This window comes from Neodiprion pinetum, chromosome 2 (genome assembly GCF_021155775.2).
Source record: "Neodiprion pinetum isolate iyNeoPine1 chromosome 2, iyNeoPine1.2, whole genome shotgun sequence".
NCBI classification, from domain to species: domain Eukaryota; kingdom Metazoa; phylum Arthropoda; class Insecta; order Hymenoptera; family Diprionidae; genus Neodiprion; species Neodiprion pinetum.
Genome location: NC_060233.1, coordinates 33,545,376 through 33,808,115, shown reverse-complemented (window position 1 = coordinate 33,808,115; position 262,740 = coordinate 33,545,376). Strand labels below are relative to the sequence as shown.

At 40.2% G+C, this 262,740-nt stretch overlaps 17 protein-coding genes, 1 long non-coding RNA gene and 1 other non-coding gene across 43 annotated transcripts; 12 read left to right on the top strand and 7 right to left on the bottom strand.

Annotated features, from left to right (window-relative positions):
• Positions 1-16,552: 16,552 nt before the first annotated feature.
• La (La autoantigen-like) lies at positions 16,553-22,638 on the top strand. The gene is made up of 7 exons (XM_046612028.2): positions 16,553-16,977; positions 17,205-17,558; positions 18,728-18,870; positions 19,069-19,153; positions 19,259-19,519; positions 19,730-19,871; positions 20,216-22,638. The coding sequence occupies exons 1-7, from the start codon at positions 16,819-16,821 to the stop codon at positions 20,308-20,310; spliced, it is 1,239 nt and encodes a 412-aa protein (XP_046467984.1). The 5' UTR covers positions 16,553-16,818; the 3' UTR covers positions 20,311-22,638.
• On the top strand, positions 20,051-20,132 carry LOC124213483 (small nucleolar RNA U6-53/MBII-28). Its single transcript, XR_006881889.1, has one exon. It is a non-coding gene; the product is annotated as a small nucleolar RNA U6-53/MBII-28 (small nucleolar RNA).
• Positions 20,906-49,758, bottom strand: trbl (tribbles). Of its 4 annotated transcripts, none has more exons than XM_046612030.2 (4): positions 49,609-49,758; positions 41,956-43,091; positions 29,961-30,262; positions 20,906-23,320 (listed from the first exon to the last, which is right to left on the bottom strand). In XM_046612030.2, the coding sequence occupies exons 2-4, from the start codon at positions 42,403-42,405 to the stop codon at positions 22,870-22,872; spliced, it is 1,203 nt and encodes a 400-aa protein (XP_046467986.1). In that variant the 5' UTR covers positions 42,406-43,091; positions 49,609-49,758; the 3' UTR covers positions 20,906-22,869. The 4 variants fall into 4 exon arrangements, with proteins under 4 accessions (XP_046467986.1, XP_046467987.1, XP_046467985.1 ...); XM_046612031.2 differs by lacking the exon at positions 49,609-49,758 and adding an exon at positions 46,195-46,215; XM_046612029.2 differs by lacking the exon at positions 49,609-49,758 and adding an exon at positions 44,685-45,172.
• Positions 49,759-65,499: 15,741 nt separating this feature from the next.
• Positions 65,500-66,944, top strand: LOC124212190 (RNA 5'-monophosphate methyltransferase). The gene is made up of 2 exons (XM_046612034.2): positions 65,500-66,067; positions 66,322-66,944. Exons 1-2 carry the CDS (start codon positions 65,846-65,848, stop codon positions 66,916-66,918), a joined length of 819 nt encoding a protein of 272 aa, XP_046467990.1. The 5' UTR covers positions 65,500-65,845; the 3' UTR covers positions 66,919-66,944.
• A 166-nt stretch (positions 66,945-67,110) lies between these two features.
• Positions 67,111-69,154, top strand: LOC124212191 (chromatin complexes subunit BAP18). 4 transcript variants are annotated; one of them, XM_046612037.2, is made up of 4 exons: positions 67,118-67,274; positions 67,693-67,784; positions 68,322-68,420; positions 68,530-69,154. In XM_046612037.2, exons 1-4 carry the CDS (start codon positions 67,257-67,259, stop codon positions 68,846-68,848), a joined length of 528 nt encoding a protein of 175 aa, XP_046467993.1. In that variant the 5' UTR covers positions 67,118-67,256; the 3' UTR covers positions 68,849-69,154. The 4 variants fall into 4 exon arrangements, with proteins under 4 accessions (XP_046467995.1, XP_046467993.1, XP_046467994.1 ...); XM_046612036.2 differs by lacking the exon at positions 67,118-67,274 and adding an exon at positions 67,294-67,459; XM_046612039.2 differs by lacking the exon at positions 68,322-68,420 and having other exon boundaries at positions 67,111-67,274.
• Positions 69,155-69,548: 394 nt separating this feature from the next.
• LOC124212185 (lysosomal dipeptide transporter MFSD1) lies at positions 69,549-73,566 on the top strand. 2 transcript variants are annotated; one of them, XM_046612027.2, is made up of 8 exons: positions 69,549-69,640; positions 70,050-70,193; positions 70,500-70,776; positions 71,198-71,614; positions 71,948-72,259; positions 72,956-73,068; positions 73,172-73,410; positions 73,519-73,566. In XM_046612027.2, the coding sequence occupies exons 2-8, from the start codon at positions 70,052-70,054 to the stop codon at positions 73,561-73,563; spliced, it is 1,545 nt and encodes a 514-aa protein (XP_046467983.1). In that variant the 5' UTR covers positions 69,549-69,640; positions 70,050-70,051; the 3' UTR covers positions 73,564-73,566. The 2 variants fall into 2 exon arrangements, with proteins under 2 accessions (XP_046467983.1, XP_046467982.1); XM_046612026.2 differs by having other exon boundaries at positions 69,555-69,715.
• Positions 73,567-75,082: 1,516 nt separating this feature from the next.
• Positions 75,083-81,772, top strand: ath (ATP-dependent RNA helicase DHX33). The gene is made up of 7 exons (XM_046612025.2): positions 75,083-75,471; positions 78,313-78,930; positions 79,108-79,340; positions 79,464-79,814; positions 80,073-80,271; positions 80,349-80,625; positions 81,253-81,772. Exons 1-7 carry the CDS (start codon positions 75,185-75,187, stop codon positions 81,427-81,429), a joined length of 2,142 nt encoding a protein of 713 aa, XP_046467981.1. The 5' UTR covers positions 75,083-75,184; the 3' UTR covers positions 81,430-81,772.
• Positions 81,773-92,781: 11,009 nt separating this feature from the next.
• LOC124212181 (neuroligin-1) lies at positions 92,782-130,297 on the top strand. 2 transcript variants are annotated; one of them, XM_046612019.2, is made up of 7 exons: positions 92,782-94,841; positions 104,562-104,708; positions 115,832-116,020; positions 120,157-120,413; positions 121,390-121,536; positions 122,873-123,300; positions 127,912-130,297. In XM_046612019.2, exons 1-7 carry the CDS (start codon positions 94,346-94,348, stop codon positions 128,930-128,932), a joined length of 2,685 nt encoding a protein of 894 aa, XP_046467975.1. In that variant the 5' UTR covers positions 92,782-94,345; the 3' UTR covers positions 128,933-130,297. The 2 variants fall into 2 exon arrangements, with proteins under 2 accessions (XP_046467975.1, XP_068989713.1); XM_069133612.1 differs by lacking the exon at positions 104,562-104,708.
• On the bottom strand, positions 120,288-158,514 carry LOC124212192 (uncharacterized). The gene is made up of 3 exons (XR_006881601.2): positions 158,459-158,514; positions 136,658-136,730; positions 120,288-120,425 (listed from the first exon to the last, which is right to left on the bottom strand). It is a non-coding gene; the product is annotated as an uncharacterized lncRNA (long non-coding RNA).
• Positions 137,515-165,921, top strand: Nha1 (Na[+]/H[+] hydrogen antiporter 1). 4 transcript variants are annotated; one of them, XM_069133615.1, is made up of 7 exons: positions 137,515-137,824; positions 140,773-141,858; positions 142,249-142,626; positions 148,499-148,763; positions 150,283-150,483; positions 159,070-159,234; positions 163,382-165,921. In XM_069133615.1, the coding sequence occupies exons 2-7, from the start codon at positions 141,548-141,550 to the stop codon at positions 163,913-163,915; spliced, it is 1,854 nt and encodes a 617-aa protein (XP_068989716.1). In that variant the 5' UTR covers positions 137,515-137,824; positions 140,773-141,547; the 3' UTR covers positions 163,916-165,921. The 4 variants fall into 4 exon arrangements, with proteins under 4 accessions (XP_068989716.1, XP_068989717.1, XP_068989715.1 ...); XM_069133616.1 differs by having other exon boundaries at positions 137,515-137,835; XM_069133614.1 differs by having other exon boundaries at positions 137,515-138,181.
• LOC124212183 (G-protein coupled receptor Mth2) lies at positions 165,834-179,914 on the bottom strand. The gene is made up of 10 exons (XM_069133613.1): positions 178,499-179,914; positions 178,288-178,368; positions 176,500-177,222; positions 174,249-174,537; positions 172,304-172,535; positions 170,468-170,703; positions 169,937-170,015; positions 168,991-169,178; positions 167,286-167,472; positions 165,834-166,926 (listed from the first exon to the last, which is right to left on the bottom strand). Exons 3-10 carry the CDS (start codon positions 177,178-177,180, stop codon positions 166,596-166,598), a joined length of 2,223 nt encoding a protein of 740 aa, XP_068989714.1. The 5' UTR covers positions 177,181-177,222; positions 178,288-178,368; positions 178,499-179,914; the 3' UTR covers positions 165,834-166,595.
• Positions 179,915-188,273: 8,359 nt separating this feature from the next.
• On the top strand, positions 188,274-193,644 carry LOC124212182 (TBC1 domain family member 25). The gene is made up of 9 exons (XM_046612022.1): positions 188,274-188,764; positions 188,852-188,946; positions 189,272-189,381; positions 189,461-189,556; positions 189,664-189,826; positions 190,196-190,847; positions 191,025-191,406; positions 191,535-192,245; positions 192,356-193,644. Exons 1-9 carry the CDS (start codon positions 188,743-188,745, stop codon positions 192,768-192,770), a joined length of 2,646 nt encoding a protein of 881 aa, XP_046467978.1. The 5' UTR covers positions 188,274-188,742; the 3' UTR covers positions 192,771-193,644.
• Positions 193,362-195,998, bottom strand: LOC124212189 (growth hormone-inducible transmembrane protein). Of its 2 annotated transcripts, none has more exons than XM_046612032.2 (5): positions 195,838-195,998; positions 195,276-195,500; positions 194,703-194,814; positions 193,818-194,438; positions 193,362-193,688 (listed from the first exon to the last, which is right to left on the bottom strand). In XM_046612032.2, the coding sequence occupies exons 2-5, from the start codon at positions 195,475-195,477 to the stop codon at positions 193,604-193,606; spliced, it is 1,020 nt and encodes a 339-aa protein (XP_046467988.1). In that variant the 5' UTR covers positions 195,478-195,500; positions 195,838-195,998; the 3' UTR covers positions 193,362-193,603. The 2 variants fall into 2 exon arrangements, with proteins under 2 accessions (XP_046467988.1, XP_046467989.1); XM_046612033.2 differs by lacking the exon at positions 195,838-195,998 and adding an exon at positions 195,730-195,799.
• Positions 195,999-197,889: 1,891 nt separating this feature from the next.
• Positions 197,890-200,296, bottom strand: Fis1 (fission 1 protein). The gene is made up of 4 exons (XM_046611698.2): positions 200,178-200,296; positions 199,079-199,288; positions 198,708-198,813; positions 197,890-198,614 (listed from the first exon to the last, which is right to left on the bottom strand). The coding sequence occupies exons 1-4, from the start codon at positions 200,220-200,222 to the stop codon at positions 198,523-198,525; spliced, it is 453 nt and encodes a 150-aa protein (XP_046467654.1). The 5' UTR covers positions 200,223-200,296; the 3' UTR covers positions 197,890-198,522.
• Positions 200,297-200,566: 270 nt separating this feature from the next.
• Positions 200,567-203,191, bottom strand: Cdc6 (Cell division cycle 6). Its single transcript, XM_046610973.2, has 4 exons — positions 202,612-203,191; positions 201,617-202,537; positions 201,283-201,500; positions 200,567-201,213 (listed from the first exon to the last, which is right to left on the bottom strand). Exons 1-4 carry the CDS (start codon positions 202,925-202,927, stop codon positions 200,980-200,982), a joined length of 1,689 nt encoding a protein of 562 aa, XP_046466929.1. The 5' UTR covers positions 202,928-203,191; the 3' UTR covers positions 200,567-200,979.
• A 185-nt stretch (positions 203,192-203,376) lies between these two features.
• On the top strand, positions 203,377-211,108 carry MED15 (mediator complex subunit 15). Its single transcript, XM_046610972.2, has 12 exons — positions 203,377-203,610; positions 203,736-203,823; positions 203,949-204,000; positions 204,167-204,361; positions 208,566-208,840; positions 208,937-209,119; positions 209,206-209,321; positions 209,389-209,471; positions 209,616-209,777; positions 209,960-210,245; positions 210,393-210,495; positions 210,571-211,108. Exons 1-12 carry the CDS (start codon positions 203,549-203,551, stop codon positions 210,901-210,903), a joined length of 1,938 nt encoding a protein of 645 aa, XP_046466928.1. The 5' UTR covers positions 203,377-203,548; the 3' UTR covers positions 210,904-211,108.
• Positions 211,109-215,232: 4,124 nt separating this feature from the next.
• Positions 215,233-233,181, top strand: Lpin (phosphatidate phosphatase LPIN). Of its 7 annotated transcripts, XR_006881348.2 has the most exons (15): positions 215,233-215,597; positions 221,956-222,246; positions 222,657-222,902; positions 223,474-223,646; positions 223,824-224,682; positions 224,929-225,080; positions 225,213-225,424; positions 225,661-225,843; positions 226,069-226,602; positions 226,684-226,777; positions 226,849-227,116; positions 227,246-227,749; positions 227,893-227,996; positions 228,956-229,650; positions 230,686-230,825. XR_006881348.2 is itself a non-coding variant. In XM_046609521.2 (14 exons), the coding sequence occupies exons 3-14, from the start codon at positions 222,714-222,716 to the stop codon at positions 230,837-230,839; spliced, it is 3,402 nt and encodes a 1,133-aa protein (XP_046465477.1). In that variant the 5' UTR covers positions 215,234-215,597; positions 221,956-222,246; positions 222,657-222,713; the 3' UTR covers positions 230,840-233,181. The 7 variants fall into 7 exon arrangements, 6 of the variants coding, with proteins under 6 accessions (XP_046465477.1, XP_046465476.1, XP_046465475.1 ...); XM_046609521.2 differs by lacking the exon at positions 228,956-229,650 and having other exon boundaries at positions 215,234-215,597; positions 223,848-224,682; positions 230,686-233,181; XM_046609520.2 differs by lacking the exon at positions 228,956-229,650 and having other exon boundaries at positions 215,234-215,597; positions 224,938-225,080; positions 230,686-233,181.
• Positions 233,182-234,037: 856 nt separating this feature from the next.
• RpLP0-like (ribosomal protein LP0-like) lies at positions 234,038-235,708 on the bottom strand. The gene is made up of 4 exons (XM_046613419.2): positions 235,385-235,708; positions 234,880-235,184; positions 234,539-234,775; positions 234,038-234,249 (listed from the first exon to the last, which is right to left on the bottom strand). Exons 1-4 carry the CDS (start codon positions 235,410-235,412, stop codon positions 234,097-234,099), a joined length of 723 nt encoding a protein of 240 aa, XP_046469375.1. The 5' UTR covers positions 235,413-235,708; the 3' UTR covers positions 234,038-234,096.
• Positions 235,708-262,235, top strand: 14-3-3zeta (tyrosine 3-monooxygenase/tryptophan 5-monooxygenase activation protein zeta). 7 transcript variants are annotated; one of them, XM_046613418.2, is made up of 5 exons: positions 235,708-235,852; positions 257,167-257,474; positions 257,867-257,990; positions 259,486-259,649; positions 261,246-262,235. In XM_046613418.2, the coding sequence occupies exons 2-5, from the start codon at positions 257,175-257,177 to the stop codon at positions 261,399-261,401; spliced, it is 744 nt and encodes a 247-aa protein (XP_046469374.1). In that variant the 5' UTR covers positions 235,708-235,852; positions 257,167-257,174; the 3' UTR covers positions 261,402-262,235. The 7 variants fall into 7 exon arrangements, with proteins under 7 accessions (XP_046469374.1, XP_068989535.1, XP_046469370.1 ...); XM_069133434.1 differs by having other exon boundaries at positions 257,864-257,990; XM_046613414.2 differs by having other exon boundaries at positions 257,843-257,990.
• The last annotated feature ends 505 nt before the right edge of the window (positions 262,236-262,740 follow it).

The following is a 262,740-nucleotide window of genomic DNA, read 5'->3' as shown; positions in this document are numbered from 1 at the left end:
GTGATGAATTTACCCCTGGGTAAATTTTTGTGACCAGTTTTCGACGGGTCAGTGGGCCCAGGTGGGCCTGGGAGCGTAAGAGGGTTTTGCTCTATCGACTCTACCTAACGGGTTCGCACCCCCGCGACGTGCGTAGCAACGAAAGTAGTGTCGGTATGGAAATTTGAGATTGAGTCGGTACAAAGTTAGTATGTAAGACTACTTGACGATTGCGACTTGGAAATGTCAATGAGCTCGATCATCCCCGTGAGAAGACGCGTAACCGCGTCCGCCGCCAACCACCGCAACAACCTCCAAGCACCTCCAACCACCGTCGACCACTTCCTCCCACCTCCGACCACCTTCGTCCTCCTCGTCTACCTCGACCCTGTCCTTTTCGTCGTCCTCGTCCTCCTCAACCGCCACCGATCACTTCCTACCCCCTTCAACCACCTCCAAACACCTCCTGCCACCTCCTACCACCGCCAAACACCTTCGACCATTTCCGTCCACCTCCTACCACCCCTTGCTACCGTTCACCACCTCGTACCACCCCTTGCTGCCGTTCACCACCTCGTACCACCCCTTACCACCTCCTACCACCTCCTACCATTTCCGAACACCTCCGACTACCCCATAACACCTCTTACCAGCTTAGACTACCCCCTACCACCTCCTACCAGCGCCTACCACCTCCGACCATCTCCGACCACTTTCGTCCTCTTCGTCCCCCCGCTCCGCCTTGTGTTCTATAACATTACTATTCATAATTATTCCCAAAACATTTCATTTGCTCTCTCGATCTTGAATTTTCGTAGGCATAGAATCGAAACGCTGTTTTAGCTACTCGAAAGTGAAGACTCTACGTTGGGTAGAGAAGCAGAATTGTTTTTAGAAAAGTGTTCATATGGAAAAAAGTTCAGAGTAACTGCAATACATCACGGATGCGCTAATTTTGATCGAGATGGAATAGATCCTCCGTATACGAAACGGTATACAACGCAGTGTCCTGATTTGAAGACCTAAAAAGGTGATTGTCGGCGATTTTTTTTTTTTTGACAAGGAGAGATGGAACGAGGCTTCTTAAAATTTCGAGTGTATTTTAACACGCATTTGAAAGCTAAGAGCGAAAATTTTTATCATCCAACTGTCGCAGGACAGCAGCGTTATTGGCTGACCCGTTGAATAAAGAATATATCTTCAGTCAACGGCTGACCATCAAAGGGCCTAGACGCTTGAGTCTGGAATCGGTAGGAAAGATAAAGTGCGTATTTCTTGTCTGGAACGTGAAAACTAAAATCATTATACATCATATCATATCATCATACATCATACATCATACATAGTATTAAAGTTCGAAATCTTAGATTGGATGTTCGGATGTTCGCATATTCAGAAAGTGATGTCACCTAAAATTTCCCTTGATGTCATCGATCGGAAATCAGCTAGCCGAATTCTTCAGTCTGGAAACAACCGCGCAGTGGAGCGGACGTATGAGAATCGCGCTCCGCAGATTTCGAGTACCGGATTCTCTACCTCCGTAGTTCCTGCAATCGGGGTCTGCTTACTGGTGCAACTCGAGTTGCAGAACAAGCGCTCCGTAGTTTTTATGCTCCAGGTCCGCTACCTGGTAAAACTCGACTTCCAGGACAAGTGCTCCGTAGTTCTGACTGTCCAGATTCTTCACTTGGTGATGTTTGAACAAGCGCTCCATAGTTTCTTCGCTCCAGGTCCGCTACCTAGTGAAACTCTACTTTCAGTACAAGCGCTGCGTAGTTTCTGCGCTCATGGTCCACTACCTGGTGAAACTTGATTTCTAGGAAAAGCACTCCGTTGTTCCTGCGCTCCGAATCCGCTACCTGGTGAAACTCGACTTCAGGGACAACCGCTCCATAGTTTCTACGCTCCAGGTTCGCTACATGGCGAAACTCAACTTCAGGGACAAGCGCTCCGTAGTTTCTGCGCTCAATGTCCACTACCTGGTGAAAGTCGACTTCAAGGAGAGGACAAGGTGGACGAGGAGGATTTTTCGTGCAAGCTCAAATTCAGCAGCTATCAACGCGCTAATAAAATTACTATAATTTTTTATAATTTTCTCATAATCTCCTTGGTCAAATCTGTCAATAAAAAAATTATATTAATCCTTACACAACATTTTTGATGTGTTCTCATACTTAAAATACTTATCAGTATTCAAGGTATAACCCGAGATGGTTAGAGTTGGTCCTTGGAGGTGGTGAGAGGTGATTAGGGGTGGTTGCTGGTGATCGAGGTGGACGAGGTGGAGGACCAGGAGGAGGAGGACAAGGAAGACGAGGAGAACAAGGTGGACGAGGAGGACGAGGATTTGCGCACGGTGAGTATAACATTTTTACAATATTTAATGACAATGGTAATCATATTTTATCTACAATTTTTCAAACTTATCACGTTTACAATAAATTGTTTCGATTCATTTTTCGCGCAAGCACAAATTCAGTAGCTATCACTGCGCTAATAAATGATCTTGGTAAAATGTGTCAATGAAAAATTCTATTAATCCATACACAATATTTTTGATGTGTTCTAATCCTAAGAATATTTATTAGTATTCGAGGTATAACGCGAAGTGGTTAGCAGTGGTCGTTGGAGGTCGTTGGCGGTGGTTGAGGGTGATCAAGGTGGACGAGGAGGAGGACGAGAATGACGAGGATTTGTGCACTCTGAGTATAACATTTGCGTAATATTTAAGGGGAGAAATCCCTTTAGAATTTTCAAAAAATCGATTTTTTTTTTTACATATTTCGAAAGTATAATACTCAAAGAATATACTGACCGAAGGAAAACCCGAAATAATCAATATTTGCGGAGTTATCGCATATGGTGTAGAGCGGAGCGACAGCGTGCGGTCATGTAGCGAGTCGGGCGCTCGGACCGTTAGAGGCGGAGCAACCTTCACATCACAATGCTCCCTTATCTACCTTTTTTTTTGACCAGGCGGATGTTTCGAGAAAATTTATAAAGGGGACATTATAGATATATCCATATAGCGTGAAACGGTAGGTATACGGAATGAAACGTTGCCCGATAAACAGATTCAGTTTCGTTGGAAATTTTGTCACGAAGGGCCGAGTTTACCAAAGTGAAATGCCAAACTATCCGAAAGAAACGCGAGGCAATATAGCCCGAAAATGTGCTTTTCGAGGAAAAAGAAGGTCTGCTGTACGCGCCTGGCATCGCTGATTAATCGGTAAGTCACTACAATCACTAGTTTTCACATGTTGAAACTTTAAACGCGATTATCTCGAAACAACATTTTCAAAAACTACTCGTGTTGTAGCTCCAAAAGTTATCGACCGATTTCGATGAAGTTTTGGGAGATCACACTCCGTAATATTATCGGAAGGATGTACCTAAAGTTCGAAAGGTAGCGCGTAAATAAATACCATTTTAGGGGGTAAGTATGTCGAAAAAAAGGTCAAAAATTCGACCCTTAGTATAAAAGGGCTCCCAAATTTTTAATTTTGCACTTTGTCATCATTTCTTAGGTACATCCTTCCCCTTCATATGTCAATAAACGAATAACACTTGTTAAATCTTCTTCAGATCAACAGCAAAAGAGTGACAACTGCAGCACTTTTCGATGTCACGGAAAACAGGCGTCCCAAGACCCTTGATAACGCCGCCATTTTATGTATGATCGCAACAAAAAAAATTGTTTCTCACCTTGAATGCTTCAATAAAAATATGTTGAAATTTGAAAAGTATTAGATAATTTTTTCCCCTCTAAAAAAATTATCAAAAATACCTGTTTTTCACGCTTCCGAAGGGATTTCTCCCCTTGAATCGAATCTGAAGCCAAAAATTTTCGGCTCCAAAAATGGAAAAAAAGTAAGGCTTTGCATTTTTGGCGAAAACCTTGACGATTTTGAAAAGTGCTGGAATAAATTCTTTCTGGCACTATTCCGACGTAATTTTGCGAGAGAAATCGATTGGGCGCAGTCCCAAGACGCTGCGATCAACGCATCAAAAGTTACAGCCAAAAAACGAGAACCTGTGTTTTCGACATTTTTCAGCAGGTGCTTTTTCCTTCGCAATTACTCTCCTGTTGATCCCACGCTCTTTTCGCTGCGTGTTCTGAGTTCCTGGGGGTCCAATTAGTCGGGAAAGCGTCATTTAAATCGAATCTGAGACCAAAAATTTTCGGCTCCAAAAATGAAAAAAAAAGTAAGGCTAACCCCTTTGCATTTTTGGCGAAAATCTTGACGATTTTTAAAAGTGCTGGAATAAATTCTTTCTGGCACTATTCCGACGTAATTTTGCGGGAGAAATCGATTGGGCGCAGTCCCAAGACGCTGCGAACAACGCATCAAAAGTTACAGCCAAAAAACGAGAACCCGTGTTTTCGACATTTTTCAGCAGGTGCTTTTTCCGTCGCAATTACTCTCCTGTTGATCCCACGCTCTTTTCGCTGCGTTTTCTGAGTTCCTGGGGGTCCAATTAGTCGGGAGAGGGTCATTCAAATCGAATCTGAGACCAAAAACTTTCGGCTCCAAAAATGAAAAAAAAAGTAAGGCTAACCCCTTTGCATTTTTGGCGAAAATCTTGACGATTTTTAAAAGTGCTGGAATAAATTCTTTCTGGCACTATTCCGACGTAATTTTGCGGGAGAAATCGATTGGGCGCAGTCCCAAGACGCTGCGATCAACGCATCAAAAGTTACAGCCAAAAAACGAGAACCCGTGTTTTCGACATTTTTCAGCAGGTGCTTTTTCCTTCGCAATTACTCTCCTGTTGATCCCACGCTCTTTTCGCTGCGTTTTCTGAGTTCCTGGGGGTCCAATTAGTCGGGAAAGCGTCATTTAAATCGAATCTGAGACCAAAAATTTTCGGCTCCAAAAATGAAAAAAAAGTAAGGCTAACCCCTTTGCATTTTTGCCGAAAATCTTGACGATTTTTAAAAGTGCTGGAATAAATTCTTTCTGGCACTATTCCGACGTAATTTTGCGAGAGAAATCGATTGAGCGCAGTCCCAAGACGCTGCGATCAACGCATCAAAAGTTACAGCCAAAAAACGAGAACCCGTGTTTTCGACATTTTTCAGCAGGTGCTTTTTCCTTCGCAATTACTCTCCTGTTGATCCCACGCTCTTTTCGCTGCGTTTTCTGAGTTCCTGGGGGTCCAATTAGTCGGGAAAGGGTCATTCAAATCGAATCTGAGACCAAAAATTTTCGGCTCCAAAAATGAAAAAAAAGTAAGGCTAACCCCTTTGCATTTTTGCCGAAAATCTTGACGATTTTTAAAAGTGCTGGAATAAATTCTTTCTGGCACTATTCCGACGTAATTTTGCGAGAGAAATCGATTGGGCGCAGTCCCAAGACGCTGCGATCGACGCATCAAAAGTTACAGCCAAAAAACGAGAACCTGTGTTTTCGACATTTTTCAGCAGGTGCTTTTTCCTTCGCAATTACTCTCCTGTTGATCCCACCCTCTTTTCGCTGCGTTTTCTGAGTTCCTGGGGGTCCAATTAGTCGGGAAAGGGTCATTCAAATCGGATCTGAGACCAAAAATTTTCGGCTCCAAAAATGAAAAAAAAGTAAGGCTAACCCCTTTGCATTTTTGGCGAAAATCTTGACGATTTTTAAAAGTGCTGGAATAAATTCTTTCTGGCACTATTCCGACGTAATTTTGCGGGAGAAATTGATTGGGCGCAGTCCCAAGACGCTGCGAACAACGCATCAAAAGTTACAGCCAAAAAACGAGAACCCGTGTTTTCGACATTTTTCAGCAGGTGCTTTTTCCTTCGCAATTACTCTCCTGTTGATCCCACGCTCTTTTCGCTGCGTTTTCTTAGTTCCTGGGGGTCCAATTAGTCGGGAAAGCGTCATCTAAATCGAATCTGAGACCAAAAATTTTCGGCTCCAAAAATGAAAAAAAAATAAGGCTAACCCCTTTGCATTTTTGCCGAAAATCTTGACGATTTTTAAAAGTGCTGGAATAAATTCTTTCTGGCACTATTCCGACGTAATTTTGCGAGAGAAATCGATTGAGCGCAGTCCCAAGACGCTGCGAACAACGCATCAAAAGTTACAGCCAAAAAACGAGAACCCGTGTTTTCGACATTTTTCAGCAGGTGCTTTTTCCTTCGCAATTACTCTCCTGTTGATCCCACGCTCTTTTCGCTGCGTTTTCTTAGTTCCTGGGGGTCCAATTAGTCGGGAAAGCGTCATCTAAATCGAATCTGAGACCAAAAATTTTCGGCTCCAAAAATGAAAAAAAAGTAAGGCTAACCCCTTTGCATTTTTGCCGAAAATCTTGACGATTTTTAAAAGTGCTGGAATAAATTCTTTCTGGCACTATTCCGACGTAATTTTGCGAGAGAAATCGATTGAGCGCAGTCCCAAGACGCTGCGATCAACGCATCAAAAGTTACAGCCAAAAAACGAGAACCCGTGTTTTCGACATTTTTCAGCAGGTGCTTTTTCCTTCGCAATTACTCTCCTGTTGATCCCACGCTCTTTTCGCTGCGTTTTCTTAGTTCCTGGGGGTCCAATTAATCGGGAAAGCGTCATCTAAATCGAATCTGAGACCAAAAATTTTCGGCTCCAAAAATGAAAAAAAAGTAAGGCTAACCCCTTTGCATTTTTGCCGAAAATCTTGACGATTTTTAAAAGTGCTGGAATAAATTCTTTCTGGCACTATTCCGACGTAATTTTGCGAGAGAAATCGATTGGGCGCAGTCCCAAGACGCTGCGATCGACGCATCAAAAGTTACAGCCAAAAAACGAGAACCCGTGTTTTCGACATTTTTCAGCAGGTGCTTTTTCCTTCGCAATTACTCTCCTGTTGATCCCACGCTCTTTTCGCTGCGTTTTCTGAGTTCCTGGGGGTCCAATTAGTCGGGAAAGGGTCATTCAAATCGAATCTGAGACCAAAAATTTTCGGCTCCAAAAATGAAAAAAAAGTAAGGCTAACCCCTTTGCATTTTTGCCGAAAATCTTGACGATTTTTAAAAGTGCTGGAATAAATTCTTTCTGGCACTATTCCGACGTAATTTTGCGAGAGAAATCGATTGAGCGCAGTCCCAAGACGCTGCGATCAACGCATCAAAAGTTACAGCCAAAAAACGAGAACCCGTGTTTTCGACATTTTTCAGCAGGTGCTTTTTCCTTCGCAATTACTCTCCTGTTGATCCCACGCTCTTTTCGCTGCGTTTTCTGAGTTCCTGGGGGTCCAATTAGTCGGGAAAGGGTCATTCAAATCGAATCTGAGACCAAAAATTTTCGGCTCCAAAAATGAAAAAAAAGTAAGGCTAACCCCTTTGCATTTTTGCCGAAAATCTTGACGATTTTTAAAAGTGCTGGAATAAATTCTTTCTGGCACTATTCCGACGTAATTTTGCGAGAGAAATCGATTGGGCGCAGTCCCAAGACGCTGCGATCGACGCATCAAAAGTTACAGCCAAAAAACGAGAACCTGTGTTTTCGACATTTTTCAGCAGGTGCTTTTTCCTTCGCAATTACTCTCCTGTTGATCCCACCCTCTTTTCGCTGCGTTTTCTGAGTTCCTGGGGGTCCAATTAGTCGGGAAAGGGTCATTCAAATCGAATCTGAGACCAAAAATTTTCGGCTCCAAAAATGAAAAAAAAGTAAGGCTAACCTCTTTGCATTTTTGGCGAAAATCTTGACGATTTTTAAAAGTGCTGGAATAAATTCTTTCTGGCATTATTCCGACGTAATTTTGCGAGAGAAATCGATTGGGCGCAGTCCCAAGACGCTGCGATCGACGCATCAAAAGTTACAGCCAAAAAACGAGAACCCGTGTTTTCGACATTTTTCAGCAGGTGCTTTTTCCTTCGCAATTACTCTCCTGTTGATCCCACCCTCTTTTCGCTGCGTTTTCTGAGTTCCTGGGGGTCCAATTAGTCGGGAAAGGGTCATTCAAATCGAATCTGAGACCAAAAATTTTCGGCTCCAAAAATGAAAAAAAAGTAAGGCTAACCCCTTTGCATTTTTGCCGAAAATCTTGACGATTTTTAAAAGTGCTGGAATAAATTCTTTCTGGCACTATTCCGACGTAATTTTGCGAGAGAAATCGATTGAGCGCAGTCCCAAGACGCTGCGATCAACGCATCAAAAGTTACAGCCAAAAAACGAGAACCCGTGTTTTCGACATTTTTCAGCAGGTGCTTTTTCCTTCGCAATTACTCTCCTGTTGATCCCACGCTCTTTTCGCTGCGTTTTCTTAGTTCCTGGGGGTCCAATTAGTCGGGAAAGCGTCATCTAAATCGAATCTGAGACCAAAAATTTTCGGCTCCAAAAATGAAAAAAAAGTAAGGCTAACCCCTTTGCATTTTTGCCGAAAATCTTGACGATTTTTAAAAGTGCTGGAATAAATTCTTTCTGGCACTATTCCGACGTAATTTTGCGAGAGAAATCGATTGGGCGCAGTCCCAAGACGCTGCGATCGACGCATCAAAAGTTACAGCCAAAAAACGAGAACCCGTGTTTTCGACATTTTTCAGCAGGTGCTTTTTCCTTCGCAATTACTCTCCTGTTGATCCCACGCTCTTTTCGCTGCGTTTTCTGAGTTCCTGGGGGTCCAATTAGTCGGGAAAGGGTCATTCAAATCGAATCTGAGACCAAAAATTTTCGGCTCCAAAAATGAAAAAAAAGTAAGGCTAACCCCTTTGCATTTTTGCCGAAAATCTTGACGATTTTTAAAAGTGCTGGAATAAATTCTTTCTGGCACTATTCCGACGTAATTTTGCGAGAGAAATCGATTGGGCGCAGTCCCAAGACGCTGCGATCAACGCATCAAAAGTTACAGCCAAAAAACGAGAACCCGTGTTTTCGACATTTTTCAGCAGGTGCTTTTTCCTTCGCAATTACTCTCCTGTTGATCCCACGCTCTTTTCGCTGCGTTTTCTGAGTTCCTGGGGGTCCAATTAGTCGGGAAAGGGTCATTCAAATCGAATCTGAGACCAAAAATTTTCGGCTCCAAAAATGAAAAAAAAGTAAGGCTAACCCCTTTGCATTTTTGCCGAAAATCTTGACGATTTTTAAAAGTGCTGGAATAAATTCTTTCTGGCACTATTCCGACGTAATTTTGCGAGAGAAATCGATTGGGCGCAGTCCCAAGACGCTGCGATCGACGCATCAAAAGTTACAGCCAAAAAACGAGAACCTGTGTTTTCGACATTTTTCAGCAGGTGCTTTTTCCTTCGCAATTACTCTCCTGTTGATCCCACCCTCTTTTCGCTGCGTTTTCTGAGTTCCTGGGGGTCCAATTAGTCGGGAAAGGGTCATTCAAATCGGATCTGAGACCAAAAATTTTCGGCTCCAAAAATGAAAAAAAAGTAAGGCTAACCCCTTTGCATTTTTGGCGAAAATCTTGACGATTTTTAAAAGTGCTGGAATAAATTCTTTCTGGCACTATTCCGACGTAATTTTGCGGGAGAAATTGATTGGGCGCAGTCCCAAGACGCTGCGAACAACGCATCAAAAGTTACAGCCAAAAAACGAGAACCCGTGTTTTCGACATTTTTCAGCAGGTGCTTTTTCCTTCGCAATTACTCTCCTGTTGATCCCACGCTCTTTTCGCTGCGTTTTCTTAGTTCCTGGGGGTCCAATTAGTCGGGAAAGCGTCATCTAAATCGAATCTGAGACCAAAAATTTTCGGCTCCAAAAATGAAAAAAAAGTAAGGCTAACCCCTTTGCATTTTTGCCGAAAATCTTGACGATTTTTAAAAGTGCTGGAATAAATTCTTTCTGGCACTATTCCGACGTAATTTTGCGAGAGAAATCGATTGAGCGCAGTCCCAAGACGCTGCGATCAACGCATCAAAAGTTACAGCCAAAAAACGAGAACCCGTGTTTTCGACATTTTTCAGCAGGTGCTTTTTCCTTCGCAATTACTCTCCTGTTGATCCCACGCTCTTTTCGCTGCGTTTTCTTAGTTCCTGGGGGTCCAATTAGTCGGGAAAGCGTCATCTAAATCGAATCTGAGACCAAAAATTTTCGGCTCCAAAAATGAAAAAAAAGTAAGGCTAACCCCTTTGCATTTTTGCCGAAAATCTTGACGATTTTTAAAAGTGCTGGAATAAATTCTTTCTGGCACTATTCCGACGTAATTTTGCGAGAGAAATCGATTGGGCGCAGTCCCAAGACGCTGCGATCGACGCATCAAAAGTTACAGCCAAAAAACGAGAACCCGTGTTTTCGACATTTTTCAGCAGGTGCTTTTTCCTTCGCAATTACTCTCCTGTTGATCCCACGCTCTTTTCGCTGCGTTTTCTGAGTTCCTGGGGGTCCAATTAGTCGGGAAAGGGTCATTCAAATCGAATCTGAGACCAAAAATTTTCGGCTCCAAAAATGAAAAAAAAGTAAGGCTAACCCCTTTGCATTTTTGCCGAAAATCTTGACGATTTTTAAAAGTGCTGGAATAAATTCTTTCTGGCACTATTCCGACGTAATTTTGCGAGAGAAATCGATTGAGCGCAGTCCCAAGACGCTGCGATCAACGCATCAAAAGTTACAGCCAAAAAACGAGAACCCGTGTTTTCGACATTTTTCAGCAGGTGCTTTTTCCTTCGCAATTACTCTCCTGTTGATCCCACGCTCTTTTCGCTGCGTTTTCTGAGTTCCTGGGGGTCCAATTAGTCGGGAAAGGGTCATTCAAATCGAATCTGAGACCAAAAATTTTCGGCTCCAAAAATGAAAAAAAAGTAAGGCTAACCCCTTTGCATTTTTGCCGAAAATCTTGACGATTTTTAAAAGTGCTGGAATAAATTCTTTCTGGCACTATTCCGACGTAATTTTGCGAGAGAAATCGATTGGGCGCAGTCCCAAGACGCTGCGATCGACGCATCAAAAGTTACAGCCAAAAAACGAGAACCTGTGTTTTCGACATTTTTCAGCAGGTGCTTTTTCCTTCGCAATTACTCTCCTGTTGATCCCACCCTCTTTTCGCTGCGTTTTCTGAGTTCCTGGGGGTCCAATTAGTCGGGAAAGGGTCATTCAAATCGAATCTGAGACCAAAAATTTTCGGCTCCAAAAATGAAAAAAAAGTAAGGCTAACCTCTTTGCATTTTTGGCGAAAATCTTGACGATTTTTAAAAGTGCTGGAATAAATTCTTTCTGGCATTATTCCGACGTAATTTTGCGAGAGAAATCGATTGGGCGCAGTCCCAAGACGCTGCGATCGACGCATCAAAAGTTACAGCCAAAAAACGAGAACCCGTGTTTTCGACATTTTTCAGCAGGTGCTTTTTCCTTCGCAATTACTCTCCTGTTGATCCCACTCTCTTTTCGCTGCGTTTTCTGAGTTCCTGGGGGTCCAATTAGTCGGGAAAGGGTCATTCAAATCGAATCTGAGACCAAAAATTTTCGGCTCCAAAAATGAAAAAAAAGTAAGGCTAACCCCTTTGCATTTTTGCCGAAAATCTTGACGATTTTTAAAAGTGCTGGAATAAATTCTTTCTGGCACTATTCCGACGTAATTTTGCGAGAGAAATCGATTGAGCGCAGTCCCAAGACGCTGCGATCAACGCATCAAAAGTTACAGCCAAAAAACGAGAACCCGTGTTTTCGACATTTTTCAGCAGGTGCTTTTTCCTTCGCAATTACTCTCCTGTTGATCCCACGCTCTTTTCGCTGCGTTTTCTTAGTTCCTGGGGGTCCAATTAGTCGGGAAAGCGTCATCTAAATCGAATCTGAGACCAAAAATTTTCGGCTCCAAAAATGAAAAAAAAGTAAGGCTAACCCCTTTGCATTTTTGCCGAAAATCTTGACGATTTTTAAAAGTGCTGGAATAAATTCTTTCTGGCACTATTCCGACGTAATTTTGCGAGAGAAATCGATTGGGCGCAGTCCCAAGACGCTGCGATCGACGCATCAAAAGTTACAGCCAAAAAACGAGAACCCGTGTTTTCGACATTTTTCAGCAGGTGCTTTTTCCTTCGCAATTACTCTCCTGTTGATCCCACGCTCTTTTCGCTGCGTTTTCTGAGTTCCTGGGGGTCCAATTAGTCGGGAAAGGGTCATTCAAATCGAATCTGAGACCAAAAATTTTCGGCTCCAAAAATGAAAAAAAAGTAAGGCTAACCCCTTTGCATTTTTGCCGAAAATCTTGACGATTTTTAAAAGTGCTGGAATAAATTCTTTCTGGCACTATTCCGACGTAATTTTGCGAGAGAAATCGATTGGGCGCAGTCCCAAGACGCTGCGATCAACGCATCAAAAGTTACAGCCAAAAAACGAGAACCCGTGTTTTCGACATTTTTCAGCAGGTGCTTTTTCCTTCGCAATTACTCTCCTGTTGATCCCACGCTCTTTTCGCTGCGTTTTCTTAGTTCCTGGGGGTCCAATTAGTCGGGAAAGCGTCATTTAAATCGAATCTGAGACCAAAAATTTTCGGCTCCAAAAATGAAAAAAAAGTAAGGCTAACCCCTTTGCATTTTTGCCGAAAATCTTGACGATTTTTAAAAGTGCTGGAATAAATTCTTTCTGGCACTATTCCGACGTAATTTTGCGAGAGAAATCGATTGAGCGCAGTCCCAAGACGCTGCGATCAACGCATCAAAAGTTACAGCCAAAAAACGAGAACCCGTGTTTTCGACATTTTTCAGCAGGTGCTTTTTCCTTCGCAATTACTCTCCTGTTGATCCCACGCTCTTTTCGCTGCGTTTTCTGAGTTCCTGGGGGTCCAATTAGTCGGGAAAGCGTCATTTAAATCGAATCTGAGACCAAAAATTTTCGGCTCCAAAAATGAAAAAAAAGTAAGGCTAACCCCTTTGCATTTTTGCCGAAAATCTTGACGATTTTTAAAAGTGCTGGAATAAATTCTTTCTGGCACTATTCCGACGTAATTTTGCGAGAGAAATCGATTGGGCGCAGTCCCAAGACGCTGCGATCGACGCATCAAAAGTTACAGCCAAAAAACGAGAACCCGTGTTTTCGACATTTTTCAGCAGGTGCTTTTTCCTTCGCAATTACTCTCCTGTTGATCCCACCCTCTTTTCGCTGCGTTTTCTGAGTTCCTGGGGGTCCAATTAGTCGGGAAAGGGTCATTCAAATCGAATCTGAGACCAAAAATTTTCGGCTCCAAAAATGAAAAAAAAGTAAGGCTAACCCCTTTGCATTTTTGCCGAAAATCTTGACGATTTTTAAAAGTGCTGGAATAAATTCTTTCTGGCACTATTCCGACGTAATTTTGCGAGAGAAATCGATTGGGCGCAGTCCCAAGACGCTGCGATCGAGGCATCAAAAGTTACAGCCAAAAAACGAGAACCCGTGTTTTCGACATTTTTCAGCAGGTGCTTTTTCCTTCGCAATTACTCTCCTGTTGATCCCACGCTCTTTTCGCTGCGTTTTCTGAGTTCCTGGGGGTCCAATTAGTCGGGAAAGGGTCATTCAAATCGAATCTGAGACCAAAAATTTTCGGCTCCAAAAATGAAAAAAAAGTAAGGCTAACCCCTTTGCATTTTTGCCGAAAATCTTGACGATTTTTAAAAGTGCTGGAATAAATTCTTTCTGGCACTATTCCGACGTAATTTTGCGAGAGAAATCGATTGGGCGCAGTCCCAAGACGCTGCGATCAACGCATCAAAAGTTACAGCCAATAAACGAGAACCTGTGTTTTCGACATTTTTCAGCAGGTGCTTTTCTCTACTCGTGATCCTACTCCTACTTCTACCACTGCTGATCCCACTCCCACTCTTACTTACACTCCTGATCCTACTCCTGATCCTACATCTACTTCTACTTTCAATCCTACACCTGATCCAACTCCATTAAGGGGAGAAATCCCTTCGGAAGCGTGAAAAACAGGTATTTTTGATAATTTTTTTAGAGGGGAAAAAATTATCTAATACTTTTCAAATTTCAACATATTTTTATTGAAGCATTCAAGGTGAGAAACAATTTTTTTTGTTGCGATCATACATAAAATGGCGGCGTTATCAAGGGTCTTGGGACGCCTGTTTTCCGTGACATCGAAAAGTGCTGCAGTTGTCACTCTTTTGCTGTTGATCTGAAGAAGATTTAACAAGTGTTATTCGTTTATTGACATATGAAGGGGAAGGATGTACCTAAGAAATGATGACAAAGTGCAAAATTAAAAATTTGGGAGCCCTTTTATACTAAGGGTCGAATTTTTGACCTTTTTTTCGACATACTTACCCCCTAAAATGGTATTTATTTACGCGCTACCTTTCGAACTTTAGGTACATCCTTCCGATAATATTACGGAGTGTGATCTCCCAAAACTTCATCGAAATCGGTCGATAACTTTTGGAGCTACAACACGAGTAGTTTTTGAAAATGTTGTTTCGAGATAATCGCGTTTAAAGTTTCAACATGTGAAAACTAGTGATTGTAGTGACTTACCGATTAATCAGCGATGCCAGGCGCGTACAGCAGACCTTCTTTTTCCTCGAAAAGCACATTTTCGGGCTATATTGCCTCGCGTTTCTTTCGGATAGTTTGGCATTTCACTTTGGTAAACTCGGCCCTTCGTGACAAAATTTCCAACGAAACTGAATCTGTTTATCGGGCAACGTTTCATTCCGTATACCTACCGTTTCACGCTATATGGATATATCTATAATGTCCCCTTTATAAATTTTCTCGAAACATCCGCCTGGTCAAAAAAAAAGGAAATTAAAAAATTATAGAAATTTCATCAGCAGATTGATAGCTACTAAATTTGGGCTCGCGCGAAAAATCCTCGTACACCTCGTCCTCTTTGATCTCCATGTCTTCCTGCATCGTCTCGTCCTCCTCGTCCTCTTCTTAAAGTCGAGTGTCGCCGGGTAGTGGACCTGGACCGCAGAAACTACGGAGCGTTTGCACTAGAAATCGAGTTTCAACAGGAACCGAACCTGGAGCGCAGAAACTACGCAGCGCTGGGTAAAAAGTCACCAGTTCAAGAACCTGGACTACGGAGCGCTTTACCTGGATGTCAAAATTCACCAGGTGGAGGACCTGGACAGCCAGAACAACGGAAAATTCGTCCTGAAGGTCAAAAGTCACCAGGTCAAGGACCAGAACAGTCAGAACTACGGAGCACTTGTCCTGGAAGTCGAGTTTCACCAGGTAGCGGACCTGGAGCATAAAAACTACGGAGCGCTTGTTCTGCAACTCGAGTTGCACCAGTAAGCAGACCCCGATTGCAGGAACCACGGAGGTAGAGAATCCGGTACTCGAAATCTGCGGAGCGCGATTCTCATACGTCCGCTCCACTGCGCGGTTGTTTCCAGACTGAAGAATTCGGCTAGCTGATTTCCGATCGATGACATCAAGGGAAATTTTAGGTGACATCACTTTCTGAATATGCGAACATCCGAACATCCAATCTAAGATTTCGAACTTTAATACTATGTATGATGTATGATGTATGATGATATGATATGATGTATAATGATTTTAGTTTTCACGTTCCAGACAAGAAATACGCACTTTATCTTTCCTACCGATTCCAGACTCAAGCGTCTAGGCCCTTTGATGGTCAGCCGTTGACTGAAGATATATTCTTTATTCAACGGGTCAGCCAATAACGCTGCTGTCCTGCGACAGTTGGATGATAAAAATTTTCGCTCTTAGCTTTCAAATGCGTGTTAAAATACACTCGAAATTTTAAGAAGCCTCGTTCCATCTCTCCTTGTCAAAAAAAAAAAAATCGCCGACAATCACCTTTTTAGGTCTTCAAATCAGGACACTGCGTTGTATACCGTTTCGTATACGGAGGATCTATTCCATCTCGATCAAAATTAGCGCATCCGTGATGTATTGCAGTTACTCTGAACTTTTTTCCATATGAACACTTTTCTAAAAACAATTCTGCTTCTCTACCCAACGTAGAGTCTTCACTTTCGAGTAGCTAAAACAGCGTTTCGATTCTATGCCTACGAAAATTCAAGATCGAGAGAGCAAATGAAATGTTGTGGGAATAATTATGAATATTAATGTTGTGGAATACATCGACCGCGTGTCGAAGAGAATCCCATTTCGAAATGAATAACCGTTCTATTTTAATGTCATAGCCGATTATTGTAGATAATCTAGTTTGTCTCCTGGAAAATTATAAAATTTATAGTATGCAACACGAATTAATCGTAAATGGATCATATATATTAATATCGTACATGGATCGCATATACATATATACTTTTTGGGCTCTGGATTGTTATTACATCTGACCTAAATATGAGTTCATTCTTCTCTCGGGTACCTATACTTTAATTAAATCACTGTTTTGCTACGAACTTTGGAAGAAATTTATTCTGATTATTAATTTCTTGTATCGCCGAGAATTCGGTAAGTACACATAGGCTGAGTACTGGCTTGGGCTCAGCATTGCGAAGACTGTGTTACTTGGAAGGTGACTGCAGCTAGCATCATGTCGAAATCGGTAACGATTTTCGCTTGTCACACCAAAGCACATCAGGGCAATATGCATGGAGCTCCCTCGCTCGCACTCTCAGTGAGAAAGAAAAGGACACGGCTATACTGCGAACAGCGCATGCGCGAGCATGTAGCTTTTCCGTTCTGCGGACTTGGCCTTTTTCGTGCAGTATGTATAATGAGCCAACTTTTGAACTCGGCTTCGGCTGAATTCGGTTTCTCTAGTGTTACTTCGTGGCCGACGCTTACCAACGGTTGTTTCTGGCGTCAGCGTACCGCTAATTCTCATTTCCGTTTTCGCGTTCGAAGCATTTACTAGGTGTTCGGTGCACGTGTTTGTTACTGGTCATTGAAAATAAGCGAAGTTATATTTAACTAAAACTCACGGCTGTTTGTATAAGCCACTTCGAAAAATAGTTCAATACAAAGAAATACGCATTATTGAATCACGCAGAAAATGGAGAACGGTAACGACGTGGCGAAGGCCCAAGAGCAGACCAACGCTACCGTAAGTGAGGTTAAAGATAACCCGGCTAAGGATACTCCGACCGGCGAGCAGAAAACTGGCGATGAACCCAACCCAGAACTTTTGGCTAAAGTCCGAAACCAGATTGAGGTAAGGCCATAACTTTTATTCTCGCAACAGTAAAACGTCGAATTTGTCCTTTACGAAGCCACATTAACCGCCCTCGGCTTCAGTCTCACCTAACCATCCCTATCCTTCACTAACCAAATCTCATTTGAATTGTCATCGTTACAAGTGCTGATGGATGAAGGCTTGTCTTAGAGTATGAATTTTTGTAATTGAATTATGCACCATCCTTGAATGTGAATAATTTACAGTTCTACTTCGGCGACGTGAACATGCAGCGGGACAAATTCTTGATAGAACAGTCCAAACTAGATGAGGGTTGGATTCCAATGTCAGTTCTGCTAAAGTTCAAGATGCTAGCATCGATGACCACTGATCTTGAAACTATTATCAAGGCGTTAGCTAGCAGTGAACTAATGGAAGTTTCCGAAGATAAGAAGAAGCTTCGACGCTCTCCTACTCATCCTCTACCAGTTTTTGATGAAGCCTACCGAAAAGCTCAAGAGGAGCGAACTGTGTATGTCAAAGGCTTTCCTCTGAACAACACAAATATTGAGAAACTCAAAGTATTTTTCCAGCCTTATGGACCTGTGGAAAACATTGTGGTAAGGACCGAAGTAACGAAATATTGCCTGTTCTATTGCAAGTCAATGAAATATCTGAAACTATTGATAAACGCAGATTAGTTGCAGTCAAAATTTATAATCCACACTCAATATTTCATGTATTAGACATACACTAGGAATTTTACATAGAATAATCAATAGCTAATATGATTGGTGTAATACCAGTGTTGGTCTCAGACATCATTTTCTTACGATTCCAATTATTTTTATTAACGTGTGTTGAGCATTGCGTTACATGATCGATCTAATAGTAAATATATGAGAATTAAGATAATGTTTTATCAAAATTTGCTGTCAAATGATGATGATATTGTGACAGAATATGCCATGAATGGGCCAGGGTTAAATAAATATACAGATTTTTCATCCATTCATCTCGCTGGAAGATGGGCTCTGGGGTTACAGTCTCCAAGTTATTAAATTGTTAAGTCTTGCAATAACGTATTGGTCTTAGCTGACCAGAGCGTACTTCCTAACATCTAAATGCCAGCAATACTACAAAGTTTAATCGAATGTTTTGCAAAAATATGGAATGGATTCTCATAAATACCCTTAAATAGGTTACGATGCATTGTACTCCAACCACCTAAAGAATCCATTACATAGACCAGGGCATGACGCCTTAAATCCAAGTGCTATCAAGTAAGAGTAATCAATGTTGTTGATGTCTCTTTTGCATTCGTGAGGTTTGGATTTGTCCAGGAAGGATCCCACAATTCGATTCTGTAATGCAAAATTTTCGGTTCCAATTATCAGTAGAATGAAGAAACCCCTTTTAATTCTGTTCACCGAAATTTTGACAATATTGAATAATGCTAGAATTAATCAGTTAACGCACTATACAGTTGTAATTTTGCGATGGAAATTGATTATGCAAAGTTTAGAGTTGCTGTGAGCAGCAGATCAAGAGCGACATTCGAAAAATTCCTCAATTGTTGGCTTTCCGATGCTCTTGACGTCTTTTTTAGCTTCCTTGGGGTCCAATTAATCCAATCAGTTTGTATCGATTCGATCGTAGAAAACAGCATTTTTTGCTCTAGAAATCGGTTAAAAGCAAGGATATTAATCTATTCTGAAATTTAAACTTGCCGAACACTAGAATCTTTGATTTCTCATCTGCTTGTTTTGTCATACTGTTATTATTATAGATGCGCAAGTACCAAGACAAGGAGAAAAAACTACAGTTCAAAGGTTCTATTTTTGTTCAATTCAAAACACTCGAACTTGCGACGAGTTTTATGGAGAAGGAGTCCCTCAAATACGAAGATACTGAACTGATAAGAAAATGGTCGTAAGTATTTTTTGTTTCTTTCTCTTTTTTCTCAATTCTATATGATTGGATGTCTTACTACTAATTGTAAAATGTAATCGTGTTTAGTCGTAAGGACATGGAAATCATTTTTCCTCCGTTCATGAGCCATATCGCCTGATCTATCTTATTGTAGGGATGTAGTATTTGTGGATAATGTTACTTCTTTTTTTTATATAGATCAGACTACTATATAGAGAAAACTAAAGAAAAGGAAGAAAGAAGACTGAAAAAGGCAGAGAAGACTGGCAAAAAAGGAGACAAAGTTTGTATTTTTCTTCAATCAATTAATCTATCTAATCTCCTTGAATAATTGAAATTATGATTCCATGAATGATATTCTAGATTTCATACTGTAATTATGTCTTAGGAAGCTGATGAGGCCGAAGGGGAAGAAGACACAGAGGATGGAGAGAAAGAAAAAGGTGAGAAAGGATTGCCCAAGGGGTCTGTGATCCATTTGTCTGGCCTTTCTGAAGAAACCACTCGAGAAGATATCAAGGAACGTCTAGGAGCCCTAGAAGGGAGAGTTGCATTCATAGATTTCAAAAAAGGTGACGTGGAGGGCTGGGCTCGACTTCAGGGTGATGAAGCAGCACTCCCAGTTTTCGAAAAGATGGAAAATGGGAAGGTGAGCGGTATATCTTTTTTGAACGCTCAAAAATGCAGATGAGTTTCAGCTCGACAATCCGTGGTATACACTGCGCTACTTTCAGCACAGCAGATACCGTAACTATATGAAATATAAATGTCACACAAATAGCGTTTATCAGTTTTTCTGACGTATCCGAAGTTTATAATTCGAAATATATTAACTGGAATATTGCTCTGTACTTTATAGCTTCTAATCAGTGGCAAAGAAGTAACTTGCAGGATTTTGGAAGGCGAAGAAGAGGACAAATACTTAGCAAAAGCCAAAGAGGAGATGGCAAATCTCCGACAGAAATATGACCACAAAGGAAAACGTGGCGGCCGAAGAGGCGGTGAGCAACATTATCATTCTTCGTTTTCTAGAAAATTTAGAGCCTTGGATGTTTATACACAACGTAAATCAATCATGTATTTCGCCAATAAATTTCAGTTACTAACCTATTTCAATTGAGAAAAATCAAGTCACCCTTCAGGCAGTATAATTGATTACGTACTATCGAAATTCAAGTAGTTTAAATGATGACTAGCCATGCTAATACTGAGAGATCTTCAGGATCTCGCTGAGTTGAAATTTTCTAAACGCACTGATGGAAACTACTATTTGAAGTGAGGCTCTTTACCTTACTCGATTACTGGGATACAACTCAATAATGCGTTACGTATTTTTCATTTTCAGGCCGAGGCGGATACAGAGGTGGACGCAAAAGGAGAAACAGCCCAAATCGAGATAAGCAACAGCCTCCAGCAAAGAAGGTCGCAGCGGCCGAGTAACTGACTCTCATACAACAGGCAAGTTAACACCGTCGTTAGAGAGGAGTCGTGAATCATATAAATATCTATATATAATATATTATATATAAATATAAAATATACTACATTACAACAATGTAATAACTTCATTGGCGATGTATAGTATTTTTTCAAATCTCGAGACACCTTCAAATAATTTGAAGACAAAAATATTATTGAAGACTGCATTCATTTGAGTTTATTGTGGCGAATATGACCGCCGCGTTTGCCATTCTGCTTCCTTCCTTTGTTTATTATGTATCGTTCATAATATATTAGGATAATGTATTAATTTAACAGAATGTAATTAAAAGTTGGCTTATATTTCTTATACATGACCTGCACAGTTACTTATTGTTGACCTACTTCTCTTGCAACGAAATCCCGGTGAGGTTTGATCTGGTTTTAACCAGGTATGTACATGTGCCCGGTTTTCGGCATGAAGGTTTAGTATTTTGACTCCCCTCCGCGATCATCATTCCAGAAAGCACACGCACGCGCACCCCCCCTCCCCCCCTCCAGTGGTATGGCGGAAATTAGAGATTAAAATAAATTATTTCAAATTCTCCGCTGTCAGTTTACATTCAAAAGACTTTGTATTTGCTTGTATGTACAGGATTTGATAATTAGCCTACCTAATTATACGTAGGACTTATTCGATTGACGTATTATTTACATGATCGCGTTAGTATATTCGTCGTATATAATTATAATCTATATTCATATGTATAGGAACACGCTTGGTGCAACTACCCGGCGAAAAAAGCAGTTACTTAAGAAATAGGGGGAAAACAACGTGTAATATTCGGAACTTCAATACCAAATTATAAACGCATAGGTGCATATGCAAGTTCGTATTTATCGCGTCATTAAAATTTACGTCGGAGACTAAATGATATCAACAAAATGTCGCAGGTACAAAAACGGCCTATACAACCAGCCAAATTGCGACTTTTGAATAGCTCGACATCAATGTTCAGAAACATCTCTCATAATTGGAAGAAAGACAGCGATTTTAGCTTCGTACAATTCACCCTACTACAGAATTATTTAACTGCATTTACTCACAAAATAATATTAAAATTAACAATCACAATTACAATTTCCCACCTATGCCTTTATAATCAGTGATATATTTATTAGTATGTTGTATACATATACTATAGGCTGTCGGCAGTTTCTTTAATTTCTGTAACCTACCAATTTGGTTTTCGGATATTTCAGTTAAGAAAAACAGTATTTAAATTCTGTAGATAATAGACATTGCGACACCCTGTATATGTGTGCGATCTCTTATAATATAAATTTCTTAACTCTGTTATCTTTTGGACAGCATGTATAAAATCCGCAGTAATATCAACGAGCTATGAGCCTGGAATTTACCAAAAATAATTCCAGTGTTTCATTTTTCACGTGCAACGAATTTCTGCGCATATGAGATGATGAACAAAAAATGCAATATTCCAAGGAAACTAGCACAAAGTGCCATAAGTGTATCAAAACAATACTCATGATGTTCATTTATAAATATTATTGACCAAAAGAAATCGAAAACTATCAGATTTAACACATGTTCTATGTTCTTTAATAAACGTCTGTAAACGACTCAACGTTGACGAGTTGAACAGCGCTGAAAATTGTCCAAAATCACTCGTATAGAAAACAAGTATCATTTATGACGGCGAATGAATTCCCTAGCAAATTTTTACATTCGTAAACGCAACGTATCATACTTGAATACAGACTATACAAACTAATAAAATAAATAAGAATTTAATATTTCCAGCGCACTTTATAAAATACGCACACAATGAATGCAACCATAATAATCATTCTCTCCATTATTTTCATACAGTCTAACAACGTTCTTAAAACCTCCCACGTACTTTCAATATAAGAACAGTGCTCACATGACCCAATCACAAATGGAAAAAATTACTACCCAATGGCCGAACTAACTAATACTAATTGCAGACAAAGGAGCATTATCAAACATAAAAATTTATATAGGAACGTTGTAAGGGTTGCTACATAAATGAGAATTCAAATCTGTTCGCTTTCTCGACTATCAGGTCATTTTTTGTTTATCTAAATCTGACGATTAGTAGAGAATTCAGCCCTAATAAGTCCTAGAAGATCTCAAAAAATGTGGTTAGCTTTGAAAAGTTGTCAGTGAGAGAACGTTAGCGGAATGGTTTTCAATAATGAATATTTTTCCAAAAATGGGCCAAACAGCAAGAATTTTTCAACTTGTAATCGAAATCATTTCATTAAGTTCAATGGAAGGCCTGCTTTTTCCGAAGATCACAATTTCTCGAAAAAAAAAACCAGATCATATTAAACAAATCAAATTGACACGAAACAAACAAACCTAAATCGAAAACTAGATATATATACACACACAACATACGCGCACGCGTAGGAGTAAATATATATATATATATACACACGTGTATTTGTTTTGTTTCAAATTTACCCACAAATCTAAAGAAAAATACATTTGTCCGAAAGATCGCACAGTGGAATATTCTTGCAGTATAATCAGTCTTGAGAGTAATTCGTTGCCGCTTGCGGTACGAGCTGATCGTAGGGTGATCGTGCTGCCGGTTGAGGATAATTCAGAGGTCTTGATAGCCATGGATGTCGGACAACATCTTCTCCGTGCGGACGTTCTGCAGGTTCCTTCCTCAGCAGAGCCTTGACCAGGCACCGAGCCCTCGGACTGAGTCCTTCAGGAACGATGAATTGTCCACGTGATATTTTAGCGAATAAAGAAGCGTGCTCGGCGTCGTTAAAGGGATACCGACCGACGAGCATTGTGTAGAGAAGAACCCCAAGCGACCAAATGTCAGCTGCTTTTCCGGAGTACGCACGTCCGGAGCGTAAAACTTCCGGTGCAACGTACGCCGGACATCCTCTCCGGTCAGCAAGTTTATCATTGTCGTCTTCGACGATCACAGCATCCTCCAAACTTTCCAAACGTAATTTCGTCCTGCAAGCAAAAAATTAACATGATTTTCAGTAACTTGTTCATCACCTGCTTTCTAAGATTCCTTATGCAACTTTAAAGCATTTAAAGTACAGCTTACTAAATACTTCATCAATTTTAAATAGGTACATCCTTTCGGGTTTTATAGTTATCGTCGCGAGTAACCGTCGCTCCAATCAACAAAATTATAGATAATTTTTTTCTCTGTTTCGATTTGTATTATTTCGGGGACAACTTCTCGTACTATTCCCAACAACGCATTTACTATATGAGGAAGTGGAAACGACGAAAATAGTTAATTTTCCCAATTGTAGAAAAACATTCATCAATGATGAAATGTGTAACAGGATTTAGTATGGTTGCAGATAATTTTCACACCACTATCCAGTTGACAACAACATACATTAACAAAATATTGTGAAATAATTTCTCAGTTCAGTTTATGTTAAAAGTAGTTTCATAGTATCACGTAATTTCGTTACAATAATTATTTTGAATGATTTTCTAACAAAAAAACCGTAATATGTTTCCTTCATAAATTCAAGATTTCAATCATTTTACAACCAAATATTAACGTCCTTATGTATTTCACTGTATATTCCGTTGTTGGTATTGTTTTTTTTTTCAGAAAATTATTAGATCACAGTGAAAGGACAAAAAAATATAAAATATTAAATGTTCTAAATATTTTTCATCCTTGAGATATCGATCGCAAATTACAAAGGAATCGAATAACTAAATCTTTAAAACGCTTACTTATTGTAAAAAGCATTCATACGTTTCTTTAATACTCGTTTGCTTAAAAACAGTAAAAATTTTATTCTGCGTGAAAAGATAAAAAATAATATCCCGTATACGTATAGTATATAGGTACCTATATTACGATATATAATTCTGTTTTCGAAGTGGCACAAACGGTATTCGTAGCGGTCGTTTCACTTCAAGTGCTGCCGTTGGTGCTGCTACTGCTGCTGCTCGAGTTTTGGACATGCGTGATATGGTATGAAATAGTTTAAAGTAGATACAATTTGAATATTAAATATAAAAAATGAAATTTTCTGCCGGTCACCGTCTCTGAATGATAACGTATGCAATTTTAATTGAAACGTTATTTCCTGCGTGACGTGATGGAAATAAAAAAAAAATTTCCTCGGTCCTCGAAACTTTTTCGTTCGTTACCAGACGTCGAATTAGTATAAAACTGATTTTTCCTTCTGTTGGTCGTCGATCGAAAAACAGTGTTAAAAAAAAACAGCTGTTAACTTTATAAATCATTCACATATATGGTACATAAATATACGTATGTTGTACACCTTCGCTGGCGTATTTCACCGACGCTGGTTTAAGAAACCCGTTACCAACTTGTGTGTGAGATACATGATTATTTAGCAAGAGCATCAATTGGGACATCGGCATAACATTCTGTTGGTAAATCGCTGCCGTGGTTGAGTACAGTATACGTATAGTATATGAATGAAGCAACTCGCAGCGTGTAACAGATAGAACGAAAGAGAGAAAGAGATGAACGAGAGATGGAAAGAAAGAGAGAGAGAGAGAGAGAGAGAAAGAGGAGAAAGAGATCGCAGAGGCGCCGATCAACGACACACAACGCGGAAGTTCGATATAACGCGCGTATCACAAGCATGCGGATGTATAATAATATGTCTATAGGGCAGGTATTAATAAGTAAACATATTCGACGGAGAATGATGCAGGATTTCAATAAAGTTGAAAAATCAACAATCCGTCGTATCAATGTGTAACATTACGGAATTTTTAATTCAGCCGTAATTTACACTCGAGTTTATATATTAATTATTCAACGTTCTTAAAAACTGTTTGATTGATTCTACCCGTGACTTATTGACCAACAGTAGCGTATACGTATCTAAAACTAGACTTGTTAACAGAGGATTTCATAGAGAATGTATATATAACACATATGTAGGTTACGTATTTTGTTGTCGTAAGAATATCGCTATAGCCGGCTTTACATATTTACATATAGGTACATGCATCGAAATGTTTTCCGTTGCGATACTTTTTCGTTTCACATGGTTGGTGGTATCTTTCACCGCGCGTAAGTCGACGCATAATCTCGACTTTTTAGTCATTTCCGCATATGGAAGTGTGCCCAAGTAATACATAGATATACGTATACGTATACTAATAAAGGACTTGAGAAAAAAATCGAAAAAATTCCGAGAAAGCTATAGAAAGTACGACAGGGTCGTCGGTTCATCAGTCGAACCAGTCAGTTAGTTAGTTAGTTATTTAGTTAGTTAGTCAGTCAGTCAGTCAGTCAATGCCCTCTGCAGTAAGATCGTCAATGTTTCATCACCCGGTTTATAAAGTACCTACACACAGGCAGGTATAACGCAGGCTTGTATCGTTAACGATATTCATATTCGGTATTCATCCCGTCGGGTAAGCGGGAGTTCTCGGATTGTAAATATGCCTACAAGACGGGACAACGATTCGAGAGAAATCTAGATATTTATAAATTCGAATTCCTATTCTTCCAGAAATTTTCTCACGTCAAACAATTATTGCATTGGCATAGCAACCGCGCGATAATGTTCGGAGAAAGGTAAAAAGAAATTAAAGAATCGATAGGAAGCTTAATAGCACGGTGACTTTGGTTTAACCATCCAGGATGATTTATGAAAATCGATTATAGCACACTTGTCATGACTTACATTATTGTAAGACGGACGAAAAATGTTCGTCGATCCGATCCAATAATAGTCGTAAATTTCGAAATAACGAATAAAGAGAATATAACACCGTTATACTGTGGAAATTATTAAACTATCGACACAATGTGGTTTCATATTTTTTCGATAATGAATCAATTCGAATTTTATATGCACACCTGGGACTTGCTCAATAAGGAAATTTGGAAAAAATGATTTAAAAAAGTGTCAAGAGTATCGCGTATTGATTTCGGCAAAAGATTAGGATTATTATAAAGAACACAAAATGATCCAATTACAGACTGATTCGCGTGAGATGCGGTAATTGTGAAATTATCAATATTCCCATGACGAATCGTTATTTCAAGTTACTTACATTGTATAAATACGTTACACGTGTGTCGAAATATGCGGACAAGTAATTGAAACGGTGAAAAATGAATCACGCTGTAGATATAATATCCTTGCGAATACCATTATAAAAGCTGCTTTCTTCGCAAACTTTCACCGGCGCGCGGTATATACCGATGCCCCGCGTATACTTATCGTCATCACGTCGTCGTCGTCGTGACTTGGGAGAGAGAGTTCAAGAACCTTAAGATACACATTGCGTTCCTTTTAATTCCGTGCATCCTATACCTATACACGCATACAAAATACCTGCGTATACACATTAATTATATTACACATTATACCTACGTAATATAACGATAAGCTGGTTTGCAACGTGCATGGGACTCGGTTCTCGTGAGTGTATTTGTAATGTGTAATACGCGGAATTGCCGCAAAACTCGGCCGCGCGTTTTGAACCTACATGTTTATAATAGAGATAAGGTACCGGTAGAACGTAGCGAATTTCGGACTACCCGTAACCGGTCACACCTACTTGTAGTAGTACAAAGTGTAACATTAACGTCCGTCGACTGACCGGGATTGCGAAATAGTTGAAATTCGTTCAACGTTACAGTTCTATGCCAGCAACACTATAGTACAATCATCCTACAACTTGTACACGTATACACGGCTGCGCGTTGTACGTTGGCATTTATCACCGTATAACTATTGCTATATATATATATATATACCCAAGATAAGACGATCGGACTCCCGACGAGGTATTTCTTGCTTTCATCTTGCAGTATATTGTATACATATTACACCTTATTACAGGGCGATGTGATATCAAGATCGGGAACGAACGATTTCATATCTTTAAACCGTAGTTACAAATGTTTTCATTACTGTTCATCTGGTTACTCACACACACGGCTATCCTTGTAACAAACTTTCGAGCATGATTAAAGCGACGGATTAGAAACAATCTGGGATCTTTTCATGTTATACACACGCTCCGAAGGGCGATAACAAAATCGCCATAATCCACGTCCACTCAAATTTTTCAGTCAAATTCAAGCCGAATTGCTCCTTTGACGTTTCAACTAGGTAGGTATATTTTATTTTCCGCGACTACAGCTTCCAGTCTAAATAGATATACATATACGGTACTATACCAGTATAGAAACGAAAAATCATTAGGGTAAATACTTAATTTGTCACGCCGAAGATGCGTGAGCGATAAGTAGTCAAAGTTGTAAATGTAACTTGCGTGTATCGCGTATATCAGGTAGGCATAGGTGTGCAAGTAAAACGTAGAAATCATTATACCTCGTCGTATAATCGGGGTCAAATAAATCATGCCCCCGATTCACCGCCCCGCGGGTATTATAGTGACCAAATTGCTATACCGTGTCCTATTTACCCATTCAACTTGGGTAGAGATAAAAAATTATGTGGGAGAGGATTCGGTGATACGTACTTCGTTCGGTAGATCATCAAATTTACATACGCATACGTACAACAGGAACTGCATGATTAGATTTAGGTGTGTATCAAGCTTATACCGTTTTCCTCAGTGACAATCTTTTAATCATCCAATTCATCGTTACCTGCAGGCGGAAAACATGAATTTCCTGCAACCGCGTTGCGCATGTTATACACGAGAAGAGACAGAATAATTGGAGAGATGTGGCTATCGCAGCGTGCGTGATAGAATATTTCCCCAATGACCAATACCTCGCGAGGGAGGAACTTTGACCGATATTCAATTACGTGTACGCGGGCGAATGCGTGATTTCGAATAAAAAGCAACCGCAGCAACGAGCAAGAAGCGACAAACACCGTTGTTAAAACGCGTTGCACTGCACGCGAGGATTAAACGCGCGTCCGGCGCTTCAAGAGTTTCCTAATTATGCGAGAGTTTCAAAACTCGCCGACTTACGTCAGTATGATACATAGTCGACGAACCAATATACGAATACGCCTGCATATGCGTACACGGTGTATGGGATGAATGCACAGTGTGTATATGTGTATAAACCACATGTGACACGCGTGTGCTTTTCAATACATATAACTTGCGACATCTCGCGCGACGAGAGATCACGTCGGGCGAGCGAACGAGAGAACAAACGAAAAGAACGTCGCCGCTGCCTAGCGAGAAAAGCGTGCAACGTATATAATATCAGAGAGCGTTAGCGCGTATATTGATAAGCCTATCGCAACGGAAAAATGTACGGCATCGCGTTACGGAATTTTTGAAATTCAAGCCGCAAGATGTCTTTTAAGAAAATTGAATTCGGATTACCTATAAAAAGAATATCGTTATAAGGCTATTACAATTAACTAGAGCGAGCATTCGGGAAGGATTATAGTCACTTTGAATCCGTGTATAGCGGAGAGTTTCAATTCTGATTCGAACCCGGACAAAGAACGTGACGAACATGAGATTCGCGTCTCACGGTCAATCACCTGTAAATAATAACGTACAGTTACATATTTGTTTATAAAATACAAAACAAGCATTTCGAGATCGATGCAAATAAAACAAAAGAAATAACAAATAGATCAAGACGAAGGTTGGTTGTGTGTAAGTAATATTGAGAATATACATACATGGGTGGATATTGGAATAAACGGAAATATGAGGAGAAAAAACACGGTATTTGTAGAAATTTCTTTGAAATCGGGATGAAGAATGCAATGAAATTTTATCGCGAAGCGGTGACAGGTAATTTTGCAATCCGCACAATATGTAATCACGTGAAATCAACAAGTCCAATATAAACTGAACACCAGAAATCGATTGAAATCGTTCCAAGTCATGAAGTCATTGGTTGCCAAAACCGGCGGCATGCGAGAGAACCGGAACGACTGCGCGAGATGCGAATCGACACAATGAGGAGATGACTTGAATAGGAATACAAAAAAAAAAAAAAAAGAAGAAGAACCTATTACAAAAATAAAAAGGAATCAATTGTTTGAAAATTCGCAAATTAAGAGGTACGCGCAGATCGAACGGTGCAATGGTTGCAAAATCTGTCCACATTATTACATAAATGTAAAAGGGGGGTAAAGTATATTCGCTTCTTTCGTTGGCGTTCCCTTGCGGTAGAACCAATATCTATATATATATATTATAATTCATCCATTAAACACGCATGCACACAAGTTCGTCGTCGTTTTACAGTGTGAGAACGGAATGCGAGCGAGTCTCTGGTGCAGTGGATGCTGATTTGCCAACACCGGCAACGACGGCAGCAGCAGCAGCAGCAGCAAGAGCTACAGATATAGTAGGTAGAAGGTAGGTAGGTAGGTAGGTAGGTACAGACTTGAAACGCCTCTGGCGCAAAGCGACGAAATGCACACTGCAGCAGTGCAGACGTGGATATATCAGGGTCCGAACGTTACCGCGAATGGTTGCAGTAGAGCACAATGACATTACGATTCCATCGAAAGACGTACGAATTGACAAAATCGACGAGCTGCATTTTCCTGCCGGATTCCTAACAGTCGATCTACCAAATTAGACGCCGCAGAGTGACCTGCCTATCCATACATACGGGTAATAATATCGGTGATGATCACGTTTCACGTGAACGCGTTCGTACCTTGCTTCGTCGGCGAATACGAATTTCCGTAATTTCAGGTCCCGTAAAACGACGCCGTTCTCGTGACAGGTTGAAACGGCCTTGGCAGCCTGTCTGAAGAGACGACGAGCCTCGGGCTCCCGCAGTCGTCTACGGGCTCTTACGTAGGCGTGAAGATCGCCGTGGTGTCCCTCGAGGAGAAGGTACCGTCGTCCACCAGGCGCGTCGACGACTCCAGCAATTCCACTCGCCGCCCCGGTTCCGTCGAGACGAAGATGCGCCTCGAGAAGGGCCTGACCTCCCTTGTCGCCGACAGTCAATGCCTGTAATAAGATAAGAAACCGATTGGTGACGACGCTTTGGAATGGTGATGATGATGATGATGATGAGGAAATCCAATTTTAACTCTGTACAGAGATGACGCGTGCCATTGCGTTATACTGATATACATATACATATACATATATATATATAAATTCATTTTTTTTGTTGTTTTTTTTTTCAAAATTTCACGATCGTACGATGTGTTATAACGATGTCATCGTTAAGTTCGTACGTATTACCTAACACGGTGTATAACAGTAGTGGTCGTTAATCGATTGTATATTGTACGAAAAACTTTTTATTTTCAATATTGCGACAACGTGCGAATCAGCCCCGTCAGCATTTTACGGGTTACAAACTTGGCTACATCCTTTCATCTTTACTTAACAATACATATATCTATCTTTTTACGCTTTACGCACTCTTATCTGTGCGGTGGGAAATTTTCTCATTCATCTTACGTAAGCGATCGTATATTAACCATATTGAGGAAAAAAATAAGACCATTTCTATAGACCATATTTCTAAACTTGTTCGGTTAAATTTTGGTCAATTGTGACCCTTTTGTTTTGACTATATATTGTACAGAGCTTGGGTTCATTTATACATACATAAATAAACGAATAGAACTGGTAACTTGAATTACTGTGCTGTTAAGGGCGTTGCCTAGCTAGAAAGCGCGGGCTACTCCGCTTCCCGCGTTAACCGTGGCGAGAGAGAGAGTAAGAAACAAGTGAGACGGAGCAACCGAGCTGTCGCCGGAGTGGGGCGGGTGACGCGGCTAGCCTCTTCCACCCCTCACGGGCATTCGGATTCAAATACTTTTAAACAGCCCAGTGTGCCGCGCTCGGCACGACGCAGTACCTGATGAATAATAGAAAAAAAAGAGACTCCTTTCAGATTACACTTGAAAAATTTACTAGTAATACAGAATTTAATAAGGAACCCAAAACCATTTTTTTTATAATTCAAAAACTTATCATTAATGAGGTAAAAATCGTCGAACATTTGAATTGTTTATAAAAATTGGGATTTGCAATAATGTTCAACATAACATTTTTTTTATGAAAGCTTATTCGTTCACCTTCCGAATGCACTGTAAATGATGTCTTTACGTCGAATAGAACCGGATATATGCGCGCTCCTTTTGCATCAAAATTGAATGATTGTCTGGTAACTTTCGAAAACAAACATAATTCGGACGAACACCAAAATGCGTATCGATTCTTTTTATCTTTATTTCATGTGAAAAGAAGTATGAATAGATTGAAAAAATACGAGGTCATTTTTTGATTGACGTGACGTAGAATTCCCCGTACGTATGATGATATAGATATACATTCTTAATATTTCAACAAAAATTATATTCACCGGCATCCGTATTTCTACGCAATGCGATCACGGGACTGGTAATAATCTAATAGCCGGTATTCATAGTCAGGTTCGATTTGTCGGACTGTCTTGAGTCAGCTCAAAGCATAAGCTTGATCGGCTGAGAGCTGTTCCTAATACAGTTTCGAAAATAATACGGAACTATTTATGAATACCGACCAGACGTCGTCACAGGTAATTTTAAATTGAAAATTGCAACGAATAGCTGTTAGCAAATTCATGATATAACAACGAATATATCATCAATCTCCCAGGTCTCACCACGTGGAGGTCGCTATCAAACAGAGACCCACCTAACCCGTCCCTACCTCCCAACCATGATCGGGTTTGCACCAAACAAATAAAAAATGATAAAAAATAATATAAAATGATGAAAGTGAAATTAAACTCGTTTAAACTTAATGAACATAATCACGAAATCTTTATGAAAAGTATCTGATAGAAATTAAATTGAAACAGTATAAGTGAAACATGACAGTAATCTCGATCGAGAAAATTGATATCATAACAAGGCATCGAGCATTGTATACATTATATGGCTAAATAAATTCTATAGAAAGCGCAACCTATGGAAAGTAGTACGTCACGAGTGCAGGTCACAGATAGTAATGAAAAAATAAGCTACAGAATATTTACATAATATATAGGTATATACGCAGTTTGGTCAGACTGCAAAAAGTATTCCTAGAATGAATAATCAGATATATAATTATAACGATATGACTAGCAAATTTTTGGCACAGTAATACACATAACTAACTAAACATAAATCACAGAAATATTGCACGTAAGGTATATACAAAGCTATTATATTTATGAACATATGTACATATATTTATATCACAGTTTTTTATCGTCTGTCGGTCGGGAATTTACTTTTTCTTACGCGCGGCCTTCTGGGCTTCGATGATTTGAGGGGGTTCGCGGATTGAGAGTTGTCGGGCGCGTCTAGAATCTACGATCTCGGGTAATAAACAAAAGTGAAAGAAATCTGCTAATTTATTCTCCATTTTTTCGGTCCAGAATTTATCGTCACGTTTTATTTTATCAAAAATCAATCCCTTTGGCGTCCAAACTATAAAATAGCACCACTTCCTATTTGTAATGTGTAGAAGACCTTGGACCTGATACATGTAATTATGAGAAAGATCTAACTTTGGTTTTCCATCGATTATTTTCACGAATTTAATTTTCTTTGACTCTATGCCCTCCATTGGAGTCAACTCTTTTGCCGATGCTGGACACTTGACTTCTACGACCGCGTCTTTACCTATAAGCCCATCCGGCGATGCCGCAAGGAAGGGTAACGCCTTGTCCACCACTAGACCACTGCTATCAACAGTAACAGAATGTTCGGCAGCGAACTGACCTATTGCTATGGGCTCTTTTTCTGTGCCCCACCTTGTATTTGAATTTCCATGGAAATCGCCGTAGCGGATGCGTTCTACTAATTTAGCACAAGATGTTCGTGGCCTTCGCTTACAAATTTCACCGAAAATTGAGGCAGTCAAACGCTTTCTTCTCTGTTCGTACCATGCGATTGACGAACTCTGCCCCATTGTTTGTCGCTCGATTTCCAATAGGTCCTCCGAATACAAGCTCTGCACGAATGTCCTTTGAGCAGACGCCAATTCATCCACCGACATGTCTGATTGCCGTGGACAAGCAGCATCTGGGCCATAGTCGGCGTCAGCGATCTGGGTCACGAAAGTTTTTTTGCTACCCTTAAAACCCTTTTTTCTAATTTTTATTGACCCCGTCTTATTTTCGCAATATTTTTTCGTGAATTTACCCACCCTTCCTGTCAATTTTTCCTGCACTAATACATGAAATTGTCCACCGGCATTCATTCTCATTACGGCAGAATCGCACCGAGCTCCATATGAATCGCGCAGGGCAAAGTTGACTCTTTTGCCACCTATAGCCTTGGCAACGTGTGAGTTGTATAACTCAGCTACGTTGTTATCCACGTCCCATATGAGGCTCGATGCATGCTCAATGAGTCGATACATTGCCGATTGAATCTCTTGGAAGACACCAGTCAATTTCATATCCTCGACCAGGTTAACTTCCCCTGGTTTGGGGTTACCGTCACAGAAGTAACCTCTCTCCGCACATGATCCATGTTCCCCGAAAACATGGTTCGGACTGTTTTTAATATCTTTGCGCAAATCCTCGACTCGAACGTAAAGTGGCTGATCAACTTGCCCTTTCCTGTAGCGAATTGCGGAAGTTACGGCATATCGTAGTCGCCTCAAGTTTTTGCGCAAATTATTACGTAGGATCACAGTACCAACCTTACGGTTGGTACAGAGATCCCGAAGTCGAGTTCCATAGACGCGGAGAACATGGTTGCGGCATTCAAATTTTTTGACAAGTGCTTCCGGTCCATACGGAAGCGCATCGATAAGTTTTCGGTGAACACTACTATCCCCATCCCCAATTAATTTATCGTATTTAATACCGTGCATTTCTACGCTACACTTAAAACCCTCGACGATAATGTCTGACTCCATCGCGGTACTAGAACCCGTCCAATTTTTCACACATTTATGTTCGCCTACAGATGCCTCGGTATCACCCCGCTTCCTATCACACGTTGAACAATATTTATTTCTTACCCCAATGAATAAAACTTTTCTGGTTTTGAATCCCACTATTACTGCTACACCTGATAGAGAGTCATATTTTGTCCTATACGATCTTTTTGCCCAAGACCCATCGGCGACAACCGCTATGCAAGGGTACCCGTCCTCGTCAACGTCACCCGCCTCACGGGCCAACCTAGCTTCTTCCCTACCTGCCTCTAGCATTTGCTCCCGTGAAATGTCGTGATACGTATCGCTAACTATCCTATGAAATTTTTTCCAAGTCTCTTTAGCCATACATGGCATATCTACCGATGCACTAATCTCTGCGAGTTGAGAAAAACCACCACCTGTGGACACTACACCGGATACTATAGCTGCATTGACGCTTGAGGAACCTGAACTAGAATTCTCTGACGTTATTGATTTGACTAAATTACACATACTACATTTGAAGGTGATGGTGGTAATGAATCCTGTCCGGCTTTCGGATATTGGACACATGTCTGCAAAAGTACAATCAAAAGGGGAGTGACGACCAATTTTTGTAATGCTATCTAAAAAATGCCTAATGTCTACTATTCTTCTCCCAGTCAACTCCAATGGGGGACTTGGTTCGGCCTTGGCATTACCGACTACAAGCAAATTTGAATTCATGTCTTCGACAACATTACTTTCGGTCGCAGGCTGGATACTCACGAAATCCTCCGCGGTGTTGTACTCAGTCGTCTCGTCGTCGTTTCTCGCGTACTGTATCGGAGATTCAGGCATTGTCTCCGAGCAAAACAAATCGGTATCCTGAAATTCGTCGGCAAGTACGACCTCATTAAACGGAGCAACATCTTCTGTTACCTCTTCCGCTGAAGTCATTACTTCGCGAACCATTTCTCCGTCGTTTTGTTGGCTCGCAGCAATTCTACACGTAAAAAAATTTGGCAATGCATGGACGCGAGAAAAAAATTTTAGCAATAAATTATAATGACCACAAATATAATCAGTAACCAAAATGACCAGGTCCCAGGAGACGGTGGATCGAAGAATGCCCAAATTTGCCGCGCAACGATAATTAGGGAATAGCAGATCAGGAATACTTTCACAGTATCACTGTTATATAATATATATATAGTAAATCTTATCGTCTTGTCATTTTTTTTTTTTTTTTCATTTAGTGGCACTTGTCGGGTCTTTTTAAAACAAGCACAAGAAAATACAAGTCGAGCCATATCAATGTTGTAATGGCAATATCGAAATGGGCCCGCCAAGTATCACGCACTGCAATTTTTTTTTTCTTCTCAATTTCAATTTTGGTTTCAATTTTTTTTTTTGTCATCATCAGTTATAGTATATCAAAATCATCATTGGTGTCTAAATAAATTATACTTGGCAGTAGTATCTGATTTGATAACAGTTTTGTGGGGTGGCTGTTTTGTAGGTAATGTATGCATGTATAATTACCCCAGAAGTACGTCAAGTTTATTTCTAAAAACAAAACGCGCGTATTTTAGTGGCCTAATACGTACGCGCCGTATTTACTTTGTATGGAAAATTCTGCCAGATACATTGTAATTTTACATCTCTAGATACCAGGTTCGATTCCTGGCTCTGTCGTTAATTTTTCGAAATCACCAGTTTTTCAAATTCATATCTCCCAACAATGAATTTTCTCGTAACTAATGATACTGCACATCCGCATATCATTTATTTAACCGCTTTGACCGTCTTGCGTGTGCTTCCCATCGGAAGCGTAAGATTCCAACATGTAAACATTAGACGGGGCCAAAAAAATTAACTATTTTTTTTTTTGAAAAATATATTGAGAATATCATTCAGTATGGCAAAAAAAAAATTTCATGAAATTTTAAGCCCTTAATATTAACTTTAAGAGGTCTATCATCGCTATTTTTGATTTTTAGTAATAATTTGATGTTTTACGTCAGAACTGTCGAAATATTGAAGTGAAAAAATTTATGTTCACTTATCCCTTTATAAAATTAAATTCCCTACAAAAAAGGTCTGATTATAGATTTTTGTCAGACAAGCCGTTTCCGAGTAATTAAGCTTAATAAATTGATATAATTTCTCGATTTGACTTTTTTAATTTGGAATTTCGTGACTAACGAATCAATGAATGTATAAAAAAGATCATGACAGATTCTTAAAGGAAATTGATTGTTCTACAAAAAAGATCTCTTAATATTTTTGCCTCAATTTAATTTTTCAAAAGTTATTCTCAATTAAAGTTAATATTAAGGGCTTAAAATTTCATGAAATTTTTTTTTTGCCATACTGAATGATATTCTCAATATATTTTTCAAAAAAAAAAAAATAGTTAATTTTTTTGGCCCAGTCTAGTAAACATTCATCTTCATACATTCTTAGATCGGGTGCTCAAGAAACGAAAACTTTCTATTTATTGTAATTTTACCTTGGATACTTGGGTAGTCACAATAAGTGATCAGAATATTCCTTATGATCGACAAAGTGTAAACACTAATGCAAATAGCCGAATAGTGATTTCGATCATTTAACCTGAACACGTAACAAATTGATGACACATTTTAGCGACTAATGCAAACCGGGCTAGTACCACACGTCACAACGCATTCTAGTTTATGTTTTCATACGTATAAAAAAACTTGAGAATGAATTTGTACTGCTATTATGAACAGCAATATCGGCTCTTGAAAGTACTTTCTTAGATCAAAGCCCTGCGATTGTTCGTACTCATGTGATTGAATCTCGAAGTCAGAGAGGGTGCGACATCAATCATATAAATAATTCAATTTACCTCATTTTTTCCCGAAATTTAGCCAAACTCTTTATGCCGGGTACTTTCTTCTTCTTCACAGACAGATTCCTTCTCTTCTTAGCCATCGCGGGAATAAATACTGACTCGAAATAATAAAAAACACGGTAGAAAAACACAAGCAAAAATAAAAGCGCGGAACACTATCCACGTGCCGAGGATAGGAACGAGGAGGATTCGAACGAGGGGAATTGTAGTGGGGGGGTTTGAGTCTACTCTCTTCGCCTGTAATTCGCATGGTCGCCGGCCAACGCGGTCGTGGCGCTAGCAGCCGCCCGCCTTTGGCGCGAAAAATTTGCTGTTTTATGCTTCGTGATTTTCCTTCTCATTTCTTCATTTTTGAAGATAATTAGGTTCTTAGGGAGTCATTTTGAAGATAAAGAATGGATCTGTGTCGCCGTTTTCGCCGAATTTCGAAAAAAAATTCACTGTCCGCTGTGTCTCACTTCAAAGATAACGTACTTTCAAGTACGTTTTTCGCAAATCTGAGAGCGAAATCGAAAATTCGGCAAAAACGGCGACACAGATCTATTCTTTATCTTCAAAATGACCCCCTAAGAACCTAATTATCTTCAAAAATGAGGAAATGAGAAGGAAAATCGTGAGTCTCTGTTCGCGCGCGCTCGTCGAGGCATAGGCAACGCCCTTAAACTTGACTCCATATAAAACGTCTAGTTATAAAATAATTCATGATGTACGATAATGATTGTATTGAACTGAAATATTTTTATCAAAATATATACGCATAGTTATATTTTGATGCTCATCGCTACACTTGTTATTCGTACACGATTCCTCATTTCCTTGTCACGCGATTTTAAAATCCTTAGAGTATTCTTTGGCAGGTATATCAAAAGTGCATGTGCAGCCTTGTGCATTGCGTGTAGTTTTTTTTCTTGTTTTTTATTTTTTCTCCAACGTTCCATCCATACCATTGACTAACGGAATTTTTAATATCCTTAATATCTTCATAATTATTTTTTAATTTTTGTCCTCTACGTAATCAATTCTTATAATGGGAGAGTGATATTGTTATTAGGCCGAGTTCGAGACGAGGTGGGTAGATAGGTGAGTATAGATGTATAACATACATGTATATAATCGAAGCGCGACTCTACACCATATCTTGCTGCAGCTTGGTCAATTCTTGCCCAATTGTTAACGAGCGTGCAGCAACCGTTGCCCGAAGGCGATGTAGAAAGAGGACTTTTATAAGATAATAGCCTATGCCTCACAAACTCTGCTGTGTACCCAGAGAGCTGTACCATACGTAAAATACGCAGCGGTATAAATCCGTACCAACGTGATGCAACGTGTGCCTCGTATATAGTCCGTCACATGTGTACATATGCACATACATCAGGAATGTATGCAGAAACGAAATTGTGGACGTGATGAAAAGAAAGGTTTAAACGGGAAAAAAATTCCTTATTTCCAATTACATATGAAAGAAAAGGTAGATATCGATAAAAGAAAAAAGAAAAAAGAAAAAAAAAAAAGAAGAAACAGGAACAGGAACTGGAACAAGAAAAAAAATATTACAACCGTACAATAAATCAGAATACGAACTCGCCTTCGAAGTTCAATTTATAAGCGTATCCGAACAATGAAACTGTAGCTACATTCACGCGGCATGAACGTGTAACGACACTTATGTACGATGTGAGTCAAACACGATTGACGGGAATTCGGGGATCGCAATCAAGGAGATGACGACAGTCGGTAAAATAATGGTCACGTCATCGACCGCGTCATGCACGTTGTAAGAATGCGATGGCGCTTTGTTTACTGCAACCTTAATCATACAAGCACCTAAAACTGCAAGACTGTATGCGTACGTACACGTGCATACTCTATGTACCACGTTTTCTATCAAATTTCAATAAACAACTGTGTGTACCTACATTGAGATAAACTATGTCTGGTACATATATATATACATATTGATGACCTCATCTTCTCTTTCGTGCATTGTTTCGCTGATTTCGAATGATAAAAAGAAAAAACAAAAAAGCTACACCTTCAAAATTTTTCTTATATCACATCTGAATCAATGTGTATAATAGAGGCAATTGTACCACACTATGTGTGTGTTACACAATGTGCGCATCAGAAGTCTTTCTTCATGACTGATAGCTGCGCGCGTACAAACATCCGTACACGCTAAAGGAACGTACGAAAATGACATTGAAATCATTTCTAATCACTGCGGTCGTTTGATCGTTATATTTGATAAGAATTGCAGGCTATCAAATCGATAAAAATTCTCAATATCGTTTCAGTTGACACGTTTCGACGGTGTAAAGACCAATGCAATGAAAATACATGAAACTCTACACAAGCTATTATATCATTAACAGCCATATTACAAAAAGACTACCGTGCCTACAGATTGAAACGAATTATTGCCAATTTTTGTTTCCATCCCTTCATTTACGCGCTTGAGTTTTTGCACCGTGCAAACGAATCTAACAGCTACAGGATTTACGTTTCATGTTTTTTCTCCCAACATATTATTATTGCGTTGTGTTTCAATGAACGGGCACCATCGGGTTTAAAAGGAAGTATATAACTCGCATTGTGCACAGCCCTGAGACACTTAAGGGCGCAAAGAAGGGGTGGGAGAGAGAGACAGACATTCGGGCTATTCGGCCTAGGAGATATTATATTATACATGCATATTATATATATGTGTACACAGAGGAATTTAATTCGCGGAATGTGCCACTCCTGTTGGTTTCAGCAGCGGAGTTTAATAATTGTTAGATCACCTAGTAACATGACGCTATATATGTGCCTATGTACAGACGATAAATACGTTGTGCAAATTGCGATATATATATATATGTCTACATATCTATGCATGTCCTCATGTGTAATATACACATCCAACAGAGGTGATGAAGAAACAAGAGCTGGCGACACACGCGCGTTATAATTGAAAATTTCATAACAACGAGGTGATAAGTTGCAATCGCTTGTCGTATGTGAGTAGGATATGTACACAATACGTTATTTGCATTTTTGACAGTTGGATTTTTTTCCTCTTTATTCTTTGTACCTTATTACCCTAATATTTCATTTTTACATACCTAGTGTGGACTTGTATAAACAAATCTCAAAGGATTCCAAAAATAGGGATCAAACGTATAGGTATACGTATGTGACGTATAACGTATAATATATTGCAATTCGTCCGATCTCTGCGCTGCATCGATACCTACTGCACAATAATTCTCGCAGAACAATACTCGATATAGTGTGTGCACACTTCGCATTACGTATCTTTGCATACGCATCTGCATACCCGTAATAACAATAACAATGATAATGGTAATCTCGAAGAAGCTAGTCAGGCGTCGCGCAATTATCGAGCGATAATGATTTGGCAAGATTCGATTCGATTGATTGTGAGCGAAGAAAATTTCAAGACGGAAGTGATTATCGCTCGCTTAGATCGGGAAAATGGTATCGTACTAGATGAGTCGTTACAAGTTATTGCGGAATACGGCGAAATAGACCTTCTTACGCTACGCATACATGTACACACGTACAGACAAAGTAATTAATGAGTCAAGTTCAACCCCGTTAAGAGGAAGGGAAAACGGTTTTTCCATACCGAGCGGCGTACTATACGCACTACGCGTACACACAAGTACACTAGCCGAGAAAAACGATAAGAAAATTTAGTCATTTGATTACACAACTACGTTGATATTACACGTCATGTAGTGTGGTGAGAATACGTTATATTATTCATGGAACCTTGACACAGAGATTTTAGTACTATTGCGAATAACACACATACACGCGTATTAAACTATGATTATTATCTTTCGTACGCTTGTTAAAAATATTCTTTTCACACGTATCAGTGCAATTAGAAAGACTCTTGTCAACGTGTGATAAAAGCAAGAGACGCCTCATACTTCTCATGTCATTTATGAATGTGTCGAATTTAGACGCCCGATTATAATAAGCTATGTAAACAAGTTACGCGCTTCTTGAAAAACAGATAATATGTTATTCGTCGTGAATGATATTCGGTTCTTGGCTCAGTTCTTGGCTTTGATCAGGTATCTTGTTTTTTAATTTTCGACGCAACAAAAACTGGTATTTTATTTTTCATGCATCAAATTTCGCATTGAAATAACTACAACAACGCTTCCGTTCCAAGATGGATAAAAAAAAAAAAAAAAAATCCGACGTGTTTTTTCTTCACTCTAATTCAACAGCAACCATCAACTTCAGCGAAACAATATTTAACAGTTTCGAGTTTTTTGCATTACGACGGAGTATATTCGCAGAGAATAAATCGCGTGCTGGATAGCAATGTTTTTCACTTTCTTTCTTACTGGAGGTGCAATTTCAAAGGATTGGAGCACCGACCTCATCTCGACGCGCGTTAAACTCTCGTGAAATTTCGTCCAACTTCCTTTTCACATCACATTCGGTTTACGGTGCCGCGCAATAATGAGTAATCGAAATTCAACCGGCAAACACAAGCACGTCCTGCAAACAGCAACACGGAGGATTACGATAAAATCCTCTTGTCATCGCGTTGCAATCTGTTTTTTTCTCTCCTTCTTTCCATTTTGTAAGTCGTTATAAATTTTTTACATCGTAATATTCATCCGTAAGAATGCTATTCAATTCACGTTGCTTTGATTCGATTTTACCGAAGCGATGAAACACGGAGAACAAAGAAAAAAAGCAAAAAACAAAAAAAGCAAAAAAAAAAAAATACCTTGACGACAACGATTGCAAATGTTGAATGAATGAAGAACCTTGTACGAAAAACCCGGGAGCAAAAGACGCCGCCGGTTGTTAATAACAGGTGTATAGGTATAGGTATATTAGGTGTACAAAGATACAAGGATCTGGCTAGTTGAGATCTCATACTGACCTTGGCAACGAGTTGCTGACCAGTTTTCACGTCGATGCATCGATACAGCGCGCTGCCCTCGGCGGGTCCGACGAGCAAGAACCTTTCCCCCAACAGAGTTGGTCCATGATTTGGCGTCGGGACGGATTCGCAGCTCGGAAATATCGCCGTCGAAACATTACTGTTCGTCGTCTCTTCGTTCGTCGTTTTTTGCTGTTGCTGTTGCTGTTGTTCCTCTTGCTGTTGCTGCTGCTGCTGCTGTTGCTGCTGTTGCTGCTGCTGTTGTTGTTGCTGTCGTTGCTGCTGCTGCTGCTGCTGCTGTAGCAGCAGTTGCTGTTGCTGCAGATACTGGTGTTGCCGTTGCTGCTGAACGCCAACATCGTGTTGACTACCGTTCGAATTGACGAGAAATTTTCCATTATTCGTTCGCGTCACTTGTAAATGCAACGGATGCTGCCTAGCAACTCTCATATTCGTACTACGATACCGCACGCACCACTATTCCCCACCGATCCTTTGACTATTTATATTGTTTTTCCAATGATTCTGATTGTTATTATTATACTTATTGTTATTACAAAACACTACCTGACTATTATATTTCACGTTTCAAGTTATTTTTATCAAATATTGTCGAAACTATTACCATTAAAGTTTTCGTTTTATACCGATTGATTGTTGTCACGCTTTATCTTCACCCGGCACAATTTTATATTGTAAAAAAAACTTCATGTGGTCACTTCATCAACGTTTTTTACGTAGTAAGAAAAAGTTGTTTTTTCTTTTCGTTTCACTAATATTATCTTCCGTTTTCTGCCCCACTCAAAATCGTGTTTAATCTTCGTCGAACTGCATATATACACCAATGCGTATGATTAGTTTTCTTTCCTGTTAACTATTTTCAAATTACAATACTAATATACAACTACACGTATGTATCGACAATAATATCACGTTTTATTCTATTTGCATAGTTGATCCGCAAATTGCTAATAGGTTTATATCATTCTTTTATATCCACTTGTTCTTCCTAATCACATTTGCATCATATTAGTCCTTGGTCACAGAGAGAGATCGGCTGCAAGTGTCCGCTTAACACAGTCGGTGATCGCAGATACTCTCGTTTCGCGTGATCTCTTCCAGGTTTCGATTCTCAACTGTAACAAAAAAAGGGAAAAATAAAAAAATTAACGACCGTATTAAAAATCCATGCATCGTAATATTCAAGTATTTTATAAACTCGACGAGTGTGCTTTCTGTTAATGAATGAAAAGTGAAAATTCAATTTTCGTCGTACGATACCAGCCGATTTTAGATTGAGAGAAATTTTGAGGGGCGATGATTAAAAAAAAAAAAGAAAATAAAAGCCGACGAGTTACAAAGCAAATCTTTGAATTTGGCAACACTTATTTCGCATCTGTCGCTGCTTTTATTTTTTTGTGTGTACATGATACGTTAATACGCGCGCAACATTTGCGATATCTACATACGTTCATACATACGTTCACGCATACTCACACATACGATACGTTTGCGCAAATCGGATTGCAACTTCGGTCGGGTTCGCAGAGTTGCGGAGGAGTTAGGTATGCACGCGTGTAGCGTGGCCAAAGGAGGGGGGCATCCACACACACACACAGACACAGTCTAGCCTCCAGGGGCGTGGTAACAGGTCCGGGTGCCCGGTGGCATGCGAGTGATCTGAGCATAGGCGACACACGCGCGCAAGCACGCGTATTTAAAGAATGAACTTATACGAGGATAGGTGGAGGTGGGAGGAGCCGCGGAAAATTGACTGACGCAAGTTTGTGTTCTGGCGCTGTTCCGATCGTCCAACAGACGGCGACGTGGATCTGACGGTATGAGAACGGAGGATTGGGGGGAGGGGGGTTTAAAAGAATAAAAAAAGATAAAGAGAATAAACCTTGACGAAAGAACGCGACGAAATTGCAAGAGCCGCGTGTGGGTGGACGGTCGTGAAACGCGGAGCATCGGTTGACGAGAGAGGAACTACACCCAGATATCCTTCGATAAGGTCAAAATGGCGGAGATAAGCCAATAGCGGATCAAAATTGCGAACGATTGTTACTACTGGCTCGAAAAAGATTCGAATCACGGCTGTGGAGAGTAAATGAAAAAATAAAAAAACAAAAAGCTAATCCCCAAAATGTTACTTTTCATTTTGTTCGGTTAGCGGTGGCCGGCGGCTGCTGCACCGGGTAACCGAATGGGAACCTCTATCGATCCGCAACCACTCGCACTCACGCATACACACGCGCACACACACACATGCACGAGTCTCTCTTCGTAGCGCTTACGTGTCAAATACGGTCGAACCGCGACTGGTATAGCAATTACGAATACCCGAGGCCACCCACGATATTATTCGATTCAATTTAAATTCACTACCTCTTGCCCAACGGAAATATTGCCGATCTAAGTTTGAGTAATCAGCAGGATGACGACGGTTAGAATTTGAGTAAGAGAGAAGACGAGGAAAGAAGTTGAACCGGAGCGAGAAGGAGAAGAACGTGACGATGACGATGATATCGTCGTGATAACAATAATACACGTCGAATAAGTCTCCTGATAACACTTTGTTCCTTTGTCATGTCTCGTTAGTTCATCAATATTCTTACTCTGTGTTCGCTTTATAGTCCTTTTTACTAGGCGCCGATTAGGCTGGCTGTGTGGTAAGATGATTACTGTGTATAATGTATGCATAGAAGGACGCACACCTTGATTCGTACCTTGTAATTTGTTATCTTTAACCGTTATATCGTAATAATCGCCGTTAGTTCCTGAACGGGGGTACCACGTCCGAAATTGGTATGTTTTTCACCGTCACACAACAATAAATTAAACAGTAAGTAACAAATCTCCGGACAAACCGGTCGAACTTGTTACCAAAGACGCACGGGTGATGGATGTTTATTCTTGATTTTCCTTAGTTTCTTTATTTCCTCGTCGTGTCGTTTGTGTGTTTATTTGTCTTATTTATACTCTCGCACGATCGATCGTTTCCTTGGTAATCTGATTATTTCGTATTTAGAAAAAAAGGAATAATCAAGCTGTCGTTGTTATGCGATGACTATAATCCCGTGCCTGTTATTATGGACGGACCAACTTGTGGACCGGCCTCCGCTCAGAAACCACAGCAGCAATGGGTTGAAGAAATTCTGTTCAGGCACGCCATTTTGGTGCTTGTAACTCTACGACGTCGAAGCGTAGACTGAAAACGTCGGTGAATTAACCCGAGGGACTCGACGCCCCGCTCCGCCGCCCCCCCGCCGCGCTCAAACATCGCCCTGAAGTATGTACGGGCTGCGCACTGGTCCTACGCGCAGGTGATTCAGCGCGCCTGCGCGCCACGACGAAACGCTTTATACGTGCCGGAACAGCCGTGTCGCCCCGTTTTAACCAAGGCGGGAAGTTAAAATACGACCGAGGCTTCGACGCCGCGCAGCGCAGCGCACCGGCATCGCCTACCTGCGGCAGCCTGCCGTTCATGGCCAACCGACACTATTTTTGCAACGATCTTCGCAATATTCTCCGTTCCCTCCACCGCCGTTCCAGCGCCGCCGTCGATCTTCGTGCATGTGTGTTGTTGCCTACACGGTGGCCGAGAAGAGCGAGACGAGATAAAAGGAATGAAAACAAGCAAGGAATTCCTTCGTTCACGCTCGATTCTCTGTCTCGACTTTTTAACCTAATGCCGTTTGTGTGTTTATATTCCTACGCTTCCAACTTTTCGCGCTACGCTCGTTTTATAATAATGCGGGACTATGACCTTAACCACTTTTTAACTTCATGGACGTCGATTTTTATGAAACTCAAGTACACCGTTTCGTGCTGCACGGTTGTCGAATCTTTGTAGACACTGTTACGAACGAGCGGTTATAAATAATCGAGCACGTTTTCGCATCGAATGTATATAATTCTTGATTTGTACGCGAAAAGATGTTTTTTCTTTTTTGTTTTCATCGTTTCCGTTTCGTGGTTTTATTTCGAACTAGAAATCAAATTTTTATTCGCAGGAAACGGAGGGAAAGAAAAACACCACCGAAACATAACAGCTTGGTTTAATAATAACCGAGACAACAATGACGTGTTCTTGAGTTTTATGAAGATCGATGACCGTGAGGTTATATAAAATAATAGCGGAGTGATTGACGCGAAGAGCTTATCGCGTACATACGTATATTGTATGTATAAAACGTAAAATATCTAATTTAGATTTTAGATTCACAAACTTCGTACCTGCACTGACGTACTTTTTATCAATCTTATCCTCGTCCTTCTCCAGAGACAGCAGAGAGTCGATTGAGGGACAAAAACATCAAAGACGCTAATATATAATAGATCGTATGACAATGCATTGCGCCTTATTTCGTACTAATCTATGACTCATCGCAAACTAAATTGGAAACATTGTCCCGTCCTACGGGTAGGAAAAAGGCATTCGCGCATAGATTTCATTGCCTGCCCGTGATAATACAGACAGTTGTATTTATATAAACGATGACAGGTGTCTCTGTCGAGATGCGTAGAGGAGCCCCAGGCACACACATGATGCAGCATACCTTTAAGAGCGAGTTTGCAGCATCGACGAGCTCCGACGCGCTGACTAATAATCTTACCTTCGCTTGCACGCAGTAATTAGCGAATGGTGCAATCCTCCTGCAATTCTAATTAGCACCTTGATCTTAAGGAAATGAGGCCGCTGTTAGAACTCTAGAGTTATGTCGTATTACATGTATACGAGTGTATGTATGTGTACACATAGCGGCGTAACGCCACCTATCTGTGCAGAGCAACATAAAACCGTAAAAGAGGGACACTGTCGTTGATATTGTACTCGTAGTTGACACACTCCGTGTCGTACTTGTACTTACATGTATTAATATTTTATAATGGACACGTATAGCATGAGCCGCAATTCGAGGTCGTATTATTACGCATATCGTGAGCGTATAAAGCATTGTTAGATTCTTTTTGGAATTGCAAGCTTCAAATCAGACTGTTGTGGAGTCGAGGGGAACGACAAAAAATATTCACAACAAAGTTCTATTCTCGCATCAATACAGTGTATGAAAAATGTATTTCCGAACCCGTGAAATTTATCCTCAAAGAAAACTTTTCCTCCTCTATCCCGGCGTAATACGAGGCTTATACGAGGAAATAATGAATACATATTATACATGCTGTATAATAGTTTCCTGCAGGAAACTCGAGCAAAGGTAAAAGAACTGGATCTCTCGATTACGAATAATAAGATAAGATAAAAAAAAAGAAGCTGTTACCGTTCCCCAAAACACGTCGGGTGTATACACTGCGCGTGTAAACTCCACGCTTATACGCACACACATTTATACACAACGCGCGTTTTTATCAGTAGGTACGTACGTACGTTGGGATTAATACAAGGAGATAAAGTTTGCTTTCGATGCACCGGAAACCGGAAGTTTGTTACCCTTTAGCGATTAGTCCGAAGCAGCGATTGAGCTATTGTAACAGGAATCGGTATAACAGCGTAACGAGCAGCACACTCGAGATATACATCGAGACATCGTATTGCGTGTTAATGCGAAAAAAATTTCGAGTACTTGGGTACGAATGTAGGTATGCTTAATTACACATATGTGGACACCTATGGCTTGATAAATGTGAAAAGACGCGTAAGTAGCTGACGCGCCTCTGTAGACCGAAATAGAAAATTGCGACAGTCCGCGTCGACGAGAATCGTCTCGATGAGTGCGATACCCGAGAAGTTAAGGTACGCATTCGGTTAGAGCATGTGTTGGGCGAATACGGAGTGTGCGTACGCAGGCTAGGCAGTGGCAATTTCGGTTCCGGAATAACCGAAAAAGCAACCATAACCAACCGATGCCAAAGATTTTACGCCACCGGATGTGACTAATTGCCCTTTTCGAAACCTCGTCCCAAATAGCGTTATGCAATTTTTTTTAAACATTTCTCTACACAATCTTTTCACGTATTCGTTTTTTCTAATTTTCATTTCTGGTAAGTATCTACAGCGGGACATTGACCACCAAGGATTACGCCGAGCTTGAAAAAACTCCAGAATTAGTTAGTAATAAATGAAAAAGAAAACTTTCTATCATTCGCGCAGACAATTGCTAGAGGATCTTCGTCTGTTACGGTTGAACTGAAATTTTTCGTAAACGAAGACTGAGAGTACGACCGTCTTTTAGATAATTCGATAATTGCACAAAAAGAACGAAGAACTATCAGCCTGCGTGACATTCGAAAGACAAAACTTGGAACATTAAACAACAGATGGGCGAAGAGTTTACGACGTCATGACGGATATAGAGGTACGTTACTAGGTGGAGGTGGATCACATGTAGGAACATGTGTATAAAACGGACATGTTAATAATAAATGTGGACAATCGCGGTCAAATCGAGAGCAGATACGAAGCGGTAAATATTGATCTCGTGTTCGGTACGAAATTCAAATATAACCATTCTATATTCGTATTACAAAAGTGTGAAAAAATGTTATTTACCAGTTTTGTAAGTAAAACGGCGGAGTGACAGAGGTCTGCAAGATGGTTGTATACACGTACCTCTTACACGCATGTATACGGACAGGATATGCACAGTCGGTGGAAGTCTGACGTGTCGTCTAGCGTTTTCCGAGCTTGAATGACCTCGAACGAGGTTAGCGCGGGTACGATTGTTGCGAAAGAAGCTTGTGGCCTGAGCAATGTACGCATGCTGTGCACACACACACTGCGTTATACGACCGGCAAGACGGACGTCGTCGAGAGCCGAACGGCGAACCGTCGGCAACCTTCGCAAACCTGCAGTATGGAAGGTCCCTAGCAGTTGAAATTTGTTCCCATTCATCGCCCGGTGTTTAATTTATGATCAGTTGAGCGTTTTTGTGACCAAACTTTTCAAATTTTAAGGTAAACAATTCATTAATGGCCACGGAACTTTCCGAGGTCGCCTAATACCGTTAAAGGTATACCGTACACCACGAATTGCCCGGTCAATTCGTTAACATACATTGAACGCACGGACTGCAAAGCTCTTCGGTTTATCGTTCTTCACGGTGTTCAGAAATTTCGCAAGGACATCAAGGGTGCGACGTTAGAGCGATTGCACCGTCGCTCTACTCGTTTCCAAAATCATCGAGCGTTACTCGACGGTGAGTACAAATGCAACAATGCAGCCCGAGAAACTGGCTTCTCCTGCGGCTCCGTATTCCGGCGTCGTTCGACACCTGGTGGGCCACAGCTGCAGGCCCTGCAGATTGATACCTGGCTGATAGCTTGAGGCTAAAACCATGCCTTGGCGCCGATCAATGACTCGGGCGAGAAGCGTCTCACGATAAAGCGATGCTTTCGACATTTACAACATTTGTCAACAATCGCGTGCAGTCGGTTAAATACTCGTATCTGTGAAAAGTGACAGACAAACAAGTTGTATTAGGCAAACCTTTTCGAATTTCGAATTTTCGTTTCGTTCCGCGAATCCCTAAAGTCCTAACGATACATCGTCATGCTACTTGTGGTAGGCGACATCTGACTTCGGACACATGCAGCTCGATTCTGTCACGTTGGTTTTGCTTTTTTCTACGGACCTGTTTTTTTTTTTTTTTTTTGTTTTTTTTTGACTAACTAGGCTGGTGATTCTTACTCACCGGTTTCGGGAAGATCCATTTCCGCTCGTTTCGACTTCCTCTCGGTCCTTTTTCACGTATCGGTTGGCCCGTTGGTCGGCATCCTCTTCCTTATCCGCTTCGCCCTGCTGCTGCTGCTGCTGCAGGCCCTGTCATACTTGGATCTTCCCCAGCTGTTGTACAAGGGACAAACACGGATATAAGCAGGAGTAGTAGACGATAATTGGCTTGCAACGCGTGTAGACAGGATGCGCGCATCCTTTTCGAATCCTGTTTCTTCAATGATGCTAATCAACCCTTGAACGTATCTTGGGCATTTTTGTATGTATAAATTAAAAAGCAAAATCAAACAACAATCATTTTGAAAGTAGAATCAATAAGCAACCAATCATGAGGAAATATATTTTCCTCTAGAAGCTAAGTGTTTCATTCAACATATATCTCGATTCTGCACACTAAAGTAAGAGAGATTTTACGAAATCTTTAGATGAAATTTTTATGTGATTTTATTATTCCACCTGTTTACTTTTTAAAAGTAGGATACAACGTAAAAATTTTTTTTTCTTACGAAAAAAATATAATTGCGATGTATATTGTACACCGGTGTAAAATTCGAACGCAGGAACAACAAAAACAACAGAGTTCCCTGTTTATGCCAAATTCATACAATATAGTTTACGTAGGTAATTCCCAAGTGCGTTATTCGAAAAAAATAAGGATGAAAATACGAATATAATATAAACCCTGGATAACAAATACATATTTTCGAAGACTGCCTGAGAAACAAAAGTAAACACATCGAATGTTAAACATAGAGCGAATGACGATTTTCACAGCGACGTTTCATTGAATATAGACAAATAAACTTCAACGATCATCTGAAATTTCATCGTACCGTGCAACCGAGCTGCGGAAGTCAAGTTTCGGGGCTACGCATCATCGACCAACGGGCACGGCCTGTTTTGGATAAATTTTGCAAAATATGCGCGATGATTGGTGGCCACTTGACGGTGTCGAACGTCATCGCCGTCCTCCATTCAAGGTGCGATTCAGTCCGGGTTACACAACGCGCGATATCAGTTTTGATCAGTTTCAAGGAAGTCGTCAATAATGATCGGCTAACCGGTGTTGTCAAAATAATTACAGAATATTACAGATTTTCTAAGTAACAGGTATTTCTTTCACATCCTTACGTACTCGTGCAGTTTCTCGAAATTTTTACGATGAAACGTACGCAATAAAATTCTAAACAGAATTGAATGATTCATGTTGATATTTCCTGGGTAAAAAATTTTGAGTGCTCAAGGAAAAATGACAAGACTCATTCTCTATCTGCGGAAACATTGTCTGTACATTATACAAAGCGGATAGGATGATGTGTTGGAAGAGGGGAGCGGGGGGAGCCAGTCATTAAGTGAGCAAGAGAAACGAAAACAAATGACATATTATTTCCTAAGAGATGATTGCATCACCTTTTGGTCGAGGCAACCTCCCCGGCTGTGGAGGAGATATATGTACAACAGATGACCTTACTTAAGGCCGTCAATCGTCATTTCGCTAGGTCGGTGGTGTAGCCGCTGCGCAAACCCGCTCGCTGATCAAATAACGCGATAATGAGAAAAATTTAAAGAGTATGAGAATAAAATTAAACATGATAAAAAAAAATATATATATAATAAAAATTATAAGACAAAGAGACGAAAAATGTTTCACGCGTGTATGTCATATGTGTATTATAGGTACAGGTTTTTCACGCAGGCACAATGCTATCATCTACCCGCAACATCTGACGACGAGACGAGTAAACATTCGAGGACAGCATTTGTAAGTCGTCGTTTTATCGATGGAACATATTGTGCATACATACAATATATACACACACATATATATATATACACACGTATTTACGTACCTTATAAAAATACGCGTGTGTCATCGGCCAGGCCATACTCGAATCTGTGCGCGATGCCTGAAGCTATCAAGATGATCACAACTACATTGTTTGATCCACAAAGGGAAGACTCCCGAACAATTAGAACGGACTGTGGGTGTCTTTGTTTTTATAGATTTGCTCCAAGAAGAATTTTCCATTCTGCAATGAAAGAGTGAAACGAACTCGTGTACTGTGGTTGTCTACAATTTTTTGCTTTTATTCTTAAGTCGAGTATTCCATCGATTCTATGTTGGCAAAATCGCGTATGTATATCTGAAAGGTCGTAAAGATAAACGATGCTATCAGTCGTTAATTTATGTTCGTAAATTTGTAACGTTACGCAACAACGCGCTGCAGGGTAAAAAGATTTTTTTTTCCCCTCAAATCAAGTTCCGTTTTGTAGATTGAATTTTTATTTTATTTTTTTACTCGTTATCACGATAATAATTATGCCTGTTTTTTTTTCTTTTCCTCCATTCGGCGCGCAATATCTGCGACAGATTAAACTTCGCGGTTAGAAAGGCGCGTATATATTGTACACGTACATTGTACGTACGTGTGTAGAGGATTGAGAATTCTGTAAGGTAAACTCGACGTTGCGTAAGCCGAGTTCTCGAGCAGCGTAAAAATAAATAAATACACGTGTAACGGAGGTACGTGAAACCTGTGTATGTATAAGCACGGGTGAGTATCCTGTAATAATGATGTTTTCGTTCATTGGCTGCAGATTCTTTATGAAATTATACGAAACTAGCATTTCACGCGGACTGTAATTAAATAATACAACATTATTGTTTGTTTTGAAAGTCGAATTCCACTGTCGTCGAAGCAATTACGATCTATTCATGATGTTCACCTCGGTTAATCGGATATACGTGAAATCAATACCTAAACACCGGCCGCAAATTATAATTATACCTACTCGCGACGACTAACCGTGACGATTGGCTTTGTCCTCGGTTATCGCGAGGTTTCGCCTCGCGGTATAATCTCGTGATCGACGGTACTTGTTCGGTATACAAATCAAGATCGCCGAGACACACATGTGCCAATGTCATTCTGTAGTTTTTATAATTGAAACCGAGAATGAAAAGCATCAGAAATGAGTAAAATCATTCCAAACCGTAAGGAAGGTCTTTTTCCCTCAGATCTTTTCCTTGTTACATTTCTACAAGGTAGATACGTATATACATATATATGTATATATATACAAATACATAATATATAAATACAGCTCATGCGGAAATATTTGGCGAGGATAAAAATCTCTGCAACATCGCATTTAGCGTATCGCGAACGTGGGATATTTTGTCCTTAGTTATTCAGAGATATTTTGTGTGTACGTACATGTATCTAATGCGATGTTTGGAAACGATTTTTGTCACACGAATAAACAGGAATAAAGCGAACATCGACGAGCCAAGAAATTCATGCGTGCACACTAATTGCGGCATACGTATTTCGTGAGTTTTACGAATATATAAAGGAAAACGCGGGAAATAACACGGCAGGTGTGAACATTTGAATAAAAATTTGCACGTCGCACGCATGTGTATCCTTGAGAGGTTCGACCTAGCTCCACTTATTAACACAGGCGTTTATCGATCGCTGCGTGTGTGTGTGTGTGCAGTGTGGATGTATGAAAAAAGCTATTGCGCAAGAAATTATTTCCGTGATTCGGTACATACTTATACATATTTCACAGTGACAAACGAGTTATTCTGCCGTAAAAATTATGTCGCGTGCGTACGTAATGGTACAAGGATGTATGCGCCATTGTAGGACCTTTTATCACACGTGAAGGTAAAAAGGCGTATTTTTTCTCATCTTTCTATTTAGGCGAAAAATATAAGAATCGATTCAAAAACGTCGATATTCAAAAATGGATCAATTAACGGTAAAAGGTCGTGAGTATTGTCGATTATGCCTTTTCATCACGAACTTTATAAAAAATAATCACGTTCACTAATGACGTAAGATCGCATATGCCCACATACGACCTTACGCCGTTCCGTTGGTACAAGTCTTTGAGAAAATAAACTTTTTTTTAAATTCTTCCCGAAATCAATAAATCTTAACGTTCCGAAGGTTTTGCGTCATATAAAGATGAAAAAAAAACAACAAGATAATGGCTGATGCGACCTTATACCATTTATAAATGTGAGAAATAAGAATACATTTTGATGTCGGAAGGGAGTATCCACAAAATATAAGCTTTCTTATTTTTATAAATTTTTTCGGCTTATTTTAGTGTCGATATGCGCGAGTGATTTTATGGCGAATATATATGTATATTGTATACGGAAAACCAGATGAGAAAAACCTGCAATTGCGTATAAAACCAGGCAAGTTTTTAGTAACGCAACGTACTTTTTTTCATCTATATATTATACCGCAGATTAATTATTTTTACGATTATATCGACAGGCTTGCGGTAGTGTGTAGAATAATTATCAATTTTGATGTTTGTCACGTTTCGCTTGAAGTCGAATAATTTCATCACTTCCATTATTGTGAAAATTTGCCAAACAAATTACAAATCGCACGAATGAATTTAAAACGTGACTCATCGTCAAAATTAAATTAATCAGGTGTCAACGAATACAGATACAAGAAAAAGAAAACAAGAATGATTATATTGTAATAGAGCATAAACGTTCGTGCGAGTACAGGCTGATTTTTTTCTATCGAAATAGCAATTAAAAGTTAATTGAAAATCGACAAATAGTCGAAACCTTGCTTCGAAGTAGCGGCATAAATCAGGTTCAGCAAGGACAAAAAGGTGGAGGAAAAAATCACGCGTACGGGAGACGTAGGATGTTGAAAATGTGAGTTTTATACATACATACAATGTTACAACAGCTTAGCTGACAATCGGGGATAGATAATGATTCGCTTCTGGGTTAACATGGCGCTGGTTGGACTGCAGAAATGAGATAATATTAATGCTACGGTCATGAGAAACGCGAATTTAGCACGCTCCGCCGTTTTATTTTTTCCAACAATATTCGCAAAACGGATATCACCGCGTTACATATCTTGTACGAAAATATTCTATACAGTGGAAGGAAATTTCCTCCGAGGTTTAATACAAACCATAATAAAGAAAATGTAATGAAAAAATAAATAAGCCAACGTAAAATCAGGCAAACTTCTGCGTTTGCAATTATTATAAATTCGCGCTGAACTCGACGATTCGCGTGAGTGACGCGAAGATCCGCGGCCGCAGCGTAGAAGCAGGGCAAAGGTGTGCGTTGGTGATAAAAAATGCGTATAATATTGTACGTGAACGCGTGGGCGACGAAGTGTCACGGATACGTAGAGTGTGGGGGAGGACGCGAGGGCAAACAAATACAGCCAAGGCTTGTCAGCCGGATTGTCTGATTAATCTCTGATCCCCGCGAAATTTTACTTATTATTTACACGTCGCAATAACTTGTGTATAATACTGTAGATACACACAGATGTCTACAGGCAAGTGTAAAATTACAAATATGCGCGTACATGGACATCGTTATACTATATTATTATTTCACTATACACGGCCATTCGCGTGATGATCACTTTTTTTCGCTCGTGTAACATTTCTCATCTATGATCCGGTCAATTTGCATTGTTGTTATTTTTTTATACATACATATATATACCTATACATATTACCAAATCAATGTACAGACTAGTTTCATGCCAATATCATGTTTTCGTTTTTTTGCTTTATTGACTTCGTACATTTCAAATTCTTCCGCCTCCCGAATCTAACGCAATGATTTATTGAATTTTGTGAATTAGAAATTGGAAGTTATAGAATTTTTTAAATCGAAGCTTTCTTGCAATTGCTTGTAACGTTAAAGTTAACAGGATACAGGAGAAGGCTAAAAGAACCACAGATCTGGGGAAAAGGAAAAACTAACGAATTTGTCTGAAAACTTTATTCTTAACAGCTGTAGTTGAGATTCGACGAATTCGACATATGTATTAAGACTGATGCAACAAGTTGAAGAAGTTTCAGGAGACAAATTTTTTTTCCGAAGCGAAATTCTCGCGATAAGAAGTCTGAAAATTGTTCCCATCTTTATGTACACGGTGAGAATTTACAGCAGCAGAATTATACACCGAATTACCTAAAGTCATTATACATACGTGAAAAGAAGCCAAGTTTTGTGTTTCTCACGCTAATAGCTATTAATTCGTCCGTCTAATTCGCATCCGTTTTGTCGGTGATTTGTAAGGTAAAAAAAGTAAAACTAATTACATATACAAATAAACTTCTTGAATTATTAACTACCGTTTGTATTTCATCCGATTATTCTAAAATTCGTATTCAAAACAATATTTCGAAATCTCCATCTCGAAACTTTACAATCCCTCGTCAATAATGATTTCTATTTTCATATTTCGTCTTATCGCCGCAACGTTCGGCTAGAGATAAGATATCGATCCATTAATTCGGCTCTTTCTCAACTAAGTAATTCTTGCCTGATTACACGGTGTATACGTATGCATAAACTGGTGATATAAATTAATTAGCGAAAATTATAATTGGCATACGAGGCAAACCTCGGACATAAAATATAATTATATGTATAAATTCAGCGATACATGACAAGGAAAAATGTACGCGCAACGTGCTCTGCAGATTACAATTCTCCGGGTGCACAATGAAAAGGTGCAGGAAAAACAATGAAGTATACAGTGATCGGTGGTGGACGTAATCGGGCAATGGGACGATAAGAAACCGCGAGCCGAGCTGCTCGGTGTCGAAATTATAACGGCACGATGCACGCACGGGACGTTGGATCGTCACGTGCAAGGCTATAATAATATCATTATGTGCCCAAAACCTATCAAACGTCCGGGATCTCTCTCTCTCTCTCTCTCTCTCTCTCTTTCTCTCTCTCTCTCCTTACTCCACTCTAATCTACTCTAATTTCTTCTATTTCTTTCTTTTTTTTTTTTTATTTTGATCTTACCTATTTCAAGTTATTTTCTGTCTGCTCACTTGTTATTTCTGTTTCTGTTCTTGCTGTATCTTGTATTAATTTTCCGTCATTATTTACATTATGTATACTCGTCCAACATCGCTATGGACGCTACGCGTACGTGGAGCGAGTGTTTATTGTTTAGACGACATTGTGATTGTAGTGTATCTATATTTAGTTGATTTGATTAAGGTTGTTCTCGATTACTTTTCGCTCCGTCCTGTTCTCTTCACATTTTGCCGATCGAGTTTTCACTCGTTTATCGTTAGTCAACTTTGCAAGGCGAGTTTTATACCGCGGCTACATCACAAGTTGGGCAACGGCGTATCACGGAGCGCGGAATGAAAGATCCGCGATAGGAACATTATACGGTAAACAATGGACTCACGCATAGTAGTCCGTAATACCGATGTCCATTACGTACACGCGCAATGTTATAGGCGCGATAATAAACCACACTGCACAGGGGAATTTCAAAGTTGATGTAATATTCTCGGGACTATGATCACTCGTTTCGACATATTATTTTATAACCGCGAGTACGAGTCGTCGTGACCGTTGGCCTAAAAGAGAACCCAGATACGAAATTAACAGTTTTATTTGGCCCAAGTTCAGCCGACGTATTACCAATATATACAAACACACGCTTATCTATATATATATATATATGTATATATATTGATATTACACGCACGCATATATATATATATATACATGTATATAATAATGTCAACGGATTTCAATACCGCGTGTAAGATCGAAGTAAAATATACGCGCATACCAACAAATTACTGCACTTGACATTCAAGTTTAGATACATCGCATATTGCAGTTGAGTAGATACGTACATACCTACCGAATTTCGTTTATAAACGCGCATGTGATTGATTCAGTTTCGTTTCACAATCAGGTATGAGTTGTAAGTTAACAAAGCCGGTCTTCGATCCTCTGGGTCACACGGTAAATCAGAACCGGATATCTCAAGGATTCTACGAACGACGGTGGGGAATTAATCATTGATTAAAAACGAGCAATCAATGTGTCGGCGTTGTGAATTTGACATACATACGTACGTGGCAGTCAACTTTCCCCGATTGCATCTCGTCCTATCAATATGTATATGTATGTATATAATCGGCGTGACATTGTACTCGAGAAAAGAGGAAAAAATAAATCTAGGTATCCGCTGCATATAACTTGTATAGGTGTAACGAAAATGAAAATTGCGCGGGAGACTTTCAACTAGGTCTGACATGTGATAACGTCACCGCGATACATACCTACATACCTACCTCATACTTATAGAAAACGTCTAGTCTTCTGTGTATCACATCCCGGAAATCGCGTCACTTGATATTATACAGTCGACGGTTTCCGTCTTTCTACCCTGAATATGTAGGTGTGTGTGTGTGTACATTTATATATATTTACACACACATCGTATACCTACGCCGAGAGGCCGTGTTTGGTGGATACAAGGTCTGTACACGTGCATACGTACTACCGGGTCCAGTCACCGTGAGCAGAATAATCTTTCCTCGCTATCTTTGCGTATAAGTAGGCATACCTGTATTATAATATTGACTGAACGATGGCAGCGGTCAGATATCCGAATGTAACGTCATCGTTGACTTTTATTCTTCAAGAATACGATACACGTATCGGAGGATCGATACGTCATATCCTTCGCTCGATACCTATTTATATATGTATAGCCTCTTTCTCGTTTTGTATTATGCATGCAATTACGCGCGTTGGTAACGACGTGGAATTTACACCGTCACAAGTACTTTTCATACATCGCGTCATGCGTATACAGGTATTATAAAGATCTCTGTGTAATGTGATGTACAGGTATATTGTTGCAGGGCTATTTGTTCAATTCGCCGTAAACATAATGTCCGCAGTTAAGTTCTACCTAAGCTTTTTTTTTATGCGGCGCAACACTTGTTTCAGAATTCGCCCTTGACATTTCGAAAAGAAAATACGAGAAAAACTTACAGTTAGGCAACGGTTTTCGTAGAATCCTGTTGTATAAAATTTATACACAAATGAGCGGAAAGATTCCAACTTCCATTTTTCGACCGTTATATGACATAATTCGCCACGTTCATTCTCTGCGTTTGTTTGTTTTCGAAATTCTTCTTCTTTCCAGAAAGCAAAAGCTTCTTGCAAAATTCGATTATAAGAGAGGTCAATTCTGTATCAAAGAAAGTTTATCGCCAACATATCCCCAGGAGCTTGTTGTGTATAGAGTGGGTGGTTAATAAGATATAAACATCTTTAATAATTAATTTACGACTCGAGTGTCGCGCTTAACGATTAAAAATAGTTTGAAAGAAGGTCAAATGATACTAAAATCAGTTATCCAGCAACTGCATTATTTCAGTAGATCAATCACGTGCCAATAATTGACGGAAATTCAAATTCCGACTTATCGCTTCAGTATAATAAACACCGGCTTACACAGCATTGTACCTACGCGGAAAATAATTCGGTTAAATTATGAACCCCGTAAGGATACTTTATCAAGCACGTGTATATGTGGATATGTGATAAACCACTCGGCGTGGTTAAAAATATATATATGTGGACATATCGTACATTTTGCATCCTCCGCGATAATTGTGTAAAAATGAGCGGGGTCCGGTGGTCTCGAAAGATTAAACGTGGGTTTAAATGTGTATCGATATTGTACATTGTACATGTACCGATAACTTACCGATTTTACAAACTTACATTGTACGCCCACTCATCTGTGCACAAACACGCGTGTAGAAATGATTTACACAGTATTGTGGGCATGTATTGTACGGCATGGTATGTAAATTCCACTTTGTACTCCGCGTTGGCTGTATATAAGACGCGTTATATGTGCCAACAAATTATCGATGTACTTTGACATCGTGGACAAAGATTAAGCATGTATAATAAACCGTTTATAGTTTCTAGCCGTCACGGTGTATTATTATATGTATATAATATAATATACATGTACATAAAACGCAGGGTGTATACGTTGATCAAAATGAAGGTTTTTCAACGGGTTGCGGCGATTACGTAAATGCCAAGACTGCGGGTACAGCAAATATTTTAGTCTAATTATGTAAATGATAAACAACTAAACTTAGTACGCATAATACCCAAAGATTTCATCAAATGTCACGCGTTATTGACAACGATGCCAATGCTCGTCGTAAAATTGCCCAAAACTGGGGATAATAATCCTCTGCGTGGACTGAGAAAAGAAAAACAGGAACGGAAAGTAGAGAAACTAATCTTATATTAACGAGTATCGTAATACGAACCCCGCGTGAGAAGACAAAATTTTGTAACTATGCGTAACTGTATTTGTTTCTTCGTTTAATGCTTACAAATTCACGGAACTGACCTGTGACACTGTTTGCAACATATTGTACATATAGAAGAAGGAGGACACAAGGACACGCGTAAAATAATCACGACGATCGTAATGCTGCGGGAAAAATTGGCCTAAAGCATTGTGCACACCGTAGAATTTGCCTTTCCGGCTTTCTTTTCGAGAATACAGTGGCATATCCGGTTAGCGATTTAGGGTTTCGGGTTCGGAGGGCTTAGACTGGCCCTCTGGGCCTCTATTGAGCCGTACCTAAGCTCCAAATTCTAAGCCCTAAACTGGACGGCTGGTTACAAAGGAGCGGTAGGAAACAGCTGTGCAGAATCTCAATTGTCGTTAAGACGGTAGGAAGTGCGGGACGAAAAATATTTACCCTTCTGTTCCACCTACGGATCCACCCTCCTTTACTGGGATCAAGAATGCGGAAACGCGATTTGTGTTTATATTTGCCCAGCTCAGCTTCGCTGTGCCCAAAAAAAAGAAAAAGTCCAAAATGACACGAAGGAGGAAATGGGGAAAGAAATAAAAATGCAGGAAGATAGAAGGCAGACTCGATGGGTCGTAAACACCTCGAATACTGAGTGAAACTGAACCGTCTACGAGGATAGTTAACGAAAATTTATTCACATGAACATTTATTTGTTGGATTGCTGAAATTATTGAGACACGAGACTAAGGCTGAGTTTAAATATCACGGACGTAATCCGTGTTCGAAAAGATTGCGCAACTTTTCGTAAACTCGAGCGGTATAAAATTCCGCCCGCCGTTCACTTTTTTTCTTTTTCTTCTTTTTTTCAAACAAGCATTGATAAACAGGAACGAAAATTTAATTTCTATTTCTATAAAGGTAAAGCTAACCTTATATATGCACATTGCACACATTTGCGAATCAAGAATCTATGTCAATCAGATATTTCAGGGACCTTACGTTTAGCGAACACCTTATTAAATGACCGAAAAACGAGTTGCGTGTGCAGAAAAATTGCTCAACTTTACGCGTCCGTAAGTGTTTAAGTTTATCAATGGTTGTTTCTCTAATTTGTAAAGGGTTCGTTAAAATGCGCGGCATACGGAATGACTGTTTTTTTTTTTGTCCGTTAATTCAATTTGTTATTTTTCGATTTTTTTATTACTCCCAAGCTTTAACACCATGCAAGCAGGAAGTGATCGTCATTCCTACTCCGCAAGTTGCGACATATACAGTCTAGAACCGTCATGACGTGGATAACGAATCTATATCTCTGCGTAAAGCACGAATTAGCAATAAAATGTTTCATTTCACAGAGGCAAAAAAAATATCCGAAGAACTTGTCACGTATTATAACCTCTTTGGATTCCAGACAGGAAAAGAGCGTATAAAAACCATACATACGAGTGTTACGGAACGTATGTATACCCGGTACTCCTCGGCATGTGCGTTGGATAAAATCGCAATTCACGGTAACCTGTGCAGTATGTTGGTAGGTATAAAAGGAGGGGAAAAAAAGGAAGTGCATTTAATTTTTTTAATTCTTTTCCTCATTGTAAAAAAAAAGAACCTCGCCGAGTGTGAGCCGTTGTATTTCGGCACTCCATGTTACAAGCCCGTGACCATCGTCCCTATCTGCAATGATTGCACGAAGCTGCGTAATACACCGAAACTGATACCGAGCACATATAACATCATATAAGAGACGGTGATTTACACAATGTAACGAAGGGTGTCATCATCGTAACGATTACGAACTATTTCCCAACGACGCACCAAAGGTCGTTCCAGCAGAGTGCACGAGACCAGGAAAACTGAAACTCACAATCGGCCTCTTTCCGGGGACGATGAGTATGCGTGGCATTGCTCTTGCAGCTACTGTTAAGTACCATTTTTCATTTGCCAAGACATTTTTTGAGGCAAATAATTGAAACGATAAAGTTTATCGATGCTACGTGGTAATACTGTGCTTTATAATTGTTTCCTGTAACGACAGTTTTACGCTGGAAGGAGTTGCACGCGTGCCGAATCACGTAGATGGCGTGCTTCGAGGCACGTATGTGACGCCTTCTCTACAACATTATGCGCACTTGGAAATATAACTAATGCCGTTCACGCGGATGATTTTCCGGTCTTCTCTCGCCGCTTGTTTACAATTTTCCTATAAGGCGGCTTCGCTGCATAGCTATACATTTTTACTCTGTTCGTAGGTACAGAATAACTTTCAAGATCGGATAACGCGCTGCACGATCGATTTCGTTGTTAGAGAAATAACGAGGATTCGCTGTCGTCATTTATGGACGAGTCGGGGATTCCAAGGGCGCGGTAACTAGGCAGGTCATTTTTATATAATCAGGAAATACAATTCTATCACGTAATGACAGTTCGATGAAACGATTGATTTCTCATACACTCGGACTCTTCGACGGCTGTCGACGATTGTCGCACAGACGTTTCGATTTTACCGATTTTAAATAATAAAATTCCGCTTCGAGATGCAATCGAAACGACGTACGTGAGGTGCGGAGACACGAGCATACGAACAGAGGGCACCTGATCTTTGGAAATGGTTTCACGATGATGCAGCAGCTGACGTTCCTGTAAGCGGCGACTTTAATCTAGTCAAACATCTGTCGGTCACCGAAAAGAGACCACGACTGGAGAAAAAAAAATCGAGCTTAGACGAGGCATTGTGCGTTCCTTTCTTCTCCATCTTCGAAAATACCAGGCCGAAAAACTTCATGGATCATCGGTATACGTGGAAAAGCCGAACGCGTTTTAGGCTACACCACTCGCGACAGGGTATTTCCGGAATTAGGTGAAAGAAATTTACTACCTGGGTGCAGGCGGTCTACCGGCTTCGTCTATTTTGAAACTGTAGATCGCTCACAATCAGAACGCTACTTCCATAAACGCCTCAAGCAGCTCATTTTCCGCAGCGCAAAAGACAGTCCATGGAAAAGCATTAAAATTTAAGTTATCAATACTTCGCAGTAATCGGCATGGGTAGGCAATCGGCACTGCAGGAAAAAAGGTCGCGACAACGATGGAGGAAATTTTCCTTCAAAGAGAACAAAAGAACGAGGATATACGACGAAGGATCGAAGAAGCAGGAAAGAAACGGAAATGTTGCATAATTGTATCTGACTCACGGACCGCGCGTCTCTCTCACCGCTCGGCTCTTCCTTTCATGCTGGCGCATGTTGACCGTGTAATTTGCAGCGTATAATTCGAGAATGACAGACGTGGGCCTGGGGACGGTGGGTCCCTTTTTGGAAAGGTTGAATTTCGCGGTGCACACTGGTTCGTAGGTACAGGTATACCATACCTCGTATAATGTATGGATATACACATGCCTGTAGGCACGTGCGGCGAGACTCCTCCGTTCGAATCTTGGCCGAGTATTATGGATACATTTCACATATACCTGTACTTCATTCAATGTGCGAGTAATTTGGCTTGCGTAAGATTTGCAAAACTTCGTCGCCGTCGAGTGAATGTGTAGAAATGGAGACACATACGTACCTATGTGTGTATAAAACGTACCTTTGCACGGACGTATGTGTAAAGATGTGAACACACAAGCAATGTGGTAGAAAAACATTTGTGTAACGAGCCGGCTTGCACCTGCTGCAATATCTGTAGAAAGATTGCAGAATATCCCGCGGTTTGGTATTTTAATATTTCTCATCATCTTTTTACGGTTCACCGCGTATTTCGATACATCGGAGATGATGATGATTTATGGATAGTGATATTTATAATATAATAATAACGTGAACGGATACTGATTCGAGTTAAACGGCATTTGGCCTGGACGTCACGGACGGTGCGGGCGTATCGATCAAGGATCATGACGTAAGAGCATGTAAAGCACATATATCCAAAATCCATACCTGAATAACTGTTATCACGTAGGTGCCGACGGTTTGAATAGATTTTTGTCAACCTTTTTCCCTTCATCTATTCTCAATGACGTTACGCAACCAATTTAATCAGCGACCTTCGGGATCAATCAAATTAGTGCCACACTAGATTTCGACGAATAACTAATAAAGCTGGAGAATAAATAACGTTATATTACTACAGTGACGTCGTCGTACGAACAAGTCACTTCCAGGCCAATTTTAGAACCGAACCAAAACAGCGATGAATTGAAATTCTTATTCAAGTTTACAACATAAGGATTACCGAAATAATATGAGTCTCTTGCAAACAATTTTGTACATGTATGAAATGAGGATTTTTCCTGTCCTTACACCGCAGTTTTGTATCTATACAGCGAGTACACTATGCATACTTATATAATATAAAATTTATATTCTTTGAATTCTGTAGAACTCATAATATATATTCTAGCATATCGTAACGAAATACCGTCGTTAATTACGTCTGTAGCGACACGATACCTGCGTGAAATTTGTTTAAGACTTCATACACCTGTAGATATTCATTTATTTCTTAATTTATGACTGCACAGTCGAGACATTCGAGGCTTTGTATAATGAATAATGATGGTTAATGACGACCCGTCTGGGTATTGTTGCTCGATAAACATAGGTATGCTACTCGAAAACAAGAGGAGGCGACGAAGAAGTGAATTCGTTAATTGTGTGGAAATATTGTCCACCGCTTCTCTCTCTCGCTCTCTCTCTCTCTCTTTCTTTCTCTCTCTCTCTCTCTCTCTCTTTCTCTCTCTCTCTCTCTCTCTCTCTCTCTCTCTCTCTCTCTCTTTATCTCGTTTTTCTTACGGACGTCCGGCTGCACTCTGTGCGACCACCGGCTCGCGCGCATTGCAGCTGCAGTGCGAACATTCTTTTATCACACCTATAGTTAAGACTGGATTATACACCTGTCCTTTTTATTTGTGTGCACGTTCATTCGTTCGTATCTTCTTAATTCTAACCGTTCGTACTTTTCATTATTTCCATAAAACAGCCGTCTTCTCCGGATTAAACCGAATAAAATAATTTTGAAAAACTGATTTACATAGTTACCTGTAAAACTTTATCAAAAACTCGGAAACGCCTTGAATCCGATTTTGGTGAAATTTAATTTTTCGCAATTTTGTAAGACAATTTCTAAATATCGTTACGGAATAAAAAATAAATAAATAAATAAAAAAGAGAGCAAACGAAATTGCATCACAAAGGATACTCCAAAAGGGTTAAATGGGTTACGTGTGAATACAGTGGTATGTAAACGGTGCCACCCTGTATGCATATAGACATTGATTTGTGGCGTTACTTAAACTTTTTTTGGTGAGCCCCGCCGGTGTCCCCGAAGTTGGTGAATCGAAGGTTGCGAGTAACTGGGTCGCGGACACCGCGAATTATCCCAATCCTTCCCGTTGGTGCGCGGGGCGCTCCGCCGTTGCAATTGCGCGACGACGACGGTCTCTTAGCAAATCTTGCCTTTTTTACGGTACATCGATGTAAACGTGGGGTTAATGTGTGTCGTTAAGTCACGTGCACGCACACATGCGCAGACGAAATCCCCCCCCCTTCGTGCCACGACGGGCGGTGCGCCTCCCTCCCGACCTGCCGCAATCCACAGCCAAGGATCCATGAAAATATTTCCCATTATGGCCATAAGATGGCGCTACCAGGCATCATCATCTGTGGTAAGAATCGGCCATAGAACATGCTGATTTACCGTTGGGGGCTTAATTTCGCACACCAACAACTTCCGTTCGATGTTGTTTCTGTATTGTTGTATAATTTTGAACATTCTTTAATATTGATATCCGAAGTAATATAATCTGATGACGACCGTATAAAACTTGAATGACTAATCTGCTTTTATGATGGCCGGAAACGTCTCGTTTATCGCATTGTTGATTCGTTATTTTTTTCACCTAGTTGGCAAGTTCGTTTGAGCATGAATGTTAAACGTATGGAATTGCAAACTACTACAGCGTAGTGTATCCCCTTTCTGTAAACGGCAGCATTATATTATCATCGTTGTCGTCGGAATTACGGGGCTTAACCGAGAAACGCTAAATGTCGTCGAACGACGAAGGATCAATTAGTGAAACGGAAACGAGAGGGTACCGGGTGACACATAATAAAACGGATCCGGGCGCGTGCAGGCACGGAAATTTTATAAATTATTACCAATTTCACCCGGCCGAGGAACGGCTGCGGCAACTTCCGCGAGGCGTATGGCACGCGGACCCAACCGACCGGAAGTACGTCGGGTTGGATGTCGGCTGCAACGCGGGGGTGAGTATTAATCATTATATGCTGTATAGGCTGTATGTACAAATCTTTGACGGCAGCTGCTGTCGCACGCCATCGTGTTAATCAGTTTCACGCGGTGAGATACGAAACTCAATTCTTGTTACTTCCTACTGCCATCTGTCGAGGGAATAAAGCGAGGAAAAAAGCGTAATTCAAAACTGTTTTACCGATTGGAACTGACCGGATTAGATTCGTTATGTACTTCGTTTCTAACGTTGTGTTTCTTTCATTTTCAGAATCTGACGCTAGCGCTGTACGATTTTCTTCGGGCGAACATCGACGACTCATCGTCCGACAATGCTGACTTGTCGTTGCTTGGCGTGGACCTGGACCCAGTCCTGATAGAACGAGCGAAGGAGGGTAACGACCCGGACACGGGGCGCGATGTCACGTATAAATGCATGGATTTTATGGCTGCGGAAAGCAGCGGGGTGATCGATGAATTCTTGACGTCAAAGGGGAGGGATCTTTTCGATGTAGCGTTTTGCTTCTCTGTTACAATGTGGATACATTTGAATCACGGCGATTCGGGCCTCGTGCAATTTCTCCGGTCGGTATGCGAGAAGACCAGAATTATCCTGGTCGAACCCCAGCCTTGGAAATGCTACAGGAATGCTTCTAGACGATTGAAACGCGCCAACGTTGCGGATTTCCCAATGCTCCAAAGTTTGCGATACACTGGCGAGATGGATACTCACGTGGAAAATATTCTCACCGAACATTGCGGTTTCGATAAATTAACCGAATCCGGAAATAATGATTGGGGCAGAAAATTGTTGATCTTTAAGAGGAAACAAACGAAGTGTGATAATTTAATTGACTTAAATGAATAAAAACCGTTTTTCACCTTCTGCAAACATTCGATGTTTTCGAATTCTAACTGTCATCGGTTATCATTTTGATTTTTAAATTATGTATAAAATTGAACTTCGATTCAGCAGTCTAGTTTTATTGAAGCACGAAGCACGTCATAAGATATATATATATATCGAATTCAAATGCTGGTATGAATGCAGCATAGATAGGTATACATAAATAAAAAACGTAAAATGGAAGTTTGGCGGGACGGCAACGCCGCGCGAGCATGTATGTATGTATGACGACGTATACCTATGCATGCCGAGATGTCGAATAACCAATGGCGTCGTCGGGATTTTAACAACAATATAAGATGAATTCCGCAAGCAAGGTAAGTTTGATATATCGCGGTTTAGGAACGTTAACCATAAATTTCCCGCCAAGTACCATTACCGTTGGATATTGGGTGCCATTCCCACCCCCATTTTCCACCCCAAGTCACGTGTTCTTTGGTACTTCCCCCCTGATATACCAAGAATCTAGCCATAAGCCATGGAGCTCGAGAGCGGACAGAAGGTTAGGTTATATTGTGCTGTGTTTATGTTACCAATAATTGGCAAGAAAATCATTAAAATTTATCGATAGAACGTATACATCGCATCTTCGGTTACAGACGGATATGTCGATTATCACGAAAATGTCACGGTCGTTTCAATTTCTCTTTGAATTTCATTATTTTGATGCGTCAAACGACTTGGCCGGCTACACGGCGTCCCTTCAAATGTCTGACCCAAACTTGTAACTTTCAGGTCGGTGAAATATTCACGGCCGCTGGAGCAGCGTTCAACAAATTGGGAGAACTTACCATGCAATTACACCCAACTACGGATTCACCCGCCGGGTAAGATTACAAGTTATTTTATTTAATTTTTATCGATTAACCATTCTCGCGCCAAATTTCAGTGGTGTATCAAAAAAAGGCGCCATGTTGACATCTATCAGGCATTGCTATTTCTCGTAGCGGAAAAATAACCACTCCAAGATTTCATATTTTTTACAGAAAAATTTATGTAACTAACATTTTCCGGACCAACGTTATGTGTACGAGACCTAAATATATCCAAAGTGCATAGAATATTTGATAAAATCATCCCTATGATTCTCTTGTAATCCTGCGTATGAATAATTTTACCCTCAGGAAAAAATGACCCTGAGTATAGTCGAGGTATACGATTTTGCAATAAGTCTGCATAAACGGTGATTATTCTGACGTTCACTTGCCATTTGCTTTGATACATTCTTGGAAATAATTGAAGAAAGAACTTATATGATTAGACGTTTTCAAGTGGATATTTCGAGCTTCGACTAATACTATTATAAGAATTACACTTAGTGTGTAATTTATACTAAAACTAACATTCTGATCTTTTACCTTTAGTAAATGGACTGACGAAGAAATTGAAATGCTTCGTCATTCTGTAAAAACGTTCAGCGAAGATCTGAACAAAATCAGTGAACACATCAAGGGAAGAACAGTGTAAGTTGACTCGAAAGAAAAAAATTCATGATTTTAATCGTTCAGCGACTAGCTCTCGATTCCTGCGTCAGTCCTATGTTTGTTTTCACTAAAATAAATGGGTTTTCAGATCTCAGATAAGAACGACGCTTAAGAAAAAAGCTTTCGAAGAAGCCGGGGTACCGATAAGGCAACAGCAAGTTATTTCTCAACAAAATGTCCAGCAAAGTGGTGGCGGCGGAGGCGGTGGGGGAGGCGGAACAGGTCAGCAGCAGGCTCAGACCCAGAAACAACAAGCGACTGGTAATCAAGGCATGATGGGTAAATCCGCAGAAGTTACCCTCAACATGTTAAACGCCCCAGAATCTGAAGTAGACGTCGAAGGTTTACCAGAGGAATGTCAAGTTAAGTTAGAGTTTGAAGGAGCGACAGAGGAGGTTGCCTCCTAGATTTGGTTGGTTGTAAAATATTTTGAAGGGTGGGTGAGCTTATTACTGGGTAAATATTGTTGTTTATTCAAAAATAAGTAGGAGAAAATTGTGTATATTTATGAAGGGCATTTGATTGCTCTGCGTTGATGCAAAGAATATTAATAACGTAAATAGGTATAGGTAATTAGAAATACGATTGATCATTCTCAATCTTACAGGAAAAATGTGTATTTATTAAGATTTTCAAAGGTATTAATTATAACCTGTACTTTGGATGTTTGAAAGGAATTATTTTTCAATAAAAATTTATGTATGTTTCCGTAATTTATCTTTTGTAACTATGTTTATCAACTTTTTATGTCTCTAAGGCATTGCAGAGTTGAAAACTCCATTTAATTTGCAAAGTTATGAAATATTCACGTAGTGGTATCATTGAGAACTGCGAGTACACAGTGCGTTATAAATTGGTGCAATTCACTGAAAAAAATGTCACTATAGACTTCCGTAATTTTATTTTACAAAAATGTCTATTTAATATTTGTTCACGAATAGAAATAGGCAGCTATGTCGGTTAAACTGATTTAGAATGAAGAATACATTTTCAGTCAACGACGTGGTGTGTGCATGTCAACGAGCACATTGATCACGAGAATCGATTCTAGGGTATTTCACGTCGCAGACTTGCGCACCATGGGTGATATTGTCACTGTCCAAAGAGCGGCTGTACGCATGGATGAAATTATCCAGTGGAATTATCAAAGCGTCAGCTGTGTGGTGGGATAAAGGCGTCTGCAAGATTGCGAGTGACAGGTTGGCAAAGTGACACATTGCCCTCCCATTGCGAAACGACGAAAGTGATGGTTTAAAATTATCGATCAAACAAAGGTGATTGATTAACGAAAGTATCGCGTCTAAATGCCTATCGTTTAAATGATAGAAGATCGTTGAAATTTTCAATTCAAGATGATATCTTCCGGAAACGTCAAACATTATCTTCGCGTGTAGCCGTATTGTCATATACATTGCTATCAAAAAAAGCAGGAGAAAAAAATAAAATCGTCGGGGTTAAATTTCAACAATACAGCAACAAGTGTGACCGTGCCAATCTTTCCCCGCACCCGCAGTTTTCGCAAATGGAATAAAATAAAACAGGAAAACGAATATAAAATATTGAGATTGAAATTCATTTAAAATAGATTAATATATTGTTCGAACAAAGGTATGGAGGGAGGAATCATGGAGAGTCCTCAGAGGACGATAGAATCAACGGATTCCGACGAAGCTGCTCTACAAGGATGCTGTGGCCCAAAGAAACCACTCTACAGATTTCTGGGACTGGCATTAATGTGCCTTCTTGGTTTTGGTAAGACAAATTTGTTTTGTACACACAAAGTAAGATTAACTATATAAGAATACAAATGTTTACGAGTAGTTCTGCACATACCAGTAAAAAGTAATGGTAGTATGGACTATACGGAGCAGCAAGAGGTAGAAAAAAAATATTCAACCTCAGATAAGGCATGTGTGTACAAGGCATGTACACATGAAACTGTTACCCCCGTTATCACTATCATAGTGATAACGTGGTAAATGAACGATTTTGTCTTTTTTTACAAAACTGTTATTACTTAAGTATATGTTATTATAATTCAACATCACATCATTTCAGGGTCATATTTCTGCTATGACAACCCTGGAGCACTGCAAGACGACTTTAAAAGTGACCTAGATCTGACAACTAGCAAATTTGTACTACTCTACTCCATATATTCATGGCCAAATGTGATCTTCTGTTTTATCGGGGGATTCTTACTCGACAGCGTCTTCGGCATAAGACTTGGCACGGTTATATACATGGGACTAACTCTCATTGGTCAAATTATTTTTGCTTTTGGCGCATACACTGATGCATTCTGGGTAATGATGCTCGGAAGATTTGTTTTTGGGTAAGATATGTTAAAAAAAAATTTTCCACCTCTCCTGTTATGTTGAGCTGTATCATAATGTGGAAAAGCTAGAACTAGAGAAAATGTTCCTGATCGAAGAATCAGAGCATATAAAGATAATTGTTTTCATGCTGCAGTTTTATCACATTAGGTAAATAGATATCTGTTGTATAATCACTAGGAAAAATCTTTATAGACTTGTTTTCAAGCTGAACTATTTTAGAACATGATTAATGTTTAGCAGCAAATTTTTACATAGGGTATAATTCTTTCAATTTTTGAAATTTTTCTTGAAATCATCAAATTGATCATAAATATAAAAACGAAGCATCAGTTTTGGATAATGCAATTCAAATATTTGGAACTTTTGAGTAATTATTATACAAAATACAAATAACAGAAATATTAACTCTGATTACAGAATTGGAGCAGAATCTCTAGCAGTTGCACAGAACAGTTATGCGGTATTGTGGTTCAAAGGAAAGGAGTTGAACATGGTATTTGGGCTACAGCTCAGCTTTGCCAGAGCTGGATCTACCGTCAACTTCCTGGTAATGGAGCCCATATATAGCTGGGTGGCGGAATCTTATTCAGGATACAAGTGCATAGGTATTGTTCTATTCCTTGCATCAATCACTTGTGTCGGATCAATGATTTGTGCCGTACTACTGGCATTCATGGACAAACGTGCGGAGAGATTGTTGAGACGCGGTGAAGGTGTGACACCCGAAGTGGTTCGACTAACAGACTGTAAAGACTTCAAAGGGGTATTTTGGCTGGTAGCCGTAGTCTGCATAGCTTATTATGTTGCTATATATCCATTCATCGCCCTAGGAAAGTGAGTTTATCTCCAAAGAACAAATTTATATGAGGATGAAGTTAGTAACATTACGATGACGTGATGCATGTTTAGGAAAAATCGCTAATTCGCATATTTATGACTTCGAAATTTATTAAACCATTATAAACAAAATATACACCAATTCTAAAGAGTCAACTCCTTGAAAGTCATCCTAAACTTGCCCAATAACAATTTTCTCTCCCGATGTATCGTTACGTTAATGTTAACTTCAGCCTCATAAATTTAGTTTATGATGATATAACTGTTCAATCACCATTTGCAAACGGGTCACTAAAGGTTCACAGTGTTGACAATTTCAATTTTTTTCAGGGTTTTCTTTATAAGAAAGTACGACTATTCGCCAGCTGCCGCCAACAATGTCAATTCTCTAGTCTACTCAATTTCGGCATTTGCTTCACCGTTACTGGGCTACCTAGTCGATAGATTGGGAAAGAATGTTTCTTGGGTTTTTATAAGCATTTTAGGTACCATTGTAGCTCATGGATTGCTCACCTTCACATTCGTAAATCCCTACATCTGCATGATTACATTGGGTCTGTCATACTCCATGTTGGCGAGTGCTCTCTGGCCTTTAATCGCTCTTGTTATCCCTGAGTACCAATTAGGAACAGCATATGGAATGTAAGTTGACTTAAAATAAGAGAAATATCATATATCAAAAGGGTTATTCACCCTGCCAGCAAACTTGTTACAGCTGTTATTATGACTAGACTGGCTATCATATCTATGCAGTAGATACAAGTTCGTGTGTACCAAACAAGCGGTATTTGTTATATGCACACTTGCACGTGCCTTTACCAATCCAAGTTATGCATATACTTGAAGATTATATGTTGTAATCTCACTTATTGCTGACGCATTTGTTGTAACGAACTTTATGATTATTCGAACATAATGTAACGGAAAAACAGACAAAGGATATCTTGACGCTGTTAGTTATCGATAATCCATTAATCCTCAATTGCACGATAGTAATGCAGTTATTAGAATAGTAAATTTAACTATCATAGTTAACAAAGTAGAGTTTTATCAAAATTCTTCGGCATTTGTCCTGATTCTAGAACACAAGTAATTAAATCTTATTAAAACTCAATTCCTGCATTTGCCTAAAAAATCTACTTTGCTATCAGTTGTGAAGTGGGATTTAAAGCATCCACTGATACGTTTTTCTTTTTTCGTTATCGCTAGTGCTCTACGATTTGAAAAATGATGTGCTGATGTAACGCTTTTAGTCAATGTTCTTTTACTTAACATAGAGCTATCAAATCTACACTATTTATTGGTACGAATAACTTGATTTCTCTATATTGTTCACAGCGCTCAGTCTGTGCAGAATTTGGGATTAGCAGTGGTATCAATATTAACTGGCATGATAGTGGATTCTGGTGGATACTTTATGTTAGAAATGTTTTTCTTGGCATGGTTATGCGGTAAGTTGAATTGAGTATATACACTGGGGAAGAGTAAGGAGAGTGCTCCAGAAAATAGTAAAACGTAAACTCGTATACATTTCGATTATTCGTTACGTTTCAGTTTCCCTTCTTGCCACTATCGGAATTTGGCTGTCTGACATTACAACGACAGGCGGTTACTTAAACATGACTCCAGGTCAACGTGAGATTCACGATGGCGGATGCAAACAGGTAGAAGCTACGGAAAGAGAAAAATTACTGAATTCAAGCTCAACGTCAGATTTATCGACGGACGATTTACTACTGCCACACTCGGACATTCATATACGGAATCGATATTTATCACGAATAGGAGCAAACGTAAGAAGAATTAAAATATTATTGAACAGCAAATAAGTTTACAGTAGCGGAGATCATCAACTCGTGATAAGAGTTGTTTTTTATTTTCTTGCTTTCAATTATTTTCAGTTGCCAGCAGCTTCCATAGGCCCCGCGTACAGACCATTACGATGATAACATTAGTCTTGTGTTTGACGTAAAATTTAGCTAAAAAAAATCTGTGTATAAAGAGAAACTTGAGCTGAAAATTTATATAAGATTGGATCTACACTTGGCTCACTATGTCTTCCCAAATGATTATTCGGAATATAGTTTACTGTGATACACTGAAAGAGTACCAAATGCAGGTTGAAGAATGTAGATTGCACCCGATTCAGTGTGACTGATGTACACATACCTACATGAAAATTACCGCTTTACTGAATGTGTTGGTCTTTCCACAAAATATTGACTGCTAATTTGAGGACAAAATGAAAAATATTCTACCTTAGTGTCGTGATTATTTTTTCTATGCAAATGAAACTGAAGAAAACCAAGAAAAAAAAAAATCGAAATGAACCAAACGCAAATTATCTTCTTTGCGTCTAATTAAGTAAGCTATTGTAAAGTAAAAAATCAGTTTTTAATTTATATTATATAATGCAAAGTGTAATTTTAAAATGAATGACTTCATCATGATGTACCAAGTTTAGCTTAAATTAACTAGTATGAAAATAAACACTTACATTATATTATATCCTTCATGCCAATTTACTCTGTACATAAGCAAACTGCTTTGATGTATCGTCCTACTGTCCATTAGTAATCCCAAGCAATATCAGGGTTCGTGCGCACAGGGAAAACCTGCAAAATCGGGAGAACTCAGGGAATTTGTTACAACAAGGAAAAGTCAGGGAATTTCGAAAATAAGACTGAAATTTTGAGTCTGTTGGAGAAATAAATTTGCACTTATACGAACAACTATCGATCAAAAAAAAAAATACAATCAAAATTTTGTTTCGTCGCACTACTACATACATTCTGTGTATGTTATTTAATACCAAATCTTCTTTTATGTTCTTCTTACTGAAAATCGCAGACTGTTGTTTGTAAATTAATACTCAGATAGTAAGATAGCTACTAGGTAATATTGAAGGTATTAGTATTGATGTGCAAAGAAATTATTGTCATCAATCAGCAGCATTTTTTTTGAAATGTTATTGGAAAAATCCTATTTTCAAGCTGGATTCCCGGGAAAAGTGGGGGAATTTCAGATTTCAAAAAGCGTACGAACCCTGAGTATACATTGGAATTCCCTCGTAAGTTGTTATTGTAATTTCTACTAACTAGACGCGGAACTGGAATAAACGAGGTCCACGTTAATAAATTGTGAGACTTTACAGAGTGAGTACAATTGCTTGCATTTAGACATAATTGCTGGTACGATTATCTTCATCGAATAACATAGGAATAACATTCTTTAAAAATGTCCTGAACAAGAGGGCGATAAAAGAACTACAATGGCAATGAAAATACAGGAGTTGTAACAAACATTCTTTAACAAAGATGGATCGCAAGCAATATAAATAAACAAAAAAGACCGATCCTCGAGGTTCGAATGAAGTAAATTCAAGTAAATACTGACCTAACTTTCCGGACCTCTGAGCGTATTTTATTGGCTACGAGGTCAGCGGTGCTGAACGAATTCAGGCGTGACGTATTAGCGAACAGCTGTGAGTGACCACGTGCGTCTCGATTCGTTAGCCTGGTTGGAAAATTCGCCAATTTCTTTCATAATCGTTAATTTCATTGCGAAATGGGGGTCCATGATAACATGGATTCAAAATACAGTGCTATGGGGACTTCGAGTTTTTCTAAACTTGCACCAAAACGACCTACTACCGTTGTGTTCGGTGATACTAACGCGAAAAGGTGTAAAAATGAAGACTGTCAGCAAAGCACCTTGTCAAAGGTAACTGAGGACTCCGTCGCGACTTCGGAACAAGCGTCGTCAACGTCGTCAACGTTGACAATAAACCCACCGCAGCATAACAGCCTTCAACAACAACGGAAATCGCTGCCTGTTTACAAGCTTAGGAAGAGGTTAGTAAAATTTCGAGGCCGAGGCAACGGGTGTGACGCCCCTGCTATCTTGAATTCCTCGTCATTATGAGCTTCGCATTTCCAAGCTGTACCTGTTCGGATCGATCATTCCTAATGTTAAGGCATTTGGAAATTATACTAGTAACTGCCAACATCACTCTATTCCTCGCATGCCGTTGCATCTTTACTTGTCCATGCTGGTTGTGGTTTTTTGTCCTGTTTTCCACTGTGCCACGGACATGGGAAGAGGGGAAAAAGATTGAGAATGGAGGAAGTGGTCGGCCACATTGGGTTGTGTGTCGTAGCGCGCATTTCAAGGAAAAATCATCCAAACCAGTCTATGCTAGTTTGGAGAGGCAAGGTCTAATTTAAACAGCTAATTATGAAACTCAGTCATTTTAAAATCATGCGACTTACTCATGCTACATCGTGATGATCAGCCCATCCTCGGCGAGAGTAAATCCTTACTGTAGTGAATTGAATTTTTTTTTCACAATATTCACCACTTTTGCTACTAAAATGCAGAACAAAGAATCTCGACGGTGGAAAACCAGCGATAACTTTTCACCTCGTGAGTCGAGTGAACACAATTGCACTTTAAAATACACTGTACTTGCTAGGATCCAATGAGATTACATTTGGATTACACAAACCGGGTATTAGGAATTGAGAGGCGCGTGAATTATTCTCCTTCCAAATTCAGCGAAAACAGTTCTGATATGTGTTCCTTAACGTACATTTATGCTACGCGGAAGACAAATATTGAGTCAAAATTTTCTATCTTTTGCCGTCAAACTATATCAACGGGCGTTATGACTGTCTTTTGTTTAATCGCTCTGTATACACATTGACAATGTAGTATACAGAACACGTTTATGGAGATCAGTATTTGAATCTGAACAAATAACAAATACCCATTGTCTACGTGATGCTAAATGCGACAGAGTGTAGATTTGTTACCGATATGAGTTTACCGACCATGCATCTCGAAAATTAATTCTAAAAATCTAGTGTCAGAGGCACTGTCAGAAGATGCTATGAAATCAGGGATACGAAAAATGCGAGCGTGGGCTCTCTCGCAATCAATGGTTTCTCTTTGCGGTAAATGTAGTAATTTGCTACGGGAATTTGGTCGCTAATTATCAAACATCCTCTTTGATATTAAGATACTACAGAATGCGTACCGGCTAGACGGTTTTATAGACGTCGATGTTGCAGCCATACTCCGGATGAATAAATTTTTTCCAATAGTATCCTTGGTCGGTGTCTTGTAGATAAATTTCGACACGCCTATTTTCATAATTTTGGAGGACATCATAATCACGCAATGTTAATAACGAACGTTGTAGTAACTGATAATGCTGTTTAGTCTCTTGAAGTAGTTCTTAGTGTACGCCTTATAGATATGTATCCTCAGTCAACGCAGCTTACTTTCCGACGAAAATACACACAACGCAAGATGGCCGCTATTCGAATATGTTCAGGTCCCACCCTCTCTTACTACATCGGTATTCTCGCAGCACTACCGCGTTGCTACGGCATCGGTAAGGTAACCGTCGCGCCTATCTCGTGAACTAACCTGCGACTGTGCCGCCTGCGTGAAGTGTAATGCATGTGCGTGCGCCTGGGGTTAGGCATCCCAGCTGGCGTATGTACCGGCTATTTGTATCATAACAGGCGTCACACCGACTGTCGGTCACAGTTACTGCAGTTGGTGTTACTATTTCTTAAGATTAGCTGTAGATATTGTCTATCTCGTCGACTGAAAGCAACAAGATCCTATTTCAGAATTTGGTTCAACAAAACCTCATCTCAGATTTTGGATCGACAAAGCCCCATCTCAGAATTTTACTGAACAATATCGTATGACCAAAGTGATCTCCAGATATATATACGAGATTTTTTAACGAAATTCTGAGACGGGGTTTTGTTTGACCAAATTCTGAGATGGGATAATGTTGCTCTCAGCTGACGATATGTTACTGTGAAGCAATAAATTCTAGAAGCTTGGCTAATTTTTAATTTTATGATCCACTGTAGATTATACGGTCTCTATTCATATCTCTCGTGTATTATGATGCCATGTTCTTCTTCAGCGTTTACAGTTTAGGTTCTGATTATTTTCCATCTACGATTTACCGATACCCGTTGAATTCTCTCGAGCATGTTTTTCTACTCAGAAGTTTTATTGACGTTCTTTTAAACATAGTGTTTAGTATCATTCACGTTGGTTTATGAATATGATTGAGTTCCTGTAACTCTAGCTAATCTATAGAAGAGGCATTTGTAAGATTACTGTAGACACAGTGAACAACGTAGTAATCCAATTATAAGCGTGGAAGGAAGATTTTTTTTTACTGACATAATGTAATTTTGTCTAACCTATGATATCAAGCAAATTGGACTTATTTTTTAGAGCAAAGAGTGCCAGTTGGAATGTGATCAGATTTTTTTAACCCAACGTTCGCTTGTAATATCTGAAATTATAAGAAATATAATATCGACGAACGAGAAAAGGGTCACAAACTCTTTTTAAACATCCTAGTCTCAAATTGGAATCTTTCACTGCAAGACTACTATATTGAACTTGCTATTTTTAGTTTGTAAAGAAATATTGTCGAGAAATTTGGTGTGAAATATACCGTATGCTTCAAAGACTTGTTTGGTTGATTTTCCAACTTTGCTTTGTTTTGCTTTACCGTCTTTACTCCACTTTACTTTGTACGAATGTACAAAAGTTACTAATCACAATTTATTCAAGCAGCTTAATATTTCCGGCTGGCTTCCCGTTATTCAATTATCAATTAAGTTCACCGCTGATTAATATGACGAATTTTCAAGACTGTTGGTAGAGATCAAGAAGAACAGCTCATTGATTGTGATAGGGGAAACGGGAAGCGGGAAAACTACGCAAATACCGCAACTACTGTTGGCGTCTGGTTTAGCGGGTGTTTCGGGTCGGATCGGAATAACGCAGCCCCGAAGAGTGGCTGCGGTTAGCGTGGCGCGTCGAGTGGCACAGGAACAGGGAGTTACACCCGGGAAATTGGTCGGATACTGCGTCAGATTTGAGGACGTAACATCGGCCCAAACGAGGATAAAATTCCTGACCGATGGTATGATGGTCCGCGAAGCGATGACGGACGAAACTCTTTCCGATTACTCGATAGTGATATTGGACGAGGCTCACGAGCGGTCCGTGCAAACCGACGTTCTCCTTGGGGTCGCAAGACGGGCTCAGAAGTTACGAAAATTGAAGTCCTTGCCGCCCCTCGGGCTGATCGTCATGTCCGCGACGATGGACGTCGACAAGTTCACGAAATACTTTCAGGCACCCGTTGTTTATTTGGAGGGACGTCAGCATCCGGTGAAAATTTATCATTCGGTGAAAACACAGGATGACTATGTTTTCTCAGCTCTGGTTACCATCTTTAATATTCATCGCGAAACCCCCGCCAAGTAAGAGATTTCTTTTTTCATAATTGCTACATCCACGTCAGACATTCCGTTTCAACTCAACCAGCCAATTACTGTATTAGATTTACAAGATCAGTCAGCTGGTTGATTTAGACGGGCATGGAATGCGTGTTGTAGGATTGTGTACACCAGAAATGTAAGTCGCAATAATAATTTCAGCGAGGACATCCTTGTCTTTCTGACCGGACAAGAAGAAATCGAGGCAGCGTCAACGGTCGCGAGACAAACCGCCAAACAATTGGAAGGCAAAGGCTACCCTTCTTTGAAAGTATTTCCTTTGTACTCGGCTCTGCCGACTCATCAACAATTAGAGGCTTTCAAAGCCTCCCCACCTGGAATGCGGAAGCTGGTTTTATCGACCAACGTTGCGGAGACTTCCGTAACAATCGGAGGTTCGTTGTAAAAGTTTTACTTGATGGAAAAAATGAGTGTGAAGAAGTCAGCCTGGTGAAATCGTCGTCAAGTGGCAAGAAACAGAAAAAAAACAACAATATCGTTGGTTCGTTTTTCCGCAGGAATCCGGCACGTTATCGACACGGGGGTGGTCAAAGCGCGGACCCATCACTCAGCGACGGGATTGGACGTCCTGCGGGTGGAGAAAGTGGCGAAAGCTCAAGCCTGGCAGAGAACTGGACGAGCGGGTCGAGAAGCACCTGGCAAATGTTACCGAACCTACACTAAAGGTGATTTCGAAAAGATGAGCGAGATGCCTGTACCAGAAATCCAGCGATGTTCACTCGCTGGTATCGCCCTCCAACTACTTGCCATCGGTATCGACATAACCACCTTCGATTTCATGGACAAACCGCCTAAAGAAGCCGTCGACGTAGCCGTTTCTTGCCTTGAAAGACTGGAAGCCGTCAAAGGTAAGAATTTCTGGTTTCTTCTCTATCCTTTCATCCCCCAGTTTGGGTTCGAAATGGCGAGTTTAACTTTGGTGACTCAAGAATTATCGAGAAAGGACTCTAATATCTCGTGGCGGTCGCAGTGTTAGTCAGTAAAGGGGTTTTGCGCAGCTCAAGACTTATACGCGTAATCACCGTAAGGCGGATCCCTTTTCGTCGGCTAGGCAGCCTGCGTTAGATAAATCAACCATCAATCATCCACTGCGGGTTCTCTTACAGGCTCCCCGCCCCAGTTAACCACCCTGGGAAGAACGATGTCGCTGTTCCCGTTGGATCCACGCTTTACGAAGGTTATTTTGGCCTCGGCGGAGCACCGGTGCCTCGACGAAGCGCTGACAGTGGTGGCCTTGCTCTCAGGAGAGTCCGTCTTCGTCGAGCCTCCGAATAAACGGGAGAAAGCCGCGGCAGCAAAAGCCAGGTCTGATTTCCCGAGTAATTATTGTTCGCAGCTGAGCAATACGTTTGAATTTAGGAATAAAAAAATTCGGTTCAAAGGTTCGCCTCTCCGGAAGGGGACCACGTGGTGCTGCTCAATGTCTTCAAAGGGTACGCGACCACCAGCCAGAAGAAGTTGTGGTGTCACGACAACTTTTTGCACCACAGGAACCTCGAGTACGCGACGGAAGTCCGCAAGCAGTTGGCCGTGCTCGCAGAGAGAGCAAATTTGGAAAAATCGAGCTGCGGATCCTCGACCGAATCCTTGAGAAAGGCGCTGCTTGAGGGGCTCTTCGATAATCTCGCCGAATTGCAGAGGGACCAGACTTACGTTACGGTGAGGAAAAAAGGGGGAGAAACAGTCCTCGTTCTTTCATTTTCTAAATCGATCAAAAGTTATTGCACGTAACAGACGCGGCATACTCTCGTAGAATTTTCTCCGGGATTTATGCGGTGTCAAGGTTGTCGTTTTGCCTAGCTGCACGATTAAAATTCCGAACATATTTTGCTTGGTCTCGACACGGAAAATATAATCAGGAGAGTTCAATTTTGATCGAATACTGCTCGTCACAGTCACTCTTTAGAACTATGCACGGAATCTGTCTAGCGCAAAACCTATAATAGGGAAAGTTTTAGATGACGGAAAGTAACGTGGGGGGATCAAAAGGATGAAATAACCTGAGAAAACTTCTTTTCGTTCTTGAATGTATCCTCATTTTTTTTTTCTATTTGTTTGAGTAAAGAGTAAAACGAGTGAGAAGAACGTACGTACCCGCTTTTTCCGATGTTTTTTTTTTTCAAGTACAATAAATTTGTTCGAACTGATTCAAGTATTGCGCAAGTTGTATTATCTTCCTCTTTGCGAACCTTGATCACTAAATTACGTGCAATTATTACCATAATTATTGAATTAACGAAGCTCTTCCGCTTCACCGTCTTACTTACTTCTAATGCACTGTTCAAGGTTTCTACGAGACAACCAGTTGCTATTCATCCTTCCTCGGTACTGCACGGCTCTAAACCGGGGCTGGTGCTCTTCACGGAAGTTGTGGCAACCGGAAGATGCTTTTTACGCAACGTGTCAACGATAGAGTCGTCGTGGTTAGAGGGGAAGGGAATAACCGTAGGAAAGCACAGCTAAGATTGATCGATCGCCGTGTTATATATTACACGGAAAACAATTTGTTATTGTCTTGTACTGTACGTGGTTATTTAAGCTAGAAATTACATATCTACAATTATACACGTGATTAGGTTATACTTTGATTTTTTTACTTTCTCGCGTTATCGGAATAATAAAAAAAGATCGAAATTACCGACATTTTTATTTAACTCTCGAATACTTTTAAATACTCGCCAATTCCACGGACCAGTGTATATACACCGAATCATGTTATAAGGAATAATTATACCGGTACATACATATATAATATATCGTCAATAAATCCTCCGTTGATTTATGGAATAAATTTCGAACGCTTTGATATTTGTTCATTTTGTGTAAAATTAAAAGAACCTTTCTCATTTATCAAACGAATCCCATACTTCATTCTAAGCAAAGTGAAGCCGTCAGGGAGGGCCTCGTAAATATATTATACTTAGAGCAAAGAAAAATTATGATTTATAAGTGGACTTGCATTACGCGGGTGGGCAGGTAACTAATTGACGGGGATATCAGTAGCTTGATCATGGCTCTGCGCTTCCTCTTTTTCTCGGTGAATCTAATTTAGCTTTAATTTTTTTCTCTCCAATTTCGCAGGAGGTTGTTGTTACGCGATAATTTACGATAGTTCGACACACGCGCGTGACGTAAATGTTTCGAAAAATTGACGTTCATCAAATCCTCTACGTTTTTCGTTACGATGATAGATTGTGTAAAAATCGTTTTGACATTTAGGTCGTGCACTAAAGAATATAAACTTCCAGGTTTACATGATTCAAATTCATCGTTAATTTAAATACTATAACACAGATTCACTCATGGTTGATGTTCAATTCGAATCTGAACAGAGATAAGCCTACCAGAAAAAATTTGTCTCATATATTCTGGTGGACTATAACATACGTTTCACTAAGAACGATTTTTATTTTGCACGCGTAAAATGTAACTGCAACCATGTTTGACATTCGATCAATCTCTAATCTTTAACTTTAATTCCCTTAAAGTTTCGCCAGTTCCCACCCTTCAGAGAATTAACGAACCTGTATAAAACAAAAAAGTGTTGATACGTGTTGCGTTATACACATTGAATAATGAATTCCAATAATGTGATAAACTGCGAATTAATTTACGTAGTTGCTGAATAACGAATAACGCTTTGTTAAGCGGAGACGATTGTTTGACACAGGAATTAGCAAGCACAATTGGCGTGGATGTTATCGACTTTGGGCTTCGTGCTATTCGTGTACAACAGGTGCGCGTTCTCGGTGTGTCCGATTTTCGCTAACAGGTTTCTACATCGTATACCTATACTTGTGTGCAGGTACTAAACCACTGCAATGCAGACCGCTGCTCATCTGCGCTTATACGGTTGCCTTTGAAGAAGGTTTGACCAACTGATGAATACGCGGGTAGATATATAAACGTGAATAAACTCGAATGCCCGTATTATAGGAAAATGAATGGACGTATCGATCATCCAGGCGATAAATCGAAAATGCCTCATTCGATGTGCAGAACTCGCAAATTACGGCCGATCTGGACAAACGCTAGATATATTGAAATTTCTCACAATCAACGCCGTGCGCACTTCGGTTTCCACGAATACGCGTATCGGTATAACGTCACAGGTATTTAGGCATCGTTTAATACATTGCCCGTTGGATCGTTAGGTGAAATGCGTTATCGCGCGTGTAATTCCCTTCGCATTATACATCGGGGGCTAAAACCGCTATGCAAACTATTTCAGTACCGGGTCAATTTTCAATTCACTACATGGCTAAACTCCAAAGACACTAAGTGACTAACGGGCCTCTCTCATACATGTCCGCACTTTGTCGCTGAATTAGACTCATTCAATATACCGGGTGTCGCGAAAGTCCCTGCTATGCATAATTCAGAGAATTATGAAAGCAGTTCCTTCCCAGGCATGAGAAAGGAGTACTGAATTATCGATGCTAAAGGAGAAGACGGAATAAACGATTCAGCGTGTAGTGTCGAGAGAAGGAATGAAGAAACCGAGGCTCAAAAGCTGTGACTCAAATCCATCAAATGAAATTTAATTAACAATTCGCAAATATAGTAAAAAAAATTCAATAAAATAAATAAATCAAATGTATCTCAATTCACGAATTCCGGATCAATCATACCACCGTACCATAATTTCAGTGCCGAATGTCCATCGCTAGTCCAATTTCGATTAATCAAAGTCCATTACGTTTGTGAATTAACTTTCTTCGAATCACCTGCGATGAATTTATTCCCGAGTCTCTCGGTCGATCGCAAAAATGTTTTATGCAAAATAACGTTACACTCAAGAAATAATGTCGGATCGAAGAACATACGTTAATGTTATAGCATAAATTGTTTTCAGACGATTTTTAGATAATTCCGCATCAAAATTAGGCGAGTGTTATACGATTTTGGCATTGAAAAATAAAACACGAATTTCATATCAAATAAATTTTTTATTCTTTTCTTCAACAAAATTCACCGATTTCGAATCACGTTTTCGTAATTTTTCTTCCTATTCAATTAACATCGAGTTCGGATGTAACGATCTCGTTCCCTGTAATTTTGTATCGAAGCTAAGCTAAGTTTCTTCCTAATTCACGATCGGGAGCTTCCGGGTAGAGGAAAATGTACCCATAATTGCGCGAGATTGTCAGCACGGAGTGTCGGGCGGGCATCTTATCGCGGTATTCCCTCGTCCTTCGTCCCCCGCGGCGTGCCGCAGTTTGGCAAAATATCCCTACGTCTTCCAGGTTCCCGGGCGAAGAGACACGCCGCGGCGTCGCCTTAGCCGGATCGCATTCCACGTGTCAGTAGGGATGATGACATTAGCCGAATCAGCGACTCCATCGCGCGGAAAGCGAAGCGAAGTTGAGGGGCGCGCCGGCATTCCCCTGCAGCTATTACTTCCCTATTCCCCCCTCATCCCCATACCCGTTTATTGCACGCTTCTAGGATACCGGCAGCCCTTCCTTCTCGCCGGGGGCTAGAGCAATCCAGGATCGGCGTGTTGATACCCGAGAACTGCCGCCCCGGAATAACTCGCTTTCAATTTTCACCATCAATTTTCACCCCGGTATAAAGTAATTTTATACGCACATAACGTATAAACTGAATGACTCTGCACGCACGCGGTACCGAACTAACAATAAAATTATCTGTCTTCTGTAAGGGCGTTGAATTCACCTTAAAATTGGATGTACATTTTGACGGTGAAGATTTTCTTTCCGTCAAGTGTTGAGTGAGACAAGATTTTAAAGCGATATACCGAAATATTTCAGACACGCGATTCCGCTTACATGTGTAAAAAGTCCCGTATCATCGTAAAACATGTCCAATATGAACTTTTGCAGAACAATTTTTGGGGTCAGATCGAAAATTTAACACCTATTTAAATCTTAGTCTACCGAAGTCCGCACAGAATTATTTTTCGCAGTTCACATACACGTAAAATATACTATATATCGAAGGAGGTAACTAGCCGTATTAAAAAATGTCCGTACCAACAAAGTTTTGTTTTCGTCGAACGATAAGGGGATGGTGAGTTAGGGTTAACCGTGTGTACTCGGTTCGACCATGAAGGCGAGAACGTAGGATCGAAAATACGATCTCGAAAGGTAGCTGAGGCCATCCTCATCACGAATTCCCGAAATATTTCAGGCTCTAATGAGAGAGACGATAGATTCCGTTCTCATCACTATACATATATACCTTCCAGGCCCGTCGTTTCCACTTCCTTAGCGCGTTCCCTGCCTCTCGGTTTTCCGATGGAGGTGTTTCCTCCCTTTTCTGCCTCCCTACTTCTCCTTTCAACCCTCAACCCTCAACCCTCAACCATGGCTACGGGTAGGTAGGTAGAGGTATATTACGAATCGTATAGATATTTTTCCCCGCGAAGGATATACTACCACGTATCTCCCTTCCTTTCCGATGCGGTATATAACACTCGAATTTTTATCATCGCAATACCGTCCGTTATTGCGAGTGATATGCGGCGGGCACCTGCGGAGAATTCAGGGGTAAGAAAGTAAACGAGACCGACGACTGCAGTTATTCAAGAATTCAATGCAAAAAACCATTTCCGGCAAAGAAATACGTCATGCTGCGTATGGGCACGCTTGTAACGTATGGGACGGATGAGAGGCAAAGGTTGCGCTTTGTTCGAGTAGATGTAGGTACGTATAACGCGGGTTTCACTTCAGTTCTGATGAAGAGAGAGAGGGAGAGAGAGAGAGAGAGAGAGAGAGAGAGAGAGAGAGAGAGAGAGAGAGAGAGAGAGAGAGAGAGAGAGAGAGAGAGAGAGAGAGAGAGAGAGAGAGAGAGAGAGAGAGAGAGAGAGAGAAAGCCCTCGTGTGTACAAGAAACTCATTTGCAGGGTAGGTGGCCGCGATTTTTGTTTTTTTTTTGATTTTTTATACTCTTCCTTTTCTTCTCTACCTTCTCGTTTACCGTCGAGAAGAATCTGCAGGTAATTAGGAATTGAATATTAACGAGGGGGCGATAAGTGGTTCTTTTCTTCCTGAGAGGTCGCAATTTCCTAGGGTACACATCGGGCATTATGTAACTCTGGCAACGCTTTGAATGAAAGCCTTTTCAAAGGATCTAAATTGCCATCTCCTATCTTATACTCTCTCTCTATGATACCGCCTTATACTTTCATATTCATTTCTCCGGCTAGTGTGGTGTATATGCACTGAGATATACCTGCTTCAGCTTCAATCGGCCCCGGTTTTTGTTTACCGATTCCGAAAGCTTCCTTTGATGAAAAAATTCAAAGACTCCACCTCGTACGGTTGAATATATTAATAACAATAACAGCGATAGCGATAAAAAATTGTGGCTTTACGTTTGGCTTATCTTTACATCACGAAAATAGCATAGGTTGGTATAATAATGTACAAAGGTAGATGTAAATTTTCCACGTGAAATCCGTAACACCGAGAGAAAAATCACCGTCTCGTAACAGCTGACGTGGAAAGCTGCTTGTACGGTATCTTTTCTACAGTCGTTCTAGAAGCGTAGGGGAATGAAAATGATAAAATATTTCTTGTAAAAAGACAAAAAGAATCCAGAGATATGCAGACGGAGAAAGCAATTTGAATTTTCGTGGAACAACGGAATGTTATCAAGAAGAAACGACGGAGGTTCGATATTTTTCAAAGTCTAAAAATCTGTCTGTAATCCGACAATGGCGATAAAACGCATAAATACATCTTTGAAATTTACCGTATCGCACATTTACAAGAGTATTTATACGTAAGTAAAATATAATTGAAACAAGTATTAATTTTGAAATATATAGAAAGTCTCAACGCTTTGCACACAGATTATTTCCAATAGTGTATCGTTCCGGCAGACTCGCTGACGAAACTGTATCTCCTCGATATGCCTCCTCGACAAAACATCACCGCGGCTATTCACCACTGGATAGATATGTAGGTGATATACGTTCTTGTAGTAAGGGAAAACAATCCATCAATCTCCCTCGGGGAAGAGAGGAAGGTACACATCGACGAACTGACTCTTATCTTGCAGCGCCTTCACGATTTTATCCATCGGAAGAACTGGGAGATAAGATAGTCCTTGCTGCACGCCAAGTAGCTCCTACTTTCAATGGTCTGGATCACCTGGCGTCCGAGCCTCACGAAGATGCCGATCAGTCTGGCCATAATCAACATCGTCGGGTTCGTTCTCCCGCCAAACGCAAGCGGTCCGATTCCAGGGGCTGGATTGAGGCCCAGCAGGGAAACAAGCAGGTCGTTCAGGCCCGGAGACGCGAATTGCCGGCCTGTCGTCAACGCTCGGGAACCGTTGGCCGAAGAACGACGGTCTTCTTCCGTGTAATGCTCACCGAGATAAATGTTCCGGGGTGAATTTTGATCGGTGGTAAGTTGCTGGGCCTGGGTTGAAATTGGGTTGTTGTACGGTTCCTGATTCCCGGTAAATTGACCGGCATTGTCGTCCTCGGTGTCCCATTTCGAGGCGGCGTTTCCTGTCCCTTGAGAGTAATGGTCCTCCTGGCGATGAGGCGGCCTACTTCCACTCCCACGATCGTAATCGTCATTTTCGCCGTTCTCCGTAGAATATTTATCACTGTCGACGCTTTTCCAGTCGATGACGTCCGTGTCCGCGTCGAATTTTTTATTCGGGAACGATGACACCGGGCTGGACAATCCGTTTAGGCCTTTCAACAACGGCGACGGATTGTCGGAGTCGATTTCGATCGCCCGAGCATTGGCCAGAGTGTCCATGAGGGTTGGAATGTCCAAGAAATAATTTACCCAACAATAGCCCAAGTTGATTTCCTCCCTGTAGAAGTTGTACGTCGAGTACCACGACTTAAAAGTCGTCTTGACCAAAGTCAGTGGAGCCGTCGCGATTGCTCCAGATCCAGATTCCGCTCCTCGCACAATTTCCGGCAGATGAACCGCCGAGACAAGTAGAAGAATCAAAAACATTCCGACGTATAATCGACGCCCCGCAACTTAAGGCGAGCTCTTTGATCCTCGAACAAGTGGTTGCTATTTTCTCTACACTTTCTTATCTCGCTCCAGTGGTTACTTTGTTTATTTATTGACCTGCAGCGGTCTCTGCTATCCAGTCAATCGATACAATGCAGTATAAATAGAAATTATTCACAGTCTCATTCCATACGTTGAACACACCACTTTGCTTCTACTATTTTCGCGTGTTAACCTCCAAGTTAAAATATGATTATATTCGATTTGAAACTGTGAACTGAAAACTGTCGTTTTTCACTTATTCTTCCAATCGAATTAGCACAAAAATCAAACCAGAAAAACTTTCGCTGCGTCGATCCACGCCGAAGGATCGCCTATAACAGTCAGTGCGAAAGTAAACGCTTCGACGGGGAGTTTTAACGTGTCTCTTCAAGTTCGAGGCAGCGATTGGTCAATGGCCAAAGATATTTGCGGGCGCAATTAGCAGCCCGCTACGGTAAAGCGGGTGGCGATTATCAGTCCAATAGCCCGGGAAGCTCCTAAAATGTAAACGTGACCATCAATCCTCGAAGCGTAGTGCCAGGTATAGGTACCAATAACTCGCGGGTTCTTTCCTGGCAGGTAGAAACGGGGGCGGAAATTGGCACTTATCCGGAACTACCTGACTTTAAACACCCCGCAGAGTTACGTATGTACCAAAGAGCGGAAAGACACTGGTGAATTCAAATTAAACTAGTCATCCAGGATTCAAATCTGACACGAAATTTGATCAGCGGAGTTGTCCGTATTGTCCGTGTGTATATACCAACGTACGTTACACGTACGTCGACTTAGGACATGGATTTATACGCGTCTGTGATACGTGTAGGAGGTATGGTGTGTGATATAGTTCTTAGCGACCAAGTTTTATGAAAATCCTATCGGAAATGTTCAGAACTTTGACGGAAGAATGTGTGTATAGGTATACCCGGTAAAGTTTTCCATCAAGTCAAAACTTATAACGCGAAAGTTATCCTGAAAAGTTGGTCGTATTGTTTGGAAAAAGTGGTTTGTTTTTTTCATCTTATGACATAATAGGTATACGTATATCTAACCGTGGGGCTTAAACTGCCGGGTAAATGTTTTACAACACAAGAAATTAACGACGAAACTGTCCAAACGTCACTTTAATGATTCCAACTTCAATATTTTCCTCTCATTCTCTTTTTCCACTATCCTTCTGATATTGCATCTTAATAGCAGTGTTCTATTTCTTCTTTTTTCCATTTTCCACCTCTTCTTGCACCATACCACAAGCTGAACCCGTTCATTACCCAGATACTTCACAGGGTTCGCTTTAATTAATATTAATATAAAGGTCTGAGGTATACTCGGGATTATTACTCTATTTTATGCTATATATCTCAAAGATTCCATATAATACTTTCCAGGTCAACGAGTGCACGTAATACGCCTCCATGTACATCGTACACACGTTACATGCACATGTGTATGTGTAGAATGTAAAGCATTCTAGCTGAACTGAACCGGCAGCCGACGCTCAGCTTTGTGATTAAAAAATAAAAAATAAAAATACAAAACAAAAAAAACCAGTACCTATTGTAGTGCTTCAGAAACAAGGAAACCCACTTTTTTTTGTCGTTCTCTTGCAGCTTAACTGCAGACACGAATTTTAAGATCTTCTAAATACGTATAGGAGGATATTTCAAAGAATATGGTCAAATCGTTGAAAGTAATCAAAAGTAACCGGAGGAATTTCGGATTTATGGTGAAAAAAAAAATTGACCAATTTGCCATAGAATTAGGCACACGTGGTGGTTACATGAGTGCAAAGATTCGATTAGTACCTGGACGTTCTAATTATTTATACAGGCATAAATTCGTGATATAATTCTAATTTTCAGACAAACGGAAAGTGTGCCACTGTCAAAGTCGCAACAATGTAATGAATGTTTCTATTTAATTACGTAAATAATTTCCATTCCAGGCTAGAGTAATGTAAAAAATAACGTATTTAGAGCCTCGTCTCGATGCCAAACTCTTCTCTCAACCTGTACAATATATCTTGCGATAAAGCATACCTATTCATGGTCTTGCCCAGAGTGTGACCTACATTGGTAAATAGCCAAATGATCGCGAGATTGGAACCGTTCGATTAAGAGTGTTCCTATAACAAGAGGCTCGGCTCCGGGGCAGGACGTTTTCGAAGAGGCGACCTTCATCCCCTTGGATTTCTTCTTATCACCCGGTTTGAAGGAATCAGATTTTTTCGTCGGAAGCCGGATGCGAAGTGCGAGTGAGTCTGTTTTTAGATTTTTTTCCTGAATGCAAAGTTGACTGAATAGACGCGAAGCGATTTTGAGCATCATCGGTATCGGTACGTCTGCGAGGATTCAAAGTTATTGTTAGAGACAAAGGGAAATTCTATTCGTCCAGCCCTCATCTTTCCTCGTATCATACCTAAGCCCACAGTCAGAGTTTACCTTTACTTATTTACAGGTGACTGAGGCACTCTCCTCCTCTTCCCAACTCTCTTGCAGCTTGTATAAAGCGAGACTATGAGAGTGGAATTGAGAAATTTCTAAAAGAAAGAAAAGACCGGCGGAGAGAAGATGCTCGGGCTAAAAGCTAGCGAGGAATTATGAAGAGGGGTGACTGCAGCAGTGAAAGGTTTAATAAGGATGAATCGCTAGAGAAGAATATAGGAATAATGAGGACGAGCCAAAATTACGATTCGTTATTCCTTCCCGACTCGCTCCAGTCTTATATAAGAATTAAGAATGATGATCCTGCAGTGCCGGGATGCAAACGGTCTGGGATGGCTTGTGTTTACTGTTCGATGAGCAGAAAGGCTTTCTCGGATCGAGCCTGCTATTTCGCGTTCTGCATTACGAACAGCTGCGTAAACCAAAGAAACCACGAGCGTCAAAGAGCTCACTGAGAAAAAGTGCACACTTTTTTTATGTGTTTAGAATTGATCTATAACCGAAGTGCCGTTTTTCCCACGAGATTATTACGCAAGGGCCGTGCACCAGCTGGATATGGAAACAAGTGTTCCTGTATCTTTTCATGTCTGCAATACAATTCAAATCATTCGGGTCTCTTTCGTGTCACGAAAAGATCTGTACGCACTTTCAATAATTAAAATTGTTCGCTAGTCGTTTGAAACCGGGTGCAGAATAAGGTTCAATGGTGTTTTATTCCTGCAGTATAATGCTTGGGAACGATAAAAATTTCTAGTGAAAATTCTATTCCTTACGACTATGTGAAAATTCTCCATCAATTTTTTAACGCAAAAAAAAATTGTCACTTTCATAATTCAAAGTTGTTCTACACGGCAGGATGTGCGAAAAAACTGTTATTCTCCAGGATTCTCGAGATTTTTTTCAACGAACACGAGAATGATAAAGAAGCAAAAGAAAAAAAAAAAAAAAAACGAATTTATGTCGCCGAATTTCAAAGCGTTCTTCATGGGACGAAATACGAACGTTTCGAGTTTTTAAACGACTCGTATTTCTCAAGGTGTGAAAAACGGCATTGCTGCTGGTCTTTTTCTATTTTGTTTTTTACGCGGGAACGGACATCTCTCTTACGGTGACACGTCCGTACTAAAACAAGTCCGCGAAGCGAGGCTGAGTATGGTTTTGTCCGGTGACAAATTTATGTGTAAAAAAGCGAGAAAGAAACACTTTTAGTCTATCGGGTACATTGGTTCATTATCTCGTAATTATGTTATTTAAGAAATGAAAATTAACAATATTTGCGAGCCTGACACACCATCGTAAGTTATCGTATTCGTATCGATTTCAGCGATACAATTGTTAAGGAAAAAGAGACATGTCTCAATTTTAAAAATAATTTCGTTCCTGCCAGCTTCCCCTTATCCCGATATCACTTGAGAAATGCTATCGACCGCAAAAAGGACTGTCGAACTCACGCCGCGCGCGTTGCAAAACGCTTTGAAATTTATGAATGCCGTTTTTTCATCCCCCAAGAAATCCCTAATATCGCGAAAAAACCGTTTTCGATACAACAGGCATCACCGGCAACAGCAGCAGCTGCTTGAACTACTGCGTTATCGGTCACCCCTTTTTCCGACGAGTCTGTTCGACGGTAACAGTAAATAGGAAGAAAAGGCGCTCCTCGATTAAACCGCAGTCGATTATTGAACGGTGAAGTAGTTTGTTTTTTTCTTTTTTTTTTTTCTTGTCAAGCGTAACTTGTAAACGGGGAATTTTCAATGAAAAGCTGTTAGCCGTATACGAGAATCCAATATCGAAGAAAGCAACAAGCAGCCGGATAAGAGGGAAGCGGCGAGTGTTCTGAAAATTTCATGATTCCGGCATAATGCATGTCACCGTGAGAAAAATGCTTTACGAGGCTCTAACTCGAGGATGTTGTTACGCCAAGTATATTTTTCTCCCCATTGTCGAAACACCATTCACAGGGAAGTTAAAGCGAAAGCCAAGAGTCCGTCCGTCCCGACGTCGGGCGGTGCGTACCGACTGGAAATCCCTCTATATATGGTCCAAGTTTGAGCAGTGTAACCTAGCGTCGGGCGTCGAAGGAAGCAAGAAGCCCTGGCCGAATCGCGTCGAAGGCACGGCAGGCAGCAGGATGAGGCTGACTGGCTGGCTGGCTGGCTGGCTGGCTGGCTTCAAGGAACAGCGTCCTTCAGTGGATCGGGTAAGAGGCGAGGGAGCGAGGGAGAGGCGAGATGAGTCAGGGTCTGCCGTCGAGTTATCGATCGGACGCCGACCAGGGGATGGTTGGCGCGTCTGCGCCCTGGACCCCGGCGCCCCGACGCTCGCGTCCCGGCGCCCTAAAGCGCCCTGTGAGACCCGGTGGCTCGCGCCGGTTCGCGCCAGTAGACCCTGGGCGAATACGTCTCGAACAGGGTGTCGTCGACGGGGCGAGCCGCACTTACGCGGTATCTGCACAGGCCGAGGGTGGTGAATCCGGCGTCGAGCTCCGCACGCAGCTGTTCCGGAGTTTCGATACCCGGCAGGAGTTTCTGCGGTTTACGGTAGAAGGAATAAAAAGGGAAAGGATACGGGAACGTGGAATCCTGGGAAGAGTTCGATGAAGGAAACAAACTTTTGACACTAAATATTCCCTGTTTTTTATTTTTATTTTCTTGGTTCATTTTTTTGTTTTTTTTTTCCGAACATGATAGTCGCGGGACAGTGTCGTAGTTGCGGAATGTGCGGATCGACGCGCGAAAGGATATTGTTGTTGTTGTTCGGCCAAGTTTGAGAGAACAGAGTTGTTGATGGATGAAGCTTGCCAGGTGATTCGTCTCCTTCACCGCCGCCTTCCTCTCGAGTTTTCGCACATTTTTTTTTTCCACCCTCGCTTGACCGGACCTAACTCGGAGTGTTTCTACCCGGCAAGCTGTTGCTCCTGTGCAAGGAATTGGACCTGTTTACTCTCGCCTTGTGTTTTTGCTTACCAAAGTTTCATCGCTCGGTTTGGTAAGGAGGTATCCGGGAGCTTTCGAACGCGAGAGAATTGACAATATGGCCCTAACGAACGCTTCGAAATTGTGCTATTGAAGGATTTGACGCAGAGGAGCGTACGCGGTGCTAAATCGGAAACTGTCTGATTCTCGCCTCGTTTCGACGAACGGACGTAACGCGGTTACGAGGCTGTTTACGACGGCACACCAGACTCGACGTGCCGGACCGTACTCCGGAGGACAGCCGTGTCACGGAATTGCACAACGGAGCTTGAGCACTTTGGAGTTGGAGCGTGACACTTTGATACTGTGGAGTGGGGGAGGCCGATTGTCCTACACTCCGTCTTGGCGAAAGATCACCGGTGTCGGATCTTCTGATATGCAACCTCCCCACAGCCGCTCCTAACGAATTGATACAGGAATTGATAGCTTGGGTCCGCTTCAGCATGGGCTTCCCCAGATGACAGACTAATTCCATCCCCCGTTAGATGAAGTAGCTCGACGAAGGTTGACGGCGAGAAATCGTCGACCGGTTGACTTGGCGAGCAGAGGGGAAGAGAGAAAGAGAGAGAGAGAGAAGAGAGATGGAACAGTGACCGAAACGCGATCGAGCAACCACCGCGTCGCCGATGAAGTCTCTCAGCGAGTATCGGCCGAGTGTTCGAGTACGCAGCGGTAACGGATCGTCAAACATATCAGGGTCGCGAGTCCTGGGAAATGGACTGGAACCAGAAGCCGGTCGATCGGTTAAAGTTGTGGTTGTCATTGTCGACGGTAGCGGCAGCAGGCTCGGAGCGAACGGGATCGAAAGCTCAGGCTCATATTTTTCCGAGACGTGAAACTTGGTACGACGCGACAGGCCAGCGGGGGGGCATCCGGTCATCCGAAGGTTATCCTGCACGGAGGGCCAGCGAGGCCCAAAACAGATGCGGGACCCGGGGAGGCAGACCCGCGGCGGCGTGACGCGATGCGGACGCCCCCCACCTGCGCTGCTACCAGGAAGAAGAGGGCCTCGTTCGGCGGAGATCAGCAGGAGGGATGGAAACCGGCGGCCCTTCGGGCCCTGGGCATCGCCGCCGTCCTCCAGGTCGTCCTCCTCGGTAGCAACGGGGTCGCGGCCCTCGCCGAGGGCCAGAAGTACGGGACCAGGGTCGTGCGGACGCGGTACGGAGCGCTGCGCGGAATCGTCGCGAGGGTCGCCGCCGTCGAGGCCTACCTCGGCGTTCCCTACGCCACGCCGCCGGCCGGGGCCCTGCGCTACATGCCTCCGGTTACACCGACGCCCTGGCGAGGAACCAGGGTCGCCGACTCCATGCCGCCCGCCTGCCCCCAGAGGCCGCCGCGTCCGGAGGATGCCCAGTCCGCTCGGAGGCGGGCCTATCTTCAAAAAATAACCCCCATTCTCACCAACCACAGCGAGGACTGCCTCTACTTGAACCTCTACGTTCCAAGGACGCCGCACGGTGAGACAACAACACGCTGACCTCGTTTAATTCGTACCATCAAATTCACGCGTCGCCGATACTTTCGTGTCTCGGATTTTCACCTTGTTCGCACTCTGTATTCGTACCTCTTTACACGCCCTCTCACCCAGGGATGAATATCAATGCACGTTTCAATCTGTACTTTGAGATGGAGAGGTGAGGGGTGCTCACGGACACATCGAATTCTTTCAGAAATGTTTTTTTCTTCGATTTTTCTAATGCAATCGTTAATATCGTCTCGCAACTTACGGTGAAGAATCACAAAATACTATTTCGGCGTAATGCTTAAATATGCATTTAGTCAAGATTGTATGCAAGCACATTTCCCAAACCGTACTGCTGCTCTGGATGAAGGAATTCAACGAAGAATTGAACGGTTCCGTTTGAATTGACGTTGACGAATGGGGCAATACGGATGCAGTCACGACGTAATTGCTTTCCGGGATATCGCGTGACTAATGATAAGCATAACAGTTGTGACTGAAGGTTCCAAATTTTTTGAAACTCATATCAGTTTACCGATCGTAGACATCTGACAATAGTTAGAAATTCCTAGAACAATACAAATTACTCGGAGGTCTTACATTAAGAAATTCGTCTTACTTCTCTCGATCGAGTCTTCCAGTCATTCTTACAGAAGAGACGTTCGGTAATGAATGGGGGAAATTTTGATGAGATTTTTTACAATGCCCGTGTGATTACCATCATCGATTTCTACGGGTGATGTATGACCTGCAACGAGTTACAAAAAGCTTCAACCCTCGACAGTGGCGTAACTTTTTCCGTTGGACTTGTTTCAGAAAACAATTACAGCGTGACTGAAGCTGTATTTTTCCCATTTCTCAAATCAATTCATAACCGTTCTTTTAGTTCTCTAGACCGAAGTAATTGCAGTTAGCATGTCGTTTGTAGTACATACACGAGCGCAAATTGATTTTATAATCTCCTTCTCGAATCTAGCCATATTCTGGTGCTGACGGTGATTGATTAGCAATAAAAACAATGTTGATTAATTACTCTGCCATTACTCTCCACCTGAGAATACTGAATTCAAAAAGTTCAATTTCAGAGGAACGGTCCACGAACCAACCGTGATGAAAAACTTGTTCTCAATTCAAATCAACTTATTACAAACGTGCAATGATTGAAGAGGAATGAGATTCCAAGCTGCAAGCTGTATTGCGATGAAAAATGGGTACTCGGAGGAAAGGAATATATTTATATGGTTTAGAAAATAGTCTCTCATAATTTTTCGTCACGTTTCAACCGCTTCCCTATAATGGGATCATAAACAAGGCGACGCTGTCATCAGAAACTTAGTCTACACGTAACTCGTTCACACTTTACGCGACAGTAATAAATACGGGTATGAATCTTCTTCTCGAAGAGTACCTTCCATGTTACACGTAATGCAGCAAAGTCCAAGGCGTGGAGGAAAGATTGAGATAGAGCGGTTTACGCGGAGAGGCCCGAATATGAGTGAACCGTAAAAGCGGATAATACGTTTCAGGAGTTGCTGTAGTTTCACGATGAAAGCTTCAATCGCGTTACCATCAAAGCCACTCATTAGGAGCGGCTCATCTGCCGCAGTGCAACTAACATGGTTCCAATTTTGTTGAGTTTTAATTAAACAGCGAAATATGAAACCGCAGTCTTGATTTTAAGCTCGGTATTTTAAAAGTTAAAAAGTTGATAGTCGCTTGAATATGTACGCGATAAACGAAAGGCTCTAAAGATTTTTTTTCGATTTCGCGGGGCAGTAAACTCGATGAGAGCTTGCGCGGGAGTTTGGTAACCGCGAGTCGCAGGTCTTTTGTGGAAAAGTTATCCCCTCGATTATAAATCTTTGCGACAGGCAGCTTCTCGGACTTTCCGAATCCCGAACTTGGTCTTTCCTGCCCGAGTCGTTCTGGTTTTTCTTTCCCAATCGACCGTCTCTCCGTTCGCCCGAGCTCGGCTCTGGCAGAACTGAATTATGTTATTCGACTTTGTTGCGGGTCACGCGGAGAGGACGAAGATGACCAAGCTAACGATGTTACCCGGAAAAAAGAGACTGACAGTATTACACAGCTGCGTATACGAGGGGATGAAAAAAACAGCAATCGAAAAAGTTAAGCACCACTTTTTTGGCATCAACGCGTTACAACACTCGTCCCCTAAGTTGAGATAATTTCCTGGCTGACATCAATTCTATCCGAGTCACCCGTGCGTGGGTACGTGTTACCCTGGGAGAAACGCCAAATAAACCACGCCATGTAATTGGATAAATAATTGTTTACGCGACGCCGCTTTATTTCCCAAAAATTTCAAGCCTGTCCGTAATTCGTCGATCCCACCACGTTGTCGCCAAAATATTCACAAACAGGGAGGGTTAGAGCGATACGCGTGACGCAAAAGATCCTTGCAAACTGGTCGAGGTGTTTTTTTTTTTTTTTTGAACGGGCAGAAATTGGGTGAAAAATTAAATAAATAAATAAAATAAAAATAAATTAAAAACGAATTATAATCCAGATGTAAATAGGAATGGAAATTTCCCGGGTAATCTACTTTGCGCAATTAGCGCCAAGGACTTAGGGTACGTGCCTACCGGCAAAGGTTTATCAAGGGAAAACTTTTGGGATTAGTCCGCACATGTGCTCGGCGTAAGATAACTCTTGGGTTGTGTGCGCAGCCTACTTTAAGTTAATTTAGGTTCCATGCCGCGAGTTTATAACTCATCTGTTTTCCTTCCTCCGTGTTGCAGAGCTTCGCGAAGCTATTTAATCTTCTCGATTGGAAAACCACCCTCTTTCACGGACGAGTGTTGGTAGGAGAAAGAAAAATCGCTGAAACAAGTATTGTAGCGACTCGTCGTAGACGATGTAGACGGAAATTACCTCGCAGGCGATTAATTCAGAGTAAGAATAGGAAACTGATCTACCCCTGCGGACAAATGAGCATAAACGCAGCCGGCGGACGAATCGTACAGACAACATTCACAGGGCATGTACATTGTACACTTTGTAGTCTTGTACCAGTTATGAACCTACACAAAAGCCGGGTAATACGTTCAACAAGGCTATGTATAATGGAGTTGAAGTTATTACGAGTCAATTTACGCCGGGGGAGCACGGCTCGCGGGGTATAACCAGGCTAACCAACTAACTTTCACCTCCGCGCAGTTATACGCCAATTTTTACCAGCTTAGTGAGCACTTACAAAAAGCGGTTAAACTCGCCTGAAACGTGAAACGTTCGAACAAAAAACCGTTTAAATCACGCCTGAGTGCCGAGGACTAAAAACTGCGAACTGCAGTAGCACCGGGGTGTAAATACCTCCCCCACTCCCGCCCCTCCACCTCTACTGTCGAAAAAAGGCAAATAAATTATAACATTTTTCACACGACGTGGGTATGTATGGGTACGCGATATGCGCACGAGGGGAATGTTGAAAGGGATGGATTGTCGTCACGGTTGGACTGATAGCACGCGTCGCGAGTCTCAGACGCAACAATTTTTTTCCACGTACTTACGTGTTTCACCAAAATTACCATACGCCGTGCGACACATTTTCGTTCCTGACAGTCGATATATTCTCGGCAACTTGGGTTTCTCGAAAATCGTCATATACCTACCAGCCTTGTACTCTACTTCCGACTCGGAATTCCCACCAATAAAACAAGGGTCGGACTTGGTCCAGTCAGTTTTGTACTCACGTGAGACAACCCGATCACAGATGTTTGTCATAGTCAATTTTCTCCTCCAAATTATCGGGTGCAGGTACTCGGCGGTGGCGTAAAGAAGTAGGTAGTCGTTAAAAAGACGGCGGGCAAAGAGGATGGGTAAAGATCGCAACTTCGTTCAAATGGAACCTGAGACAGTTCTACTTCCGAGCGGTAAAACGGCGCGCGGTTAATTTTCCTTTCTCATCTCCGGCGAGGGCTGTAGAGCGGCCTGCACACTGGGCGTGGCGCATTATAGGCTAGGGTGGTGGAGGGTAATTTGGAAATCCTTGTTGCTGGATTACTTCGGTACCTACTCCTCGACGCCGTGTGCTCGTTGTAGCGAGAAACGATCGGCGAGGATATCCTGAGACTTATCCCAGTCTCAGACATCGCTGTATCCTCGAGCACCGATCAATCCTTCCCGCTGCATCCTTCGTTCCGCAGCGTGTGTGTTTCACGTAGGAAGCGAATTGTGTGTGTGCCTGGTACGTACGTAATTTTTGGACTCCTGCCTAAACTTGAACACACAGATTTCTTGGCGAGTGGGTGAGACCTCCATGATCACGTGCATTTGTGTGGATAATGAGATTCCAGATTCGTGCCACTCGGCTAATCGCGACTGTCTTTTGCTGGGGCGAAACGTTGTAACTGCCAGATAGTTTCCAGCACGTTGTCGAGGATATTTTTTCACCGTCTGAAGCCGCAGACGAAGAGTTACGTACCTGTGTTTTCGAGGATAAGGCTGGAGGTCTCGAAGCATGTTGTATTCGGGGCATGTTTTACGGGTCTGAACTCGTGGATACTGGCTTAAAGAGGCTTAGCCAATTCAGAATCTTGTTTTCCAGTGTAATTCAAGAGATTAGCTAAAGAACTTCGTTCCAGTAACAATGGAACGTGCGCCTTTTTTACAAACGTATCAAACATTTGCTACTCAACAATGTTGAACGAATTAATGTAGGTATGCACAGTGGTTAACTGATCTGATCATAATTTGCAATGGTTTCAAACAAACGAAGTATTGTCAAAACAGTGTGAAAATTTTATGAAATTTCATAGGCTCGTTTGAAATATCGAAAATTTGAAACTATGAATAAATTTTTTATGAAAAAGAATCCTTTTCATTGTTTGCGACAGAATTTGGTTTGAATTTGATTCACCGGCAAACGAGCATCCCAAGTATCATAAAATTTCGACAGCAACCTCATCTTGTTACAAAAATTTTGCAACAGAAGTTGTATTTTTAGTTGAAATTCTAACACCATTGTACTTTGATTGTAAGCGGTAGACCCCTGACACGAAAAACACGCTACGTGAAATAAATCCACTTTTATACACCATTCATTGTAAGCTTTAATATTACAAACTGAGAGAAAAATATGCAAGATTGCAGTACTCGAAGTATGATAATTTCAACAACTTTTACGGTCGCAGTGACATTCCCGTTATTTCAATACAACCTCGAGTCAAGGTCGAGAGGATTTCTTACAGTATTTTTCTCTCGATGTCTATTTCTTTTTTCTTTTCTCTTTTACTTCGTACGAGAATACTCAGACAGTGCACAGATTGTTCCGAGAGTCGAGTCTGCAAAAAATGTTCAACTCTTGGTACAGTCTATTGTTTAAAAAATACACTTAATTTATATCAAAGTACCTTTGTAACATTTGTGACCGTACTATTCTCCAATCACACGTAACGTACAGGGCTGTAACCGAGACCAATAAGATAACCAAAACCGGTCCATCTATCACAAGCACCGCGAGAGAGATGTCTGAAAGTTTCGGACGCTTATGCTTTAAGGTATATTTACTTGGTAACTCGCATAAATATCCGACACCTTGTTAGAACTCTCTCGAGCGTGTCTGGTATACTTGGAGGATATCGGGGGACGGATGGTCTTGAGTATGGGTCTGGGGGGGTGTGGATTGCTGGGAAGTTGAAGAGGGCTCGAAACGGGTGATATCGACCTGCAGGGCTGCAGTATCGAGGTCCGGACTCCGACTACTTAAGAGCTCGAAGCACCGGGAGGAAGAAGACACTGCAGTGAACCGGAGTTGCAGTTTTGAACCGGCGCATCGACGGAGCTGGCAGAAGCGAGAAACGCGTTGCTCTCTCAATTCCGTAGTGCATTGCAGTCGATTGGGTCCCTCGGGAGTCCTGCAAGCACCGCGGGAGTGAGGTAGCCTCGTGTCCTTTCAGCACAACATACCGGAGCCAACACTTCCAGTAGTCACGTTCATAAGAAAATCTTCACTTGGCATGAATCGCTGCGGATCCTAAAAAACGACGGTGCTGCCTTTGATAAATCTATCCAGAGATATTCGGCAGCTTTCTCTCTCTCTCTCTCTGTCTCTCTCTCTCTCTCTGCACATTTCTCGGATGAAGAACTATACGTCAAACTTTTCAACTCGATCGAGTCCCGTCTTCTTCTCATTTCGGTGCCTCAGTTTTTGCTCAAATTATACGGGGTATTCACTTTTGTGGGTTGAGTTTTATGAATGGGAATGGCAGCCTGCATCTGGTTTGAGAAAAGTTCAATTTTTTACTTTATTCTAAAAGTCATTACTCGCCGTAACGCCGCGAGATTTCGGTCAAAATTTTCTCTCAAGAGTTAGACTTCAGAGATTGGACTAAACTGGAATGAGTTTCAGAAACTCCGAACATCCGTGCGCGTCGCTGATTATTATCCAGCCTGTTCGGAGAGGTTGAGATTTTTCTGAAAATAATTACCAACGCGACTGAGTCTAAATCTGTCTCGTCTTTCGGAGTTGCCTTATATACAAATGCCCTAATGGTTGTCTCGGTATTAATTGGTAAGAGAAATTTAATACCTAGATTGAGACGGCGAGGAGTCGGAAAGTCAGCGAAACACTTTCAGGAGTAGAAATAAAAAGAAAATCATTGAAATTTATACGAGATCTGTTTCATTCGAAAGAGGGGACGATACCGGCTGTAGTGGGTGGATATACAATAAGAAGATGCAGAGACATTTAATTATTCGAAGGACCGAACGCGAGTGGAAAAGCGTTCTACCGCCAGCCTGCAGACTGTAGAGAAGAGTATTTATGCTGAAGCGAGAATAAATATTCATTATTCAGAGACTGATTAACCGGGGCTTTACGTATCGCGTGTTGTTGTTGGTAGCATCCGGAGTCCTCGTTGTAGCCAATTACTGTAGCGTGCCTAATAAAAAACGAGAATGGGGAAAAATGAAGGACAATGGAATATTCCGAGGGAGGAATTACAGTGCAACTCGGAACTCGGAATGCGAAGTGGTGGTGGGGGGTGGGGATGGGATAGGAGAAAGGCGTTTTCCTCGGTCTCAATTTTCCCTCTTTTTCCTCCTGTCACCGCCGTCCCATTCTCTCTTTTGTGCTCGTATCAACGCCGTTCGGGAGTTTCCATTTGTCTGGATAGAAGGAGTCTTCTCGATTTAAAAAGACCCCCGCACTTCGAGTAGCGAACTGGAAGCGTTTAATTCACGCTTCGTAAGCTCGTTCGCAGAAGGAGTAGCTGGTATAGAGCTATACGGTTCTCAAAGCACGGAATGCGAAGGATATTCCAGCGCTCATCCTCGAGGAGCTACCTTCCTTGCCGACGCGATAACTCCCTCTTATAATAATCCAACTTATGCACCGGGTTTCTTGCCAAATTTCAAGACCCTCCAAGCTGCCGTACGAACGGACCTCTCCAAGTTCGCAGAGTATTCTTCTTTTTTTTTTCGCGGCAAAACTCTCCGCCGATGTTAAAATCGAGTCGCTGGACAAGTTGAGTTCAGGATGTGATACATATGTAGAATTGGGTCTGGATAACGGGAGGCGGTTCGTACCCATGTATGTGCTTCGCGTCTTTCTCTCTCTCTCTCTCTCTCTCGCTCGGAGGAATTTATTAGTCGGTAGAATCGTCGGGGGAATCCCGTCATTCGAAGCGAATGAAACTCAACCGAAATGAATTGACCTCGGGCCATTTTTGGAGGCTGTCATTCGGGAGATTGGCCAGAGTCTGATAAAAGTTCGGATAAAATTCCACCCCGTGTATAACCGAAACCGCCCCCTCCTACCGACATCTGAACAAACAAATGTTTGATGTAACACATTCTACCGATATTGAGAAGCCGAAAACTCGGAGCTGGTACCCGCGAAACTCGGGACTGAATAAATTGTTCACCCTCCTATTCAAGTTGTGCTTTTCATGCGGCAATGTCTGCTCCGGTACCCATTGTCGAGCTTTCACGCAATCTAGCTGTCGCTTCGCTTAATTCAGTACATTTTCGGGACGAGGAAAAGCAAAGGAATCGAACACATTTCGAACGACTGGGAATATCCGTTGCCACGTTGAATTCTATAACGCGTTGTCAGATTTCGAGTTTGAAAGAACTTTGAAAATACGCGAATTATTTGCTGATACGATAAACATGCGAGGTAGATCGAGACTGTGAATTTTCATTCGACAGTAGCGCGATTCAATAGGATCTATATTCACTTTCTGATCAAATTTGTATGGACAGGTTTTATTAGCACTATATCACGGAGTAACCCTGCATGCGTTTGGATTCGCTCTGGTAAGCCGATTGAGGCAAACTTCTTGATCAATAGGAACCCTCCTTGCTTCCATTATTCAGATCCCCAGTTCGGCTGCAAATCCGTCGGCAACGGTTTGAGCCTGTGTAAAATACGGGCCAAGTTTACGAGAAACTGTGGAAGCCGCGATTCCGAGTGAAAATTCATTGATAATCTCCTTAAAACCGCAGGTACCTCAAGATCAGCGTACGTAATAAAATTTAAACACCCCGAAGAAATTTCAGTAACAGTTTGGAGAAACGGAAAATTTTGCAATTACGTACCGGACAAAATGTTCCAGTTTTAAATTCGTAACTCTCGCACTTCGATCGCTTCGCTAAAAATTTAACCAAGCTGTTGGTGGCGAGCGTTTTAGTTTGTGGCTACAAAAGTTCCGGGGTATGATACGACACGAGATTCCGGGGCTTTGCTAGTCTCATAAAAATTGCAGCGAAGAGGAAGGAGGAAGGCCGAAGCGGCCAGCGGAGGTTTATTCGTTTGGGGGCAAAGCAGAGCAGTAGTTCATGGCGTCGCGGCGTCGTCGGCGAACGTCTAATCCTCTGCAGAGGCTGCGGGATAAAGGCACAGCTATACCGCGTGTACCTGTAGGTAACACCCACACACGGTTGTGTATGCGTGGGAAAAGTATAGCGGCGAGCGAAGTGCACACAGGGTGAGCAACAGGTTGGAAACAGGGGGTTGAATCGAAGCTCGTAGGTATTACTTTTTTAGGAAGACTTATCGTAGGTGGCAGGACGACGCGCGTTAAACTTAACCGCAGTTCAAAGTTAACGTAGCTTTGATCACCGGCGGATCGATGACGTTCCGAGCGGCCTCGAAACGAGTATTCGTGATAATTCAGCGACCTCTCGCTCTTCGGTATGCGAAATTCGTCGGTTATCCGAGTATCGTTGGAAGGACGAAGGCGCGGAGAATGGCAAAGAGAGAAGAAGGAGATAAGGAGGCTGCGGAGTGACAGGAGGAGAAGCAGGTCGGAGACAAAAATGATAAACCGGTGCGACCCTTAAAATCCGGAAGATAAATGAAGAACCGTGCGAAGAGCCCGCCGCTCTGTTTGCCGACTCTCAAACTGGTCGTTCGTTACTTTGACGTGGTGATTTTTTATCCCCGGATATTTTATGGTACTGTTGAAAAATATATCAAATATATAATAAAACGAGGGGAAGAGAGGGGCGGAGATAAAGACGCGAAATACGTCAGCGTTAAATCACGACGCTGTAACTGACAATCATTTTTTTCACCCCCGCGGCATTGTTCGATATTGTCCCGCAGTGCCACGATGATTAAGAACCGCCGAATCCTCGAGCTTCTAGCCTTCGAGTTTAACGCAACTCCGTAATTTTCGTCACCTAATTCGCCGAAGGTTCTCTGGGCGCCGATTACTGACCAATATTTTCTTCTTCTCAAATTTTTATCCAGGCAATCCCACGGACCTTCTTCCCGCGCTGCTCCTCGTCCACGGCGACTCGTACTCCTGGGGCGCCGGAAATTCTCTGGATGGAACAGCCTTGGCGGCCCAGGGCCGGCTCATCGTCGTCTCCATAAACTTTCGACTCGGTGTTTTGGGTGAGTTTGGGTTCCGACCAGTTTACAAGTGCGCTTCGCTTCTATTTACTTTTTCATAACTTATCATTTCATCTGTAATCTGACCGTACTACGCTTATCGTTATAGCTGCGCGAAGTGTGGTACTAGAAGCTACTACTCAAACTTTGACATCGAGCAAAGAATTGGTACATCTGCTGTACTTTTTAAGCGTGCTTCGAAATGAGCCATAAATAATCTTGTTATGAATTTTGTAAAGCCTATAGTTTTTGGAACATGTTTTTTTTGCTTATCAATTCGCTTCGTTTTGAATGTGAAATTTTATTGATATTACTGTCGGCTACACGATCAACGTCAAGTGACGAAACGAATCAATGTCGGTATCGATCGAGAGGAATTTCTATTTTCATCCGCGAGTGGAACGTTTATTGATAGAAATAAAGGAGCTTCGATGGCATGAAAAGCGTATCGAATAAGGTAAAATTCTCTACGCACACTGGGTAATAGTTATGAGATCCGTTCGATTGAAATCTGTTGCCACTCGTGGACCCAGGACGGTGTAAAATTGACAATAAAACCTCCCGGCGGAGAGCGGAGCTGCAGGGCAGTTTGGGGAAAATTCGGAAGGCCTACAAGACGGGTATACTTGAAAGTATCATGAAAGTCGATGATCACGTCGAGTCAGAAGAGCGGCCAAGTCATAGCTGGGAAAGGTTCATGCATAATGCGAGTACAAGGGTTCGAGACTAAAGTGATTTTATCCAGAAGAGACTGGCGCGAGAGGCGGGAAATTTGAAACCTGCAGGGTCAATCGTGGGCTGGGTTAACATCTGAACTCGGCGAATATCACTCGATATAATCTTACGAGGATTTCGGATCTCCGGAAGCCCGGTCCTTTCCTTCCGCTGAATGTAAATAGCTCGATGATCTGCTCTGAATATTTGCCAAGGATAACGAGCTGTCTTTGGGTTTGCCGAAGATCTCGTAACCCGATACCCTATACTCTCAGCTCCCTGCCGTTCCAGCTCCTCCTGAAAGGATGTCGAACAAGTTATCCGAGGACCAAAAGCCGTTCCCGTAACCCTATCCCGTGCCTGCGAATACCGCCGCTCGCCTTTCGCGGGTCAAGTGTACAAAAGTCATCCTTAAACCCGCGGCAGTCGAGTCTCGTCGTTTCGTTGTTATAGACGTTATAATACAAAAAGCTTTCAAAGCTCTCGCATTGTTCCGAAAAAGTAAATTTTATACTGCTCAAGTAATCGCGGACGGAGAGTAAGGGATGGGAATGAGGAGGAAAATGGCCCGAAGGGAAGCCGCCTCCGCTTTACGCTCCTTGAAATACGAAAAACTGAAAAAGGAAATTCCCCCTTTCCTTCAAACGTGATACAGCGAAAAGGGAACCCTGAATCACTTCCAGGTCGTCCTCGGAGAGCTGAAAGAAACCAAACAAAAACCGTAGTCACGTATTACACAATTGTCCTGAAAATACATATAACTCGCAAAATCTGGGATACGAGAATCGAGACTCAGGTTGTACATTTCGGCAAAATACAAGCCATTTGAGAATCGTCCGAGCACTTTGTAACGATCTGTCAAAAAGAGAAGATCTGCCGAAACCGCAACAAAGTCTAATTGACTTTTTGAATCCCTCTAGTTCACGTGGAAAGAGGAATACTCCGGTTCTGTAAACGTATAAGGAAAATGGAGAAATAGACGGTTAGACGAACGAAGCCTAACGTTGATTTCTATTTAGTATAGAGAGAGAGAGCGAGAGACAGAGAGACGGAGAGAGAGAGAGGAGACAGGTTTCAGAGGGTGTATCACCAATTCTGTAATCGAGACATTTATACCGCGTTAGTGCCTACGGGGGAATTAATTCGTAGCTCTGGGCCCAGCCTCGTTTGGGGTTAAGGTAACGTTTTGAGCGAGGAACATGGCAGCCCGTCCTTTTCACCGTGTGTGGTGAATATGCCTGCAGAGGGTATTTACGTTCGTGCGCGGGGAGTTCGGCGTTTGCTAATCGGTCCCGGTGAATACTTAACCGGTTAATCTACACGCTGAATGTCCCCCTAGCGTTTCAGGTCCCCGATTACAATTAGGAAAAGTAAGCAGCCACTTGACGCCACACACTCGGTCGGCTGATCGATGGAAGCTGAGAGAGCGAGGCGAGAGGCTGTTGTTGCCAAAAAATATCCTGCCTGTATAATACTCGAGGGGTTTATCGGGGTTGTAACGAGTCTGCGATCGGCTCAACCCTTCGAAGAGCGAGCTTTGACTCGTTGACGATTTTGAGACGAAGGCGAGGAAGAGAGAAATTCGGAGGGCAAACATCAAGACTGCGTCGATGTGTTTCGGGAGAGAACTTTTCGAAGAACAATCTTCCGAGAGTTTTCTTCTCTTTTATTTTCTCACTCCTACTTGCCGGTCTCTCGTTACTTCATGAATTTTCCTTTCGCGATTCACCGCACGAACGAATGTGTCAGGCGTATAAAGGATCCTAAAAGAGATACAGACGCGGTCTTTTTTTTTTTTCCTTTTTTTATTTTGCCAAAGTGAACTCTATAAAGGGTTACTTTTTACGTTTCTACGTCGGTCTGTCTCAACAAGAGATTCTTTTTCCCAGCGCAGTTTTATCACGCCGTTTTATCACTGCGGGCTTTTGAAAAGCAATCATAGATCTGAGTCGGGTGTCCTGAGATCTCCGCTCTTGCACGTCGGCACGTCTGATTCAATTGTAGTAAAAGCAGCTGTCGTACGACGTAAGGCATTAAAGGCGGCTCCGATCATCGGAAAACTCTGGAATTTGGCCTGCGAGACGTTCTCCTTGAAAATGTATCAACCAGGTAGTAGAGAAAATGTAAAACGTACGGTCCCCAACCGATATCGCGTCGTAGTCAATTACATCCCGCCATTTCGAAAGTTTTTTTGTTGTTTTTTCCAAGTATCTGCATGTCTCTTGTAAATTCGCATTTTTTCATTTTATTTCTCCCCGTGTATAAACGTGAATTCAGCGAGACACGGGATCGTTCTACTGTTAATTCTTGTCCATTTCCGACAGACATTAAAACGTTTAATTTAGTAGCACGAATAAAAATAGTCCAGCGATATTTCAAACGAGAATTACGAATTTGTTGAGAGGGTTCAGCCCCGTTTGTTGAGAAATTTTTGTTTACCAAAAACTGAAATTTCTCATCGTCGTGTGAATGAATTATAGATGATTTTTCTTGCGAATAATTCCATCCCGCTGAATTGAAATTTTGGCAATTCGCCATGGTAAATACCATAATCAAATACGTTTTATGAAAATTGCACGGTAATATCACGGCTGAGCAAAATTATAACGCCGCGCAGTTCTCATTTCGCATCGGATTGAATAAAACGTTGGAACGTACTGCAGGAAGTTTAACGACGAAGTATAGCCTTGGAATTTGACCATAACAATAGGAATTATAGCTTCCCCCGCGGTTCCTCTCTCTCCTCCTCCACCTCCGCCGACTCTTTGCATCCGCAGACGTTTATTTATATCCTGATTGCATCTTTGCGGATTATGCAAGGAAAAGAGTACAGACGGGGGGCGGGTCTCGGAGGTCTCCGGGTTTCCCTGAAAACAATGGTTCAAAAGAAAATGCGGCGTTGACGACGTCGACGACGACGACGAAGGCGGGTCGGGTGTAATAATGAGGGAGACAAAAGAATCCCCGATGAACGGCATGCACCAGACGTCGAGAACCTGCGTTTCATCCCTTTTTGCAATCGCCGAATCACTGCAGGAAATCCAGCGCAACGAGACGAAAAGCGTCGACGATCACTCCGTCAAACGGCGGATCCTGCTCCAGGATCGTCGGGCTGTCCGATCGACACCCTTCGTCCCGTTTTCGTCCTCTCTGCTCCCCGGGGAAGTCCGAGGGAATTATCCGGCCTGCCTCCGTCGCTTTCTCGCCCTCGTCGGGACGCCGTGGTTAATCTGCGAGCCCTAACCTTGACCCGAAGCGCCGTCGGGACGTCCATCCGTTAGCGTATAACCGAGGGTCGAAACCGGACAACCAGAGACGGCGGTGAGCCATTGAAAATTGGTTGGACGCCTAGGTGGACGAGAGGAGAGGAGGAAGGGACGCGTATGTGCGGTGTATTTCACATTCTTGGCACATTTTGATTTTCACCTTGTATGTACATGGTATACGCGCCTAGGTGGCGTGGTATCGAGAATCTCGGAAAAAACTTGCGACGGTGAAACCGTCTCGCCGAAGCGTGATATTCACCCCGGTTTCTTCGTGTATATTTCTATTTTCGCGTTACTTTCGCCGAATGGAATTCGCCTGATAATAATATACAAAAGCGGAGGTAAATGGAATATAAAATAAAATAAAATAAAATAAAATAAAAAATATAAAGAACAAAAGGTAAAGGAGAAAGAAATGTGGTTTTTCTTTTTTTTTTCTCACTTTCATTTCTCTCCTCTGCCGCATAGTCATATTATAATATATTGTATAGGTATAACGTCGTGAAAATTGTTTTACGAAAATTTTTCACCGAGAAACGGGATAAAATTCCTGTGACCCGGGACAAAACGCTCGCTATGAGTTGTATATAATATTACATTATACGTTGGCGTATTTAATAATGGTAATGATAATTATAATAATATAAACCCATATCATTATGGAATAATTTAATCGGGTTGTTGGAAACTTTTCAAGTATGAAAATAAATTCCTTTCCCCTGTGTATACATATATATATATATACACGTGCAGGCAACTGACAGGGGCCTTAGAGCGATAAGCAGCGAAGAATGGAAGAAAACAGGGAGTGAAATACCGAAATTTCTTTTCTGCTTCTTCTTTTTGTTTAAGCTGAAAAAAAAGGAAACGCTGAGCTCATAACAATACCATCAGAACCACCCAAATACCTCTCTCTCCCTCTGCCCTGATAAACTAATCGATTACACCGTAGTTGAAGCGAAGGACGAAAAGAAGACCCAGATTTTCTTTGACGGAAAATTTTTCAGAAGTTATCCAACAATCCGTACTTGTGCATTGCACGGACATATTTTTGTTCACTTTCTTTTTGTCACCGCAGTGTAGAAGCACAGATAATTTTATATTTTCGATACCAGCTTATAGGTATATGTATAACCTACGCATATCATGTACGTATGTATGCACGCACCAATAACCTCGGTATACGTGTAATGTATGGGCCGAACGAAAATTCGGGGGAAAAACAACACGATATTGACGTTATTACCATGAAAAAGGCGTTATTCATCCCCTTAAATTGGACGCCTCAGTACTCGCCCGTCAAACTGACACACCAAATGGTATTTATTGCTTTAAAGAGAGTGAAAAGAGCGAGAGGGTGAGAATGAGACAAGCAAAAAATGTTATAATAAGACATGGTCGGGTATAACAATATTGCACGTGTGTATGTATGTATATGAAGTATTCCACGGCAACTCGACGAATGATTTTCCCTCACAATGTTTAATTTCGTTTATAATTTTTTTTATACGACTGCTCTAACTCTACACTGTGCCAGATTTTTCTCTTCAACCGCTATTTTTTTTTTTATAAATTTTCAAAGATCGCAACAGAATAATGTTTTTTATATGAATTGTCGAAAAAATTCTTAAAAATTCTTCGATCAAAGACGATCATCTGAGGCCGAATCCGGAAGTTGAAACTGTTTCTTTATATTTATTGGAATAATTAGAGAAAAAAAATTGCCAAATTTGCTTCATTTGATATATATGTTGGTAATTATTAATTTTTATGAACCAAGCGGATGATTACAATTACCAATAAAAAATACTAAATTAAGCAAATTTGGGAATTTTCAATTTTCTGAAATTAGACGGATAAGAATGTAGAAATATGGATTTCATTTCCGGATTCGGTTTAAAATTATCATCTTTGATCGAGGAATATTTGAGAATTTTTTCGAGTTAGATCTACGACGATCGTTAAAATAATTATGAACGAAGTCAAAAATGGTGAGGGAGAATTATTTGTCGAATTGACGAGGAATACCTCGTATGATGTGTGAAATCTGTGTTGCAGACCGTGTTTAATACGGATATTGGATGAAATGTATAATACAACAGGCATTGTGGCTAACTGGTTGTATTTCAATGAAACACCTGACTCAAACTTCCGACAAACTTATACCTTTAAGGCAGTTAAAACGAGCATGTACCGTATACGTTATTCAGCATCAAGCAGTAGGTGCTGTAAGAGTTTAATTTAATTACGTCGACTAAACGTTTGCTAAATTCTAACCCTAAACGCGTGCGTATTGTTAAATTCAGGGTTCGATTATTTTAAACATCCCTTTTATAGCCTCAGTTTCTATTTCCTGCACAGTTAATCTATTACGATAATTATTCAACTGCTTTAACGACTCGGAATGTTCGCCAAAATTAACAAAACTACAACAACGAGTCGAACAATTTACTGAAACTCTATGAAAAAAATCTTTGCAACCATTAGAAACGTTTTCAAACCAACTTTGTAGAAAAAAAATATACAAGATGTAAAAAAATTTATACATACTTAGCTGCGGCAGATATATAATGACAGTAATATAGTACGAAAATTTTCTTCCCAAATCTCACACTTGAACCCTTTTTAAAATATCACCTAGAATCGATGAGAACCCACCTCATGAGAAATGTCGCAAAGTATCATCTTCGGAAGGAGTTCGATACAAAAATCGTACAACTACTGCAGTGAAAAAATATTTCGATCGGGTGTAAAAAATATCCGCGAACAATAATACCGCCGCGTAAAATAAAGTCAAACAAAAGTTTGAAAAGTACGAAACTTTCATTCTCGATGTCGGAGTCGATTTCGCACCCTTCATTGTATAACATCGAGGGAACCAACCAACGAGTAGCGGAATAAAACGGATTAAAATTCGTACGATAAATCTGTCGATGCAGAGACCAAAGGGTGGTTTCACACATAGTTGGTCATAGATTATACAATATTAACCGATATACCACGGATATACGCTATAAACGGACTATACACGCGACGCTGGTACATGTAGATTACAGAGTAGAGCGTGCTAACTCCGTATCCCTGGTGCACGTGTACGTCCCCCACATTCCGCCGGCGTTACACACCCCCAACGACGCATACAAGCATAGGTGAAGGACGAGGGTCGGGGGCGGAGGGTGTGTTGTACGCAGGGAGGGAAGGAAGGAAGCGCGCGTTCGTTCTCCGTGGGCCGAGGCAACCCCCGTATTGATTGTGGCCGTTTATACCAGCCTTGACGGGGCCCGGGCCTTCTCCTCACGGGGTGCGTCGCTGGCCGCGAGTTGTCGGAGCTTTTCACCACGTCACGCCTCTCAACCCCCTCCCAACGCAACGCAACGCGTAAAGCTCAGTCGTTGCATCATCCTTGTGGAAAAATATGCTCGAGTTTGAGGGAGATGGGAACGTAATTTGAGGAGAGGAGAGTGCGATAAAAGATGTTGAGATCGAGAGGTGGAACGGGAAAAGACGTTCGATGAGAGAAAAACGCGAGAGATAATTTTGAAGGAATTTAGAGATGAAAGAGATCATTGTTTGCAGAGTCCGAGACAAAATATTTCTATACGCAGGTAGCTGTAGAAAAGCTGTGCAGCTCGTTGCGGATCCGTCCGTGAATATTTTTAAATGATTCTTGGGGCAAAAACTGTTTGACAGAGCCATATGCTCTCGCGAACTTTTTATAGACCTCGCGGAGAGATTGAAAACTCCTGAACATAAGTTTTCGCTATCTGTAAAAGAGTTTGGGCAGCGTTCGCGTTAAGTGTGTCAACCCGTTCCGACTTGGCTTACAAATATCGTTATACCACAGAAACTATTGATCTCGTTGCAACTAAATATAGCCTAAAACCTGGCTAGACGTTTTAGCTATCTGTAAGGAAAAAAAGAATCAAAATCGGTTCAGGAGTTCTGGCGTTACAAGCAAACATACGGACAGACAGACAGACAGACAGCGAAACGTTGAGTTTTATATATATATATGTATATATATATATATACATATGGAGAAGACAGAGAAGTGAAGTGAAAAGAAGAGAAGAGATACGTGAAATTATCGGTTGTTTACCTGAGAGCTCACTGTTTGTAATAAATATGTTATTGAACAAGGGTTCACGTCGATGTAAGCATTATAGGTAACCGTGCATTTTGATGGGAAAATTATATCAAAATACAAAAATAATACGATTTGGGTTTAAAAAATTTAACTTGGCTTCATTGACTTCTTACATGTATAGTCATTGGTATATTATTTAGTGGTTATAATTGAATTATTCGAAAAACATTAAGAATCTAGCGTAGTTGTTGAAAACCGCAGAGTGAAATGAAACAGGCTTGTTTCAAAAAGGCTACGTCACTGCTTTGTGTGTTTTTTTTAAATGCGAAAATTGTATAATATTGACAGCAATACGACTCTTTTCAAATTACCAATAATTACAAAATTCCGCCGTTTGAATTAGCCGTTTATGACTTTGTTTTAGATTGCAAATAGATTCATTGGATGAAATCCAGATCAACTGGCTTGAGTTTGATTTCTCATTAACCTTGACTTTGTCATTTTCCCAATTTTTTCTATTTCGTTTTATATCGTACGATCGATACAACCTTAACTTGTAGAGAACTTGTACTTGAACGAGTTAAATTTTGTTTTCGAAAAGGCGTCCCGTTTACGAGTACACAACAAACAAACTTTGAATCGCATGAATTTCAACTGTAACCTCGAATCGTTGTAACAACATTAGGAAAATGACGTCATATATTCCATCCAGTTTTTGTTATCGCCTACAAAAGTACAATTCTTCGTTCAACGTTGATGCATCGTAGCTCATTTCCGTTAATGAATTCAACAAATCAACTCCTGCTGCCAAAGTCACCTGAATTATAACTCAACCAACACGTACTCACCCTCGTAACGTGGTGAATAAATGGCCCCTGGTGTTTGCACCGCAACATTGCCGACCAGTCGAGAAAGGATCACGCACTCACCTGTTCACTCTTTATTACACCGCGATGTCGTATCACGACTCAACACTCGGTGCTCGAAGCAGGTGTTTATCCGAGATCGGTTTGATGGGAACTAAACGATCCTCGGTATTTCGATTCCCGATTCGACCTCTGTTATGGCTGGTGCGCAAACACCGTCAATGTTATTGACCGATCAATACGGCTTTTGGTGCCCAGCGCCGATCGGCCGACGATATTTCAACAGCGATTTTACCAGAGGCGAAATGTTGCACTGTTGAAATATAAACGATTTGATTTGTAATTTAAGGAAAATTAGACAGATAATAATGTGAACTCTTTCACCGTTGCGTTGTCTTAAAACGTATGTAACGATGATGAGTAATTTACTCTGGCATACAAATTAAGATGTAAAAAATATTCGCGCCTTTTGTAGAATGGATTGGTATTTCTTTATCAGCAATTACTCGAAATCGTATAAAACGAACATTATTTATCAATTTCAATTTGAGAACTCGTGTTCTCCGATAACTTCTTCGACCCGGTTCGGACTCATTTTCTTAATCTGGTCGTAAATAATCCGTAGCACGTTTCGCGAGGAGAGTTATACCTCTACCTATTTCAGGCTTCTATAAAAAGAGAAAAGGAAAAACAGTGCCCGTAGCGACGTTAGAAATGTGCCGAATAAAAAAAAAAAAAAAGAGGAATAAAAAGAAGAAAAAAAAAAAGAAAGTAATAGAAAAATGAATCGGGATGAGAATAATGAAGATAACAAAACGAGGAGCATTATATTTCGGGCACTTTGGAAGACAAGGTCTCCTCATCAGAACGGGCAAACTTTGCCGATATATCCTCATCTTCCCCATCGTCATCATCATCATCCTCTTCCTCCTTCACCTCCCCCTCCTCCGTCTCATCCTCATCCAACCACCGAAAAACTGCCAGCCGTACACGTGGGCGTGGATATTTCGTTGAAAGGTAGAAAGCCGTCTGCGGAGCCATTGTCGTAATTATTTGGGTTAAGTGAAAATGACAATGAGTGCGGTGATCTCGGTGAATGAAGAAGGATCAAGAGCATAATATAATGTTGTACATAACAACGGTAAGACATTACAATGGAAGTGGTGCAGCAAGGATACGGGTGTGAATGCAATATAAGAGTAACAACCGACGAGATTTACGCTACCGAGATTAAAAATATGCCGTACAATTAGCGACCTAATTTTCCCGTTCGTTTGCCACAGGGATAAAAAGAAAATAAAAACAAATTCGGGGTTCGGATAGGAACGTTTTACATTTTTCACTTTTTGGGCGCTTCCGTTCGCTAATCAGTGACGGCGGTAAGCCAATCGGTGTTTTGTTTTTTACACGTCATACGTCTTCGTAGTCTTCCTGTTTGGATACATCTCGTGCGCACTCTTCACATTTGCTATTTTTATTTTCTTTTTTTTCCTTTTACCCCGCGCTTGGAGTGCGTTTAATAGTCTCCGCCCCATCCGGAAGTTCTTTCCTTTTTGAATTCCACCCCCTCGTTCGATTCGGCTCTGCGGGGCATCCAGAGCTTCGTTCCCCCTCCCCTCCCCCCCCCCCCTCCCCGCCCCCCGCAGCCGCAGATCTCAAGAGCGAAGCTACGTGAGGTGAATGTAATTGCGGAGCCAGCTATGAAAAGAATTAAAAAAGAAAAGGAAAAACGTGAAACGGAGAGAAAAGGAAAAAGGAAGCAAGAAAGGAAGATAAGAATCCGACCCTTATCCATCTATCACGCGGGAAAAATAATATATCATCGACTTGAAATTTTATTCACTGAATTTTTCTTTTTCGACTTTTCTTTTTTCTTCCCTCGCCCCTGTGAATTAGGTTTGGTATATATATATATATATATATACACACACGTATAACCTTCTCGCGGAGAAAATAACTGTCATTCCATTCTATTCTAAGCGTACATACATATAATTCTGCTCCCTTTCAATTTAATCCGCGGTGAAAATATGGCTCAAGAAAGAAACAGTGGTTTTTTTCCCCCGCGGTTTCATTTCCTCAGTTATACATTATATTTAAGGAAAAGTATAACGTCCGACCGTATTGTATAGATATACATTGTACCTGCAATATCAATAATGTGCTTCTGTTTGTGCTTTCCACGTTTTTCAGGCTTCCTAAAAACCGGCTCCAAGGCTAGCGCGCAGGGAAATTTCGGTCTGATGGATCTGGTGGCGGGACTCCATTGGCTGAGGGAGAATTTGGCCGCTTTTGGCGGCGACCCAGAACGCATCACGCTGCTTGGACACGGAACGGGAGCGGCGTTGGCCAATCTTTTGGCAGTTTCACCGATGGCTAGCGGTAATTACGAACGAGGATCAGATTTCAGGCTCCGCTAACACGAGCGATTTGCGAAAGAGATTTTACCCGAGTAGATGGTGATGTGAATTGCATTTTTGTTTTCAATCTTCGTTCGCGCGAAGCTTCGCTCGGAAAAGGGGGACGAGAGGTCGATCGCGGAATAGTTTTCTTCCATATTTTATACTTTTTTATTTTCCATTTTGTCTTTTTTTTTTTTTCATATTTCCACAAGTGCTTTTCTCCTCTACTTCAAACATGGAATAAAACGGCGAAGCGATTCTAGATAAAGCGAAATCGTATCGGCAAACCTCTCAGCGGGAGGATATCGAGAAAACTTTGTAGCACGAGCCGATAGCTTCTGCAGTGCAGCATCGAAGTCTACCGCGTGAAAGCTGAGCTCCACGCTTTCGAAAGCGGAAGTTTATCTCGTCGACGGTAACGTAGGGTGAAAGAGAAAAAAAAAAAAAAAAATACGTCGCGGGTAAATTGAGCGGAAAAAATATCTTGTACGAAACTTTAAATCACTGAGATAAGAAGGAAAAAAAATGAGAGAAAAAAAATGATATAGCAGAGTGCAGGGCTTGCAGTTTTGTTTGCCTATTCGTCCCGGGTGAACTCAATCGAAACCTCAAAGGTCAAATACCGAGCTTCAATCCTACAATTAGCCAACCAGATACTCTCCACTCGTTAACGGAAGACAAGGTGGGCCTTGAAGCTCGGAAAGATGTTGTTTACTTGGGCTCAAGCTCCAAAGGATTCGTCCGGTCAAAATCGACACAAGATTGGCGCGAACTCCCTAGAAATCGACGTTGAATCAACAAACTCTATAAAGTCAAAGGGCAAGTGATTAAATATGAAATCGCTTCGAAACAATTCTCTGGTCAAATAGGCATGACAATTCTGTCTGCTGAGTCAACGCGCACGAGCGATGATGGTGCGAAGAACAAAAAGAATCATGGAAAACTCGTTCAATTGCGGTAGGGTGAAATTTTTAGCGATCTGTTCGAACTCCGTGAATCGTTTGAAAAATTTATCGGTGATAGATGAAAAAAAATTAAGAAAGGTTCCTATTCAGACAAGTTACTTTTTCTGTCCATAAAGAGAATTTTGTTGAATCTATTCCTATTTTCCTTTCGCTGTACAACTGGGATTTTTAAAAACGTGAAAAAAATAACGGCAGGGGGGGGGGGGGGGGGGAGACAATCCTAGAAATGAGTCGGCAAGTGGAGAGCACAAGGGAAGATGCAAGTGTGCGTGCGTCTCCGGGTGAGTCAGGAGGAACTCTTCACCGCGAAAGAACGGCGAACTGCGATCCTTGGACACGAGATACTCGAGGTTTAACAAGCTTCCTCAAGCGGTGAAAACACAGAGAGGCAGATGACAGCAGAACGCAGATGTACTCGAGCACAAAACTGCAACCGCACTGCCCTCAGGATTATGTCGCTTTTTCGCTAACGAACCCCAGCCTAATATTCGGTAGACACACAATACTCTCGCCCTCCGCCACTCCGGCTAGATATGTACATACACCTATGTACATGCACACATGGATCTACGGGATGCCTGTGTACATACCGGGGTACATATCTGCAGTACAAAAACCTCCCTCCATACTTTCTGAAGCCGGTTATAAAGTCCGGCTTTGCTAGCCTCAGGCCTGAGTTACATTGTACAGGGTGTCTCTTGTTTCAATTTTCACAAGCTCGTATTTATCACCCCTGATATTAGATGTGTATATATATATATATATGTAGTATGTATATACCTATGTATTTTATTATGCGTGATGAAAATTCAACGAGATACTTGAGATTCCACGACGCTATATCAGTTTTTTGTGCATGCTTCATCCCCCTGTTGTTTCGTTCGAGCGTAAATTAACCTCACCAAACTGCAGAGAATTTCTTACCGATTGTTTCGCCATCTATTCTCTTCTCGTAGTAAATTTCAAGTAACCGACATGTGCGGTAAAATTCTGAGGTTCGTATTACCGATACTCGGAGGAAACACGGAGATCAGTGATAATCGTAAAACGGTCTGACTGCATCGACGATTTGTACTACTTGATCCGCGCGCTCTCTTTTCGCCTAATGTCTCACTAACCTGCGGAGTAGACGCCTTATTTTTCGATCACCGAGTACACTCTGGGTCTGTCAGTTCCTATGCTTTTTTCACGGTCTACCATTTCAGAACTACTCATCCCCTCAACTTGAATACATGAACCAATAAGTGAAGGACTCTTGAAATACGGTGAAAACTAGGCATACGTTTCTCCGTTTGCAGCTGATCTCGCGGGCGAAAATTATTTTATACATACGTGTATATATATATATATATATATATATATATATATATATATATATATATATATAGTATATTGTACCTGCCCCGAAGCTTTGAGTTACATTCCTGTTCTATACAAGGGGCTTAGAGAGGATGGCGGCTGTACATGACGAAGGTTTGCTAAGCCCTGAGAGAAACACAAAGTAAATGGTAGCCCTAAAATCTCAATAAAGAGACCGCGAAGGTGCGGTTGAACCGAGGCAACGCGGAACTAGGGTCGCGTTTTCGAGTCCTTGCAGATGTGATCCTTGCTACGAATGGGCTTATCTTATCCTTTGCTTGTCAGCTACACTCGTCGTAACAATCTTTTTTTGCCGATCAAGCGGAAGGAATTACCTTGTCTGAATTACAAGTGAGATTCACTGTTTCCACGAGAGACGTGTTTCGCGGTGACGGAACCGTAGCGGTAATCAAATATTTCAGTTGCATACGTTTCGGTCGTTTCGTTTTCCGTCAATATTGTACAAGTCGGCAACTACGTGGATGTGGAATTCGTTAACTTTCTGGAACATGCGACCATCGTTGATTTAACGATTTGTCGATTTTACCAAATATGTTTGGATCAGCGAAAGATTGGTCGAAATAGTAGTTCGCGTTTTCGAGTGAAGCAAAATTTATTTCAACTGCAGAAAATATTTCTGTCCCCGTATTTGATGAATTCGACAAAATGTGTTTCAAAATTTTTTATTTCAAGCGTATATCAGTTGATCGGAGATCTAGTCGTATTATAATTAGGCAGGCTGGAAGGAACTCGAGTTCCTCATAAGTATAAGAAACAGGCGAATATCCACGTAAAAAAATATTTCATAAAAATTCCCTGCGGCAGCTCGAAAATTTATGGGTTTCCTTCAAATCGAAGACCCCACGAAAGATCGAAATTAGTTACATAACCGGTCGAAGCTTTGCAAAGACTGACGAATCTCGCTCAAGATCACTCTAAGTAAATTCGTCCCCCCGTTTCCGGGCTAATCAAATAGAACAAGCGGCTTTAGACTAGCCATGAGCCTTCGAACCTCGACCGTTTTCACACTGAGATTTCAAGTTTGTAGAGAAAAAAAAGAATAACATCCGATTCGAGTTTCGAACTACAAATTCAGATTCGCGATTAACGCTTTTAAGGCCCTCGGATATCATATTACATTAAAATATGACAATTTTTATTTTGAACCACTATGAGGAAACTACAATTAGAAATTCTGGAAGTTTAATCTTGGGTTCGTTATCGGTGAACCAAAAAACCTCCACCTTCCAATTTCTACCAAAATCAGAACCTTTTAAAATAAAATTCGCCTATTTTGGATCGTCACTTTGAAATTTGCAATTCGACTTCAGATTCGTGACGAGCTACCTAAAAAAACCGACAAGTACGAATTTTCATCGTGATCCAAATATTTTCAGTTTTTTTTTTTCATTCTATCGAACACGACGAATTTAAATTTTGCAAATCTGACCTTAGATTCGTGATCAGCAACCCAAGAAAAACTTGGCGGTATCAATTTTCATTCAAATCCATTAATTCGTTCTCAAGATATGATCATTTTTATTTAATTTTTTGGATTTTTGTTATTTGAATAATCGAAAAAGTACCGAACCAATCAAAGCCAAAGTCATTAAAATCCGATAACACGTTCTCGAGATATGGTAGGAGAAAAAAATTGATCACATACGTACACACACGCATAGACGACCGTCCGAAAAAGATCGAGGGTGATTCTCCGGACCCTGAAACGTCAACATTTTAGAATAACTTCCTCTTTTCTCTGCGTGTAACGCTTTCGCTCTCCTTGTTTCAGAGCTGGTACAAAGGGTGGTGCTCCTCGGCGGATCGGCTCTATCTTCGTGGGCGATACAGCGCGATCCTTTATCCGTGAAGCGGCGCGTTGCCGAGCAGTCTGAGTGCTCGGGGGACGTAGAGACGGACGACATAGCCCCGTGTCTCCGGCTTCGATCCCTGGAACAGCTTTTGGACGTCAGGCTCGATCCTCCAAGATTTACCTCAGGCTTTGCCCCGTTCGTCGACGGCGCCGTTCTTCCCATTGCAGCCCACCAGGTTAGCGAGACACTGAAATAAGGCCTCGAGCTGACAAACCCTCCCCCAACTTTCAAGTCTTTCGACAGGCGACTCTCCGCCTCTAAAGTATACATTCTCCGTGCGCCTTTCTCCTCGCGAGAAGATGGAAATTCCCTATTAAATGCTCCCTAAATTCGTCGTAAATTACACCCGCAATTCCGGACCATTTACTGCCTACTTACGTATAACGGTGTATTATAAAATTATTGACTTGCTCGATATTTTGTTATACTCAAGTTACGACTTTGTTGTCCAGCTCTGGGATGTCGATACAGGGGTTTCAACTCTGATCTTGAGTGTTGGACAACCACCCTGACGAATGATTTGGAACGCTTGTAACCCTTGGATGAAATGAGAGCAAGAGTTTCTTCTCGTTCGTTTAATTTAACTCGGTTCCGTCGGAATAACCAGCCAAGTATCGTAACGTGCATTTTTACTTTCTTTAGAGTTTCGACGAGTGAGAACCAAGACGATTCGGTCGACAGAGTTTCGTATCAAAGAAGTTTCGTTAGAATTTACACGAGCGACGTGAGATATCCAATCTGATCAAACGTTCGAATCCTCGATCCCCCGAAGTGAAATAAAAGCCAGGCTCTCAAAGACGGCGTAATTCGAGCCGTATTTCGATCGGATGCAAAATGGCGTTATTCTTTATTTACGGTGAAGTCGCTGCCGTCGTTCCAGGCAATTAGACACCTCCCGGTGAACGGTATCGGTACGTCGATATATTATTTTCCCCGAAACCGCGCTTAACGACTCTTCTTGATTCCGGGACGCGATATTTCGAAAGGCAAATGCGAGGGAGTAGAAAAGACTCCTACCCACCTAACAACGGCGGAGAGAGAGAGAGAGAGAGAGAGAGGGAGAGAGAGAGACTTGAAAGATCGTCCGAGTCATTCGGGCGAGTGATTATATCGAGCCGAGGAACAAAGTGGAAAAATAACGAATCCCACAGACGTTCCAGCCGACGGCGGCATCCTCGGGTTTGATATCGGTGATCCCGGGTCCCGGCGCTGAGTACGCGGCGTTTGGTCAGCGGGATTTACTGATGGGATTAACTTCAGGTGAAGCCTGGCTGGACCTTACCGACGAAGATTTTCAGGTGAGTGGATAGCCAAGATAAATGAATCGCTCCTGGACTCCCGGGGAGTATGCGCGGGTTGCAGAGTGGTTTAGGCGGCCGGGAAGGATATCCGATAATTGAAATTGACCGATAAATCGGCGGCCATCGGCTCGGAGAGAGGCTGATACCGCTCGATATGGTGAAGGGTGAGAAACCTCGACGTACGTACGTGCTGCAGGTTCTCCTTGATAACACCTCGAGAGGATATTGTATCCGGCGTGAAAAAGCAAGCGATCGCGGGAAGAGATTCATCCCGATGGCTCGCTGCCGGGAGCTTCTGTTGTTGCAAGCTACGACGTGGAGTTCATCGGGACTCCTCGAACTTCCGATCAACGCTCCTCCGTTGTCGTGAAATTCATGAAAAAATATGTATATTACACCCACTCGTACGCGTGTCTCTGGCGGAAAATTAACAATTCATGAGGCGTCCTGCACGGATAAGCGTGGAGATAAAAGTTCTGCTACGGGTAAAATATCGGGATGTGGATGTATGGATCGTGGCGGAAAGCAGCTGACCTTTTGCTTTTTACAATCGGCGTAGCGGGGTGGATTTTTCGTTTTTCTCGCGCAGGGATTTTCGGATTATTCAAGCTTATACCTTCGCCCTTCCATTCCACATCAAGTTTTCAATCAGCTAATCCGCAAAAGAACTCGGGAAGATTACAAATTTGGTATTCCTCAAGCTCGGAATTTCAAACTCGGAAAATTTTTACGCTTCTGAGGGATAAGGGATATTTTTTTTCGATCGGTAGTAAATTATAAATAACAACGCCTTGAACGATCGATTTTTTTACGCTCCTAAAAATACTTTAAAAATTGGTGAAGCTTCCTCTCCAAATTAAGAAACAATATTTTACGAATATTCAGAAAATCTGCATCATTTTTGCCCAACGCACTATGAATCGTAGTTGATTCTACAAATCTCTTTCACATGAGTTGTAAGCATTGTGCAGCTAACAATCCTAATCCTAATTTGGTAAATATCAGTACGTAGTCTTAACAGCGGAAACGTTTTTTGATAGTTTTGACAGTTTCATCAAAAATGTTTTTCAATTTCACATAAAAACATTCACTTATCTCACGCTTATTACATGAAATAGGTACTCAGTAGGTAAGACGATGATAATAATTCATACTTTAATCACACAAATTGATATTACGTTGCGTCGTTCACGGGAGCGAAAAACAAAAACGGATTGCAAGGAAAAATAATTGAGTCGTCATTACTCTGACGTCACAGGACCATTGCACTTTTCGACCCCCCAACGAAATACGGTGAGAAGTGGCTGACCGATAAGTTTTCTCCGATTTGCAGAAGGGTCTGAACGAGACGCGGCGAGATCGCATCCTCCGGACCTACGTGAGAAACACCTACCGCTACCACCTCCACGAGATATATTCGACCCTGCGGAACGAGTACACGGACTGGGAGCGGGGCGAGCAAAGTCCTTCGGTGATATGCGAGGGCCTCCTCTCCCTTCTCGGCGACGGTCAGGTCGCGGCTCCGCTGCTGCGTCTGGCTCTGCTCCATTCCTCGGGCGGAGGTCGGGGCTACTTCTTCCATTTCCAACCCGGCGAGAGGGTCAGCCTGAAGGGTGACGAGCTGCCCTATCTCCTCGGGGTTCCGCTGCTCCGCGGCGAGCCGACGGCCTCCGCCTTGGCCACGCGTACCAATTTCACAACCGCGGACGAAACTTTGTCCAGACTGCTCGTCCACTACCTTGCCAACTTCGTCCGCCGAGGGTAAGTTCGAGCCCTCCATTAGCGGCTTGTCCACCCGGTCCGAAATTTCACCCTGTACCCTGTATTTCACCCTCGGTGACAGCCGGCCTCGGCTATCGTCGCCTTTCTCGCCTGGCTCGAGACGATTCGCCGGGAAACTCGATCCGGCCGAAAGGTTCGCGTCATGGACGGAAAGGTTACGCGGAGAGATATTCCCCGCGAAAAATGACTCGCCTCGTCCTTTTAACCAAAAACTACGCGGTATTGCGGTGAAACGTTATGCCGAGATAAATTTCTACAGTCGTGCTCGGGTTAGATTGTTCTCCGCGAGAGTCCTTTCATTTTTTACCATAAAACGAAAAGTGTAGTCATGTCTGAGAGGTGAGAATTAGTTTTCTTTGCCGCCGTTGCGGGAAATCTACTACGTGATACGTATTTTTTACTATGTTCATTTTTCACTATGCCCAGCCTGGATATATTTTCATGCCGTTATATTCTTGACTTCTTTTAGCTGAAAAAATATTGTAAACTACAGACCATTGCTTTAGTAACTGGAAGGTTTGCATTGACAACTGTAACCACGTCTACCTATATGTATAATAATGCATTTCGACAAATGATATTTTCATCACCATGCACGTCGTTTGGCTTGAGATACCTCGAATCATCCCGTATTAGTCGAGAATAACAACAGGAGATAAAACCTTACAGAACGCATGGATTTGACAGTGTTCTTTTTTTTTACTGCCTTGCTTTTTTCGATAAGGTTCAAGCTCGCAACGTTAATGTGACGAAGCATTTGGAAAGAAAAAATCGTTATTCCGCAGCTTTTAAGGTCAGAGAACTGTGATAAAAAAAATGTATTTTTTTCTTGCGTACAAGATATTAAATTGTTTTTTAATTCGTTCAATCAACTTTTTGATTGAAAAAAGAACATCTTTATGCTGAATTATTGTTTCCATCGGAAAAAACACCTAAACGCCGAAGTATGGAAGCGATTTCGGTTTAAAAACAGCGTGAAACTAGGTCCGGAGAATAAAAACGTTCGAAGACTGCGCGCCTCGCAATCTGAACACGATACCTCGAGACCCATCGAAACGATAAGGCTAAAATTTGTAAGGTACCTAGTTTATCGTCGGTGCTATCAGGAGGGTGAACCACGGACACGGAAAACCAGACCAGAACTTTCGGAAGCAGAAAAATGAAGAAAACTCGCCCGTGAATCGAATTCCGATGCTTTTAGACCCGAGATTTACGCCGGTGGAATTTTCAATCACAGTAAACAAAGGAAGAAAAAAAAAACGACAATCATTCGGCCCCTCCACGGAAAAACGTTAGTCGAATTTGACAAAAACTGGCCTTTTTCTTATTCTTGTGTACACGAAAATCACACTAAAACAACACCAAGGACGTGTTTTAAAAGAACGAAAGATATGCAAATGTGAAATACGCTGTTGTATTAATTTCAAGGATGACTGGAGCACGGTTTTAAATCGATTCGGACCTTGGTTGTAATTCGTTTGTTTAAACCCATAAATACCGCAGTTTTTAGGCACCGAAACCCCAAGCGTGAGAGTTACGAGATTTTGCGAAATGAGATGCGGAATCTAATTATACGCCCAATTGTTTCAAATTCTCGTATACCCGGATACCGCGTATTACGGACTCTATGAGTATAATCGCACGGTAACGAATCGGGTGCTCCGAGTCCCACGAAATAATCCCATAAAATTCCAACACCAAAATATCAGCGATGAGTTCGTACAGAATTATTCATTCGACTATATGTGTACTCGGACGTACGCATAATGTTGTGCAAATATTTGATTCAGTGCGAAACGATATGTTTGAATACGTAATGGGTCGGTGGTGTCGGAACACAAAAGCCTAACTCGATCAGAGACCTTGTTTCAACGGTTGGCTCCTCAATTTTTCACCCTCCAGCGGGTTCCCTAAAAATTTCCATATTATTAAAAGGCGGCCTAGAGCCTTCCGGAACAATAATTTTTAAACGAAATGCCTAATTGAAATGAAATCGCTTTTTTTACTCAACGTCCCAATTTTCATCCGAGCATATTTCACGAGGAAATCTTGCCGTAAGGAATTGGGTAGATAGATGAAAATAGCGGGTAAAATTTTTTTAGGGAAAATTCCTACCTGGATATTCCAGCTGTAATAAACATTTTTGAATAAACTCACATTATGTTTCGTTTATGTAATGAGAAATTTAGGTTTAGCGAAGTCCTGTTTGATCGTGGAAATTCAATCAAATAGCGAATATTTGTCGCGAGATTAAGGATAACGCCGTCGTACTTTGTTTAAATATTTTCCCATCACACCGCGGAATTACAAGATTAAGAAGATATTCAAATATTTGGAACGAATTGATTCGCCATTTTGTGGACATAAATTCAACGAATAAATTCCGGTATACAAGAACATGGTAAACAAAAGAACACTGTCGTTTTGGCGAAAAAATAACGGGCAACTGAACACCCTTTAAAATTGACGTCTCTCTAAGCTGGCCAATGAAATGGAAATTGAAACCACTAACAGGCAACTCCTTTGGTACTTTGATTTTCTTTACAAGATCGGAGATTCAGACCCTTGTCCTACCGCGCGTAAATATCCAAGGGATGAAAACATTTCTATAGGAAAAGAGAAGGGGACTGGAAGAGATTCGGACGTACAACAGTGGTAAAAGGAAATCGTAAATTTTATGTAGGTTTGTACCTGCAGGGTTTGATCGTCGGTTACTTTTATAGAGAAACGTGGTATAGCTACGATTTGAACGGTGATTTGGAGCATTTTGGAAAGCGTTTTTTACGGGGTGATTCGAAGAAGGAAACAGAAAGAATGAAAAAGGGAAAAGGAGAATGCCCATTCGGATACGTGTGCAACACATTTCCCCACTTTTCGTTTCGGAACTTATGCAAATTACGGTCGTGGAATCCGCGGCTTGGTATCTTGAAACTTTTCAACGATCGTTGCGAACGTGAGTCAGCATCTAGACGAACGCATCGAGCTTAAAGTACGCCTAGAGCTTTCGTGTGTGAAAAAAAAAAAATGTTAAGCAAACAGGTTGCGTTTGAAAATGAATATTTTTTTAATTTTACGTCAACGTAGGCATAAATATTTTTTTTTCAATCGTGAAAAAATGCGTAACACAACACCGCGTAATTCTTGTGTAAGCCAGGAATTTTATGCAGCTCATAAATCTCCCAGAGAACGTCGAGGCTAAAGTAGAATTAATATTCATACAACGGACGGTTTGCTACAATTTATTATATACCGTCGACTCCGCACGTTCAGCTACGCACACATACGCATTTCCACGCTGACCGGGTCACTCGAGGGTCACTAATTATATCGGCACCGGTGGTTACGGAACTCGGAAGACCCTCCCGAGTACCATGAGAGTAAAAAAAAAAAAATGTAAGACCAGAAGGATACAACTCCCCTACGGGGCATCGCAGCTCACGCATTAAACGCTGCAGTGCCTATTTAATATACGAGTCGAGTTTGACAAATGGGGAAATACACGGATCCGCTATCAGTCATCGTGTTTTTATACCGACTGGAATCAGTTTTCACGGTCGGTCACTACGCGGGCAGTGATACGAATCAACGTTCACCATTTCTCAAACCTCGCATATCGAGCCAAAGGATCGACCTGTTATCGATTCTTGTATACACTACTGATCAATGAATCTCGGAGGGTTTCCAAATATTTCATGGTGATTCACTGGTTTCATGGAACTTTGAAAGCTTTCGCTGACTGTAGGCGTATGTTGTAACGTAAAGACCAGATCGTAGTGATTGTATATACGTACATTGTGCACTGATATGACTGCAGTTTTACCAAATTTTGATAACGCATCAAGTTGAACGTTGGTCTGATTTCAGTTGTAGTGCCACGTACGGTAATTCTACCGAAACGGACTGTTTAACGTATGAAGAGATGCAAATCCCGACAGCTGAATTAAGACCAACGACCAATTTAAGCAACCCGTCGGTGATCGATTGAATAAGTGGGGGAAAATGAATTTTGGGGGAAGATTGTCATTTTCAGAAAAAGAAGTCACGAATCGCTCGGATTGATCGGTTCTTAGTTGAACGAAGCCAAGCCAAGAAACCAAATTTCATTCATATCGATTAATCCACTTTCGAGTCATGATCGGACAAAAAAAATTTACAAACGGTTTGACCGACGTTTTTTTTTAAATTGCATCAGTACCGAGTTAAAAAGAACGGCGTCGATTGGAACCAAAAGTCACAAAAAATTCGTTTACTCGTTCTCTTATTATTAGTCTCTTCTTATCGTTCTCTGTAATTATATATCTTATATAATTGGACAAAAATGGGTCTCACACCTAGAAACAGAGGTCCATCTGATAATAGTCCGAGATGATTCTTTGTAGGCAAAACCGCGGAGACTCAGTAGGAGGTAAATTGTTAATTTTTGTGGTGAACATATCGTTCCAACTCTTTTTTAAGTATATACAGCCAAGAGGAAAGTTAAGAAGTTGTCAACGACGAGTGGCTAATAAACGGCCAAAACCGATATTCCAGGCACCCACGCATATTGTCTTGAAAATGTTTTCGACACCCGTGTGTATATATATTTTCCAGAGACCCAAACGGCGCGAGCCCGTTAAGCTCGGCCGAGACGCTGCTGGCGTCAAGTCCGCCATTCTGGGACTCGTACGATTCTATAAACCAGCTGTACCTGGAGGCGAGTTTGCGAGTAACGGAGATGCGTTCGCACTACCGGGGGCACAAGATGTCGCTGTGGCTGAACCTACTCCCGCAGCTGCACCGTCCCGGCTACGAGATAAGCATGCGCCACCACCACCTGGCGGACAGTCCGAGTCTCTACGAGGGCGCTGTGAGACAGCAGAGCATGGCGATGCCGATCCCAGCGCCACCGCTACCCGCGCCTGCGCCGACGCAGCCGTCGCTCGCTTCGCCCGGAGGAGGAATCTCGACGACGGACTGCGGGCCGAACATGTCGAGCAGCGCGGTACCGACGACGCCGAGAACCTCGCAGCAGCCGAACCTCGGTCCGGCGCCCAACAACCTGCTGAGGAAGCTGGCCTCGAGCCACTACCAGAGCTACACGACGGCGCTGACGGTGACGATAGCCGTCGGGATATTCCTGCTCTTGCTGAACATCCTTATATTCGCCGGTATCTACCATCAGCGGGACAGGAACGCGGCCCTCTCGGCGTTCGGCGACAAGAAGAAGGAGGAACTCCTCGAGGCCGGCTGTTCCGGGATCGACGAAGCCTCCGGGAAGCAGCGGCTGGCCCTCGACCTTCCGGACTCTCCGCCTTCCAGCCCTCCCCCCCACAAGGCGAAGCTCGCCCAGGAACTCGAGCTCCAGCTCCAGGAGTTTCAGTGCTCGCCGCCCCCCGGCGGGGGAAAACGCATCTCCGAGCCCCCGTCCTACAGCCGCAGCCCCTGCACGCCCAGGGCCCATACACCCCAGTGCATTAACGACGACGACGAAGACGACGCGCTGCCGGAGCCTCCACCCCCGCCCAAGGCCCCGGCCCCCAACCTCGGCGTTTCCGGTTCCGGCATACTCAGACAACCCGGAACACCCGGCAGCGCCAAGAAGAGGGTTCAGATACAGGAGATATCGGTCTGAGCCCCGGGCGGAAATCGACGTTTCCGATTACACGCGGTGTTTTTTCTTTCTTCCTTTATTTATTTATTTGCTTATTTATTTATTTTCAAAATCGCCTCTCTTCGCGTCTCGGGATTTTCACTCTCACCGTCTTCCCCATCTTCGTCTCATCCCATTGTGTTCCCCTTCATGTTCTTCTTGTTCTTCTTCGCCGCGCCTTCGTCAAATATTCATTCGACTGATTAAAAACTCCCCTCGGTATACGCTTAAAGAGACCACTCTTTTTTTATTACACACTCACTCGGAGGTTAAACTCGCGATACTTCGGTTTAATAATTAACCGGTCTGCCCGGGGAACAAACGGACACTTCCAACGGTGGTTAAGTATTTATACGGTGCCGTGTATACCTTATGCTGCTCGCATCCCGACGCGAGAATTCGATCTGCCCTCCACCTGGTTTATGTATAATTCATTTATTCCCGAGATACATTTTAGTGGTTAAAGACAGGAATCAAAATCACGACAAACTGTGAACGGTGCATATTGAAGCGAGGGTATTTGTGTATCGTTGTTTATTTCCTCTTTCGTGATGCGATTCATCGCGTAATTTCAAGCGCCCGTGCAGAATGTAAGGATAATGCATGAAGGGGCCACCGAAGAGACTCGCACTATAAGCATCATATAATTATATATATATACATATACTATATATATTATTATACTGTTCGAAAGTTTACTACTACTATACACACAAAGACAAAGATTGTAATTTAATATTTAACAAAAAACAAACAAACAAAACGACAAAAAGAAAAAAAAAAAAAACAAGCAGTAAAACAAAGTGTACTATATAACTATACTGTAAGTGTAAGTCAGTGACCTTCAAGCCAAGAGACACTGTGATTTGAAGTGACAAGTTCCGTCTAGATTGATCGTGGGGTTTTGAATTTAAAAACAAAGCGAAAGAAAAGTAAAAAATTAATCTACAAATAAAAAAAAAAAGAAATAAAAACAAAATCCAGATTATCGATGCTCGATTATCCATCCGAAACTCTCAGCCTCGATCCGCGTGCAGATTTCTTGAAAATGGGCACGATGAAATATTATACTTGAACGCTTGATATTACCTCAGTTCGATACGATCCTGTAATTACGATAATTGGACCGCTGATTCACGAATTATATATTGAAAAGCTTCAGGATTTACTGGTATCCGAATTTTCATTTCGGGACCATTTTGTAAAATAGAAAATAAACTCGTGCGGGTTAGTTCTTGCATCTGAGAAATCGGTCATGATAGAGCGTCTTGAATTATCCGTTGCATGAGAAAAAATTTGAAAAGATTGAAGTAATTTTAATTAAAAAAAAAAAAAAAAAAAGGAAAATCCAAATGCGATCTCGCGGCATTCAAATATGAATATGACATACATCTATCAATGTTTCCAATGTTGGCATTTGTTTAAATAAATACCTGAAGCATTTAAAATAATTGTTAAAACGAGACGCGAGGTTTTATTTCGCCCATGACCTTAATTCGTACACTTTGCATTCTTTTCAGGAATTTTCAGTCATTCAACAACGTGATCCTCGTCCTTTGAACCTTCATCCGCTATCGATTGTTGTTTACGTGTAGAAAGAAGAGATGATTACTGGTGGTTCGAGCCTTTAATATTCAAATTTGCGAATAAATATGAATATTTTAAATCACGCGGGTCCTTGTAAATTTCAAATTTACGTTTTTCTGGTGGCGGATGCCATTTTTCTATTCAAATTCCGCAGAATGTGAAAATATATCCAGTATACCGTATGTAAGAAAAAAAAGAGTTCGAGATCCGGTTTCGCGTCATCTGCCGCAGTGCCGTCGATTATTATGCATAAATCGATGAGAAGCACGTTTTAGAATTGTCCAAAAATAAAGGATCTTCGAGATAAGGCAGATGAACGAACGAACGAAAGAAGGAAGGATGGAAGGACAAGAAGAAAGGGATGAAACTGTGCAAAAACGTGTCAAGAGATTTACTGCTGAACTCGGTTGTTTTCTGCAGGTAGGAAATATCCGGAGCTGGGAGAGAGAAATTGCTGATTCAAACTTTTTCACCCTCCTCCTTCTCCCTCTCCCTCTCCCACCCCGTCATCCTCTTTCCCTGCTGCAGTCACCGGTCTTTGGCATCAATTTTTTGCCCACCGACCGAAGAAGAAGGAGAGATTATTATTAAAGATACGCCCACTTTCCATATCAATTCTCAACAAGTTAGCCGCAACCTTGTCACTGCAATAAAGTTCTCTCGATAAGAGACCTGATCGTATGTAATACTCTTTCACTTCATAATTTTCAAATGCAAAAAGAAAGCAAATAAAAGAACGAATTCTACGGAATTTAATTTCTACTTCGACACGACGTTCGGATTTGATCGTTTTCTCACCGATTGAATATTTTTTCACCTCCCCTCGTATTTTCCTGTGTCGTTTTTCCTTTTCCGCTTTCCCCGCAGGAGGAGAAAGCCATTTTCTACGGTATAGGCAGAGCCGAGATTCCCGTGGAGAGGCAAAGCCGAGAACGGAGGAGGCCTCGAAGCTTAGTTATAAATTAGCCCGGGATAAAAGTGAAATCAGTTACCTAGCCGGCGGTGGAGAAAAAAGCATCGGCTATAACCTCGGGCGGAAACTATGTGCGTCTATGTCTCCGTCCGTACATAGAGGCGGAAGACTGTGTTCCTGGTCCTCGGGGTGCCGCGGAGAGGATCGTTACGGTGTATATGAATTGCCTGAGGTACTTTCTTTCCCCCGCAGCAGGCTTCTCGACCCCGTATTTTTTACCCGGAAGATCGAGCGGCGGGACATTTATGGCCGCGTCGGAAAAAGCCTCGTTCCCTTGACAAAGAAACTGCAGTAGTGGGAGAAAAGGAGGGCGAAAAGAAGAGGAAGAAGAAGCAGAAGAGGACGGGGCAAAAAATTAAATTTCCCCTATACCGAAGTTTGAAAATTTCATCTTCTTGCGCAAAGAGGTGATCCGACTTTCTCCTAACAACGGTACGACAAAACGCGATATAAAATATGGCGTTAATAATTAACACCAATTTGCGAATACAACAGACGCCTGGCTTGTGTTACTGCTGCTGCTGAATATAACGAACGTTGCAGCGACGCGACGCGACGTGTCGGATTTCAAATCAGTGTCTGGTGTAGTTGACCACTCCGTAGGTGGGGTTGTTCGTATAGCCGCAAATTAGTGCTATTAAAATGATCGAGACAGCGATATAAATTATGCAGTCACCGAGTCTGCTCGTAACGTGTACCTATAGATATCTCTGTATACCCGCACACCTCGTACCTCCTCGACTGCTGCAAAGTATCTTTGCAATTGCGAGAAACACGGCACACTGATTGTGAGAGATATTTCTAGTTCATGTTGCCGCTCGGTCCTTAACCATTTTCATTTTTTACCACTATCGGAAAATCTAATTCCAGGTAGAAAATGAAAATTAGTTTTCTAGCTGTTACCGGAAAGTCTAGTACCCGTTACTACTCTTTCTCATTACGATCACTGTTGCTATATTTCCTTGTATCTTACATGTAATTTTTGGTTTGGAAAAATTAAGATTTATTTTAGTGCTGAAGCCATAATTCTGCTAAAAAACGAATTTATTCAAAGGCCTATTTCTTATCGAAATTTCATAAAATTGCACTACCCGGAGATCGCGATAACCACCCAAGAACATCGACATGTCCGTCCACATCTACCCGCCAGACGAAGATTTCGATTAATCGCACGTCCAACAGCGTTGAAACAATTAGCGATGTTTTGAATACCTTGTTGCCTCTACCAGACGCCTCAGAGAAGAGACTGTCCGTTCGAAAAAGAAGAACTCAAAGAAGTGAGATTTTGACGTCATCTCCTTATCAAAATCAGCTGATCGAGAAATCAGCAGTTCCGAAAAAAAGCAAAAGATGATCGCGGTGAAAAAAAGGAACGTCACAAAAAGAAAAGCTGAATCGAAATCGCGTGCCAAAAGAAAGACGCCGAGTGCGTGATTTGTGGCGAAACATTTGACGAGGACTGGATCCGATGCCACAAATGTCAAGACTGGGCTCACGAAGAATGCGTTGATATAAATCCAGGCGATTTATACTACACGTGTGACGTTTGTGTAGCCAAAGAACGATTTCGGAATTAAATATCGCAGTGGTCGGAGCTACCCGCCACTTTTTTTCGGAGGATGAATTTAAGCCAGAAATTAACATTTTTTGTTTTTAAGCTGTTGATAATTTATAATTTTTTTTGTTCGATATTCCGTTGAAATATATATTTGTTGAAATATTCATGCGATTCCGATTAATTATTGAACCTTAATTTCTGGCATACACATAGACATAGAAAACTGGCCGGGGCTACCCCCCTTTCCCCTATTTAACTAAAGAAGTACGGTAAACCGAGCAAACTGATTTTGCGTTTCAATTACCAAAAAAGGATCGACGATAGCGCAAAATGGTTACGCGCACCTCGTTTTTCGTAATACTAACAATATTCAAACAGTTTTTTTAACGATGCCTGTTTTACTCAATTCTTCTAGTCACCGTGCCAACTGAAATTTTTCTCAGTGTAGTTACCAGGATTATTTTTCTTCATTCGGTGCTTGTTTCACTCGGTTCATTGACTTTCGTGCCAACAAACTGATCGGAAGATATTATCAAAAGTGCAGTTTGAATCGGTTTATTTGTTGGTTTGAATTTCAAACCACTCGGTCAGGTGAGGAGATTATTAATAAAAATCTTGTCTCGATTCGCGTAATAAACGGTAAAAATGTAACTCCCGTGAAACGAAAAGCTTTTCACGCCGAACAGCGAATTAAGTGAAATTAGAGAAAAACTGCGACATGGCTAATTGGAGGCCTCACTCGCATAGCTTTTAGGCGGTGTCTGATTACGAAAAATGAAGCCGAGCTATTCGACGGTTGATATATTAACGGGTAACATCGACATTCGCCAGCGAGTAGTTAGCCTCGAATTGGTGCTGGTAACAGGATACAGGCTTTAACTGTAATCAGCGTGGTCACAGTTATTTGTGAAAAAAATTCCGTGACATTTATAGATTTTCCCAGGACCTAAAACCTAGTTTTCCCTGACACTTTCCCAGTTCTAGTAAGTTATTAAAACCTAAATCGTTCAGCTTATTGACCTATTCAATTCGAATTGAAGAAAACTATAATGTAGAAAAAAGTCAGTTTAAGCCGATTTGTTTTCTCGACGAAAAAAAGTAAACTTGTTAGGTACCTCAAAAACTCGTTCCAAATTCCCATGATAGGGAACTCATGGTTTCATGGACAATTCCAGGTTTTCCATAACCCCTCTTAAATATCCTGACAATTCCAGGTTTTCCAGGTTTTTCCGCGGACCGGGAAAAACGATCGTTAAGATTAAGTCGAGGCCCAGGTGTCGGTCAGTGATGACACGCGTGTTTAGCGTGTTTACGCACTACAACTCGTTCAGATAATCTTATCCGAACGAGGCTGCGAACGATAAATTCGTTTTATTGGTAGAACATGACAAACATTATGCTACCTGTTACGCGGAATGCCCTCGATATAATACAGGTACTAATTCCGCGCGGAGGGTGAAATTCAGTTGCTCGAATTTATTCCCGTTCCGCTCTAAAAAAGAACCCAATTAGCCCGGAACTGATTGTAATTACAATATGAATAACGAGCCCTTTTTTCCCCCCTCTTATTGTCGAGAACGTTAATTTAAAATTGAAGAAATAAAAGAAAAATCGAGGCTCATTGTTACGCCGATCGCTTTAGACGAGATTACATCAAAATAAATAAAAAAAAAAAAGACTCGTAGCACAATCGCAAAAGTTATACGCAAGATTAGGTGTTTGACAGAGAGGGAAAACCGGTGTTTACAAGCTACTGGATAATTGAGTACCCGTTACTAGCGATGGCTACTAATTGTAAGCTGAAAATAAAAGCGATTCCAAAAAAGGAATTGAACACGACTCGATGGAATCGGTCAAAATTAATCGATTAATCGATTATTTGACATTTTTTTGAAACGGTGCATCGGAAATCAAAATTTCGGAAATTCCAGTATAAAGTCTTAATAGCGAAAAAGGATTTTCAATAATTTACAGTTTCATTGAAAAATTTTTTAATATCAGATGAAAATATTCATTTATCTTTGACTTGCTATATCAAATAGGTACTAAGTAAGCAAGACAATGATAACGATCGATACTTTAATCGCATAAATTGATATTGTATTGCGTCGTTCACCCGAGTAGAAAAACAAGCACCGATTGTCAGGAAAAATAATCGCGCTACCTACGACAATCGGGTCTCTGTGCCATCGATATCAAGATTGGATCAAGCCTGGACGGCGAAGATACGGTGCGTAAATCTCGTTATAATTCAATGAGGCTGATCCCTCCTATAACAAGTGTAGTATTAGACACCGATTCGCGGATCGATCGATTGCCCGCTGATTTAACACGCAAGTTATTTTCACCGATCCTTAAATCAGGCGCTCGTTTCAACGGTGGATGGGAAACTCGAAGTGTTAGAATAATCCGAAACATCCTCGATTCCTAAGCGCTTCTCCGATTGTCACCCCGAAAATTTTATCACAAGGTAGAAGGTGTACGAGGTAGGCACATATATATTTATCTGAATATGCATAGGTGGACACGGACGCAAGCTGACACGAGGCGGCCTCGAAGTTGGCGTCCCTCGGGGATTCGGAGGCGGGTAAGGTGGGACCCAATAACTTTGACGGGACATAAATTTAAGAGCCCAGGGTTTGGTGCATGACGCCGCTGCTCTCGACTCGCTCACTCCTCGCGGACGAAGGCAGGTCGGCGAGAACCTTTGAAAGTCGATACCGAAGGGTCGTCGACGAAGACTCGAGATCAAGACTCGGGGGCAGCGTCGTGTCGCTCCGAACCGTCCCTTCGCCCTTCGCCCTTAATCCTCCCGGATAAACCGTGTTTATCGGCGACGCGTCGAAATATCCGCCGGTTCTTTCGAAACTATATTTTTTTTTTTTTTTTTTTTTCAAAAGAAGAAATTTCTACGAAGAAACGATACTGATTTTGTTTTTTCTCTTCTTTTTTTCAATAGAACGTGTTAATCATTTTCGTAAAAAGTTCCACCATCTTTCTTCCCATTGGATGATCTTTTTTTTTCTTTCCTTTAAATCTCGACTGAATTACAGGAGCAAATGTATAATCCAAGAGCGTGAGTTGAAACTCTTTAAAATTAAACCTGTGCTGTTTCAAAACTTTTTCCTTCCCCCCCCCCCCCCCCCCCCCCCGTTTGAGGGTCTCTCTCATTTCTTAGAGTAAAAATTACTTTCCCAAAGTTCGTCGTATGTAATCATGACGTATCTTTAAAAACTGGCCTATAAAATAAAAAGGGAAGAAAAAAAAAATGACGTAATAATACAAGTTTGATAAGACTTCCAACTTCCTTTTCCTCTACTATTTTTTATTCTTTTCTTTTGTTTTGTTATGTTATTCGGAGCCTACTGCGAGAACCTCATCCGTTACCTCGCATCGCTGTATGATCCACTCATCCACTCCGAGGACGAGAGAAAAAAGGTAAAACGACGAGGGTTGAAAAAAAAACAAACGGTACAAAAAGAAGGGGAAACACGTAACAAGAAAGATATCGCGTGACGTTATAAAAAAATTTTATGTCACAATTCAGCTGCTGTATATAAATATAAAAATATGACAAATTTAAACTTACAACCATATGAGGATGACCTATCCTCGCGTGTCGAGTCTGCACGTGTTGTTTGACCCAGATGATGCTCGGCACCCTGCAACAAAAGTTTTCCAGAACTCAAATATCACCTAGACGTGTGGGTACCCAGGTTTCAAAATGCGGTTAAAATTTACAACTTTTAAAACAAAATATTCTCCTCTACGATTGCACTTCTAACATTATTTTCTAGAAAATGTCTAATTTCGTTACGAGGGAGAAAAAAGATCACATTGAAGCTAGTAACGTTATCGTAACTATTCATGCTGAGGGAAAAGCGTTATTTCGCGATTTTGAAATTGTCTGAAATTCGGTAACCCGTAATAAAATAAAACACACTCATTTTCCAAAATCTTAATTCCTTAAAAATCATTGTAATTATTATGAAAATAGCGATTATTTCCCCAAAGTTTCGTAGGGACAACGTTACCAGCTTCAACCTCACAAAAAACGAGAATTGAAAAATATGCGAATTTCTTAAACAGCAACCTTCAACGTCTGCTAACAAAGTGCAATTTCTTATGCTGAATCCAGCGCAGCTCTCTATTGATAATCTTGGTTAATCGTCGCGTCGGTATATAAGGCATTAGGCGTCATACATAGAGACGCGTGTAGCATAGTGCAGAGATATGGATGACGTCTGAAAGATTGTGCGGATAAGTATACATCTATGTGTATGTGTGTGTGTAAGAGAGAGAGAGAGAGAGAGAGAGCAAGATGTGTTGTACAAGGCACACACGATGCCCCCGCGATTGGTAGGTATTATATACGCGTCCGACGCCTCGGCAGTGTTAATTAGAACTAATTGGATCTGGCCGACAGAACGAACCGCTAAACTGGTCTACATAATATCGACGACAGTCTTGAGTATCGTTCGGACCGACGAAGAAGAGAGGCTGGAGAGAGGAACGGAGGAAGCTGGATTTAAACTGCATCGCAGCCGCGTCGCTAACTGCGCCAAGTAACAGAGTCACGTTCTTGTTTGGTCAACAAATTATCACGATCCTGTTAAGATCGCAGAGAGAACCGGGCCCCACCACCAGGCCTCTCGAACCCGCCGCCCAAATGCCCACGGATTTACTATAAATATCGGAAGCAGGGAGAAACGGTCAGCACCCTGTCGCTGATCCCGTCGTCGAGTGTGCGCGAGCGGTGTGTATGACGTAAATAAAAAAAAAATAAAAAATTGGTCGATAAAAACGTAAGACGAGGCGGGAGAAGTAAGCTTTTCGAGGATTTTTTTTTCAAAGTGTCGACAAACGCGGCAATAAATTCTGAAAAATTTAAGCTTCTAAATTCGGTATAAATGATTTACGGATGAATTCGGAATTCCGAGCTGCGATTCCTCCGGCGATACTGCATCGGATAAGTGGTAAAAAATCGCGCCGCGTGAATCGAAATATACAGTGTGACGTATCCGTTGATGCGTGAAAAAGCATTCGGCGATCGCTCGGAGGCGATTTGAGGAAACCGGAAGTCGGAGAAATTGTACGCCGAGGCGGACGACAGGTATGGAGAATAGCTACCGAATTACTTGATAATCAAAGGTACTGCTTCTTATCATTCGATGAGGAGTGCGGTCCGTGTGTTAAAATTCGCGTCTCGAGTTCTGCCCTGCTCCCCCCCCCCCCCCCCTCCCCCTCCCCCCTCTCTATTCCTCCTAGCCTTTCTTCGATTCTTCCGGTAATTCGAGGCCGCTTCCGGCGGAACTCGCGCCGATCCAATTTTCCCTTTTTCCAAACTCCATCGCTCGGGGCACTGAATGCAGCGCATTCAGCTGGGAATATCGAGAGATAATGCACGTACGCGCCCATAAGCCGCAAAAGGGGCACCGCGACACCGACAATTTTATTGTTTGCGTATACCTACACCCACTAGTCCGTGCTTGATATAATCGCAATAATATAACCGACGAGACGCTTTATAGACTGTCAATGAGATTTCCAGCTGTGCCCATCCTACGCTTCTGTGTTTAACGACATTACGCGCACGTTGTACGTGAATTGCTTCCACTCGCCGTCGACGACGACGTTGTTTTTACGGCGAAATTTTAACAGCCAGTTGTGCTAGCCGCGCAACTATGGAACCTTGACCAGGACAAAAATGCAGTCCGAAGTCACGTACGATGAAACGAAATTCCAGCGTTTGTCTTTGAGCAGAGTTACGAAGGACTCAAACTCGGTGACTGTAATGTAAGAAGTACAGAATGTAGACTACTGAGAAAAAAGTCTTGCGGAATTATGGGAGAGCTTAATTGTCGCATCGTCGCGCATAGTTCAAGCCGTTTGCGAAATCGAGCAGTGCGATACATTCGAAGATAGGGTTCGAAGTAAAATTAAATAATTCGTTCGTTATAATGTAAGAATCTCGGAAAATCGTCTGAAGTACGAAAAGAAAATGAATCTCGATTTATTGACACGTGTCAGAGAGAATTGAATGAAAATTCGATATTGAAACACTTGAACGTGAATTCTTCCGAACCGAAGTACCTTTATCGAAGTTATTTGTTCGCTTCTTGACTGTGAAATGAAATAACCAGAACTCGATCTCCGTCGATCCTTCGACTACCGTCAAGTGGGGCATCAGCATTGACCCTATTCGGGGATCTTTGTCCGGTAAAAAACAAGTCTTCGCATCGTTTACATCGTGTAAACGATGCGGGAAAACAAAGTGTTGAGTGTTGTTTTAATTGATAGTTGAGATAGCTGTATAAGATGTTTATCGTAATTACAAGTGACATCGAAGGTCTTGTTAGTCGGTTGAAATTAGGGATATTAAATGAACTCGAGTGTACGCGGGGCAAAGTTACTCGGGCTCGAAGTTCAACCGGTTCAAGGAGTTCGAGGATCAAAGATGGCCAACTTCAGCTGTAAAAATACTGCCAAGGAAACTTGTCGCGGGTTCTCAGACTCCTCGAGAATTTCAAAAAGTGAGTCAAAGAAGCTCGGGTTGACGGTAGGCGAAAACTGGCCCAAGGTGGCGCAACCTGTGAGAAAACGAAGAGGGAAACATAAAAGTCAGAGGACGAAATAAATACTGCAGGGAGAAATTCGGTCCGATCGTAACTCGTCGAGGCATAATGTCAACGGTGATAAATATATACTGCGTATAATGCATGTACGGGTGAATTTCATTTCTCGAAAAGTGCGCGGTTGTCTATAACCTCGACGAATACATGTCTGTAAAATCGGAGATATCGAGGAAAGAATAAGAAGATGCGGTATAAACGACCCGGAAAGCCCCATAACTTCGGTATAAAAATACACATTTACACGTGTAAAATGACCCTCCTTTCATACCGCATCGTGTGCAGGGCGTGAAAAGTATCACGATTTACAATATTCGATACGTAGGTACTCCTCGAGTACTCGAAAATTGTCAGTGCCGAAGGTTCCCCCGGTGAAAATTATTTCTACGATTTTCTATGAATTATACCGGAAAATTGGAACATTTCGTGTAAATTTGTAGGAAAAATTGCAAATACGCAAAGTTTCTCATAAAAACTTGTAAATTTTGATGAAAATTTTTCATCATCTCAGTAAAAAAATTTACCAAGGCAGTAAAATACTTTGAAGAAAATTAACAATTCTTCGTAAAAAATACTACGCACGTTTACAATATTGTACGAAGTAACAGGAAATGTTCCAATTCGTTTCTGCTGTAGAAAATTTTAAGATCGGACGATCGTGTGCAAGAATAATTTTTATTCAAGCACGATACGGCGATCGATGAATTATCCGCCTCGGAAAATGAGATCACAGTAATTGATACCGAATATTGTACGTACAGAGTTTTCTGTAACTGCGGACCGTCATTCAAGCGACACGGTTCTACGCGATAGCTGCAGATTAGACGAGATGTGAAAGAACCGTGTGCCTCGAATTCGCTCGTTCGTTAGTCGAGCGAAGCGTGTAGTAGCGCCGTTTGCCGGTTGCCGGTATTAAAATGGGACCCACGTAGGTGAGCCCGGTACGAATGGGCCGTGCATTGTGCGTTATGGATGTGTCGAGTGCGTGGAAGGAGCGAAGAGGAATGAGTGAGTGCGTTATTGAAGAGCTCGTGCATTATACATTGACATACGTAACGTTGTACGGTTGCAGGAATTCTCGAGCAGTAACCACCGGAGTGACCGTCGCGTATAGCTGCCAGTGAGCAGCGACCAGCTGAGAGCAGAAGTAACGAGTTGCGGAGAAGAGAGGACTGGACGTGCGGTTGATGGCTCGTCGTTCCACTCCGCATAGATTGAAGGATAGATAATTCACGTCTTCTCGACGAGGCTGCAACGAAAACAGTCCCCGGGGAGGAACGGCTGGGCAGTCCCGACCCTCCTCGAATCGGGATTAACGGGTCTTATCGACCGAGTGCCGAAATGAACGTAGATTCATCGACGGTGAACGACGGGCGGTTGATTACCGATCAAGACTGAATAACATATTTTGAAAAAGAAGATCGTCCGCATGGCGTTGCCGCGAGTTGTCCAAAGTCTGTGATAAAAAGAAAAAGAGACCGCGTAGTTCATTGTGCAGATGTCAGGAGGACGGTGCCGAGAACGTCATCATCAATTTTCTCCGCTTCGTGTGTTTTTTCATCTTTTCATCCTTCGTTGCGAACCGCTTTTGTCCGTTCTTGTCCTCTATTATATCGCACGGTGTGTCACGAATGAATAGTGGACGCTGCGGCTTCTTTGACCGATCGCCGATCGCCGCGGTGCTCTAAGAGAGACCAAAGAGTGGACTGCGGAGTGCGCGTCCAGGTGTTCCGGAAGGCGGCACGTCGGAAAAGGACTCGAGGTTTCGACACCGAGCCCCAACGGAAAGGGGAAAGTGAGAAGGGTGAAGGGTGCGTTCGCCGAAGGACTCGTCCGATTCGGGGAAGATGGAAAACCACGTGTCGGTGCCGGAGATAAAGCTCAAGGAGTTCGAGGAGGTCTCGAAGCCGACGCGGCGGGTATCGATAAGCGAGCAAAACCTCGGCTTCGACAATTTCGGCTTCGAACATCACCGCAAAGTCAGCGCCTGTTCCGAGCCGAACTCCGAGGGACGAAGAAAGTCCATTCTTCACAGCGGAAGCCACTACGGAAGTTCGGAAAACATCGAGAATGGACGCGCGAACGGAAGGAAGAGGTCCGCTCTCAGTCTGAGCAGCTCGATCAGGAGTAAAACCGAGTACACCGAGGAAATGAAGAGGCGAGTTTGCATTACTGGTATCCGAACGACGTGAATCCGTTTTCCGAAAAGTCTGAACGAAGTTTCAATCCCTGATAAATAACTTTTCGTCACTCGGTATTACGTATCGTGAATAATTTCCATGCAAACTGGCCGTGCGGTACCGGTGAGGCCATCGCAGCGTTGCGGAGTTGGGTGTGGGCGCGGGTAAAATGACGTGGGATTAGTTTTCATCGGAGCTTCCGGTCGCCCTGGTAAACCAGAGCCGCGTACACGCGATTCTCAATGTCATCGGGATTAAACCGGTTTCGCGCAATTGCTCGTATCGCACATCTATCTCCGCCCGATTCCCATTCTCACCTTTCCTTACGACGCCTAACCGTTTTCATTGCTTTTCCGGAACGCACGCAGATCCTGGCTCTACTCGTTTTGCACGCGATGTCACGGCCACGAGGAAGCGACACCGTCCTGGGAGCCGCCCGGCTGGAAGCGGGTTTGCCCCCAGCCCTTCTTCCCGACTTACAGGAAATTCGCAAGGATACTCGCGCTCTTCATCCTCGGCCTGATGGTCTGGGGCATATTGTACTGTATAATAGGCAAGGACGCCGCCCCGGGAGGACCCTTCTTCAGTCTAGCTGCCCTCTGCATCGCCGCGCACTTCGGCGGGTGGTTATTCTCCCTGACCACTCTGCCGGCCCTGATCGGGATGCTGATGACCGGCATGATCCTGCAAAATACCGGGCTCATCAGCCTCGCCGATAAATACTCGACCGTCTTGTCCATTCTCCGGTAAGTCAAAGTCCAACGTACCTTACACCGCGACGTACACCCGTTTCCTCGAATATACGCTCTCCGTTTCTCACGCATGAAAGAGAGAAAGAAATCGTCAGTTTGGTAGACGGAATGAATTTTCGGTGAACGCTTAGCAGCGATTACATCTTGAGGTATTAACGCGAGTCAGCGAGCAGGCAAATGCGAACAGGATTATATCTGGAAGCGCGGCTGACTCGGGATTGAGGAAATGTGCTCTCCGCGATACTGCTGCACATCTCGCGAACCAACCGTCTAGAACTCGGCGATGATACGAGCAATGAGGAGATGGCGATTAAAGTGCGGATCCGGTGCAGGAGTAGGTCGAGATAGTTAGGAGTGGAAGGAAAGCGAGCGTGATTCTTTTAAGGACTTTCCTTAGGGTACCTCGCGCTGTGCGGTGTGGGGGGAGGGTGGAGGCGAGCCGGATTTAATTGGGATTACAATTAAACGAATGGGAACTTTCCTCGCTGGTTCAAAGTCCCCTCTTCTTCTCCCAACTTAACCCGCGAGACGAAACGAACAATAGAAAATTCCCGGCGTCGAGTGGTGGCATATTGGTACTCATTTTTAAGGCCGCCCTTTCTCCGACTTCACCCTACCTACCTACCTACAGCACGGCTGACAATTGTGCCAAAAATATACTGCCCGAAGTAGGTGATAATAAAAGTGCAGAAGAATGAGATCCGGACTGACGACGTAGCCTTCCTCTCATAACCTTTGCACCGAGCACGATGTCGAGGAAAAACCTCTGGCACAAGTGCATCGCCGTCTCACTAACGTTAACGAGTTACGAGTACACATCCACCTAGCCCGGGTCACTCTGCATACGTCGTAACTCGACTCAAAACGTAATAAGCAGGGAAGAGAAAAAAAAACGTCAAGTGCTGTCAACCTAACCATGTAGTTTGGACAAACCTCGTGGTATCAGTTATTTCTTGCTTAAGAGTCGTTGAGCTAACTATGTGGAAGTATTTGCCTCCAAAGTTTTGTTTATTTTATTTGAAAATATTTCGTTTGCTACTCTGTGCTGTCTGTACTCGTCTCAAAAACATAAAACTGAACCAAATTCGCGACTGTAGTTAAAATACGATAATCGGTTTCTCGATCCGTGGTTATTTCGTGTGACTACTGAAACGTACAATCAGGGGTACAAGAATCTTTAATTGTGTGTATTTCAGAAACCATATCTTTATATTTTCGTTTACCAAAAGTATAGTGTAGCTACTGATGTTTGTTCGTTTGTAGATTCTCGTAGTTATCGTAGCAGCATTCAACGTCACACTGCAATAGTTCGCGTTTACGTGTTTTTAGCGTGAATTTAAAAGTTTTTTTTACGAGGATCCATCCCATTCTTAAGTGAAACTGAATCGATTCATAATTTCTCGTAGAACGATCGCTGTCATCGGAAAGTGCGTTCTTGTGAGCAGAATTTATTTTGATACGTCAAGACAAGCTTTTAGATTGTATTTTGAAAATTATTCGATTATTTATTCGTATGACAATTTATCAATCCTAGCTAATCAGAGCGCATTTCCTACCATCAAGACGATCATATCGCTAGAAATTACGAATTGAATCAATATTTTACGAATGAATGATACGCATTCTCTTGAAAATGCTTAAATCGATCACGTGACACAACGCTGAAAACAAATTAAGGGGGGACTCTAGTGAAATTTCGATAATAACAAGTTTTTTATTTTTGAAATAACTAAAAAAAATGTGATCAAAAATTCCGTCCAGCAAAATTTAGATTATGCCAGTATGTGTCCTGAAAACAAATTTCAATCTTCTGCGATAGAAGTCTACGCGAAAAGAATTTTTGGCAGCGATGTGGTGAAAATTTTCAGCCAAAAGTTCCTTCGTTTCAAAATCGAGAAACTCGACGTTATCGGAATATCACCGGAGTCCCCCCTTAACGGCAGTATTTATTGAATACCATCAGATAGCTGAGGAGCTTCAAACAAGGGGCCGGAAATCGAAATTGCTGTCTCAGTTCCTCATAATTCTGCCCAAACTCTTTATAAAATTGTACGATAAACATAATTCACTTGGCTCAAGTACCAAAATATTTCTCTTAAATACGGGCTTAGTTAGCCAAGCGAAACACTTTCGACTACGTGAGGAGGTTGACTAAACTACGCCATTGGCATCGGCGTATCTGATCTCACGGCGTAGTGCAAGGTGCAAGTGCATTATGTGCTTGTAATAACGTGAAATTGTGTCAAATGTCAAGGTGAATGTTCCAGCCTGTCGTAAGGAATGATGAATAAGGAAAAAAATAAATAAATAAATGGTGTCCTTTGCCTCGTTTAACTTTTGCCGTCAAGCATTAGCCGGGGGTTAATTCAGCGCCAAGTCACGTACGACGCGGTGAGGCTGACTGTAAAAACGCGAAGGCTTCGACCGACGAGATCGTGCGACGAGTGATCCACGTGTTTTCTGTTCTGCCAAATAATCGAGTGCGTCCAAATTTTGATTACGCGACGGATTTCGTTGCGCTCAACAGTTCCATTATCCGTGCATTTTCTGCGATTCTGAGGTGATGAATTTTCTCTAAATGCAGACAATTCGGCCGCATGCTCGATCAATCGGTCCGGGTTTGCAGAATTCAATTTTCGTCACGGCTATAGGACTTCCAGTTGCTAAGCAGCTGTTGTAGTCAACTGCGCCGATACGCGATGGCTCGCATAAAACTGACGTCTTGGAAGGTCGACCATAATTTCGCATTAAAAAATAGTGAGGATTTGAAGCGCTTTTGGGAATCCTTTCGACCCGATAAACTAAATCAACTCACCGTTCAGGGTGCGATAAATATTCATTCTGTCCTCGATTCTAGTCCGCGCTCTGCAGGTCGGTGTTCACGAACGATTTTTTATCCGCCGGTTACTCGGGAAAGAGAGAAAAAGAGAGAGAGAGAGAGAGAGAGGCAACTTTCACGTATAGAGCATATATAATTGGAACTGTGAATATATTTTTTTCAGTACAAAATTCGGCAGTTGGATTAAGTGTAAATATTAGCACGTTTTAATTAATTACTTATGCTTGAGAACTTCATCAGTAATAATTGCAGACTAATTAGGGTCGTAAATTAAAAAAGTGGTCGACGGCACGGGCGCTTAGAACTTTGTTACCTCGTAGATAATTACAAATTAAAAAATTAACAAATTTACAATTTTTAGTACATCGATTTTGATTAAATTAAAAACATGGCAGGTGTACGAAACGTTGTTTCGCAATATAAATTCAAATTTTAAATAGTGTAAAAAATTGCACGACGCAATGTCACATGTTAGCTTATACTCGGAGAAAATACTTGTACCGGAAATTCAATTTGCAGGTAAAGATCTTTGAAAGGCTGGAACGATAAGAAAATATGTTCCAAGATATCGGTTGTAAATCTTTGCCCATCGTAAATTATTGTACCGGCAGGCAAGATAAAAGGTGGAACAAATCCATTAGATAATAAAAACAATATGTCACTTTCGATTTTCGTCCGTAAGCTTCTATCGACGATTTCAAACCGACGACCGTCAAGTATTTTAATACATTTATACAAGAAGTAATTGATCACAAGGGTCCTCGGTCCGTATATCGATTGTTACTTTTTTTTTAGATAAACTGGGTAACCAAATTCGGTGCATAAACATGTATGGGTATTCCTACATTTTGTGAAGATTGAAGAGGAATTACGAGTTGGAATTGCTATAAACGGATAGTCAGGCGTCAGATAAGATTACAGTAATGCCGGTGGAGGTGGGATTCAAGCGAGCGCGAAACAATTCCCTAATTAAATGTCGGGCAGCCAAGAACTGACAATCAGTTTCACGCTAGTAGCTCCATCATTGATCTACACTGATTGAACTAAATGGTACTTAACTTACGCGATTAGATAATACCGAACGATACGCTCCCTCTATTTATTTACATGAGTCATTCCACCCCAAACCGACCGACTTCTGACTCTCACGATCAACGATTTTATTTATTTTTGAATATATTATAGTCTAGAGAATTTAAAAAATTCGTCTTTCACTAAGTTTTAGATTTTTTAAACTACCGGTTCGATTTTTACTGCTGCCGAAATGAGAAAAATTCGATTTTCGAATGGATAGCTTTTAATGAATTTGAATTTTTCCCGTGAATTCTTTGTTAAAAAAGGAAATTTCTGAGACTGAGATAGAAATGGGCAAGCTTTTAGTTCAGAAGCTACAAGCGAAACAAGTAATTAAAAAGTGAGAAAAATCGAATTAAATATAAATTTCACAGTTTTTTTTTTTCTCACTTTTCAACTACTTGTTTCGCCTGCAGGTTCTGAACCGAAAGCTTGCCCGCTTTCATCTCGGTTTCAGAATTTTCGTTTTTTACCGCAGGATTCATGAGAAAAGTTTGAAGCCAATCGATTGGGGCTATTCATTCGAAAATTGAGTTTTCGTGTTTTTGAGACCAATAAAAATGAAACCTTCGGTACCAAAAATCTAAAACCCGGTGAAAGATATTTTTTTTTATACAGTCTGCACCACACTTGAGAATAAAAAAAAAATGTTCGATAATGAGAGTCGTACGTAGGTCGGTTTGGTGTGGAATGCCTCACACGCATGTCCATAAAATAGTGCAGACAGATTGAGATATTACGAAGCAGCTGAATTGCCTCTTTCACGGAGTTGAAAAAAATCGGTTTCGGGCTGTTATGCATAGCGAAAGAAACAGAAGAAGAGGCTTCTTGTTTTCGTTTGAAATGAGAAACAAAGTGAAAACAACGAATATACTCTAATTATTGTCCATACATTGCACTTAACGACCTTAAACGTGTGAGCTCGCAGTGACGCGTTCAAAGTTACTTAACCTAGTTGAATCGGCCGCTGTTGACAATAATTGCCCGTTCTCTTAACAAATTTACATTTCATTTGTTGATCGGTTTCGCGTGACGACGCCCCGTTAACGAGAATATAATAACAATAACGATTAATAACAAGAATAATTCCAACCAACTGCGACTGTATAACGCGTCTGAAAATTATATTTCGAGATGTACGAGGGGTGAGGCGAGGAAAAGTTATTAGCGAGAAAAAGTTGAGGAGAAGAAACTTCGTATTGCCGAGTCCGATAAAAAATCACGAGACCCGAGGCACCGAAACACTGGCAATAAAAACTCGTGACCAATTATTATCGACTATCGTATTGTAATCAAATTTAATAACCGCTTATCGTTCCAATCCTAGTTGTAAAATAAGTGCTTGGATTTAATGTACAGATCGAAGACTACGATGCTGTTTAGCGGTAATATGATCGACGATAAGATTTTATCTTAAAACGATGCTCCGCATCAATCTGAAATTTTGCCGACGTACGTATTTATAACGATCATTTGATCGCAGCGGAATAATTCGACGAGGTATTCACTTTATATAACAAAGGGTCGATTTATATTTTCTCAAGATACTCGTTTTACAAATGAATCGGAATTGAGTTACGCGTTGCGCAGGATTGTGAGCAATAACGAAATGACCAATTCTCGGCAGACTTAAATCGCAAGTCAATTGCACGGCCGATTTGAATTTCTGAGTTCCTCCGTTAATTTCGTTTAAGAAAAAAGCATTTAACGCGTGAACTCAGTAATCATTGCTGGCAAATTACACATATTAGCAACAAGAAATCGCAGCTTTCTTTTTCGAGCAGCAATGAAAACGGATCCTTACGACAGCCGAGACATCCGAATAAAAAGTAGCTAGCTCACTTATTGTCAGTTCGGTAAAATGATTCCGACGAAGCCTCGCCCGCTCTTTCCCAGGATTATACATACCGGATACACGCGTGATACAATCCTGTTTCTCTTTTTTTCCCGCAGGAAGTTCGCGCTGGTTATAATCCTGACGAGAGCAGGATTAGACCTGGACCCGGAGGCGCTGAAGCGTTTGCGAATCACGGTGCCGAAGATAGGTTTGATACCGTGGGTCGTCGAGGCTGGCGTGATGGCGGTGGCGTCCAAGTATTTCATGGGTCTTCCATGGGTGTGGGGACTACTCCTTGGGAGCATAATAGCCGCTGTATCACCGGCGGTGGTCGTTCCCTGCCTCTTCAGGCTCAGAGTAAAAGGATACGGCGTTGCGAAGGTGCGAATATCGAGGATCAATAATTGGAATATAAATATATGTTGTTCTGACCGCCCCCTTCCCATTCCCCTTCCTCCCATCCTATCTCACTTTTCGCAGGCATTGAAAACCAAAGGCTAATTATCGTACCGAGGAGATGCGGCAATATTTATTCAAATCGTTCGTACCGTATCGCGTCACACAGCGATATTCAGACTCAATGTTGTCCTGAAGACTCCTTCTCATTATGTGTCGGCATTGAAACCAGCGTGTGAATCACATTCGTCTTTCGATAATCGATACGTGATTGGAACGTTCTCGTTAGTTTCTCGATTAATGTTCACCGAGGTTTTATCTGTACCTTAGCGACACGGGTTTATAAGGATGTTGAAAAAAATCGGGTCGATCGAGGTTAACGACAATTTCACGAGTCCGGAGGTAACGAGAGAATTTTGAAAATCATTCGAAACCGAGTGTCTGTCTTTTCTCAAGAATTTTTTCGGCCGGTGAGAACGTGTCGACAAATTTGAAAATTCTAAAAACGTAAAATCGATGTCACCACACGATTAGAAAAAAAAAATATTCCACCAGGTCCACTAAAATTTTTGGGTTGATTTAACCATTTTTTAATATACTAGTAAGTGAAAAAAGAAAAAAATACAAAGTACAAATTAAATATTGATTTGACAATGTAAATGTAAAAATTACAATAATTTGTTTCATATTTACTAATCGAAATATATCAAATAACTCGTACGTAAGGTGGACCTGCTGGGACGTTATGTTTACTTAATCCCTGACAGGCAAACATCCAAACCTTATGAGGTACGGACGTGACAACGAGTGTAAGAAATACCCAGTGGAAATTAATTTCAAATATCTCAACTTCTAGTATAGCTATCTAGATTTTTATTTTTAAACCGAAGTTGAAACAATTCCGCACAGAATGGTTGTATTGTCAAAGTAATCAAGTTGAACTAAACAAATAAAAATGAAGGTTGAATGGGTTCAAAATCCTTAAAGTCTGCTCGAAGAGTACAAGATTTCCGGAGGGGGGGCGGAGTGAGAATTTTACCCTCATTGCCTGTCAGAGGTTAAATATTTCCCTACGATGAAAATATACCCTGGGTGTGAATTCGACAAAGTTGAGAGTTAATCGCGTTCATTGATCTATTTACCACGGCGGTTAAGCCGACGGCGAGTGCGCAGCGGAATAATTACACCGATGAAAGCTTCAGGGCTGAAATTAATCGCTCCGACTAAGCTTCCATAGGCGTGACCCTAGTTTAGAACTAACCTAACCTAACCTAATCTGGGCCCGACCTAAGCAACGTGACAAATACCAATTGACTCGACTGACCCCTCAACTCCCTCGGCTTCGGTCACGAGACTCTGCTGACGATTCGCTCTTCCCTCCTTCGACGAACGGTCAGTCACGCGGTTCCCCTTCGTTTTTACTCTCACAGTAAGCCCGAGCCAGGTTCGTTTTAATTAGATTTCGATTTTGATAATGGCTTTTTTAATGTCTCTTTCCTTTCAGGGGATACCAACCCTGGTGATCGCCATCGCTGGCGTGGACGACGCGGCCTCGGTCGCCATCTTTGGAATCATAAAGAGCATCATGTTCTCGAACGACGCGTTGTGGTACCAAATTTTGCAGGGACCGATTTCGATCTGCGGTGGTATCGGTTTCGGCATCCTCTGGGGTTTCCTCGCTAAGTATGTACCGGAGAAAAACGACGTGAGTACTGAGATTGGAATTTCCACCCGTCGCTTACAATTAGAATCGTCGGCACGTGGTCCGGCTGGTTAAGGACAACGTGACTGCTCAGCGAGGAATATAACGTGTCGCACACAACCGTCCGCAATGGAGCAGCGGTGTTTTTATTCGATCAATTTCAATGAATGAAATTCAACCGCGTGACAGCCTCGGAGTGTCAAGCCTGAAAAAGAAAGACGAGACAAAAGTGGTATCCGCGTCGATGAAACTGGACGGGGGCGATTTTCTTTAACTCGATACCATCGTTTCGTAAAGATCGACACCCGGTCGCGTAGGAAAACGCGAAACGAGGCGTTGTTGTATTTTTCGTGAGAGTAACGCTTCAGCAACGCTTCGATGCCCGACTCGACTTTGATTAGTATCTGGATACAAGGAGAATATAAAAAATAAAAATACTTCGACGTTACGCGAGTCACGTGGACCGGAGAATATTGTTGATACACGCATTACGACTGTCGTCATGTGACAAATTTCATGCCTATCGATGTGTCACGCCAACTCGTTTTACACCCGGTCCGAGAAGTCACATGGCGATGGCGGTGTTAATTGACCACATGCTTACACTTATACGTACATAAAACGAAGATATATATATATATATATATACGTATGCTGTGAGACTTATATGCACGTAACAACCATGTACTCCAGTTTATCGCATCAGCTTTGTTTATTCGTTTATACTCTTATACACGTCGATCTCTTTTCGGGTATGGGTATCTCAGGCCTACATTTATATCGGCATACTCACGGGGTCTTCTTTTAAACTGACACCAGAAGTCAATTAATTGCTAATCTCGAACGGTTCGCCCGTGACTCGATCTACATCCAACGTTCCATCTCTATGTTGCCCTCCGGTCGCATACAGAGCAAACTTGTAACGCTTAAACGTTTGTGGAAACATTTCGTTTGCCCGGCAAATATTTGCCTTTACAAAATCTTACACCACGTACGTAGGTGTGTACGTGTTTACGGAGATCGGTAGAAAGTGGGGAAATCCTCCCGGTTCATATCTGATTTCACGTATTCATTTCAATATCTATCCTCGGGGATGGTTGCCAAAGACAGGAGGCAATTCGACGTGAAATTTGAATATTGCACCACGCTTTGGACGCCGCGAAACAAATACGGGAAAAGTACCGCGGTCCGTGGTACCTCTGCAGTGAAGTAATTTCCGTTTTCAAGTTCTGAACGAACTGGTAGTATACTCGTCAAATCAGTGGTACATCATTGAGGCTCCAATCCCACGAGTGCACGATCCATTATTTATCACATCTTTTAACCAATAGTTGGATATTTATATTCGATACGATGCCCGAAGACACCGGTGAATCACCGTCAAGATAACGCATTTAAAAATAACGATCGTTTACCGCAGAGATCATACATTTATCCTCGGAGATGTCAAAAGCACTAAAAACGTGACTTGCAATTATGTAACACGGTGTTCGCTACTTTGTCGCAAATTTTGGAGCCCTCGAATGTTTGGTTCGCCAATACAGGTATTGGAACTAAGAAAAAGTGGCCTCAACGTGCAGCGTTTTAATTTCGTAATGATTTGATTCGTTATTAATCGGCTCCTACATATATTCGTAAACTCGGGCGGGGATGAGCAGGGTATGAGTTTAATTTTAGGGTCGATTGAATGCGGATCGTGCGGTACAAGGGCCGGGATGACTATACGTATGACTAACAGCTGATTATAGAGCAGGAGCCAATTGATCAGGAATTCGTCGCGTCGTTCCTTCAGAGAAACAGCTATATACAATAATATACATGTATAAATGCCGACCGACTGTATATCCCCGCATACGGAATACTAAGATAAGTTTTTACGAGCGCATTGCGTCACGATCAAGGAAACGATTCGGTGAGGTCCCTTACATGCTGCGAAAAAAAAAAAAAAATAAATAAACCAAAGTGATTTATAAATTTCCCAATTTCTCTGCGTGAATTTTTCCTTCCGAATTAAGACTTCAAAGACTAATAGCCTAGAACTTCCTGAGATTTCGCATTACTTCATTAAGAAAAAAAAGAAAGAAACTTGACTATACTTCGCCAAAAATTCTTTACAAAATGACGATAGCTCTAATTCGTGATTCTTTGATTTCACAGTATTATAATTTCTGATGTTATTTTGGTAGAGAATTTTTATCACTAAATTTCTAACAGACGAGTAAAACACGAATCCAAAGTTTTGGAAAAAAAAAAAAAAAAAAAACAAACAGCAGCGCCATGCCGACGAAATCTGTACATTGTTACATCAATCGAGCTCCCCGTTGCAAAAATAGCCGCGAATCCAACGAATGTTGTACCTTAATATCGTACAGTACTGCAGCAGCAGATTTTTTTCTCTCGGTTTGAGTAGCGAGGAATGTTTTATTTTTTTTTTTTTTTACTCGCTTTTCATCCGTAGAAACACACACACGTCCATGTACAATATCACCGTGTACTTGCGGGGGTCTGTAAATGTTGTTCGCCGGAGACGAGGAGCGCGTGGTATGATAAATGAGAAAGGGAATAAGCGATTTCGGGTGAAACATGATAATACACCATCGTATGCGATAAATTTTTGCTGGAAGGTAGGTGCGCAGTTTGGCAAACGGCTTTAACTTGGCTGAATAAAAAACGAAAATAATAACAGGGACTAGGGGAAAAAATAAAAAAAAAATAACAACAGAGAGAACAGAAACTCCGAGGGTAAAAAGAAAAGAAAAAGAAAAATACTCTGAAAACTCCGCAGACTCGAGCCACTCTGTTCGATTTTAGTGGGCGCGTGCGCTTGCCGAAAGAATTTACCATAAAAAGCAATAATGCCGGGGAATTCCTCACAATATAAGGTGGCAGCAGTCAATCTCTACGGGCAATAACGGCGGGCCGACCGACGCGTCTCTCCTTTCTCTCTCTTCCTCTTCTTGGACTTTTCTATGGTTCCGGGAACGCAGCGGGAAAATTAAACTGACTGGTTGGACTCCGCGGCTCGACGAACGGAAACCGAATAAATAAAATTCGGCAACAGGCTGACGCCGGAATCCTCTTTACTCGTTACTTCGTTCTTTGGATCCTCGGTTATTCAACTTCCGTTTCGAATCTGTTACGCGCTGTAGTCCGGATTTTTCAACGATCGCGTGATCAGGTCTCGTCGATTTTTAGTATAACGGGAATCTTCGAAGAGACTCTGACGGATCGGAAATTAATCAATCGTAAGCGTCGTTCTTATGTTTCTAAACGATTGCCAGATTTAACGATTTCACGAATCAAAATACACTCTTGTAATGTTAATTTACCGTAATAAAAAATAAGTCGCAACGTATCGTTACTCTCGATTTTCAATTTCAGTTCACGTTAAACCAAAGATTCAATGTCGGATATTCGGTAGTACATTAAATTCTGTCATACATACGATTCGTCGCTTCGCAAGGTCAACAGTTTCCACTATCAAACCCCCTTGAAAAGCTGAGGTTTCTGTTATTATAACAGAAGTATATAATTTGGAGAAAATCCTTGTTATTCATCCTAGAAACGAATTTATTTCATGTCTCAGAGACCACCGGAGTAATTGATAGACTCAATTAATTCACCTGCCGAGTGATGATAATCGAAAATTTCAAACACAGATGTGAAGTCTTTCAGCTTTTTCAGAAAATAAAAAACCCAAAGAAAAGTAAATAAATTCAAAATAGAGAACACAAGTGTTGTTAAATTAACAATTAATTTCGTTTCTTTTAATTCCTGTACGCATAGTGAATTTTTTCTTCTTACAGATCTATTCTTCTCATACTTTTCTATACGTGTGCAACGTCGAATTTTTCGAATTATCTCCCCAGTTTCATATATTGGACAATCCTGAGGCTGCAGGGCTGCATTTTACCGCAGCGACACCCGCAGTGCTTCAGGCGCGATTGCAAGTTTTTTGCCGAAACGAGAGAGAAAAACCATTACAACTGTAATTACATGTTAGAAATAACCAACGTACATTTCCTATAATTTAGCGTTCCGTTTTCTCTGTGCACAAGAGGTATGTAAAGGGCTTTAATTTTGGTGAAAATTTTAATTGCTTCGGCGTATCGACGGCTGTGAATAACCGAGAAATCCGAAATTTGCAATAAAGAGGGCGATTCTTTGATCGCTGGACATTCGTGGCTATAAATATGTATGGGTGTAAAATTGAGGGAGAAAAAATTGGATTAAATGAAATACGAATATCGTGGGTATAATAATATTCCAATTTCAAAGGAAATTTTATGTAATTGAGTTTCGTTTTACTCGCTGTTAAAAATAATGCGCTTCGTTGTACAGAAAAAACGTCGGTGGAAAAATTTTTTCAAACTTTAAGTCGTGCAGCTGAATCATTTTTTATTTTTGAATTGAACCAAGGAAAAAAAATATTTACTCATCATTATCAATGATACTGACGTAACGTGGGGATGATCGATTCAATAGAGAAACTATGCTCAATAATTGTTGCGTTAAACAGCTTCGCTTCATCTTCAAATATACATCTTGTCAAATGGGATTCGATTTTACCGAAATCAGTTCCACAGAGCAAATATTCTACAGACTCGTTTTTACAGAAACATTTTTCTACAGGATATTTTCCTACAGAAACGAATTTGAAATTCACACCAGAACTAAACCTGCATGAATTATTCTATAGAAGAATTGTTCTACAGAATATTTTTCTGGACAATAAACCATGCAGGATTATTTCCGATGCGAATCTCGAATTCCTTTCTGTAGGAAAATATTTCTGTACAACCGATTTGGTACAACATATTCTGTGCAACATTTACGCTGATACAAGTTCATCAGAGAGCCGGATTATAGATTCGCAAATCATCCTAAAGACCATTTTTTATTCATTTTAATCGAACGGCGGACGAAAATTATTCCAGAATATTGTTTCTGAAAATATCTGTACGAATCAGAATAAGGAACCTGAACGCAGTTTCGAAAAAAGTATAAATCGTTTCTTAGCTATGAATATACGATTTGATTATAAGATTTATCATTGGGAAATTTTAGCAGATAACGATGGCACGCACGTAGTTTCGAACTCGTGATTTGATAGTACAAAGAAGATATTAACAAGCCAATTAAAAACAATCAAAATCGTACCTAAGATATTGCGCAATTATAAATAATCTTTTTATGAATTACAATTTACAATCGTGACTTTCAACGCAGCGATAAGCTGCTGACAAAGTAAACGGGCCTGTCAATATTTCCATCGCTTCCCTTTTTTCTCTCCTCTTCCTGACTAATTACCAACGGAGTTAATGTCGCAACGGCATTATGTTATTTCAGGGGATTACGAGCTTTCCGTCACTCGTGACCGAAGTGCTAATAGGAATAATCCAAAGAGATTAAAGCGCACTGCTGCAGGTAATTGCAAGTGTACCCAATGATAAAAATATAATGAAAAAAAAAAAAAAAAAAAAGTTCGAAGCATCACGAGTTCGAAACATCACGGTTCAAAAATAAACCCGCACATTATTATCCCCGGATTGTATAAATTTATTGCACGTTATATTAACGGCACAGAGATAAGGATTTCTCGGATATAATTGACGCTTATTTTGCCTCGCCAAGTTCGTTCCGTTGGAAAAAAAGGGGGACGTAAAAATTTGAAAAATTGCAGAAAGGAATATTTTTGAAATGATTTTCGGTGAAAAAAGTGAACACGAATCGAAAATGATAAATTTATGCCGTATAATGCACGCGTTGCGGTAAGTGGATGCAATACATACCAACCTTGAGAGTTAAATTGAGAGGAAACTAGAATATTCCACGCGCCCACAACGATTTCGCGGCTAACCTCACGACCAACTCCGGAGCAACAATCAATAATTGGACGAGTACCTCGCGGCTGGAATCCCGGCTAAACTGATCGTGGGCCGAAATTTGTCTAATCGTAAGTGCATCTATTCACCGGGATACCCATAACCGCTTCGAGTATCCTACGGGTAAAGCATCCACGTGGGATAGATTAGGGCCTGCTTATCACCCGGCTCTATATAACCATCATAGATCTATACCGCATTATTTATGCAAGCTAACGAGCGCAAATTGGATCATTAGCATTTGGATGATAAAAAAAAAACCTTGCGAAATGCCAATTCGGGCATATTTTGAAGGCCGAAATCGAGGCTCAATAGTTTCGCGATCGGGAATCCGGAGAGAAGACGATCTCGATTAAAAAGCTGGCAGGAAAAAAAAAAAAAAAAAAAAAAAACTGAAGCCAAACAATTTTTCAACACGCAAATCGGTCTAATTATTTCCTATCGATGGCAAGTCGTCGGAAAATTCTAGTGAACAGAGTTTAAAAGATTTTTCAACATTTTCAATAATTCTCGAAAGTTTGAAATTAAAAAATTTCTATACACCGAAAATTCGATCAACCCTGACAGATTTTACAGCTAGAACGGGACTTGGACCGCGAAAAATTCTAGCAAACTTGAAAAGCTGCCTCGAAAGTTGAAGCGTAAGAGAATTTTTCGGGAGTGAAATTTTTTGAAAATAATCATTTTCAGCCGCGTAATCCCCGAGCTAATTGAACGCGGTTTAATCCCGCGGGAGTCGATAAGCCTCCCTTTCCTTTCTTGCCGAACTCCCCGAGCTCTCCAGGTTCATCGAGTAGCTCGGTTATCTGTTCGAGGGTCGCGATTGCCGCGGCCGAATCGGTGCCCCAGGGATATTTCGGGGCGGCGAGGCGAGGCATAAAAGTGACGAACTTTTCGTCTCTGCTCTGCAAAGGGTTACGTAGCTAATCTTCGTTACACGCCAGCTGGGTATCGGAGCTGTCGAAAGTGTTACGAGGACCACGCCTGTAATTTATGGGGGGGATTACTTTTCTCTCGCTGCTGTCCGCACACGGAGTAGAATATATTCTTCAACCAAAAAAATAGATTTTGTCGAAGTCCATTCGCTTGAATCTAGTACCCCTTATTTGTTCCGAGAACGATGACTTCGATCTAGTTGTGCAGTTTGTTACTATTCGTCTTCGATGTATGTTTTTATACTGGTTCAATAATGAAGCGAAGTTGCATTTTCTTTCAAATCAAGCAATATATGAGACGTTACTGTAACGATATAGATCTTACTATAATTACCTATAGTAAATTAAATTTGCCTCAATGTGTCAAGATAAGGGAAAAAATGGATCTCTTTTTTTACGCAATCCCCCTGAAAGACGTCAAAATAATTCAGATCACGAGAAATCGCTGATTGTGAACTGGAAACGCTCTCTATACGAATGAATCGTAACCGCGCATACACGCGTACCAACGATATAAATATAATATGGATGAATGTTATGACGCAGCATAGATAAGCCGCGGTATTGCATCGTTGCATGATATATAGTCCGTGCCAGACTAGCTTTATGCCTGTATGGATATAATATAAACACAGGTGAACGCACCTACAACGTCTATTCGTTTTACACATCAATACGTACAAGTAAGTGCAACGCATGATGTTTCAGGTGCGTTTAACAAACGTACGTGCGACATATCTATGACCATATGCGGGTATATTATTGTGCAGAGATACCTGAGCTAATATTTCGCGAAATATTTGCCTCGTGGCGATATTTCTTCCCGGCGATCGTTTCACACCTGCAGTAGAATACACAGGCATCTAACCCGGCGGAGTTTTATATGAAACAGAACGCATCCTGCACACACACACATTAGTCGCGAATGAAATGTGTCCAACGGCCTTTCGCAATATATCGCGATGCGGTCCTCGCAATATTCGCTGGCTTAAGAGTCGAGGTCCTGCAGGTACACAGCTGAACGTTATCCTGTAGGTATAACCCCGGCGTTACATTTGTCCGAACCTCGTACCGAGTACTTTTCGATTCTGTTTCCGAAAATGAAAAAACAATAGCTGCCTAAATAAATATACACCGTACATGTATTAATTTTCCTACCGTATTCGGTGTTACTGCAGAGGCGATTCACAGACGCGTAGCTTTACTGCAACTGAAACAAAATCAATCGGAAATTTACTATTCGAATAAATGGGAATGAGAAATTGCGCGTGCAAATATATTCAGTGAGAGATTGCGCGGGTGGTCACAACTTTTTCGGGATATAAAATTCCATCGCATTTCCACGTTTTCTACGACCTGAAATCTAGTTTTCCCTGACGCTTTCCCAGTTCTAGTAAATTACTAAAACCTAAATCGTTCAGCTTGTTAACTCTATGTTCGGATCAAATTCAATTCGAATTGAAGAAACGTATAATGTAGAAAGAAGACAGCTTGAGCCAATTTCTTTTCTCGACGAAAAGAAGTAAACTTGTTACCTCAAATAATCATTTCTGATTCTCGTGATAAAAAACTTATAATTTCAGTTTGATCCATGACCAAATTAAAAACCCCCTGACATTTTCCGGTTTTCCATGTGTGTGACCATCGTCTTATGGTTGAAAACATTCTCTTTTGTACAACCGTATTTATTTTTGATCATTGTTATCATTGTTATTATTTATTGTCATCGTCACGCACGCGATTATTGATCACTTTGTTTCGTATTACAGCCCTACATGGTGCCGCTGAGAATCTTGATGCTTCTCGGCGGCGGTCTAATCGCCGTATTGGGAAGCGAGGCTATCGAACTCGGTGGTGCCGGACCCTTAGGCGTCGTCGCAGCAGCCTTCGTTAGTTGCTACTTCTGGCAAAAGGACGGATGGGAGGTCGAGGACGTGAGTAAATCACCCCTATATGCGACATCTCTAGTATTAAAAACCGTGTCCGATGGTGTAAGCAATTCGCTTGTAACAAATTTTTCGGCGATCGGAAAAACAAAATTTGGCTACAGTTGATCGAATTTTAAAATCATTGCATTCGACCTACCAAAGCCAAAATAAAGTTTTCTCTTTTTTTCACGAAACGATGCGCCGATGACGTTATCTCAGCAAACTGAATGACGATGTTGCAAAACTCGAGTAAAAACAACCACCGTGTGCATATCTACCAGATAAACGAGATTGAGAAATTCAACGATAATCAGAGTTTTTCTCCGAGTTTTATTTCTTTACTTTATTTTATTTTTTTTTTTTTCTATTTTTCTACTCGTTTTACCCTTCCCGAGATTAAATTACACCGCTGCGCTCGTACGGAAGAGCTGAGAGGTGAGAAAAAAATCGCCAATATTTTTTGGTTCGGAATACCAATCGTTTAATCACGACGCAATCAGCGGCTCTTCGAGGAAGAACCTTCCGAAGTAGCCTGTAACAGGTTTATAGTTTTTCTATCGAATTGCTACGAACTTGTTGGGGGCACGGCGAACCCGAATTAGACGATCAGCGATGGGCTAATCTTTGCAGGATGAGGGAAAAATGGGAAAAATGGGGAAAACCGTGCAGAGGGGGGGAGGGGCGTCGTGATCGATGCGAGGCCGAAAAGCGATATAAGGTAGAAAAGGTGTTCCGTGCGGAAATTCGCCGCGAAGATGCGATCGACTGTTGTGCTTGTCGGCTTTGTTGCGATTACACGTAACTACATACCTAGAGGTGTAGTGCGGAATGTGAAGTTTAATAAATCAATTTCATGGTTGAGGTAAAATTAATGAGAATAATAATAATTAATAAAATAATGACCATAACAATAATAGTGATAATAATGATGATGATGACGACGATGATGATGATGGTAAATAGTTGGTCTGTCAGGGAGAAATTTTTGATAACCAAAAGGGGGCAGAAAATTAATTAAAGTATTAAAAAAAAAGGGGCTGATTTGGAGGTGAGTAATAATTGCTACGGGGAGGACAATGGTGGAGAAATATAAGATTAAGAGAAATGAGGAGGGGGGAGAATAGGAGAAAGTACCTACTTAAAGAGGCGAGAGAAGAAAATCGACTTAATATACCTTATATATATACTTACATAAACTGCCGTCGTTGGCGCGGCGAATTATTAAATTAATAAACTCATCCGTTATTTACTACACATATATATATACGTATATACATACGTATAACACAATATACGTAGGTGCGTATATATACGTATACTATACATATATATTAGTGCCGAGGCTGGCGGAAAAACTTTTTAATCAACCAAGTTGGGGCCGATAAGGTTAATGAAGTGGATCGAGAGCAGACCCCCCCCCCCCCCTTAAAAACAAAATAAAATAATAAATAAAAAAAAAAAAAAAACACGGAGAAGGAAAAAAGACCGACGTACCATTAAAACTGCACTTTACGCTACTTTCCTCATCTGCATCGGTTTGATATAATCACTCACGTATAATCTACCTGAACAATTACAGACGAGGTGAAATTTTTCCTCAGGTTCGAGCGGACGATTAAAAATAAAAAGGAATAGAAAAAAACCATGCAGTGTTATTCACTTTCCAAAGTGTTAAATTGCACGGGTGGTCGTCTGACGATTACACTGGTCTTCAAAAAAAACAACTTTTTTTTCCTCCTTCTTGTTATTATGTGTAGTTATAATAGATTTGAGGCTCTTGAAAGGAAATTTATTAAACATTCTTGAAACAATAAATAATAAATCCCTTATACTCAAATTGCTCCAATTGTTATCATATTATTTTTTTTTTTAAATCCTAAAAATAGGTATGATTTTAGACCGTCCAAGCTGTCCCCCCCCCCCCCCTCTTAATAAGACGCTATTTTTGTTTACAAATTATAATCAATCACTAAGGATAACAAAAAGGTTCATAAAAAAAAATTTTTATAGTTGAAAAATTTAAATATTGAAATCGTCAGAAAATCTATATACTGGTATAATTCGAATTGTTTTCCAGTTAAACGATAACTTTCTTTCTCTTTCGACAAGTTAGAACTGGTTCTGTGTGTACAGATACTATTTAAATAGACTGAAGTAGTGTTAAAGCAAAAACCAAACGCAACAAATACCAAACTTCGAGCGATAAAAAAAAATGTATATTACGTAATATATACGTGACAGGAAAAAATGGAAAGAAGATACAGATTCGGCACGTCAAAACCTCGATATCTGTAATATTTTTATTTGAAGGAGGCGTTCGTTGCAGAACTGCGTTGTCGAATATCGCGTGTATTGCACCGTGTATAATCAATTGCTGTATAAGGCACTATAGGTATATATGGCCCAGGTCCGTTCGTGGCGAGAGCGAAATCGTAATTGAGATGGGTAAATACGCAAGGGAAATCCCAACCGTCAATTCGGAGCAGAGGTTTCATCGCGCCATTACCTATTCGTACCTTGTTCTACATACCTACACGTGTCCACGGAAGTGTGTAATTTGGCGAACGCGGTGCACGGCTGCTACGGCTCGATGTGTGTGCTCGACGTTTCGCAAATTTGCGGGCTCGCATTAGTTTCGATTACAATCAGAAGGAATCTCGTAGCGAAATTCATAACGCTCAGGCGCTTGGTCCAACAGAGATACCGGAAACAACGCCGCGAGATGAGAAAAATAATTTTAAAAAACTCGGAAATACGTAGGTGACTGAAAGTTTGAAAATCTGTTGAACTTCGATGACAACTATAGGCTGCTTGTTGCCAAATTTGAATCCCGCTGTGATCAAATTTTCGAATTTAGAAGGGTGAAAGCTGGAATAATCCGTTTAAAATGAAACTTGAAATTCAATTTTCTCGGGAATAATTTTACACTCGATATTCTCCTCTGCGGGATTCTCTCTCGGTATGTAAACCCTCAATTTTGCGTACACAGTTAGCGAACCCGAAAGTATCGCTGAAAGCGTACGAACACCGTCGCAAGGTTGAAAAATCAATTTGTAAACTGACAATTATATTACAGGGAAAAGTAATACTAGCACTTTTCCGTCTGTTATTACAGGCATTGCCTTACAGCGCAAGCACGATTTTCACGGCTAGTCTAATGAAGGATAAGCAAGTGTAACAACAGAGTTTCCCAAAGTTTGGAACCGGGCTTTCGTGATTTACAATTAACGTTTATCTGAATAATGCGCAACCGAACTGATCCAAGCAACAATATATCTGCCAACTAATTGTCATCGATATACGGGTCTGACTAATCTTGTCTATCCTAAACATCAAATACATTGTCTACTCCTAATCTACCGAAAAAGAAACGTGTCTTCTGCAATTGTCTCAACTCTAAAACATCATCTTGAATTTTTTCATATCTCTTATTCAACTGCTCAATTATTTATAAATATTTAAAGTGATTTTGAATAGGATCTTTTTTAAAATTTTCAAAACAATTCTCAGCAACTGGATTTTATATTCCAAACATTTCACGATCGTGCCACGATGGACGGATTTTTCCCATTCTTGTCAGCACTTTTAATTTTTTGATCAATTAAAACGTTGTTTGAACGGTCCGAAATCTCTCGAAAAATTCTCAAAATTTCTACTATTCATTTGGAACACTTCAAGATCGATTCCGTTATGGAGCGATTTTTCTCTATTTCTTTGTCAAATTCAACTTTTTTTTATCGACTCCATAACGAAACCGGTCTCGAAATGTTCCAAGTGAAAAATCGAAATTTTCATAGTTTTTGGAAGTTTATACACAAACGTTTAAACGATATTTTAGTTGATAAAAAAAAAACTAGGTACTGAAAAAAAAAATAGAAATAAAATTTGCCCGTTATTGACTCGCTCTCGAAATTTTCGGAAAAAACAGAGTTTTCGAGAGTTTTAAAAAGATCCTTTTCAAAACCGCTCTCAATATTTATAAATAAAGACTGTTTCAGAGCTGTAACAATTGTGGAAAAATTTCTAAACAAAATGAAAAATGGTGAGGGTTTCACGCGGAATTCCCCATATCACACACCCGTCACTCGACTCGAGCGTTTCCATGCCACGCGACAATAAATTCTTAACGAAACGCGCGTTCGTGTGTTCGCAGAATCCAGTTGCAACGGCCTTCGAGATATTCTGGATGATATTCGAGCCGATCCTCTTCGGTATAACGGGCACCCAAATAAAGATCAACGAATTGAACGGCACGACGGTCTACCTGGGAATCGGGGTTCTGGTGGCGGGCATAGTGATCCGCATCCTGGTGACGCTGGTCGTCTCGATCGGCTCGAACCTGAACATGAAGGAAAAGGTGTTCGTGTCCCTGTCCCTGATGGCAAAGGCGACGGTTCAGGCGGCGCTGGGCCCGACGCCGCTCGAGCAAGTTTCCGCCGACGACGCCGAGCAGACGGAATACGGAGAGACCGTCCTGATGCTCTGCATCCTGTCGATCCTGATAACGGCGCCGATCGGCGCGATCATTATAACCCTTACAGGTCCCAGGCTTCTTACAAAGACGCGAGCCGCCGAGCAGCCCGAGGAGTGGAACAGGATACGACGCCCCTCGATGCGAGATATATCGATAATAAACGAGGAGATCGACATGGAGGAGGAGGACGCCGCCGAGGAGACGAAACCCTGACGGGCGACGACTCTCTCACCGAATACGATTCGAAGGAAGAAGCTCGCGGAGGGCCTTGTTCGAGAATATACCTGTAACGAGTTTGTCGGCGCATCCGTAAATCAGGGGGAGAGTTAAAAGGGGAAGCTGAAACTCTCGCTGATCGTTCCCCTTTTAAATCGTCATTCTCCGTATTATTACCTAACCACGTGACCGTGTACGTTTAACCGCCGCCGTTGTTAAACTCGTCAAATTATCATTCTCTGCAGTAATTTATCGTCACCGCGACGTCGTCGTTGTATCGTTATTGTCGCAGCTTTAAGCTGCGTCCGTCGGATCGCATCAGGCTTTTGTTCCTCGACTCGATTCGTCGGCGTTTTTACATTTTCCACGACGAAGATGAGCTGCCGTAACTCTTCTCGTCATTGCCTTAAAACACTTCGAGGGGTCCGGGACTGTGTTTAAAAGTTCGGGATGTTTCCGGGTGCGATTAAGCTTTTCTCGGTTGCACACTTCATGCGTAATAATAGCGAATAATTATTACATCACATCAGCGTGTACACAGCGATTAGTACGTTTGATATATCATACATTTCACTCATTAAAGTGATCAAAAAAACTTTATCCGTAACATCGGAGTCGATGAAACAAATATTTGGAATCATAATGTTTACTTGTAATGTTAGAGCGAATTTTTGACCGCATGTATGCGACCAAAGGGAATTTGTACCTGTGGCTCGTATAACATTCCCAGCTAATTTTTGACTTACGGAATGTATTCACGGAAACTGCTGACAAACGGTTAAATTGTCTGCAAGTTCGAAAAATCAATTTTTCAAATTATTTTCCTTCCATTATGGAAACTGTCTAAAATTACTCAATATCATATCAGCTTGTTATAAACATACGTAAATTATCACCGTTTCAGGATAAGTTACTAATACGAATATGAAAAATAAGAATAATAATAATAACACTGATAATAATAAAAAATAATACGCAGGTACGTAAAATTTTGAACAGTTTGGCAGCTCGTTACAGGTAAGTGCTTAACTGCGTAAAACAAACGGTTGTATATATTCGAGTGCAGATTTGCGATCGATAATTGTATAACTTACTTCTGACGTATTTACGTGAACATTCATGTTATACCTTATTGTTCGCACAGGTATTAATTAGTAGCGTTACAGACGTTCCCAAGCATGTTTGTTCTCAAGCGACATGCGTTTGTATTACAACCTATGTACATATATACGTAACGTACACTCCTCCCTTACACGAAGGTTGATGTATGTAGCTTTAGATTATTTTCTTTTCCCTCCTACTTCGTAGCCTATATGATTTACAGCGCGTAGAATAGAAATTAATTAAAGTAGGGTATACGCACTCCATCAACTTGACGAATAATTGCCTAACAAAACTATACGGTATAATTATCGTTAAACGAATAAAGGTACGTTATGATTACACGTATTATTCAATTGAATTGTGTTGAAACGAATGAATAATACGAGAAGCAATCGTCAAACCTGTGAAAACGATTGTGCGCAAGTAAGAAATTTCTGACTGAAATAATATGAGAACCCTATTCTAATATAATTTCATCATGATTTTAACCCAGAATTTGTGTTAGTTCGTTAGTACGGATTGTATGTATTTATATTATTATTGTTCCGATATATTCATCAAATTGTAGAAAAGTACACGCGTGTGTATTCTACTATTCATAATATCACTTGGGCTGGAAAGTTACATCGAAGTTGAACTTGACCGTTCGAAAAGGGGAAAAGGTAAAGATATATACACACACACACACATACACACACGCAAATATGAGCTAAAAAGAAAAAGAAGACTAGTAGTAGCGATGCAGAAGGAAAAGTGAGCAAGAAAAAACGTGCATGGAAAGGAAAACGCAGAAAGTAAAATGAAACAATACTTCACGAATAAAAAAAAAAATACGAATGGTAACATTTATTGAGAATGTAAGCGTATATGTATTGTGTATATGTAATTATACATACGTACGTGTAATAAAATTATGATTCATAATCTTTAAATTACTGTTAGCATCGTGTGACTATTGACATAATTTTCAATTTTCTTTCCCCTCTCTTTTCTTTTCTTTCAAGCAGATATATCTCCCGAAGCTTCCCGACGTCCACAAATCACTGCAATTTCACGCACGACGTTATACGTATGGTATAAGTATTATAAAAAAATTAACATTACATCTATTTTAAATTATTTACAAATGTTTAGAAACGAGCTGGATGTAAATTCAACTATATTAAACGTATATGTATACTAAGTAGTTGAACCGAGTAAGTTTCTTTGGCTCAAATTTAAATCAAACCACCGAATATCAAATATTCTGCAATTCTTCGAGTCAACCGAAGTTCTAATATTTGCCGAGTGTAAAGACTGAGAGAAAATTGAATAATCATTATCGTTTCGTTGAGTAGAAACGCAAAAATATCTGGCTCCTGGAAGACTCTGACATTCAGAATTCCCCGGAATCGATAAATCGACTGTTCAAATCAGGTTTGACCTTTTCTTTGGCTTTCTTGCCACAACGGGTGAGATCCCTTGAAATAATAAATTTCCTGTTCCCTGAACCTTTGCCCGCAATCTGGCAAATTGACTACCGCGGTCCGCGTAAAAGGAAACGCTCTTGTTTCATTTCATTTTCTCCCTGCAATCAAGGCGAAGAGCTGACAGCAAACGTGGAGAGTATCGTGCTGGTGCTGGGGCTCTTCCTGACTCTGTACGGATCGTGAACACCGGCGGTGCTGCATTGACGGCTTTCGACACCCTTTGCGAACTTCCGTCGCAACGCGTGAAGGACCTTCTTCTTCAGTACGAAGAGCACGAATATCATAAGACCCTGGAGGCAATTGAAGACGTCCGATACACAGAAGAACTCCGTTTTCCAACTGACGTTCGTCAGATAGTGGTTGAGGAAGTAGGATATCACCTCGAGAATCCAGGATATCCCCATTACGACGAAGAGCTTAACATTCAGGATCAATCTGCAATTCGGTTAGGTATTCGCTTATTCGGGACATTCTTCTCCGTCTCGCGTCGCGCTTCGAGCCGACAAACACGCTTCCATGCACACATCGTGCTGGCTTTTCACGTCAGTTTAGCGGACCTGTTCCCCTCGATGTTGCATCTTATTGATTGACTCGAGTTCATAAGTAACAAGGCATTTCCTCCGGTTGATAAATCCACTCCGAATAACATCTTTCGGGTTTTTTCAGACTTTTCGAACTTTGAGATCATCCGCGCGGAGAAGAGAACGACGAGAAACGAGACGGACGAACAACAATAAGACGAACAGTGAACGATAAGAACTGACGTGAAGGGTATCGACGTCCGTGAATCTTACTTATTTTTGTCAGCGTGAAACCTGCGGCTCCTGGAATCTGACGTGTTCATTTTAACTCGTCGCTGGATGTCGGCTTTGACCATGCTACACCTCCTGGCCGTAAGAATGAACAGGACGACGTTAACGATAAGCTGGATCGAGACCGGACCGGTGAAAAATAATATCTCACCATGGAAGCTGTAGCCGCCTAAATGACACGTAAAGGAAAGTAATGAGTTTGCGGTGGTAAAAATTAATGAACTGCTTATTGAAGTTGATTGCCGCCTGTGCTTCGCTAGCCGATATAACAGCGTATTATTTGCACTGCGGGAAGGAACGTCGTGTTTTATCGCTACATCGAATAGCATAGAACGAACCGGCGTCATTCGCACGGAAATAACGTAAATTGAAGATCATCGATTTTTCATGGAATATTGATTCGCGAAACGAGCGGCGAACGAAAGGCTCGTATAATATTTGAAAGGGAGACAATTAACTGCCTCCGAGAAAGATCCCCGTGGCGAAAAATGTCTGTTAATTAATCGAACGGAATTGGTAAATGAAGAAGCAATCGCTTGCTCCGATTACTCGTCGAAAGTTTAATACGCAATCAGCCGGCTGATGCACTCTGGGAAAAACTTCGGATCGTGCGTAGTATCAGCACAACTATTTTAGAAAAAGTGGACGTGACGCACAGCATAATTAGGTGCTCTTTATTTTTTGCAGAAGTTTAGTGCCTTTCAGGTTCTAATAAAGGGTTACCGAACAGTTTTTTTATTTTTCTTTTCACGACACCCGTTAGTACCCCAATTCTTTGTCTCTCATTTCTTCAGCGTTTTCAATGAACTTTATACGAACAACATATAATCAGTCGCAACAGAACCAGGTTTTTGCATATTTTTTGGCTATATCTTCTTGACATCGCTTGGACAGAGCGTAAGATATGAAAAAATTGTTCAGATTCAGAGAAATTAAAACATCGGCAAAAGAGCGCTTAATTATGTTTCAACTAATGGTTGGGTCGTGCGACATGACTCTGCTAATATTGTTCAAGTCACGTAGAAATTCTCCGAATACTTGAGAGGATAACTTAAACATTCGTGGAACTATTACCGAATCTGTGTTTAGGGAGAAATCTGTTTGTTGAATCGTTGAAGTGTCCGGTGTCAACGGATGTTGTTTTTAAAACGATATAACAAACACACGGTTAGCCAACCCGGGTTCTGGGAAGACTGAATCGAGGGAGGAACGATAAACGAAAAAACCGGCATCAAGTCACCTCAAATACATCCCGGGTAAAAAAATTACTCTCCCTTTTTCTTTCACTCCAATCAATTAAAATCAAAGCAAGAAGTCGGAAAGAAAAATTGAACGTTCGGCGAACCCGCTACAACCAAGGAACTGATTCGTGTACTAATGACCCCCGATTCTCTGGTTACAATTAGTGCCGCTCATTATTTACCCCTGATTCGCCGGAAGGAACCGACCGAGAAAAAGAGAGGAACCGTCTTTGCAGCTGACTTCCATCCGGACATTTCCTGCACGGTCGGCTTACGCGTCTCGCGATAAAAAAAAGAAAAAAAGAAAAAAAACCGCCTTCCAAACCGTGTCATCGGATGAGAAGCAATCGTGTCGCTTTAAATTCCACAGTCTGGTACAAAATCGAGTACCAATCCGTATCTTATCCGATCAGTTGTGCGTTTATACTGATATCAAATGCACTCACTTGAGAACCAGCATCGCTGAACCCCCATTCCGGGGCGCAGTTGAGCAGGTAAAAATTCTGTGTAATCAGCGGCGATAGCGACGATGACAAATATTACCGCAAAGCCCCACGCATAGAGGCAATAGAACATGAACCGTTTATGGTCCTCCTGCCTCTTGGTGTTCGTCCTTCCCGAATGCCTCAGAGATCTAATAAAGGGATGACGAACTACGTTGTATGTTGAATGTTTAATGTAGACGTATACGTATATAGGCGTGATTCAGGCGCGTTTCGATTTTTGTTTACGTACGGATCTAATGTAAGTGTTACGAAGAGGTTTTAACCTTTCTTGGGCTTATTTGCCTTACGAATTTGTAACGTAAAGTGACGAGGCGACATTAAGAGAAGAAACTTTTTGTCAGGAGATGAGTGAGCCTAGCTCCATAAATCACGGATCTATTTTTGCATCCAACTACACAAACTTTTGACTCGCACGAAGATTTTGCGTTCAAAATCTCGCTGGCTTGTATCTCATTCTCGGCTCTGCTTCCGCCGACGCAGCTGAACACATAAACAAACTTTATAAAACGTAATTGTTTTCCCGGCTAGAGACGTATAGTTCTGATGGATACGATGGGACGGAATTACGGAGCTGCAGCGCGAGAATGAGGTCAGCTCGTTTGTCAACGCAAGTGGAAAACAAACGGACGTTAAATGTCGATGGGCGGTAATATCGAGTACGCAAACTGAGAAAGAGAATCGTCTCGCTTTTTGTTAGCAATCACGGTGCTGTGTTAAATGTAGAAGCTTACAGGACACAAGAAAAATTCAAGGATGTTTCCAGGACCTCAAAGACTTCCAAGACCACTGGACACCGTGTCGATACATTATTATTTGCGAGGACGTTTCTGGCAATAAGCTTACGCGGTTTTGATTTATCATCGTTATTATCATTCACATATCTCACCCGAAAGTCCACCATATGTCAAAGCACATGACGTTCAGCCAGAAGAAGGCGGATAGGAAAGAGAATAGCATTGTGTACCCTGAAATAGAAGAAAGATAAAGCTGATCAGAATTGTCGGTAATATAAAAACGGTTCGTTCGTTTTCTGAACCGGACTGATTGAATGGTTAAAAAGCCTCGGTCGACAACGATTGTTAATTACTGTCGGAATATGGCGTGAGCTGTTTTCTCGAAACCATTCGTTAAACAAAACAGCCTTTTGCATAATAGACTCGTTGTGGCTGCAAATTTGGCGACGTAATAGCACCTAAATCATCGCTAATTTCCGGCTGACTCACGATGAACGATGTCGAAGAGGCGTAAGGCGAATAGAAAGAATTTCATTGTTCGAAAATTGCTACGCGGCTGAATAGCGCAACTTACGAGACTGTAATAATCAATAAATACTGTAAAATAATGACTTCATTCAATCGTTAAAGAGGCTGGGATTTTAGAGGTAAAAAAGTCAGCTCGACATCATCTTATTTCATACCCAGAAATGTGCAGACGTTTTCCAAGTCGATTTCATCCTCCCGTTGCGTTTGAGACTCGTTCGGTATTACGACGCCAACGATGGCGAGACAAGCCATTGCCACGAAAAGGCTCCCCACGTGACACATGAGGGTTTTTCCATGGAGGTTTTGCAGAGTCGGTAGACATACGTAAACCAGCAATGTGACCAGAAGAAAAGTACAGCCGATCGTCTGCAGCACTGCGTTCACGTGAAACCTGGTTGTAAGAGACTGTCGTGTGGTCATTTTTCATTTTCCTTTTTTGTGTTTTTGTTATTTGCTACTCGAAGGAGGGAGACTGATAAAAATGCAACGTGACAAGGTGGCAAAAGATATGAGAAAATTGGCAATGTCGAATTAAGACTCGGTGTTGTTGAAAGAAGAATATGTAAACGAGACAAGCGATGAAGAAGAGATTCTAAAACAGATGAGAAAGATGGCAAAATCAAAACGCGCGTCGTGCCAATGAGGTTTTTCAATTAAATCACGTTCAATTGAGAGAGTTTTTACGAATGAAACAAAACTAACGAAGCTGCAGTTTGAGGTTTGATTAAAACGGCACGACGGAAAGTCGTTGAAACTACATGATAAATGAATAAAAAGGCGATTAGTGACGATGACGCAACGCGGGGAGGAAATCCTCTAGAGTACAGGTATTAATTTCATTATATCTATTCTCATCGTCATATACATAGGATGAAAATAATTATCGTCAATTTGTGATATGAACCGAGAACCGCCTGGCGAATGCTCGCGTGATTAACCGCAAGTAAGTCCACCAATTACATTATAAACGACAAACTTTATTAACGAGCGAATCAGCCACACCCACATGATCTTTGTCTTCTCCGTTTTTTTTTTCTCTTCATACGTGTCCAGCTCAACGTTAGAAAACTAATTTCCTCCCTGCACGTATAACGTGTGATCTATCTTCTCATTACCGCGATGTAATATCATATCCCACGTGACGTAAACCATCTTTTAACGAAGAAAAAAAATTCCTTCTAATTAGATCAGATATTAAAAATTCCCCGATTACCAATTATTCTAAGCAGTCTGAACACTTCAAACTTTGATTTCATAATTATTTTAGGAATTTTCGATACCGAGTATTACCGTAGTTTCCAAAAGAAAAAGAAAACCGAAATCTTTGTACACGTACAAATTTGCGTGATTACAAAAACACGTTCCACGGCATTATCCGTAAAGATTTTTCGTTAGCTTTCCGACAAGATCGCGAGATGAATAAATAAATAAATGAATGAGTTTCACTTTCATTCGTTTACAAATTTGTGATAAACTGAAGGAAAGAAAAAAGAAGGTATAACATCGAAGCCGTAGTCAACTTTCGGAAAGAGTTTCGATTGCAGAAGTCTCCTTATACGTATATAATACGGGTGTCTTCTAAAGGGTTTTTAATCAGCTCTCCGAAAGAAGTTAAAAAGGTTGGCGAAACCGAGACAAACTATATATCATACACATCTATATTCGCGGCAAGATTTTCCTTACAAAGTTTTCCAAGCCACCGTGGATTTAACCCTTTAGCTGCCACTGTAGCATTTTATCTACACGAGAGAAACAATTATTTTTAAAAATATCTTCTTCAATTTCAATCTGAAAGTTCTGAAACAATTTGACGAATAGTAACGCCCCCTAGAGAAAGTTTTCACTGAATAATTTCAATTGAATAACTTTTCATTTAGGCGTGAAAATTGAAATATCCTATTTCGAAAAAGTGCGATGTTTCAACAATTTTCTTCGAGAATAATGACTTTTTTCAACGGCCCATTAAAGGGTTAAAGTGAGTAAAATTTCACCTCTCCTCGGAGTAATTTTCTTCCAGGGGGGGATCCTCGAAGCACACAAATGGATAAAGGCCGTCCGGTCCGAGGCTGCTGTTGTAGAACATGTCCATGCAGTGTTGGTGATGCCCGTAAGTTTGGTAACCGGGAACGTGTAGTTTTCCTTCCGGTACGAGATGCCATTTCTCGTCTTTGAGTACCGCGTACATTCCGTACGAGCACGGCTTACCGACGAGAAGTCCGTACTCTGGAAGCGGTTTTCATAACGTGAAGAATGTTCGAGCGAAAGGGGGAAAACAGCGCGCGCGGATTTATTCGACGCGTTAACCCGGGTTTCGCCCTTTCAAAAACGAGGAAAAGAATGGAGTCGAACACTCGGGTGCAAGTAGGTGAACGAGGATGAAAGTCGGCGAAGGGTTGCAGACAATAATTATACGCCAGAGTGCAGGGTAGGTGCAGCCTAGAAAAGCAGGGAACTACTGCCACAGAGGTAACTCGTAACCCAGTTCCGACTCTGCGTCTCGCTTTTCGCGTGAGTACGAGGTTAATTACAAGGAGACAATTTCATCGTCTCCGACAGTTTCGCTCTCCGTCGTCTCTCGGACGTCGTCGACGTCGCATCTGTGAACTTGGCCCCTAATTTTCCGAAAATCGGATTTATTTTTTCGAGTTATACATTCCATTTGAATAGTTCTGGAGTTCTTTGTGAGTTTTAAAAAAAGTTCTGTCGATTTTGGTAGTCAAAATCGAAGTTGACTCGTTTATTCGTCGCATCGAAGGTTGTTTACTATATACTAAGAAAATGAAAAATAAAAAAACGCCGGCGCGCGGTATTTGAATACCGAAATTTTTTTCGAGTTCTAAAAAGATTTCAAAGGGTTCTAGAGTTCCGTCTAACTGAATTTTTTTTATTTCGTTTCATTACCGAAATATTGAACAAGATATCCACGCGCCTTGCTTACAACGAAAATTAATTTTCAGCATCCCCGAAGTTCTGACGAGAGCTCTGAGTAGACGAGCAAGGGTTCTAACGAATATTCCAACGAAATTTTCCGGTATTATCGAATTGAATAGAGTCGCGTCGGTCTTTAGGGTTCTGTTTCGTGAAGTTGGTCCCCCGAGTGTTACATTCTATTTTCGCTACAAAAATCGACGGCACTATTTTTAAAGCATACAAAGAATTCCAGAACTATTCGAATGGAAGCTGGAACTCCGAACGAAAATATCTATTTTCGAATAATAAGGGGCCAATTTCACAGAGGTGTCGTCGTCGAGTCGTCGTACAAATACGAGTCACCATACTTTTTCTTTCTCGGGCGCGCCCGAAGAAGCGGAGTGGATAGGAAGATACGACAAGCTGTACTCTGTTTAAACAATGAATCAAGGTATTCCGTGCAGCACTTACTTTGTGCCTTTGATTAGAAATTCACAGAGATGTTAAAAGAGCGCCACCCCTCGGCTGGCGATAATTAACATTAATTGGCAAGCATCGTACAGTAGAGTGGATTCGAGTCTCGCTCTGTCAACGCCGACTGACGCAAATAGGAGAAGCAAAGGCCAAGCTTATGAAGAGGTTGCCGGTGAAAAATTCCAGAATAATCACATCGGAATCGTATAACCTTACAGCTCTGGAGGGATGTTGCGCGCTGTGCAAAAAGAATTTGTCACAAGCTTGACCCGCGCGGAAGTGGGGCGTAAAAAAGGGGGATGATTGATTTGAAAGGAATAGTGGCATCGGCGTGACAGACGGAATAAATTCGCATGATTTATTACCGAGAGTCCGAGTAATCTGATCTCTTTCGTATCAAATTTCCGCATCGACAAATTCACGTCGTTACGTGTGGGTGTACACGTACGGAATAAAAGCGCGTGACAAAACGGAAAAAATCGTGGCTATTTGTCGTTTCGTGAGGGAGGATCGTGAGACCGATCTACGCGGGAAAAGTGCTCGCATCCTTACCGGTAGAGTTAAAAACCTGTTCCGTCGAGTTCTCCGCCGGGTTCGACAAATTCCGGACCTCCTCGTGCAGCTTCGGCGTCGTCAATTCGGCCGGTAATTTTTTACAAGAGGTTTCGACCAGCGCCTCGTCTTCCCGGCAACATTTTCTCAAGCAGGTATTACCGCGACAGTATTCGACGCCTCGACAGACTCTGACTACCAGAAGACCGGGCGAACTGCCCGATTCGAGACAGGCGCTTTCATCGGTTGCAAGCAGATCGACAACGCCGTTGGAATTCGTCGCCGTCACCTGAGAAGTTTGAATATAAAACAAATTTACGTCAAGCGACCCCGGAACGCAGATGTTTCGTTCTATCCTCTCTTTGTCTGTCCCTCTGGGATTCGTTTCGTAATTTATTTATTTTTTATCTTATCATTATTACTATGTTTTCCCTCTGTACGTCTGCCAAATCCACTTCCACCATCCACGACACGCGGATCCGATGAAATGTGATTTAGATGCTAAAACTGCACAGTCGCGGATGAATTTTATAGGTATATAAAGCTCGCGAATCGAGCCAAAAATCGTTTCCAATCAAAATTTTACGGCTCGATGATAACGAAGCACGGCTTGAATCGTAAATTGTTGCACAATTTTCGAACAAACGCATCGTCCAAATTTTCGCTAATTGCTCTATGTATATAGTACATAAATTACTTCTGCAATCGCTGAGCGTTATCATCTCTGTACGTATTATCAGAATAAAATTAGAGTACGCCTGACAAATATTTATACGGATCTGCATCCACGCGTTTAGATCACAAATTGCCAGACTGATTTAATCGCGTGTCAATTATTCTTTGAAACAAAAAAATCTGTGTTTCTCCCATGATGGATTCAACGTGTATTACCATATATGCGTACACGAGTATAACGCGGTATATATTATACCTGTTCCGGACACTCAGTCAACCGACATTGAAAAACTTTGCGGTAGGTAGGTGTATACTGTATATATAATATAAACTTGAGAGTACTAGATAGATATAAAAATTGTAGGCGTTGAATAAAAAGCGGCTAAAGTAGCCCGAACTTGACGCAGACTATATCTGACGCGGTCTTGTGTATACAATTAATTTGAGAAGAAAAAATAAAGCAAACGTCGGCGTTCGTGCGCGGATCGTGCACATTCGCACGACAGCTATAACCTCGATGATAAAGCGGAGCACTTTATAGGATACATTTTGACCTCAGCTTCCGGAACTTCCTTGCTTATTATACGCAGCAATTGATACTTAGATGTGCTTCAAGGAAGTGACCAAATGATGTTGTGTAAAAACTTATTTCCCTGTTTCGCACTGAATCGGTATATGAAACGGTTCGATGTTTACTTTTATTTCGAATGTTTTGAACTTACGCCGACGTGATGCGGCTGTGATCAATTGATGACAGTTTTGGTATTTCGTATGGAGTATTTTCCCAAAATATCGCAGACTATAATACCCAACGTACGACGTTGCAGATAAGCCGCGTTGAAACAATTACAACAAACTTGCACGACGACCGAATTCAATTACCGAGTGGTAGGGAGTGAGAAAAAAAAACTGACGATAAAAAAAAAAAACAAAAAAAAAACATACAAGAATTTTGCACTCCGTAAGCGATATATAAGAGAGGTGGAGAAGATTCGGTCGGACCTCACGCATTCAACCGGATCTTATCGAATTTATTTGAACTCTCAACCCTCTACAGCTGATATTCTACTCCGTGTTCCATGAATATTGCATGCGGCATCTGGAACGAGATAACGTGATCATACCTACCCTACAGCTGGAAGTTAGGCGTCCAATTAGCTGTGACAATTTATGAGGCAAACGTTAGTAACGTTAACGAAACGAAACATCAGGGAAAAAATCATAATCGCGCAATTTTAGAATAGTTTTTAAGTAGTTTCTTTTTCAAAATAAATGTATGTTTGGTTTATCATGGTTTAATAAATTTCGGACATTGCTAAAGGTGCGAAGTAACGATTTTTTCTAAACAAGCATTGTCACGGTAACGTAACTAACTCCATCCTCATGAAAATTTAACGCCTAACCTTGTCGCTGCAGCATAGTTCTTCAAATTTTTAAAGACGCTATTGATTTCGACAATTTGGAATTTGGAATTCAAAAATATAACGCTTCCCGTTTAAACGACGCAAGGTCCTACAACCGTGATTCTGCAGACAAGACGATTACGCGATCGTCATTATACATTGTGAACATTCACCTGGATCCTTCCATTCACGATCGAAACGTCGGTCTGATTGACTTCTTGATCGACAATAGCGTGCTGGCACATCGGTGGGCCTCTTTTGACATAGAGAAAATCGGCAAACCCGTTACTGCGGACCAAAGATCCCGTAGAAATATCCCGATCCGAATCTTCCAACGGCACGCAGGCGCGCCGATCGATTCTAAAAATCTCGCCACGGACGCAGCATCTCCTGATTTTTGAGACAGTCGGAAGGTGGCGAGGTTCGTCCAAAGATCCATCGGTCAAATTCGCGTCCAAGTTCCGGGTACAGTACAAAAGATCCGGAGAATCGTTCGGTCGCGTTTCAATGCCGTCTTCCGAGTTGAGAATAACGTCGATGCAAAAGTCGCTCAGCAAATGGGTTGAATTTGCATTCGCAAGTGGAATGCTCGTGAGATTGGCGCCATTCTCGCAGGCGGGAATGCCCGGATTTTTTTGCCCGAAGTTGAGCGGTTCAAAGAACTCTGGAGCATCGGGAGGTGGCGTTTTGCACGCGTACGATTCTCCGTCAAAGGTCACCAAGCTTCCGGGGTCGCAGCATCTCCTCGGAGGCCTCGACTCGTCCACTTTTACCGGCGATGTTTCCGCCGCTAAAAGTGTCAGGAACACCAACAAGTTCGACACCTCGATCAAGTTCGTCCGATACGGGGCCATCGGGACACGAACAGAGCCGTCCTCCGCTTCTCGAACCGCGGGCTGGTGAAAGAGAAAAATAGAAAACACGTTGCACGATACGCTCGATATATTATACAGCGTATCAGCCCCGTTCGTGCAGGCTTACGTCTTGGCCTTTTCATCGCTGTGCCACTTTTTCTAACCGAAGAATCTCTGCGCGTTTATTTATTTATATGTACATCTATAATGGCAAGTGGATATTTTCCTTGGATATGTTTTATTTTTTTCTATATTACAATTGAACGCGAGCTAAGACACCAGCGAATTTTCACACCCTTCCGTAAGACGACAATTTGACAGTACATTTTATTACACGTGGACCGTACAATGGTTATACACATGCAGTACACTCGTTTATCACGTCACCCGGAGTATGTTATCATCAGACACGAGGGAATAGAAAACCGATAAAACACATTCTCCGTACACACAGCAACAGCAGCGGAAGAAAAAGCCTGCAAGCAATCTCCAGGAGAATGAGAAAATTTATTTTTCAACACGCCGACGCGAACTGACCGTAAGATAAATTGTCAAGGATAATTGCCGAGTGTTTTTTCTTTCTTTTTCAATAAAGAATAAAAAAAAAAAAAAATGCTTATCATTGAACAGTTATAGCAGTTGGAAACTTTCGAAAGAACGATCTATCAACGTGTCGAAGAAAGTTTTAATCGATGCTTCGTTATACCTCGATGATATCATGATGCAGGTGCAACGCTCCTGTGTTATACGATAAAATTTCCCTGCACGCATTCCAATAAACTTTACACACATGAAATGCCGGAATGCATTCTGGACCGAAAGTCGCTCGTGCGCGTAACACCTTAGAAATGCAGGATTTTTGGTATTTTTTATTTTTTTTTTTACGAAAGCCATTGATTGACCCTTTTCTTTTCATTACATTTTCGATTACTTTTCAATTTCCTGCAACTCAACGGAATGAGAAAAAGAGATCGAATTAAATCACGGCAGATCGTCCGACGTTTTTACATACCCAAAGAACGGTGTATTTTACTTTACAAACGAAAGAAAGTAAAAGTAAATAAAACGATGATAATAATAATAATAAAATGAAATTGTACAACGAACCGTCAGAGTACAGGCAGGAAAATCCCGCTAAGCGTACAGCTGAAAAACTGGAACGTAAATCGTCTGCTCCGGAGTGAAGTACTGGAAAAAAAAGACAGGCGTCTGGATCGGAGTAAAAGAGTGAACGAAATGACGGCCGGATGAAAAAGAGTCTGGTGATCAGCCTCGGATTTGTACTAAAATGTGATAAATCTTATCCAACTACACGTGCATGTGTCGCAACTACAATATGTTATCTTTTGCGAAGCGTCACAGTCCGTGAATTATTTGTTTCACAACACAGCGTCGATATCACTGACGAACAGGGTACTCGGCAAATCAGAGGCTCGAAAAATCCTCCCGATATTCGACGAGAACAGCGCGTCAAGTTAACGCTGAAACGCGTCAGAGTTCAACAGTCACTGTTCAATTTGTTGAAGGGTAATATAACGCGTATGTAGAACTGCGAAAAAGTCCGAACGAGTATCGATACGCGCACTTTTTCACCCCCGGCATCTTCAAGGGTTGCCGGCCATTTTCGGTTCAGCCTCTGAACCACCGCGTCTCTTCCTCCTTCTCTGGCAGGTCTTCACCACTGATCAGACATGACAGAACTAACCGACTGCCCGGCTTACGATACTCCCGTAGCCTCTAGCCTCCGTCTGTCGGGCTCTCCGACACATGGCACACCCACGCTTTACCGAACCTGTGGAACACACCGACAGACATCCACATTGCGGCGCACATCGACACTCTACCTCGAATCGCAGTTCCTTGTAGAACTTGGATATAGTTATTGACTTTGGTGACCGTTCTAATAGTTGGGAACCTTTTCTTCCTTTACGGTTGTATTGTTTGCTTAGAAATTTTTTGCACCGTTCAAGTTACGCCTCGAACGACGCGAAGAATCACACCTTCGCACTCCGTTCCCCGTTGAACAGACACTTGGGTCCATGATTTGACGGACGGCTGGTGGTACGCGAAAATTGATACGCTGGAGGCTACGAAAGGAGAATTTATCTTACGAACGTATGCGCGAGAACTGCGTTAACTGTTGGAAGAATTAGAGACGTTGATTTGAACGCGGTTTTTTTCAATGGGCCCCTGGCGTACTTTCACAAGCAAAGAAACTTGTCTGTATAGTCTGTGTGCATAGACGGATTCACATCCAAGTTTTGTCAGGCATATATCCACATGAGGTAGCACTGATGGGCGCATACGTACACAGGTCTCGCCCACACTAGTAACGTGCTCGAAAAGTCCCAGAAGCTCAAATCCGTATAAACGTCTATTGAGTATAATATTGTGCACGTAACATGCTGCTGTAAGTAGTAAGAAAAAGAATAAGAGATTGCGATAAATACAAGTCAGCGTCAATTTGGGAAGTAATTTGAGTACACTCAAGTATCGCGATGCGAAAAGTACCGGATGACGGATGGCTGGATTCAGTGCCAATGGAAATATTATACAGCAATTTATCACTTGTGTAGTGTCACTTTATTCAGAACAAAGTCCAGACCAGATGACGATGTGCAGATGCAGGTGATGTCGAACGGCTACCGGTCGACAAGGAAATACTTTTTCTGAATTAATTACTGTGTTAAGTAGCGGTAAGCCTTCCGCGTGATAGACGAATACCGAAACACGATGTTCCGGATCGAGGATCAATGAATAGCTGCGAAGAGATAGACGGGAAACCGGTATGCGATTACGCGCGATTTATTTAATCGTCGGCACGGCTGCGAAGTGTAAACAGTACCAAGAATCTCTTCTAAACTATGACTAAGTTACGCCTGTAGCGTAAAGTTACAGATAAAAGTCGGCGATCACACATCGCATGCTGTATGTGTTCGTATCTGTGTACGTGTAATGCACGCGAGGTATAAACAATGTCTCCTCTGTACTCGATTCAAGTCGATCCTCCGGATGGAAACTCTGTCTGATCCGAAAATAGGAGTGGCTGGCCTATTTTGACGTGTAAAAAATTTTTCTGGTGATCAAAACTTGGAAGGATCAATATTTGAAATTTCGATATAGAATGAACACTGACCAGTGACACTTTCAAAAATCAAGATTTCCAACAATTCATCTTTCGTTATTTTATTTTCGCATGTTTTACACTTCGATTTATCGGCCATTCCAGATATTGATCCTTCCAACTTTTGATCACCGCCAACAAATTTCGTTCACCATTCACCGAGATTTCCCTACTTTCTGAATGCGCATACAAGCGTGAAAGTCTCGTGAATTCGGTGCAACAAAAATCGGATTTTAGGAAAGAAAATGCCGGTGGAAAAACAGCTGCGACGCTTTTAGGATTGACATTTGTTGTTTCTAAAACTCGGCTCGTGACATCCTGGAAGTCAGTTTTACAATTTAGAAGAAATTTCGATGAAACCTTGAATAGAACGACTTTCGAGGTAATAATTATTACAGAGAATAGGTATGTTGTAATTCCATGAATCTTCGCGGCACTTTTGAACACAGAAACAAAGGTGGCGGCTTTTATCCTAAAATTTATTTGTAAGTTCGTGGAATCGACGCTTCCTGCGTGACCAATGTCACTGCCGTTCAAGGGTTCCTCGGAAATTTCAGCGCAACTCTTTCGGTCTACATTTAGCACCCCTTTCAGCCACGGTTAAATTTGCTAATTACTTTCAAGCTAATCAAATAGTCCTAGATTCTTATCTCACGATCAGCATTAGATTTATGTAAAAAGTATAGGGGTGTAATTGCCCGTTGGCAAAAACCAGCAATTAGTCCAATTACGAAGGAGTTAGGTATGTACCTGTATACATTTTGCGCAAAATTTCATCACCCTTTTTAACGTCTGATACCGACTTACAATTATAGCCGCATTCAACACTTTCATGCAGGGCCTGGATTAATACATGAATAAATATTTTTTATTTCAATCATTTTCATTCCTGATTTGGTTTTTCTGCATGAATTATGATATTTGGAGCCAGAAAATGCAGTTTTTTGTTTTCCATATTTCAGTTTTTCAAGTCCATCTTACATGTTTGTACATATTTTGTAATTTCCGATACATATTTGTCCGAGCCCTACTTGTACGTTTTAACGTCACTCATAGATTGTGGAATAAGTGATTATTCCAACCTTAGCCGTGATGCGGCTGCACAAGCTGACGCGAATCGTGATTCGTGACTGGGGTCAGTTTTATTACAGCTGATATATATGCCGGGTCTCAGTTAATTAGTAAACGATGCGCCGAGTCCTCGGCGCTCCTACAGGTTGTCGTGAGGACAGAAGCTAATTACCAATGAACGTATGACAATTTGAGTAAAGAGCAATCAGCGATGAAGTGTGTTACGTATAAACAATTTTATGGAAAGGCCGACTATCCCCGTCCGTTCGCACGTTTTAAGGTGCGTGTACTTTTCATTTGTCGCAATCGCTGGAGAGTTTCATCTTCAGTTGATCGTTGATCAGGGAATAATTTGGGTTATTGACGAGCAGGGAATACGACAGGTAATTGTAAAATTAATTTATACGATAGATGGACTGTAACAAGTATTTGTTGCAACTTTTTAAATTGCCTCGATTGATCGTTCGACTTTTAAACTGATACGGTCTACATTCGTAAGCGCGTATCAATTTCAATTTTCTAATCATTAATGTCAATTTCGTCCGAGAGATTGAATGCCCCGATATTGATATCCCATGTTCCTATCCCACTGCAGATATTGAACGACGAATCGACGTAAACAGGACCAACGTCACCGCTACTCGCAGCTTTTATGGGGGCCCCAGCCATTCAAGCACTACGCAACGCCGCTGTTTTCCACTATTTTATCCCAACTCGCACGCTTTGTCACGCACATACGGACCTTTATGCGCCCCTCGTAACGTTACGTGACAAATTTTTCCTACCACCTTCCGCCATGTTTTCATTTTACCAAAATTCCAGAGTTGACGCAGCTGACATCGTCCAACGAACGGAAAATCGTTTGCCGCAGGAACGGCGTAAAGTTCGGGATCGCTTGATGTCCGATTAATCACTACTCATTCGAAATTTCGCCTCACTTTCCCGACCAGTATTCGCACATGTAAAACATTAACGTGTATAAAGTTAGATATGCAACAATTGTATCGAGATAATTTGAGCCGATCATTTTCGACTTTACTCGTTACAGTAATATTTTTATTCTTTTTTCCGTAGGCAGTCAGGTCGAAAAGGGGGACGCCAATTTTCAGTTTTCTTTACGTAATATTTTAACAATACACCCCAAAACTGACGTTTCGGGATAATTTAAGAGCGATATCTGTGATGCTTTTATGGGCTTGCATCAGTGTATGTATATGGAGGGGCGGATGGCGCATAATCGCTTAATATATTGTCAGCTATTTTGATAACCGCAACACCGTGGGCGTCGTGCTCGTGCCGAAGTGAGAATATTCCAGAGCCTGTACCCGTATTAAGTCTTTAAAATCGTTCGCACACTGCAGAAAATGTTGAAATTTTCATCGATATTTTACAATCTTTCGTCACAAAATTGAATTCCGCAATTTCGAGATCGGCTATTATTGGTAATCACTGAACGGAGAAAGTCCAGTTACACCTACGTTGTTGTAAAAATGACTTAGCTCTCATATTTTCACGTTCACGTGTGAAAATCTCGGTTGAGAATTTCCACCCCGGCCAGACCTCGATATCACGGACAGTTAAACTCGGGGTGAAAATCCCATATTGTGCCGAAAGTCAAGATTCACCAGAATGGGTGAAAAAGTTTCCGACGACTCGCCGCACTTGCTTAGCCTTATTCCGATGTTACGTACCGGTAATAATGCACGCACCTGTGCACATAGGTATACACGTAGCTATAAACGGAGAAAAATATTTGTCAACAAAGGAGAAAAATGCGACGAGGTACCCGAACCTCGTTCGTACGTATGCGCGTGCATGTAGATTATACATCCGCGTACGAGGAGAGAAGAAATGACCTAAAACACACAAGGTAGTCCTACCGCAATTTGTTACACTACTCCTAGGGGAGTCGATTTAACGGTTGGGTTATACGATCAGTGGTCCATAAATTGGCGGGATTCCGTGAGTTAAAACTATCCATGGTGCGGAGGATTTATATAGGTAACGGGGCGGCGGTTCGACCGAGAGTAAGTTAATTAATATATTAGCCGTGAGGTTTCGTCGTCGCGTCGGTTGCAGCGTGGGCTGGGTTCAAATTCCGAATTAGAAAAGTTCCGAAAGCGCCAAAGTCGAAATTTCTTGCTGGTGAAAGTTGAAGTGAAGAAATCAAACTCTGACGAAACATCAAAATTTCGAATGGTCCGAAACCCCGACAAGCCAAAGCTCCGAAGGTGCGTAAATAAGAAAATGTAAAAAACTGGCAGATCGAAGTTCCGAGTGATCGAAGATTTTCAGTTCTGTGAATTTCTAGTTTGGTGAAATTTCGCCACTTTGAGCTTTCTTCGTTTTGGATTTTCGATATTTTTACATTCGGAATCCCGGTCATTCCGATTTTCAGTTTATCTGATTTCTTACACCCGCTCGTTGAGTAAACCACGCTGTGTGATAATATTATAATTTTCGTAATTACTCTATCGAAACTTTATTTTTCGGAATGTAGCTTAATCGAAACTTTGCTCTACCGTGCCTTGAATTATCGAAATTTTTCATTTCGGAACTTTGAGCCGGCGTGTTTCCGACCATTCGAAACTTTGTTGTTTCTTCAAAGTTTGATTTCTTCACTTCAAGTTTCACCACCAAATAATTCGGATCTTCAACCCCGCCCCTTACAACGGTGGTCGCAGGGCGCGGTCATCTCGTGTTCTCCCGCATGTATATATCGAATTCCAGGGCCAATCAATTTCGCGATTAACCCTGTAACACGCGACACGTGTGTCTGTCGGATGGTTGCGGATAGGTAGACGATACCTAGGCGCGTCGGTTTCGCACACGCACGGGAGTCAATTACCCAGGAATTAGCATCCCGGCGTTTTTCGCGGGGTCTGATTAAACCACGCTCATCCGCTTCGGCGACAATATTTAACCTCAGACCTACGCGGCGGTGATTAATTGCACGCAAGGTAGACGACGAAGGCACGGAAGCAGGTTGACTCTCTTGCTACCGTGTTGGCACACGGTCAAATTTTCATCAACGACACCTTCAATCAAGTGCGCCGCCCCGATTAATCAGTGCGTTCCAGGTTACGTTCGCGATACGGAACAAACATGTGGACAAATTTTTACCTACAGAACCTCTAATCTTTATTTTTTAACTAATGGATTCCCAGTGGCTCACTATTTTTTTGGAATCGGAACTGAAACGAGTTTTCTTTCCATTGGAATTTAACGTCTCTCTGATCAACGTATCGTTTGTTTCTTCGTAAAATTTGCGTAAAATTTGCTTGGAAAGAAAACTCGTTCCACTTTTGATTATAAAAAAATAGTGAACCACTGGAAACCTATTAATGAACATTAATGTAACATACATACATACGTACGATCCGCGAAAACTATATACTGGGCGAAAAGTTTTCTAGTGCAATTTAATTTGTTGCATACTGCAGTTTTCTCCCCCCTTTTTTTACTTTATTTCTTCCTTTCTTCGCTCCACCGTTATTTCAAATTTATCCGTAAGTTTTCTCTCTCTCTCTCTCGTACTCTCTTTCTCTCATTTTGCGCGAAAGAATCTAACAAAGAAATACATACTTGCCAACCGATCGACGATCACCGATTGCAGCGGACGGAATCGCTAATTGACGACCACGATGTGATTGCTGTGATTAAGTGGAGTGAAGTGGTCACTTCCTCGGCATTTACCCTAATTCGAAAGGATCTGACCGCGTATTTTTTTCGTCCACTCATACTCGAGACTAGTGATTTAATCGATTTAAGAGAGCTGGCGCAAGTTAAGTAATTGCTTAGTACTTGAGTTTCAATTTTTCTTTTTTTTCAGTTCTTCCGAATCGCTCTCCACTCAACAGACCCAATTTTTTTTTGCGCAAATAAAATTCTGCAACGCATGCGGACTATTCTCTGACCCTGACCGAATTCGCCTCTCCCCGAACGTAATATTTATAGGTAAAAACGAAGAAACTGTCGCCTATATTAAACCCGAACCGTCAGAATAAAAAGTATTGTCTCTGATCGAGAAATCTGCACGATCATGATTAGGAGGAAGTTTTTCCTTCGAAATCTCAGAGGCCAATTCAGTGTCTTGAATACACATAATTATAACCGAAAACGAGGATGTCACGCAGAGCATTAAACATATTAAGACGGAAGGTATGCTTTTGAATCGTATGTTTTTCACCTCTGATAAGATAGCGATAGACCGTTTCGCATATCCTTCGTCGGGTGGTCATAAAATATAGATCCTGGCACATTTTATGATCAACAGAAGTAAACTGGAAGTGAAGACAAATTGATTAACGCTCACCGTACGCAGCCTCTCACGTGGCTTATACCGTGTCGTTAGAGGGTTCGATATACTCGGAAGCAGCTTTAATAACCGATAAAATATGATCGAGTTCCACGGTATTGCTGGTGAATAATTTCAAGCGTGGCGGAGGAAGAGTGAGAGAGACAAGAGCGAGAGAGAGAGAGTGAGAGAGAGAGAACGAGAGGGCAGGAGAGCTGCAAGTAAAACGTGCCTGTTTCGTACATCGTCGACGTCGTAGACATACGCATTGTTTAATGTTTACGTATGGGGAAAACGCGTTGTCGAGAAATATTCGCGGAGGAATGCACGTGGAACGCCTGTTACCCCCGTTAATCTACGTACATCATGTCTGCAGCGTCTATAACGTGTGATCGAGATCGAATAAACACCGATCTTGGTTTACGAGATTTTGTTAATACGTACGCCGCGTGCAGAGACTCGCCTCTGTCAAAACTGCAGATATAACGAGACTTGCGTTTCTTTTTTTTCTCTACTTTGAGCTCCTGTTTGTTTTTTATCTTCTTCCTTGTTCCACGTCGTTTATCACGTTCCGGCACGACTCAAAGTACGATTGCTTTATAAGCATATTCGAAATTTCCCGAAGTACTTCTGATGTTTAACGCATCAAAGCTGCTCGATTATATCTACTGTGTGTAATTCAAAGAGTCTCTATCTCTCTTTATCTTTCTCTTTATCTCACTCTCTCTCTCTCTCTCTCTCTCTCGCTCTGGGAAAGAAATACACTGTAGAGAGCGTGATCTGTACTTTGAATAGCTCAAAGAAACTGATAGAATTTCTATGTTCTACAATTCTATATAAATGGGAAGGAAGAAGTACACTACTGACGACGAAACACCTTTGAGTGTGTTTAAATTAGAATTCGATAAAGTCTATTGGCCATTATCCAGGTTGATGTGTAACGGATCTTTTTTATTCGTGCGTTAACAATAAGATCTATCTTTAATCTCGAAGACTGTCTCCGTGGTTTGTTCCGGCTTGTTGTTAGTAAATCTTGAACAAATTGTTGCGTTTAAAGGTAGAATACCAACGGAAAAAATAGGCAGAATTTAAATTAGAAAATGTAAACGAGACAAACTATATTCGCGAGTAATTTATGTTATGTATGTCTAATACCTGAAGACTGAAAGTTCAATAAATTCTAAGCTTATACGTAAATTTACTTCCTTTTCTGGTTTCTTACTCCTCGCCTTTTTCATACGTGAACAGAAATTAAAATCTGCCGCAGGCGAAGATATTTTATACCGTCATAAGGACGATGCCACCGATAATGATCACAGCCATAAGGATAACATGACGGCAATAACGTTAGCAAGAGAACAAAAATTTTTAAAGTAATGAAAACGAGATTTAAGAAGTAATAACAATCATTGTACACGTCGGCGAAAGAAATTTAATATAAACCAGGGTTTACAGAAACTTCCCTAAAGGAGAGAAGTTTTGTTCGAGTTGGTTTTGATTCGTTTGTTCGCGGCTTTCCGGCAAGTACCAACGTTTATGGAAATTTCCTTCGACAGTGTGAAAGCTGCGGAGGCAGCAGCTTCCGCACGGTCTGATCATTAAGGACCGCGGATTATTCGGAGAGCGCACGTATTATACAGGCATGTATATTTCAGGAATTCATTACAGCACTCCACGCAACTGTTTTACAGCTCCTGGGAGTGGTGGACAACGTACAAGCTGTTGAATAATGCGAAGAATCCTGCGAGTTGGAAAATTTATCTTCTGCTCACGAGTGAGTGCGAAAATGCCAGAATTCCCGGTTTTATTGCTGTCCAACACGCGTTTCTGAACCCAAAACAATTCGATCGCAGCCAAAAATAATTGTTGTAGTAAAATGTTCTTTTTTTTTCATTTTTTTGAAATCACGTTTTTCGTGGTGCGGTTATCTTTTACAGAAACTGCACGCTCAGCGGCTCATTCCATTATTGATGTCATGAATCGAAAAAGATTCCATTCATACGGTAAAAGTTACTTGCAGGATCTTATTTCTAATAATAAAAATCTGGTTCCGCATAGTTGACGCATAGACCTCAGATAGAAAATAAGCGTAAGTAATTTGTAAGGAATATATAATCACCTTTCGCATCATTGAACCTTACCCCCATTCTTATTTCTCTTCGTAATTATGATTTCAGGTCAATTTTCCGATACTAAGGAACTCACGAAACAATAAACTAACACTAAACGCTAAAAATCATCCCGCAATATGATTTATATTCCGACTAGCGCTTAAAAAAAAGCTCCGTGTTACCGCCGGTGATATTCGGTGAACGAATCGAAACCGTGTCATTAAACAATACTAGATGGCGCCACGCTCCGACAAGGATTTGCCGACCTCATTCAGAGTTTGAATACGCGGGAAATTCAAATACGTGTAAATGGCGTTGATTCGGTCTCCGTTTTTCCCATCAAATGAAATCATTTACGAAGAGAAATTGGACCTGCAAGGCTTGTAGCAGATATTTGGGATTTAAATGATATCTTGAAATGGTAGTTTAGGAGAGAAATACGCGTACAAAGTTGCGGATAACAGAACGTAGCGCAATGGCGGCGCCCATTGGCGGCCATCGGTGGCAAACGTGTGTCTGCCGTACGTCTGAAATGGTCTGAAATCGATAGTTTGTTGAGTGTGAAGTCCGTTCTGTCAGATTCTGGTGAAGCGGCAGACTTCGGGTCCCGCCCGTGATAATCTGTCGCTTTGAATGTAAAAAGTACATCTTTTAGCCCGCACCTTAGGGGCATAGCCGACTGATCAGGGGGAAAAATAAGTGCACATGAGATAAGATTTAAACGACGAATAATCCTTTCGCATTCGTACCGCTCTGCGCATCGGCCGAATAAAATGAATACAACCGTCAAACTACCCTTTGGAGCAGCAATAGTCGGCCCTCGCAATAAGACCGATCATCAGCGCTCGCACCTCGCCTAATTCACGCTTTCCATGCCCAGACTTAAAACTGAACAATGATATCAAACGCGACCTCATTTAAGGTGTAGCTTTTCGAGAAGGCCATAGGAATTGTGTCCGATGCACAGCCGTCTTGCCACAGGTACAACGTATCGTCTTTGAAATTTTCTAACCAGTCCTTTCCCGCTCAGTCATGACCCAGTTCTATGTTACTTCCCAATCTTCGTAGTAATTCCTTGTCAAAGTTCCATCGAGCACCGGAAAAACGCTACGATGTCAGGAGTATTCGGATGTCCCAGGGAGGCCGTTCGAGTCAAAGTCAAGGTATCTAAGTTCGTTTACCGAGTACGAATTCTGTTCTCTTTGTTTGTTGAATGGATTTACTTGTTTCAAGAGGAAAGAGAACACGTCCTGATTCTCTTGACCTTCAAGGCCATTCAACTGACATATGATTGTTTTCTTAGCTTTTCTTTTTATTAATATTAACAACTATACGGCTCTTTGTTTGAATTGACAATTTATGGCAATAGATTGAAAAATTGCTAATCGCTTGGATCAGTTTCTTCATTCGATAAGGACTGTATTGGTTGCTAAAAACAATTTCTTAAAACGAATGTCTTAACGCTAAACTGCAAACAATTGTTCATAGAAATGCGAGGCAAGACATCAGCCGGAGTACAGAAAATTCAGCGTAGATCCGCAAATAACATCGATCGAAGTGCTGCAAAGCATTTTAATAAAGGCTTTCGACATAAAAGGGTAATAAGATGAAACAATAATTGGAGGAGGAAATTTCAGTCCCTTCAAATCTTTGATATACTTTTAAATTTTGTTCCAGCGAGTTCACCGTGTCCTACCGAGCTATAGATGATTATGGCTCAGAAACTTATCTATTTTTATTATCCGACTGGGATTTAGACGCTGCGTTTATAAGGTAAAAAATTAAAATAATTATCTGTGTATCCACGTCGGTGACAACAAATAATTAGCAAACTGGTAATGTGCATGTTAAATTATTATCTATATTTTTATTGCTTTCAGTGCGTCCGAACCTTATCTATATCTTCAAGTTAATCTAAAACCATTCGGGGAAACCGGAGACTGCGAATGTGATTGGGAACAAAATGCTCAAGAAGTTACTGCCAGACATGACACAGGATTTCCTTATCGAACACCCAAGTTGCCTGGTCTCATCATGAACAAGGCAAGGACTTTTTTCATGACAAGGCTTGAAATGGTACCAGAAGTTACAGTTATTGGAGTATTGTTTAGAAAACAACTCAACTAAAAAAGATATAAGGAATGATGTATTCTGATACAAAAACAGCCTGATTGTCATATATCACATTTGGATACGCTTTACTATTATCAGATTCATGACTGTCGAGGACATCGATAAAAAAAAATGTATTGGATACCTCGTTAGTATCACGCAGAGAAAAAACTATTTAGGACATAAAACTTTATCCCCTTATAAAAATTTATAATTCTACCAAGCGTACTGAATTCCGAACAGATTAAAAAGGCAAAGTAAAGAAAACAATATTTTCAGTGTAGTTAATGTCACTTCCAGATGGAGAGAACATTGAACATGGTACAAAGGGCTCTCGGAAATTTGGGAGACGATTCTCATCAGACAATCCAGCCGTCCCGACCCCCTCTGACCGATGCTGAGTTTCGACGCTTTCTAGATCCAATAGGACAAGTGACCAGATCGAAAGAGTTGCGGGCAGTGATATATTTCGGAGGTATAGAGCCGAGCCTGAGAAAAGTAGTTTGGAAACACATACTGAATGTGTATCCTGAAGGAATGTCTGGGCGAGAGCGGATGGACTATATGAAAAGAAAGGCCCAGGAATATCAGAACTTGAGAGAACGGTGGAGGGGTTTGGTACAAAAGGGTCTGAACGTCGGAGATTTAGGGTACGTCACTGGGATGGTCAGGAAGGACGTTCTACGGACCGACAGACATCACAAGTTCTACGGTGGGTCCGACGATAACCAGAATACCGCGAGCTTGTTCAATATCTTAACAACTTACGCACTAAATCATCCCACTGTGAGCTACTGCCAAGGAATGAGCGATCTAGCTTCACCTTTACTTGTCACTATGAGGGACGAGGCACAGGCTTACATATGCCTCTGTGCTTTGATGCGGAGATTGAAGGACAACTTTATGCTTGATGGAATAGCTATGACAACGAAATTCGCGCATTTGGCCGAAGGTATATCAAACATGAAAAGTTATTACAAATTACTGGTAACTGTAGAGCGATTAACAGAGTAAAAGCATCAAGAACTTAATCCATTGACAATAACCGAATTTCACTTTTCATCGCTCGGAATAGTTTTATTCAAGTTCAAACTGTAAAATAATTACAAATTACAATTATTCACCCCAGGCCTACAACACTATGACCCAGACTTTTACGCCTATTTGAAGTTGCACCAGGCGGACGACTTGCTCTTTTGTTATCGCTGGTTGCTACTGGAAATGAAACGAGAATTCGCTTTAGAAGATGCCCTGAGAATGCTGGAAGTTCTCTGGGCTGCTTTACCAGCTTCACCTCCAAACGGCGAACTTTCGCTAGCCGAAGTATCGTTCCCGCCAGCATCTCCGCCGCCGAGTCCAAATGTCAAACAAATAAGGGAGAATGCCTACACCAAAGTCTGCGCTATTAGGCGACAAAGCTCATCAGCTAGTATAGCTAGTGGAAAAAGAAGAAATTTGAGTGCGGATGAACCTTCGTTAGAAACGACCAGTGAAAATGGCGAATCGAAGAGGTAAAGCAAATTGCTGATTTGAGTTCATTAGTTTGGAAGAAAACAAACATATCAAATTTTTTATTAATTCGTTGTTGTAAATATTGTAAGTTTTAACATTCGGTCTAAAACCACATTGTTTATTACAGATCCGTATCGCCTTACGAAGCGTTTTCAGAGCCAGAAAACGATTTGACATCTGTTAAAAACCGAAAGAATGTATCCAGTGAGAAGTATATGAGTATGGACTGCTTGCCAAATAAAACTAGGCGAAATAATTTGTTTGAGTTAAGAGAGAGACTGTCCTTAGTGAACAAAGAAAAGAATGATCAAGGTGAAGCTGAGAAAAAATGCGCAAGAGTTGTGAAAAATCTCAACGAATTTTTAAACTTCACAACTTTAAACAAGAGTAAGGTTACTCCCAGTGACGAGAGAGAGTTACGGAGAGTATCAAGCGAAAGTGGAGTCGTCAGGGTCGTAAGAGATGAAACGAGCTCGCCTGATGATTCGACAGATTTTTTTCCAATGACCACTTCCATGACCAGAGAATTGAGACTGGAATTAGAATCCCTAGATCGGCAAGTCTTTGGTCCCTCACCTCCAAGTGAACAGCAATGCGACTGTGTTGTTTCCAAGAGGGAAAGTGAAATAGTTGAAAGCGAAACTGAAACTGAAGTAGCCAGGTGTAGTCCGGCCACTGACGTATTTGTTTGGGAAAATCCCCTACACACTTTACAACAACGGCATCATCCGACCACTCCGGATGAGCAGGCGGATCTTGAATACGACGGAGAAATTCTTGAAGACCAAAATGGCGTGAAATCAGTCACACCAATTAGGCTTTTGAAACGTACTACAAGGTAATTATTTAAAGATCTTTGCAAGATTGTTTCTAGGTCTTGTCACCACCACCTTTTCTCAAATACGCAAGTCCAACATAGGTTGTACATCTGTTTTGTTCATCCTTTAGATCAGAGTCTGCTTCAGACAGTGAAGGTACAGATAGCTGGAGACAAAATGACAATACAACAGCATTAGAAGTTGCACCACAGCCAATTCAAGAGCCCTGCGAAGAGGCAACAGAGCTAACAAACTTAATACCTGCAGGAACAAGTGAGGACCAAATGGGCAACAGCCCTCTTCCACCGCCCAACGAATTTGGAGGTGGAAATCCATTCCTCATGTTCCTGTGCATAACTTTGCTACTCCAGCACCGTGACTTTGTGATGCGTAATCAAATGGATTACAATGAAATGGCTATGCATTTTGACAAGATGGTGAGACGGCATAACGTTGGAAGGGTACTGAATCAAGCAAGGCAATTGTTCGCCGGTTATTTGAGGAGACATTCCGCAGCCGGTCGACAAGACTACGTCAACGTTTAAACGCAAAACTAATTGAACTTTCAAACTTGCTATCAACACCAGAATCATTACTTATTGAATGTTCCTACGCACGTACTTAATTTCCTTTGTATTTATTTTTTTTTTTTACATTGCGAATAATGTAATTATTCCACGAATCACCAATTCAAGTTTTTGCTGCCCGATTTAAGTCGAAAACTTTCAATCTATGTATAAAGCAAATCCCATCAATTCAGATTTAATCATGTATTTATCGTATTTTGAAAAACTTATGTATTCATGCCAATTACATAATCAATGTAAGTAATTTTAATTATTTAAAAATACATATTACTGCTAGCTTGTCGCTAGGGATAAAATTTTACATTAAGTTTGTAAAATATTGAGAAATAGAGATGTTCTCACTTTATCTTGGAAAAAAAAAAAAAGGAAAAATGTGCTTACCAACAGACAATAAAGTGCATTTAGTTTTATTCGAGAATACCTTACGATATCCAATGTCTATAATGTATATACTTTTTGAACTTAATTTTCTCTGCTATAAAATAAAGAAATTTAAAAAAAAACGGGTTTTTGTCAGTTTATGGCCGCAAGTTATAAAACAAGTCAACGTTATTGGCAATAAATCAGTCCGTATATTTTTCAAGTTATATAGAACAACTTCAAATTTTATGATTTATTTTATATTATACTATTATTACAGCTAGCATAAATAATATGTTCTCAACTGATGATTCTTCCAGATGTACATGTTAATAAACTACGCTCATCTCATCATTCCAACTTTCGTTGCAAACCATACAAAAGAATTCAATATATCACGTGTAGATTTCCCTCGCACAACCTTCCATAATTTATTTCTTCCTGTTACCTCCGCCAGCCAAGATTGATAAAATTCGGATAAAAATGTTGACTGTATCCAAGTAGATCGAAATTGCACTGAAAATAGAATAAAGTAAGAGTTCTCTAGTATGCAGCGCGATTTTTTCAGTTTTAACTGTAAGTTCCAGAAGAAAATATGAATACAATCGGTGAACCCACACAAAAAAAAAAAAAAACTCAACTTACTTGTTGATCGGATCGTAAGGCCTCACATTGGCATATGGTACTGCGGGATGGGTTTCGGCGCGCTTAATAATTCTCTGCGTATCATAGAGTAAAAATCCAGAGAAAAGTATAAGACCTCCGTAAAGTGCCATTGAATGTAAGCCGGCCCCAAAAGCAGTGGTAGGAGGTAAGAACATGGTTCCCAACGAACTGACGAAAACAACCCCCAAACCGATAGCCAGAGGTCCCCCCATATACAAGAATTTATCGCTTGGTGCGCATACTGCGACTGTTGAAAGGCCGCCGACTACTCCAGCTGTGTACAGGGCAGCTCTGGCCACCAATGGTCCTCCGAGAAGGCACATTGGTGCCACAACTGCTCCCATTATTCCAGTGTGGACAATCCACGCGATTTGTTTAGCTCCAAAACCCGGGCTGTAAGGAATACTCTGTGCAACCATGCCTGAGCCAATCATTGCAACCATAGTAGCGCCAAGAGCTAGCCATCCTTGTCTCATTACGAGATTCATCATTGCCGGTGACCTGAGACACATAGCTGCGCTCGCTGCTGTTACCAAAATCGAACCTCCAAAGTACATATAAGTTGCTCGGATTCTTTCCTTCACATGCTCTGGCCAATACCTGAGAAATTTTAGATTATAACTGTTGGACGACAAATTTGATGACAAAACAAACCCTTGTTCGAGACAAGGAAAATAATTGAATGTATACATCGGACTCTAATCTACTCCTAACAAATTAAACAATTCAAAGAATTTGATGTTAATCATCAAAGGTGATGATGACTAGTAAGGTTTGAGTTATTTCACACTTTTGAGACAACTTCCTCATTGTCTATGCCCTTAATACTGTAAGCTTTGATCGTATTCTATACTTGATGCTTACACAGCGTGATCGATGGCACCGGTAGCTTTGGAAAGACCCAGTCCATAATAACAGAGTCCACCCAAAGCAACGGCAGAAAATCCAGCAAGGGCTCCTTTACCTACACTGTAAGCTGAAAGAAGGGTATAAAAATATTGCAATTGAGTTGAATAATCAAACTGATTCCTTGGACAACTACTGATCGCTAAGAACTCAGCATTTAGAACTAAGAAAATAATCTAAAACAACTGAAATGATTCTGATGTTAAGCAAGAGTTACAATGTGAAAGTAACTTCCTCAAGTTTCAAACTTATTAGCAAAGTTCTACTGGAATTCCCTTAATTTTTAAACGCATAACAACGATCCTCCATAAAACCAGCTTATCTTAATATTTTCATTAGAACCAACAAATCTGTCACATTTTGAAAACAGCATACAGAAAATCTTATACACAGCTAAACCACTTTTAACAGTAATGCTGGGATAAGCTATCATCGGTAAGTTAATAATTACCTGACGTACCCTGGATCTCCAAATGTGCAATAGTTGCAAGTCGCGATATGGTAGAAGATTATTAAAGATACGAAACGTACCACCTTCACCGGCAGGCGCCATAGCCCTTTCAACAATGGTCATCCTTTTCCGAGCAGAGCGAGTAAAACTACTGCGTCCATCGCTGGCCAAAAGTCGTACAGTTTCAACCTTTGGTATGAAGGATTTTGAAACTGGCGGTGTTTTGAGTAGACTACTAACATTGGGGGAGAGTGAAGCTCGACAAACTCGTGCCAGCATCATCTTGCAAAGGTTTGCTTAAATTTCTAAAAGCGACGATAAGTAATTTATTACAAATAATTTACAGCCAAGATAAAATGTCTGAGAGGTTAGATTAAGAAAATTGAAGTTCTGTGAGTGAGCGAAAACTCCGATGAAAAAAAAAAACACAAAAAAATATCGTGAACAAGGATCAAAATTTTATGTATGCATAGGTACAATAAATTGATACTTTCGTGTGAGATATTTGAATAACAATAAAATCGGTGAACTAACCGCTGCGTAATATTAATCGACGACGTGTAAGATCGAGAAAAACTTCCGTAATGATGATAACCTGATAGATTCTGACGCAACAGTCAAATAAATAATATATGTACTCACATGACGCAATAACAGTGTAATTGTTTCTCCTCTGGATAAAATCAAAGTAAACTGCGTAAACGTTGACACCAAAGTCGTAGCCGACACCGAACTATTGCGTTTTTCTTAAACTAGAGCTGAGAGTAGCTCGATACTCCTCAAAGTGTAAAAAGCGAGTGTAAGTCAGGTGGCGCCGCATTATTTTATATGCGTCCAACACGTGACATGCGCAACGAATGGTCGTAGCGTAAGTCGGACAAATCGTATACGCATAAACATATTCATATACGTATTGATACTCGAAAATTCTGGATGACGCTTTCCTATAATTGTTTCATTGTAGGAAACAAATTCAAGCAACATACATGAGTCGGGTGGTTTATTTTTCAACCTTTCCTACTTCGGTGTTCTAAGTTTTCAATCTCACAATCAGTAGAAGAAAATCATTTATATTTTTGCTATTTGACGCGATGTTAAAATCCTGACCATAATATTTAATCAAGCAACTACGCTTACATTTAACTTTGCTTTTCAATTTTGCTTGACTAAATTCCAACATTTGTACGAACATGTTCGTTTTGGGATTTTCATTCCAATACGCAATACAAATACGTTCTGGGATTTACTAGAGTTTTCGGAATCAATGACAATCTCCTTATAAAGATTCTTCTGCGCAGCTCTTTCTTATTTTCTTATTCAGAGTAAATATTTGGATTCCATAGAATAACTACGTTCTTTCTACTATTCCAGTGAGCAGTAACAATAAAACCCCTCACCACGGTAAGTGCAGTGCTTGCACAAATTTGGTTCTTAGCTGTTGCCAAATATTTTGTCTACAAAAGTACTGCAGAGTAACAAATATAAAAAAGAAGGAACGACACAGAAAATTATTTCAGGATGCTGTGAAAAGAAAGCGTAGAATTTACAAGCATAAGACTCACCGATTTCAGGCTTCGAATAGTTCCAGATTTGCTTATTGTTAATCTCGTGTTTCGTACGTGTCTTGTGTGCATCGAAAATGCCAAGAATCTGAGGCTGCATAGATCTGGTTCCACACTCACTCACTATGGCAACTAGGTAAAGCTATTTTGATTCTACATTAAAAATTCTTTGACGAAAAAAATATTACACATAGCAAATCGCGAGCTTACTAGTCATATTACGTACATACGTTTCACTCGCGGGTCACAAAAATCTAAAAGAACATAAGAAAGCTTTCAATCACCAACAAAAATTGGGAAGTTCACTTACAAACACTGAGTTAACTAGCTCTTTCTTCTTGAAAAAGGATTGGAAATTCACTAATAGAAACCAGATACGTTCAGGAAATAATGAATCCAGATTATTAATCACCATATTCCCGAAATATCACTGAACGACATGTAAGCTCGAGTTCACCGACAATGGCGATGTGCCTACCGGTTAACAAATGAAGAACAGAGATGAAATCGGCGCTGCTCGCACCGCACGTTATCGTATATAGTTTCACAACTTTTAGAGTTTTTCGTATTTTGAACGATTCACCTTGTATACCTTTACAGGTAGAATTTCTGTATAATTTATTTGATACGCGAACAGATAGTGACGCTGCGAAAGGATTCAAACTTCTCAACGGTCGTCGTTAGAACAACGCGGCGACGACCGACTGATCGTCAATTGTCAATCATCGAAACCGGAACTCACCCACTTTGTGTGTTGCATGCAAATCTTTGCGGTATTTTCAAATTTTATCAGCCGGCAATCTGAGAGGAACGGAACTTCTTACAAGGTAACAAGCTTGCCTGTTTATTCGAAACCCCGCACGAACTCCCTGTGACCAATGCGCGATATATTTCGAAAAACTAGTGACTGAAGAACGGAAAACAATAGCTCGCATAGTTTGTGTTAAGACACCGGCGCGCGTAATTTGAACGCTTTCGATGTCATTTTCAGAGGTAAGAAATTTATTTTCATTATAATACTACCGAACTTTTTGTAAAATATCAGAAATGAGTACGGAAAGAGAAATGGGTTATTGAAGTAATGATGCGGTAATTACTGGTGTACAGGAAATGCAGAGAAGAAAGAAACGCCTTTGTCTGTGTTGGTAACTGAATGAAACACAGATTTTATTTAGGGTTCCGTAAATAACATAGATATGATCATTTCACACTGTAACTTCATTCTTATATACACAGCCTAAAAATAGCATAAATATATCTACTATAGTACGAATAGTCGATTTATATATTAATTTACGCGTACAAATTGAGACAAGATTTTTTTTTAATGTAACATTTAAATAAAGTCAAGGAAGCTATACAATAAGAGGATAATGCATTGCTAAAGATTTTGGAATGTATCCAAAACAAGCATCCATAACTACTACGGAATTATTGTGACGTTAACCGCCTATTTTTGAATAATACGAACTGTAATTCGTGATGCGGTAACATTTTTTAAGAAATTGATTTTTCAAATTACACTACTAAAAATCAGTTTAAATATATAAGTATAAAAACATGGAAGGCGATTTTTATTTCACCTAAATTGAAAATCGAAACGAAATGATGGAAAGAAAATACATTTATTTTTAATTCGTATTACGCAAAGATCATCACTATATGTGTATCAGTGTAATTTTTTACTCAAAAGTTATCACGCTATCTGCTGTACATCGTTTGCCATTAAACATTGTCGATGATGCACAGACTCTGACAGTGTTCATTAACCCTTCTTTGCCATTGCAATTCCTAATCCCAAAATACTTGCAAGTCCAATTATTACTCCTCCAGCTACTGCCATGCCAACAAGTCCCTCTTTGGTAAAAAACGAGAAAAAAAAATTGTAGGTAACAATTATTTTTACATAAATATTTTCAACATATTATATTAAAAAATTTATAGTCTTACCCTTTTCCATTTTCTTTTTTATTGTCGTTTCTAAATGCTGGACCTGCTGGTTGCCTGGTTCAATTTGCAGAAACGCTCTCACATATGACAAAGCTTTGGTGTATTCCTTAATAGAAAATGATATACAGATGTGTTATTGAAGCTCAAATGCACGAGTTTTGATATTTCAGACTCCTACGTGAAAGGTAACTGGCTATGAATTTAATTTGAGCAATCAAATTATATCAAAGAATATTAAGAAAGTAAAAACTGTTACAAAGTTATCTTGACAAACAATGAGATTTGCAAAAGGTTTAGTTATTCCCTATTCAAAGATACAAAGATAAATTCCATCGTTTAATGATATTAATATTCAATTCAATAATAAATACTTTTATTCTAGCATTTCCAATCGCTAGGTAGTATATGCAGTCACGTTTTAGCGCCTCTCCTTCTTTGTTGAACAAATCTTCAAGCAAGATAATTCCTTTTCGAATATCTGCCGAGTACTTGCTTCTGACCAAACACCATGCATATTCAAACTGCGCATTTTGGGTAACATTTGAAGCGTGCAGCTGTTCGTGATAAACTCTTTCGAATTTCTGTAAATAATCAGAGTAATCAAACATACATTTATTGCACAACGATTAAACATATTATACACCATAGTATTATCTATTACAGCCAAGTAACTATCATGATGTTTAGTGAGTTGGTTACTCGCTATCAAGATTCAGATATAGACAAAGAAAAAGTGCTGAAAATGATAAAATGAAGTCGTGAAATGTGTAGGTTCGAAATGGAAAAATGTCGGAGTAATAAAAAGCTGCAACATAAGAAATAATCATAAAGTTTAATTTACAAAGTCAATTCAGTTTGGAGAACCAAAAATGATAAACAAGTAACTCCCATTTTTCAGGTTCTCTCTAGCATTTTTTATGTTTTTTTTTTTTTCTCTTATTCTTTAGAGGTGAGTCACGTTATTTTGAAATGATTACGTATCGGTGAGTTGCGTGACATGCCGTTGAATAGATACATTTGTATTTTGTTTGAAGAAACGGATGCCGCGTTAATAACGAATTTGGTCCTACGGTAACGGAACTGGAAATTAAGATTAAATTTGCTCAATGTCGTGCGTGAATCGATACTTTAAAGGTTATGGTGGTACGACTTTGTCGTGAATACGCAGCACGATTTGTTAGGAAGTACAAATGTATCGCTGGAGTAGCAGCTGTTATAAAAAGATAACGATTCGGAGAACTGAGAGAATCCAACTGTTCGTATGTCGCGGATGTTAGAAATGATCTTTAGGATCTCCCATTATTCAGTTCAGACTATTAACCTCGCCTAGCTGCGATCCCGGAGTAGAGACGGCGATTCGTAGAAATCAAAATACGCTTCGAATTTCTGTCAAATTCACCCGCGACACATGCCATGGAATATTATCGTAACCGTGATAATTAATATTGAATTAAAAAAATGTCAACCGACCTTTAAATCTTCAGAAGAAACCACCTCGTCCAGTACGTCTTCCATGTTTCCGATGTCACGTTAGGCACCACCGTCAAAAACTGCTAACACTGGTAATACCTACCGACTACGCTGATGGATACCTCAGTTCCCTCTCTTCTTTTCCTTGTCGCCATGCACCAATCGGCGTTGATACTGCCAAGCGTTACAAGCGCGAACAATTTAAATACATCTTACGTTCCTATCGATAACTTTACCTTACCGACCATTCCGTTTCAAGGGACGAATCGTTGAAAAAATTTTCGTTTCAAACTTTTGAGAATTTTGTTGGAGTTTGCTTTCGATCAATGGACCAGTAAATAAGGGCATACTGAATGCGATTGCATCAAGAAAATTTCTTCTTCGTATATAAATACAATACTTTATTAATCCACGATACTACATTCATACAAAATATGGAATTGATGATTGCTAAGCAATTAGGCTAATTCATTAGGTACAATAACAATTATTATTCGGTCAGTACGGGGTGAAAAAATGTTACTCGAAGAGCGCGTCAATATTGTTTCGGTTGACTTGTGCAATTATGATAAGTGAATAAGCCGCTTTCGAAGTATGATAAAATAATCGATAATAAATAAGATTGATTGAAAAATCTTCCAAAACATTATCGCGTGCACTTCAAAAAGACGTGAACAATCCGAGTAGCGCAAAAAATAATTTACAATCAAACGTAACGTTAATTAAAAATTGTTTCTAATAAAAACGAAAGGCACTCTAGTCTTATCCGTTGATGCTGCTAATAGACAATCTTGGAGCCGTTCTACAGACAAGATGCGTCATTTAAAATTTCTGACATCATAGTTTTATCCTGCAATGCTCCTCCAAGTTCTTCCTGGTCCCACAGTAGATGTACCTTCGATAATCTGGGTTCCTTTTTACCCACTATTCTTAATACACCTCGAGTTTCGACAAGGGAGCACAAACTAACGAACTCGGACATGTCGACTATGTGTATATTTCGTTTCTTGCAAACTTTTTTGTACACCTCGTGCAGCTGCAAATAGGAAAAAAAATTGATTCAATTTTCTCGCAGTTTATTATCACCATCCACGAGTTCAATTACCATTCCAATCGTCAGATCCTTGTTCTTGCCCTTATTAAGAATTAGCATCAGCGAACACAGTAGCAGCTTCTGCTGCAAGGGAAATATACTCTCTTCATTGTTGATGTTCTGGGCACCTCCATAAACGCTGTTCAGAACCATGACAACTTCCTTTAAACCAACTGATTTCTCTTGAGGTATCTCCTGTTGTTTTCGTGGACTTCCCGCAATGTTACTACCTTTAATCCGAAAATTAACTCATCCCATATCAATGGTAACACGACAAAAGAATTAGTTTAAGATTGTAATTTTTAAATTGAAAATCGACGAATTTTCCAATCTCCAAATTGCTCACCATTGTCGTTACAGGGCTGTAAAACCTGAGCGACTCTCTGAGCTTCTGCAATCTCTATGACTCTACGGCTGATATCCAAAGCCTTCCTAATGTCCCCAGAAATAGCTGCAACCTTAGCAGCCAACATTTGCACAGCTACTTTATTGAGAACATCAGATACATTTGCCTCCTCGAGTCTTTCCGTGATGATATTGACTATCTGCTGTTTAGAATAAGGTGCGAAATGCATCAATTTTGGCCTGAGTTCACACCTTGCCTGTAGCCTGGGAAGAATTCTGTCAGTAAGGTCCAGAGCGTTTGCTATTCCGACTAGAACAAGTTTGGATCCCTCTTTAGAGGGCCATTCAAAAATTGTGTAGAGAACCGACTGACTCCTGGTGGTCAGCTGATCTATTTCATCGAGAACAAGTAGGAGCATTTGATGCTTTGACTTCAGATACTTTTCAAGTGTTGACCTGTTCGCCTTCTCAGTTTTCGCAAGATTCAGACCCAGATCTTCAACGATTTTGGCGTAAATAGCACCAGCTGACTTTATCGCCGTACAATTAATATAAATCACTTTGAACGCCGCCTTGAACTCTGGCTCAAGCATAATCTTGGACAGAGAAGCAGTTTTCCCTGTCCCTGGAGGTCCAGAGACATAGAGAGAACCGGAACTAAAGTTCTTTAAGCGATGAGATATAAACTCTCGCAATTCTGTCAGCTCTTTTTCCCTCCCAGGTAAATTCGCTGATACTGAACTGTGTAGAGCTTTACGGGCACTTTGAAACTTGGAAGATTTAAGAAGCCTTTTTGCTTGGGTTTTTTCCACATCTTCTACGACACATTCTAAATCCAGAAGACCTAGCATACTGGACGGTGTCGACGGAGAGAATGATTCCTCAATTTTTTTCTGTTTGGGAGGAGTGGCACCATTTCCACCTAGAATAAAACACAGTTATTGATAAGCATATGTCAAGATGTTCTCTATAATTTTGAGCTACGAAAAGACATACATGAATGGTCAGATTTCCCATCTGTATTATTTTTCTTTGGGGTCGAGACTTTGTCGGTTGTATTTCGCTTTCTCGAATATTTTACCGATCGTTTTGTTATGGCGGAATTTTCTACGTCAGCATCCGAGTCTGAGTCGCTGCTTGTTAAGGTTACGATTTTTTTAACCCTAGGGGTGTATTTTAATTCGGGAATTTGTCTTAACGCCGCATTACTGAAGTCCTCAGTCACAGCTTTCTCTTTAATGCCATAAAACGACGTAGTTTTCGAGCTTTTTTTCCTAATATTAAAGGGTATAGTTGCTTGTATAGTAGACATTTTGTCTACACGCACTCGTCTTGCTTGCAATATGAACACTACTAACTATACAATAATTATCGTCCGTTCACTTTCACTGCACTTTAATATTTGTGACGAATTTGATGTAACACGTTTGATTTATCATAAGTTGATATTACGAGTGTTCATTAGCAACACGATATAACCGTGCGAATTTACTAACTGCTATCAGGCGTCAATGACAACTGCTTTCTCGAATACTCGGCACTCGCTAGTCGCTGGCATGCATACTGCGTCAGCTGTTTCGCGGGTAAATTACTTCGAAAACGCGGGAATTGCCTTGTAACGCAACAGGTCACGCATACGCAGTAGGAACTTGACGTTTATTGGCTGGTTCTATTCCGCATTCCACCCGTACGACGCTAAATACCAGAGTGACCAACAGTGGAACGATAGTTTCAGTCGCTTCACCAATTATAACCAATTGGCAGCACTGGTTGGTGGAAGAAGCATCTTATCAAAGTCCGTCTTATTGTAGGGTGTTGTGTGGGTGGTTAGACGGCATTGAAAGCGTGATTGAGAGCCTGAATCGCGGCGTGTAATTGCTAATTAATTAAATATTCGTACAAACTTTTGATAAGTTAATTCAGTAGGGCCAGTATGGCAGCTGATGAAAGCTCTTGGCGTACGCCAGCATTTAGGCAGAGTGTTGTAGCGAAAATGTGAGTTTATCCCGTATTATTACCGCTATGACACATCCTGTCAAAGGCGGAAAAGATTTTTGCAGTAGCCACGCATCATTCTGCTCGATTATTAAATTTGTTCGTTTTCGTTTGTACCATTTTAGCGATGAAGCGATTCTTAGATCCGGGATGCCGACTTCAAAAAACAGCGTAGAAATGGAAAATCACGTTTTCCAAAAAGCGAAAACAAAGGTTATATTTCTCACATATTTTATTGAAATTTTTATATTACGTTCGAAACTAACTGAAAATACTTGAACTACTTATCATCCTTCTCTACATCTTTTCACCAAAACTCATTGACTTTTAATTTCAAGGAGGACTACTTGGGTTTTGTGGCCAGACTGATACTCCACGTCAGAGAAATGAGTAAGCTTTATCAAATGAATATCAATATCATAATTGTTAGCATTATCTTCCACACTCGGTTACAACACTAACTTGGCAGTGTATTTTACTAGTCCGTAAATTTCACAACCATTTGTAACAAATTTCACATATCGTCAACCACATAATCACAAACACCCATTTTCAGATACCAAAAAAACTAGCGGTGGTATGGCACCTGGAACTGGGAATGCCGGGGGTCAAGGCATGCCAGATCCAATTGGAGCTCTGCAAACCTTGGCTCGCCAAGGTACAGGAAATAACCAGATGCTAGGGATGGGAGGACCCGGTCCCGGACAACAAGGGATGGTACAGCAGCCTCCACCTAATACGGCAACAAACTGTTAGTATGAAATTATATTAATTGAGTTTTATGTATGGAGAGGGATAAAAAGGACTGAATACCATTTCGCAGTAGCATTCTTATTTGGAAAGACTTGTCAGCATGTTTATTTGTGTATAACGCAAGATTATACTGAGAAGATTGAACTCTATACATAAAATGTGACCAGTTTGGTTGCGTGTATGATCAAGGCTGACTCTGCCAAACAGAGTAACACTGGATTTGCTGCTTGCAAAATACACATTTTAGCTATGTCATATTCTTTTTGGGAAAAAGTGTGAGCACATTGTTTTTTCATATTTTTTCTTCCATGTTTTGATTTGAATTGCAGTACACGTTTATTTACTTCTCTTGTAAAACTGCTCAGTACTATTGCATATTGAAGCATTCCTATAGCCAAAATAGTGAAGAAGCCAGCGGTAGTTTTAGTTTGAAACGTGCTCACGTAATTGTAAACGATCAATTTTTCAGATATGAGCCAAGAAACCGAGAAAGGGAAATCAGAATTTAATTTTACAAACATATGAGTTCAACTGCATGAAACTATTTTACGTTCAACAAATTGGGGTTATACCACAGGACATGAAACTTTTTTTTAGTCACAATAGGTGGAAGTCGACTTCAGTATCAGAAAAACAATTCTTGTTTTGGCGAATATGCATGTCAAAATGTATGTGGACAATAAAATTATGCTGCTTACGCAATTTATAACGATAACGAGCATGGATCAGTTGACTGCCATTTTGAAAGGTGTAAATGAACTTCCGATGTTGAATAATTGAGGTATCGAACAGCAATTCTTACAAACATGGAACATTATTAACATGATAATTGTTAATAAATTCTTTTGATTTTCCAAATCTGAAAAGTCATCTAGTATATTTTGTATTCTTGTAATAGATTTCTTAAATTTATCTATTTGAATGACCACAAACAATAGATTATTCTGCAATCCATGTCTTCATGAGTGCCATAGGAGAATTTTCATTGTATTCGTAAAGCTTCATATTCCCAACAGAAATTGTGGACCTTGTCGTTTATTTAAAATCATATCTTAGACTTATCAGTTCAAAATATTAAAAAATTCACAGTCACAGATGCGTTTGACAGTTGTAAGCAAAACAAATAGCTGTGACTTCACACACTCACAGAAACTCCTTTCACTTGCACTATATGCAAGAAAAAATAATAAGTTGCCGGAATGCATTCTAACCGAGTTGAGAAATTCCAGTTCTTTGAAGGGCTACGAACAGAGTTTTTTTAATCACCTGTTAGCTGCTGAGGATGCGCGACGGCGTGCAGTCTCACCTTGGTTTTCCTTGTCATCTCATGTATTTTCTATTTATTCATGACTTTAAATTGATTTTTTAACTATGCAGTTATATTTATTTCTTTTATTTTATTTCATTTTTGGATTTATTTTTTTTAATTTTCTTAATTTTTTTTTTATTCGATGTAACCTGACTTATGTCTATACTTTTACGGCGCTTTCCTCTCATTTACAGCCACATACTTTTTATTTTTTATCACTGTAGTTGTGTAAATTGTTTCTCTGTTTCTCGTACTGTGAATACTGTTGATTTGTTTGGATTAATTTAAGGTTTCTTGATTGTAATTTATTTTCTAAAATGGTATTTTTAGCTGTCTCCTGTTTGACATTTTTGTTTTCGTATTTGTTAAACGTGTTTGAGACAGATAATTCAAAGTTGTCCAATATTTTCATGGACATTATTAAATACTGATATTTTAATTTCATGTTTTAAAATTCGAAATAGAATTCACAGAATTGATGGAAAGTAGTTTGTTCAATGCACACTCAATAAAAAGAACAATATTTGGTTCTCGAATACTGAAGCTAAATTCCTATTTTTCAGTTACAGACATGTGATTTTAAATTGCATTATCACCTCTTGATACTATACTGAGACGATAATCAAAGTTGCACTTTAGTAACCAAAAACTGGGGAGTTCACTCTCAGTAGGCAAACATTTGCATCATTGAATGTTATTTATTTTCGATTTAGCCTCGAACATCTGTTGTGCTTGAGTTGGGTAGAAACGATAATGTATTTTTTTGTGAAAAAGGAAAACGATCAGATCAGGTAGTAGTGGTATTCGTGTTTTTTCTTTGGTTTTACTCTCTTACAAAATTAAATCAGTGAGACGTTTTTGGTTGATCTGTTGTAATTTCTATTTACGAACTCCCAAAATAGATTATCCAATTCTTTTAAAGGTCATTGGAAATCGCAATACAATAAATTTGACGACTATTGTATTTCTGAACAGGTAGAAGGCATCGCTCTTGCATGGATGTAGTTTGCTATCCCTTTAATGAAATGTAAAAACTAATTATCTATTTTACCCAATGTTCAGATTAATGCGTTACGATTCCATGCAAAAAAATGTATGAGTTCGATAAGAATGACTATTTTTCTGTGATTTTCCAGTTTTCAATAATTTGTAATATCTGAAACTACTTTGAAATTATCAGCTTTTGCTAGTGACATCTGTTGGTGTAATTTGGTAAGTACTTGCAACTACCTTACCGACATACAAAGTTTTGCGAAGACCGTGGTTTTGCGGCGTGCCATACATATGTGTATGCATATGCAAGTAACCGGTAGGACAAAAAGTTGTTGAAAGGAACTGCGCAAAAATTGATAATATACTGAATTCCATTTGTTGGACTTTTACGTAGAGAAGAAATCCAATTCTAGATTCACCCCCAATTACTAGGGAAAATTTTTTTCCATATTGACATTTTCTCACTGATCATTTTTTCGTAAAGTGTAAACAAAACAGAGTGCAAGAGAAAAAGAAACAATGCAGCGGAATACAAACTTGTACTATGCACAATATGCAAGTACCATTGAAAGTGACCCGTGTTACGATTCGGAAAATTCGAGTGCAGCTCGAAGTCTTCGAGAATCACCATCGAGACAAAACTTATATAAATTATTGGATTTTAGAGATGCAGAGTTGATTACACATCATAGATGGATAAAAAAAATACATGCTGACACCACTCTTAAAGAAAAGGTAGAAAGGTTTACAGGAATGTCGGTACGTTTCACCGAGGAAATAGTTAGATTTAAATGCCACCTGGAAATGGACGGACGGATATTAAAACACTTTACACTAAGATTAATTATCACCTACGTTCCAATTCTCAGGAAATGGCTATTTAGTCTTGGTCGATGCCAAATACCACCTTCGATAAAATTCCATCGACCGCTAGAGGTGTTTCATAATCCATTGAGTAAAAAGGTGTTAACCAGTGTTGTAAAGATTCGCGAGGACGCGCTGAGCTTTTTTCGTAAACAACACTACTTCCACCTATTTATTGCCAAGGTCGAAAATGATTATTTAGATATAGTAATTCAGTTAAATGAAAAAATGACAAAAATGGAAATCGAAATGAGAGATAACGCATGGCCACCAGGTATTCTACAGACAAGTATAAGAGATTCGCTTTTGCTCTCATTTACTTTTAATGTACATACTTCGATCATCGCTGTTGACTTCACGTTTCATTACTTTTCAAACCTGCGAGACGATGACCAGTATGAGAATGATCAAATTATCCATAGAAGACTGGGCTTGATTAACTCATCCACATTGGAGGAAGTCTTCAGCAGAATTATGGAAAGAGAATTGGTTGGGGATCGTTATGATTTCAATGATTTGAGCCAATACTAGCACCTGGAATGATTGAACCAGTAGTCTTCGGCTTTTTTTTCTTTCTAATCCTACTAAGAGATTTCTGTTAGATATCTATCACTTATTTAGTCCAAAGATTTCCTCACTTTTAAGAACTGTCTTTATTTTTGAAAGAAAATTTATATTATATATATTATTCGTTATATTTATACAATTGTATTAACCAACTGAAACAAGTACTAATTTATTTATTTTGAATTGATGAAACTCGTGTGAATATATTATTAGTATTTCGATTTCTGACAATTTCCGGAGCTTACTTCTGTTATTAACTGAGAGCGATATTCTGACCTGGCTATGGGAAAATCAATGGCTTAATAATTCTAATTTGATGTATTGAAATAAAGTGATGCTGGTTAATGGTTTTCAGTCTTGGCACTGTTGAACTGTGTACTGCAGTTAGCCATTCACGGGTAAATATTAATTCAGATAAATGCAGCGTACACGAAACCTAAGTTACCAAAACCTTTCTGACCATCAACAGTGCTGCAGAGTCTGAATCAGCGGCCTGGTCAAGCAATGAGCATGACGGGGATGCAAAATAAAATGGCAGGGATGGGAATGATACCTGGACAAGCCGGTGGACCGATGGGCCACATGGGACCGATGCAAGGAATGCAGGGAGGGCCAATGCAGGCCCAAATGAACCAGATAAATCAGGGAAACATGCCACAACAAATGAATCAAATGGGTCCAGGTCAAATGAATCAGATTGTGCAAAGCCAAATGGGTCCCGGACAAATGCAGCCAAACATACAGGTTCGTGGAAGCATTTGATATCTGTATAATAGATGTATGCAAGGTGTCTTTTGTTACTGAGTGGTGAATCACTATTTATTTAATTTATCTCCTAAGGGTCAGATGCAGGGACAAATGTCGGGGCAAATGGGTAACCAAATGGGTGGACCTCTCGGTCCCGGAATGCAAGGAGGAATTCCACAGCAAATGAATCAAATGCCATCACAAATAAATCAGATAGGTCCGGGGCAAATGGGTCCTGCACAAATGCCTCAGCAAATGGGACACATGCAGCGTAAAGTAAGTTAAGATGAAACTCTACTGTGTAGAACAATGCACTGCGACAATTCAATTCGTAACGAAAATCGTGCTGCTTGTATTCACAGCCTACTGAAATGATGAATTTGGGTTTTCCTGGGCCTCGAAACACGGCTCCGAATCAGTTTTTGAGACAAAGTCCGTCTCCATCTGCTCCTAGCCCTGCTGGACTGGCACCTTCAAGGTACTTAAGAACTAATGAACTATACATAAGAAAGATATGATGGTCTAATAAAAATTTCGCTTCACAGTAATCAAATGGTCGCTTCACCTGCATTGGTACCATCACCGAGTCCACAGCATGCTATGATGGCCGGACCTCAACGATCTGTAGGTAGGTATAAATTAGAAATTTCAAACCTTGTAGTGAATCTAATTGATATCCACGTTTTAATTACGAAAACAATCCTGCGCTAAATTTGATCATTTCAAGGACTCGCTAAAGTAATTAATAAGTTATTTTCGTACATTTTCGAAGGTATGGCGCCTTCCCCAAGCAGCTCGCTGAATACTCCAGCTGGGATGGGAGCTACTCCGAGTCCTTTGCAAGAGGACCAAGCATACAGAGACAAAGTTCGGCAACTCAGTAAATACATAGAGCCTCTCAGAAGGATGATAGCAAGAATGGGAAATGAAGGAAGTGAGTTCATGTTGTATTGTACATGGTCCACGGAATGTAATGACTACTTTTTATGCACCTTTTCATGTGCATCTCATTTAATTACCGATCCATCTTTGGTCTGATGCAGTTCTAATTATCAATTTAAGTTTGAATGAAAAACTTATGACACAATATTCAAAAGTCTAGGGATATGATTTCAGATGTGGACAAGCTGAGTAAGATGAAAAAGCTCTTGGAGATATTGTCAAACCCCAGTAAACGCATGCCGTTGGATACTCTACTGAAGTGTGAAGTTGTACTTGAAAAGTTGGACTTCAAGAGAGGGGATGGAAGTGTCGGACCCCCAGTGACAACTCTAAAAGAACATCACTTCTTCAGTCCTCTCTTAGACGCTGTAAACAACCATCTCCAAAGTCCAGTAGCCAATCACACATTGCAACGAACATTCGGTCCCTGTTTAGAGGCTTTGTTTGGCCCAGAAATAAAGTGAGTAGTTTTTTCGTTCGCTTTTTGAGCAAAAAATATTCCCAATTTATTGATAGATGTTATAAAACGATTTTTGGCGAATGATGAATCAATCATTATCACAGCGCCGCAAATTTTAACAAATATGATATTATTTCTGTTCAACAGAGGACTACCTCCCCCGCTGAAAAAACAGAAAGTGGAGGAACCGACGAGTGACATACCAGACGTTTTGCAAGGCGAAATAGCTCGCCTGGACCAGCGTTTCAAGGTAAAACTGATTCCTAAAATTTTGATGGATATTTTAAATAGTCTTGATGACAATTGTTATTTCATGACTGAACAGGTCAGCCTAGATGCTGCTCAGCAAAATGGCTCGAAATGTATACAGCTTGTCTGTTGGCTTGACGATCGGCACCTCCCCTGCGTTCCGCCAGTGTCTGTAACAGTTCCAGCCGACTATCCTTTGACAGCACCTCGTTGCGTAATGGCACCTCACGAGTACAACGCTACGACTTTTTTATGCGCCGTCCAGAAAGCGCTCAATGCTCGCATATCGAAACTTCCCCGACGATTCTCCGTCTCACAACTATTAGATACTTGGGAAATGAGTGTACGGCAGGCCAGTGCTCCAACGCAGACCCCTGTATCGGCTGCAACGGTGCTTATGGGGCTTTAATTGAGTTGAATATGTCGGTGAGAATACTCAGTAATCGTAGAAATCTTAATTATCCTTTCCATTCTATTTAATATGAGATTTACATTGTAAGTGAAACAGTTCATATATATAATTCAATCAGCCTGAAAAAGTAAGATAATATTATACATCAGTTCCTGTTCAAACTCAATCATGGTTTTGTAAATACAATTTTCCATAATGTTTATATTTTCGTTATACATATGACAACAATTAACAATAAACCATCGATCAATGGTAAAACATCTCAATTATTCTTTGGCAATTTCCTTAAGTAAAATATCTATAAATCTGCTCTAAATACTAGTAAGCAGACGAGACAAAACAGTTTTGCAGGTTAATTCAATTCGAATAATTTTTAACAGATGGCGCCGTACCTGACGTTTTGTACTTATGTATTACAAAGTGTGCATTTAAGTACCCAACGTAGCTCCAAGATTTTTCTCTAGTATTTTGTTGACATCTATATTTTTCTGCCAGCCACCTAATTGTTATATATTCTTTAAATTCATATGGTATAAATTAGGTCTACTAAAAACGGTATACAAACATGATTAAAAAAACTCGGTTAATAAACGTGTCACGGTCATACGCAAGTGTCTGTATTGTAAATGGTGCACACAGAGTACAAATAGTCGTGTAGTAAGTAATGTATTTGCAATACGAACAGAAAAAATTGAACACACATTTCCAAATATCGGGTCTAATACAAGTCTTGGCACGAATAGCAGCTGTTCGAAACGCGGTATGGCAAAAATGTTACGTCACTTGACTTGATGGAAAAACACGCGCAACCTGTACTACTTGGGTACTTTCGTTTTAGGCGATACACCCGATGCCATTCATTAAATCTTACGGCATTGTGTTAAATTTTATCAACCGACGATGCTCCTTTGTCTTGATGCACCGCTTTGCGATTGGTTTATCAATAAAAAATAGTAATAATAAGCATCGAATATTATTATTTACTAGTTGTTCAAACGTAAAACGAAAAGGAAATATTTTTATAATTCCTTTAAATAATCTCTTGTATCTCATGCTTTAAGATAAATGTTTCACCTGATTAATTATAGATGGGCAAGAAAAAAAAATTGTGCCTACTTAATACTTGACAGGAAGGATCTTTGGAGCAAAAACCGATCGCAAATAAAATATCAACCCATCAAATGAATTAAATACATGGGTTATATAAATTAATCGACAATGATTGATACGAGTGATAGAGTGATGTTAGATATTAGCAATATTGAAGTACTTGATATATTACAATGCTCATCTACTTTCCTATTTCTTTAATACACATCTTGCTTTCCATGCAATAGAATTTAGTAATTTACCGACCACCCGGTAGGCGTTTCACCTCTTGGTTTCTACACTTCACATTGTATCTCCATCGAATCAAGATATTGCGAAGAGATATCTACAAACACATTTTCGGGTAACGTTGTTCGACGTTGTACGCTAAATGTGGGTTATAATTTCGGTAGAAAATAGCATGTATCCGAATCGTGATAAATAATATTCTGCTCGACACGAATCCCAATTGCGGGCCAAGCTTGAGAAAGTTCGCCCTTCTACAAGTGACACAACACAACGCAATTTCTCTGAAGGTCAAACATACGTGTGCACGTCTTGTCAGCGGGAATTGCAAATATCAAATCATTATTAATTAAGCGGATTACTCGCTTGTATCTTCTTTTATACTGCTCGTGATATAATACCCATGCATATTTTTACGAATACGCGATATGAAAAGATTTCCGAACCACGAGGCAGAATCTTGTTCACATTTCGAATTTCATCTCACTTTCAATCTTCGAGAGAAAAAAAAAAAAAGAAAAATACAAAGTTGGACTGTTATTTTCCTCGACAGTTGTGCTCCGTTCCGAAAATCGTAATTCGTCAGAATATTCAAGGTGATAAAATATTGTCACCGCGTAGCGTGGGCCACGTGCCTGTAGGTGTATGTGTATGTGTAATTTGATACGCAAGGAATGGACGGGAGCAGCATGCGTGAGCAAACATCTCCTTGGTATGTACACAGAAACGCACACATATAATAAGCCTGTCCACACGTATACGGCTAATCTCAAAGTTTTGCCAAAATATTGTTTTGCAAATCAACTCCAAGGCCTCAGCTCCAACTTAGATAATTAATATGCGTATGTATGTACATTGTACATAATATCTTTATCCAGAGATAACTAACTCTGTTGATAATTAACTGTCACTGCATTACGCTCATTAATTAAAACCGCAAATAATAATCTCAATCGCAGATCCTGTCTTTACTTCTGATATTACAGATTAAGAAAACATTTTCATACAATTATCGTTCGACAGATATTAATAGGAATGAGACAAATACCTACGCAATTCTATTATACCTTTACTAATTGTAAGACGTTGAAAAGGTGAATGGCGATAAAAAAAAAGTGCATTACTAAAGCATTTGTGGAAACCTTTTCGGTCACGTGTTAACGTACTTACATCACGGAACTAGCCGAGAGAAAGAATCCTAATCGGGTACAGCAAAAAATTTAGCATACCAGTTGTAATCTGTTTACATTATCGAACGCAATGACGGAAGGTGTGACTCTTCGCAAAGCAAACATCTATACGCATGTGTGTGATTTATGTACATACATATACTTCGATGCATGTAAAATTGTTGATTCATTAAAATATCGGCAATGGCCTATAAAAATCAACTTTTTTAGAGGCTCGTGTCTCCTTTCCGGTGTTGAGTTCATCCTAAAGTCTTCGAACCGCAAATGCACGCTGCGTACCCGAAATTTTGCACTTCGTGATACGGAGGATCGAATTCAACAATTTTGTTTCTCGCCGTTAGAAAAGAAAAAAACCGAATGTCACTTCAGATTTTTGAAAGAAATTTTCTCGGTCATTAACAAATGTCATTCGAAAGAGAGAGGGAAAATTGAATGAGAACTTGAAAGCTTTATCAGACTGATTTCTAGTCTCATTCAATGTACCGCCGACTCGTCTGTTACACACCGTAATACAAAGTGCGTTCAACTTTACGCTACATCGCACGTAAATCTGCCGGCTGAATCGGATAGAGAAGAATAAAATAATTTTAAACAATAGGAAACGTAAACAAGTATTCACCGTCATCGTGTAGTTAACGTTGTTGACAGAATGATCGCTATCGTCGTGTTTGTTAGAAAAGAATACATGTGCGTTGTAGAAAAATCGCAAGCAAGCCCCCCTTGTATTTTCGTTTCAGTTTTCAGGGTCACGTGTGTACGCGTAGGCGTCGTATAACTGCAGCGTAACTATCCTACACGGTTCTTCATCCCCGCTTCTATTATTCAACCATATATTCGACCAATCGCGTATCTCCTTTCCGTGGGTGTGCCTTATCGCGAATTCTTAGTACTACTATGTATCCTCTCTCTCTCACTCTGCGTGCGAAAACCATGCTGTTTACTCGACTGTAATAACCACACGTATATATGTATACGTACGTACATACGTAATAATTCGACGTAGGTACGCACGTGCATATCGTACACACCGTAAGATGACGTATCGTAGAACATGTATTTTCAGTGTAAAAAATGTTTCTAAGCGCGTATAAATTTGAATTTAATGAATAAATTACGCAACGATTACCAATCAATTCTTAATTACAGATACGTGAGTAAAATTTTTGACATATCTTATATATTTAACTTGCAGTAACACGTTAGTCGATAACAACCGTGTATAATAAATTTGAGTCATTCTACTTTCGTTGATCAAATTTTTATATCGGTTTCGATTATATCGCTTCTTTCCATTTCACTCGTCGAAAATGTCCTCCGATAAAATTGCGGTGAAAACAACCAGCTCATCCTCGATTAATATAGGTCAAGATGAACGAGGCCGGAGGGTTAAGAAGGCATTGACCGTTTGGATTATTGCATCATGGTCAATTGTTACAAAATTGTCAAAGCTGGTTTGCATGCATATATTGAATACCTGATTCTCCATTACACCATTATCATTGTTATTACTGTTGAAGCATTTGTTCAATAGTAAAAAAAAAAGGTCGTAGCAAGCTCGATGTATGCGTATTGCGTATATCTGTGTGTGCGTGAGGAAAGAGCGTTGATTTCGTGTCGGTTACGTTTGTTTTGAAGTGAGAAAAGAATACCTTCTCTTTCGCACGAGGCGATAGTTCTTCTCACTTATCAGCCAATCAGAACGAAGCACCATGTGCGAAAACAAATCGCGTGTTTACTCGCCAGCCAAGCAGCGCGACGAAGGTAAAAGGAACGATACACCAGAGAGAACTTCCCGCTTCAATACGTGTCAAGTGTTCGAGTAGTGAGGACGTTGCTCTTGCGTTTCACTAATTACTGCTTCAACTATACATCCAGATATTCCTGTCGCTTAGTTTTTTTGTGTTTCATAAAGTTTGTGACGATTTTGTAAAACATAGCTTGCATACGGGATACAGGAAATTACTATATATGATATCGAGTGCGGCAGTATTTAAACTGCGCATTCAACAATCATGTAAATATTGAGTATAGAATAGTAAAGTAATTGAACGCGGATACGTCGATTAGTCTGAAATTTAAACCGCACAACCGCAACGTCTTTTGATCAAGTCAATCTGAGGATTCAACGATTACTCATCCGACGAGTTGCAGTATCAGTTATACCAGGTGAATATACTGCTGGTGTATGTATTATATTTAAATTATAAATCATTAGGCGTAGGTTTATGTATCCTGTTGAAAGCAAATGGACAATTGTGCCAATTATCATCAACCGGCGTTTACGGCAAAGTTCATTCCCGCCGTTTCGCAATTGTGCGGATCTTCGCTCATCGTCGGTCGTACAATTTGCGGATGATAAATTATCCTCCGTTTAACCCCGTACAAAGAAAATTGTTACTCCGGCTGGCCTAAATACGAAAGTGTCGATCCGTCGCCACTCTGTGCGGCTTTCCCTCATCGCGGTTGATCTTTGCGTATCGTCCGCTCAACCGAGATCGTAATTCAAATAATTTAGCCAATCAACGCTTTGCTCTTCCGCGCGCTTTTTTTGAAATACGCGCGATTCGCCGGCTAATTGAATACGAAATGATTTTACTAATTGCTATATCGCATCGCCAACGTTAGCAGCCGAACGTTTCTGACAATGAGCCACGAGTCAAGTTGGTCTGATTAATACGGTAGTAATTATCAAATCCGATAAGTTGCTTGTAATTAGATGGAATTTGTTTGTCGACCTCAATTTTTACATAGAAAAAGTCGTCACGATACCCAAGTGGTAATAATTCGTCATCATCGTTACCTAACACTCGTCGCTTCTAAATCATCGTGAGTTGAAGAAAAAAGGAAGCAGGAGTGAAAAAACAAAATTACATCAGAGCACGTGCCTCGGCTATTCATATATGCCAAATATCAGATAGATATTATTATCATTATTATAACCACCCATTATTTTTCTAATCGTCTTTTTTCTATTATTTATCGACGTATAAATTTTTTTTACGCGATTAAAACGTCTGAAACTCGAACTCTTGGATTTAAATATCTTCAGGCACGAAAATAAGGGGAAAAGAAGATACACGTATTACAAAAGAAGTCGTTTATTTTATAATGAGAATTAATACTTATAATCCTCGAATACATTCCGATTATAGAAATCGGTGGTGAACTATATCCACCGATCAGTCATGCCCGTTCTACCCAGGGAACATACAAAGCACAATTATCTTCGTACACAGCTGCATCTGGTGAAAGAATTGCAGAATTGTTGCATTCAACGAACGCGCCTAATACAGGACGACTGTATTAAAAATAACCCAAGACCGTGGCAGCCAGGCTCTTCTTCGTCAATTCAGTGCCAGGTCCACGGCCAAACTCGTCATCCTGGGCAGTAGCCAGAGGGCAAGACAATCAAGAACTTTCCACTGATCGTCTCTTGATGAGCGCGTGTAAGCTATTGTAACCGTTGTACGGTTTGAACCTTTCGCGCGAAATTTTCCTTATTTTTTTACTCTATAATTGTCAAATTAACGTTATTTCGTGGAATGCGTAATTATCAAGCATCCGTCTCGCCGGCAGGTGTCATTCACGGTGTTCCAATGCGTATATGAGTAAAATTTGAATCCAAGTTACAGCTGTTCCAATTCTTCAGCAGCTTCAAGCAGTTCCTCCTAGCTACGGTTAACACCGAACGGAATAATGGCCGAACTGTACATAAAAACTATTTATAACTTTTGAATATTGCGAGGAGTCGGTACATCCGATTTGGCACCTCGCTAAACCGAAACGAATTGACCAAATCGGTATTCCGAAGAGTTTTATTCTATTAATACCTAAACCCTTATCGATCCAAAGTCTTGAACCTATTTGCTTTCGGTCATCGTTTCTTACAGCAAGCGCATCGGGAATTCCGGATCCATTACATATGCGTAAGGCTTGTTTACGCAAATATGTCTATGCAACTAACACATGTGTGTATGTACATAAATACGCGTGTTACGTATATAGCGGATTATTTCTCCTAATTTAACTTTTTATACCGGTGTAATATTACATAACGAAATACGCGGGTTTAACATATACTATGCCTGTTAAATACTCAACTGTAACACGAATTTTACACGAATTTAAATCTTTCACGCTAGAAGCTTTTCCCTCGTGTTGGTCGAGGCTATAATTTTTGTTTGAAACAAGCCTTGGACAGCGTAGATCGCAGCACATGACTGGGAAATAGTCGACTCACCATGTGGCCGTAATCTTGAGAAATACATAAACAGTATACCGCAACAATGAGCGATGGAGCAGATAAAATTTCTTAACAATCAATGCTCGTATAACAAATAGAACAGGAAAGAACGGGAGGCGAACATAATAATAACGAATATAGCTGTCGGAGAATTATTTCGAATGCATGGTACATACATAAATCTCATTATCGTTTACCAGCGCTACGTAAATCCGGCCCAACAAGTTATCGTGGATGTCACGCAATTGTCGTGTTTTGCATCGACCCTTGCACAAGTTAACGGGTTGTATCGCTTTCGCATGATAAAGTTTATAACCTCGAGCCGATACGTCTACACTCGTATTATACAATATGCGTACGTCAAGTATAGTATCAGTATTACTATACGTATCCTATTGTGCGGACTAAGTTCGTTCATCAATGATTTTGCATGTATTTGTGTAGATTAAGCCGGGACCAGTGGTTTGTGTAACCGACGTTCCTCGCCTTCTCTGTCCCTCTCTATCGCTTTCCGTTAATAAACGTTGCCAAATTCCAGCGATAATCGTAGATAGAAAGTATTATGAGTTATAAAGCTTGCGCAATATATGCTCACAGGTCTACTATAACTGACAATAACAACGGAAATACGTCAGTCAGTTAGTCAGTGACCACTAAACGTCTATGCGGTTCCTAAACTGTCGATTGTACAAACAAATTTTGCTCACTGTCTTGTGAACAAAACAACATATTTCCGACTCAATGTTATCGTTCACTGCTTATCGTGAAAAACGTATTTGACCGCAGATTGTAAGCTGATCGGTTAATTGTTTGACGATCCGGATGTGTATGTATAACTAAGAAGGGTTGCAGGCCATGATTTTTGAAAAAAATATTTATTCAAGTACTATATCGTGTGTGCGTAGCATTTGTTCTCCTTTTCTTCCTTGTACAAGCACATCATCCTACGTACAGCAGCTTGTTTCGCTTCCGTTCGATAATATGCATTGCGGTGAATGACCCACGTTGATTATATGAAGTGCATTTAATATAGATGTACTTTTTCACATCTATGTATATCTCCCACTGTTTCTTTCTTTGTTTGCAGACAATGAATACTTTTTTTAAACCAATTTCGATCCTCGCCGTAAGAAATGGTTTCTATACTTACACTGCGAATACATCATATCTCTGCTGAATTTCTTTTTTTTTCTTCTTACGCTTAGTACTGTGTCTGAAAGAATCATCAATATGCTTTTGCATTAACCATACTGTTATTTACCAATAACGCTTCATTCCGCGAACTCGGGACGCAAATCGTGTATTTAACGTAATTTGTTTAAACCCCTATACAGTTAGAATGATCATTAGAAGATAATGCATTAAAGGGTACAACAAGGCGAGAGAATGGGTTTGCCTATTTTGTATTCTTCAGTTCTCTCATCAAAAGCTAGAAATTTTTCTCTTAAAGTGCTTGTCATTGTTATTTGCCATTCGAGATTCATTACGGTCAGGTATAATTGGCGGGTCGTTAATATCAGTGAGAATAATTTTGGCATGCCTCCAAGCATTCGTCAGTTATACGTTTACAGTTGTAAATTATAATTATGAAGAGACCGGAAATTTCTTATTATACAACTACGGATAAATTATTAATAAATTCCTCATAGCTGACCGTATCAAATTCACGCAAGTACATGGTTTATTGCAATTTGAAAATGGTTTTTTACACTTTTTACATAAACTGAATGTTGGAAATAGAAGGAGTTGTAGAGGAGTTTTGTTATGTCATAATTGTAGATACGGAGGTAGGAAAATTTTTTCACTTTTCCTATTTCTCTTTCGTTGTCTACTTCTCTTTTGGCTCTGCATCAATATTCCCCGTCTTGAGATGAACAACAAGTTACTTGAATCAGAGCCAGCATCGTATCTTCATCTGCTACAGGAGGCAGACTAACGTTACGCAACCTGGTATCTTTTTTAGGTAAAGCCAATTTTCGTTTTGAGTGGAATTTTTCTCCTACCCAAGAGAATGTATTTTGAAATCATGCCAAAGTCTTCGAGAAACAACCCGAAACTTGTCTCCAAAGTCAGGTGGATCATATTTTTCATTTTCACGACTAAAGTGAGTCAGAAATTCTCGTGAAGTGACCGAGTTTGCAAAAAAGAGCATTGTCCTACGGTCGTGACGCATGATATTTTTGGAAAAAAATTTTCGGCAATGAATCTATTGTCAATCTGCAGGCCTATGATTTAAAGAAAACAGAACACTCATGCTCGAAGTTATCGAGTCTTTACCGCGTTCTGGTTGATAAGAAAAATTTCGTTCCAAACATGGGACTAACACGCGTCTTCCGTTTTCCTCATAACGTCGGTAAAACATGTTGAAACTTTACCATTGTTGTGACGGGGTCTTAATCGGCTTTTAATTGCACCTTTAAGGTTTCCCAAAACATTCGTCATTTACGACGTCAGAAATTTCCAACATTACTGACGAGCGATTATGACAAAGTGCTGTTCGATACCCAGTCGTATCATCCTTGGCCGTCAATCCGATACCTTGTAATCGTGTTAATCGATTGACCGTTAGTCAGTACCGAGCTGTTTGTCTTATGAAATCATTTTTGACATTTATTTTTTTATTTTATTTTATTTTTTGTTCGGCGGAATTACAAAGTGCAAAGTTTAATTCGATTAGATTACACTGCAGTATTAGGCTGCATGTTGATTTGTTTTGTTAGCCTTTGTTAGCTTCGGGTTAAAACGATTACCAGCATTCTTTCGTACGGTCCAAAGAATTAATTTACCATGCTATTGTAACCTTGGGTGAAATTTGAAGTGCCGTCGTTTTCCTCCAGATTTCTTTCATTATGGTGTGATTTCTAATCTTTAAATGAAGATAATTGGTCGACACAGGTGTACAGTTTATGTAGAATAGGTGATTACTTTCGGTCTCGACTCCATTGTATGCATCGCATTTCAGGTTTGACCCCGCCGAAAATGGAAAACAGGCATGAACAAACAGCTTTTATACTTATGCAACTCTCATGAAATTTCTAGTTGATACTGTTGAAAATATTTCAAATTATAAAGAAGGTATAAGGAAAATTAGTTACAGCTTCCGAGAACTATACTATAGATATAGACTGCTTCGTGCTATCTTATACAACTTATCACCCCTACTTGCGGTGAATCGATATACACCCTGTGTGTACAAAGGGCCCGTGGAAAGGGAGTACAAGAAGATATTGTGTAGGTATGTACCTACGTATTTGGATTGATCAATACAAGCAACGGTTATATTACTTTCACTGTCTTATGCAAGACGCAATATTACAAGAGTTGGGCACGCATACATGCACCCGTCTATAAATGTAGTGGTACACCCGTCGAGCGTGAAATAGTAAATCACTGCAGGTATGTTGGTCGTTTCGTAATATTCCACTGCACCTGCGACCTCAGTAAGTGTAATTCGTATACTGGGACAAATAAAGTCCACAGTGTAAAAAAAGCGCGAAGGAGACAAAGCAGTTGTTTACAATCAGGACCGTATCATTTGGAGCGTGAGGTGTGACTTGTTTAATTGCGGTGTGATTAGTTCCATACTTACAATTAATGGCTTCTTGTTGCTCCAAGAAGTGTTTGTTGGGTTTCTTAAGTAAAGTCATTTTCTAACGATGCACACGCATACCTATAAGTACTTTCTTCATAATTACAGCTCGGGTTTCTATGTAATTTCTATGTAAAATAACCATTACGGTTTTCCAAATATCCTTATGTACGAAGAAAGGCTGCGAATCGGACTACCATCTAACGTTGGTCGTTTACGGATATAGCAGAACAGAGGAATATTGAAATCTGTATAGTAATACGACCAAAATTTTACTTTCATAAAAGTATTGCTTATGTAAATTCTTTTTCCATTCAATTACAGCCTAACTCGAAGAAATTATTATTACTCGCAGTACATTTACCGGGCAAAAGTACCTTCTGTAATGATTCTAAAAAATATCTTTTAAATATAGGCACTTGACGTTATTTCATTGTGATAAATCGCATTGATCAGCGAGTATAAAAACACAACTATATTTATCCGTGTATAATTACTATTTTTATTTTATTTTTAAAACCCTACTATCATACTTAACGACGATTCGGAATTCCTCCAGTGAGTTTAGTAGCGTCGCTTAAAATCATTTTCGAATAATTTACGAGTAAATATATGACTCACATCCGAGCTCTACACGCTCGTGTTACGTGTAGTAACACCTACATCATGCAATGTCTGTACTTTGATCGCAGGTTTACAGAAGCCCGCGGTTCGAACGCTACGGTCACGTGGAAGCCCCGTCTTATCGACCGTTGGTTTTGGCCGCGATGATTGGCTCAGCTTAAGTCACGTGACACTTGACGTAAGGAACCTGCCGTCTGCTCAGCCGTCGGAGCGAGCGTCTGCCTGTTATATCAAGTTGTCACAGAGAACGAGCCATCGCTGGCCGTCGAGGGAACAAAGGAGGATCGCCGTTGCTTCATACGGCGATACACGACGTCGGATTCTGGACGAGTTTTTTAATCGACACACACAGGCATCGAGTGCGTATAATTGTTCTGCCATTTCATTCATACGTATAGATAATATCGTTTTATGAACTAGTTGAGTTTATAATCTTTTCACCGACACGGCTTTTGTGACTCGCGAGTGAGTGAAGTAATGCGCGGTTGAGCATAGTGCCAAATTATCCGTAATAAGGGTTTGTGAATACGTTGAGAGAGAGAGAGCTGTAGTATTGTCAAAGGATTACTTTGACAATTATCTTGCTTTTCGGCTCGATGACAGCTCGCTGTCAATATGGTTAGGTAAATTATTGAAAGTCACGGTACGGCTTCGGAAAATTGGTGAAAATTCTATCAACGATTTATATTTTAATCTGTAGAAGCTTTATGTTTAAATCACTCTACACTTTATAGTCAATGTCTGACAATAAATCGCACCCTCTTATTAGGCGAACACCCACACAGCATCAAAAAGACCTTTTTAAAGGTCGCAAAAACAACCCAATATGTACAGCATGAACTACATTGGAAAGTTCATCAGCAACTTTAGGGACTTTTACAATGAAATAAACGCTGCTACTCTAACGGGTGCCATTGACGTGGTCGTTGTCGAACAGCCTGATGGATCTTTTGCCTGTTCACCTTTTCACGTCAGATTTGGAAAACTATGTGTCCTTCGATCGAGGGAGAAAGTGGTGAGTTCTTTTGTTCCTTATAATTTTTAAACCTAGTTTGACACACTCTGTTACTGCGTAATTTTCATCTCCATGATTCGTGTTGTAGATATCATGAATACGGCACTGGTAATACCAGCTAATCATCGTCAATCACATAAATTTATAGTTGCTACAATTATCGTCGTTACATGCTTGCTAACATAATTCAAGATTATGATGCCAACAATAACTTGTTTGTTTAACCATTTAGCTCTGTTCCAATACATTCCCTATTTAGACTTCTTTGTATTTTGCACATGAGTGATAAACACAGAGGAAAATATATGGATGTATATCCATAGCGTAATAAAGTGGATTACATATCGTAAAAAACCTGATTGGATAAATGCATTCAACATCTAGTTTATGCATGTACTTTACGTAGTTGATTTTTTTCTTTTTCTTCATGACCAGCGGGCATCTTTGATATTCAAAAAACGGTATCCTCCTTACAAATGACAAAACATTTTATTTTCCCATTCTTAATACCTCAGATTGGACACGTCATCTCTGAAACAATTAAATGATTCTTGTCATTTATTTGGCACAGGTTGATATCGAAATAAATGGAGAACCACGTCAAATTCACATGAAGTTGGGTGATTCTGGGGAAGCTTTTTTCGTTGAAGAAGTTGGCTGCGGAGGTTCACCAACTGACACAGAAATTCCACCGCATCTTGCATGCTCTCCAATTCCACACGACAGTTGTTTTCCACAGCAAAGGTAAGTAAAGCCACTAACAGCATGGTTTATACCACTGAATCATTTGTCAACACTCATTCCTTTAAAGTTAGGATTGCACCATTTTCGTTCTTTACTTCATTTAACAAAAAACAGCCAGTATCTAGCTCTCAACATTATAATTTTCATAACTCATTTCGCTGTTCACGCTATTCTTAGGGAGAGTGGAACTTTGTTTCTCAGGTTCAACCTGCTCTCGGAACTTCCGCAAGAACAACGTGAGAAGCTACTTAGAGATTCGGTGCTGTCAATAGAGCGTGAGAAATGGGAGGAAATGTCAGCGCTGCCGTCAGACGAGCGTGAGAAATTTCTTGTAGAACAGTTTTCGGATCTCCCAATAGAGCACCGTGAAAAATGGCTTCAAATAGCGTCAATGACTACAGAGGAACGTGACAAAATATTTCGCGAAAATTTCGGTGTTATATCTACCGAACAAAAGCAGAAAATGATACGCGAGCAATACTCTGCACTTAAGACTGAGGACAGAGAAAGACTGTTTAAAGAAAATTTTCCAGAACTGCCGGTAGAGCAAAGACAGAAGTTCGAATTTGCTTTGCTCAGTGATTGGAAAGGCAAAGAGGAAGAAAAGTGGGATGATAATCAGATTGACTCTAAGCACGATGACGAGGAGATATTCAATATGGATAATATCAATGGAGAGGAACCAAACCCTGCCTCGGCTGTAGCACCTGTGAAAACCTTCAACGCTGTTGCTTCTAATACAAGAATTCGTAAAATAAGCATTGTGCATAATGAATTCCGGCCAATAACGGATGATCCTCAAAGCAGTTCCAAGGAAAAGTCTAGTGATGAATCAAACGTTTCTTTATCCAAGAAAAATTCCAAGGATGAAACTATTGAGGAAACCAAAGGTAGCAATGGGTCCAAGAGAAAACGCAAGAGGAGAAGCATTATGAAGAAGAAAGGAGTGCAAAGAAAAACTAGTAATGGAAGCAGTAGTCAGACTGAAATGAGCGAAAATGACGTCGTAGCTGCCGACGAATCTCAGAGTGAACCTGTAAGTGAATTTCGATTACAATGCTGAAAGTTGAAAAAGTATTCAATTGAATGATCGCTTCATTTCATTTGAATGCAGTCTAGAAAAAGTACCGTTGAAAGCAATTTACGTTTTTAGCTGTTTATTCCTTTTTATTTGTTTTTTTAACATTGCAGATGTTCTTTTAGTATTCTCGAAGAGACTTGCATACAATATTCTTTAGATTGACTTAATCTTATTAGATAATTACGAATATATTGATTAAAGATATTAAAGGGCCCGAGTCCGGTTGTCGAAGTCGAAACCAATAACGCTTCAGCTGAACCTACGGAAACACACTTGTCATCCTTGTCGCAAGAAATTACAGTCCCGCGTCAAGAATCAGATTTTCATTTCTTCAGTGACACAGAAATCACAAAGTAAGTCTACCTTTCATCAATTCAACATAGAAAAAATTCAGATAATAAGAAACCAAGATCAAGTTAGTTCAGATATTTTGTTATTAAATATTATATTTCTCAATATGAAAGCATCTGATCTCATTCAATTAGAAATCGGGAGTCTCGGCCTCGTTCTCCAGTTCAGTCTGATACAGAATTTGAAATGCGTAAGCTCACTGAAGATAGAGCTGAAATTGAGGATGAGAAGACGCATCAGCAGAGCTGGAGATGGGGAGAATTGCCAAGCCCTCCTCCCGACTCTTCTCTACCATCGCATAGGACCTCATTGAATACTTCGACAGTAGCCAATCAGCCTACTGACTGTAAGTATGAAAATTTTTAGTACTTCACTAAAAAACGTAACAAGCTTTGAATCCCTGCAAGTACCCAGTTGCAAGATCTTACAAGCATCAATTCCTAAGCAAATTGTATTCAACACAGACTTCGTTTCTTATAAACTATAACAATTTTAAGCTTACCTTTTTTGGCCTTTATCATTCATTCTTCTTCTATTGCTAGCCATTTCGAAAACATATGCTAAATTTAATTTTTATGGCAGTCGACGCCCATCAATCGATTTTGAGTCGTACATTGGCCTACATGAAGCGGACCAATTCTCGCTTTGTACGTAATCCAGAATCAGATGGAATATATTTGAGCGATCTGAATGCAGACGAACTTGACCCCGAAGTTGCTGCTCTTTATTTGCCAACGTCTCATCACAGGGCAACTATTGCTAAAGGTATTGCTACTCATTGGCCTATGCTTACAATTGTTTTTCTTCTCTCGAAATACGTAAACCCATACTTATGCATAAAGAATACTGAGCTTTTGTTCTGCTTCTTGTAACTAATCATGCTAACTGTGTATAAATTATTTGTACATGAACAAATTTTGTATTACGAAATAAAAATTACTTAGTGTAAAGAAACTTTCAAATTTCTGAATTTCTTTCTTAATTTTTTAGGTGGAAAAAGTCTGGATGAAGAAGACGCAGAATCTGGAAATGGTCCAAGTCTACCTCAGAGTCCAAACAGCGTTGAAGGAGCCATCGGCGGCCCTAAATCGCTGGACAGTGATTTTGAAGAGCCAAAACATTCCCTATTCGATAGCAATGCTGACGTCACGTTGTCTCTTTGTGGTGGTTTAGATTCCAAGGATGGACCATCTGAGGAAACATTCCATCAAAACTTGCTTCACTTTGAAGATGTCTGTAGTGATCCAAAACTATTCGAAAATCCAAGTTTGGTCATAAAAATTAACGGAAAGTTTTATAACTGGGCTATGGCCTGTCCCATCCTCATGACCTTGGCTGCTTTTCAAAGGCACTTGCCCCAGAGTGCCGTAGAGAATTTATGCGCTCGTTACATGCTGACTCCAGTTCACGAGGACGCGAAACAGCAAAGTGGACGCAAAACTGAGGGTCGTACTGGTTACAGCTCTTGGTTTTCATGGAGTCGCTCCAGTCAGCCATCTAAAAAACAAAAGGATTTATCAGAAGGTAATTAATTTGTCACTTTCCATCATCAGTTGCAATATGTTGTACAAATAAGTCAAACGAAAATTTTCTGTTCTTCACTAGTTGATGGCCCAATAATCGGCCAAACTCAACAACAGCTTATTGGAGTTAAAGAAGCTTCCCTGTCGGAGAGTGTGCCATCAGTTAGCATCAGAATGTAAGTCTTCTATTCTGTGTGTTTCGTATGATAAAATCAATACGATTATATAAATGGTATTTATTTTTCAGAGACCAAAAAGAGGAAGAAATAATCGATATGCACTTGGGAACTGAGGCCGTAGCTCAGACTAGTTTCCCAAATACGCCGGAAGAATCACTCCTTGACAAAGGAGAAAAGACACATGGTGAGCAAGAGGGAGAAGGTTACAGTGGCAGTGAGGACTCTGACAGCAATCGCAACGAACCTCAAGGAGTCAAAATACCAATAGAAAGAAGACCTTACTATGAATCCACCGAGAAATACAGAAAGACTCTGCGGCTTTCCTCAGAACAAATTGTAAGCCGTATATTACTCATATTGTAAATTTTTTCAGACTTTCTCGCAGTCAAATACTCGTAATCTGTAGTGTAATTCAAAACCAATACACAAAATTTATATTAAAAAATCCTCTTTCACGTTTTGTAGGCCAGTTTGGGTTTGAAGGATGGTGCAAACGAGGTAGTGTTCAGCGTGACAACCGCTTATCAGGGTACAACCCGATGTAGATGTCACATTTACAAATGGCGTTGGGATGACAAAATCGTTATATCTGACATAGATGGTACAATAACGAAATCTGACGTGCTAGGGCACATTCTACCGATTGTTGGTAAAGACTGGGCGCAATCAGGTGTTGCTCAGCTATTCACCAAGATTAAAAATAATGGATACAAGCTATTGTATCTCTCTGCTAGAGCTATTGGCCAGGCTAGGCTCACCAGAGAATATTTGAAGAGTATAAAACAGGGAGATTTGTCTCTGCCTGAAGGACCTTTGCTACTTAATCCTACGAGCTTGCTATCAGCATTTCATCGAGAAGTTATCGAGAAAAAACCAGAACAGTTTAAAATATCTTGCCTCAGCGATATTCAAGCCTTGTTTCCAGAAGACACCAAGCCTTTCTATGCTGGATATGGAAATCGTATAAACGTGAGTTTAATTTGCGCTTTCTGTTGTTACGCTAAAATGCGTAGAGTATTGTCCTGAAACGAAGTGTTTATGAATCAAGCGATCTGTCAATTGCTGGAAATTTCTTGTACTAAATCTCTTACACTTTTTTTTTCATGAACTAGGATGTTTGGGCATACAGAGCAGTGGGCATTCCCATAGTAAGAATATTCACGATCAATCATCGCGGAGAATTGAAGCACGAGCTGACGCAGACATTCCAATCCTCGTGAGTAATTAATTTTTTTCACATTTGTTTGTGATCGGTATTTGATTGTGCCACTGGATATTGGTTGCTGCGATTATTCGTAGTGCTCGGTGGTTTGTGAATGTAATAATCGTAGTTTAATCTATATTTAATCCTTAGTATTTATATACTTGTTTAATATTGTCAATTATTTCGCTATTTCTGGTCGATTTCACTTGTTCTGCTACCAGTCCTAGCAACCTAGGGTTTCTTGCAATTTCGCAATTGTGTAAAGACAGGAAACTTATCATCTTGTTACAAAAGTCTGTTAACAAATGTTTCACTTGGTATTTTCAAACAAAAAAAGACTCCTGGCCTTAGGATACATCTGATTTTATCATACAGCCAAATTGTACTCGGACTGGCCTCAGAGAAGTAATTTAAAATTTTAGTGAAAAAGAAGTAAATTAGTCAAAATATGACATTGTTTATAGCTTGGTTTCATTTGTACAATATTATACAATTTTGAAGGCTGCACGTTTATAATTAGGATTTTAATTATTTCTTTAATATTGCACGTTTAGGTTTTGTACAACTGCCTCTACTGTTAAAGATTATTTTTGCCTTACACATTTGAAATTGTACAACTGTCGTTTCACAAATATTAATTTTTCACACGACATTTCTACTAGAGTTATCTGTCTTGTTGGAAAATCATAAGACAGGTTTTTTTATGGTGCTCCCAAATGTGTATCAATCGGAAAAATGGTAAAATTTTTTTTCGCAATTTTTCGTTTTGTCGTATTACAGTGAATACTTTTCCCTCTCACGGCTTGATGCCTAACATGTGGAACTACTAGATTCATCTGGGCAAAGATAAGCTGGCATAGGCACACTGCGGATGTGTAGCAGATTAACCAATGTATATGGATAGCCGATTTAAACAAAATTCTAATAGCACTTTAGTCATTTTGACATGGGGCTGTTTTGTGTGGTTGCAGTTACACGTGTCAGAGCGGAGTGGTCAATGACTTGTTCCCGCCATTGCAATACCACTGCACTTCTACAGATGACAACGCTACGATAGATAGTTAATCAATAAAAAAGTCCTTCACAAGTCAATGAATCCTAGTCAAATTTTGCGACGACTTTATCAACTTGCCTTATTATTTGTCAAAATAATGTAATCAATAGTGGTCGTTTTACGAATTTTCCCAGTATATACTAAAATCCAGCTCAGCTAGTCTTTCGTACAAAATGATATTACATGCCTATGCTGGAGTAGACTTCAGCCTGGTACTGATATCGAATCAGATCAAAAGTATATGCACAGTATAGATGTACATACATACATAGAGGTTTACAAATGCTTGAGAATGTACAAAGAGAAGTTAATCAAATTTTGGTTTTAGTAGTATTATCATGCCAGTTTCATTATCATTTTCTTAGTTACATTTAGTAATTACATTATATGTATATTTCATCATACAAGTTTTGGTAGCTGTTTACCGCAAGGCAACTTCTAAAATATGATCTTTTCGATCCCTCAATTTTTTAAAGAAAAGATGTATTTTTATATCGTGACAGCTGGACTGTTGACCATATATTTTTTATAATATTTTTTATTTATTGTCGAAAACCGATGACGTATTTGGTTGTACATCTGCTTGCTACTTCTCTACTTATGATGTATAGGGTAAGCACTCGACACTACACACTTGTTTTTTGTTCTCGGCTTGATTATTTTAAATATACTTGACTGATGATTCATTCGGCTTTCTTCATGCTCAGAGTTCGACAATTTAATTAATTTTGATGTCACGCTTATTTCCTTCAACACCATAACTCTTAATACAAGGTTTACGTTTTTAGAGTTTGGTTTGCCAATGTTTTTCTCGTATTGCTTAAATCTTCCGATTTCATTACCATATGCAATTCAGTACTTCCAGTGAACTTCCAGTACGTTAGTTTACACAAATCACAAAACTGTAGTTATTGCTGTTTATACGCATTCGTGCATCAGCTTAGTTTCACAGGGTACGGTGTCCAAATCCATCTAATACCTTAATGATAATTTTTATTCACGTATCTCATAAAAACAATTTCTAATCCAACCTTTTATCGATGGCATGCAATTGATGAAATTTGTCATATTTTATTGAGTTTTCTACTATTGTGCACTCAGTATACACTAGATAATTTGTAACTCGGCTACTCGTCTAATTCTTACAATTATTTTAATTGAAAAATGTTTTTATGAGTTCAAAATATTTTCATTGACTTTCTAATACCATAATAGAATTGAAAACTTACCAATTGATATCACAAACGATCGTTGCTGATATTCTCTCATGTACATTCTCACAAGCCACGTCTATTCGCATTCTTTTCATACCTCTATTACAACTTGGTAATCTGCTCAAATTTAGGAACGAGACAGTCTACATACTTACCATTGAACCTTCATTTTCACAAATTCACTACGGTCATTGTTGCTTAAGCAGTAAAACAACAGTCGTTCTTAACACAGTTCAGACGAACATTACTGAACCGGTGGAAAATACTGGCATTATAAATTAAATGCCATTGAGCCTGGAAGGAAGTGCTGTGTGTTACACATAATTTATCTGCTGCTAAATCATTACTGCTTGCATACATTACATGTGTTAATTAAATGTTCACGTGGTAAGCCAAACTTGTAAAAATTTACTATCTCTGTTTTATATTTCAGATACTCGAACATGAGCTATATTGTAGATCATCTATTTCCCCCCCTGCCTGAAGATGCAACTGACGAATTTAGCAATTTTGCTTACTGGCGAGAGCCAATTCCTGAGTTGCCGGATCTAGAAGTACTAAGCACTGAGACACAAACCACGCAATAAACGTCTTCACTCGACACCTGAGCAATAATAAATCGCTCATTATTTATTAAAACAGTTGTTCTGTCTAGCTAAGTTTTATACTCTGTGTATTGATGCAGCTGATGATCCGGCTGACGTGTTGCTACGAAATATTTTGTCTTATTATTCATTCAAAATTGTCATTGACTATAAGAAGAAGAAACATTTTGTTGCAATGAAAGAATTGACTCCCCGTATTTTTCATAGCTTTCTAATATTTATTTCGGTTCTTTTTTCTTTTTAAATGACTAGCAAATGAACGACCACTTTTACTTTACTTTACGTTATGAAAACACATAGTCTACGTTGTTTATTCCAAAAACATTCCAATATAGGTGATACATAGTGAAACACGTAACTTGTGGACTTCAGTTGTTTATTTATTTGTCAATCTCGGTACTAGTTCCTTGCATCGCATACGTCACGCCGGTTTCATACTGCACCTAGCAGCTTAAGTAGCAGGAACAGCCGGCAGTTACTTGAATAAAATCAATACTACTTGAAATCTGAGAGTCGGTTAAACGTCGTCAACGTGTTTTGCTTTTGCTTTAAGAAAGATGAGAAATTGAATCTGTAAAAGATTAGTATCTGTTGCTTACGACATACTGCCAGCTTTTCACTGAAAGTGTTTTGATTGTAAACCAATAATTCAGGTGTATAACATTTACCTCTTGTCTTGTCCATGTTACTCAGACAATTATTATTTATTTTCTTTAAATGAGATTTCTATTCAGTTGGTGTTACAAATTGATCATGGTGAGTTGGAACATAAAAGGACTGACTTTTGGATTGTGATATTACGAGCAAGGGGATAGATAAAGTTATATTTAACTAAATTTAGTATCTGCTCAAATTGTTGCACGAAGTGAAACGGATCTAAATTACTTTTGTAGATTTATTGTTTAATTTATTTGATATATTATGAATTACTTCTTAAGATTTCAGGGTAAATTCTTTATAAATTTACATGTTGTACTGTTAGTTTTGAAAAGGTGAGAAAATTAAGAGAAAAATTGAAGAGGTGACATTTTATTTTTCATGTGATAAAGTATGATAATAGTTGACATTGATTAAAATAACTCAATCTTTAATATTTTCTTATTGTTGTGTGTATTACTCTCCGTATTATTTTTGTCATCAAGTAATTACACAACGCTGATTGACAATGCAATGCGTAATTACTTTACCAAAGATCATTTTCCACTTATATTATACATAGATAATCATACTTTTATATTTATAAAACCCTTCGATAATTTCTTAATTTTATTTTTGTCTCTGTATTTATTTGTAAAAAGAATTTGATGTGAAAATTGGAAGCGTATGGCACTGGAATAAAAAAGATTTGAGAGATTCACATCCAGTTAGAATTTGTAAAATTACTATATGTTGGTTGAAATAATTGATTATCGTTTAGTAAGACATGTATATATTATAAATTATTCAGGTTATAAATTAGTCAGGTCTGTAAGTCACATTATGTAAAATATATAAACTTATTTCGTAACCAGGTATTATTGATTTTGTTAGTTAAGTATTATACTATCGTATCTAGTAAGAAAATTTAGTTTTCATTTTAGAATATGTGTTCGACTATTTCTTTGATATTATCTGATAAATAATTCGATATTTCGAGTTTTTCTTGTTATTACCGATCCTTTTGTTTAGGTAATTTCCAGTCGATATGACGATCTGAATTCCTGTGATTTGAGGAACATGAACAACACGTGTACACAGCTATATTTCATTCGCTCACTTCGCTTTACATTCAGTGTCGTCACATAATTGTTGCCTATAAATGATACGTTTTAGTGATAATTATCATGAATTAATGTATTTTAATGAAAACCTCTTGTCAGAGAGCTGATATTGCTATTAGAATGTCGAACTTATTTAAATTCTAACACATTGAGAGCGGAATATAACTTATTACGATTGTCATTCCAAATTGAAAAAGCAAGTTGCTCGTAATAAGATATATTACGTATTTATATTTATTTTGATTAACGTCATTCAAAAAGAATTGACAAGATTTCTTCTACAATTCACTCACTATTTTACATAAACATTATTCACTCCGCATGGGAACAAACAATAGGTATCTTCCGAGGATAAGAATAATTATGCCTTTTCAAAGTGGAATGCAGTTTGAGCTCAAAACCTATTACTATCAAGAAAACCTTATCAGTAAATAGATTAAATAATTAAATATGAAAGTTTGAACTAAATATTATCAAGCTCTCTATGCAACAGTTTATTCAATGTAATAATCATATCTTGTAATCTACACAAGTTTCAAATAATAAAGGGAAAAAAATAATTAACCGTTTTAGTATTATCAATTTGTAAAAGTAGTTGATAAATTTATTTGTACTCGTTTGCAGACGAATTGCGTCGAAAAGTTTGAAATAGCACTCTGATATTCAATTCAACCATACCAGAATTCATTTCAGATACTATACAAACAGTACCATTGAGATTTAGTCATTTTTCAGCTACACTACAAAAACTGTAGATTACTTGCTAAATAAAATTAGCCCGATATGTCGTTAGCTCATTGTGACTGGTGATTGCCTTTCCGTTGTCCTCATTATCAGAAATGTCCCATGATTCTACAGAAGTAGTACTTCGTTTTTTATGATTATTTGCTGTGATTTTGAATGCCACTCTTTTAGAATTTTCACAACTAGATTTTGGAACAGTTCCATTCAGCCAATGATATATTATCTGTTGATTAACAAGATTAGATCCGATGATTTCTCACATTGGTATCAGAAATTGTAATAAAAAGTTTTTTCAAAGTTTTATACACATAAAAGGTACAATTTCGTTCAATTATTTCACTCACCCATGTCATACCGACGATCCAAAATATAGTGAATCCTAATATGCAACTCATTATTCATTGAATGAGTATGTACAATGTGTAAATATTGTGTATTATTTGGTAATAATATTTTTCATTAAATTTATCTTGATATTTGCACTGCTGACGAGAGATTTCAAAATCGTTTGTTTCTAATAACTGCATGCTTTTTTTTAGCAGGATTTCAAGGACTAGATTGTTTTGGAACATGCATGTTTCCTCGGCGCATTGCTGTCACTGATATTCTGGAATGTGAGATAAGAGAAAAGAATTGTAGGTTTTATTCACAAACTCAAGAAATGATAAACCGCAAAAATGGAAAAACAATTTTTTATTCAATATGTACATTTTTAGGTCATTTTTAATTCTGATTTCAGGTATCTGTTGTGTCTTCTGTTTCCATCTCTACATTGTCATCTTCATTATCATCGTTATCATCTGTAGCAATTGGCATGTATCCTTCACTCTTGACAAATACCCCAAGAGGCGTTAACTTGAATGTTGCTAATACCTTGCCAATGAGTTTCTGTAAGAAGGTACAAAAATAATGCTCCATACTGAATTCAGTAAATTGGTACGTTGTAAAGTATACACGTAATTCCACGAGAAATCTTTTGTGACATGCATGGGTGGATTTCAGTTTTTCTCAAATTTTGTATTGGATTTCATTCATGGAAAATTGAGGGAACTAGCATTAAAATTCCAGAAGAGCAAATTGAAAAAAAAAAGAGTACATAACCGAAGCCTTTGAGCTTTTTATAATGGAATTATCTATATACTTGAAAACATCTGCTAAACAAATACAAATGTTGTACCAGTATTCTGGCTTGTTCTGGAGTGAGTGTCTGGCCCTTTTTGCAAACTTCGTGATCCTTGAGCAATGTTACAACTCCCTTTTGAAGCGATGTGGGAAGTCCCAACTGCCTCAAATGTGGTTCTATACTGTGTGCAAACTCTGGCATCGGTCCCTCAGGTATTGTTATTGTCTCATTTGCAACAAAACCTGAGCGTGCATAATCCTCTTCACCATATTGTTCCATCCAGTCCAAGACCTGTCCCAAATAAAAAAACCTTTAAAAATACTGAAATAATTATATGATATATTTGCTTAATTCATTTATATATTTGTATATTGCCATTTTCATTAATCAAGTACCTCATCCTTAGGTCTGTTGGTGAAAAGGAGCCCACACTGGCCTTTGAGAGCGGCAGATAATTTGTGTATTTCATCTTCGACTTCTTCCTCGGGAGATTTGCCCAAGCCAAGCGCCATGATTTTGTTTTTACCAAAAAAGAACCTGCTGTCCTTCCATTCAGCCCGGATGTCCTTAAGTTTGTTATTTCTCATGTTTTGAACGGAGAACAAAAAAATGCTGTTATACTTTGTTACACATTTACGGATGTCTTCGACGATCTGTTGTTTCAGAACCAGTCCCTTCTTGCTGGTCTTTGTAAGTGTGACTGAAAATTAAAACGAAAATTTATCATTTTTCTATAATTACAAGAACTTGTTAGTATTAGAGAATTTTTTATAATTCCAAATGCAAAATCAGTTACGACTATCAAGCATGTATATATCAAATTATAGGTTATGTGCAAATAATATCTGGACAACGGTTCAGATTTCACTTGTGCGATAGTGTTTGAGGTGATTTACGTACTTTTCTTGTCTCTTTTGGACTTCGGCATCTTTCACTTTCTGTTTTTTCAGACGGTCTGATTACTTTGAGGTACTATTTAAAAAACAAACCATGTGCTAGTAGCACCGGTTCGAATGTCACGCAGTAAACAGTCAGGAGGAAACGTGGACGCCATTTTGGTTACGTTGAATTCAACTTCACAATTAATTCATTTTTATTCAATTTGCAAGTGCATCGGTGAGGTATTGTGTATGTCAATAAAATTTTCGAAAATTACACAAGATGTTTATCGCACAAGGGTTGAAAACGGTGCGCGTATCGAATGAAGATAGGTTATGATCGATGGTAGGGGAAGTGTCTAATCGAACGTAGTCTAAAATGGCGGTTTCCGGCGGTGAGCGGCAGTGCACTCTGTGAGATCGTGTTAGACGGGAGTCGTTGAAATTCGCTGAAGCCTTGATTTTCCAGGCGACTTTCTGCATTCAAAAGGTGAGTTTTAACCAAAAATGTATCGAAACCGAATCCTCGCTAACCGGAGATTCCGTGCATACGATAGAAGTGTTAATTTTATGCTAAATGTGCGCAACGTCGTTTGCGGGCTGTGTGAACCCCGTAGCAACTAGAGATGATGGAAATTTTGGAAAGCGGCTTCCACATCGAATAAACGAGCAGCCATACAGATACTGACGTCGTGCGCCTATCACTAGGATAATCGAGCCAGTCAGTAATGACGGCATTTTTGATTTTCCGTGTCAAGTAGACGGGTTAAATCTTCCGGTTCGAGATCGTACCTAAAGAGTAAAGGCGATAGGCGTGAATGTAGCCGCGGAGGGTACGGCTCGAGTGACGCATTTAATAGGAGTGTCTCAGGCGCCAGGGGCGCCATTTTGCCATTTTGCCAGGTTGCCGGCGAAAAAAATGTCCAACTTTTTCACATGCATTTAACGTATCCCTGTCTGACAGTGCTCGGGCATTTCACCGTTTATCGACTGTCAGACTATCATTAACCACGTGCTACCGCCGTTCAATACCCGCATGTCAAACTGTCATATTTTACTCGTACTATGAGCGATCATTTTTTAAGAATTTAGCTCCTTATATGGTCATGAGAAATCGGAGATGTCCTTCTTCTATTTCCCTCTTTCTCGCCAACCGCTCGCACTTTTTTCTCCAATCCTCGATTCGTGTCCTCGGATTTTTAAATCTTCGTAATAAACGGTGTACCATCGTTGTCGTTTCGTCATACCTACTGTGCAATTATCCGCAGCCACACGTAGTTGTAGCTTGGTAGAAGTACGTCGCATACTTGACCGTGACAAACGCCTACGACTAGGCACGCCCTTTCTCTCATCCAGGTGGATCGCCTTATTACGTACTTTAATATCTCAATCCGGTCTTCAAACCTCCAACAGGCCTTGTTTCCCTTTCTTTCCAAACTGAACTTCATTTTTAGTTCAACTTTTACGATCATGTAACAGGAAAAAGTTTTAACGATCACACGGAAGGATATAGAATGAAAACTGCGACTAAATTAGTTCTCGTCAATTATGTCTACTGTGTCGGTAAATCTTACCGTGAGTTTACCTGTACGAGACTGATCAATAACAAATGGGAACTAATTAGCCCCGCTGTTATTGAAATCGATGGATTGGAATAGATATTATCCGCATCGCTACATGTGACTTAAATTCTCGTTGTAAATTCACAAATATGCGGCATTAAATCAATGTTCACTTACATGTCGCACCAAAGATCTATCGGATTCCTGGCAGATCAATCTTTGGCACAGGTCAACGTACGTACAGCACAATGTAACAAACAACGGTCAAAGAAATTCTTTGTTAGCTTCATAGACGTTTAATTTTTATTTTATTTTTTTTATTCTCTCTATCCTCTCCAAGCGCACGCACCTGATTCTGGTTGGTTCGAATTTATTTGGTCAGAGAATCTATTCTCAATTACATGACGGTGGATAAATCTATTAAAGCAAGGCCACACGTCGTTCACGTGGGTGCATGCATTATGTGTCGTACGTAGTGTGACCCACGTCTGCCGTGTACCTACGCCGCGATTTATCTAGCATATCTAGGCAGGTCGAAAGCCTTTGCCTATAAACAGATGGCGTCTCAAGATTTTTATGATTTTCGTGATTTTCATGCACATTTATTTTCCAAATGTATCTCTTTCTTGTTTTTTTGCGTTATCATTTCTGAACGCATTCGCCCGAGTTCGGCGTTGTTGCATGCTCACTTAGATCCGTCGCTGCCGAGATAATCTGTATGGAAATTACTACTATCAGCCGTGACGTCACGTGCCAGAGAGGATGATGCGATACGTTAATTTATATCAAGCGTAATGCCTGCTAGTGTAGAAAATAGTAAATGTGGGTTTGTGCAACCCGCCGGCGATTTGTAATACCTGCGGGGTGCAATGATTCGCATGCAATGCGCGAACTCCGCGTAGCGTATGTGTCTCATTTACGACTACGCGAAAGCTGTTTCGAACATATCAATATGTCACATCCGGTTTTATAATATAGATGCATTCATATTAGGCTCGGCGCGAATATCTCGACGAGTTTCTCAACCAGGTTGTTACACACACGCGCACTCACATACGTGCATAATATAAGGCAATTGCCATGGGTAATGACTAAAGTTTCTCTTTACACACTTCCTTTCTTTCCTCTCGTTGTTTGTTTCTCTGTGCGTACACTGGGCACGTTGTATTCGTCATATTTGAGTTACTATTCCTCTTCGTCGTTATATCCCCGGTAGATGCAAATAATTCTTTAACGTTCGAAGTTAAAATAACTTTTTCCGTACTTGCGTAAAGATGCTATAATTTCAAAAAATTTTCCACAACTAGCTAATGTCTGAAATCGCTACGATATATTTATTTACCGTAACCATCGTTCCTGCTACTTATATGATTCTATGTAGGTATGTATATTATATGAAACGCAAAATCTGTGCTGTAACGGTCAGCAAAATCTTGTTACGGGTTGATACTTCCGGTTCATATCGCGTGACAGTGACAGATATCTTATGGCGGTGGCGAAAATCTCTTTTTCTTTATTCGGAGTTTAACGCACATGCAGATGATCGCGGTCAAACCTGAAAATAGAGTATCGATAATACGTTATATCTAAAACTTCGCAAGAAAAATTCAATTCATATCTTAACCGCGTCAAATTTGATTAAATATACTTATACATATAATATCATTAGCTGATGAACTACGTCAGATTTATGCGTTCTCGACTCCGTCAGCAGTAGGAAAACGGAGCAATCCTATAAATTTTCCGTTTTTTATATTAACATACGTCACTGGATGTGAAAGAATTTTCCCTCTCGCAAAAGTTCACATTAGAGGTCAGATGTTTTTTTCTATTTCTTACTTCCCTTTATTTACTCCCCTCCCAAAAAATAAAGGTTCGGATACGTATAGTGCAGTGTGTATTTAGCCAATACTGAATCGAATTGGATTTGAACATCGTGTCATTTCTCGTATTCCCAAATTAAGAATTTGGGTTCGGTGCTGTAGTATCAGCAACGAGTTACATACGCGCATAACACGCATAGTGCGATGGACAGCGTGCGTTGAACCGCATGCTGCGTCCGTTTCATTGAGTATAAAATATACTGCATGTACATTTTTTTTTTTCTTTAGTACGCTCATTATATCAAACCAAACATCATCGCGTTGGGCACACATTTCTCAAAAGGAGAGAAAACGTCAGTACAAACTATTCATTCTAAAAGAATATATATAGTTTATGTATTAACTATGTCAGAAAAAATAATTGTGCGTCAGAATCGTTCCACTTATATGCATGCGTATATGAATATATACGAGTATATGTACGAGGTTTTTTACTCGTATATATACATTTTTATATATACCTATAACACAATAGTTTTCATACCGTTGTTGAATTTTGAACACAAAATGCGCTGTAATCTGAAGAAGAGGAATGAATAAATAAATTACCAATTAAATACGGTGTGTACAAAACTGCCAGTTATTTTTTTTTCAACCGTTTTTACGTATTCCTATATTACAATATATGTATGCGTATAGTTTCGCGGAGATGAAAATACTCACTACATCGTAATATCGTTCGATCCTCAGATGTACGTGTGTTCTTAGTATATGTAAACTCACTACAAATACATTATAATATACGTTGCTTAATGCACATACACGCATACACATACCCAACGATAATAATTCGCATCTGGCGAATAACAAAAAAGAAACTTCGAACCCGTCAAAGAACAAAATCGATGACAAGAATTTGATCCATCGTTAATTACACAATTGCAATGCAAAAAATCGCTCACACCTGCAATGTAATATGATATAATATAGTTGTTAGTAGAATAACGAAAATAATAAGACAATCAGTTATTGAACTACGTATTTAATCAACGAATATCGAATGCCCGACAGGTGATGCGTATAATAATTGACCGTGTAACGATCTGATTAGCGAGCTTTGGGGGGAGGGGATTCCTTCAGGCCGCAAAATTGTAATCATTGTCATTAATTTTTGGCAATGGAACGCGTGCGTTGCTACTTAGCGATTACGTTCCTCTATCGTCTTTTATCCCGCGTAATAGAAGTAATAGACGCTACGCGTGTATTATAAACAGGCTTACGATTAGCCTAGGTACTTGACCATGTACACCTAGACGCATCGTTTTACCTAACCAACAACCCCGGGTTTGACCACATGCTTCTCTTCTTTGGGTGACGCGTGGTAAATGTGTACCGTGTTGACATCATTCGCTATTCCAAGCCACTGACGCATTATTCTCTCTTTCTCTCTCTCTCTTCTCTGCTGCTAGGCATGACGATGCGTTGTGTATATAGCCTACCTATTACACCTATGCGTGACATACGCACGCTTTGCACACACATATGTATCGGTATAGAGAATCGCGAACGCATACTTAACACCGCCGTACGCATCTCCTTCCCTTTTAAAAGTACCACGGTGCACTTGGCAAATGTGGACGTAAACGTACGGCGTGAGTTACACTGCACCGAAACAATTATAATGTACATACCTAATTAATTATCCTTATTCTGCGCAATTTCAGTCAATATTGGAGCTTTTGTAATTTACTCACGATAAATGTTTAATAAGACTGACAACAATTGTACGTAATATTGTGTTTTCTTGTATCGGGTCCAGTGTTATATGTATGTGGATTGGTTTAACTTTTATTTCATTCATTATTTTTCTTCCATATTGCGACGCATCCAGTTGCTGCTCGAGTATATATTTCTTTTTTTCAATCCTGTTGCTATGATTTGCACAGGTGTCGAGCGCCAGGATTAATTTATTATACCACAAGTCGTAAAGCCTCTGTCTACGTTGTACATCATTATAATATGCGACAGAAGTGACGGTGATGTGTATATATATATATGCATGTGCGCGTGTATATATATATATGCATGTGCGCGTGTATATATATGCATGCATATGTTGTGTATAAAGGAGGTATGCGGTGAACGACGCACGCTTTTCTTACCTCTATAAATAATACCTTGCAAATGACAACATCGCTGACGATGAGAGCGAAAATTTTTCTCATATAATTTCTTTTTAGATATGATGTATTATTATACATACATGCTCACCTATACAATTCGTTACAATTAAACGCGTGAGACAAAAATAGAGAAGGAAAGAAAAAATAGTTAAAAGGTCAAATCTGAGATAATATTTATTTGATTGATATTGCATACTAATTTATTGAATACGAATTTGAATAAAAAATATGTATTTGCTTTTTTGTTGGAATGCAGCTGCGTCTGTAATTCGTTTTTCGAAAAATATATGATTATTACACACGCACACGCGCGCGCACACTGGATAAACTTTGAAACATTTTTCCCGTTTATGATACCTTTTTACTCTTTATTCTTATTATAAATAATAACCATATATTTTTCCTGGTAACGTTTATCAAGGCATGTTCCTTCATGATAACTTTTCTTGTTCTTATAATTTGAAATTAACGAATAACATTTGCGGAGTGGTTGGTAAATGTACGTTTTTTCGGCTTTAACTTTTTTTTTCTCATCTATACGTAATAAAATATTCCATTCAGTTTAGCGTGAATAAATACGATCAAAGGCCTTTTAATGAATTATATTTCTTGAACTGAGATATAATATATACCTTGAACGTAAATAATTTTAGATGAAAAAAAAACAGGCGAAACTTCTCTCGATAATTTTATTGAAACAATAAACTTCAAAGCATTTCAGCAAACTCGTTTATTAATTAATAATGTGCATGTACATCCTGAAGTGTTTATTCAACAACATTTTACCCGGGAGTGTTCCGCCGTCTCTTGGGAGACGATGAAGTATGTACGGTTTGTGTGTGTGTGTGTGTGTGATGAGCAACCTGTAGCCTACAATACGAACCATTTGAGGATAAGGTCGAGAGGTGTTTTAGGACTACTTATACAGGGTACTATAAGACTTGAACTCTCCAGTGCGGCGATAGTCATGCCAGACAGGGGAGAAAAGCGGTGAAACGGGAAACATCATGTCGGAGAGTCTGGGGAAATTATTTCCTCGTGTAAATTAATCTTATACATCAGAAAAGAACGCTCATTTTTCGGTCATCATTCTTGTCACCGGGCTTTTTAGCATATTAGATTTTTATTAAAAGAGAAAAAGAAGAAGATAAAACACGGGAAAGCTTTTAGACTTTAGATAGGAACATTCGCAATGTCTGGGGCTAAATGGATTTTTTTTTTTATTTTTCTTTACAACAAAGTCGGTTAGGTATTTCACATATCTCATCGCCATCCTATATATAGCAGCAAATGCACTACTAGTTCAATTGTACAGCGGTTGCAAAAATATATTTTTTTTTTTTTTACTTCTTCGCTCTGGAACAAAAGGAACGTGTGCTCCACACGGGCTATGCATTATAGATTTTTAGCAATATCCAATGTATGAATTGAAATTGGCAATAGATGTACGTACGGCAACTATATATCTATATATTACAGGTGCATTTATAGAGTAGCGGTAGCGTATGTGTGTACATAAAAGATGAGGACGCAAAGATACGCCGCGTTGTCCATCGAGGTGTTGTAATAAATATTTGTCCTATGGTGAAATGAAGCTATTTTTAGTGTAGCAATTTTCACTGTTGCAGTTGAGCATTTATTCGTTGCATGGATTATTATGCATTCGCATTGCACGAAAGAATAGAATAAAATTTTTCTTTCAACCGCCGCATTTGCAGTTCCTTCCATTTTCGAAATTGAAACATTTTTCCAGTGTCGATCTTTATTATTCGGACGTTGGAGAAAAAAATTGAACAGCTAAAAGTTATCGCTGTGAAATATTATAATAGTATTGGGTTTGATTCGATAAATTGTAAGAAAATTGTCCGTAAAAATTGATGCAGCAGACTGTTTGTTCGTGTACAATATTTTTGGATCTGATATTAATTGCGGTCGAGCTAATCGGTGTTGAAAAACAAAGACAAGATTTACGCTTACACACCGCGAAGTACGCCGACTTTTTTTTCTCTCTCTCGTTTTTAATTTTGGCGGGGAGCTTGTGCTTCTTTCTTTTGCCGAGAATGGTTTTTCACGTACGCTGCACGGTTCGGGTCTCGTAGAAAGTCGTTCATGAGCGATAGATAACGACAATGCGAGCGAATAGTATGTCGCAAAATGAAAATATACCTGCTTATTGTTAGTATATCGTATGATTATAGCCTCGTACTCATTAACGGAATTGGGTTCATATTAATCTTCCAGCTTATAAAACATACAGCGCGACGTTATATGTATTGTAAAAAAGTTATTTCATTCCATTTGAAACTTTGAAAAAAATATGTCATAATTGGGTGGATGTTATTCGTGATTTTAATAGTATGTTATTCAATTTCAACTTTCTTTCATATGGAAGTGTGACGACAAAAATGGGACTCTATACGTGTACCCAAAAGAAAAAATTCTCAGTGTGTACAGTAAGAAAATATTTCTGCATGCAAATACAAGTGATGGAAAAAATTTTCTCCTTACGTTTATTCTAATTGAAAAACGTTGTTCATTAATTCACTTCCATATTCATGCTACAACTTACATGCGTATGTATCACCAATCAATGTAAATAAGTGATACTACAAAGTTTGAATTTTCGCCAGCATTCCTAATTTTTATTCCTTTATTTCTGTAAGCTGGTCGACAAAAAATCTGTTTTTGCTAGTGAATAAATAATAATCAAATCTCAATTTCATCCGCACGGATCACCTACTTTTCTCATTTGTAAAAGTTACTTCTGTATACATTTACTATATACTGTATGTACTCCCTTGATACACTTTGAGCTCGTGGGATTAAGATCGACTTACATTGGAACTTTGCGTGTAACGTATAGATTGGCGTCGGATAAATTTTATAAATTTCTAGAAGAGTGATTTAATGTTGCGGCTACTTTTAGATAAATTCTCCTTTGCATTTACACGTATACCTATGCATAATAATATATGTATACATACTGTTTTAAAAAGTTTCCTCATCAAAAAAACGTCGCGTTTCTGGCACGAGTTCTGATTACATTTTCGCAATATAGGTATCTACTTATATACGGGTATTATATTTTTTCTCGTGTTTTATACACGTTCGGTGTATGAGAAGACAGAGATTTTTCCACTAATTAACCCCGCGAGATTAAAACGACGATCCGCCTTAAATATCTTGAATAAAATCCTCGAGCTTTGACCGTTAAAGAGAATACAAAATTGGTGTTCCTTTATTACGCGGACCAGAGAACCTAGCGAACGAGGCCTTTGAATTTGTTCTACGCTTTCATGCAACATTACAGAGGTATATATTGTACCTGCAGCATATGTTCACCAATTTGTGCCTGCCCAGGCCACAGTAATTATTTATCATCATCATCTTTATCTTTCATTATTGCTTTTCCCTTTGATGAAGCCTTTTGTACACACCCTGTACCTTGCTATTCCTAGTTGCAGTATTTTAATGTACATAAAAAAAATGTCGCAGGGCAATTTGGTATGTACACGACATGTTATACAAATGCCGGAATATGTTAAATCGCGTTGTAATTCGTCAGTCGTCATGATTGTACAAAATCTTTCGTAATTATATCAATTTTCCAAGAATTGAGACGTGGGTGCCGGTTCGAAAAACTGAAAGCAGATTTTTATCTACATTCTCGATTTCACACCCTGGAGAAATTTAAACACAAACACGACTAAAAATTTTGTAAATCCATCACCGCGAGTTAGAGAAACTATATTGATGCGCATCGTTGTATTCTGTCCGTTTATAAAAATATTGACAACCTATAAATATATTACACAACAAGCACGTATCGAAATCGACGTTATTTTAATTTGAGTTTATTTGAATATAACTTCATTCAGCAGCTTCTATGCTCGCCAGCTATAACTGGGAACTGAATCTGTCGGCTCGTCATCATTGTCAGACGGGTTTCTATACAGGTAGTAGCGATAAAGGAATCCTCGACTCCTTTTCAGCTGCGCTGCTTTGTGTCTGGACATTATTCAATCGATTAATTACCTAAGTAAATATAATTTTGGACATTCTCGGTCCTCTTATAGTAGATTACTCGATAATTATACACAATATAGGGGCGTTCAAAATTCACTTTCAAACAATGTCGCATTTTTTTCATGATTTGAGAAAAATAAAAACGACAATTCGTACGCGCGATGATAATTATTCTTTTCCCTGCAGCAAGAAATCTTGGGAGAATAATCGCGCAAGCAAACTAACGTACCAAATTTTCATATATGGAACGATGTTGAAGTTTGTAAAACGAACGAAACATTAAAGAACAACTAAAGGAACTAAGATTTCGAAATATGAGTAAGCCTTGTTTTATTACCATTTACTGAATTTCAAACAATTCGAAAGTTCCGAAATAACGATTTTTCCTCATCATTATTCGGTACGATAACGCTACTAACTTCAACAATGATTATATGCACCCTATTTTTGACCATATAACGAGACTGAGGATAGCGGATAAAATTATCTAGCTCATAAATTAACAATTTTTCACTTCCAGTTTATTTTTATCAATCAATTTTACATCTTTCGAGGAAATTTCGAGGGTGCGGGGTACCGTCATGCTGAAGATGGAGAGAACGGCGATTGATGGGGGTGGTGGAGGTGGAGGGTAAGCTCTGCTGCAGGGGCTGCGCGCGCACCGGTGGATCAATATTTTACTTCACCCTCGCCAAAATGCGCTTCTTTCGTACTCTCGACTTGTACACGCACCCTCAACGTCTGACACACACGCATTTACACACCTATCGTCGTTACGATCGAACAGATATATTTCGACGTATTAAATTCCCCGTGCACCCCTGTCATAATCGTCATCGTCATTGACGTCATTAACCACACGTACACGCTATTCGATCATTCTCTCTCTCTCTCTCTCTCTCTCTCTCTCTCTCTCTCTCTCTCTCTCTCCATTCCTGGATTCGCCACACCTATCTTTGTTTTTTCGCATAAGTAAGTGGCTCTTGTTAACCGCCAAGCTGAGTAAAAGTTACTTAATTCAATAAATATTTCCTTCCTTTCTCGCTGTCGAGATGCGCGCAGATTGTGCGTAAACAAATGTCATAAGACTGTTCGAGAGATTTTTCAACTCCGTAATTTTGTCATTATCCAGCAATGACGGTTTGCGGAAAAGGAATAAATTTTGCGGTCAACGATTCCCCGCTAACTTAGAATACGTATATTATGGTTCGGATGTTGCAGAAGCAGCAGATTTCTTGTTAACCGACGGTTTGAGTTTGTACCAAGTTTATAGGCTGCTATGTACGGATCGAAACTTATGCATGATCGATGATTTCATGTACCGCGAATCACTGTAACATATGAATATTATCCTTCTTGAGTGACTTGGAATTTTCGAAATCCTTATCCTCGTCAAGAGATTTTTCCTTCCTTTTTGTGCAACATTTGATACCGAATTTTTTATGACGGTCTCACATGTAACAGGCATTTTTCCCCAATATCGCTTACCTCAAATAAGCAAGCAGTTCTTTATTATATTCTCTATTCCTTTCAGTCATACGTGATCCGTTAAGTAAAATGAAAGTACCTCGTTATCGCAGCGAACATGTCCGATGAATTTTTCGTCACCGTGTTAGAATTCAATTTATTTATCGTCATTGTCGTATAGGTTCTTATCCGTTACGTAATCAAGCAATAAAATGTGACCAAGTGGATTTAGTAGGGCTCATTGTCAGTGTCAGGAGGCAGCTCCCTGAGTATAATAGCAAGGGAACGCTGTATCTTCTTTGACCTTAATCTGTCCGATCCGATATATTACGAAGTATAAGTTCACGGCGAGTGTGTAAGTCTAAGGCCAGTGGCATGTCACTCTTATGGAGGTAGTGTGTCACTTTCTCCGTGACTCTCGAATATCACCGTCCAACGAATTTTATACACCGCGTATAATCGTAACGTGTATTACAAGTGTGAAAGACACATATATTAACATATATAGATATATGATAAAGAAAAAAACTGTCGCACGTAATCGTACGTATTGGTCATTTTGTGAATTCAAAATTTTCGATTAAAACGAAAAAAAGAAATACACACACGCCTATACACAATATTTTACCATTAGAATCACTTCCCTTTTCTTTTCACTATACCAAACTTTTCCATGAAATGAGCCATCGATCAACTTATGAAACGTCACGAAGACGGAATAATTATTACCGTTTTTTTTTGTTTTTAATTGAATTTTTTAGTAGATATTTGCTGGTGTGTCTGAATTTTTAATACGGTCTCGTGATGAAAGGAATTGTATTAGCATATTTTCTTTCTTGCTTGACGCGTCAAAGTTGACTCTTAAAACTGAAATCCTTGTAATAGATCAGTTATAATTTATTCCCTTTTTTTTTCCCCCTCTCCTTTTCCATACCGCAGACGGATACGAAGACATTCTTGCGAACTCGAACTAATATAATTCGTAGTTGCAGTTCTTATTTGCGAGTCAGGTCTAGAAGTCTAATTTTATTCGTATGTAAAATGCCGTTATTAAAAGATGGTATTGGAAATAAGAAGTGATTATGAATACCGGCCTAATTATACCGATAGACGATGTGTTCTGTAATAAATTGAGACAAAAAAACTTGTGAAAATAATGTGTAAACATGTCCGCAAGTCTGATCAAATTATTATTATCCCGTTAATTGTTTGCTCAGGGATATATTTGAGCGTTATTGCGATAGGCGAATGAGTCGCGATAGGATGCATTGGAAATTTTTATCTTCTGTAAATTTTACCTCATATTTTTATCCTTCTTCCTTCATTTATACTTTCGTATTTTATATTATAATAACAAGATAAATTCCGCTTAATTACACATCACGTTCGTTTAATTTGGTTTTTTCTTCGTCGGATTTTACCTTCGAGCTTTTTGCCCTTATTTTCTGTGTATATGCCTTTATACACCCCCCCCCCCCCCTTCACACACACACACAAACACACACACACACACGATTCTCCGAGTGAAATTTTGTCGACCTTCGTTTTCCCTCAAAGCCTTTTCACGGTTCACTTAATACCTGCGTATAGCCCTGCCTGCCTGCCTGCTTACCCAGGAGATATTGAATTCGGGTGAAATATCTCCATCTTGAAAAGAAAAAATATAATATCTTATATACACGCATATACATATATACACATATAATATACATATAATAATATACAAATACTACATGGAGCTGGATTGATGGAGTAAAAAATATACCATTGATGATTTTATTCACATTTGCCGGTGAAATTGGATAAAGATGATATCCAACGAGAAAAATCTGGCGTTGCAAATGATGAAAGCGAAAATGTTAGTTTCGTAATATGCTATATTTAGTATGTAATACGAAAAAATTGGTTATGGACGCCAGAGTGAATCACACTGTACCGTACTGTTACATACACATGTCACACGCAGCAAGAATGCTGTTTGTATTTTCATTTCATATACCTCCCATTCGATCGAAGGATTATTCACAGCCTATCCCAATCGTCAAATGATCGTAGCTCTGTCGCCCGAATGAGACTAGCATGCGTATTGCCTACATGTCACATACAACAGTGGGCAGCATTGTCTGTGCTGTTCGGAATGCATGAAGTCGATTGATGCGATCGAATAACGCATTCAATTTAAATCCGCTTTGGGAGCGTGCGTGCGTGTATACCTATACTTATTGTTACATATACAGATATGAGAGTATGCACGTGTATTAGGGTGATCCTTACTTAGGGTGTTGATGATTTTTTTTTCAGACCTTTTTTCCTAACTCTTTCAGATTTTTATATCAATTCTAACTCGTGCCTGTAAATGGACGGATATCACCATTTAAAATACATCTGTTTCAGATACATTCTCAGCATATAATTTATTGTAAGAGTGACGATGTTCGGATCAATCTGTAATTGCGAAGATTTAGTGAGTATTAATACTACTATCTGAGAAAAAATTCACATCATCATACCAACCAATCTCGACGAATTGCACACACTAGAAATTTGACTTTTTCTTTTTATTCATAAGAAATGCAATTGTCTGTATTACCTGGTATGATGATGTGAATTTTTTCTCAGATAGTAGCACTAATGCTCATTAGAACCTCACATTTATGGATTTTTTCGAACATTATTACTCTTACAGTAAAATATATACTAAGAACGTGTCCGAAACACGTGTATTTTAAATTGGGAAATCCTTCCTCTTACAGGCACGGATTACAGTTGACATAAAAATCTGAAAAAAATTGTGAATTGTTTTTGAATTATTTATAGTTGATTTGGTGGGGTGATCCGGAATAAATTCGTCAACATTCTAAATGAGGACCACCCTAACGTGTATATGCAGGCGCGTTATAGGTATAACGGTGTACGATTTGCTCTTAACCACGTCTCGTCAAATACCCTGCAAGTACCCGCTTATTTTTATTGCCTAACTTCGTGATCTTCTGATAATAAGAATCGTTAATTCGTGTAGCAGGTGTTTGTGTGCAGGTCGGCGTTTTTTTCTTTCTTTTTTTGTTTATTGTACGGAATTTGATCGGGGTAATGCTCAAAGTAAGTCTTTCCGGCTCTCGGATTTCTCATTTCTCTACTTCCTTGTTCAGCATCGGTTTACTAATTGTTGAAAACTCCACGCCGTTACACACAAAACACACTTACAACGTACAGAACTGTTCGTCACTGACAAAAACGCCCAGATTTACCTTGCCGTATGACGGAGGTGGATGTAGAGTTGCATACGACAAGGCGTACCTAGAGCAAGGCCATCCTCTTGTCGACGCTTCTGTAAATAAAGTTTTCCTGGTACTTTCTTTCTGTGTTTTTTTTCTATATAAGTTGAAGTATAATCGAATAAAATATAAAGCTTTCAAATTGCGCAAACTATCGCATATTTCGAAACTTGCGCACTTTATGTAAAGAGTGCAATGTGTGTACCTACGTATACGCATAAGAGTTTATTATGTCCTGAAATTCAATTGAACTAGCTATGCTAAAGCATTCGCTAAAGCTTGCAAAACGTCGAAAAATTACGAATTTTTTTTTTTTTATAAATCAGTTACTTACATAAAACTGATTCGAAACTTCAGCGACACTTCGAGTATATTGTTGTTTGCCTGCAGTATATCGACAGTATGTATACCTCTTCTATCGGCATAATATCTACTGTGCGGAACGGACAAGAAGTTTTATCGAGAGTATTTGAAACGTATCGATTCGTCGAGACCAAAGTCTACCTTAAGACAACTATCGAAGTTTGATCTGGACTCGCCTATTGAGAAAGTCAAGCGTAGTGAGGGCAGGTAATTAATTGTAAAAACGAACCGTGTGATCATGCCTCCGATTATACTTTTTGTATCGACGTAAAAAACGAAGGATCCCCAAAGGGTCTTCCAAAATTTCGGATTCACCAGGGACTTTGATAATTTATTGAGGGAGCCTCGTACGGGGACTGTAAAAACTAGCAAAGCAGGGATGGTAGAGCAACGAAAAATGTGTGTCGGCGTCGATGACGCGTGGTTGGTTGGTCGGTGTGCCTCGGCACCGCGTGCCTCGGTTCGCGGTCCCGGGATACGGTGGTGTGGTGACGACGCTTCGTCGTCGTTGTCGACGTACATCGGCCATGCCCCACCCAGTGGCTGCCGGCCATGCTAGTGACGATCAATAGTCGGTTACCGGGCGTCGGGAGGCGGAAATAGCCGAGGACGGAGCCGAGCCGAGCCGAGGATAGCCGAGGAGAAACGAGGCCCGGTCCGAACCTGGCCGACGCTCGACACTGTCTCAGTCGTTGTGCGGGAGTGGTCCACGAGTGATGTGTGGTGTTAAGTGTGACTGATAGGAAAAGAGACGTAGTAGAGTTTTCTTAACACCCCCGGGGATCCGTAACGCGGCCGAGATACAAAGAAATCTTCACCGGCAATAAGAATTGTTTCTCGTCATAACCGCAGTACCGCTTCTTTCCTCTCTCCCCCCTGCCTCCACTCTAAATATAGGAGACTCAATCTAGTCAGCCACGTTCTTGTCCCTCCTCTATCCCCCCCCCCCACCCCGCGCACCACTCGTCCGTTCACACACGCACACCCCCAAAATCCGCCGGTGTATCGAACGGAGTGTATATTTATTTCTAAAACCGTATTTATTGTACAAAAGACTGTTTAAACAGGAGGTAGGTGAATTTGATCGCATCGCTTATACTACATACGTATGTATATATTTGTGTTGTACCTGTAATATTGTAAGAACAAAATCCGATGTGGTATGAGAAGGAATAATTACACGGGTATCTCAGCTCCGTTTTTACTCTTTTTATTTTTTTCTTTCTTTTCTTCTCGTTTCGCTTCCATTGCACCATCTACGTTCTTGCGTCGTCCGAATGCCCGGCGAACAACTTCGTTCGCTATCTTATTTTACGGCCCCGATCGCTCATTGTTAACGACCGTAAATTTCCTTTGCCTGAGGAATTTTCTTACGCTGAGAGTGTGAGACACGTAAGTAAGTAACTACGACATCTTGCGCGGCGCCGGTCACAACGACATCGATCGCTCTGATTGTAAGATGTAAGTTTGTACCTTTGGCGCTGCTGCAGCTACTGCTGCCAGTTCCTAACGAGATATCCGCATTGCTGATGGCGATCATCGTTCTTACCTCCCACTAACGATCTAACCTCAAATATACGACGATCCTTCGGATCGGAAATCTACGGTACTGGAAATAATGGTGTTCAATGGGCGTAGAAGGAAATTACTTCTCGAAAATTCGAACGCGATTACGTATCCTATTCATTTTGTTGGGGGGAATTTTTCGCTACATGTATGAAGTATATATACCAAGAGTGCGGTATATCCTTATCGAGCGATTTATAATATAATCCGGTTAATGCGGTTTTTAACTGAACCTGACAGCGCGATTGTTCCGTAATCCTGTAGTTCGGAGTAATTCACTGTAGCTTGGCTAAGCCGGATGTGGATAACTTTGTATTATCCCCGTGTAATAATGTCGTAATGATCTTATACGTGCATGATGCACACGTTTCGTTGAGAGCGCGTACGAGAATTCCGATAAATCTTCCTTCGTCATTACTTTTCACGCGCTCGCTGCATGGATTAGTGGGTAGATTCTTCGTATCGTTTTGCGATGTGTATACCTTGACAGTATTATAGAGAGCGCAGCTACCGCTGAACGAATCGACGGTAGTGCAAAGCCGAAGAACAAGACACGAATAAGTTCAAGTCACAACGATGAATGAGAATGAATTTCTGTTTATTTTATCTTTTCCTATTACATGTATACCAAATAAGTAAGTAATGCCAAGTCTGACGAGTGATTCGTATGTGCGACGGATTTATTCGAAAGTAAAGGAAAAAAATAATCAAATAAAGCAGGAAATAAAGAACAGTTTTTATCATGGATATTATAATTGAGAGTTAGGTGGTAATATTCCAAGTATGCATCGGTAACAATCTGAGAATAAGATAGATAAGGTCAGAGGGAAGGAACGACGCCGGTTTCGCGACGAGGCTTTTTTTTAATTTATCTTATATTTTTCTTTATCATTTATCAACCACGCGCGTCTTTCGGTAAATAAAATATGGCCTGATAAATAGAGCCCCGCGAGATATAACGACGTACGTACAGAAATATAACTTGATAAAAAAAAACGAAACAAATTTTATTTATCAAAATGATTGTCGTCGTTTGACGTGACTATGCACACACACACACACACACACACGCACGTATGCAACTGTCGGATATCGTAATATCTCGTTAATCATTTTCTCAGAAGAAGGTAAAAAAAAAAGGGTGGAAATAAAATTGATTGACATAGAAATTATAAATTGAGAAAGTGAGAGAGCATAAAAATTGCTACTGAGACACGAAGTTGCGCCTATCCCTCGTCGCTAGTCGTGACCAATCCAATTTCAATCGGATTCCCGGGTTATATCGATCGATGTCGTTCATGACGAACGCAAAATATAACAGACATGGCGGGCGAGTAACGCAATACGGGGATTCAGTCAACCGCAAGATTCAAATTAACTACCGCAGGTTGTGGTGGGAAATATCAGTCACGACAAACAATTAGCCAATGTTTTAGCAATTCAGCTTTAGAATAGTCATAGCGAAATGATTCTGTTTCATTGTCACTTGCTCGTGCGATAGTTGCAGGTGACTTGATCATCTCATCGAATATTTTCGAATTTACGTCATGATCTAGTATGTGTTCAATATAACCTGTGTACGGTCGTTGACTGAAGACTATTGAAGACTGTTGATCTAATGGGGTTTTTGTGTCTTGCGAGATTGCGAGTCAAACGGTTACCGCCGATAAAGAAGCTGCCGGATCCCAACACGGCTTTTTATGTCCTCAGGCCCACTTATCCGTCGAGTATAGGTTATGAAAATTTGCCCAGGGGTACCTTAATGAGGCTGAAGTCAGTAACGTTAGCGTAACAAAACATTGGAGGGGAAAAATCATTATTTTCCAATTTTGTAGTGAGTTTGACGTGGCTAAGTTTTGAAAGTACGAATTACTTTTGCCTTATTATAATTTACTGCATTTCAGAGATTTCTAAAATTGCGAAGTAACGGGTTTTCCGAAACACGAATCGTTACAATAACGTTACTAACTTCAGCCTCATACCTTAACCGTCTTTGAATTCTTCCGTCAACGACACGGTCAACGAATTCTGAAATCGGCAATTATATCGTCATTGTTATTATTTGTACAGATGTTGTTATTATTACTATTATTATCTTGCGTTTTACGGAAGAACAAAAAGTTGCGCGTACTACCGGATGCACGTGAATCAACCGGAAATCAGCATCACGATGCGGCACTTCTCTCCGTAGCAATTCTGTAAGCCCGCTACAGCATATGTGGGAAAATGCGATACATCCGGTAAAGCTGGCGGCTTATAGGTATTTAGTTGAGTTATTGATAGCGACAGGTAGAACTTTCAGAGATCTATGGGTATGTACTGTATACAATCAACGTATACTATTTACGTAGCAATGATTGAGAAATTTCGTCTTCCATGCATCGCGAGATAATAAAACAAACCAAGTAGACGATAGGAGGAAGTTTTGTAACCGGAAGTCGTCGTAGGAGTTGATAAATTTCATCGCTTGGCATTTGACGATTGACACGAATCGATGATTTCGTCCTTCTGAAATCCGATGCACAATATTGTTTACACAAGCGCATCCAAGCAGTATAAAATTACACATGTATGACACGTACAAAGTAGTCGCGTCTAAAAATTCCGAGAGCGTGTAAGCGAGTAATGAGACGTGTTTGTCAGTATGACAAATGTTAAAGGCACTCCGACTTGGCGGCCGTCCCATGCACCTTGTATAAAAAGTATAACTAATGAAAAGAAAAGGTAAAGGTAGAAAAACAATCGAGGGCGGGGATAGAAATTCTTGGAAAATTATTGTATACTTTCTAAAGTTATTACGCAACGGGGATATTTCCATAATTATTCCGTTACCGCAGTTATCAACGTATGGTATGTACTGTACGTTGGTATCTACATGATATTATGTTGCCAAGTATTATATGTACATTTTACATAAACCATATGTACACATAGTTTCTGTGAGTGCTGTTGCTGCAGTTGCATTCTCAAGCGAGAAAAAAAAACAGAATAATAAGTTGTATCGTTATTTCATAAATACTTCGAAGCTTTGACCTTCGCCCACAACGGTGTTCTACGTGCACTATTGTATGTACGCCGCATATCTACGTTACACCTGTACGTCATACGTTAGTCAAACCGCTTCTACTCGACCGTATGGCTTCCGGTTCGAAAGAAAGATGCGGTATCTCATTCTTGCATCTTTTTTTTCTTCTACTCTTCGTTTCCGACCGCTCTCTTTATAATCCCTGTACCTTTTTGTACCTAAGTATTGTCTGCAGCCCCTCGTTACGAAGCAGCAGCTGCTTTGAGCAGCAACGCTTATATCGAGGCGTGTACCATTTCCACTTTGTCCTTGTTGCGTTTAGTTATTTCTGCAAGAACCAGCCGCGACAGATTGAATCACTACTATTTTTGACTGTTGATAAATTTTAGGCAGCGCGAAAGTTGTACGAAGAATAATAATGTAGTGATTTATTTAACGTGTACGATGATGATTAACGGGATTACCGATACAAGTATTGTACGGTCTTACTGTATTTTGTAAAGGTTGAAGTCTGTACTGACTTGTTGAAAACTGTTTCTACAGAATCTCCCTTACCCCTTTGTCGGCAAACGTTCATTGCTCCAGATTACGCGTAATGCGATGATTATCCGTCGTTAAAAATAATTGTTCTTTGTGTGAAGAGAATAATGAAGAGAGGTTTTATTTGATTTTATTTAGTCTGGTATTGATACGGGGCTTGGGTCATTTCGGGTCGTTGGCTACTTTTTACATAACCGATATCTTGTTCGTTCGTACGTATATTGCACTCTTACGACAGTTGCACGAAGATGAGTTGATGCTCTCTTCTCCGTTGTTGCAGCAAACGGCGATACTCCTTGTTAATATGTTTAATTTCGCGTTTTCAAGACGCGTGTGCGCGCATGCATGCATGCAATCACGTTGATGCACTTATAGCTCTAGTAGTTATTTTCTTCCATGATGATGGGGATGCAATGCACGGGAAATTCAAGATGGTGGCTTGTTCTTTGTGTTGTCTAGAAAGCGTACAGGCTACTATAGCTATAGTACATAAAGATCGGCTGCATAGCCTCTGGCGGGGTGTAGGACCTTAAAGTATTCTTAGCAGGCAACAAATCGCAGGAATGCACCTGGCCTTACTCTTACACGAAAGAACGGTTACAGGTACGGAGTTTCGTCGTAGGTTCTCTTTCACTCCGAATACGGTATAATCTCGGGAAAACTTCATATTCTTATACTCCGTTTACTTTTAATTGTCTTGAAGTTTTACCTGTATTGGAGTAGTGGAAGATTCTCGGAAGGTTGCTGTTTTCGGAGTTGAAAATTTGTTCAAACTATCGTGATATATACGTTTCGGTGTAAGTCGTTTTTCCTTTATATAAATTCCATGGAAAATTTTCCGATAAGTGATTCCCAGTGTTTTTCCCGGTAAAAAATGTTCCTGCAATAAACTTTGAAGCCGATAAAAGGCATTTCAGTGTCCTATGACCACATTATTGGAATCTCTTTCTTGTTGTCTTTCTCGTTCTTGCCTTAAACTCTGGACGCTATATAACGAGATCCAAATTCTTCACAGCGAAGGGACAAAATAGTGTCTATTTCAGTACTCGATTTTATTTTGAGCATGTTGGTGACACGGGGTAGTTTTCTTTATCGCTACCGTAAAGTAGTCATAAGAACCAAAAGTACTTGGAAAATTTTCCATAGCTTGACAATAAATATAAATATATTTATTTGTTGTGGCAAAACATATCGTCGTCACTATTATGATTAATATTACTATTATTTTGTTTCGAATGCGTGCATTTATGGGATTTCGGGTAGTTGTAAAAATTAATTCTTTCATACGCAAATGTTAGAGATGCATTGTTTGTATTTTTTCTTATCTGTTTAATATTATATGATCGTTACAATATCGGGAACTCAGAACAAGATATACATGCAGGCAAATTCTAGAGCAACTCTATTCTTCCGTTAAGCTCTTCTAGGCTAATTGTGACTTGCAATTTGTCAAACTAATTGCCTTCGATAATTCTCAATTTGTATTGTTTATATACACCAGTTCTCACTTTCCATTTGCTTCCCATACTTGATTAACATTTTCATCGAAAATACGAAGAGCTAATTTTACAATTTTCGAAACTTTGTTCCACCATGATCAATAAAATGAAGTAAATCAGGTTGTAATTTTTACAAAGCTGACAAATTTTGATAATTAATTTAATCATTCAATGACCCAAAAAAACTGATAATAGCAGTAATATTGATGGACACTTTTTGATCAGGTGTTCACTTAATTACTTGACTCATTACAAATGTCAATTTAAAAAAATTTATTTTCCATTGCCTACAAATAACATCACCTGTAAACAAGAGTATGAGTTTTTTATATAATAAAAATTGGAAGTCTTTGGATGAAATGATGTCTTAAACAAACTGCCAACTGTCGCACATTATTCAAATAGGTTGATATAAAAAATTTTTCCTTAATAGCCATGAAAACTTTTTATAATTATAATTTATTTAATTTTTCAGCCGACACAATGTCCGTGGATAAGGAGGAATTGGTGCAGCGTGCAAAGCTCGCCGAACAGGCTGAGAGGTATGACGATATGGCAGCCGCAATGAAGGCGGTAACCGAAACTGGTGTTGAATTATCAAACGAAGAGAGGAACCTGCTTTCTGTTGCTTACAAGAATGTTGTTGGCGCGCGGCGTAGCTCGTGGCGAGTCATTTCTTCCATTGAGCAGAAGACAGAAGGTTCGGAACGCAAACAACAGATGGCAAAAGAGTACCGGGAAAAGGTTGAGAAGGAACTACGCGAAATTTGCTATGATGTTCTGGTAACTATCAATCCCGAGCTTACATACTTATTTTTATTGTAAAGGCGTGTGACGTGATTTATTTTGAAACCTGAAGTAAAACTAAATGTTGTTTGCTCTTTGTTCAATATCAGGGACTGAACCTAATAATATATTAATATTTCGTTTTAGCTGTTGATTAGTATTTTTGGATCGATGATAATCTTCCTCGGCAATTTTGTTTTGATTGTTTACCTCAAACCCATGCCTCGAAATTTGAGTTATATACTTCTTGCGCTATCAAATCCCATTTTTTCCCCACAGATTTTACTGCGTCGCAAATCTATTCTTTGATGATTATTCTGTTTGGCTCGTTTTACAAAATAACTGTAGATGAATATGTAACTTAGGGAGATGGTGTCGCTATGTTGCAGGGACTCCTGGACAAGTACCTGATCCCCAAAGCCAGCAACCCTGAGAGCAAAGTATTCTACCTTAAGATGAAGGGAGACTACTACAGGTATCTCGCAGAGGTTGCGACTGGTGATACCAGAAATAGTACGTATATTTATTGTCATTTTAATTTGCCATACGTTCAATGCGTTAAGCTTAGTTTACATGATATCCTTGCAAATCATCCCACTTTTTGTACAAATAAAATTGTACTGAATCAATGCTGAACCCAATTTGCATTATTTCTCCAAATTTTGTTGGTTTTAGAAAATTCTGATCTAGATCAAAGTGTTGATTATGATTATTCTTATTTCGTATGTTCTTGCCATTAAATATTGATATTACGAACATACATGGTGGATATAATTCCTCATGATTAGTAAGTTTTGAATATTTCAATGAATATCAACGTATTTCTCATGAGCTGACGGTTTTAATTAACCCTTCAAATTTTTTTTCGTGTTGAACGAAACATTGCATTGTTTTCACTTTTCCAAGACGATTTTTGTGCATCTCTATTGTTTTCTCCTGCAAAACCTAACATTAGTATTTCAATTTGACTTTTTTTTTAGTTTCTTCAGTCACTTTGTATAGACGAAGGTACTTTTGAAGATTGTAGATTGAAAATTTGCTTTCTTTAATTGATAGAATTCGTAAAATGGTATCGATGTTACACACTATTTTGTTAACTTTTCCAAACCGAAGTTGCAGGGCTAGTAGCGAGTAACATTTTTACTCTTATCTTGTCACTTCACTTAAAGCTTGGAAAAAAAATCAAGTAAACTTGAAATTAATTGTCTGCTTTCTTGAAATGTTTTCAAAGTTAACAGCTTCCTATTTCAATTTCATTAGATGCTTAGTGATTAGAACAATATGGTTATTATTTTGACTGAATAACTTGCATGTCGTTTACGTTTATTGACGTATTATATTAAATAAATAATCAATTCTCCCTCCCTACTACAAATAAGCTGTGGTAGATGACAGCCAGAAGGCGTATCAAGACGCGTTTGAAATCAGCAAGTCTCAGATGCAGCCAACTCACCCCATCAGGCTGGGTCTCGCCCTCAACTTTTCGGTTTTCTATTACGAGATCCTGAACTCTCCAGACAAGGCCTGCCAATTGGCCAAACAGGTACAGTTACGCCCACCCTCCCTGTTTCCTCTTCCTATTCAATCGAAATTTTGTACAGGTTTATTTAAAGGCACTGGCGGTTGTACATGGTGAAGGATATGGTCGCTGCTTGCTGGTGGAGACATTGCTGATCATTGTGTTGCTTTACTGGGAATTCTTTTTAATTTTTCGTCATTACAGATCTTTTTCCCCTTAAATCAAATAGAGATCACGGTTTGTCAAGTATTACCTTATATCAGATTTACTAAAGTAGCTGTTGTTAAATTTACAATTCCACATTTCAATACTGTGGATTTTATTATGAGTAACTGGAATCTCTATCTGTATTTTCTCCTTTACATTTCGTCTTTTTTTTTTTACTCATTTTCTGAACTACCGTCTCATACAATGTGAATGTGAATCGCGTTGGAGAAATTTGAACGTGAATGATTTGCTGCAATGTATGGTGGCTCGTTTGCATTACAGCGGTGGTGGAAGACTCCCAAAAGGCATACCAGGAAGCGTTTGACATAGCCAAGGCCAAAATGCAGCCTACACATCCCATCAGGCTTGGGCTCGCTCTCAACTTCTCCGTTTTCTATTATGAAATTATAAACTCGCCAGCAAGAGCTTGCCACTTGGCTAAGCAGGTCAGATTAATGGGTTTTCTGTTTGCGAGTTTAAAATTATTTACGTTGCAAAATAAAAAATCCTATTCTACAAACTACTGCTGGGTGTAACGCGAAGTAAAAATGTCAAGATCGTTTAAGTATAAATTTTCAATACTTCATCAAAGTTTGAATTGATGTACACGTCATTTCTGTTTCCTTTCTCTTTTTCACTTTTATTTAGTCACTTATTTATTCGTTTATTTTATTTACTTTGTTCATATTTGTTCTAGTATCTTTCCAATAATATCCAGCAGTACTTCTGGTATTACGGCATTCCTTTTTAACACTAATAAGCATTGTTGAAATTGAATATTTTCGTTTTCCGTCGACTAATACTAACAATATGCACAAATGTGTCTAGTTGTGAGGTGTGTATTTGCGAATTTTGCTGTCAATTAGCCTTTTAGCTGACAAGAATCATCTATTATTACATATTATTTTACATTTCGGTGAAATAATTTACTGGTATGGCTAATAGTAATGACGTATTATTGAGTTCAGTCAAATGTCCAATGCAAAGAAAATAATCGCCTCAATCAATAAGTGGAATTATATCAGCTAAAAAAAGGCGTTGGTTGTTGTGCTGTACAAATCTATCAAAATCACCATTTACATTATATCAATTTCAACTGATTTTATGATGAAATACGTTTTGTATGGCTAATCCGTATCATTGATGTTGAACACATCATATATTTTTAAATCATTTCATCACATTGGAAAGACATAATGAAAAATAGACTTCTTTTTAGCTACTCTGAAGGCTCGGGGTCTCCTACAGATTTCGTTCGTTCTGAATTTCCTGAACTTTTAACATGCCGTTTATTAAAGTTTATTTTACATTGCTTGCCTATGATATTGTTACTATCCATTGAATGACCAGTGCTGGATGCAAATTGCCAACGAATGTTCAGGGTGTAATGTCTCCACTGTGCTACTAATGATTTTGTACCATATTCTAACCAGATATTTTGTTCAACACTGCCTTATAGTAAATTTACGTTATTACTTGGATATTAATATAGATATTTTATTCTATATTTTTACCGCTTGTGCCTGGAGGACTGTCAGTATTTAAATAGAAAATTAAAAATTTCCAGGAATTTAGTAATCGTGTCTAATTAATATATTTCTTTTGATTGACCGCCACTTAATCCTACCAAATGATGTTGTCTCTTTGTCTGTTGGTTTCTAATGTGGCGCATAGAAAAATAATGTTTATCATAATGTATCCAGTACTATTTCTAGTACCATTATTCTGTGGTTCTTATGAGTACTGAAATCTAACATCTTCTCAAACTATCGAAATCTTCTGTTTCTCATTCTTCAGAACCTTCAGTTCGTTAAACTGTGCTAAATTGTCGAATTATTTACCTTTTTTTTTTTTTTAAACATTCCAATATAAGAATCAATTCATAACTTCTATTGAGAATTTGCATGGGATATGAGGAAAGTAATGAACCACTAAGTTATTATTAGCTTTGAGATTTTTGATTTTTCTCTTTCCTTCTTTCATTTGAAGTTTCTCCTCCATTTTTACTCTTTTGATGAAAATAATAAGGATTTCTTCTCTAGGCATTCGACGATGCTATCGCAGAGTTAGACACATTGAATGAGGATAGTTACAAAGACTCTACACTTATCATGCAGCTGTTGCGTGATAACCTTACCCTATGGACAAGCGATACGCAGAACGAAGGGGATGAACCACAGGAAGGAGGAGATAACTAACCCTCATAATTTAAGTCCAATCCTTCTAATATAAAAACAAAAGAAAAAACAACAACATCCTATTCTATAGTCCTCCCTCCCAACTCCCATTTCCTGTATCCTTTCGCCCTCGCGTATATATATTTCCCTTCCATATAAATCTCCTCCTAATAAAAGTCAACTTCTCTATTAAAATGCATTCTTTGCACACTACCCGTGGTCTGAAATTGTTAAATCTCGACATTATATTAAACAACTTATTATTATAATCGTTGAGTTAGAGAGAAAGACAGAAATAGAGAAATAGAGTAAAGAAAAAAAGAAATCGGAAAGGGAGAGGAAGGAAGAAAGAAAACGAACGAGCTGTTTTAACCAAGTAAAAATTAAGTGGATGATGAAAAAAGCGTTGTAAGAACCTTACAAAATACATGCTCCAGATTGTGTTGTTTAATGGCGAAAGAGCGGAGTTCTTCGCTATAACAAACGATTGTATTAGTCGAAATTTGAAAATTTATACCACGCGTATATGAAAAGCAAAGGATACCAAAATAATGAAATTAAAAACAAATTTGGTAAACAAACAAATAATAAATAACATCCAAATACGTCCCAAACAATGAGACAACAGTCGAGAACGGTCGCACATGTACGTGTTTATACATGTAAATTGATTATCACTGCTGCAGGAAGCATAAAACCAATTAACGAATCCAAATAACGAAGCAAATAAAAAATAAACACGACGATGTGGGAGAATTATGTAAAGCACAACAGTATATTGTTTGGTATTGATAAAAATTGATTATCGAAATAGTAAAAAAAAAAAAAAAAAAACCAATGAGGTCTTTTTTAGAAGCTACTTGTCATACGATATTGCTATCCTCCAATCTTGTTAATTACCAACTAAAAAATACGCTAAAAGAGAAGCATTGATACATTATATACCCAGTTGTCATTTAAAATGAAATTTCACATTGTCTAGCGGATACAATATTATATAGTTCAAGAATGCAAATGAAAGAAAAAACAAACGCTGAAGGAGAAAGAAGAATAATTAAAATACATTATTAAGATATTCAACTCCGAAACAAAAGACAGGAAAAAACATCAAAAAAAAAAAGAACAGAATGAAAATGAATAAATAAAAATCACAACAGATAACAGAAACAACAACGTCGGTGGTAACTTAATTTCATCTTTATTACATTTTCACATTTTTTTTTTTTTATACAATGATGCGTTGTTTGCATTCGCTGTATTCCATGTATTATTATTACTACATCCATATTATTGCATGTGTAAACGACATAATTTTGCGAAGAATCCGGCACACATTATCAGGATGAAGAATATAATGTGT

Excerpts from the sequence above, each read along its gene's own strand:
- ath (XM_046612025.2), top strand. The coding sequence starts at position 75,185 with ATGGGGGTCCATGATAACATGGATTCAAAATACAGTGCTATGGGGACT. Across the intron at positions 79,815-80,072 it reads AAGACTGGAAGCCGTCAAAG|GCTCCCCGCCCCAGTTAACC; the intron begins GTAAGAATTTCT and ends GTTCTCTTACAG. Across the intron at positions 80,272-80,348 it reads GCCGCGGCAGCAAAAGCCAG|GTTCGCCTCTCCGGAAGGGG; the intron begins GTCTGATTTCCC and ends TTCGGTTCAAAG.
- MED15 (XM_046610972.2), top strand. The coding sequence starts at position 203,549 with ATGGCAGCTGATGAAAGCTCTTGGCGTACGCCAGCATTTAGGCAGAGT. Across the intron at positions 203,824-203,948 it reads TCCAAAAAGCGAAAACAAAG|GAGGACTACTTGGGTTTTGT; the intron begins GTTATATTTCTC and ends TTTAATTTCAAG. Across the intron at positions 209,120-209,205 it reads TGGGACACATGCAGCGTAAA|CCTACTGAAATGATGAATTT; the intron begins GTAAGTTAAGAT and ends TTGTATTCACAG.
- LOC124212190 (XM_046612034.2), top strand. The coding sequence starts at position 65,846 with ATGTCGTCGAACGACGAAGGATCAATTAGTGAAACGGAAACGAGAGGG. Across the intron at positions 66,068-66,321 it reads ATGTCGGCTGCAACGCGGGG|AATCTGACGCTAGCGCTGTA; the intron begins GTGAGTATTAAT and ends TTTCATTTTCAG.
- 14-3-3zeta (XM_046613414.2), top strand. The coding sequence starts at position 257,175 with ATGTCCGTGGATAAGGAGGAATTGGTGCAGCGTGCAAAGCTCGCCGAA. Across the intron at positions 257,991-259,485 it reads GACTGGTGATACCAGAAATA|CGGTGGTGGAAGACTCCCAA; the intron begins GTACGTATATTT and ends TTTGCATTACAG. Across the intron at positions 259,650-261,245 it reads CTTGCCACTTGGCTAAGCAG|GCATTCGACGATGCTATCGC; the intron begins GTCAGATTAATG and ends TTTCTTCTCTAG.
- LOC124212185 (XM_046612027.2), top strand. The coding sequence starts at position 70,052 with ATGGAGGGAGGAATCATGGAGAGTCCTCAGAGGACGATAGAATCAACG. Across the intron at positions 70,777-71,197 it reads CTCGGAAGATTTGTTTTTGG|AATTGGAGCAGAATCTCTAG; the intron begins GTAAGATATGTT and ends CTCTGATTACAG. Across the intron at positions 72,260-72,955 it reads TTAGGAACAGCATATGGAAT|CGCTCAGTCTGTGCAGAATT; the intron begins GTAAGTTGACTT and ends TATTGTTCACAG.
- LOC124212189 (XM_046612032.2), bottom strand. The coding sequence starts at position 195,477 with ATGATGCTGGCACGAGTTTGTCGAGCTTCACTCTCCCCCAATGTTAGT. Across the intron at positions 194,439-194,702 it reads GGTGCCATCGATCACGCTGT|GTATTGGCCAGAGCATGTGA; the intron begins GTAAGCATCAAG and ends AAAATTTCTCAG. Across the intron at positions 193,689-193,817 it reads CCTTACGATCCGATCAACAA|TGCAATTTCGATCTACTTGG; the intron begins GTAAGTTGAGTT and ends TTCTATTTTCAG.
- trbl (XM_046612030.2), bottom strand. The coding sequence starts at position 42,405 with ATGAGAGTTGCTAGGCAGCATCCGTTGCATTTACAAGTGACGCGAACG. Across the intron at positions 30,263-41,955 it reads GTCAGCAACTCGTTGCCAAG|GCATTGACTGTCGGCGACAA; the intron begins GTCAGTATGAGA and ends ATCTTATTACAG. Across the intron at positions 23,321-29,960 it reads GTATTCGCCGACGAAGCAAG|GACGAAATTACGTTTGGAAA; the intron begins GTACGAACGCGT and ends TTTTGCTTGCAG.
- LOC124212191 (XM_046612036.2), top strand. The coding sequence starts at position 67,436 with ATGGAGCTCGAGAGCGGACAGAAG. Across the intron at positions 67,460-67,692 it reads AGCTCGAGAGCGGACAGAAG|GTCGGTGAAATATTCACGGC; the intron begins GTTAGGTTATAT and ends TGTAACTTTCAG. Across the intron at positions 67,785-68,321 it reads ACTACGGATTCACCCGCCGG|TAAATGGACTGACGAAGAAA; the intron begins GTAAGATTACAA and ends TTTTACCTTTAG.
- Lpin (XM_046609519.2), top strand. The coding sequence starts at position 222,714 with ATGTACAGCATGAACTACATTGGAAAGTTCATCAGCAACTTTAGGGAC. Across the intron at positions 224,683-224,928 it reads ACGAATCTCAGAGTGAACCT|ATATTAAAGGGCCCGAGTCC; the intron begins GTAAGTGAATTT and ends TATTGATTAAAG. Across the intron at positions 226,778-226,848 it reads CCATCAGTTAGCATCAGAAT|AGACCAAAAAGAGGAAGAAA; the intron begins GTAAGTCTTCTA and ends TTTATTTTTCAG.
- RpLP0-like (XM_046613419.2), bottom strand. The coding sequence starts at position 235,412 with ATGCCGAAGTCCAAAAGAGACAAGAAAA. Across the intron at positions 235,185-235,384 it reads GTCCAAAAGAGACAAGAAAA|TCACACTTACAAAGACCAGC; the intron begins GTACGTAAATCA and ends TTTAATTTTCAG. Across the intron at positions 234,250-234,538 it reads CAGAACAAGCCAGAATACTG|AAACTCATTGGCAAGGTATT; the intron begins GTACAACATTTG and ends ACCTTCTTACAG.
- La (XM_046612028.2), top strand. The coding sequence starts at position 16,819 with ATGGAGAACGGTAACGACGTGGCGAAGGCCCAAGAGCAGACCAACGCT. Across the intron at positions 16,978-17,204 it reads AAGTCCGAAACCAGATTGAG|TTCTACTTCGGCGACGTGAA; the intron begins GTAAGGCCATAA and ends AATAATTTACAG. Across the intron at positions 19,872-20,215 it reads ACGTGGCGGCCGAAGAGGCG|GCCGAGGCGGATACAGAGGT; the intron begins GTGAGCAACATT and ends TTTCATTTTCAG.
- LOC124212183 (XM_069133613.1), bottom strand. The coding sequence starts at position 177,180 with ATGGCCCCGTATCGGACGAACTTGATCGAGGTGTCGAACTTGTTGGTG. Across the intron at positions 174,538-176,499 it reads TCGTGAATGGAAGGATCCAG|GTGACGGCGACGAATTCCAA; the intron begins GTGAATGTTCAC and ends CAAACTTCTCAG. Across the intron at positions 167,473-168,990 it reads TCAGCGATGCTGGTTCTCAA|GCGGCTACAGCTTCCATGGT; the intron begins GTGAGTGCATTT and ends CGTGTCATTTAG.
- Nha1 (XM_069133615.1), top strand. The coding sequence starts at position 141,548 with ATGGAAAACCACGTGTCGGTGCCGGAGATAAAGCTCAAGGAGTTCGAG. Across the intron at positions 141,859-142,248 it reads TACACCGAGGAAATGAAGAG|ATCCTGGCTCTACTCGTTTT; the intron begins GCGAGTTTGCAT and ends GAACGCACGCAG. Across the intron at positions 148,764-150,282 it reads AAGGATACGGCGTTGCGAAG|GGGATACCAACCCTGGTGAT; the intron begins GTGCGAATATCG and ends CTTTCCTTTCAG.
- Cdc6 (XM_046610973.2), bottom strand. The coding sequence starts at position 202,927 with ATGTCTACTATACAAGCAACTATACCCTTTAATATTAGGAAAAAAAGC. Across the intron at positions 202,538-202,611 it reads TGGGAAATCTGACCATTCAT|GTGGAAATGGTGCCACTCCT; the intron begins GTATGTCTTTTC and ends GTTTTATTCTAG. Across the intron at positions 201,214-201,282 it reads AGGATCTGACGATTGGAATG|CTGCACGAGGTGTACAAAAA; the intron begins GTAATTGAACTC and ends TCCTATTTGCAG.
- LOC124212182 (XM_046612022.1), top strand. The coding sequence starts at position 188,743 with ATGCACAGCCGTCTTGCCACAG. Across the intron at positions 189,382-189,460 it reads AAGGCTTTCGACATAAAAGG|CGAGTTCACCGTGTCCTACC; the intron begins GTAATAAGATGA and ends ATTTTGTTCCAG. Across the intron at positions 191,407-191,534 it reads GAAAATGGCGAATCGAAGAG|ATCCGTATCGCCTTACGAAG; the intron begins GTAAAGCAAATT and ends TGTTTATTACAG.
- LOC124212181 (XM_046612019.2), top strand. The coding sequence starts at position 94,346 with ATGCGGACGCCCCCCACCTGCGCTGCTACCAGGAAGAAGAGGGCCTCG. Across the intron at positions 116,021-120,156 it reads AGTTTCACCGATGGCTAGCG|AGCTGGTACAAAGGGTGGTG; the intron begins GTAATTACGAAC and ends TCCTTGTTTCAG. Across the intron at positions 120,414-121,389 it reads TTCCCATTGCAGCCCACCAG|ACGTTCCAGCCGACGGCGGC; the intron begins GTTAGCGAGACA and ends CGAATCCCACAG.
- Fis1 (XM_046611698.2), bottom strand. The coding sequence starts at position 200,222 with ATGGAAGACGTACTGGACGAGGTGGTTTCTTCTGAAGATTTAAAG. Across the intron at positions 199,289-200,177 it reads TTTCTTCTGAAGATTTAAAG|AAATTCGAAAGAGTTTATCA; the intron begins GTCGGTTGACAT and ends GATTATTTACAG. Across the intron at positions 198,615-198,707 it reads AAAAAAGAAAATGGAAAAGG|AGGGACTTGTTGGCATGGCA; the intron begins GTAAGACTATAA and ends TTTTTACCAAAG.